The sequence below is a fragment of the Podarcis tiliguerta genome, assembly GCF_965153285.1.
Source record: "Podarcis tiliguerta genome assembly, chromosome: 14".
NCBI classification, from domain to species: Eukaryota; Metazoa; Chordata; class Lepidosauria; order Squamata; family Lacertidae; genus Podarcis; species Podarcis tiliguerta.
In genome coordinates, this window is record NC_139547.1 from 2,628,460 (window position 1) to 2,916,817 (window position 288,358).

The window sequence follows — 288,358 nt, forward strand, 5'->3', positions numbered from 1 at the left end:
GGAAGGCGGACAAGGGACAGTGCCTGTCAGATGGACCATTTAGAAGGGCTTCTTCAGCAGATCTCAAAGCACGGTGTGGTAGATACAGGGAGAAGTTCTCCTTTGAGTTTTGGGGACCCATGGCATTGAAGGCTTTCTGCATTAACCTCAAAACCTTGAGTATTGTTAGTGTATTAGCAAACTGCAGTTTGTTCAGAACTGATGTTGCATGGCCAACTTGCGTGCATTCTGTACCAGCAGTAATGGTATATATAAGCATGCCTAATTTTATTCTGCAGATATTGCTCCTTATGAGGACATGGGCGCAGCTGCATGCAGTCCAGCCTCCGACTCCCCTGCTGCTGCCCCCCTTCTGGCCACAGGAGTGGAGCTGGCTAGGGCTGGGGCCAGGTTTTCCCCCTCCCACCCCTGCAGCCATGGGGACCTGGCTTAATAGACTACAATATAGTGTAAATTTGTGTGACTTGCTTTATTGAGATATTTGGTTTTCTGTGGTGGTCTGGAACTGAACCTGCAATATCGCTGAGATATGCCTGTATATTCACATACTTTTCCTGTTTCTGCATCTTGATCTGACAAAGACCTAAACTTTATGACTTTTAACATGCACGATGTCTTACAATTTTTTTTGACTCCAGCATTCAGGATGGACTTGCAGATGATTTCATCTCTCTAACAAAAACATTATACGATTTCCACAAGATGCTTGGAGCTGATGTTATTTCTGGAAGTCCTTTAAAGGAACTGGTGATAGAGAACTTTGATGAAGAGCAGATTTGGCAACAGCTAGAACTCCAGAATAATGCAGTTCTAGGCTACTTCAAGAGAGCTGTTGCTAGAGATGTGGAGGGAGAGGAGGATCTATGCCTTCTTCCAGCTTCAGACAAGGATGGTTCTGACTCAGAAGACAATGAGGATCAGGCGGGTAATGAGGACCAGATGGAAGTAGAGGCAGATTTCAACAATGGTCATCTTGAAGAGGAAAGTGAGCTTGAAGGAAAGAGAAATCGGCTTGGGACCATGGAAGACGATGCATTTAGTGACAATGATTCCAATATGGACTTTGACATTGATAAGTTGGAGCAGCAAACCCGAACATCAAAAAGCACTGTGAAAAAAACAGGAGAAAAGTCCATAGTGGATGACAGATTTTTCAAACTGGCTGAGATGGAGGCTTGTTTGGATGCAGTGGAGAAAAGACAAATCGGAGAGAAGGGTGATGATGATGAAGAAGAAGGAATAAATTACTTTGAGGACATTTTTTCTGAAGATGATGAGAGTGAGGATGAAGAGGAATTTGGAGACTCCAAAACGAAGGTAACTGCATAAAAAGGTGTAAAACATCATATGTTAAAAGCTAAACACTCAGAGGGTTTAGTAATGACTTCATAACGCAACTGTCTTTTTTATTAATAGCATTTTGTGGAAACAAATGCAGTTGAACATTACAGACATAATCATAATAACAATACAAAGAAAACCATAATAAATCAAGACAACATGCTCCATGTGTACAAGTAAGGGGTAAGAGCAGGGAAGTAGTGAGGGAGCTGGTGGTTCAGATCAACCCATTCATTGCTCAAACGTTCAAGTAATAGATCTGTATAAGGAGTCCATATATCAGAGAACTTCCCATCTTGTATTTTTGAAAAGTTACCTTCTCACATGCTGCCTGTAACTGTCGGTAAATAACAGGCTAACTATTTGCATTGTGTTCGTTAATTGGAAAAGGACTCACAATTTGCATTGACTGCCACTAAGAATGGACTAAATGGAGAACAGCAAAATGGCAGCTGAACTTTTCATTGCTCTAGCTGGAGCAAAGGTGTATCTGAATCCCTGAGGCATCTGAAAGCAGAGTAGGAAGAAAAGCGATGTATGAGAACATGTTGAAGAATATTCTCAAAGTACTTTTTAACTTTAAATCACATGGGTCACTTTGGCCACATCCATGCTTGCAGGTCCTGAAAATAGAATTGATTGTTAATAAAATATTTTAAGACTTTGGTTCATGCTTCTTCAGGAAAAAACTGTAAGCTATCCAGTTTATTTAATAAGCCTGACTATTTAATATAGCCCCTTTACTCATTTATCTTGTTCAAATGTTACGTTGAAACTTCAGGAGCCTCTTTGTAACCTCTTGCTGGTTTCCCTCCTCTTCTTCCCAGCAGATCATCAAAAGTGCTCGTGATCTTAAATATCAGGACTACTTTGATCCTGTGGGTGATTATGAAGACTTCACAAGTGAACACAAGGATAGTGACAGTGACCAGATTGAGGGAGAAGAGGAAGAAGGCGACATAGATGATGAGGAAGAAGAGGAAGAAGGCGACATAGATGATGAGTATGTGGCTGATATTTTGAGGGCAGTGCTAAGTGGATAATAAAATGAAATGACCAGTGCATGTTTACTCAGATGTTAGTTTCTTTGTACTCAGTGTCGTTTTCTCTCTGGTAAGTGTGCGTAGAATTGCATTTTGGGGAGCAGAGGTAATCTTCTGTGAGGAGATAAATATTGTTGTGTTGTCAATACAATAGCATATTTCCTATCTGGAGAGCTATACTGCTTGCAGAGTCATGTATGAATAGTAACAGGGTCATCAACATGGTGTCTGGAGACATACTCATTAAGGCCTTCCCTGGTTCCCACATGGCTCTTCTTTCCTCACTCTGATCCCCAAATTAGGTTTGAAATAAGCCTTCTCTTGTAGCCAGCAGAATAGGCTTCTCTCTCTCTCTCTCTCTCTCTCTCTCTCTCTCTCTCTCTGTGTGTGTGTGTGTAGTGTCCATGACAGGTTTTCCAGTTTGCAGACGTGTCCAGAATGTTTTGTGAATGGATACTTTCCTCAGGGCACTTTTGTGTGGTGTCCCGGCAGGCTCATGTGTTTATGAATGAATCAAAAGCTTAATGAAAGTCCTTTAAAGGTCTCTTTTTCATGTAATGCTGTTTAACTACAGAGCTGAGGAAATGGATGAAATCAAACAGAAAGGAGGGAATGAAAAAAGCAAAGATCCTTCTAAACGAGTGACGTTCAGCTTGCCAAATGACAGTGACACAGAAGAGGAGATAGATATGTTACAGGCAAAGAGAAATAGTTCCGCTGAAACAAAGTCGTCCTTTGAGAAAAGACAGGAAAAGGTAAACTTTCTGTTGCATCCCACCAAACCAAATGCGTTTACCTCATGCCATCTGAAACTAGCATGTTTATAACAAAAAATAACAAACAGAAAAGAGAATAAGGCAGTGTTTGGGATCCTAAGATAAGTTAACTTAAGGAGGTTTACAGAAGGAAAGTTTCCTGTTTCCTCTTGCCTCTGGCAGACCCCATGCATCCTAAAAATCGTTTTGTAGGATTGGGGCTCCTGAACATTGGGGGATGGGGTGCAGGAGACTGATGGGGAAAGGGGGGTGGCATCACCCAAAATTGATCTTGGAGCCTAAGATAAGGAAGTTCACAGAATGGAAGTTTCTCTTCTTTTCCTCCTTCCGACAGCAGCCCCCACCCCTCCATTTGACATTTTTAGGAGGTTCCCTAGACTCTCTAGAGAGTCGTTTTCAAGTGAGTGGGTGGGGGGAAGGTCACAGGTGGCTGCAGTGGGAGAAGGGGATATCAACTGTCCTTCTGTGAAGGTCCTTAAGTAAACATGTAAGATTGAAGCCAAGGGAAAGAAAGTGGGATTGAAGCCATGGGAAACAAAGTGCCTTCAGAACTTTTTCCTTTTTTTGCAGATGAGCGAAAAAATTAAATCACTAGAAAAGGAACTGCTGATGGAGAAGCCTTGGCAGCTGAGAGGTGAAGTGACGGGACAAAAGCGGCCTGAGAACAGCCTTCTGGAGGAAATGGTTATTTTTGACCATGCAGTCAAAATGGGTAAACCTTGCACTTTATAGCAGCGCTTTCACTTAAATGTTCCTTATAGGGCAGGGCTCGCAGCAGCAGCAGCAGGTGACCCCCTGCATGAAGAGCTGGGAACTATGTTGGGGGTGCTGATGAGCTCTGGGCCAGGAGAAGTCACTGATGTAGAGGCACTGGCACTTCTTTGTGGCAGCTATGCCATTTCCTTCTGCAGTCATGCAGATTCTGGTAACCTTTTATATAGCTGTAGCACGGGGGCACCCACTCTTACAAACAGCGCTTCTGCATGAGCAAGAGTAGCGCCAGACCTTTGTCTTTTTCCTCTTCCTGGAATTTTTATAAGCCTCCAGGCTTATGTTTTATGGAGACATACTGTAATTTCGTACCTTAAATAGCTGCAAACTATGAAATCAACCTTCTAAGGTGGGCAACCTCTTCCCAGACCCTCTGCTTTCCATCCATGGTTCTTGGCATGATGCAGAATAGGTCAGGCCATGGCTAAGGGGGACATTAATTGTGTATGTCTCCCAGTCTCAAGCAGAGACTGATCCTAGTCTGTCCCAGGAGCTCCTCTGCATTTGCAGCCAGCATCATCTCTGGTTACACTGCTGCCCTCAAACAGCTGTACCTGTGTGCACCCAGATCATTATGGTTTGGGTGCTGCTGCTGAATTGATAATGGTTACATGTCTTTTCAAGTGGCAGCTGGCAATAGAGAAAGGAGCCTGCTCTTAACCCATAAGGTTATTTACAAATGCATTTCATTTAAAAAAAATCCTGAGTTTGCTGCTTTTTTATTTTCAGCTCCTGTGATCACAGAAGAAACAACTCTGGAGCTTGAAGAGATTATCAAGAGAAGGATAAAAGATCAGGTTAATAGATCTGTTTTCATGTCTTCATTGCTATTGGAGGGAGAATGGGAAAGGGAACCCAGCAGATTTTACATTTGCATTGAATATGTACATTGAAAAAGAACAAGAACACAACTAATGTTGCTTAAGCTTTAAACAATGCCCTTTCTGTATCCCCCACTTCTTGAAGGGTCTGATAAATGCTTGGGAGTTCCTTATTGTCTCCCTTACTATTGAATATCTGTATGAAGCCACTGTAGGTGATATCTCCTACAAAGTGAAGAGTCTGCCATCTGCTTATTATATTGTTATCAATTAGATTGAAGAGGCACCTCTTCAGTAAATGATGAAAGCTACATAATGAAGGTTTCAGAGTCAGCTCTGTGGGAAGGGAATTCTGCGGTTTAAGAGGTTGCCACAAAAAAATGCCTTCTGCCACATAATGGGGTGCAGAGTCTTCACTACTGTGGCTCCCATTTTATGAAATCTCCTCCCCAGGGAAGCCAGTCATTGCTTCAGGACTGCCATCAAAAACTTATAACATTTTTCTTTAAAGAGCCATCCATTTGTAAGATTTAGTATTCTGTGATGTGTCGATTTGCAACTGTTGAGTTCTTAAGCAGAATGCAATCTCATTGACTACCCTTCTCTAAAACAAAAGGCAGAATAGAAATGTTAAGGCAAATGAATGTGAATGGCTAAATTCCTTGTTACCTACAGAAAAGGCTGCTCATGGTTCTGTATTGTTTTTAATATAGCTGTGGTGGTGGTGGTGGTGGTGTTTTTTAAAAAACCTTTGTTTTAGGCTTGGGACGATGTGGTTCGTAAAGAAAAACCGAAAGAAGACCCCTATGAATATAAGAAGCGGCTGACTCTGGATCACGAGAAAAGCAAGCTGAGTCTTGCAGAAATTTATGAGCAAGAATATTTGAAACTTAATCAGGTACCTTTTGAGGGAGGTTGTATTGGTTGTTAAGGGTGCTTGAGGGTCCAACTTTATCTGTGGCAGAGGGCAGATGTAGAAGTAATGAGCTTCCCTTGACATGGTTTGCATTTTGTGGCACTTGAGAGCTTCAGCCTTGTTTTCTCTGACCTGAAAGGAGCAGAAGCTTTTAGGACAGAAATGGGGAACATGATATCCTCCAGGTGTTGTGGGACATCAGTTCCCATCAGTCCCAGCTGGCATGGCCAGGAGTCAGGGAAGATGAGGAGGAGGAGAATTTCCATGTGGCTTCCTTCTCAACTTCTCAACTCATAACTGCAACTCTACTCTTCCAAGCCTTTCTAAATCAATTGTTTGTTTCTTTTATTTTTTTAAAAATGGGCTTTTGAAATTTTCTGTAATTCACATTCCATGGCAATCCCGTTCTTGAAGGATCCTGCACCACAGTGCATCATTTAGGCCCTGCACGATGCTGCCAGGGAGCCATTTTGGTCCTGAGAAATAAGCAGAGGGAAGGGAAGTGCAAGTCATTTTGTGTTTTCTCCTTCCTCCCCTTCAATGCTGATTCCATTTGAAATAGTCTCTTGTTTCCTTTGCAGCTGAATTATGCAGATGAAACTTGTAATATCTGTTGTTCTGAAATATAAACCAGGACTTGAAAAACTCACCATTTGGCAGTTAGGAATGTTTTGGGGGGAGATTTTTTTTTTTAACCTTGTGTATTTTGTGAAGTAAGCCCATAGCATCTGGGTTTAGCCAAGGGCGAGTGAGCCTATAAATTGGTAACTCTTAGGGACCCCAAAAAAGGGGGTGTATTTAAAAGTAAATAAATAAACTTCCCCTTTCCTGGCCTCTAAAAGGCCAAAGGTAGCATTTGCTTTCTTTTGAGTGAAAAATCTTGCTTGGAAGTTGCTCTTGCCTAATCCCACATTGCTCTTAATCCAGAAAAAAACGGAAGAGGAAGAAAAACCTGAGCATGCAGAAATACAGAAAATGATGGACTCGCTCTTCCTTAGACTTGATGCCCTTTCTAATTTCCACTTCACACCTAAACCAGTAAGTATGGTAATGCAACTTTGTTTGCAGGATTGTGCATAAGAAACCATCTTCGTAGAAAAGGGTTGAAAACTGTTTTTCTGCGCTAGCTGGATGCTCCAGATATTTTTCCTTGTTATTACGTGTACATCCTCTTTCCTGCAAGTATCTCAAGTGGCATACATGGTTCACACTCCCCCTGTTTTGTCCTAATAACATAGTAACAGCAACAGAGAAGCTGTAGCAAATAAAAAAAGATATTCCTGGCCATGCCTGTTTGTATTTCTGCTGCACATGTCCCTGTCTTTCTGTCCAGGCTGGAATACAAGTTTGGCTCTTAAACCTCTGTAACAGAATGCTAACTCTGCCATCTTCACATCTAGTTTCCATAGATTATGGCTTACCTATAACTTCTCAAAAGCAAGTTACTGCTTTACATACACCTGCTAGAAAACTTGCTAGAAAGCTGATTGAAACCCAGTCAATGTCTAAATTGCGGGTAAACCTCTTTGTGTATGAGCAAGTCTTTGGTTGGTTAGTGTCCATTCCTTGAGATTTTCCAGGCTATATTCACGAATTAAAATAGACCATCAGAAAGCAAACTATTTGGAGTTAATTATTTTGGCTTTGTGTATAGTTACTTTTACAAAATTAAGACTTGGTGTTATGCCCTCTGCCTTCCTGGATGGTCGCTGTAAGAAATTACCCAACGTATTAAGTAACATAGGTTAGGCTAAGAGCCAATTTCATGGCTGAGTGGGGATTTGAATCCAGGTTCCCAGGCCCTAGTCCAGTCTTCTAACCACTATACCATTATGAAGTATAGGGAGCCTTGTCAAATCCATATAGTCCCATTGTCTTAAGTGGAACTGAATCACTTCTTAACTCTGGGATATGGAGCCTCTTGCCCTGCAAACGTTTTTTTGACTCCCTCATCCTCCAGCAACATGGCCAATGCTCAGGGATGTTGGGAATTGTAGTCCACCAACAAAGCCACAACTGCCCCTTCCCTGGATTAATGGAATTGAAGACCAGGCTTTTAGGGTTAGGGTTTGTCTACTCCCAGGTAAGTGTGTGTAAGATTGCAGTAGAAGTCATTTAACGCTGTTATCTAACGTGCATAGCCTTTTCTATTTCCCTTAGCCTGTCCCAGAGGTTAAAATTGTATCCAATCTCCCAGCAATAACCATGGAAGAAGTTGCACCTGTGAGTGTTAGTGATGCTGCCCTCCTTGCACCGGAAGAGATCAAGGTAAGGCACTAATTCACAGCTCCCAGTAGCTTTCCACTTGGCCCATCATTTACTGGGCAGCAAAGTACACTCCATTCTTGGGAACCCAGTTTCATTTCAGGGTCTCTGAAATTGGAGGAAACAAATGCAGTTTGATTTGGCTTGGTTTATGTAGGTTTTTCTCAAAATCTGGTGCTTTCCCCCCTCGTGCTCTTTCAACAGAATCTTAATGTTTATTATTAATATTAGACACTTGTGTCCTGTTTTTTTCACCTTACCTGAGTGTACAAAGCAGCGGATAAAAAGCTAACTTACACATTTTTATCAAATGCAATGAACATAATCACAACAGTGGAGCCAGAGCAGGAACATAATAAAAAAATGCACCCACACCTTGTCCCTCTGGAAGACAAGGGCAATCTTGTTTTTAAGCATTTTCATGGTAGCTGTAGGCAACAAATTGTGCACAGATGAGAAGGAACTGCTTCTGTTGGCCACCTGCATGAGGCTAGCTGCCTAGTTCCTCCTTTTGTCCCTTTCCTGTAGTGTTGTGCCTGGCTGTGGTGGAGCTGATGCCAACTTGGCTGCTGGTGACTTAACCATTGCCACCCAGGCATTAGTCCCCTGAATAAAGTGAGACTGACTTCTGGGTAAACTGCCTGCAGTTTCATTCTGTCCATCAGCAGGCTAGTAAATGTTGTGGGCTTATTTACAAGGCTGGAGAAAGGGTAAAGAGGGAGGGGCCAGGGAAGCATACTGGGGACAGAGTACCAAAATTTGACTGCAGTGGTGAAAAAAGCCCTGGTGTGTACTCAGCCGCCTAATATTCATAGGCAGAAAGAGTGAGCTGCTGAAGACCTAAGACAGGGCTGGGGGGAGTTGCAGGCCAGAGAATTGTGGAGGGGGGTGCCAGCTTGGGGAAAGCTGCAGCCTGATAGCTGGTACTTTGATTTTGTATATTTGTGTGAAAGAGAGTTTTCTGTGTTGCTTTTGGATCCCACTCTCAGTCTGTTCTTATTTTTAGGAGAAGAACAAAGGTGGGGATGTGAAAACAAATGCTGAAAAAAACCCCACTGACAAAAAAAGGGAACGGAGGAAAAAGAAGCTTGTTAAACGCCTGAAGCTGAAGGAGAGGGAGAAGCGGCAAAAACTCCTGGAGAAGAATTTGGTGCCGGGGGCTAGACTCAGCAAAAAGGCTTCGGCTGAGAAACTGAAGAAGCTAACCAAGGAAGGTAGAACCTCCTTGCTCAAGGTAAGGTTACTAAAAAAACAACTGGAGAAATCAATCTATTCTTCTTTCTATAGAAGCAGACTTTAGTCCAAGGACTTTGTGTGTTCTGCTCCTGAACTTGGTGTGTGTGGGTGGATGGGTGTGGGTGTGGGTGTGTGTTTGCCTAGGCTATCCTGGTTCCCTTCAGATGTTTTGGACTTCAAGCGTACAAAACATCTGCAGGGAACTGGGGTGGGGGAGCAAAGGCTGATGTACTACAACTTGCTTATTAGGCATATTTGGTTTGCAGGATCAAGTTTGTTGTTTGTTTTTGCTAGAAATGCTGAGATCCACCCAGCGGAGCCAGGTGTAAAATAGTGCTTGAGGATGGGGTAGGGGTGGAATAGTTAAACAGAGTGCCTCTGAGCACGTGCTTAGCCCAGGTCAGGTATTTGTTTTCAGTACCAAAACTGAGCTGACAATCCTGTCACACAAAAATCCACCCTTGATTCTCTATATACACACACACCTCAGCAGCCTTTTTTTAAAATTAAAAAAATCCTAAAAAACAGCATCATGGGCAAACTGGAGGTCGGGTAATGAGGCTCTGAGGTGGTGGTGCTGAGGTGATGAAAAGTGGTGGAGCAGGACCCAGGCAGGCAGGCAAGCCGATGCCAGAGAAGGCAGGTCCTTCACTCATCGGGTGGCTGGTGTGTTGCTGTTACAAGTATAATAGTATTCTGAATATGATATCTGAGATGGATTTCTGATAATTCTCTGCACCTTCAGCCCAGTGGAACCGCAAAACAACTTGGGCATTGTTTAAATGAAGTATATTATGGCAAACAAACCTACCTTCTGCTATGCTTTGTTGGTGAAACATAAGACCTTTTTTAAAGGATAGAGTGATTATGGTGGAGTAACTTGAAGGAATAATGTTTAAAATTCCACTGGGGCTCCCATTGCTCTTAGTCCTTGATTATAAAGGGATGCTTTCCTAGTGCTGCATGCTTATCTCTCATTAACATGCATTAAGCATGAGAGTGTAGATAACGCCAAGCCTCCCTTCCGCTCTCTGGATTTATTATGCTGCCAGAAAAAGGGGATTGCATAACATAACAGCTGCTGTTTGCCATTTAGTTATCAATCGGAATACAAATGGGGTCTTTCTCTTATGCATTCTGCTGGAACAATTAATTGGCTGAAACTGCGGGGCATTATTTTACTTTACATGTGCATGTTTCCATTTGTTCTGAAATAAATGTTGCTCTGCTACAGGATGATGGCAAAGACAAGGCTTTGAAGTCCTCCCAAGCCTTCTTTTCTCAGCTGCAAGATCAAGTAAAAATGCAAATTAAGGATGCAAAGAAAATCCAGAAGAAACCTAAGAAACGAGAACTCTCTGCCCAGAAGCTGAAACTGTAATATATTATGCATGTTGTATTTTATATAAATTAAAAACCAGGGTTCTGTTTTTCTATTTTAAGCCTGTTTTTATTCCCTGCTTTGCATAAAGCTGTTTAAAAGGACAAGTTACATTGAAAATAACTCTTCCATTACTCAAAGCAAGCCCACTTAAAAGAGGCCATTTGGCATGGGTTACACAGGCACGCTGGTAATTATCAAACGGCAGGCTCCACTGTCCCACAGGCACTTTCAGGTACAGTCATACCTCATGTTACGTTTGCTTCATGTTATGTTCTTTCAGGTTATGTCCCGCAGCGACCCGGAAGTACCGGAAAGGGTTACTTCCGGGTTTCGCCGCTCGCGCATGCACACAAGCACTAAATCGCACTTCGCGCATGCGCACAAGTGCCAAATTGCACTGCACACCTGTGCAGATCCGGTGCTTCAGGTTGCACTCTTTTCATGTTGCGAACGGGCCTCCAGAACGGATCCTGTTCGCAACCAGAGGTACCACTGTAATCATTATTTTTGCTCATGTACACAGAGACGCATCTTTTACCTTTTTTAATGCCCACCATTTTTAAGGGGACCCTAACTTTGTTGACATGCAATTCCAATTTGTAGTTTCACATTGTACAAACAAGCATTTGGGTACTTTAAATACTCCCTCAATTTATAACAAACCATAGTTTGCCATTATAGTCAGATGTGTAAACTGTAGTTTGCACTTTCCTTCCATTCTGGAATTGTAAACACATGGAGGAGGGCCAAGCCCCGGACATCATTTGCCCTCCTGACTCCACCGCCAAAATTTTCATGTAGGCAGGAATGTTGAGTAAAGCCCCTACCCACACTTGGCTGCAGATGCTCTACGTATGTGGTCAGGAATCTTGCACAGTCAAGTGCTCTTTTTTCACGGCTTCTGATTGACACACCGGAGAGCAGGGCCAGCAGGGTTGTACTGCCTCCTGCTTCCATGTGTTGCCTTTGGGCTTCATGGACAAGGCATGAAAGACAAATGAGCAACTTCGCCTACCAGAGAAGTTGATGGACTATGCCGAGGTGGCAAAGCCGAGATGGAAAACTTGGAAACCAAGAGAATAAAAACTATAAAAGAATGGGGAAAATTCATAAGTTACCTTGGAGACCACTGTAAGCAGATGGAAACGAGCAAGATTTTGATTCACCTGTAGTGTATAAATTACTATGGACAATATGGTTTGATATAAAAATTGGAGTATGGATGAATATGCAGTTGTAGAGGTTTAAAATGAGACCCCACAGAGGAGATGGCGGGAAGTCCTGAGATTCAGAGAATCTCTTTATATAGATATGCTTTTATTAGTTTGTGTTTATTTGGATTTCTAAAACCAATAAAAATGATTTCTAAAAAAAAGGGGGGGGAGAGAAAGACAAATGAGCAACTTCAGATGAGGGCAGTGAAGATGGCCAGGAGCCTGGAAAACACACTATGAAGGAACTGAGATGAGCAGGGGAATGAGACATGAAACATCTCTTCAGTTACTCAGGGCTGCCACATAAAAGAGGGCTGCTGCTTCTTTGGCGATCACTCATTGTCGAGTAAGATTGTTTTCCATAAACACGGTTTTAACAATGAGTCCGTAAGTGACAGTGGAGGCCAATTCTGGACCCACACGTTTTTCCACAGTGGGGACATTGGTTTCCGGGCGGGAGTTGATCACGGTGTGGATTTGCCAAGTGTGCCTTCCTCTTAGCACTTTTCTCCCTTGCGTTCTGAGTTTGAGTGTCTTCAAAGTCCATGACATCTTTGGTAAAGGCTGTTCTCCAACTGGAGCACTCGCAGGCCAGTGTTTCCCAATTGTTGGTGTTTATACTACCTTTTTAAAGATTTGCCTTGAGACAGTCTTTAAACCTCTTTTGTTGATCACCAGCATTATGCTTCCCATTTTTAAGTTCAGAATAGAGAGTTGCTTTGGAAGATGATCAGGCACAACATGACCAGTCCAATGAAGGTGATGTTGAAGAATCATTGCTTCAACACTGGTGATCTTTGCTTCTTCCAGTACACTGGTATTAGTTCCCCTGTCTTCCCAAGTAATGTGTAAATTTTTTCGGAGATACCGTTGGTGGAATCTTTTAGTTGGAGATGGCATTTATAAGTGGTCCATGTTTCACAAGCACACAGGAAGGTTGGTAGTACAATAGATTTGTAAACAAGCATTTTGGTTTCCCTGCGAATGTCCCGGTACTCAAACACTGCACTTCAAACAGGAGAAAACTGCACTCGCAGAGCTCAGGTGATGCTGGATTTCGGCATCAATTTCGGCCCTTGTGGAAAGATAGCTGCCCAGGTAGGAAAAGTGGTCAACATTTTCCAACGTTACACCATGGAGTTGGATTTGTGGTGCTGCAGAGGGGTTATTTTGTACTTGTTGGTGCAGCACTTTGGTTTTTTGGATGTTGAGTGATAGGCCAAGCTGTTCATAAACTTCTGCAAAGATATTTAGGATGGTTTGGAGGTCATTCTCTGAGCATGCGCACACTACGTTGTCATCAGCATACTGAAGCTCAATGACGGAAGTTACGGTAACCTTACTCTTTCCTTTCAGCCTTCGCAGATTGAAGAGCTTTCCATCTGTTCGATACATGATTTCTATTCCAGTAGGGAGTTTCCCTTCAACAAAGTGTAGGATCATGGCAATGAAAATAATGAATAGAGTTGGTGCAATAACACAACCCTGTTTAACACCTGATCCCACTGTGAATGGTTCATTTTGAGAGCCATTGTTATCTGTGATTGTTGCTGTCATATTATCATGGAGGAGCCGAATGATGTTTACAAATTTATCTGGGAAGCCAATTTTCAGAAGAACAGTCCACAGGGCATTACGATTTAGTCAGGTCAATAAACACCATATACAGGGGTTGGTTTTGCGCTCTGCATTTTTCTTGAAGCTGTCAAGTGGTGAAAATCATGTCCACTATTCCCCTAGAAGGCTGAAAACCATTTTGGGATTCAGGAAGGGTCACCTCTGATATTGTTAAGAGACAGTTGGCTAAGATCCTTGCAATAATTTTGCCAGCTGCAGCTAATAGAGAGATGCCTCGATAGTTTCCGCAATCAGTTCTGTCACCTTTTTAAAAGAGATTGATAATTTTGGCATCCCTAAAGTCTGCTGGGATTTCTTCTTTCCCCCTGATTTTTCCGATGAGCTTGTGAAGTGGTTGTTTAAATTCAATTCCACCCACTTTGAAGATTTTGGCAGGTATCCCATCAGGTCTGCTGTCTTTGTTGTTTTTCATTTGGTTAGTAGCTGTACACAGCTCTCCCAGATTTGGAGATACTGCAAGCTGATCTCTAACTTGGTTTTGTGGAATTTGAGAGAGGACCTCAGCAGCTATGGGGGAGTTGCGGTTAAGGAGATGTTGGTAATGTTCTTTCCAGCGCAGTGCAATAGCTTCTTTATCTTTTAGAAGTGTGGTACCGTCTGCTGAGCATAGGGGGCATATCCCATGCTTTATTGGCCCATAGATGGTGTTTGTGGCTTTAAAGAAACTCTGTGCATCATGAGTGTCAGCGTGGACTGATCTATACACATGAAACAAATTCACGCACAGGCATCATAGAAGAGGGCAGCAATACATTTGCTGCTGCCCCAGAGAGAAGGAACAGATCTAATTGGCTTGATATACAGGAGATAAATTTACCTAGTGGAGTGGTGGGCTCTCCCTTGCTTGCTAGTCTTGAGGCAGAGGCTGGGCAGCCATCTTTCAGGGATGCTAAACTTGGGACTTCCTGCACAGAGGAACAGACTAGATGTCACTCCCTTTCAGTGCTGGGACACCATGAAGAACTTTCTTCAACTTTTTAAACAGTAGTAGGCTGGTCTATGTTTTGCAATCTTAAGGGAAGTCTGGCACAGTTAGCTTTTTGGATATTGGGCATTGATTACTATATTCATTTCATCAGAGCCTCAGTCAGAGATGTCAGCAGATCCCTTTCCCAACGCTATAGCTGTGCTTTACTTGCTTTTTGTTGATTTCTCTGCCTGCCTTCATAGTATCCATATGCCGTTTTGTAGTCCTGCATATATAATATGTATGGTAATCCTTTTGATTTTTGGTCTAGCTGCTGCTGCTACTCTGACTCCTAGAGGACAGTTAAATTCCCTCTTGGTAAAACCTGATTCCAAACAGTGCTGCTGTTTGAACTTTTGTGGTGCACGTGTAGCAAAGGTCCTTAGAAGTAAATACCTCAGCCTTCTTTTGAGTGCCTTTGCTTGTAGGCGGGCACTCCAGCTTCCTGTTTGAAGTAAGACGCTTGAAGAGGCCAGTGGGATGTGAACGCTCCTGACACTAAAACGAATAAAACCCTGAAGTCCCCACAAGCAAAGTGTAACCCCACATGGAAGCAGCCAGTTGTTCTGTGAATCCTCAGGATCCTTACAATCTATCAAAATCTGTTTTGGGCTCTGTGTAACCCTTGTCGAAAGCATACTGTACCACGAGCAGTGAAAAGGAGTGTGCTTTGGCTATATGCATTTATCGGGCTGACCTGGGAATAAATTTGCATGGTGAGTGGAGTGAGATCTAGCTCAGAGTAATGACTTGCTTTATATGGTTGTTGAGAATTAGTTTGCTGTAAAATGCAATGTTGTTTATAAGCAGTCCCCTCCATTCTGCGCTCTGAAAATTATAGCAGGCAGGACCATAGGTTCATGCCTGGCCAGGAGGGATTGCAAAGCTGGCCAAGGTAGGAGTCTGGCCCATCCCCACCTAGAGATGCTGGGGTTTGAACCTAGCCCCTTCTCTAGCCCAATGGTTGCCATCAATTTGATTTGAATAAATTTTATAATGGAATGATTTTAGAATGTTGTATTATTTTATTGTTGTTAGCCGCCCTGAGCCCGGCTTCGGCTGGGGTGGGCGGGATATAAATAAAAAAATATTATTATTATTATTCTGCATATACAGGAGATGCTCTACCCCTGAGCGATGGCCCGTCTCCTGAAAACCTGTTTTCTTTCACAAGCCTTCTTGATTCCAGCAAATGTCTGGGAGAAACAGTGGCTGCTGCACCTCTGAGCAAAGAACTTCCCCCAAAGAGCCATCCCATAATAGATATTTGATTAACCCTCACAGCTGGTGTTTCTATCCTGCTGTGATGGTTAAACCACTCCACTGTCATCCCACCTTAAGGTTGGAGTTTGGCAAAATTGCTTGGGAATTCATGGCACCCATTCCCTGCCTGCAAAATTACCTTTCAGATCTATAGTTTGCCTTAATTGCCCCTTTTAAGGTTCCCAAGAAATGTATGTACTCTAAATGCATTACCGCAGAGTGTTGGGAAAGATGGGGGTGGGCTGCCCATCAAATGATGCCATTAAGTACCTGAAACAAATGCCTGTCGGTTGATTTAATAGGGCACTAAATATTTCTTCTTCTCTGACCTCATAAATTATGTGTTATTTGCAAATGTGCTTTGGGCGGAATTTGTCACAGTTAATTAAAGTCACATAGAGGGGAGAACTGCATTCGTTCAAAAAAAGTTTCAAGCGAATGCAAGAGACCACAATTATGGCTAATAGAGAGAGGCCTTAAGGTCACTATCTGAAAAATAAATTAAAAGACTCTACTTAAGCGAGTGATCGAGGGCACGGTCACAACAGTTAATGGAAAAAGAAGGTAAATTCAGTTGATTTAGTGTGACAGAGGAGCAGCTATTCAAAGTTTTTCTCTTGCCCCCCCCCTCCAATCTTGCCTGCAGAACACTGCATGGTGCCATGCATTAATAGCAAGAGAACAAAGGACAGCAATAGGATTTCAATCCTTGCTTAGAAAGATCAGAAGAGTCCCGCTGCATCAGACCAAAGGATCATCCAGCATCGTGCTTCACACAGTGATCAACTAGGTGCTTCTAGGCAGCCCACAGGCAGGGGGATATCCCAGTCCTGATATTCAAAGGTAGACTGCCTCTGAAGAGGGAGGGTCCATCTAGCCATCATGGCTAAAAGCCATTGCTTAACCAATCCCCCCCGCCCATGATTTTTAAAATCCCTCTTAAAGCTGTCTAAGACAGCAATCATCATACATCTTTTGGCAACATATGCCATCAATATATATTAAAATGCATATGCTGCCTTTCTACCCAAAAGGCCACCAAGGCAGCATGTTTAAGAATGCCAGGGAACATCTGTCCAGTGTGAAAGTCCTGCTGGAAGAAGGAGATATTACCTGGCTTTCTAATGGTCAACAAGGACCAGGACTCAAGGAAAGGTGCTCCAGAGTTTGGGTGCCATTATTGAGAAGGCCCTGTCATATCCATGATCTGAACCTCAGGTGGTAGTTCATTGGATTACTGGCATAGCTCAGTCGGTACAGCATGAGACTCTTGATCTCTGGGTTGTGGGTTTGAGCTCCACATTGGGCAAAATATTATTGCATTGCAGGGAGTTGTACTTGATGAGCCTTGGGGTCCCTTCCAACTCTACAATTCAATGATTCTACATCAGGGGTCAGCAAACTTTTCCAGCCGTGGGCTGGTCCACTGTGCCTTAGACCTTAAGAGGGCCGGACTATATTTTGGGGAAAAAATATGAACAAATTCCTATGGCCCACAAATAATACAGAGATGCATTTTGAATAAAAGCACACATTCTACTCATGCAAAAACACGTTGGTTCCCGGACCGTCCACAGGCCAGATTGATTGGGCCAGATCTGGCCCTCGGGCCTTAGGTTGCCTACTCATGTTCTACATGCAGTGGAACTGCCACTAATGAGCTCAATGGGCAGGTATGGGTGTGGGAGAGCAGGGATCCTTTCAGATCAAGGATTACCAATGTGGTGCCTTCCATAAGTTGTTGGGCAAAGGGAGTTGGAGAGCATCAACCTCTGGGGGCACAACAGAACTATCCCTCCTTTAGATACTCTTATGAACTAGTTGAAGTCTTATATTTTGTTTGGCCAGAGTATACTGGCAGTAAATTTCACTGGATAACCTCATTCCAGTGTTGTTTGAGAGGGGAGGAAAGTTTATGGGAAAGTGGAATTTAGAGGGATTTCACCAAGGTGAAAGGCCCATCTAGTCCACAAACACAATTGTGTAAGCTTCCCCATCCAGTGGTGGTTCTCCTGCTTATGCAGGCAAAAACAGCACAGCAAATGGGGCGTGTCAAACAGGTCAGGAATTCAACAGCATAGATCGGCATTCACCACTCAGATTAATGGGAACTGCTTCCTTGGAAGTGTACATAGGATTGTGCTGTGTAGCTGTCAAATGTGCACAGTAGCAGAACTGAACCACTTGTGCAATTATTTCCAGCTCATGGAGGGCAATTGATCTGTCACTAGTTAGGGGGTGTGTGTTTGTGTGTATTCACTGCTGCCATCAGCACAGCACTGGAGAATGCATCAAGAGTTCCCATTTGGTTCATGAGCATAACCACCAGCTATTGGGGGTGGGGGGTGGCGGGCGGTGGCAGCAACCTGACATGTTTTCAGGTATTTATTTTATGAGCAAAAGAGATAAAATATAGCTTTGGGATTGACCACAAAGCAAGACAAACTCCTCTGTCCAGCTTCCATCCTAGTAAAAAGCTCACATGCAGACAGTCTCCTGTGGCCTATAGTTCTTTTTCTTAGGATGACATGATGCCATCCAGCCAGGTGAGGTGGGAAAAGGTCCACTCCCCTCCTTCTAGAAGCATCCTCAGTTGTCACTATGGCAGTACATCTCGCTCCTTCGGATGCTGCTAAGTGTACAGAGAAGCTGGTCTGATCAGTTCAGCAGCTTCTTCTACTAGATTCCAAACCTGCCAAGCCTAGAAAAGACTCCCAGATGCCATCCAGACCAACCCTGCTCCTTGCCCACAAATCCTATAACAATATGTTTACTTCACAACATTTAACAGTTTAATGTTGATTTGGGATATGTATTAAAGTACTGTATTTATACACCACTTTTCAGGTGAAACGAAGTGGTCTCCAAAAATATTAAAACCTAGCTAAATATACTTACAGTGTGTGGGTTGGGTGCTTACATCCTGTGAGTAAATTTATTGGCATATCTACTCAGAAGTAAGCTCCATTTAGTTCAATGGGACTTACTCTCTGGTAAGTGCATGCAAATTCTTCAGCCTTAATTTAAAATGATGTACACATTGAATGATTAATTTAATTGATCTCACTAATGATACCATGTTTGGAAAAGGTACTATTATTTCTATTAGGAATGGTAGTTGTCTTTATTTGCTTATGATGACGCTTCTAAGCCACTGCTATCATTGTCATTAAATGATAGAAATCTTCTCAATGAGGCTTTCAACTAAAATATAATAAAATCTATAACCGCACGAGCACAGCTTGCACCCAACGCACAGACAGAATTATAGACTTCCATCACGCTCTGTTTGGAAGTATAGAAATAAACATGAAGATCTGTTTTAAAAGTGGAGAAAGAGGGCGACCCTGCCTTGCGCCTCTCTCAAACCAAGACTATACGTATAAAATGAAACACGACCCCCGAGGGGTAGCGGAGGAAGGGGGTCGCTCCCTCCCCAGTCTCTGCCTCCCCGCCCACCCTCGTCCTCGCCGGAACTGGGCATCCCGGGCCGCGCTTCGATCCACGGCTCCGACATCGGCCACGCACGCCTGGCGCGGGGATGGATTGCATTTGCCTGGCGGGGGAAGGCGGAGTAAGCGGGGCGCGCGCGCGCGAGGAGGGAGGTGGGGGGCGGGGCCTCTGCCCGTGTCTCCTCCTCCTGCTTCTACTCGTTCGGCCTCTTCCCGCCGCGCGGGCTCCGCTTTCGGGCTGCCCCGGAGCCTGCCCCGCAGCCGCCGCTCAGGTTTGGGGAGCAGCCACGTCTCGCTTCATAGCGTGGGGGAAGGGGGGCCGGAGGCTTGTATTTATTTCATTGGCACGGTGTTCCGCCCGCGGCTCGCGAGAGAAGAAGGCGAGATGGTTTCCTGCCGGTGGTTCAACTGAATTCAGCAGTAGTCGCTTATTGTATAAAGTGGAGTGTTTACCCTTCCAAGTATTGGGGGCACATATCATACTCTCTCCTCATGTTTTATCCTCACAAGAGCCCTTTGAGGTAGATTAGGGAAAGGTCAAGGGACCCCTGACCATTAGGTCCAGTCGTGACCGACTCTGGGGTTGTGGCGCTCATCTCGCTTTACTGGCCGAGGGAGCCGGCGTACAGCTTCCGGGTCATGTGGCCAGCAGGACTAAGCCGCTTCTGGCGAACCAGAGCAGCGCACGGAAACGCCGTTTACCTTCCCGCCGGAGTGGTACCTGTTTATCTACTTGCACTTTGACGTGCTTTCGAACTGCTAGGTTGGCAGGAGCAGAGACTGAGCAACGGGAGCTCACCCGTCTTGAACCGCCAACCTTCTGATCAGCAAGTCCTAGGCTCAGTGGTTTAGCCCACAGCGCCACCTGTGTCCCACTTGAGGTAGATTAGACTGAGCCTAATTCCTAGTCCTGTCCATCCAGTGTGTGTCATGATTAAACCAGAATCTGAAACTGGGTTCAAACCCTTCACTGAATTAATTTGTGTCTCTTACTTAAAAAATAATGGCAGTCTGCATCTTTCCCTTCTGTCTCGCTTTGATGGAGTGTCTTGAATGCTGTGGAGCAGTAGTGTTCCCCTTTGAAATACAAGGATAAATAATTGGTTTATTATAAGCCACTGGTGGTGGGAGAGAATCCACTAATCTGGTGCACAGGCCCATCAATTGGTTTCTGAAATGGGGATTCTCAGGCACTTTTTGCAACTAACTCATTGCAGGGCTGTAAGAAATTGCGAGAGGTTAAAAAATGAAAAGGCAAATGTGAATGAATGCACCCAGTTATGTTAAAATAAACCAGTTTACTCATTTTCCTCTTAATTATTGATATGAGTGAGAAATGGGATAGTACTGTACTTCTTAAAAAAATAGTTCCAAGATTGATCACTTTCTTAATAGCATATTCAAAACTTAAAATGTTTTCATCTGCTTATATTGGAATCATTAGGGTATCACAGAAGCATTTAAGAGGTCTTGTACTTTGTGCTTTACAGTAGGAGTGAGCAGAAAAGGTAGATCAGGTTAAGCTGATTTGCAGGAGAATGGCAAGGAAAGCTCAGTTACTTGACAGAGGCTGCAACAAAGAAACTTTACAGTGGTATCTCTGGTTATGTAGTTTCGTTGCTGAAAGGAAAAATGCTTTTTGGGAAAACCAGGAGTGGACTTCTGCATGAAAGTGTAAAATTGCTTCTAATCCTGAAAACAAATTCCTGGGCTGGGCTTGTGCTCAGAGGCACCCTGGCCCTTAATTCTAAAGGTCTGCCTGTCCCACCAGTTTGCATCTGGCCCTGACTGATGAATCTCAAGGTACTTTTGCAGAAGCCAAATAGATCCGTCAAGTCTGAAGTCTGTCCACCCATGTGTACTTTGCAAAATGCTAACATGATTAAAAATATGGTTCCTTGTCCCAAGATGCTTACAAATTATTTTTTGGAGAGTAGAACAAGAAAAAAGAAGGCAACGGCAGCAGTGGAAGAATATGGAAGAAAGAATTGCATATTTCTGGTTTAGTATTGATGGGAAAACAACTAAGAGGTTGAGACAAAAAGAAAAAGGCAGCTCAAGCAACCAAAGATCATATTAAAAAAAATTTATTACTAACTTGATACTTGCTAATCTCCTTATTAAGTGTACTTGCTTTTACTAACTTGGACACTTTCTACATTAAATCCAGTTTGGAATAAAATCTGGAAGAAACTAATAACCAAGTTTAAATTTTGCATCGCTACTAAATCCCTTAAGATACCCTAATATCAATAGTACTAATAGCTTCATTGGCAAATTGTTCCAGAATCTAGGTGATACCCAATGATAAGATACTCAGAGTAGTCCCATTGACTTCTTACTTAAGTAAGTTGATTGCATCTGGTTATGACTTACTTGGATATCACTCCATGTCCTTAAGTAGAGCCAGTGTTGTGTATGGTTAGAATGTTTGATTAGGGAGACCTGGGTTCAATCCCCACTTGGTGATATAACTCACTTGTTGACCTTAGACCAATCAGCAGTTCTCAGCAAGCTTACCTCACAGGGTTGTTGTATTGATAAATTGGGGGGAAAGGACCATATATGCCTCCTTGAGCTCCTAGGAGGAAATATGAGGTGTGCATGTGATTGATAATTAAAGTGACAAAACATTTTTAACTTTTTCATAAGCCTACCACCTATGAATTTATTGTTGTTATTGTTGATGCAAAACTTAAACCATCACTTCTGCTGTTTATTCATTGCAGGCAAGGCCATGAAAAATGCTTTTGATAACTTGACGTGAAGAGTTTTTTTTCCGTTTGCATGAGGCGGCTCCTACATTCACCTTATCTTGGGTTCCTGCAATGGCAGAAGAAGAGCTCCCAGGAAATAAAAGGCCTTGTAGAAGCTCAGCCCTCAATAGGAAGAGGATAAAACCTGCCAGGAGGAAGCAAGGGACGGGTGTGGAAGGGACACTGCCTTTATCTGCATCCTCTTTCTCAATTGCTTCATTTTTCAATAATGTCCCCCCTGCCAGAGTTGCCTGTCCTTTGTGTGGGCAGATGGTAGCAAGATATGGAATCAACCAGCACATTGATGAAGTGTGTCAAAAGAGCCGGGATGATGATAGGATTCTGGTTGGTTCGGCGCCTGACGTGGGTGCAGGCCCATCAGTTGAAAATGTGCCTGGTGGTTGCAGTCCGTACTTTGCAAATAATGCTTCGACTCCAGAGAAGTTAGTAGGTGACAACTCTGAAACAAAACATGAGGTGGGAGGACAGGTGAGCCCATACTTTAAGAAGGGCAGCGGTCTCCTGCTGGGCAATGGTGAGCCAGAGGTTCAGGCAGTTGGGAAGATCTCCCTGGGAAGGCTGTCAACCAAATTGTCCAGGAAGCGTCGTGCTGAAGGTGGCAGCATCTTTACTTGGGATGCTAAGTCTCGACCAGCTCAAGATGTGTGTGACAGCTCTAGAGAGGAGAATCCAGAAGGCACCACTTCTTCCCAGAAAGAAAACTGGTTGCCCTTTTCAAGGCTTCAGAGACAACCTAGTCCAAAGGAAGGATTCGAAGGCAAGCGAGAAACCCTGGACCCCACATGGGAAGGTGGCGCACGAACACTCTTGGGTGGTGAGGGTTCTGCTCCTGGATTGTTTCCATCTGATCATCTTGCTTGTGGTGAAGTTGGGCTGCTAACAGAGGACAACAAGGAGCAAAATACTCCTAAGGAGGACTTGGATTCTGATATTTGCAAGCTTGCAGTATGTTCAACAGCTTATAGTAAAGAAGCACCATCAAACTTGGAAACCACAGACCTCTCTTCTGGTGAACAGGCTCTGTTGCCCAATGTGAAAGATATTTGTTGCAATCAGACACAAAATATCTCTTTTGTGGGGGGTGACATGGAAGTACTTCCTATGGAAGACCATACAGACTTAAAAAATGAAGTGGTTGATTGTGTTGGTTTGGGACCTTTGGAAAACATGAATTCTCAGAGTCCAAGCAGCAACATTTTAGAGGTGGTTCTCAATGGACTCAGCCGTGGAGAAGACCCAGGAGGGCAACCATATTATCTTCAGAATTTTCTGATGGTCCTGCAGGCTGTGCTAGAGAATGAGGATGATCAGAGGCTGTTTGATGAGAATGATTTGGACACCATTGCAAAGTTCTACCAACTCTCAGGTAGGTAATATTATATTCCATATTCTAATGTTAATCTCTATCAAGCCCTCAAGGGTTTCTGCCTATCTAGAATCAAAACCACACTGCACAAGAAAAGTAAGTCTCAGCAGACTTGAGGTAAACCCAAGATTTGCAGAAGTATAAAAATCTCCAGGGGTGACCCTCACATATACAGTCATGGGAAAAAGAAAGTACACCCTATTTGAATTCTGTGGTTTTACATTTGAGGACATAACAATAACCTGTTCTTTAGCAGGTCTTAAAATTAGGTAAATACAACCTCAGATGAGCAACAGCACATGACATATTACACCATGTCATTATTTATTTAATCCTGGGCTAGATGGACAAACAATCTTGCCTGGTCTGAGGCAGCTACCTGTGCCCCACCTTTGGGTAGTTTGAGGTTGCAGCAGCTAACCTCTGAAGTAATATCGCAACAGATGATGACTATCCTCTTGGGTTGGGATGCGGGGAGATGACTACATGCACATAGAGTAATAAACAATAATATACATCACTTTAAAAAGCACCTGCTGTTTTCTAAGCTCTGCACATATGTTAAAGTGTGAGGCAGTTCTTTCTCACAGGTTCACAATCTTAATAGGCAAAATGAAGAGGAGGAAGGAGGAAGCCAGGCACATTTTGCACCTGGCTATCAGTCATTTGTGACCAAGTGAAGATGCTTGGGTGCCAGAATGGCACCTGACACACAGCAACTTTTTTCTCCCTGCGGTGCTATGGCATGAGTCAGATTTTAGTTGGAGCTGACAATATACACAATTCATTTTCAGCTTTGTAATCTTACAAAAAAACAACAACCCAAACACACCCCTAGACAGGCACCTAAGCATTCTGTTAATGTACCTGACTGTAACCTAGGTTTAAGGGGCCATATGGCAAATAGCTTTTATATCTCAGTTTCTAACACTGGACCTGTGCCTCCTAGCTGATCGATGGGGACAGGTTGGCCTCCCCACTTGTCCTGATTTTTTTTTTACTTGAGAGAGAAGAGGGGCGACCCTTCATGCCCTGCACATCTAGTGGGATTTGGATTTAAGACAGTAAGCAGAGCACATTAATTTGCCAAGCAGACAGCTTCTGTTTGGTTCCTGTATGCAGAGATGTTAAGCCGTGCCATTAGATGAGCTCTTTGCATAACTTACATGCTCCCCAATTGGTTGGCTTCTGCTAAGAGGCAGATACAATTTTTTACAGCTCTATGAGCCTTTGATGTTGGGCTGATGATAAGCACCTGGGAAAGAGGCTGCACCAGGGCATGATCACTCTGCTTGAGCAATAATTTCTGCTTTGCAAGTTGGGGCTACTGGGAAGCAGGGCTTCTGCGTGATCCACAGGGACCTATTTGAGCTATAGGAGAGTGAAGTTGATTTTGGATAAAATGGGCATCCAGTTCTCTCCCCCCGCCCCCATGAAATCTTTCCTCCTCATCAAGCCTAATCTTTGATAAACTGCTGGGCCACAACATTTTTCTCTTCTTAGCTTAAATTAGTCTTCTGTGGCTAAGTCTTCTCTATCTGATCCCCTGGAGGCGCTCCTTGCTCCACTCAGGTGATAAAGCGAATGGCTGTTTTATAAGCCGTGTGTTTTGAAATGCAGTTGGAAGCGTTTCTCAACTCAGAACCGATTTGCCAATGTCTTTTGTTACCTGGCCCACATGGATTTTATCAGCTGAAGGACTGCCTCTGTCTCTGCAGGGTCCCTCATCTCTTGCGTCCATTGTCCACTTCCATCTTGATGTTTCAGCATTTTTAATGTACTTCATCTTTTTGACAGCCGCTTTGAACTTTTTGGAACCATGACCTGAAATGTTTTAAACAAAATCTCAGTGAGAGTTTGTAATTAGCCCTTCACCTAATAACCTCGCTATACTTTCATTTTGCCATAAAGATGCTGTTCCCAATCTTGGATGCCCGGATGTTATTGGACTGCAGCCCCCATCGTCACCCACCAGAGAGGCCAATTGGCAAGGATAATGGGAGTTGTAGTCCACCAATGTCCAGGGACCCAAGGATGATGCTTTAGAGAGGAGCACTTCCCAAACTTAAAAAAAATTGCTTACTCCTTTGGAGAGTTGAGTCGTATCCCTCCTCAGGTGAATATAATGTGGAGTACTTATAAGAAACACTGCTTTAGAGCTTTCAAAGCCGTTCATGATCACTGCCTGTCTTCCAGTACTCCCTCTTAGGTATGCAAATAATATTTTCCCCATGTTACATATAAGGAAAACTGAGGCTCAGGGAGAAGGGATAATCTAAAACCCATCTAAGTGAGTTCATGTCCCAAGGTGAGATCTGAGGAAAGGTGAAAGTGCATTTGCTTGGAATGCAGAAGGTTGCGGGCTCAATCCTGAAATCTCCAGGTAGGGCTGGGAAATACCCCAGTCTGGAATCCTGGAGAACCACAAAGAATCAGCGTAGATAATATAGAACTAGATGGTCTGCTCAGACTTAGCTTCCCAGGTTGTGGGCTTCCTAGAGGCACCTGGATGACTTTGGGAAGCAGGCCTGATCCTTGTAAGCTGGTGACTTTCTGTATGTTTTTGGTATGTCTTCCTCTCAGGTAAGCATGTATCCTGATTGCAACTCCAGTCATTTGGTCTCCCGTGATGAGCAGGAATCTGCTCCAGCAGGGTTCTTTCGCAAATTAGAAAAGGATGTTTTGCTTTACTGTAATATTGGCACTGAGTTTGCTTTTTTAAAATAGCAGGACATAATGGTATATTAAATCTTAAGTGTCTCCCGCACTTATCCACCACCGCTGAAGGGAGAAGTAAGAAAGAGGGATGATGATCTGTAAAATCAGCATTATTTCTGGCTTTTTGACTTGGGAAGTATCAGAGGGAGAACATCAAAGGATTCTCATCCCCACTGGGAAAATGACAACCTGGGCTTTGAGTATATTCTTCCTTTTGGTAGAAGGTTGCATGAAATTCTCTTTATTGTGACACCCTGGGGTGGAGGAAAATGTTGGGGAAAAGTGAAGAAAGTTTAAGAACCCGAAGGGAAAATGAATTAGTAGTCATTTTCTGACTTAAATGCCCCCCCCCCCCCAATCTCATATAAAACCAAGGAGCAGACGGATAAGAATGGCAAGATATAACAAAACCCCAGGTGTAAGTGAATAAAGCAACCTAAATAAATCAGGGATGCGGAACAGGATGCAATGGCAGATTAGATCCTGAGCTCCTCACCCCTTGCTGGTCAGTTTGACAGATGGTAAGGGCCTCCCACTTGTCAGTTACAGACGTTCGCGTGATGTCAGATGACCTGACTTGAAAGGCAATAATTGGGATCCCAATTCTTTTCTTTCTCCTGTTGCATCCTGGGCTGGAACCAGGAACCTCAGAGTGCACTCCTGGTTGTTGCTTTGCAAGCAGGGCTTGTATTGGGTGCCTTTTACATTTGGCGCCAGGTGCAGTCTCCGCTAGGATAGGCTCCTCTCAAAAGCTCCCATTCAGAAGTTCTTGGTGTAGCCAATCAGGATTTGCAGCTGATCGGCAGTGATGCGATTCCTGCTTTCCGAACTCCTGAGCAGGGCCAATCCCAGTGTGCTTTGCAGCCACCCTTGTTCAGCATGTTTTTTAAAGTCACATATCAAAAGAGTTGGGGATGCGTTTGAACTTTGATCAGGGCCAGCTGATGTGCGTTTGACAGCAAAGCTGCCGTGTGTCTTCCAAGTATTTTGTAGTGGTTCCCAAAGTGGGTGTGTCTCCCCTGGGGAAGTGGAATTACCTAGAGGGGCACTAAGAGGCAAGTGGATGTTAGGGTAGCGGTGAAACTGTAAATGACTACCAGAAGAAGAGCTAGGACCACTGCATCTGTTTCGTTGGATTAATTTAACTAAATAGTTTTGATTGGATTTTGACTAAATGTGCCATTGACTGTTACTGTTTTCAATTTTATTGAGCTATTATATGTTCTGAATAATGCTTTCTATAGGGTAGGGTGGGAGGCATTGGGGATGAGTTTATGGAACTAAGGGAGCAGGAGCCTGAAAAGCTTTGGGAACCACTGGTGCAGATGTGGACACAATTCCAGACTTAGAAAGCACCTTTAGAATTTTCTCTGTCCTTCTCCTGGTTTATGATGCCACTGCAGCCAGCGCTCAGAAGTTATACGTCAGACTTTTCCAACGCAAGCTGAGTTGGATAAAAACGAACAAGATAGTCTACTTGGAGATTGCTGAGGATCTCTCATCATACATCAACGAGCTTGTTGGAACAGGATTCTTGCAGTCAGGTATGTCTGTTAAAAGTTTGCATGACAGTTATGTGGAATAAAATAATGCGATAGTTCCATTTCTGAACTGCACCACTGCAGGTGGGGTTTTTTTGGTGGGGGTGGGAGTAGATAAAAAAAGTAGCCCCATATGAAAAGGAAAAACAAAATATTGATGTAAGTAGCATATTAGGGAGAGGGAGAGGTAATAATGCTTTCCGTAAGATAGCAGTTTTGGGGGTTGTTTTAAACATGGGCAGCATTCAAAAAGTTGACCTCCCTGCATACACTCTGGAATGGTACAATCCAGGAAGATCTCAGCCACTCCCGCTCACTTGTAGAGATAGCGTAGGCCTGGGATGATTTGTGCCTTCAGTTTTGTACTGCAGGTAACTTGCAACTTTGGGTGGTTGGTAAATAAATGAATGAATGAATGAATGGGGTGGAAAGGGAACAGACGTCTGGGGGGGAAAAGACTTTGGCAATCTCACCCACCATTGAACTCAGGGTGTTTTTGCTATATGCAATTTTTGCTTTAGGCGCAATCCCTGGAACATAATCCCTGTGTAAGTTGAGAGTTGCCTGTATTTTCTCTCCTTGATATTCCTCAGGGTCTTGTTACCTGCCCCAAATCTACAAGTTGGGAAGGACACTGACACAAGTAAATGTAAAATGCCCCTTTGCAGTTTGCTGGGTTTCAGCTTAAATTATAGGCAGGAGACTCTGCATACTTTGTATGTATAGCATCTTGGGTTCAGTCCCTGGTATCTTCCACTGAAGGATCAGATAGCTGGGGAGAGGGGTTTGAGTACAACAGTAGCCCTGATGAGGAGGCAGATCTGCTGCCTGGTCCTTCCCATGTGGGATCTGCTAGCTTCAGAGCCTGCATCTCATTCCCTGCACACCAATCAGGTGCCTCTGCCACCAGACTTGAATGACTGGGCCACAGCCGCCTCCAGAGGATCAGGAGAGACCTTTAAAGCTTCCCCCAAAACAGCCCCTGCAGCTTCTACTCTGTCATTGTTAGCATCTCTTGGTCAACTTATCCTTTGTAAATTAGTCCCTCCCTGCCCCTCCACCACAAGTAGCTTTTTAAATTTGTGGTATTCATAGCACGGTTTATAATATGTGTGGTGTGTGTGTAATAAGGCAGTAAAACCTCATGCTTTAAGCACAGGATGTGTTGTAACTTACACAATGACTGTGTGGCATTCTTTGGAATTTCATGTAGCAAAGGACTTGGGTATTTATGGGGAGTCCCTTTCATTATTCTTGCATTTTTCCCTGTGTACCTGCAGAGGCAGAATTAAAAGATCTGTCTGAGGCTCTTGACTTGCTTTCTGCCCCTGAGCTGAAAACCTTAGCAAAGGTCTTCCACCTGCCAAACCCAAATGCACAGAAACAGCAGCTCCTGGAAGATTTCCTCCGGTTGTCAAAGCAGCGCTCAGTCTTCAGCAGGAACCAAGCTGGCATTGGGAATGTGATTCTGAAAAGGTAACTTAACTTTTGAGTGCCTTCCCTTCTAAAATGATGAAATAAAAACATCAGAATTCTGCATCAGGGCCACCCAGGAAAAGCTAGATTCTGCAACCTCAGTAAAAGATGCCAATTAACTACGTTGCAAAACTTTCTGTTGTTAAAGACTGATAGATGAAAATCTTGTCCTTTCAGTCGTTAGCAGAAAGTTTTGAGATTGATTCCCCAAGAAACAAGGAAATAAGGCATTTTTGTCCATAACACAGTTGGTGTATTGCAGAAATAAAGAGCCCGTCCTTTCAAATGGCACCTGTGAGATATATCTCTTTCCTGCATTTCTGTTTTTGGTGCATTTTTCTTTCAAAAAAAGAAAGGAATGAGATTGCTCCTTCTCAGGAAGTTGAATTCTGTTCCCAACAGAGACAGGAAAACATGCCAGTATTCTGTGTCTCCATGATTTGCTCCCACACTTTTTTAAGCCTCTGGAAAGGTGGAGGCTAGAGAATATTTGGTTTTTGCAAAGCCTCTGTTCTTTGCTTCAAGAAATGCTGTGCTTTCTGCTCCACTGTAATCCAGTTTTCAACAGCTTCCATAAGCACAGTAGGCACCTTTCAGGAGACTCTCCTTTTTATAATTCACTCTTGAACTATGCACTGGTTTTTAAGCAGACAAATTACCCTGGTTGATGTGTGTGTGATTTTGGAGGAGCATCTCAGCACTTCAGCTGCATTGTTACATCTATTTTTGCAGGGGGCAGGGGAAGAACGTAAAGCTAAGGGAAATTCTATTCCTGAGCTGATATTGTTTAAACATATTCATTTCGCTTTCATACGCATAAAAAGGGTGAACATAAATGAAATGGATCTTTCTGATTGAAAATTACAAGAAATCAATATCACTGATGCATGGACAAGGTTATTGCAATACGATGGTACAAGGAGCAAAATAGATGATAGTGCATTTAACCAAGAGTTGTTAGCCATAAATTACAATGCGTTTGAGAAGATATAAATTTTTTGTTACATGCAAATTCAATGAAACGGTACCATAGATCACCAAATTTGTCTGTTTGGTTTCCTTTTCTTAGCGCTTTCACCTCGTGTGTTAATTTTTTGCATCAGAGCACCAAACCAAATTTCTTGATAATGTATGTGTAGTAAATAAATTTCTTGATAATGTATGTGTAGTAAATTTAGATGTGGTGTGTTCCATTGCCTTGCTGAAGTTAGCCCAGCAGCTTCCAGTTGCATGATTTGAGATTATTATGTTGTTGCTAAGTAAAGTTTGCAGAGCTGTTTGCTTTAGGAAAATGACCACCTTCAAGCCAAAGAACCTGTTTGCAAGGAGCATGCAGTAACTGTTCTAGCAGCGGGGGAACAGGGCAGTGACTCAAAAAATAGATAGTTAACTTGGTCCAGTTTCAGTTGGCAGCAAGGCTTAAGGGATCAGGCAGTGGCTTCACAGAAATGGGGGGGGGGAGGAGGGACCTGAGAGAGAGAAGGTTGTCCTATGTCACTTGGCATTTCCCAACCTTGGTGCCTTCTGGATAATTTGGACTGCAGCTCAACATTGTCCATTCCTGTTGCCTGGTCTGATGTTTGCATAGTGGGTTGAGGATGGCTGATGTTAGAATTCTTGGAAGGAGTTCACAGATCTCAGGGGCCACGGAGGGAAGGGAGGAGTAACTTGAGAAGGCAGGAGAACGTGGACATTTGGAGTCACAGAATTGTAGAGTTTGATGTGTACCCCACAGGTCATCTAGTGCAGGTCCTGCAATCCCATGGGGCATGTGATGATGATGATGATGATGATTTGTTTTGTCTACAAGTCTTTCTCAACTCTGTAAGAGGCACTAACGTTTTGGAAAGTGCTTGCTTCCTTTTATCCTTATGTATGCTTTGTGATAAATACATTTACACCCACATCCACACTCACCCTCCCATCAATGGAATTAGACTAGAAAGAAGCATCCTGTTGCAAGCAAACAAATAAGGTGTGCTGTTTACTGGGTTGCAGGCGGTGAGTGTGTGGGGTCCAGGACAATGCCTCCCGTCTTCAGATGGGCCCATAGGCCCAGAACGGTTGGCACCCCCTGGCCTAAGCTGTGAATATCGACAGCAGCCTAGTAATCTGCCAGAGAAACAGTTGAAAAAAAATGGTTTAGGGGCTAAAATCCTTTTAAAGAACCTCACCCTTACGAAAGAGTCGGCTCCATTGGACATTGTGGGACATAATTCTAAACAAGCGTTGGACCATGTGTCTCTGTAGAAGACCTGAGGGTGTTTAGTTCATGTTGACTTTCCTTTTCCTTCTTCTTGTTGTTGCTGCTGCGTACTCCTCAGAGCAAAAGATGTGGCTGGCAGATCCGTCAGGGTTCATAAAGTTCCCCGGACAGTCTTCTCACGGGTGCTGCTGCTCTTTTCCCTGACTGACCCAGTGGAGGATGAAGAAGCTGGAAGTGGCGGCCAAGGACAACTTTCCACAGTCCTCATGGTGAACATGGGCCGCATGATCTTCCCCAGTTACACAGTCAACAGGAAAACCCAGATATTCCAGGATCGGGATGATTTCATCCGGTAGGGAGGCATCCAGAAGGCCCTGGATACTGCCCCCCCCCATCTTACTGTAGTTCTTCTTCTTACTTTTTACACAGAAGGAGCCCTGCTGGATGAGGCCAGAGACCCACCTAATCCAGCGTCCTGTTCTCATCGTGCCCAACCAGGTGCCCATGGGAAGCCTGCAAGCAGGACCTGAGGGCAACACCATCTTCCCACCTGAAATTCTGCACACCTTAGATTTTTAACCTCTGTGAAAGCTTTTCTACATTTTGTTAGTTTTTGTATAGTACTGCCATGCAGTGGCTTCTGGTCTTATTATTGCTGACATGTTTCTAATGAATTGCTACGTTTGCTTTATGATGCGTTTAAAATGTTACAATGTTCATATAATCCAACTGGGTTGTTTTTTGCATCGTCAGGGAAGAGGGCTCTGCTGCTGGGATCCTGCTTGCAGCTTTCCCACTGTGAGAACAGGATGCTGGGCTAGATGGGCCATTGACATGATCCATATGTTGTTATATTATGATTTGAAATGGGTTGGTATTTGATTGTTCTGACAGTGATGCAAATTAAAAAGCTGCATGCAAATTTAAACATTAAATATTTGAAACCCACCGTATGTGGAAAAGGAAAGAACGTTCATAAGTTGAGGTCCACTTACCCATCCACCTCTCTTGATATAAATATAGACCCTAAACTTGGAGTGGGTAACCTGTGGACCTCTGAAAAAAGATTTGGGGACTCAGCTCACAGGTTTGGGAGTTATGGCATAATGCCATGATTCCACATTTAAGAAATTCTCTTCTAATTGGGATTTGGCAGGTGGTACTTTTACCATCATTGTAGGCAGTCTTCCCCAACCTGCCGCTCCCTAGATGCAGATCAGACCGTGGCAGCTGGGTCTGATGGAAGATGCTTCCTAAAGCACCTGAAGGGCAACTGGCTGGGGAAGGCGGATTTTACAGATCTTAGTTGGGATGCTGTTATTATGGTGGCACATCGTTCTGTAACTCTGAGGAATTACCAGGCTGAATGCTGTTCTAATTCGATTGCTGGTTGCTGCTATAGTAGTAATATTTATTGTTAAGTAGGTGTTTTAAAACTATCTTTTAAAATATGTTGTATGAATTTGCTTAATAATGCTATTGTGAAGCACCTTAGAAGAAAGGTTTCATCTCTAAAAGCTGGGATATAAATCTACTGCATAAACAAATGCTACAGCATAATCTGTTCTGAGATGGTGGCCTTCATCTTGAAATCATTGCTTTAAATTATTATTATTATTATTTCTTATTAGGTATGCCAGTGCTGCGTACTTGTCAAATGACATCTCTGTGGCTGTGACTCATGGGAACTGGAAGGAGGCACACAGACTCTATGAGGTGGCCAAAGAAATCTGGCAGGAGTTGAGGGAACACTTTTCTTTGTGGTATGAAGGCTGGGTGGAGCAGGAGGAGGCGGGGGGGGGTGATCTGCAGTGAACACATGTGTGGGCTTGATGCAAGTTGTACTCAAAAAAATGGAAGGGGGGCTGAAACAAAGTGTGATCTCATTTCTGGTGTATTATTATTATTATTATTATTATTATTATTATTATTATTATTATCCCACCTTTCTGCCAGAAGCAGGACTCAAGGTGCACCCCCCAGATTAATCATAGATAAAACACCAAAAGTTCAAAACATATAAAATACAGTTTAAAAAGTCATTAAACTATAATAGCATTTTAAAGATGTAAAAATAGCACAGCACTATTAAAAACAATTTCCTTAAAAAGAGTCATTTCCCCAAAGCTTGCAGAATTAAAGCAGTCTTCACCTGGTGGAGGAAGGACAAGTAGGGAGCCAATCCAGTTTCTCTGGAAATGCGTTCCAGAGTCTAGGAGCAGCCACTGAGAAGTCCCTCTTCCCATTTTTGCACCAGATGTACCTGGGAGGGAGGTGGGACTGAAGAGCTGGGCAGCATCATGTGGGAGAATACAGTCCTTCGAATAGCCTAAGCCATAAGGGCTTTATAGGTCATAAGCAGCACTTTGAATTGTTCCCAGAAACAGCCAGTGGAGAGCTGCTACAATGAGGGAGTCGTGTGCTCCCTATAACCAGCCCTGCTCCACAGTCGGGCTGCAGCTCCTTGGGACAGCTGAAATTTCTGAGGACCTCTCAAAGGCAGCCCCACGTGTTACAGAAATCCAAATGGGATGTAACTAAGGTGAGTGTCACTGAGGACAGATCAGGCATCTCCACTGGTACAGTGGCTTTAATTCTGCAAAGGCAATCCTGGCCACTGCAGAGACCTGGGCATCCAGGATCAGGGCTGAATCCAGGGCGGGTGTAGCCTGCCTTTGACAAGTGGCTCATGTTCTCTGCTATAAATAAAACCAGAGTCTGTTTTGTTTGCAGCTTTGGTATTCTAGGAAGCATTGATCATCAGAGTTTATTTGTCACAGTTCCATGTTTTTGTTCCTCAGCTCCGCAGAGGTGAATTGGAGAGTGGGTTTTCATTTTTCCCTGAAAAAGAGCTTGCAGGCGAATTTATTCTTGACCGTAAAACCCTTGAATAGCTATGGGTATTATTCATGGCCAGAAATTCAAGAGAATAATAAAGGGCCTCATTTCACAGTTTATAGTTCATAGTTTGGAAGATTCCTTTGAGAAGGCTAACATCTATTGTGGCATAAGCTTTCTTCTGTACACTGGCGAGTCTTTGTTGTCATGAGATTTGGCCATGTGGGAGGCCTTTGGCAAGACCTCTTTACCCTGTGCATATGGGAACCAGCCTCATGTTGACTCTTCCGCTTCCAAAAGGATTCTGTAGAGTTACAGTGAACTGCTCTGGATATTTGGCCGACTGCCTTCAAAATGTAGTCCAGCCTTCCTTCCTTGTTACTTTTTTGCGCAACACAGACAATTCTTTTATTTTAGATTCAGGGAGGCAGCTGTGTTGGTCTGACGCAGTCAAAATAATTTTTTTTAAAAAAAAAAGTCCAGTGGCACCTTAGAGACTAACTAAGTTTGTTCTGCGTATAAGTGTGCATGCACACTTCTTCAGCTATCACATGAAAGCATATACCCAGAACAAACTTAGTTGGTCTCTAAGGTGCTACTGGACATTTCTTTAATGTCTTTTATTTTAGAGAGCTGAAGGCCGTATGCCTCTGAATCCCAGTTGCAGGTAATTGTGGTGGGTGGTGGGTGCTGCTGTTGCACTCAGTTTCTACTTGCTGGTTTCCCATAATGAGCCTTTGGTTGGCCACTGTAAGAACAGGTTGCTGGACTAGATGGGGCCCCTTCGTTCTGATCCAGCAGGGCTCAGATAATTTTGTTGTAGTATGCATCTTCATCTCACCACTGTTCCCATTCAATATCTCCTCCCCCTGCCCTTGCTGGACTTCATAGTGAACCAGCCTGTTTGATCTGGAATGACCGGCTGCAGGAAGCGGCCTTAGCCCAAGCCAGACCAGTGCTGCATCTTGCTCCCTTTTGTCTGTGCTTCTGGCAGTGGCTCTCCGGGGCTTCTGGTGGGACGTTTTCAGCCTGACCTGGAGATGCCTGGGACTGAACCTGGAATCTTCTATGTTTAAAACAGATGCTCTTACCATTAAGACAGTGGTTCTCAAAATATTTTCTTTGGGTCACACTTTCAGAATAAAAAATTGCTCAGACAACACTAAAAAATTTTTATTGATAAGAAATACTGCTTTACAATATGATCATGGAACATCCTGAAAATATATAACAATGCAGCTATGTAAGAACATGAATCCTTCCTAAAATATAATTATTAAAAAGCCTCTTACATATGTACCTTAACTCAATGAGAGGTGTATGTGAGCTTGCTTTTGCCAGGTAATCTCATTTGTATTAGACCTAATTTGAGACAAACAAACTCTTGTCTCCTCATCACCACAAAGAAGTCTTTCTCTTTTCTGATCTTGCATATTTGTCAGAGTTGAAAATCCCTGTTCACAACAATATGTCATAGAGAACTATAGAAGAATAGCCAAGGCTCTTGAAGAGAAGCGTGGATACTCTTTCTAGTTGTATATCCAAAAAGAGTGCAGTGGTGTGCTACACACTGAAATGTTGAGCCTTTCTTTGATTGTCCCTGAATCTTGCTGCCACACATGCCACCCTGTCCTGCCTCACCTGTTGAGGACTAAGCTATAACCCCTTCCTAGAAACACGGAAGGCTGTGCGGTACTGTGCCAGGCTGTTGGCCTACCTAGATCAGTAATGCCTGTACTCTAGGCAGGATTTCAGGCAGGGGTCTTCCCCATCTCCACCTGGAGATGGCAGGGATTGAACCTGGGACTTGCTGTGTGCAGGGCCAGCCCTCTACCAGTGAGCTGTGACTCTCCCCTGACATAGCAATAGGAGGGATACCTGTGCATTGCAGGAAATGGTGGCTGTCTTACAGCTTTTGCTTCTCCCAAGCAATTGCCCATCTCCAGCCTTTTTCATAGAATCATGGAATTGGAAGGGACCCAAGGGGTCGTCTGTTCAAACCCCATGCAGTACAGGAATCGCAGCTGGAGTGGGTAGTTCCATGGCAAAGACTTCCTGTGTGTTTTGTCCCCCCCCCCCCTTTACAGGTACCATGCAGCCCTCCCGGAATACCTGAGGCGTTTCACTGTTGGGTGGGTGTACACACGAATCTTCTCCCAGGGTGTTGAGATCTTGCAGAGACTACATATGTATAAGGTAATTAAAAATAAATTAATTAATAAATAAACTGCCTTTCACCAGCAGGTCCCAAGGCGGGTTACAGCAATTAAAAAAATCCAGAATTAAAAATGATTGAGATGTATTCACAAGGAATAGTGTGGGCCCTGAAAATGTATGTCTCAGATATCTATTAAAAGGCCAGGGCAAAGAGGTGTGTCTTCATCATTCCCGAAAAGCTGTGTGGTGAAGAAGCCAGGCGCCAGGCGCAATGTCTTGGGGCCAGGGAATGCCGCACAACAAGCACTTCTGTAACAAAGTCATAAAGCCGACTGGAAGCTCTGAAAGGACCAGCCTGTCCTGGCTGCAAATGGTTTTGAATTCCAATGCTCAGGGTATGTGGCCGAAAGGGCACTATCCATGCAAAGGGGGCAGGTGTCAACGGGCTTGGTGGAAACCCTGAAGATTGCTAAAAGTACAAACAAAAAACTGCTTAACACTCAGGCAATTTTTGTTGCAGGGCCACTGTCACGTTTTACTACTAAACATTTCTGTATTGCAGTTTAAAGTCTTTGAAGTGTTTCACATACTTTCCCTTGCCATAATCCTTACAACAGACCCTGTGAGATAGGCCTCTATTACTTGAGTGCACCCATAATGCAGATATAGAAAGCTGGCGTTCCAGCTTTCCCCAGGGCCACCTAGAGAGCTCGTGGCAGAGGCAAGGAGTGAGATGGGAGTATCCCAATTCACAGCACGGTCCAGGAATGGTCAATGTGGCCCCCTGCAGATGTTGCTGCATATCTAGACTACCATCATCTTTTGACCATTGACCCTTCTGACCAGGGCTGGTGAGATCTGGGAGTCCAGCGTGGTTTGAGGGCCACAGGCTAGCTATCCCTGGCTTAGTCCCTTGGTCACCAAGCTACACACCTTTTTTGACCGTTGGCCTCATGTCTGCCCTAGGAGGCAGTGGAACAGCTTCAGGATCTTTTGGCCCAGGACGTTTATTGTTCTGACAGCAGAGGACGGTGGTGGGATCGTCTGGCTCTTAACTTGCACCAGCACTTGAAAGACACAGAGGAGGTAAATGCACCCATCTCTGCCCCCTTTGCACCTTGCTTGGAAGGGTGATGTCTTCTCTCCTTGCTCTCCCACAAGCACCTTCCATCCGGCTGTCAGCCCTGGATGTGCTTGAGGACATCCACCTGCCCCTCTTGGTTTGGTGGGGGGTCCGTTTGCTCACCTCTCTGCAATGCTTGCTTGTCTGCTAGGCCATCAGGTGCATCAGGAAAGGTCTCCAGGACCCATTTGTTCGCACAGGCCATCGACTCTCCCTGTCCCAGCGAGCCCAGAGGATGAAAAATTCCTCAGCCTGTAAGAAGATAGGGCATCTCCTCCAAGATCTGCCGCTTCTTTCCGTGGAAGATGTCGCCCATGTGAGTAGCTATTGGATGTCTGGAGAAGCCTCTCTTTTGTGGTCTGGTGTACATTTATAAATTGGGAATGTGGAAAGGTGCCAGACTGTTTCTTTTTTTTTTTCTTTTTCATCTTGGCTTCTAAAATGGTTCACACCCAGTTCGTACATAATGCTAATCCATGGTTTGTTTAGCCAAAGGTGGTGCGTTTGTACATGTGAACCTAGCAGGTCTCAGGGACTGGCAGGGCACCGAGGAGTGGGTGGCAGAGGCTGTAGGGCCAGAGACTGACTCAGGGGAAGGGGGCCGTGGTTTGTGGGGTTTTGTGCTTGCTGCAAGGCAGGAGCCAGGGCTGAAGGCAGGGGAAGAGTCTGAGCAGGAGGAGCTGGGGGAGGAGATGCAGGATACAGGGCAGGAGCCGGACCAGGGAGGCGGTGGAATCCCCTCCATCCCCTCCACCACTGTCCCTCAGGACCAGGAGGGGCTCAAAGAGACAGGCACAGCAGCAACTTCTGTGTAGGGGAAGTCACAGGTTGCTTGTGTGTGCCCCTTTAGACGAAGGTTGTACAGTTTGGGTGAAGGCATGGTCATGCTATTGCTCCAACAGTCCAGTTCAGCGCACAAGCTGGGGGAGGGGGTGCCAACTACTTGGTCTCCAGAAGAGTGTGTGTGTTCTGAACAACTTAGGAGCTGCCCTAAGTGCATGCTTCGTCAATAAAGAGTTAAACTACCAGCTGGTTGTCCTCCTTGCACTGCGTATGTTAAGGACAGCAGGCTAACCATGGTTTGTTTTCTGGCAACAGGCCACAGTGTCAAGCCATGGTTTTTTGGTGGTCTTAACTGCGGTTGGGCATTATGTCCAAATCCAGCAGCCTTGCTTAACTGTGGTTTGTTGAGCTACTCCACTCTGGATGTTCGCCAAGCTTTGACGAAACAAACTGTGGCTTGTTGGCTTGTCTGCCGCTGGTTGTAGAAACTGATCAGAACAAACTAGGTGTTCACATTCTGCGTCGGCCATTCATGAGCTTTTATTGTCACAATGCAGGGTGGTAGCAATTCTTTGATGCAAACTAACACGATCCCAGAGGAAGTGTTTTTGTGTGTGGCACCTGCTCTTTGCATGCAGAAGGTTCCCAGTTCAACCCCTCGTGTGCCTGCAGTTAGAAAAAGAATCTCCCTGGGAAGGTGGGTTAGCAAATAGTCTGAGTTGGTATAAACCATCCGGTTATATTGAGTTTTACTATATGTAGGAGCCCTAGCTCAGAGACTGAGCAGCAGCTTCTCATGCAGAAGCCCCAGACGCAGTCCTCAGCACTGCCAATTAGAACAATCTCAGATCGCAGGTGATGGGAAACAACTTTTTCCCTTGGTGAGCCACTTCAGCTGATTGGCATAGTGGGCATGTGCCAGCTGATCAGTCAGACAGTCCAAACCATTAATAAACTGCTGGCCTTCTTTTTAGGAAGCTGGATTTTGTGGCTGAGGTGCACAATTGGGGCCTCCTATCTATATGTACAGAGCTGCAGCAAAGCACCCAAAAGGTGCCATTCTGTGCCCTGCAGTGACTCCACTAAAGTCAGAATCAGAGCAGCAGGTCTGACAGCATCAAAGCTGCTTCAGGTGTTTGTGGGGTCTGTTAGGACAGTATTGTTATTAAAACCTGGGGAAATGTGCTGTCCTGTATCTGACCTGTGTGGTCCTGGGTGTGCACTATTTGCATGCTTGTCTGCATGAATGATTGTGATGCATTTTGCAGATTGCATTTTAAATTGTTGTTCTTTTTGAAGCAATTCTAACCATCCTTTTTCTGTACTCCTCTATTTCTCCTCACTGCCTACCATCCTTATACTTCTCAAAATGATGCTTGAGTTGCCACTTTCTTGAACGTGTTTTGCCCAACTGCATTCTTTCTCCTGCAAGAGCTGCCATCAGAGCACCAGCCTCTTGCGTCTTCCCATGTCTCATTTAATACGCTTCAGAGGCCTCTGTTCCCTTCTGCGCTGTTCTCCTCCTTTGCTGTCTCCACCTGAGAGCTGCTTCAGCAGCCGTATGGGGCTTCCTTCCTACGTGTTCAATGAGACGTGCAATGTGAGAACAAATTTCCAGTTCTGACAGCAGCCCCATTTGTCAGTCCCCAAAATGAGTCAAAGGGCTGACAAGGAGACAGCACTTAAGCGCTGGGTGGTCTTATTTTTAGCTTGTCACTTAGCTGGTGTTAGCAAAGTTTAAGTAGCAGCCTCTCTTCCCTCTCGCCCCCCCCCCACTTCTCTCTCATTATAATTTGGAGTTCTGTAAGTGAGAAAACATTGCAGTGCACAGGGTTCTTGTCCAGGGTGCCAGCCAGTCAGCAGTGCCCAGTGGCAGAATACTCCATTCCTCTCCTCTCCTCTCCCTCGCCGCCTGGTCACCCAACAGTCTGTTGTTACTGAGCATGCTCAATATTTATTGGGCTAGTTTTGGATTTTTACCACTTTGCAGGTTTTTCTTTTCCCTAAAGGTTCTTTGTCATTCTGCAAACTTTGGACTTCTTCTCCCAAGGCTGATGATACTCCCTCTTTTGCATAGGGGGTATATAGAGGATAATAACTGATTTCTGCACTTTGATTGATTGCTTTTTATATAAAAGATTTTTAAAGGTTTTTTCAAACAAATATAAAAAAAACCATTAAGTTTCCCCCAGTCACCCCCCTCCCCCAGGAACGGAAGATGTATCAGATTTTAGCATAAGCCTGTGTGCAAACTGACTGATTATTTTTCATCAGGGTGTGAAATCCAGCCTTTCCCACCTGTCCCCCTAACCGTTTTCTATGCAATAGCCCTCTCTCAGTATACTATTATTACACACCCTTCACCCCAAGGCCTCTCTCTCTCTGTGTATAGTGATATGATTTAATTTGCTTCTTCTCCCTCCTGACCCCCCACTCTCTCCATGGGGCCTGTGTAAAGTTTTCACCATTTCCCTCTTGCCCTGGTCGCCTTCTGCAGTCTCCTTTTGTTTATTTTGAACATACTTTTAAATCACACTCTCACAGAAAATACAGCATGGTGGCACACTGGGTAAAAGCATGGTGTTGTAGCAGCAAAAGTAAAAACACCAGTAGTTTTGATTTGCAGGTTACCATCAAAGGAAAGCTGTGCCCACAGACTGGAATGGGGAAGTCCATGTTTATCATGGAAGATGTTGGTGCCGAAGACCCAGGAGAAGACCTTGAGCCCTCCACTGTGGTGTGCTCTGTCGAGGAGCTGGCATTAGCCCACTACAAGCAGCATGGCTTTGATCAAGGTAATGGCTGGCCGTTGCTATAGAAAGCCATCAGCCAGCACTCTGCCCCTCCCTCCCAATGCTCTCTCACACTGCCATGTGACCAGGAAGCAGCCAGTGTGGCTTAATGGTTAGACTGTTGGACTATGTCCTGGAAGACCAGGGTTCAAATTCCCACTCCGCCATGAAGCTTCCAGACTGGGCCCTAACCTCAGCCTCATTTAAGCATGCTTTACAGTTATCAAACCTGAAGGTAACCAATGTATGAACAACTTGCGGTCAAGTTATCCTAGTCCAGGAACCATTGCTACTGTTTCACCAGCTGAAGCTGGTTAAAAACTCCCTACAGTCAGGCAGTTTCGTGGATTCCGCAGTTTCAGTGCAGTTCCTTCTCCTCCTCCAAAAACCCCACTCCCTGCCAGATACTAGGAAACAGATAATTTCCTCACAGAATGGAATCACCAAGAAGTGGTAAATCATAGCTGACTTTCTGTTCGTAAACTTTCTTCATCAATAATAAGGCAAACTTTTTGTTTTGCAGCCTTTTGTTAATGCCTCTCCTTATGTAGCAATCAGCTTGTGTCCTGAAAATTAACTGGCAGATAGGTCATCCAAGTTGTAATTGCTTCCAAGTTCTAAAGTAGTTGAAAGAAGGTAGGTTTTGAAGACCTGATGCCCTGAAGGCTAACCTTGAGGGCTATTATGTCACATCTAGGCACGATGGCGGTTCCTCGCTTCTAAGATGCTCCTCCGCATCCCAAACCTTTTTGTCTCTGGGGACTTCTGGAGAAGGTGATGGCGGACTAGGCATCAACTGCTGACACTCCTGTCAGCAGAGATAATTATGTGGTAATTTAAGATAACTGGGTTATAGATCTTGGTTACCAAAACTCCCTTTTGAAATAAGAGAGTTAGCCTCACATGCTTAGAAGGTCATGCCTCATTCTCTCCCTCCCCTCTGCCTGAACTTCTTCACAACCCTCAGAGGGACTGGAAAGAACAGCCACTGTGGAAGGTGGGTGTTGGCCAGAAGACCTCTAGCGCAGTCAAGAGTTGTTGGAATTCATCATATTGGATTGGAGAAGGATTGTGACTGACATTTAATGATAATAAAAATTGAAGAGCTTCTTTTAGTCGTCTTTTGGGTGGAGGAAGGTGAATGTGAGAGGTCTGGGAATGAAGAATGAGGAAACATTGCCTAGCAGATGGAGAAATAGCTGGACACTAATAGAGCCCAAAGTTATCCTGGAGTGCATACTAACAACATTTTTGAATAATTGTTATAAACCATAATATACATAATTGTCAGAGAACTGGAAGACTTTCCTTTAAAAAAAACAACAAAAAACTTTTTATATCTTATGACTTCTTCCTCCTCCCCAGCCCCAATTATCCTTATGTTTTGTTCTGCAATTTGCAGTTCCTTATCTTATATCAAGGGAGATACACACAGGAAGGTAATGGATTGAAGATAGAGGGCAGAGAGGATCTCCCAGGGTGAGAGGCTGGAGGAAAACTTAGTAATTTCCTTTTTTCCTTCTTTTCCTTCTTTCCTTTTTTATTCTCTTCCTTTCCTCATCCCCCCCTCTATTTTTATAGTATCTTATGTGGAAAACCTTCAACAAAAATTGATTACACAAAAACTTATTGTGTCCAGTATGACAAACGACTTTCTTCAGAGCATGTGAGGATAATCTCAGGTCTCACTATCTCAAAAGGGAGGGCATGACAACCAAGATTTATGTCTTGGTTATCGTTAATCACCACATAATTATCTCTGCCAATGGGAGAGTCTGCAGTTGACATCTAGTCAGTCATCTTTCCTCCCAGAAGTCCCCATCATTGCCGATTTTCAAATCATTTTGAGTTGTACTCTGTGCATCTTTGAGCTTTGTGTTAGTGATAAACTGGGTGTCAGAGGTAGCAATTTTTGGTTGGCAGCTTAAATATCCTGCAGTGGCTTTCATGATTGTGATGCTGTGATAATTCCTCAGGGATTCATGGCGAAGGATCTACGTTCAGCACCCTCTACGGCCTCTTGATGTGGGATACTCTCTTCATGGATGGCATCCCTGATGTCTTCAGGAATCCTTACCAGGTATGTTTGCTTGTTTTTAAAGTGCTTTTTATTCTTGTGGATGATGTTTGAAAAGGATATTCAAAACAGCTTCTTTTAAAGTCGCAGAATTCTCCCAGAGAAACGCCTCAAAAACAATTTTGGGAATTTTGTTGCAGAATACACAGCTTTTGGGGAGCATACCTGCACACGATGGATTTGGCATTTGCTGGCTGTTTTTGGAGTAGGGCTGGTGGCCTTGAGTTGCATCTTCATTATTCTCTTTAAAATAACTATAAGGAAGAGGCAGTTATGGGAACGCATTGGCTGAGCAGGGGCCACAGAATTGTGATGGCTAATTTGCACAACAGCTTGCAAAAAAAGTAATGATCATTTTAAAAAATCATTTTTATCCTTCACTCCCTCTCTCTTTAGTTACATACATCTTGTTTGGTCCTCAAAACAGTCCTATGCAGTAGGCAGGATGGGGTCAGAGATAGGAACCTTCCCAAGGTCAAGAGGGTGGAGCAGTTCCCCTGTGAGAAAAGAGCCTGAGCAAAGGGAGGCAGAGTGGAGGTGTCTAGGTTCAAGCATCATGCGCAGGAAATGGATAGAGAAGTTTTACTCCCATCTCTTATCCCCTTGGACCTTGTGTTTATTTAATGAAGCTGAAAGGTTAGAGATTCAGGACCGAAGAATGTCTCCTCAAAATGTGTAGTTAACCTGTGGAATTTGCTGCCACCCACTTAGACGGTGGCTTTAATGCTCACATTCATGGAAGATCAGGCAAAGGCTGTGGCTATAGCAGGGGCTGCACATACTAGCCAGGAGGGCTCTCAGCTACATCCAAGATCAGAGGCGGAGCTGGGGAACAACAGCACAAGTGGGCTATTGCCATCCTGTGCTGCTTTGGGGCTTCCCATAAGGGGCCTCTGGTTGCCCACTCTGGGGCTGGGGTGCTGGGCCGGCTCATCTTACGTTTTTATGTCCAGGTGGGTTTCATGGCTGAGTCAAAAACTGAGCTCCTGTTTCCTTATCACTGCACCAGGATAACTGCCAGATGTTCCCAATCATATTCCAGGAGCCATTACTTCTGCGGCTCCAGAGAGCAAAACTCAAGTGTGGCCTGGGGTCAGCTTGATGACATCCAGACACACAGTTGCGAGCCGGAGTCACCGAGGAAATGAAGTGGAAATCCTGAGGTTCTTCAGCCAGCCATTTTAGCCCACAGAAGGCAAAGAACCCACCTGGATGAAGGGTGCAGTGGGAGCCTTTTTGGTGGTGGCTCTTTGCATGTGAACCTCTCTCCCAAACTGAGATGTGTCTGCTCCCATCTCTTCATAGTTTTAGGTGACTGGTTAAGATGCATATTTTCTGTGGGTGTTTGCGGAGGAGAGACCCAGCTGGATATACGGATTAGTTGCTGCTGCTAATAGAAAATCATTAGGAGTTGTTGTTGTGTATTTCAAGGACTGTGTTACTTTATGGATTGCCTTATTTCACTTAGGAGGAGGACAGTGCATTAAGTATCCAAATAAGCTCACAAGTGGTAGTTTAGGGCCTCTCTGCCTTTTACTGCACCCTGGCAACTTAAGGCGGTTTGTGTTGCCAGCCTCTTTCTTGCAGGGGAAGCAGTAGGTGAGGGACGGGGCCACACTGACAGTCCGTTTCCCGCAGACCTGCCCCCTGGATCTCTACACTGACAGCTTCTATGAGAACCGGAGGGAGGCCATTGAATCCAGGCTCCGCTTACTGCATGAGGCTTCGCCTGAAACCCTGGAAAAGTGGATTGCGGATGTCTGGAATGCTCAGGAGGGCAAAGCGGCAGCGCTAATCAGCTGGGACCGATTCTCTTCCCTCCAGCAGGCCCAGGTAGGCCTCAAAGGCCCTGTGAGCTGCCCTGGTTCCCTTCTTACAGGAAAAGGGGAGGTGTCCATCTTGCTTGATACTTCAGTTTAATTTGAGGCCTTGTGCCTCTTCTATAGTTTACTGAAAAAAATGGCATTTGAGGTATATGAGTTACAAAATAATGTTTTTGAATTGCTCTGAACTTAAGGCTAGAAAGCAAGCAAACAAAGCCCAGCAGCCATGGCATGGCAGGAAACCCTTCTGGAGGAGGGCGGGGGGGGGGCACTGCTGAGGAGTTTTGTACTAGGGGATTTTGGCAAGCAACGTAGTAATGTGGCAATATGAATCTATGGAAGTCTTACCAGTGTTCACATCAATGAAAATGCAGTTGGTTGATGAATTGTTAGAACTGCACTTAGAGGAGTTCCCTGCCTGTCAGAAATCAGGCAGGCACCTTCACCAGACTCTTTTCGGTGCCTGAATAAATTTTATGAAATTAAACAAAAAACAATAACAAATGAGGTTGTTGCAGAAGTCAGTTAGTGCTCATTGGTGTACGATTACAACTGTTATAGATGCTGCTTCACATACACACATCCATTTGCTCATTGCTCATTCATCTACTCTGTAGTTGACCTGTAGCCTCCCCAGGGGAGGAGATGATCTTTGTGGGGGCTGCAGTGCACAGGGAGGGGTTAACTCTTCCCGTCGGCACCCTCTTGGCAGTAGTAAGGTTTCTCAAAATTCTTCCATTGTGCCAAACCTTTAAAAAACAACAAAAAACCCCTTATCATTGGAGAGTGAAGTTGGGGGCAGAGGGGCTCATGAGCCAGAGGTTCCCATCCCGTCTTCTAGCCCCTTGCAGTTTGGGAGAAGGGAGAAAAAGTGGTCTTTCTTTTTGTAGCACCTGGTGCGCTGCTTTGGGGGTCCTTTCCTGAGTGGAGTTTGCCGACAGCTGAGCAGAGATCTGCATCACTGCAGGGGCGGCCTCCCTGACCTCGTCGTTTGGAGAACGGAAGATCACCATTTTAAGGTTTGACCCCAGCTGCATTGTTAAAGTTGCAGAGTGTACAGATCAGGGATGTGATGTATGAGAGTGCCCGACAGGTGGAGCCAAATACCCCGCCCCCCCATCTTGCAGTCATCAGTGTAAATGATATCTGAGCAGTTTATATCAAGAAATGAGGCTGATAAGCAGCAGTTCTGCCTGGCCTCTGAGCATCGACTGCCTCAGGCTAGTTGGAAGGTGGCTGGAGCCAGGCTGGAGTGTTTTATTGTTGAGCATGAGCTGCTTTGGAGCAAGTGGCATCTCCTGAATGCAGAGGGAGCAGCGTTAGGCTGGAGCAGAACCTTTTCAGTGGTTGCCCCAATGCTGTGGAACTACTTGCTCCTCAGAGAGGTTTGGCAGGCACAATTCGCTTGGCAGGCTTTTTTTTAAGTGTTCTTGGGTTTGTTTCTTTGGAATTTTATTGATTCTGTGGTCTTACATTGCAAACTATTATGGGTAGCACTAGTAGTTGATTAGATATCAATCATTATTCTCTGGATGAACCTGCAAGTCTTGAATAAAAATCCTCAGAATAATGATTTTGCATCCTGTTGGTTGTTGTTTTTCTGCTAAACAAACTTAAAGATCCCAAGAATCCTCCTCCCAAAAAATGTGTTTTGCAGGTTGCAAAGCTTGTGCGCCTTTAGGAAAGCACCCTTGTTTTTATTTTCCCCTTGTGGGAAGAACAAGACACATACTATGAAACTGGCTTCATCAGGCAGCCATTGCATCTGAATTTTTCAGTGATTCAAAATGCAGATCCAAGTTGGACTGCTTGGATAATCACCTGTAACAATTCAGTCAGGTAATTGAGTTCTGCATCTCAGCCCCTTTTCTCTACACAAACCCCAAATAAGGAAACCATGTCCTCATTTTTTCTGATGAGTGATGTCTACAAAAGATTACATCAGAATCAGCCTTGTTCTAAAAGTGTTTTTAAGTGTTTTTATCATTGCTTTCCTCTGGTTGGAGCCAACAGGCCACCTGGCTTGCGCTCATTTGCTCTGGTTTGATTTACCACCGGCTGCAAATCTTTGCATCTTGCAATTTCTGTTTAGGATGGAAATGTAACTAAAAAGAGTTGGCTCTCCCTAGGGACCTAGAGCTTAACATGGCAGATTTCATGTATGTGATTTAAGTGGGAAAGGCTGAGGGCAGGGCTCAGGGCATAGGATGTAAAAAACCAAATGGATGCAAACCACTCCCTTAAAGCAGTTCTTTGAAACCTACTGAGAAACTTCTCCTTCTCTCTCTGAATCATCTTTTCAGCTGGTGGAAGTCAAAGGCCCCAATGATCGCCTTTCTCACAAGCAGATGATATGGCTTGCCGAATTGCAGAAGCTGGGTGCAGCAGTGGAAGTTTGCCATGTGGTTGCAAGTGGATCTAAAAGTAAACGCTTGAGCTGAGACTCTATTGTGGTTGCTGGGCTCAAGGCCAGAGTAACAAAAGCTGGACACATTTCTCGTTCCTTCGGCATGCAGCTGCTAAGACAACACAAATTCAGATGTCATTCTGAGAAAGGATGTGGCTTTTCATTTTCATGGGAATCCTCTGAATTAAGTTAACTTCTGCACCCTTTCTTGTACATAGCAGCCCTGGCTGATTCTCCTTGTTCCAACAGCCCTCTAGAAATCAAGCATTGCCTCAGCTAAACCTGGCAGCTGCCTGATGTCTCATGCTAGGAGGAGTGTCTCAGCTACACGGGTTTAGACAAAATGAAGCAGGCTTGTGTTTTCTTTCTGGAAACAACACTGCTAGGTGGTGGCTCAGCTCAATGCAAAGTGGTAGTGGTGACCTTGACGTCACACCATGTGGCTCATTTCAGCCTGGGCTGCGCATTGCCACTCCTGCAAAAGCCCTGGCCTTTGCAGTTGGCTGGGACAACCACAGCAATGGGCTCTTGGGTATGTTTAACACCCTTCCTTGCCCTTTTCCTAAATACAAGTCAAAGACACTCTTCCAAAAGAGTCTTTAATTATTATTACATTTTTCTGCAATCTTATGTATTAAGCTTCGGGTGGCATTTGCCAAAGTCAGACTGAGCTTTGGGGGGGGGGGGGAATAGCCATGACTTGCAGTCCCACTCTTGCAGGGCTGTCCAACCTCTCGGACCAAGTGGGCTGCAAGAGTACTTTGACAAAGAACCCACAGGTCACTCACTGAATTAAATTTCCATATTGTAAATTAAAGTGTAATATGTGCAATTAATTGCAAATTTATAATTAAAGGCACAATTCATGGATTTGATACATTTATTAAGGAGAATTTAATGCAAATATTATAGTAAAAGGCTATGTGCTGCCTCCCTGCCCTCCGCAGAACACGCAACCGTTACGGGAAGGCTGGGAGAAAGGAACAGGAGAACCAACAGCAGTGGTTGCTGCTGCCATTGTTAACTTCACAGACACACAGAGGGACTCCAGCGCCCCCGCCAGGCACTGGGGGACAGCAGTCTCCTGCTCTGCCCACTTGCTGCCCTCCAGGTGCTCCTTCCCCCGCCTCCCTCCCAGCATCCTCAACAAGGACTGACAATAAGTAGGGATGACGGACCAGCAACATTTGGAGGGCGTTGTTGTAAAGGTTACCTATTGAACTTCTTTACTAGGGAGTAAGTCCCATTTATTCCAATGGGTCGTACTCCAGAGTAAGCATGCATGAGATTACAGCCTATGTGGCCTTAACAAAAGTTCATCCATGGTGCCTTATGATAGAGAAGCAGCCCGAAGGGTCTGCATGAGCCTGCACAGCCAACTGGTTTGCCATCCTGCTCTCTCCCCTCCACTTACCTGAGCTGCTCTTGGTTCAAGGATGAAAGCCACCAAGAAGCCACCCACCAGGCTGCAACAAAGTAACCCATGGTACAAGTCATAAACATGGAACTGTGCCGGAAAGGAGGAAGAGGGGAAATGTTGTCCTTCACAGGCCATAACAATTCAGTCTCTAGTACACCTATGCAACAGCAAGAGCTGCTCCATCGCCTGGCTCTCCAATGCTGGGGGCTGCGGCAGAGGCATCTAGTTGCTTGAAAAGACAGGACTCTTGCTCGTGCCCCACAGCTGCTGCTCTTCTGGATGACTTCCAAGGGCCACCAAAAACGCATTGTGGGCTACATGTGGCCCACAGGTTGGGCCACCCTGCTAAAGGTCTTCAATTGCAGGGATCTGAGAATGACTTAGAGGAGATACTACCTTTTGCTTGTTTAGAGTTTTGTTAAAGAACAGTATCCCATCTTAAACAAAAACTGTTAAACTACTGCAAGCCTTATTTAAAAAACAAAAAATGTCCTCTTATTTAGCAGAGAGGCTTTTAAGGATGTGTATTTTAAACTAGAATCATAGAATTGTAGAGTTGGAAGGGACCAAAGGGTCATTTAGTCAAACCACCTGCAATACAGGAATCTTGGCTAAAGCATCCCAGATAGCCATCCAACCTGCTTAAAAACCTCCATGGCAGGAAAGCCCACAACCTCCAGAGGGAGTCCATTCCACTGTCAAACAGCTCTTACCACCAGAGAGTTCTTCCTGATGTCTGGTTCAAGTCCTACACTCCAGAAGAGGAGAAAACAAGCTTGCTCCCTCTTCCATGTGGCAGCCCTTTAGATACTTGAAGATGGCTATCATATCTCCTGTCTCTTCTTTCCCAGCTCCTTCAAGCGTTTCTCTTAAGGCTTAGTTTCCAGACCCCTGATCATCTTGGTCTCCCTCTTCTGCACACGTTCCAGCTTTTCAACATCCTTCTTAAATTGTGGTGCCCAGAATTGAACACAGGACTGCAGATGTGGTCTGAGCAAGGCAGAATAGAGTGCCTTGATCTGGACACTATAATTCTGTTGATGCAGCCTAGAATAGCATTAGCTTTTTTTGCTGCTGCATCACACTGTTAGCTCATGTTTACCTTGTGGTCCACTAGGACCCCTAGATTCTTTTCACAGGGACTACTGGCAAGCCAGGTGTCTCCCATCTTATATTTTTGCAGCTGATTATTCCTGCCTAAATGCAGTATCTGACATTTGTCCCAATTGAAATTAATTTTGTTGGTATGGTCTCTGTTCTCCAATCTTACTCAAATATTTAAGGCTGAGGTAATTTTGAATTCTGATTCTGTCTTCTTCGGCACTAGCTACCCCTCCCAGTTTGGTCATCTGCAGAATTGGTGAACTAGGGTTAAGTTCTAGACTACAGCAAGGGAATTCTGAAGTGCCAGAAACCTGAAACGGCTAAATCCCTACTTCAGACGTTTTCCCTCCATACTCAAGCATGTGACTGAAAACAGTCCTCAAGTTTTTTCCTACTTTGTAAGAATGTTTGTTCCTTCTCTCTGCGGCACTTAGTCTTTTTTTTTAGTGACAGGAGCAGAGCTCTCAGCTGTGCCCCACTGTAAATGGGTCACTGCCAATTTACGAAGGCTTGGCTGCCAATACTCCCCCCCCCCCCCGGAAAAACACTACTGGACTTTATGCTGGTGGGCGTAGGGAATGTTTAAGCCAAAGTGACACTTCATAAATTCGTTGCAAAAAGGCCAAAAGAGTATCCTCTTAAATGTTCTTCAAATGCACTGAACATATTTAAACCTTGTTCTCACATAGATATGTCCCATTACTCAGGTACATATGGATGGTAACTGTACTATGTAAATTAATGCACACCATTCTTAAAAAGTCGCAAATTAAACACCAACAAAGACTACACCGGAAGGTTTGTTTGTTTTTAATTACGTCTTGATTTACTTCATATTCACAACATTGACAGGTTGGGGGTTTTTTTGTATGTGTTCCTGTCAGCTTTGCTTTACTCAAGTAAGGCATTGTTTTCAGCATCAAGGCTTTATATTCCGTTTCGAAAGGGGGGAGGGCTCTTTCACCCTCTGAGTTGCAGGGGGTCCTGACTGCTGCAGTCAATTTTCTGATTAACAACTTCAGCCTTTAATTAAATAAAATTTTACAACAGGTTTTGTTTAATGTATACCTTTTCTTTGGAGATTTAACAGCTAAACTGAAAGAGAATCTACAAAAACAACCACTCTAGAAACAGGATTCCTTCTGCCAATGTGAAACACACACTTTTCAGTGGTGTCTTTTTGGTTCACAACCTGCACAAGGAATATAATTGCACTTCCATGATAAGTTACGTAACAGTCAACTTCCACTCTGCAGTAACTAAAAGGCATTGATTTCTACGTGGACCATAATCCATTTAGAACTCCATACACCAACCCCCCTGCTTTTTTAAACAAAAAATATCCTTTAATAATTGCAGCTGCATTTTGCTTGTTGCTAGGGTGAAAAAAATACAAAAATAAGCATCTATTCTTTTCTACACTTACAAAAAATTCCTAAAAAGGTACCTGGTTTTAGAAAGTACAATCCCTTTGGATTGTGCTCACCTACAAGCCCCCTTATGAACTGAGTGAAGGCATTGCATATAGCAGAGGGGGCTGGCTGAAGCCTGACAGTTCATAGGCAGTTCATAGCCCTTTAGATAAGCAATGGAGCCTGGATTTCCTCAATCAAGGACTTGCTGCAAATTACCTCGGGGTTTTGTGAAGGTTTAAATGTCTGCTCGCTACCCAGAAGGCAAGTCACCTGTCTTCCACCCTGCCCTGTGGTACCGCTGCATCAAGAAACGTGGGTAGCCACTCCCAGCCCACTTCAGTCAAACCACAGAGACTTCTCTCTATGTCGTCATATGATGGGGCAGGAGGGAGAGGGGCAACAACTCCACCATAACTATGTGATTACAAGACTGTGCAAGGCTAGATCAGAAAGCACTGCTCACCGGCCCCACTCTACTACTTCCTTGATTTCTGATTGTAGGACTCACAGCATTTTGCCCAGTTAAAAATATCCCAGGCCCGGTACTCCAAAGTTCAGGCTCTCCTGCTAAACAGGCTTCCTTCCCAGTCTCTTTCATTTACAGTAGTATGAACCTGGGCAGCCATCCAGGCACTGCTGGCCTGGAGTTAACCGTATAAACCTGGCTTAGCTTACTCTCTAGTCTTAAAGCCATTTGTTCTAATCCATTGGGTATGGACAGTTTATAGGCAGCAATTCTTAAAGGCAAAGTTCAGTAACATCAAAAGGATAAAAAGGGCACAGGCTACAAAAATGCACTTTAAAAAAACTCCTGTAAGGAAGGGACACATGTCTCAAACGTTAAAACACCTTACTCAGTAATTGTTGCAAAGTATATTCATCCAACTTTCAGTTAATTAGCAAAATTTGGTACATCTGAAATGTAATTAAGACTATTAGGCATTAAGTAAAAATCAATATAAAGTTACCTTAATAAAGTCTATGATCTGGTACAAAGAGAACTGGTATACAAACTGGACATGTGTTGAAATTTAACACTAGGGGAAAAAAGCTTTGTCCATTCTAACAAGACACTAAACTTGTGAAGCGCCTTGGACAGGTAGCCAATACTGATCAGCCCTTGCCTGTTTTCCAGTGAAACTAGTCTACTTGACTTTCACTTAGTGGAAGCTTGGTCAAGTGTGCAAAGCGGTGTGTGTTTACAGTATTTTACAGACACCCAATGCAACTGGAGACTATAGGTGCTCAATGGGCTGGGCATGCTGAAGATAGCACTGCATGCCCAACATCCGTCTGATCCAAGTCTTTTGCTCTCTCTCTCTCTCGCTCTCTCTCTCTCTCTCTCTCTCACACACACACACACACAGCTCCTGTAAACATAGAAGCCTTCTGATCTGCAGCGAGTGAGGCAGCCTGGCTTTAAACAAACCCTAAACCCTGCCAGACAATTGAGCAGCAGAAGGGCAGTTTTTCACTTGGCTTTTACATGCATGCTTGGATCAGGGGCAGAATGTGCAAAAGCTAAGAGACCTGGAAGGGGTAGCTGGGGGAAAGGGGCATGATGCTCTACTGTAGAGCTGATTTTGCACAAAAACAAGTCACTTTCTGGATGTTGGCACATGCCACTGAAGACACTGCATAAACTAGCTGACCACTTTTGAATGTGAATCTTAGTCCACCCTTCATGACCACGTGTGAAATGAAGCAACAGTATGGTACTCGGTAAGTAAACTGGGATGTTACTGGCATGGGAATAAAGCCCAAAAAACTCTTAATATATCAAGGTTTTCTAGTTAATTCTTTCATACACCACTATCCCACACATTCCGCATGCCATTTTGTTTTGGCCATTAAAAAAATCAGCATCCACTGAGCACCAAACTTGACCTTAAAATAAAAATTTAAATACAAGTACAGGCATCTTCTTTGAAAGACATTTTACAGCAATCTCAATTTGGGCCTAAGATCTTCCACCTAATATTCTGTACCCACTGAGTTAAATATATACTTCACTGGTACTCTCATTAAGTTTTCTATTCCTGATCACAAAGTCAAAGAATAAGATGCTTTTGGAAACGTCCATAAATTGTGGTATGAATGAGATTCTGGAAATGGATACTACTAATGTGTAGCCTATTAGCTTACCACATTAGAGTAATTGAATTCCATGATGGAGAGAGAGAATTCTTACTTCAAAAGCAAGAAAAGGCACTTTTAAGGTTATAATTGACTGACATTGAGATTTGTTCAGCTGTAATGACACCAAACTATGGTAGGTAATGAGATTGGCAGCTAATTCTCCTCTCCACTTTAACTATGGTTAGTGCTACCAAGGACTCCTTTCATCCTAGCGGATGGAACTGACACCTACTTTGAAACCACAGCTGCTGATCCTAGGTGAAGGGGGAATCCTTTAGGCCAAGCTAACACAGCTGCCAGTGTATGCCTTAACCATAAGTTAAAGCAAACCCCAGTTGAGGGACTGGGGGAGTGAGGTCAGCACACGTTGTCCTATAGGCAGATTTTGTAAACTAAAAGGCAGTTTCAGATACTAAATGAAAAGAGGAAAAATGCTCATGGACTAAACTAGATCTCTCCACCATTCCCATAGCCAACCTGATCAAGATGAACACTTAAATTTATTTCAACGGGAAAGGTGCTTTTATAAAGTACCATTGAAATAAATAGGATTTAAAAGTCCCTACCCTCAGCTGAATCATGCCATGAATTTGAAACATGACTGACAAAATTTGTGGCTCTTATATTTGAACCAATTGTAGCGATCAAATTTGATGGAGCAACTTTTTTGACTCTAATGTCTGTCTTCATCTGTTAATTCATCCAAGCTGACAAGAGATGTGCTTCAAATCAGCAGCAGGGAATAGTAGCTTTGGGACACAAACAAAACACAGTCAGACCTTAGATTGTGGTGTGTTTGTGGGAAGACTAACATCAAATGGTATGTGCCTTAGTTATTGGACTGCTGAAGAAAAATGAAACAAAACCCAAATAAAAATAAAAATTGTGCGATCTGAAAGCATGACACAGCTGCTTTTAAATACTTTGTGCAAAACATAAGTAACCTTAGTATATAAAGCTATTACAGTTTCTGGTGCTGTGGTTAGCAGTGTGCTGCAAAAAATGATGTGTCAGTCTCTCCTCCTTGTCTCCCTTCTATGTCTCTAAAGACATCAGTCTTCATTGGCAAGTGTCTCTGTGGACAACCAGATTTTGGCACCACTTAAGAATTTGCTCAGTGGTGTTCCCAAAATACTCCGTCGGCAGAGATTCCCTACAGGAGAAAATGGGAAAGAGGAAGAAAGGAAGTCTGGGGTTGTGGAAGAATCATTGAGCCCATTTGCTCTAAAGTACATCCGGCTTTGATCGAGTTCAGAAGTGTTAGTGAGCAAAGGTGGTGTACCGCTGTGTTGCCTCAGACACCGATTCAGAACATCTACTTCATCTGCTAATAAAGAGATTTTATGGAAGGCAGTAATGAAGCCACCACTGTTGATCTGGGCCTCAGGGATCCAGCGGAAGTAGCAGAGTTTCCAGAGTTTGATTTGTGTTCCAGAGAGATGGGGCAGGATTACACCATGCAGGTCAACTGGCTTAGAAAACCACTCTCTGAAATATTGCTCCATGCCATTGGTGGTGGTATCCGTATGGTGAAGAAAGTCTGGTTTCAGTTTTAGTATTAGGGAATTTCTTCTTGGAAGAAAGTCTTGCTCGCTGATAATACCGTTCTTCAGGGAGGGCGGGAGGCCCCTGAGTGTTGAACTGTAGTTCTTCTGGGAAGGGAAAAGTTAGTAAAATACCTTCAGTTTCCTATCAGGTTCAACTTGATCTCCACGGAGCTCCAGGTACAGTTAAGTAGACCCCACCCCCATCCCTGCAATAATTACTTCTAGATACTATTAATATAGCCCAAAATGATGGACTTCTATTCTTCCATGAATTTGTCAAATCTCCTTTGGAAAAATCAGCACAATTTGCAATAACAGATGCCATATAATAATGAAGTACTTTCTGGGGCCAAAAAGGTAATGAGACAAAGCTGCATGTGGAAATGTGAAACTTTCCATTAGCGAGAGCATATGCAATCCTTCACCAGCAGTAAGTCCTTCATTAGGTAGGATGAAATAGTGGATAATTCCTGGTTATATGGAGAGCAAACCTGATTATCTATGCAAGTATTTTAGTCACTTCCACTATTTTTTTTCTAGTAGAGGGTTCTAAAAGATAACCACACTAATATGGAATTTCATGCAGGTCAGTGGTTGAAGTGCTGTGTCTAATCTGTCTACTTGCTAAAAAAAATGGTTCCACTATTAAAAACACACACATGTAAGGTAAAAACTAGCTACCCTTTTATTATGTCAGCAGAAGATATGTGTGAACTTGAAAAAGTAACTGGTCCAATACTATTATCTCCCTTATTTTTCTATTATCCCATGACCTAAGAAACAGTTCTGAGAAATAACTGCAATAAATGCAGTACTCACACAAAGAAACCTTGAAAATAGGGCCCTAAAAGTAACTTCTCTACTGGATGTGGACGACCAGGGCTCTCTTTTCCAGCAGCTTGCTTTGTTTGTATGCTGGGTGCAGAGGAGGCAGGGAGACCCCCCCCCCCCGCAAGCTCATTCACCTACGACATGGGCTTTTGTGTGAGCTCTGGCTGGTGGACTACTGCATAAGAGGCAAGACTGCTCTGAAAAATCACTGAAACCAGTGCTTTTTTCCTGGGGGTACTCAGTACCTGCCCTTAAAAACAGAAGAAAAGCACTGACTGAAACACTGCAACGAAACACCCACCGGCCCAGCTCATGGGCTCTGTATGTATTATGACATCCCACCAATTGGGACTGAATGATTTGGGGAAGCCACCCATCAGTTTCCTTCTCCCTCCTCTAACTATATTCTCCTAGCAGACATTGTCAGTAGGTAGGTAGCCCTCAGATTCCCTCATTCCCTATCTCTGAATCATGTGGTGATTGGAGGCAACCAAGCATACACTGCTTTCCTTGGTAGTTAAGGTCAAAACCACTAACCATGTTGAGGGTGGGGAATCACCTGCTAGAAAACTGCTTTACCCGGAAAGTTGAAGCAGAGTTCTCATGAACAATGTAGTATGAAATAAATGCAAGTATCACCACTTCATTACCTGAAGATCCTGCGAGAGGACAAAGACTTGTTTGTTCTCACTTGTCCCAGAGGGCAAGGCAAGATCTAATGGATTTGTTTCAGGACAGGATTTGAGTTGAACATTGGGAGAAGCTTCTTTGGCCAGTTACATAGATGGGATCTCCCTTACTGGAGATTTTCAAACGGCGACTGGGCAGCCCAGTGCTGGGAATGCTCTCATTCTGGATTTCCTGCATTGGCCAGTGAGTTGGGACTAGATGTGCTGCCCCTGTTTCAGTTCTTTGATTTTCTCCAGCAGGATACTGCTGGGCTGCACAAGGGCACTGGCCCAGTGCACTGAAAATGGATCCCGTTCCAACAGCAATGAGGTACCATCTTTTCAGCAGCTAAACTGCAGCACCACTGGCATAGCTGGACTGACTCACTGGTCCATTCTTACCTTTGATCGCTTAAAGTATTTCACAGCCCCATTGTGCACACACGGTGCACTCTTCCCAATGTACAAGGGGTTGTGGAAGAGCATACGATCCCTCACAGTGTGTTGAAGAGACCAATCCCAAACAGAAGGAAATCTGAGGCCTTTCTCATCACCTAGCTGGATGTTTTTGCTTATGGCAAATTCCTGAAAGAAAGAAAATTCAGATAAGTTCACATATATACACACACAACCCCACTTCACCAATAAATATGAAACTCTTTCTTTGCAGAAAAATAAGATCCTGCATCCCCCCCCCTCTTTTTATGGTAATGGAACACAAAGGATTTTTTTGGTGATGCTTTGCTTAATGATTTATTGGATTTTGATATGAACTGATTCTTTTCATTGTGAATTTATTATTGTAGCTTCTGTGAACTGCTTAGAGATTTTGTTATATTTATATTACATTATTAAAATGAATGAGGCCAAACATTGTGGCCTCTATGGACATCTGAGGAGAGAGAAGAAAGCCACGTTACTGGGTGATGCCTTAAAAGAGTTTTGCCAGAATTTAAACACAATTCTTCCAATTGCTAAAGCCTTCTTGAAGTAGGTTAATGAAATTCTTCAACTTCTAGGAAAATGGTAAGGAACAAAGGCAAAATAAAACCCAAACGTTCTACCTATATTGAAATCTATTGATCACAATGGCTTTCTCCCAAATGGTTTTGCTGAAGGTTTCTCTCAAGTTGATGGTTAACAATTTAGGGCAAGAATACCACAGGACCAAAGTGCAACTTGTTCCTCGCATGTGGCGTTAGCAATGTTGATGACAAATACCACTACTGTTAATTAAAACTCAATATACAAATAAGAAATCAGCAGAGTCTATTTTTTGGTCCTTAGTGTGCCAACTGCTCTTCCATCTCATAGCTGTGAGCTACAATCCCTTGTTGGCACAACAGTTAAGAGGCTTCCACCTTGACTACTGGAGGTGGTTTTCCAGCTTCCTAACCATGTGTTGTAGCTTCTACTTGAGGTCAGACAATGTTTAGCACCCACCGTGCTTTGCTTCACTCTCTGATGTGGAGAGTTGAAGAGGAAGGTACCAAACAGCGAGATCCGCGTGCTGTCGTACAATATCGTCAAGTAAGCTTCAGAAAATTCAAAGGCTGATGGGTATTGCTCAAGCAGTTGCCAGACACAGTCCAGGAACATCAAAAATAAGGGAGACTGGAGTGGGAGGGAAATGATAGGAAGATGTTACACACAGAAGACTTATGCAAGTACGCTCAAGCCCTACATTTACTGCAGTCACCATTAAATCAATGCTGAGATTATTATTACATAAATATAATGCACTACAAAGCAAGTGTACAAACCGGAGTAACATATATGGAAATGCCTACTTTACATTCAAGTACCTCTGACTAGAGCCAGTAGTCTGTAACTTAGCTGTTTGAACTATAGTGAACCATGAAATGTTGTTTTCTGCCTGGCAGACAGCTCTTCATTCAGATTTTTTTAGAGGACATAAATGTTTCCTTAAATTAAGATTCTGTCTGTCATGGTTACATATTTTTTTTATTTTATTTCTAACTGTGAAAATAGTGCTTGTTGAAGCCTATGCTAGGAGTGATGTCAGATTTCTCATGGCTTGGGAGGAGAGAATTTTATTTCAAAGCACCAATGTACTAGGGTTCCAAATCACTCTTCCCCTGATTTTAACTAGCTGCATTTTTTAATTTCTGCTAAACCACTGTTTCAGCCAACACTGGGCTTTTAGGCTCTATTTTGTAATTCTCTGTCTTGCATGGCTCTAAGATTAGCTGCAACAAAGCTTATACCTAGCTACCAATTCCATTAGAACAAAAAGTCTAGTTCTAATCCCACACGATTCTGTAAACTTCAGGACTTTTGATTCTTCATAGGGCTTGATGTACAATCTATTATTGTGCCCAGCCACTTCTGAAATAGATTTGTTTAAAATTTCATGAAGCAGCTGAAAACTTTTGGTAAGATAAGACACCAATGAGCATGTCAATAGTCACAGGGTAGAATTTGTAGTCCCACAGAGAAACCATAAGACTCAGGACAGTCAGAAATATGAGAACACCCTGAAATTATTTGCTTGTGTCGACAGGGGCCATCTAGGATAAAACCCTATAGTATCAACCTGAAGGCAATAATTTCTGATTCTGATTGTGTAAATCAAACCTCAAATTAGCAATGCTTGGTCAAGGCTTTTGATACCATCAACCACAGTATCTTTCTAGAGTGGCTGCCCAAGTTAGGGGTGGGTGGCACCGCCTTGCGGTGGTTCCGATCCTACATGGATGTCATTTCCAGAGGGGAAATGGCTTCAAGTTTCTCAGGGTTCATGCTGTTTAACATCTACATGAAACTGCTGCGTGGGGTCATCAAGAGTACAATGGCAGCAATATGCTGATGGCACACAGCTCTACGTCTCTTTTGCATCTGCCAGTGTGCATGCTGGACCATTGTCTTGCCTTGGTAATGGACTGGATGAGAACCAAAAAACTGAAGCTCAATCCAGATAAGACTTGGAGACTGTTAGTGGGAGATTTCCTAGACTGGATGGCCGAGAGATTGCCTGCTCTTGATGGGGTTACACTGCCTCTGAAGGAACAAGTATGGGGGCCTTCTGGATCTTTTGCTGTCGCTTGAGGTTCAGGTGGCCTCAGTGGTGTGGAGTGCTTTCCATCAGCCCTTTGGCTGGTGGCCCAGGTGCAACTCATATCTAGACAAGGATAGCCTAACTTCTTTCATCTATGCTCTGGTAACTAGGGCTGGGTGATATCTGGTTTTCAACACCATGATATATCACCAGCTAAAGATCACAACATACTGATATATCACGATGTCTGAAATAAGGATGGAGCTATGTAGAGGCATTGGCTGGCTTCATGGTTTTTTCTGCATCATGATTTTTGCACGCACACACATACGATTCACAATATTGCCAGGGATTCGAACCGCTGACCTTTTGATCAGCAAGCTCAAGGCTCAGTGGTTTAGACCACAGCCTTAAGGACCTCAATTACCTCTTTGTCAGATTTCTTCAGGTGGTTACACCTATCTAGAAACGGGTACCCTGCCATGACCCACTCCTTCTGAATCAGGCTCTGGAAACCAGCAATGGTCCGGAAATAGGGATCCAGCATCACTTGAATGAGCGAAGCCACACAGCAGCTCAGGTCACGCCCTTCTTCCTCTGTAGTTGACATTTGTAACAGTGATATAAAAAAAAATAAAAAATGAAGTGAGCGGGGGGGGGGGGATGTTAACAACAATACAAATAGCACAGGGTCATGTGCTTTGTTTTTATAATGCTTTTCGAACGGACCTCAAAGCCACTTACAAAGTATTATCAATGCTATAAGCATCAGTTTTAGAAGGTTACAATAAAATGGTAACACACCTGCTTGCTCAGAACTGTGTTTATTGAGTTGTGAATCAGCACAGTGTTTGTTTTTGTAGAAGAGGAGGTCAGTAATGGGCTGCCTATATTACCAGCACCTCTTCAAGCTCAAGAAGGGTTACCTTTTTAATACCACCTCTGAACAGTAAAGTTTCCAAAAATCATAAAGGCAAAGCCTCCTATTCTAACCTGCTACTGGGTTCTGGGAGCTTTTTAAGACTATTGCGGACAATATGGAAGAAGACGCCTCCTTGTGAGGGGAATGGGAGTCTGCCTGCACAGCTGCCTGGCAGGCACAACCCACCGATTGCACTGCTCAGGTCATGAAGCCACACCAGACAAGGACCGGGAAGGGAACTGGCTAAGAGGAGGGAAGAGGAGGGGGTGGAGGTTATTGGTTTTGTTTTGTTCATATTTTTATTATGTATTTTGTGTTTTTTTATCTTGTATTTTTATCTTGTAATCCGCCCTGAGATATATGAAGGGCAGTATACAAATTTAATAATAATTAAATAAAAGAGTTCAGAGATAAACACAGTGGAAAGGATAAATTTAATAATGGTGTCCACACTTTGAGTAGTGGATAACAGCTACTACAATTATTCCTAAATATACTGGTATAATGTCTGCAGCAGCATCAACATGCTTACCATGTAAAACTACCGAAACATGCTTACAGTCCAACATGTATACAAGCTCTGCGGAATGCTTCAGGAAAAGTCTAGACCAAGACAAAAAAAGCCTATATTAATTTATTTAAATTATTTAGAACTATTCAATACTCAAGCAAGTCCACTATTAGCTTTATTTTGGAATAAGCTGTGCACTGCAAGATAATTGCAGAGGCAAACTCACCTTAAATCTCTAGTGAAATTTAGTTTCCCAGAATCATATATGTCCAAGAACAACATTTTTTAGTCTCTCACTTCAAAGTGCTTGCCAATATTTTATCTTCTGTCCATCCAGGACAGGGGTCAGCAACCTAAGGCCCATGGGCCAGTAGTGGCCCACGAGGCTTGTCTAACCGGCCCATGCTGACCCCTGCACCCCCCCCGCTCTTACTGGTGCTGTGGCCGACTTCCAGGTTGATGGTGCCTGTGCGCATGCGCACGGGCGCTCCTCCGACCCGGAGGTGCGCTGGAAATACTGTGTGGGACAGAGAAGTGCCCGTGCGCATATGCTATTTCTGGCCCACTTCCAGGTCAGAGGAGTGCCGGAAATAGAGTGTGCGCATGGGCGCACCTCCAACCCGGAAGAGCATGCGTGCGCACACACCCTCCTCCGACGGACGGAACGTCGACCGGCCCATCCTCGGATAAGGTTGCTGACCTCTGATCTAGGATGCAAATAAATCTGTCAACAGAGATTTTTAATTGCAGCTTCTGCACATACCTCACATACTCTAGCCAGTGTGAATTATCCAGTGAAGACAACCATTTCTCCTCCGTTTCTTCAAAAGGTTCTGTGACCAGAAGAGAAAAGAAGTAAGAAATCATGCTCCCCATATTTGAAATATGAGAGCCGTATAGTGATATTACTGTCTTTAGAGGAGTAAACTCCCAGCAGACTCAAGCCAATTGCCCATTCTCCACTCCTCACTTAATCAACACCTCCTGTCCACTCCCAATGCAATCCCATGATGACAAAACGTCAAGGTGTGTTAAAGAGATATGTGCATTCCCTGGCAGGGCAAGCAGACCAGGATTCAATGATCTGCCCCTTCTTTCTATGATCTAATAAAAGCCATACTCTCAATATAGTATCTTAAACGACAAAAACAATTACATGGGTTGAGTGCCAGGAGGGTGTGGAGGCTTTCTAGTGTTTTGCACTGTGTCACATGTAGGACTCTCCCTGTCGGAGAGAAACCGTGGGTGTGTCTGAGGTGCAATGAGTGCCTGGCTGTGCAGGAACAAGTTCATTGAGGCCACGGTGGTAGACTTAAAAAAGCTAAGAGAGGCAAACATCCGGTTAGGGTTGTTATAGTTGCATCCTACTTCACAATAATCCCTCCCTTCCCTACTGTCAGGGAGAATGAGTGTCTTAGGCAAGGAGAGCGGCACTCTTGAAGAGGGAAATACTCCCCTTAGAAGGGAACCATTCTTTGGGGACAAACTAGTATACTTCCGGAAACCAGTTGCTGAGAATCAAAGGAGAGCAGTGCACTGTTCTGCTCAGGCCCTGCTTGTAGCTCCTGTGAGAACAGGTTACTAGGCTAGCTGGGACACAGGACTAGTACAGTAGGGAGAGATGCCACATGTCTCTTAACTATGGTTAAGGCATCAGGGATGGGCTAGCTCCCCTCAAAGGTACAGCACAACCTCTCCCACCATTTATCCACAGTTTGTTAACTCTGCCATTAATTATCACCCTGCTAATTAGGGTTTTCTAACCAGCCTAAAGTCCCTATTCTACTCCTGAAATGTATGAACAGCCTTTTAGGCACAGACAGTATTCTCCAGGTCTTCAGAATTAAAGGTCCCTAGGAAGCTGAGGCTCCAGTACTTTGTCCACCTCATGAGAAGAGAAGACTCCCTGGAAAAGACCCTGATGTTGGGAAAGATGGAGGACACAAGGAGAAGGGGACGACAGAGGACGAGATGGTGGGACAGTGTTCTCGAAGAGACCAGCATGAGTTTGACCAAACTGCGGGAGGCAGTGGAAGACAGGAGTGCTTGGTGTGCTCTGGTCCATGGGGTCATGAAGAGTCAGACACGACTAAAGAACAAGGAGAATGTGTAAATAGGTGTGTGACAATCTGAACTTTTTCTGTGGTTTATTATTGTAGATCATGGCAGGAATAAAGGTAGGCATAGCTTAATATGCAAGGGGGGGGTCCTCATTATGAACTTTTCTTGACCTTGGTACCAGTCTATCTCAAACATGTTCTAGAAGGCATTGACGAGACATCCTGAACTCGTAATGTAAAGATCAGCACATGTAATCTAGTTACCAGCACCTGTAAAATAATGGTTTCCACACAGATAATAGTAAAATAACTTTAACAGGAAGCAATCAAGGATAACCAGTTTAGTCATCACTCACTAGGATTACATTATTTTAACTTTCAATCAAGCAAGAAGAATAAACAAAATGGGAAATAGACAGGAAACTCTAGGAAGAGACAACAGAAATATTGGAATTATAAGAATTGCTCATCTAGGTAAAAGTTCAACTCTGCTTAAATTGTAATATTGCTGTCTGAAGCAGCATTAATATATTCTGTCACTTTCATTTCATGTTATAGACCAATCTTTTTTCCGTTTGTGTGAGAACTTATGGGCTTTTCTTGTGTGTTAAGGGTAAACACATATTCATAACGAACATGTTATAACTCTAGTAAGAGATCCTAAACAGCTGGATAGTGTGTGAATGAATACATGTTAGTGAGGGACATGCATGTGAATTCAGACACATACATTGTCCCAGATGTATTTAGAAACACATCCTACCCGTTGCTTCTTCTGAAAAAATTAGTGCCAGTGTTCTCAATGCAAGGCCTGCAAGGCTCTGTATTCTCCTGGATATCCTCATCCAAGCGGACGGTAGCACAAGTCCTTCACCAGAGGAGAACTGGCTCTTATTTTCAGGATGCAGCCCAACATCGGGTCATGCATTTTGGGTGGATGGGTGTTAAGATGCGCCCCTCCTCACGATGATGGGAGCCACAGAGCTCCTTGGTTAAATGCAGGGGACAAGGAGGGATGCGTCTCTGCCAAGGACCTTCGGGCAACTGGGTCCTTGGTGGAGGGTGAGCTCCACTTGACAGGCATCTTCCTGCCTGCATCTTTTCCCTTACACTTTCAACTTTATGGAGACATAGAGAAGGCACTCTGAACATTTTGAAACCAGTCACCCCCACACATGGCAGGTATTCCGGCTGCACCTACAAACAATTCTTAAAATTTTAGATGTGCTCACAGACCCTGAAAGGTTGGGAATTCCTGTCTTGAGATACCCAACTGCACACTTTTTACAGAAAAAAGCAGCCAAGAACATACCATTGACACATAATTGCTTGAGTTTGAGAAAGGCAGCCTGGATTTCTTGGATATTTGGCAGACTCTTGTCCAAATCAGATTTGTAAACATCACTTCTTTGTGGATGGCTTCTAGTGACAGCATTGCAAATCCTAGCATAAAAAAAGTACTGAAGCAAAGTTGGTCATGAAGGGAAAGTTTGTGTCCTAAGAGTATTTCCTTCCCCTGCTGATCCTCTGGCCTAAAAACTGATAACAAGCATTTTTACCAGCTGACTGGGCATGGTTGCTAGTGTTCTTTGCAATGGCAATCTGCTGCTTTCCTGTTTTGTGGGGCTATGAGATATGAAAGAACCCTGTAACCAGGGAACAACTGGCACGATGATGCCCTTACCTATGGGGGCCAGAAAGCACACCTCCCCCCCCATAGCCTTCAACAACCAACAGAGAATCTGATCTTGATGACCCAAGTTAACAATGCTTAAGAGCAACTAGCTTATCTAACTCAACACTCAGGGATATTCATCTCCTCTGTCAACAGAATATGAGATAGTAGATGTGGCACATGGTGCAGAATTTGATCACTACGTTCTCTGCAGAAAGGCGAGTTTTTAAGGGTCACAGGCAACATTTGCCAAAGGTCCTACTGTTAGGTGAAAGGACTTCGGTTCTGCCCCACAGATACTTCTCACAAAGATTAGGGATCTTGCCCTTCACTTGCACCTTAACATATTTCCTACTTGCTTCTATGCTACATTAAGAACATACACATTTCCCAAAAATCTCCAAACTCTGGATCAAAGGGAATCTGATTTTGCCCACTAAGCAAACAATACTACCATCTTTACCGTTGGTCTATTTTTCGCTGTTGCAACTGGTCTTTAATGCTGGCCATTCTCACAAGTGCGCTTCCATTGGAGTGATTCCAGCACCACATCTAGAAGAAAGTGAATCCTTTATATTGTGGATACAAGGCAAGGTACAAGTCATGCAAAGGACTATATTCAACAAGCCTACAGCACCTCTAAACGACCATAAGAAGCTCACTATCTTTGTGTTCATGAAGGAAAGGTCACAGGCTGCTGGTTGTAGCTGCTGAAGTTCCAGAAAGCAAAATTATCTTCAGCATTTAATTTAAAGCATTTCTATACCATCTTTCATTTTAAAAAATCTAAAGGTGGTTCACAATAAAATTAGCATGGTATTAACAATATCTTAAAAGATAGAATTCAGGAGCCAGGGAAAAATACAACCGGGTATTAAATGTAAAGGGACCCCTGACCATTAGGTCCAGTTGTCGCCGACTCTGGGGTTGTGGTGCTCATCTCGCTTTACTGGCCGAGGGAGCCGGCATACAGCTTCCGGGTCATGTGGCCAGCGTGACTAAGCCGCTTCTGGCGAACCAGAGCAGCACATGGAAATGCCGTATACCTTCCCACCGGATCGGTACCTATTTATCTACTTGCACTTTGATGTGCTTTCGAACTGCTACGTGGGCAGGAGCAGGGACCGGGCAACGGGAGCTCACCCCGTCGCGGGGATTCGAACCACTGACCTTCTGATCGGCAAGTCCTAGGCTCTGTGGTTTAACCCACAGCGCCACCCAAAAAGCATGCTTTTTGCAAATGCCAGAAATACATTAACATTGTGAAGTGTGGCCTTCACAAGGCTAAAATATCCGGAATAGTTTCTAGGGGTGTCCCTCCTACCCTATGGCTACTACCACCCACCCTACAACCCTACAGAACTCTATTCCCTTCCTGCCCTGCACAATATCTTAAGAACAGCAGTCCATCAAATCCAGCATTCTGTTCTCAGCGATCAGCTAGATGCCTATGGTTAACCTGCAAGCAGGACATGAGCACAATCACACTCCATTAGCTCTTTTATTGCTATGATATCCTCATCTGCCACCTCCCCTCCCTACACATTTGGGGGGAAAGGGGGATTTCCCCCCTCCATCTCCCATAACACTAGAATTCAGGGTCACCAAATGAAATTGATAGGAAGATGATTTGAGACAGACTGAAAGATTTCTTAATCCAAGAAATAATTTATGAAATTCATTGCCACAAGATGTGGTGATGACAGTTGAAATTTATTCCTCCTCGACTCTGACTTTCCACGGTTAGCTATGATGGCTATATGAAATCTCCAAATTCAGAGGCAGTGTACTTCTGAATGACAGCTGCCAGGGTGCAATAGCAGGGAAGGGCTTGTGTCCTGGGCTCTAGGCGTCCAGCGAGTCTGACTGCCCAGTGAGTCCTCAATCTGATTCACCGGGGCTGCTCTTACACTTTCCTTGAACCTTTCCTTTCTGACCTCGAAGGGTTTGGAACTCAATAGTTGCAGATCCCTTACATAGTTGTGTAGCGGAGTGGGCTGCACTCTAGCAGAGATGCAACACTACCAATTAAGCAGCAATGTCAGCTTCACACTTACTGGCATCCGTCTTCCAGTGAAGGAGTAGGAGTACTGCTTGAGATCTTGATCCGCCAAAGATGATGGCACGACAAAGTATTCTGGAAGACTTGGGGCCAAGACAAAATACACTCATAATAGTTACTTGGGAAATGTAATACAAGTAAAGTCTTTTTATATGCAGCATTGATTAGAATGCTAAAGCCAAGAGTTGAAGTGTCAATGTTTTCCTTTTGTTTAGAAATCAACCATAGAAATCTTAAGATTAATCTGGTCATTATTATCTCTAATGACAATGCAAAGCTAGCTTATTCTTTACTAAGAAATGGAACCTAAACTGCATTATTTCAATTGCAATCTGAAAAAAACCATTTTCTCTTGCAAAAGCACCAGAGTTTTACCAGCCAGTGGCTCACAGACAGAGTGGTTAGCTATGTACCAATGCAATTCATAACAACAGTCATGGCAGTGTTGTTTCACAAACTGCTTCAAAATCCGGTTGCAAAAGATCACTGAGAAGAGGCTCATTGCTAGGGAATGGAATTGTGCCCTGAGGCCAACTCTGCCTCTCAATCCCAGTGTGGTTTCCTGGCTATGAAAGAAAAGCAAACTTACCAGGTAGATATCATGTAGCCTTCATTCACTGAACATACACGCCATTCTGATGCTCCTGTTCTCTTGATCTCTCTATCCCAGTCAGAGTATGTCTCAAACAATGGAGTCAGCTGGCCACCACCTCCTCCTCCTCCAGGATCTATTCCATTCACTTTTTTTGCTAGAAGGAAGTGATTTTTTAAAAAGTACTTTCCAAGTTGTGCCATGCAAATAAACAGATGTACAATATCTTGCAGGAAACAAACAGACCTCCAAACTTCCAATGCTGCTTTATATAAAACTGTTAAGTTATCTTGAAAATACAGCTGTGTAGGGGCCAGAGCACCCCCAAAGCATATTATTTTCCATTGTGTGTCTGGCCAAGTTTTGACAGACATGAACTTGCACTAAATGGGGAAACAAAGAGAAGTTCTGATCTGCCCCTACCATATGTCAAATTAATTTCATAGAATCATAGAGTTGGAAGAGACCACAAGGGTCATCGAGTCCAACCCCCTGCCAAGCAGGAAACACCATCAGAGCACTCCTGACATATGGTTGTCAAGCCTCTGCTTAAAGACTTCCAAAGAAGGAGACTCCACCACACTCCTTGGCAGCAAATTCCACTGTCAAACAGCTCTTACTGTCAGGAAGTTCTTCCTAATGTTTAGGTGGAATCTTCTTTCTTGTAGTTTGGATCCATTGTTCCGTGTCCGCTTCTATGGAGCAGCAGAAAACAACCTTTCTCCCTCCTCTATGTGACATCCTCTTATATATTTGAACATGGCTATCATATCACCCCTTAACCTCCTCTTCTCCAGGCTAAACATGCCCAGCTCCCTTAGCCGTTCCTCATAAGGCATCGTTTCCAGGCCTTTGACCATTTTGGTTGCCCTCCTCTGGACACGTTCCAGTTTGTCAGTGTCCTTCTTGAACTGTGGTGCCCAGAACTGGACACAGTACTCCAGGTGAGGTCTGACCAGAGCAGAATACTGTGGCACTATAACTTCCCTTGATCTAGATGCTATACTCCTATTGATGCAGCCCAAAATTGCATTGGCTTTTTTAGCTGCCGCGTCACACTGTTGGCTCATGTCAAGTTTGTGGTCAACCAAGACTCCTAGATCCTTTTCACATGTACTGCTCTCAAGCCAGGTGTCACCCATCTTGTATTTGTGCCTCTCATTTTTTTTGCCCAAGTGCAATACTTTACATTTCTCCCTGTTAAAATTCATCTTGTTTGTTTTGGCCCAGTTCTCTAATCTGTCAAGGTCGTTTTGAAGTGTGATCCTGTCCTCTGGGGTGTTAGCCACCCCTCCCAGTTTGGTGTCATCTGCAAATTTGATCAGGATGCCCTTGAGTCCATCATCCAAGTCGTTGATAAAGATGTTGAATAAGACTGGGCCCAAGACAGAACCCTGTGGCATCCCACTAGTCACTCTGTGTTTAATCTATCTGTGACAACACGTTATGCCATTTTAAGGAATGCTTCTGTTAATGCAAACTTTCATACGTTTCAATGGATTTAGGATTAGATTCCCAATATTTTGAGGCTAAACCAACTACCATATTGAAAACTACCACTCCTTTCCTCAGCGGTTTAATTCTTGAGAGGTTCTTTAAATGAGCAACCTTCAAATACTTCCCCCTACGGATTACTTTGCTACAAAGTGGAAGTGACTCTAGCCTCATTAGTAGAGCTTGGTGTTGCAAATCTATTATCTCACTGCAGCCAAGGAACCAAGACTGGGAAGAAAAGGTAGGAAGGGCACCATTGTAACACTCCCATGTGACACAAGCTGGTTCTTCTTTTCCAGCCAAACTACCTTGAACTCCAAAACTCCGTTGAGCATAGCTTGTTTCTCCTCTGGCAAACCCAGAACATAGCAAGGGGAGATGGAAGCTCAGCCTTCATGGTGCATATTGACGAGCAAAGGGCTCTCTTCTAGCTTCAGAACTGCAATCACCCCCCAGCACACTTAGGCACAGATACATTTCTAGTGAGCTTTTCTATGCATGTAAACATGTACTACCACTCAAGTAGGACTGCTTATATGACACCCTCCAAAACAAACCCCTGGGTTCACCAAAAAGCTCCCATAAAAGTTGGCAGCCATGCTCTCACTCCAAAGGCTATGAGGGAAAGTAAATGTCTGCATTACCTGGATTATGGTATTTCTTGCCCACATATTCAAATGCAAAGAGGAGCTGAAGATCTGCTGGCTGGGAATAATGAGCTATTGCAAGGCACACCTGAACAGAGGAAAAGAAAAAGAACTGGGGTGCATTGAGCTGCTTCCAACCACTTTTTACTAGAAAAGACTAGACTGCATGAGGAAATGGCAGACCAGAGAAAGCAAAACTATGTGATTTTGTCTAAGGAAGGGCGAGCTGTATCCCTCCAACTTCCAAGTGCCATCACCTACTTTGGCTTTCACTAACAGTGATCATAATCAAAAGAGCTCCTTAGGCAAACTCAAGGGCTGTGCCATACCCAGGGGACACCAGGCCTTGTAAAATAAACCATGACACAAGCCTGAACCCTCCCTGGGTGAAGAAAAACACTTATACAGTTATCTGAATCCCAGCTTTTGTCACCAACATGCTTTCTAAAATCCAATTTCCAATTTCATTAAACAGAAAGATGACTATGTTTTTTTGCTAGGCAGCTAGAGTCAGCCATGGCTTATTCTTGGCTCCTGACATTTTTCACAGGGAAGCATCACTCCTTCTTTATCCTGAGGGCCCTCTGTGCAACTTGAGATACAGTTTCAGTAAGGCTTGAAGTTGCAGGAAATTGAAAATAAAAAACTTGTAAGGAATCTGGAGAACCAGTTTACATATTCACAATGTTTCACATATAAATTTACTGTGTTACTTCAAGAACACATATATAATGTATATAACCTGGGGAAAATGTACTGTTTAGTATATTTATGAAATTAACATAGATAGGTCTCTAGGTTTTATTCAGCAATAACCAGCATACCAAGTGGCCATGCTATGCCATGATGTGAATGAGCAGTAAAGCTGCAATTCAATGAACTTACCTAGGAATAACCCCCACTCTGGGACTTGTTTCCAAGCAAATATGGGTGGTGGTGGTTGTTTTGCATGTTTCATATTACCTGTAGACAATATTAGCTACCCTGATGCCATGTTCATTTGTTTTATATTGTGTTTCAGCCCAGAATATAATCTCCATTTGAAAATACCAGCATAAGTTTATTTTTCTACTCAGAACTGATACCTAGGTAGATGCTGCAGCAATGCTATTATCATCTCTGAATAAATTTGCAGTTCTGTGAATTAGCTGCATTACCATATTATTTTAAAATTCCACTATAAACATATTCCCACTCATTCTGAAAGAGAAGAAATGTTGCCCATAGTTTCCATTTCAGGCATTGAAAAAAACATTTCCATTGATTAAAAAAAAAATCAAATTGCTAACTTTATCCCATGGAACAGTTCTAATCTGCACGAAGTCCATTCATTCTCACCTTGACCAAAGCAACCTACAGACAAATATAGGCAAGGCCTAATACCTCTGCCTTGTTATTACACGTGTTGCACATTTTCTTCCCCTATAAATCCTTACTTGCATTTTAACAAGGGGAAAAGGAACAGAAACAGTCCACAGGATTTTGTTGAAAACAATGGCCACATGGATTTTTTGACAAGAGAAATTACTATCTACCTGGAAATCCTGATTTATTTTTCTACAAAACGCCTGGTTTGTTTGCTATTGATGCCTAAAACAGAAACTACACATAGTGGTGCCATTGTCCAGGGCTTTAATGAAAGCAGCTTCTTAATGCCAAATGGCAAATTCCTTGAACTTACACGGAATGTCATGGAAAAGGAGAAAGTTCAAGATTTTTCTGTCTGCCATGAGAAAACATTTCTCTATTTCATTGCACACACTGCCCCACCCAAGTGCTTACTGGGCAAGGAATAAACTTTTAGGATACACAAGCTAAAGCTCTTGAAATCAGCTCACAGTGCAGCAAAAGCAGTGCTGAGGTCTGCTTTCATATACAAAAAGGCCCCTCTTCCCCCTAAATACTGCTACCTTCACCATGTAGCAATGAACATATAACATATCTACGTATAGGTTAGCTTTTGTTGATCCACACCGCTTAAGGTTTACTGTACTGCCATGTGGCAGATGATATATGCTACCACTGCCTGCCCTTTTCTTGGGAGCATTTTTGTTAAACAAAAAATAAGCAAGGGTTGGATCCAAAGAACCCCCTACCCTTTCTTGCTACCGCTGCCTCCTGAAGTCATTCCTGAGGGTTGGGGAACCCTTTAAAAATGTGTGGAAGCAGCATGGGTGATAAAATGGTGAAGACACACTTGGATCAAAGCTAAATATATAGAAGTCATAACTCTTCTTGGTAAGACCACTTTCCAAGCAATCCTATACAGTATATATGTCTGCTGAGAAATAAGCCCCACTGAGTTCAATGGGTTTGACTCCCAGGTAGGTGCCCAGCCCTATTACCAAATCAGACCAATGGTCCATCTATCTCAGCACTGTCTAAACTTTTTAAACTCTCCCAGCTCTACTTGGAGACCTTCTGCATGCAAGCCACCTTTAATGTCCTGGCAATGTGCTTTTGGGAAAAGTAGAAGAACAGCCATCGAACACCCCACAAAAACTAAATACAGATTTTGCATGTCGGCCAATCACTCTTTCCCATCCTACCCAACTGATTCTTCTGTGTAATGATGCTCTGCTCTTCCTCTTAGAAACTAGCAGAGGAAGGTTTTTATCTTCAACTGCACTCACATCAGAGAATGGGAAGAGATCAAGAGCACCCTGTAGAACAAGCAACATTGTTTTTTAAAAAGAGTTTCCTGCTCGAGACAGGCAGTTCTGTCAGGCAAAGCAGGGCCGCTGGAGAAACGGCCACAGCCAAAAAACCTACAGCTTCCTGGCAGTGTGTGCGATAACATTTGCACTTTGCTACTGAACAACCCTTGTTTCCTTTCTATAGAGCAACCTGTATAACCCAAGCAGATACAGGTGCTCCCGAAATTAAAAATGCAAGGAATAAAATAAAAACTAGTTTTCTGATATATTAATCATTAGCCCATGCCAAGGTTCAGAAATTTTAGCTGTAATACCAATCTCAGATAACCATCTCCCCAATTTCAATATAAACTGTTGCTTTGGACTGCAACTTAAAAATGCACCATTTCCTTTGAAGTTGCTGACTTCTTCTAGTTGCTTCCACTTATCTTCTCCTTCCCCTCCCTTCACTTCCTCCCACACCCACCTTATTTGTCTTCCTTGAGAATTTTCAGCTGTAGTTTGACAGCAAAAACAACTGAATAACAAACTTAAGCAACACGGAGTTTTGTGTTGTCCCTCCACCCCTATTTAGTCACCACCTTATAGCTCAAGCTAATTAGTCACTATGAACATGTACGCATATGGTCAGGGAAACTGAAAACAGAAGGGCTAATTCACTGCAGATGGATTTTTTTTATTATTCAGTAGGTTATGGGACATTGTCTCCTATTCTTTTAGTATGACAAGGGGGGAAAAAGCAAATATAGTAGAAGTTATTTTCTAAATCTTCATGTTCTAATTTGCTTTTAAATAAAGGGGTTCTGGAGAGGGAGGAGGCAAGACTGCACCCCCCCCCCCCAGCTGCAGCATGCAGATGGTATGCAACTAGACTCACCCATTTTGATATGAAGGCCACCAGATACAGAAGATGCAGTCTGCTACATACAGCCTTTATGATTTGACCAGGGAACAATAACACTCCCTTGGCAACTACTACCGGGGATTCTTCCCCATGTCACATTCCAGAGGAGAGACTCAGGAAGGAAGCAATGGAAGATTTGATGTACTTTTGGAGACTTGAACCAAGTGTGCAAACACAGTCAGCTTTATTTGTAGAAAAGAAAAACCATTAGCATTCCTCTTCTGTCTTCCCACAGATTGTAACAGGGACCTCCTTCCAGGCCGGTTAGCTTTGTTTAAGCAGAACAGAAAAAATGCTAAGGAAAATTACCAACAAATATTTTGGATCACTTTATTAGTCCCATGCAAACAGCTACAAAACTTATCAGGAATTCTTCTGCAACAGAGAAAAGCCTAGGGGGCTTCCTCCGTTTTCAGAAGGAAATAGGAATGTGATTTTAAAATGCAAGGCTACAAATGCTTAGAGAGAAATACTATGGCGAAAGCAGAAGTGTAGAGATCAGCCCAAACACCGGCCAGTTCCCAAAATCTACATCTGCCTGATAAGTGAGAAACTGTGATCAATACCAACCAAGAAAGAGAGCAGCATGAACTGGCTCCCACCATTGGTCCTATGCAACCCCTCAACTTCTTCAAAAAAACTTTAAAAAAAACTGAAGAAAGATGGTAAAGGCTCAGATGGTGAGGATTTTAACCTTTCTGGCCCCCTGAACTGTGATTAAGGTATCAGGAACAGACTGTGGGCATTCATTGCTTCCTTCTTATAGCGCAAATTCTCACCTCTGCTGGCTGACGCTGACAAGCATTGCTTTTGTAGCCAAACCAGGGTTGGAAGTGGCCTTACATGCCTTGGGCACAAAAGAATACATACAATACCATATTTAGCACTAAAATAACATAATGCTACATTATGGTTAAAGCAAGCTGAAGAATGGGACGGGCACAGATAAGTGGCTTTTCAGCCTTTGGCATGTTCTTGATCTCCTAATCATGGTTAGGAGATTCGGCATTCTGCATCTCACTATCAATGTGCTGGTCATGTGGCTCCCTCAATCACACATGCACAAAGTTTGAGTCCCAAATCATGCATTTCAAGTACAGATTCTGCTAATACTATCAATACAAGCAATGTTTATATTGCAATGTATATACTGAGATCTTCAAAGATCTCAAAGTCCAAATGTCTCCTAGTTACTTCTTATGGGAATGAAATTTTAAGCATTTCATATACAAAAAATACCAGTGTGCTGCACAAGAAAGCATGCTTAAGGCTGATTCAGTCTCTGTATTGGTTTCTGGATATTAAGTATTTACAGTTTTCACTTGAAATTTGTTTTTGAGTAAAGCCCTTAGCTCTACATATAGCTCTATGAGAAATTTTAAACCAAAATAGCAAATATAACAGCAGATGCCACATTGAATGGACTTCTTGTTCTTCCTTTAACCAAGCCTAACTATTCATCCAGTAGTTTTTAAAACAAGTGCAAAATGCTAAGCATCTGCCAGAGAAAACTCTGACTTCAACTTTCCAGGAGCTACGTGTAAATTTTCATGTCCTAACCTTTGACTACTGGCAGCTCAAAGGACAGCCACTGTCAGCATAAAGCCAACGGTTTCCATTTCTAGTATCAACAAAACCTCTACTGTGAAGTCTCAGGGGGTTTAAAATGAACCATTAGAGTATTTGAGTCTTCAATCCCTACACTTTCAAACTGTAGTTTGAAATGGGGTGCATTTTAGATTGGGCGATGACCCAGAAGTGGGTTTTATTGGCTGAAGACTAATGCACTAAAACTAGAGGTCAAAGTAGATGTAGGAAACCTATGACCCAAATTACCTACCTGCTTTCTTTCTTTTAAATTACCATGTCCATGCAACTGCTTTGACAAATGGGGAAATAAACCTAGATAAATAACACTGCTATTTTTTTACTAAAGCGGAAGGTTCTGGGCAATCCCATCATGAACTCATACTGCATCTAGTTTGGCTCTCAGCAGTTTAGGGAACAGACACCAAAACAGATGGTGGGCCTTAAGTCACAGAAGGTGTGCGAGTGACATTTTAGAAGGTGGACCCAAGCCTGAGTGAGAGGAAACAAGTGTTCATTTACCTGAATTGTTGTTCCAAAAAAACAGAAGCCCCTTTTACTGTGTATTAAACATTTAAGGAACAAAGATATTAGAAGACTGGTTGCTGCAAAGACAGGCAAGGAATACATTCTGCAACTGCAAGAACCAGAAAAAAACCTAATATGGTGGTGATGAAAAATATTTTTCAAGGGTTAGAAAAAACACAGAGGCCTGGTTTGGATGACTGTATTTTTGTGTTTGCTTATGAAATGGATACACAAGTCTTTTGCTCGAGCGCACCACTCCTTTGCAGTGCACAGCAATCAAACCATTAAGTCTTTAATTAACCATGGTTTCTTCTTTTCTTACAAACAATAGTTACCAACTTTGGAACAAGCCAGGATATAACACAAACTTATTGGTCTGGCTGCTACACACCATGAAATATGGAGCAAAATGACTGTATATGCAGGCAAAAGGCTTGCAAATATATTGGCTGAATAAGCCAGTATATGTTTTTCCAAATGCCACCAGCATTAAAAACACTACCCAAAATCTTTCATCTCCTATTAAGTGACTTGGCTTAGCAACTGCAGGATTCATGAAAATGATACGCAAGTTACATTTAAGATAAACAAGGAAATTTATTTAGCCATAAGCCTTAACGTTACATTAAGTGCTAAGCAAGTGCTTAGTGCTAAGCAAGATTTCACCACTTAATTACTTGCTTCATGTCTATATGGGATACAGTAGAGCTAGCTAGCTCCTCCTCAGAATCAGCCTATGATAAGAGTTACTATTCCTACCTTGTAAGCCAGGTGTGTATAAATGTGAGTGAAAGGGATTAGGACCCCATGACCTCGTTCTCACTGTGGTCTGGGCTGCACCACTGGTGTTGGAATGAAGGTGGGGGATCACAAGACTGAATCTCCCCCAAACCAATTCCCTCCCAGGGTTCAAGCTTAGCTTCTCCCTGATGTGCTATGTGGAAGGAATTTTTTAAAATACAAAGGTACATTCCATTATGCAAGTCCCCATCTGCAGAGGCAAGTGCTATAGTTCACACACAAATCTACCACCTCAATGAGAGCCAGGTCTAAGTAAAAACACATTTCCATTGTCACTTCAAGCAACTTCAAGATTCTAGCATGTACTGTCATCTTACCTCTATAGTTTCAAAGTTATTCACTGATGTTTATGGTGGTAAATGGAACGATTAACCCATGGATGAAACACAAGTAACCAGTTTCAGATACACCAGAATGGTATTTAATTATTTGGCAGGTTTTCATTTTGAAAGAAAAACCATAAATTGTTGGCTAATTCTCCATCTAGGCAACACTCAAGACAAATATCAGACCTGCTGCAATACCTTTTTTGCACTTTCGGGTCCTGCTTCATCAAAACGAAATCTGACGATACGAAAGTCTTTGCAGTAAATTATTAATTCTGTTGGGTTAAATTTAAGCTTTTGGTTGGGGCCGAGAACTTTCTGTTTCCTCTTTGTGTCATTTACTGCAAGAGAGAGATTTTTTTTTAAATAAAAAGGAGACAGTTATGCATATAACAAATAGCCATGTTATGAATGCTTAACAGAAACAAACTGATATACAACAGCTCCCATCTGAAGAGTACATTGACCTGCTTACTATTCATTTATTTCGATTTAATTAGAAAAGGTATAAATAACTTGATAAAAGTTTTCCAAGTGGTGTACAAATAAAATTTTCCCTTGTGTTTCCTTCATTCAATTTCAACACTAAAAACTGCACCTCTGGTCAGAATCTAACCCACCTCTGTACTATTGGCATAATTTGGCATAATTTGGAACTACTGGCCCAAGAGTCAACTATACATGCTGTCCAAACCACGTAACTCTTGCATGGTGTCCCTGTTGCTTTGGGTTACAAATGCTTCCTATTTCTTAGTTCAGTTTCATTTAGAAGACATGCAAATCTGTTGACCAGAGATAGCAATTTCTAAAATCTCCTAGTACAGTATACAAGCCCCTTTTGCAAGCCTCTTAGAGACTTGTGCTAATAACACATGTCCTGCTGAGCTGAACAATGGTTACTGCCTGGAAAGAACACAAAGGTGTGGTGCACCCCCTATGCACACTTACATGGGTGTAAGCTGCATGGAACAGATCTAAATCAGGCTGCCTGCCACATTAACTGGCACACATATTTTCATAGAAAATGGGAGTTGGAAGGGACCCAAGGGTCATCTAGTCCAACCTTGTGCAATGCACGAATCTCAGCTAAAGCATCCATGACAGATGGCCACCCAACTTTTCTACATTTTTACCATTTTTACAGGCCACAGAGACATTCAAAAAGGAAATTCTGACTATTCTTCTTTTTGCCAATTTATCTGTATTAGTTTCCCAATTTTTTTACAAATCAATATCAAATTACATAAAATTAAATACAATTTTTTGTGACTTCCCGCCCTACTTCCTGGATGCGTCCATAGCTTTCCCTGTTGCTGCATTATATTGCATATTTACTCTAATTCACTGTAATGGTTCTAGGGGTTGCTTGTGCGTAAGTTGCCTTTACTCCTGGCTAGGTTGCATGGTTGAACCCTTTCTGTCAGGACAGCCTCAAGATCCGTGGCTGCCTCAGTCGCTGGCAGAATCCGTCAGTGGGCGTTTCTTAAACCGCTTCCAACATAGAAGCTGTTTGACGCCCAGTCTCCTCCCCCGTTGCCTGCGCGAAAGTTTCCTGTGCAAGGTGGGTGTGGGCAACGGAGCGCTCGTGCCCTCTCCGCTGGTCTCCTGCGAAGAGTCCTGGAGCCACCTCTCCAATTCCTCTAACTCCTCCTCTTTCCCACTGGTGTTACGCTGATTACCTTCCTCAGTGGATGGGCTATCCCTCCTTCTACTAGGACCCTCTCCACCATCGTCCGGGAGCCTCCTCTCCGCCTCCCGCTCCGATGGCAGTTCCCTGACATTCACATTCCATTTCTTAAAAATAATATTTTTTCATTATCCATCAGCTGTCCATTTATCAATTTATTTATAATATACAGTTAAATAAATTTATATTTATTTATTTAAATAATGTATATTTATTTAAATTTAATAAATGTATATTTATTTAACAATTAGATTTCCAATATCAACAAGTGAGGTCACTAATCCCTTTACATCTTGCATGTATAGAAACCTGGCATTATCCTTTCCCTAGTTGTTTGCCATTACTTTCCAATTCCACAGTCCATTCAACCAAAGTCCTTTCCTGTCTGAATCCTCTTTGGTGTGTGGGATATTTCCACATCACAAAGCTTGTAATCTGTTGTTACTTATTGTGTTGAGTTCTCAAGGACAACCATCTGGCTCACCATCTGGCAATCCAACAATCATCATCACAAACATCAACCCAAAGAACCAAGGGAGATGTACTGTAATATCCATAACTGTCAACTTTTCCCTTTTCTTGCGAGGATTCCTATTCGGAATAAGGGAATTTCCCTTAAAAAAAGGGAAACGTTGACAGCTATGGTAATATCTTGAAAACTTTATAACCAGTACAAGCCCACCTCTCCCCTTTCACAGTCAAATCACAATTCTTGCGTTCTACCATTAGGAATGCCAGATTACCTTTTAGGCAAATAAGATCTGCTCCTTCTTTGCAGGGTTAATTATATTCCAACAATCTTTGTCTATAGTAAATACACTCAGTTCCAACATCCCAAATTTCAATTGTGCCCTTGAGATCTTTGTTAACCAAAGCCATTTCCTGTCCAAATCATCACTGGTGTAAGATATATTTTCATATCACAAAGCTTGTGGTCTGTTATCAATTATTAAGTTGAGTTCTCAAGGACAACCATCTGGCCCACCATGCAGTCTAACAAAAATCATGACAGACATCGACCCATGAAGCCAAGTGGGGAGGGGGGCATACTGCAATATCTTGAAAGCTTTAACAAATCCCTGCCCACCTCTCCCCTTTCATGGTCAAATGCACAAATGGATCCACTCCTTCCTCACAGGAGTATGTTCCAACAATCCTTGTCCACAGCAAATGTGCTCAACTCCAGTGTCCTGAGATCCTTATTTACTTTAAATTCTTTATATTTCAACATTCTTAGGTGAAGTAGGTAGTGTTCTCTTGGTAAAGAAAAAGAAAGCAGATCGTCCCTTCCCCATTGCCATTACTCCTCCAACTCACATACACAGTTTCTTTCCAACCAAATCCCAGATTTATTCTCTTTTACTAGAAGTTTACTAGACTTGTTAACTTTTATTCTATTAATCAAGAGGGCATAGATGCGACAAAAAGCTTGCAAACCTTAATACAAAATATAAACATCCACCCCTCTGCGCTTCCAGCTCTCATCTACGGCAGGAATTACCTTCTTCACAAAACCTCAGTCTTAACAGCTAAACTGTTTGCAGCTTACTGTTCTCATCTTCTCCATAGGGTGCCTTTAACTTACATCCAATTATCTGAATTGAAGAAATCTGTCATTTGCCATGGCAGACATGGAGGCTGACTCTGTGATGGAAAGCTTAAGACCCAGTGCCTCACCCCTCCCTGTCCCTCATGGAGGCAGGGAGCAGGCACAAATGGGGACCACAGATCCCCTGGAATTTTCTCGAAAGGTTTTGGGATGCATAGCACCTCAGTTATCCCCCTCCACTCCATCAAAGCTTCTCTTGAGCCCCAGACAGCTGCCACCATAGTCGCAGGCAGAACTGGAAGCTGGGAATTCTGCCTATTCTGTTTTAATTTCCTAAACATAAATGTACGCCCCTCCAAAGCAAAAAAATTCTATCTTTCATATCCAGCTCCTTAATACGTACCTGTCACTATCTGCTCAATGCATGTTAGAGCAACATCATGTTCTCCCAGGAGAAGGTTCCTGTAATGGAATTTCTGGAATACAGGAGATAAGTTCATGATAAATACCACAACTCACTTTATATTTTGGCCTAATAATTGTGAAGATGAAGTATGATGTATGCTTTCTTTGGTTAGATGCAATCATCTTGAGGGCTGAAGGTCAATATTCTATCGCCACTCAGCGTAACATTAAGCTAAAAATATTCTCCTGCAAACCACATTAGAGAAACCAAAGGAGGGAAGGCAGCAATCAGTAGTAGCAGCAGCTCCTTCAGGTATACAGGGCAGGGGCTGTTTAGGGCTTTAAAGGTCAGCATTAACACTTTGAATTGTGCTCATGCCTTTAGGACCAGCATTATATGGTCCTGGCAGCCACTCCCAGTCTAGCTGCTGCATTCTGGAGCAGTTGTAATTTCCAAGTCACCTTCAATGTATGACATTCCCCGCTAAAATTTCAACACGCAAGTAGGCAAATCAGCAGGACCTGCATCATTATCAAACTCCAGTGTCTACTTTTAAGTTTATAAACAAAACAAGACTACATTTGCAAAATAATCAATGTAAATTGTGATCAAAGCGGGCTTGCTGTTCTCTTCTAGGAAAATGCTCTTTGCACATGTGGCGATTCCCCACTTTGTACACACCAGACATCTATCTCCTCATGTAACAAAATCAGGAAGCCCCAGTGCACACAAGAGCTGATGAATGGGAACCATTGTTGCTGAAGTGCATGGCAAGTTACATCAAATTTATTTTCATTCCAGGCACTTTGTTTTGCACCGATTTTCAAATTGAGAAATTGGTTTTGCACCATTTCTAATTCTTTAATAGCACTCTCATAATTTTTATTCAGATTTGTCATGGCCAATGGCTAGTGCAATAAAGTTATTTGGATTGGATTTTCAAATTCAAAGAGTGTGGGAAAGAACTGATGTTTAGCAATTATTTATCTTTTCTTTTAAAAAACAGAGAGGGTCTGCCTCTCTTAAGATGCTGAGCACATGGTACACAGTAAGAGTTGGGACCACTGGCACTCTGGCTCTTCCCCTCCAAGGCCGCTTCACCTGGTAAGTAAGACTTCTATAACCTGGCCTACAGAGAGGCCTTTTAAGTAAACCAGAAGGGCTCTTCTTATGTTAGATACATTAATCTTTATTATTATCAGAGCAGAAGCATTCTTCATCAAGGTCAGGAACGAGCAGTGGCCCATCTCTCAACCAACACCCCCCCTCATTGCCAGGCCAGGTCCCTGTTCTCCAGCTTCTAAGCCGAGCTATCTAAAGAAGCCAAGTATGCCTGAGTATCAATCTTGTTATTTATTATGGCTATGGCAGATCAACATGGCTATCCACCTGAATCTGGGTATCAATGGGCTACCTAGCTCTCAGTGGATGTGCAAAGCCACCAAGGGAAGTGCCCAGTACTAGGAAGCAGATCCATCTGCTTCAGCCTTGTCTTTCCCTGGTATTGCACACTGCCAAGGCCATTAAAATGACAGCCAAGTAATTCAGAGATGTGCTGCAATTCCATGTTTGTTGTGGAACCCACAACTTTCTGTCCATTAAAGCAGCTGCAGCCAGGTCAAGGAAAGTGCATCACCAACAGTTTTGGCATGAGCTGGCAGTGGCCAGTAAGAAGAGGATGGATGTGAGGGTACTCCTTGAGGTCACACATTTATCATATTTTTACTCACAGTTTCCCATCACAGAAGCCCTGTGGGGTAGGTTAGGCCAAGCAATTGCAACTTGTTCAAGACCACTTAGCAAGATTGACCGTTGGAAGCCAATATGAACCTTGGTCTCCATGCAAATTCAACACTCTATCTGCTTTAACACACTGGGGTCAGGGTAAGCAACGTAATATTAAGCATTCAAAACCTGGCACATTAGGGCTGAATGAAGAATCCAGGAGAACATATGGTAGCTAACATCAGGAGGAGCCCAGTAGACCTATGTGTGGCTATTCTGCTGCTTCTCCCTGCCTACACACCCCTCCCAGCAAATGCAGGTAATTCTGAGCCAAGGTATTCAGCTTGGTTCAAGATAAGGAACCTGGAATGGATCGGGAAATTAAAAGGCCTACTCCTGGAACATGTATGGACTCAGGATTGCAAGTGCGCTGGCTACAGATGAGTCCTGCTACAGCAGACAATCTAAGCAGGAGGTCATGGGTACAAGGACCTCCACAAGGGATGTCTGTCTCTTGGGTCCTCTTGTCAGCCAAGGGCAATTGTATTATGGAACTCAATAGGCATAGAAACCAACCTGAAGTGGCAAAGGATCATCTGTAATGAAGGATATCTTGAAGTTGCTGCAAACCAGCTTTCCCCACAAATCATACTGACTTGTATTTGTTGCAATGCATTTCCTCACAAAGTTCACTTCATTCACCACAATTTCACCTTTAAAAAGGGGGGGAAAGCAGATTAAAAGAAGATTCACTCAATGTCTTAATCATAGCAACCTGCAAGGAGAAAATTCACACCCATGAATCTGTGATTTTACGAAGTAATTTTTTGGGGGGAGGGGGAATTAGTTGTGAAGCAAATACTGAATCTCCTTTGTGAGGAGCTTAAGCTTTACTTCAATGTATGTATTGCTTGGGTCATAAAGAATTACTAAATAGAACCTATTAATCAAGTAATCCCAATCTGGAGAATAAAAAGCTTCATGATACCCAAGGATCTTTACACAGGCATGGCGGAACCTGTGGTCTTCCAGATGTTGGTCTCCAGCTACTATCAGCCCCAGGCAACGTGTTCAATGGTCAGGGGTGATGGGAAATGGAGTCCAGCAACACCTGGAAGGCCACAGGTTCCCCACCTCAATCCAATGCAAAATCTGAATTTCAAGATGTTCATCTCCAGTTACTAAAAACTATTTTTCTCTTCTATACACCAAGAGCCCTCCAAATATTTTAAACTGCATCGTCATCATGATATAAAATTTATTTAAATATATACATCATCTTTCAATGGCTGTTTACAATAGCTAATAAAAAAGAAGAGGAGAGTTCCTATTCCTTTCACAACACTGTTCCTCTTAGGTCATTCTATAAAGCCTTTCAACCCTTGGATCATTCCATCCCTCTAGACAGTCACACCACTTTTAATGGGTTAATTAATTCAGATCTGCAGACTTCAATTTCAAAGAAGAGATCACCAGATTTGTTTAGAAATATACTGACAGATACAACCACAAGACCACAGCAGAGTATGCAGAGGTGGCAGTGAAAAGGCCTCTGCATTGCTTGCTGCCAGACTAAAGAAAAATGGCTTTTGTGTCTATGCCCCCCCCAACAGAAAATGACAATAAGAGGCTGGACAGGGGAGTATGGTCATCCTCCATCCTTATTTGCAAGGCTGGGGGAAGATGTCTGATCTTCTATTCAACCAGCAAGGCCAAAAAGGTAGAAAGAACATAGGTCACTTGTTGTCCTACTCTCCCCTCTCAAACCTGCATAATCCAGCAAGCGACAAATTGACTTGCAATAACCACTCAAAAAACCCCACCAACTTTATTTATTTGCCAAATAATACAGCTCAGGAGTTTGGCTTCACTAGGGAAAGGTAAGCAGCAAAGCTGGTATTTGCTCTCTATAATGTTTAAAGTGAGCAACAGTGCAGTTTCCTTCACTTTCCTTTTCCATGGCATAAGCTGTTCTGAGGGCAGAACGACAGTCACTTGTGTGTGACTTGAATAGCCAAAGAGCAGAAAGAAGAGACGAGTGCCAAGAAACTAGAAAACAACCCACCCACCACATTACTGTGAAGACATTCACAGAGACATGCTCACCAATCCAGCCAGAGGATTACATCCAAATTACATTCTCTCAAATTTGAGTTACATTTCAAATACTTTCAGAAAACACATGCAACAATTTGATTTCATTAAAAGATTCTGTTTAAAGTACACCCATGAACACTTTGCTAGCTGGCATCTTGCTCCAATGTCAACTTGCAATATCTTATACATAGCTTATCCTCAGTTCACTGTATGAAAGTGAGCACTGTCTTTTTCTGAAGTGAGGCAGCATAAAATGCTAAAACAGGAAATATCACTATGCAACAGCATGCTATAAAAAGATGGGGAGGGATGGGGGGAGGCCAGAAGAAAAAGCAGAGAGTATGATTTTAGGTTCCAGAAACCAGCCCGAACAATTGGGCTTCCACCTCAATCAAGATTTATTTTATGTTGTCCACAGTTAAGGTTTGTTTGTTTTTATTACAATCTGGTATTTTCAATATATACTACCTCTCTCTCTCTCTCTCTCTCTCTCGTTTGAAATAGAATAAAGTCACCTGCTGAACTGAACATAGTAACTTGTACAGATGGGAGGAATTTGCTGAACAAGGTCCCCAGATGTAGTACAAATATGGCAAAGCCAGACGAAGAACCGGGCACCTGTCGTGTGCTCTTGGGCTTCAAATTGAAGAGTAAACTACAGATACATAAATCCTATGCCTTCTCAACATGTTAACAGCTAATAGAAGAATAGTATGAAAGCTTATCATTTATTAAACAGCAGAGACATAACACTGAAAGTTACTTCACATAGTGAGCACTGAAGCCACGTAAATATTGTACTATGAATGTCTGAATGGGACACCTTTAAAAAACCACACCTGATCGTCAACTGTTGGAGATCCCTTTCCCATGTCTATGTTCCATTGTATTCTGATGTTTTAGGGTTCTGTGTTTAGGTTTTGTTGAGCAAATTGCCAGCAAAATTAACTGCTACCAAAAGCATTGTAATGTAATAAGTCTACTTAATGTGACAAAAACAGGAAGGAAGTCATGTAAGTATCAAAGAGAAATGCAACCAAGAAAGTCAAGTAGGAGCAAAACTCAACAGCTGCATCCTGAACATGGCTTGTCTTTCTGAAAGCTGGGCAAGATTTTCTTTTAGGCTGAAGGGTGGTGTGATGGGATGAAGAGCTGCTTGTGTGTAAATTGCAAGTCCCTCAGAGTTTGAACAGGTTCTCAAACCTCTGCCTGTGACGGAGCCCCTCCAGCATGGCTGCGTCAATCGCTAGCAGAATCCGAAAGTGGTTGCTTTCGGAAACGTTTCCAACATAAAAGCTCCTTAACGGAAACACGTCTTCTGGACTCTCTGCGTGACAGTTTCCGGCGAGGAACAGGTGTCCCTATGGGAGGTCCTGAGACCTCCCCACTGTTTTCGCTGGAAGCATCTCTGAGCCATTCCTCCGACTCTCCTTCCCTTGACGTTCCTGTTCGCCCCCTACTGGTTCCCTCTTCAGGTGTTACGTCTCTCTCTACCTCAGAGAGCCTTGGCACCTCCTGTCCTGCCGATGGCAGTTCCCTGACATCCACCTCCCCTCCAGGGCCCCCTTCACCCCCTCCCGTCTCCTCCCCTACGGGTTGTGAGGAGGTAAAACCCCGGAAAGAACCTTCCTCATCGTCTGAAGTTTCGAACACCTTTCTCCACTTGTTGTGGTTCCTAGTCTCTCGGTACTCCTCGTCATCTGAGTCCGTTCCTTCTTCCAACTCCGACTCCGCGAATCCTTCCAGTTCCTCTTCCTCGTCTGTGGTGCCGAAATACTCCCTCCTAAACCTTGCTACCGGCTGTGGTTTTCTCGGGAATCTTTGGTGGAACGTTTCTGTTAAAACCTCGTCATTGACCTCCTCTGCAGTCACCCAGGTGTTTTCTGACTCCGGTTCCCCTTCCCACTCCACTAAATACTCCACCTGATTGCCCTTCCACCTGGAATCGAGGATTTCCGCTACATGGTTACTGCTTTCCCTCTCTTCCAAGACCGGTCCCCTGGTGTGCTCCCCTTCACCTCCCCCCTTGTACGGTGACAGTAACGACCTGTGGAACACTGGGTGCAATTTCATGTGGCTGGGTAACCGGAGTTTGAAAGCCACTGGGTTGACCTGCTGAATGACCTCAAAGGGTCCCAATCTCTTGGGTCTTAATTTTTTACAACCCCCTTTGAACGGCAACCCTTGGGTGGACAGCCACACCTGATTCCCCACCCTTATTGTTTCACCTTCCCTTCTGTTCTTGTCTGCCTGCTCCTTATATTGTGCTTTGGCCCTTTCTAAGTTGAGATGAAGCTGACGATGGATCGCTTCCATCTCTTCTACAAAATGTTCGGCCGCTGGGACGCTCCATCTCTCGCCTCCCTCCCCTGGGAATGCCCTGGGGTGACACCCGTAATTGGCCAAAAAGGGGCTCATTCCTGTGGACACATGCTCCGCATTGTTGTAGGCAAATTCTGCCAGCGCCAGCTTTTCGACCCAATCATTCTCTCTGTCATTGACATAACACCTCAGATATTGTTGGAGGATGCCATTTGCTCTTTCCGCCTGCCCGTTGGTTTCAGGGTGCCGGGCAGTCGAAAAATTGACTTCCACGTGCAGCAAGCTCATGAGCTTCCTCCAGAACCTGGAAGTAAATTGTTTGCCGCGGTCTGAGATCACCCTCAAGGGGGCGCCGTGCAGCCGGAAGATGTGTTCTACAAACAACTTCGCTGTTTCTTCCGCTGTGACTGCATGTGAACATGCTACAAAGTGGCACATCTTAGTTAACAGGTCCACTACTACCATAATGGCCGTTTTCCCCTTGGATTTGGGCAGATCCGTCATAAAATCTATTGATACCGCCTCCCAAGGCCGTTCTGGCGTGGGCAATGGTTCTAATAACCCTGCCGGCGCCCTTCTTTCCCCCTTGGCCCTCTGGCATTGGTCACACCCTCTTACATACTCCTTTACATCTTCCCTCACCTTGGGCCACCAAAATTCCCTGGTGACCATCCACATGGTCTTGTGTTGTCCAAAATGTCCCGCCGTGGGACTATCATGCAACTGCTTGAGTACCCTCCCTCTCAATTCACCTTCTGGTATATACAGTGCCCCTTTGTAATACAATGCCCCGTTTCTTTCCTCAAAACCCTCCGGGCTCTCACCCTCTCCCCTGAGACCTCTGAGTTTATTTTGGGCATATTCGTCATTTTCCGTTTCCTCTACCAGTTCTCGTCTCCCCACCAGCGCCGCCCCACACACCCAGCGGTCCTCAGGAATGACATGTCTTTCTTCGATTGCCCCCTCCCCCTCCAAATACTCTGGTTTGCGTGAGAGAGCGTCCGCCCTGACGTTCTCTGGGCCTGGTACATAACAAATCTCGAAGTGGAATTTGGAAAATTCCTGTGCCCATCTCACTTGTCGTTGGTTGAGTACTCGAGCTGTTCTCCAATACTCCAAATTCTTGTGGTCGGTGCACACTTGCACCTTGTGTTGTGCCCCAATCAATAAATGTCTCCACCTCCGGAACGCTTCGTGAATGGCGAGTAGTTCCCTGTCATACACCGTGTAGTTCCGCTCGGACTTATTCAGCTTCCTCGAGAAAAAGGCACACGGTCTCCACTCCGCCGTATTTCTTCCCGGCTGAAGAAGTACCGCCCCTACCGCTCTGTCTGACGCGTCTGTTTCCACTCTCATGGGCTTCTGTAGGTCCACATGCAGAAGTTGTTCTTCCGAGGCGAAAGCCCTTTTCAGTTCTTCAAAAGCTCGCTCTGCCTCCGCCGTCCAAACAAATTTCTTCTTGCTACTGAGGCAGTCGGTGATGGGCGTCGTCAAGTGTGCAAAGTTCTTAATGAACTTCCGATAAAAGTTCCCAAACCCCAGGAATCTTTGCACATCCTTCTTGGTCTTCGGTGTCTTCCATTCCAGCACCGCCTGGACCTTGCCTGGATCCATGGCCAATCCTTTGTCTGACAAGCGGTACCCCAGGAATTCCACCTCCTTGGCATGAAACTGGCACTTCTCCAGTTTCACCCACAGCTGATTGGCTTGCAGCCGGCCCAACACTTCTCTCACGTCCCTCACATGCTGCTCTTCATCTTCGGAATACACCAACACGTCATCCAAAAAGGCCACACAATTCTTGTAAAGTAACGGTCCCAAGACGTGATTGATAAAACTTTGAAAGCATGCGGAGCCGGCTTGGAGACCGAAGGGCATTACGAGGTATTCAAATGCTCCCAAAGGGGTGAACATGGTGGTCTTCCATTCATCCCCCTTCCTTATGCGTATCAGATTGTACGCCCCCCGCAGGTCCAGTTTTGTAAAAATCTTCCCCTTCCTCACCCTGGTCAGAATGTCATCAATTCGGGGCATAGGAAAAGCCAGGGGTTCCGACACGGCATTTAGGGCCCTGAAGTCAACTACAAGCCTCGGCTTATCTGTGTTTTTTTTGTCCACAAAAAACACTGGGCTGCCCCCCACCGCTCGGGACTCTCTGATGAAACCTCGCTTCAGGTTTTTGTCAATGAACTCCCTCAGCTCCTGCATCTCCCTGTCTGACATGGCGTACAGCTTGCCCACTGGGAGTTGAGCCCCAGGGAGTAGGTTGATTTGACAGTCAAAGGGTCTATGCGGCGGCAGTTTGTCCGCTTCTCTTTCGCTAAATACGTTGCTCAGATCTGCATATTGCGGAGGCACCTCTCCTTTATTCATTACCTCCATGCCAGCTAGGGTGAGCCTGGCTCCCCCTGGATCCTTCCCCTGCTTGCAGTGTTCTAGGCAATGCGCTGACCCAAAGGAGACCACCCTCTGATGCCAGCCCACTAGAGGATCGTGTAGTGCCAGCCAGCTCATCCCCAAAATGATGGGAGCTCCTCCCAAGGTGGCCACATTAAACGCTATCCTCTCGGTGTGCCTTGCCACCCTCCATTATCATGGGAACTGTCTGTTGGTTCACTTCTCCTCCCAACAACTCTCTGCTGTCAATCGTGGTCACCTGCAGGGGTTTACTTAAGGGGAGGGTTTGTATTTGGTGCTCCGCTGCGAACTCCTTACTCATGAAATTACAGGAGCTGCCTGAGTCCAGAAGGGCCTTGATCTGTAGGGGGTGTCCGTTTGGCAGCTCTAGCAACACCTCCATCACTAGAGCAGGTCTGGGAGGTTCTGGTGAGGGCACTTTCACTGCTTTTGAGCCTGGCTGCTGTGCCCCGACGGCAGCCAGGCGTTGGCTTTTACTTGCTCCTTGCTTTCCTCCTCCTCTCCCCCAACAGCTCCTGCCATGCCTTGCCATTCCTTTCTCCGTGGACAGACTCTGGCAAAGTGTCCTGGCTGTTGGCAGAGATAACATTTCTTGGCGCTCTTTCCCTCCTTCTTCCGCCCTTCACCGATGTTTGAAACTGCGCGCGCCCGCGCTGTTCCCACTTCCATCGGCTCTGCCGGCGGGAAAGGCTGCTCTGGAATGTCTGGAATGCGGAGCTCCCTCCAACGTTCTCCTTTCCCCTCCCGCTTCTCCAAAGCCCTCGCTTCCTGGCGCGCTCCTATGGCCAGCGCAGATTTAGTCAGCTGGTCCATAGACTCCGCTCTGAGGGTCCGGGAAAGTTCATCTTTTAAGGACGAAGAGAGTCCTTCTTCAAAAAGCATCTGAATGGGCTCTGCAGACAGGTCCCACCCCAATCTATGAATCAACATAGTGAACTCAGTCCAGTACTCACGGACAGTCCGGTTCCCCTGTTTGCAAGCCATTAACTGCCTTCGCACCCCGCCCTGCTCAATGTCGCTGGAAAACATCAGGTCCATGGCACGAAAAAACTTCCTTGTGTCCTTTAGGATCTCATTATTTGCTGCCATCAAGGGTCTAACCCAGTCCTTCGCCCCTGATTCGAGATGGCTAATTACAAAAGCCACTCGCGATTCCTCATCAGGGAAGTCATCAAATTGCAGATTGAGAGCGTATTGCATCTCTGTCCTAAAAGCATGATAGTTTCTGGGGTCCCCCCCAAATTTCTGCACCAATCCTGGCATCTTCCTGGTGAGCGGGGTGGCTTTCTCCTTCCCCCTCTCTGCATCCTGAGCCCTCCTCTCTTCCAGCCTCGCCGTCTGCAAGGCAAGCTGGATTTCCAACGTCCTGTACCTTTGTTCCAGGCTCGGACCTCCTCCAGCTGCCCCTGCTTCTCCGGTTCCTGCTGGTTCGCTCATGATGCCTCTCTCTGGCACAAGCTAGCTTTCGGTGACTTTCGGATTGCTGTGATGGGATGAAGAGCTGCTTGTGTGTAAATTGCAAGTCCCTCAGAGTTTGAACAGGTTCTCAAACCTCTGCCTGTGACGGAGCCCCTCCAGCATGGCTGCGTCAATCGCTAGCAGAATCCGAAAGTGGTTGCTTTCGGAAACGTTTCCAACATAAAAGCTCCTTAACGGAAACACGTCTTCTGGACTCTCTGCGTGACAGTTTCCGGCGAGGAACAGGTGTCCCTATGGGAGGTCCTGAGACCTCCCCACTGTTTTCGCTGGAAGCATCTCTGAGCCATTCCTCCGACTCTCCTTCCCTTGACGTTCGTGTTCGCCCCCTACTGGTTCCCTCTTCAGGTGTTACGTCTCTCTCTACCTCAGAGAGCCTTGGCACCTCCTGTCCTGCCGATGGCAGTTCCCTGACAGGTGGGTACCATATTGCTTGTCATATTAGCAGTATCTGTGCTTTTAAACACGTGCTTATGTTTGCTGTAAAACTTTGACTAAGAATTTTATTTTTACTGCACATTTCTACAATTGGGTCATTTCTGATGTAAAAGCTCATTTGTTCCAGTACATTTTAGGAATCCAGCACCAATGCAAGCACTCAGCTGACATGGGAAATGTCCTAGGATATATTCTGGGGAAAGGATATAGGCACGTGGAAAAATAAGAAGTTGTAGTATTGAATTGGAGGTGGGCCCTATGATGCCTTCCTGCCACTATCAGAAACGCAGATATATAAGCTCATCTCCAAATGGCACCTTAAACCTAGGTTGCTGTCACCACAACGGAATGTCGAGGCACTCTTTCTGTGGTGGCATTTACATTATTTATTATTATCATCATCATCATCATTTCTATATTGCTCAATATTTTAAAGAAAACCATCTCAAAGCGGTTTACAACACATTAAAACATCAAATAAAACAATCCAGAATATATCAACCTGTATACCATTACTGCCACAAGACAGTTGTAGCTTGGGGGAGGGCGGGCAAAAAAGTAGTGAGGATCAGAAATCGTGGTTTGCTAAGGCCACCCATGAAGTGAAGTGACTTGAAGTAGGAACTTATCCCAGCAAATCATTCAGTCTTACCTAGGACACAGGACTTCTCTAGGGAAAACTCTCACAATTTCTCCCAGCACCTGGTGCACTTATGGTACAGCAGCAGTAGCTTATAGCATATTTAGATGGATGTAGTTCTCAACCATATAATGGTTTACACATGCACTGTACCCAGAGAGCAAACTAGTATATTAAAGTGAAAAAAACCTTGAATAAATTTGCGTTCTGACCTGATTATGGTCTCACAGCATTTTCAGTCACATAAGTTCTTACTGAAGAGTGGAATATTAAAACAGAATGGGTTTATTAGCATGCACCAAGCATTTATATGTAAATTTCCTCTAATCCATGTTTAAATGAATCTTCTGTTCAGCTTGCTCAGTAGCTATTTTAAAGTTCAAAAGGGAAAAAAACTGCATTCTGGTGAGATTCTATTTGTAAACTCATGAAGTGCTTTTTGACAAACCTTTAAGGGAATTTTCATGAGCTCTTACAATGTGTTAGTGGTCCCACAAGAGATCTAGAAGTAATTGCATGCTGTTATCTTAACTGTTGCCACCTGTTCAGATTTTATTCAATATCCTTCCCTGTGAATTAATACTTAAGATGCTGACACTAATGGCAGATTATATGGGCTAGGCTCAAAATGAGGCAATTTTATAATTAAGAATGGAAACCAAAGTATTTGGACATTGTAGAAAGAGTAACAGTTTACATTGTTCAGTAGGATCCCTTGATATGATGACTTAAATTTTACAGGAATGAGAGAGAAGTGATTATGATGGAAGTGAAAAGAATGAGCAAAAGAGTAGGGCTTTTCAGATTGGTCTCAAAAATTACTTTTTAATATTATGCAATGTTGATCGCTGCCCCAGATAAGTCAATCATTTCCCACAACACACAACAAACCAGAAGACGTACCTAAAGCAAATCCCTACCTTGAAGTTATAATGCCATACCCCAATGAGGCACCCACAAGGCTCCCCATTCCCCAATCTTTCATTTTCCCTCATCCCCCTAATCATAGAATCATAGAGTTGGAAGAGACCACAAGGGCCATCGAGTCCAACCCCCTAATGGATCAAAACAAGTCAGCAGCCTTTTCTTAGCAGCTCCCATAGTGTGGGATTCCCTCCCAAGAGAGATTAGATTGGCTCAAAGTTTGTTATCCTGCCGGCAAGCTAAGACCTTCCTGCTGCAGACGATGCTGATCACTTGGCTATCAGGCCAAACTGTTTTTCTAATGGGTCTTGATGTATTTTAACTACTGTTTTTAACTAGTTTTTTTAAATAAACAAAAACTTTGTATCTGATAATACTACTTTAAAATGTTGGAAGCCACCTTGAATTCCAACCTGGGAGAAATGTGGGATATTTTATTTTGTTTATTTATTAAATTTCTATACCACCCTTCATCCTAGGATCACAGCGCAATTTACAACATAAAACCCAAAAATACATAGCATAGTAATAAACAAAAACAATACACCCCCACAGTTTAAAAGGCCACAGATTGTTTTATTAGCCAAATATACACATGATATAAACTCATGAAATAGTAAGATTAATAATCATTTTCTAAAATGTCCATTCAGAAAACCAGTTCAAAGCCCCAGAAGGCTCGCTATTACACAGACCGTTCATGGTTTTCATGATCTTCTTTGTTGCCCTGAGCATGTCCTTTAACTCCTTGTCTCCTAAAGCTTTGATCTACATTTGGTTGTGCCAAGTAAGAGCTTGTTCCAGCACAACCAAAGAAGCAAACCATGGCATACACTAACTGGTATCCCAACCTGGTCTGCTATTGACCCTTCATTGGCTCAGATGAGAACAAATGCACCTTTCCAAGCACTTGTAAATTAACCAACCATCATCTGCATGTCACTTAAGGTCAGGATCTCCACTATAAATATGCACAAAGAACCTCTTGTGCATTACACTCAGTTCCAAATCCAGGCCACAATTAGTTGCATAAAATATGTATGAATCCTCTCATCTGATTGAAGAAAGAGGTTCACAGATTTAATAGTAGACAAAGGAAAAGAACCACAATAATCTGAAAATGGGTTCAGTTTCAGTCAAAACTTTTGTTATGGGTATCTTCCATATGTCTATAAAAATGAGTTATATCAAGTATACATTAAATAGGAACATGGGTATTCTCAGATAATTCAGTGATTTGTACTAGTCCAAGCTTAGTTTAGAGATGATAGCTCTTACCTATAATTTTACTCATCTATGCATAAATGCAACCTCCTCTAACAGAGCCTGCATAAAAGTTTTAAACATAAAGGATAGAATGTTAGCACATGAATCATTCCTAACTCAGAACAACCAAAGCAGTCATTGAACTTCCTGCACTGAACCACAAATGTAAAAAATTATTTTAGTGCTTAATATAGAACTAGACACATGCCATACCAATGCTTCCGAAATTAAACTCTCCTTTAAATGCAAGTGTTATGACTAACACATTTTTATTATAAATGTAAAAAAAAAAAAAAAAAAAAAAAAAAAGCATCACAGAAACCAGGTTTCCTGAGGTTTGGGGTGGTTGAAAATATAGCATAACTCAACTGTATACATACTTCTAGAATACTGTGATTTGTGTTTGATGATGCATCTAACAACTGATGGGGAAGGAATATAAAAAGAGAGAACGTTCTAAATCTGTGCTTTTTAAAAACATACAACCCACAAAAACACTACCAAAAACTTACAGCAGTACAACTCCAACTTGGCTTAAAATTTCATGTTTTGGGGTTCAGTGTTTAACATACAGAAATCCACACTGTTGTTATGAATCTAGCACTACCATCTTGACAATGTGGGAAGAAAAGAGGGGTGAGAGAACAGTAAATAAAGGACATTTCGTTGAACCCACCCACACAACAGAAGGAAGAAGAGTGTGCGAACAAAGGGTAACAAGAGATGAACATTTGTTATTTGAATTTACAAAATGTTGCCTATCAAGACATTCTAAACCAATTAACTAAACTACATACATCAGTTGGTTCTGCCCAATTACATTACCTCTTTGGGGGTAGGAGAACAGAGCATGTTAAATAGGGACAGTGACTAACTCATTTCTGATCAGAACAGTAATACAAGCAAGCAACTAAACTTGCTGAAGTGTGTCAGCAGCAGAGTTTACATCTTTTCAAGATGTTAGTAAGGACAGCTACAGAGTTCTGATAAAATGGGCAAATTTCAGAACGTTCATAGATAGAAAGTTAACAAAGTTTATTGTTCAAATATTCTGATTTAGAGATAGAGAACTAAGCATAGAATAAGGAATGGAATGTAGCTAGGACGAAATTAGAAGATCTAGCAGGGAAAAATGCTACCTGCCTGCATCCTGAATTAGCTGGTTAACTATGCATTCTGTACACTGATTGTGAAAGATGAGGCCTCTTTTTGGCCAAAATTTGTTAGGACTTTAGCAATAGCTTTCCCGTGGAAATGCCACCCTAAATTTCTGCAGAATTCAATAGAAACCTGTGTTGTTACAAGTCACAGTCAATATGCCTATTTCACTTCTATGCTGTCAGCAATATCAACTTACTGGAGGGTAAGCTCCTACTAACGATGACCAATTAAGTCTCATAACTACCATATTTTTTGCTCTATAAGACTCACCTTTTCCCTCCTAAAAAGTAAGGGGAAATGTGTGTGCGTCTTATGGAGCGAATGCAGGCTGCGCAGCTGTCCCAGAAGCCAGAACAGCAAGAGGGATCGCTGCTTTCACTGTGCAGCGATCCCTCTTGTTGTTCTGGCTTCTGAGATTCAGAATATTTTTTTTCTTGTTTTCCTCCTCCCAAAACTAGGTGCATCTTATGGTCTGGCGCGTCTTATAGAGCGAAAAATATGGCACTTCCTACAACTGGAGGGAAATCCCAAACTTATACTGTATTAATTTGCTGTCTGGAAAGTGAGGAGAAAATGGGGCTTAAGCATTAAAAACCTTCCTCACTGCTATGATATTCCTTCTAGTACAGACAAAAATGAAACGTGAACCTCAGGTGTGGTGGGCCAGTTATATCTGACCAACCCCTTCTGAGCCAAATTTGAAAAATTCACCCACCCACCAAGCACTTGACATTACAGGCAACCCCTGATTTGTGTGGGTGTTGCATTCTGGGTAACTGCATGCTCTGCTCTACACAGCCACTGTTCTGCACCTTTTTCTGGCCACTTCTGTGTCACCGCAATGTTTGTGTGCAGAGTTGCAAGTCAATTGGACACAAGTAAATTGCTTGTTGCCTGTAAAGGTAAAAGGTAAATGACCCCTGAACCAAAGGTGACTATGGGGTTGCAGAGCTCATTTCACTTCGGGCCAAGGGAGCCAGCATTTTTCCAGACAGCTTTCCGAAGCCTCAAGGAGGCTTTGCTCTAGGAACACAAAGGGGTTTGCAGTGAAACCTCTGCTAAAATTGAGTTTTTCTCCTCCACTGCAGCTGGTTTCACTGCACACTCCTTCAAGATCCTGGAGCAAGGTAAGTTGCACTGCCCATAAGAGAGGGGGGGGGGGGAGAACGTGCCATACTCCAACAGGGAAGGGCCTAACAGGCCAATCTGGGATTCATGGAGGGCCAATGTTACATGCCCACAAGCTGGACGTTCCCCTACCTCTGTTGCGGCTGCATTCAACAGGATAGAGAACTATCACACAGAGGTGTAGCTCCTTTTTTCTCCTCTAACAGGGAAGTAAGACACTTGTACTCTGGACGCACTCCGACTATACAGAGAATGCAAAATATTCACTATATATCCTAACAGTATATCAATCTTTAGTCCCCCCACACTTAAATTCTCTATTTTCTGATGTGACATTCTAATTCCTCTTTAGTCAGACTGTCCTTTGCAGAATCAGCTGGCCTCAATAATGACTCATTCTTCAGCCCACATCAGCAACTGCCTCCCATGCTGCTTGCAGTTTTAGAATGTTTCACAAAAATATTCCATGGGTCAAAGCTTCAGTGAAAACACACACCGAAAGTTATGCTGTTATTTTAATTGGAAAACTGAATTCTGATAACTTGGATCTGAGGCACTTTTAAGCTTGTAAGCTAACAGAGGGGGTTGCTTTATCTGTTTGCAATGTATGCTTAAATAATCTGGGAGCAGCTCCCGGGGGGGGGGGGGGAGTGTGCTGCCTCCTGTATGATATTTATTTATGTTCTCTGCAGTTCATGACCCGGCAACTATTCCTACCCTGCAAGTAGGTTGAAACAGCAAGTCTGTTGCCAAGTGTGGAGAAATCTCAAATACCAATAAATCATGAAGTGTGGAAAACTAAGCTTTCTGCAACGACTATGGTAGAATGCAGTTGAGCTGTGTGCAGGACAAGCCAGCATCTCTCTGTGCTTCTGACCGATAAAAGACAGAGGAACAACAACATCATAGAGGAACAACATCATAGTAAGCTGCCTTCAACTGAAGCAGACTACTGGTCCATCTAGCTCAGGATTGTTCAGAACGACAGGCAGCTGCTCTCTACAGTTTCAGAAAGGATGCGTTTCCAGCCCTTTCTGCAGATTGAACCTGGGACCATTTGCATACAGGTGCTCTACCATGAATTTCTGGCCCCTTCCCACACAATACATGAGCAACAAATACGGACCATTACTCAAGTGCTCTCTCCACCCTTCAGCCCAAGTAAAAAGGAAAATCCATGCTTGGAGGCAAGCTTCATCACTTGCTTTATCAGCACCCAAGTGTGGCAATCAGTTATTGCTTAATCTCACATTAAGTTACAGGACTGGAGAAAAAGTGGAGTTTCACAGTGAGCCTTCTGGGAAATAAATATTCATCTACTCCACATGACAGCAACTGTTAAAAATGTAGGCTGTGTATGGTCGGGGGTGGGAAGAGACCAAGGAGGCAGCCTTCATCCGCACCCCACTTCCCAGTTTGCTTTTTAGGGAAAAGGTTGTCCTCATCCCCTCCGCCCTTCTTGGCTTGCCACCTACCCTTCATCTCTCCTCTCTTTCTTAATGCTGGGGGTGGGAGGGAGCCCCCCAAGCAGTCCCATTCAATATGCTTATTTTTGTGCATCATTATCTTGTGTGGGGCTTACTTCCAAGCAAATGCACCCTGTACTGGCTCATGGGACACATGCCTCCATTCCAAGTACAGTGGGGTCGGAAGGCACATGCACGTGTAGGGGTGGGCAGGACTCTTAGGGCTGATATCTGCTTTTTTTAACCAATGAACTGCTGGAACTGAAAAGGAATCCTAGAGTGAAGCCAACAGAGCAAGAGCGATAACTGTGCAGTGCCTCTTGCTCTGTTGGCTTCCCAGCAAAGCGGGATGAGGGACAGAAGGGAGCCCTTACACAGAGCCCCTTCTGTTCCCCATCCCGCTGTGCTGAGAAGCCAGCAGAGCAAGAGCAATAGCTGCGCAGCGGCTCTTGCTCTGCTGGCTTCACAGCTCGCGACTGATGGGAGCCATGGCTCTGGCTGCGGAGGCATCCCTCAGCTCGCGACTGCAGCTGTAGCCGAGGGATCCCTCTGCTGCCAGTGTGTTCGCTCCATAAGATGCACAGACATTTTCCCTTACTTTTTAGGAGGAAAAAAGTGTGTCTTATGGAGCAAAAAATACGGTATAATTAAAGAACAAATCTGGGATATAGAATACCAAAATGACCTTAACCAGTCCTGTAAAATTTATAAATCCTTACATGAACCTCAAAGATCACACCCAGCAAATTACTTAAGTGCCCTAAAAGATAAAGGGACCCCTGACCATTAGGTCCAGTCGTGACCGACTCTGGGGTTGCGGAACTCATCTCGCTTTATTGGCCGAGGGAGCCGGCGTACAGCTTCCGGGTCATGTGGCCAGCATGACTAAGCCACTTCTGGCAAACCAGAGCAGCGCAGGGAAACGCCGTTTACCTTCCCGCTGGAGTGGTACCTATTCATCTACTTGCACTCTGAAGTGCTTTCGAACTGCTAGGTTGGCAGGAGCAGGGACCGAGCAACAGCAGCTCACCCCGTTGCGGGGATTCGAACCACCAACCTTCTGATCAGCAAGTCCTAGGCTCAGTGGTTTAACCTACATCCCCACTTAAGTGCCCTGGACAACCCTAAACATCATTGGGCATTTTCCAGAGCCCATTTTAACGTTCTCCCTTCAGCATTATTAGAGAGCATATCACAGCATCCCAACTGAACAAAGATTATGCCAATGCAACTCTGATGAGATTGAAACCATTGTGCATGTTCTTCTATACTGCCCTTTGTATCATGATACCTGAAGAGAGCTAATTTTGCCATTATTAAGAAAATTACCTGGCCGCTCTGAAGAAACCTATATTAAATACTTTCTTGCCGACAACTATCTGAATATCACCAGGCCTGTCACAAAATTCTGTTTTATGGCAACAAGGACAAAATAGCGTGGTGACAGTGATGGCTGACGAATGAGCACTGATTTTAAACTTTGGAACACAGATTTTAGTTGAAGGAGTGTTATTTTTTAACATAAATAAGTTTATAGGGAATTTTTAATTACATCCGCCACTTGATGCTGATGAAGCACATGTTGCTGCTGTTAATTTTGCTGTCTGGTCTTTGACCACAATGAAGATTGATTGATTGATCAGTTTCTGCCTTTATGGATAACAGATCTTAATAGCAAAGTTGAGGGTATTAAGGCATCCTTCTTTTAACAATATGTACTGAGCTAGATCAGCATCTCTTAAAATCTAGGGGTTGAATGTGGCTAAAAATTCATTTTAGTACACACTCTGAAAGCCTAACTTATTTACTGAGAGATTCACATAATTTTACGTGTTTTCTGCAATTACCTCTAAACTAAAACAAATAGGGATTGCAATAGATTCTCTCCTCTTACTGGATGAGTTACATATTTGCTCTCTCATTAAGCAGAGGCTGTTAGATCATGAATTTCAAAGACTATCCTATTCAGCCCTCTGTATGCACATCTGCTTACGTAGGTTTGCAGACTTGTCATGGAAAGATACCCAACTACTTTTATAATTTAGATACCCCTTTGTATCATAAAGCTTTTTTTGTTAACCCATTCAAACACCCCCCCCATTTGTACTGTCTGGAATGTTCCAAAAAATACCCTTCCAGAATAGACCTTGCTCTTGTGGTATGAATACACCAGATACAATATACCATATAATTTTGGGTTGCCCTCTCTTCAACATTATTCAGGATATTTAGCCAAGATTTTTAAAGTCAAATTTAAAACTACTTGATTTTACTTTATGGTGACTACCGAGTCTTTTATACGTCTTATATGTTTAGTATGTCTGGATTACCAATGTTTCATGCATGATTTCTCTCTCTTGTGATTTTATTGTCTAAATTATGCCAATAAAGGCTGAATGAATGACTGACTGAATGAATGAAACAAACAAATTAAAAGTATTGCTGAATTTTTAAAAAATGCAACTAGACATACTATTTTAGTGCTGAGGTTGGGGCAAATAGCCTTTTTACCCCAGTTTCTAACACCGAGTAGAACAGGATCAGATGTCAGAATTAGGAAGAGGTATCTTAAAGATTGACAAACATGTTCCTGCATATACCCATATGGGCCCCAAAACACTGCAACAGATAGAATGCTTACCTGGCAAAAGAACTGGCTCCAATTTTTTAAGTCTAGGCTCCGGTGCTATCTTGTCTTCAGTCTGAAACACAATAGTGATAAAAGAGAGATGTAATATACTTGAACTAATCTAAACTGCTTGTAGAACCCTAGCCTGAAATACATATTCTAACATAACCCATAGCTCTCGCTCGTGCTGTGTGTGCAGAAAGAAGAAAAGAAAAGGACCAAGAGAGACAGCAAATGAAGAGAAGGAGAGAGGATATTAAAGAAAGATAAAAGAAACATAGGTAGCCGCCCTTAGCTCTCAATTTGAGACTGTTATGGCACAGACATAACTGTCTGTAGCAAATACAGTGCATGACCACTGCTGTATAAACATTATGCTTTCAACAAGGCTGGCAACTATCTGCAGTATCAGAACAACTGGCTTCTATGCAAGTGGGTTAATATGGGAAGTCTTATCAACTTTGCATGTGCAACTGCACATGCTGCAACTGTGAGAAACCCTCCTGGACACCTTGCTGCAGCATAAAGCATGCCATGAAGATTTAAAAAAACTTTCTCAGGCATAAGAAGAGGGTGTAAGCCCTTTGGAACAGCCTCACTTTTACTGGGATTTTTTGGCATGCTGTTTTTAGTCACATGTTCTATTTCTTTGCATTTTCTTCCACAGTTCTTACAAGGATTTTAAAAAATCTATCTTTTAAAAAAGCTTAATTCCAAAACTGAGTAAAAATCTAAGCAAATGCATTTCAATTGTGCTTGGTCAAAAGGAAAACAAATCAGTTTGATTATCAACACGATAGAGAAAAGAAGAAGCTTTATGTCAAGAAGTGGGACACAGATTATTTTTTTTAAAGTAATTACGATGGTTAACCTTGATCCAGGAATGGGTAATTGGCAGAATTCAATTTTTTGTGATATCAGGGGAGAGTTTTCATCAGAAGCTCTGCCACAGCAACATGGTGTTGTCATATGGTGCAAAATTAGAAACAATATTCCACAAGATCTATCATCTGCCAAGAAGAGATGGCATCATGAGAGTGAGTTCCAGGGAATGTCATTGCTATGTGTACCATACAATTCAGAGGCAGCATGCAACTGAATGCCATTTGCGGGGAAACAATAGAAAAAGGGGGCTATTGCCTACATGCTCTGGGGGGGGGGGGGCTGCGCTTCCCAGATCATCTGGTTGAACTAAGTTGAACTACATTGGCCTTTTGTCTGATGCAACAGAACTCATGAGACAGAGGCAGACGAAGCACACTGCCAGGGCCCTCTCTATGTGGCAGAAGCAAGGGAGGTAACATCCCCTCCCTGTTGAAGACTTTTGTTCACTCCTAAGGGTGGGAAAGTAGGTAAGCAGGTTTGACAGACATATGTGTCAGCTTTTCTTTTTCCATTCATTTTCTGGTTGTGTCCATCCATGCATGTATGAAACAGGACTCACCCTATTTAAAAATGAGCAACCCCCACTCCAAGGGTTTTTACTTTACTCACCAATTTATCTGATGTCACAGTGAAAAAACAGTAACTTCTCCCAGCCCTTTAATTTCACTAACCAACACCTTTTTGCTTCAGGAAGTCAACTTTTAAGTTTAATGGCAAATCAGTTTTGAAAGCAGGGTATTTCACATTTGCTAAAAAGCTCCTGTTTAAACTACAGTTTAAATTGGCTGTATCAGTTAGATGTACCAAAAAAATTAACCTCAGATCTCTCAGTAACATGAATCAAGTAGCATTTTAACTTTAATCCTTCAAACAGGAATTTTTTAAAAAATTAAAATTTAAAAAATCAGGCCAGTTTTTAATATAATAATAAAAAATAAGAAAATTAATAGTAATAATAATAATAATAATAATAATTACTATTATTATTATTATGCAGCAGCCAATCTGACTGGGTTGCCCCAGCCCCTCCCAACAAAAAAAATAGTAAAAGCACAATACAACATCACACTAAAGACTTCCCTGAACAGGGCTGCTTTCAGATGTCTTTTAAAAATCACATAGCTGTTTATCTGTTTGACATCTAGTGGGAAGGCGGGAGCGACTACCAAAAAAGCCTTCTGCCTGGTTCAATGTAACCTCACCTCTCACTTCAGAGCTGGATCTCAGTGTCCAGGCTGAAGTTCGTTTAACGAACAGCTAAATTTAAAAATAAGTAAGAAATACAAGATACAAGCAATGTTATACTCAAATTGTTGTACTTTGAAGGCAATTTAAAGTAGCTCCAGGGTTGATATTTTTTGTCTTGCTAGAGTTTGTGCCTTCAGCACTTAACAGGTGCAGGTTTTATTCAACTTCAAGATACTGTGATATAAAACTGTGTACCTGTTGAGCTATTAACAGCAAGTAGTTGCTAACAGCAAAGAATGTCTAATGATAAAAAGGTGATTAAAGTAATCCCTATAAACATATTAGCCATTCCTCCAAGTTATGAACTGGACATTTAAAAGCAGGGATAGTCTGAGGAGAGCCAGACAACTCTATTTCTTGTTGTAACACTGAAATACAAATTTTGCCAAGTATATAAGAAGGCCACATATTTAAACTAGTTGCCAAATAATGGGGAAAGGGAAGTATGCAAAGAGGCATTATACACAAAAAGAGGTGACAAAGTGTAGAGCTGCAAGGTACCCCAAGGGTCATCCAGTCCAACCCCCTGCAATGCAGGAATCTCAGCTAAAGCATCCATGACAGATGGCCATCCAACCTCTGCTTTAAAACTTCCAAGGAAGGAGAGTCCACCACTTTCTGAGGGAGACTGTTCCAATGTCCAACAGCTCTTAACTAACAGAATCCCCCCCCCCAATAGATTTAGTTGGAATCTCCTTTCTTGCAACTTTAAGCCATTGGTTTGGGCCCTACCCTCCAGAGCAGAAGAAAACAAGCTTGTTCCCACTTCCATGTGACAGCCCTTGAGATATCTGAAGATGGCTATTGTATCTCCTCTCAGTCTCCTCTTTTCCAGGCTAAACACACCCAGCTCGTTCAAGCTCTCCTCGTATGGCTTAGCTTCCAGACCCTTGATTATCTTGGTCACCCTCCTCTGCACATGTTTGAGCTTGTCAATATCCTTCTTAAATTGTGGTGCCCAGAAATGGACACAGTATTCCAGGTGTGGTCTGACCAAGGCAGAATAGAGTGGGACTATTACTTACCTTGTTCTGGACACTATAATTCTGTTTATGCAGTCTAGAACAGCATTAGCTTTTTTGCTGCTGCATTAGGCTGCAGTCCACCAAGACCCCTAGATACTTTTCACATGTACTACTAACAAGACAGGTGTCTCCCATCTTATATTTGTGCAGCTGGTTCTTCCTGCCCAAGAGCTGAACCTGACATTTGTTCCTACTGAAATTTATTTTGTTAGTGTCACCTCTCCAATCTGTTAGGGTCTTTCTGAATCCTGATTCTGTCTTCTGTGGCATTAGCTCCCCCATCCCAATTTGATGTCATCTGAAAATTTGATGAACATCCCCTCAATTCCTTCATTCAAGTCGTTTATAAACCTTTCCTGGAATTGATGTCAAGCTCACTAGTCAATAGTTACTGGGTCTCCCCCCGCCCTTTTGAAGACAGGGACAACACCTCCAGTCTGCAGGGACATCACTTCTTTTCCAAGAATTCTCAAAGATTAAAGTCTGTGTTCGTTCTGAGCTTCAGTCTGCCTGACCTTCACCCTGCAACTGTTGGCTCCTTGTCAGTGCTCAAAATTAGCCAGACACCAGGTGCATTTTGCACCTGGCTATCGGCCACTTGCAACCAAGTGAAGATGCCTGGGTGCCAGGATGGCACCTGACATCTCTACCATATGGAGGTGCATGTCTAGGGATCATTGGATCTTGACTGTTTTCACACCATATCCTGTAGAATTCTATCAGTTATGTTTTACATGCACAATCAGAATGAATTTCATGAACCAAAATGCTTTTTCTGTAAAGCCTGAGCAAGAGCAGTGAACAACATTATAGTCAATTGTTGTAGCTTGTCTTGACTTACCCCACCCCATGGCCCTGCTCAAAGTTGTGAAGAATATTCTTACATTGTGAATGGGATTGTCACCATTAAGAAAAAGAAGTGGGAATATATGTGGACTGTCCCTGGATAAAGTGATTTTTCTTCTTTCAGCTCTTAACCTAGTTCAAGGTTGTCACCTGAACTAGCCAGATGTTTAACTGATAATCAAGCACAGCCAGTGCATTATTTTAAAAACAAGGCTTTAGAGCCGTCCTGCTCAAAAATTGCAACTAGACATTCCATTTTGGCGACTGTAACCTTGGTTTAAGGAGCCATTTGGCTGCTGTCCCATTTCACTAACTACAGGAGAAAACTGGAGTTTTACAGAAAAGAAAGAAGTTAGCTGTGAGTTTTAAGGAATGTGTTATTCTGTCACTTTCCTGGGGATGATACAGAACCAACAATCCTATTTTTCTTCCAAATTTGGCATGATTTTAGTACTGTATTGCTTGAAATAAGAGTTTTCCATCAAGCTCTGTATACATTTCAGAAACATTGTATTTAAAATTATTAGCATAATTGTTCTTAGAATCTCCACAGCCCACTTTCTGGGAAAGTGGGACTGTGATACAGTGGTACTTCGGTTTAAGAACAGTCTAGTTTAAGAACGATTTGGTTTACGAACTCTGCAAAACCGCAAATAGTGTCTTGGTTTGAGAACTTTACCTCTGTCTAAGAACGGAATCCGAACGGTGGAAGGGCACCGGCAGTGGGAGGCCTCATCAGGGAAAGCGTGCCTTGGTTTAAGAATGGTTTCAGTTTAAGAACGGACTTCTGGAACGGATTAAGTTTGTAAACCGAGGTACCACTGTACTTTGATCCTTCAGGCTATTAACAAACAAGCCCACACAGACTGAACACAATGGAGCTTGCTTCTGAGGAAACAGTAAAACAAACTGCATGCCTCACACACTGCCATTCTATGCATGCCTATGCAGACTCAAACCCCAATGGGGCTTATTCCAAGAAGAGGTATGTGTAGGATAGCATTCTTTACCAGGGCATAAGAAAGCAATCCTAAACACGTTAACGCAAAAGTCAATCCCACAAGACTGCAAGCTGGTTTCCTAGACACACTTTCCTCAAGAGTTAAGTTGCACTAAGGGCAAGGAAGGAAGAGGGCTCATTGCAAAGTAATGCATTAGGACTGCAAGGTGACAGCCCTGCTCCAGGACATGTTTCCCCAGAAATCAGCCCCATGGAGTTGACTTGCTGCCAAGGAAGCTTCCATACGAACGCTGCTACACTGGAGCCTCTCCCACCTGCTACATTTCAGAGTGCGGATGTTTAGCTAAGCAACTTCTGCAATATTAAGTTTATTATTATTGTTAATTATCATTATTATTAAACTTGTGCATTACTCAGTGTTTCCTCAAGTCCCACCAAGCAAAGACAGGAGCGGGTGACTTCAGCTGTAAAAAAACAAACCAAATCATGATACCCACTGAAAGAAGTCCCACTGAACTCAGTGCGAATTGCACTTATTGTTATTATTTATTTCCCATCCTCCACTCTAAGGTCCCAGGGCGAGCGACGACATCGAAACACGCGCGTGCATGATTCTAGGCTTCCTATTATCATCGCTGTTATTTCTTGGATTTGCAGCCGGTCCGTCATCCGCTTAGCCCCCCCCCCCCCCCGCGAGACACAAGGGCTGCGCTGTTCTCTTACGGGGCCCCACGGAGGTGGAGGGGGGCGCCCTCGCTCCTGCCCCAGACTCGCGGGGCAGCAGGAGGGCGAGGGCGAGGGCGGCGGCTCCCTCCAGCTCAAGCCGGAGCTCCGAAAGGGGCTTCCTCGCACCTCACAGCCAAAGTGACCCCGGAGGGGGAAACAGCCGCGCCTTACCTGAGGCAAGAGGTAGGACTTGAAGGTGGCCTTGGGGGGCTTGAGAGGAAACATGACCGCGGCGGCAGCGGCGACTCCCGAGCCAGGCCGACCCCGCTCGCCGCTCGCTCGCTCCTTCTCCCTCGGAGCTCCGGGCTCGCCTCTTGGCCCCACCTCACGCCCGCGGCGGCAGCGGCAGCGGCGGCTACTACGCCGGAGAAGCCACGCCCCCTGGCGTCACGCGCTCGCGCTCCCTCCGCTGCCGTCGTCGCGTCGGCTGCCGCTGCTTGCTCCTCCCTCCCTCCTGACCCCGCCTCCGCCATCCTCACGCCGCTCTGAAGGTTACCGAGGCGGGAGTTAGAGGCTCCGGCGCCCCGCCCCGGAAGGGGAGGAGCCGCAGCCCACGGGGAAGGCCAATAGCAGGAGCCAGAGGCCGCGGGGCGGGGCGTGACGGGGGAGGGCGGGCAGCTGATTCTTCCTCTCCCACCCCGCCCTCCTCTCGCCTCTCGTCTCTTAGCAACGCTGGTTGCGAAAGGAGGGAGGTGTCGGACGGTGGGGCGGAGGGTCAAACGCGGCCGCTCCGCGAGAACGGAGGCCTCCCCTCCCCCGTGCTAGGCCCGCGGCCCTTCCCCGAGGCGGTGCAGGAGGCGCCGCAAAAGGCGTTGGAGGGCTTCCTTTTCATTTTAAAAAAATTAAAGGCAGGCATTTATTGAATAAAATAATCGGGAGGTTTTTTCCGTTTTCAATCAAGTAAAACATTGCTAAGGCACACATGCATTGAATTTAGGGTTTTTTATTTTCAACTATTTTAATTTTTTAGGGCAAAAATTTATTGAACCAAATAATCATAAGGGTTTTATATTTTCCATTATTTCATTTTTATAGGCAACCATTTATTGAATTAAATTAAGACATTGTTTTTATTCATCAAAGAAATTGAACCTTAACAAAATGCATTAAACATTTTAAATCCATAGATTATATGTTTCATTATTCCATAATTTAAGGGGAAAATGTATCCAAAAAATAAAGCAAGTTTCTGCCCCTTCCTGCCCTCCCCATTTCCAGCCTGGTGGGGGGGAGGGGGCCCTGGAAATGTCAGCCTGGTCCGGGCTCACTTGGGGCAGGGCTGCCTGCCAGCTCCCCTCTAGTCCACTGCGTAGGGTTTATTTCGTAGCCTAGGACACACTCCCATTGTTTTTTGATTTCGTTGAGGGGGTTTGTTGGATTCTGGGACAGCATTCTGTATATTGTGGATAGAGTGGAACCTTAGTTTTTGAACATCCTATCCAGAGGTTCCTTCAATTTCCAAAACGTTCAAAAACCAAGGATCAATGGGCTGGCTGCAAAGTCAATGAAAAAAAATGCAAAACGTGCCTCAGAAGCTGTTCAACCTCTGGGGCGTGTTTGAAAACAGAAGCATTCACTTCCAGGTTTTCGGCATTCGGCTTCTGAAACATTTGGCAGTTGAGACGTTCAAAAACGGAGGTTTGACTGCACCAGCCCCTTGCCGTGTCCCTCTGCTGTTCGGAGGAGGTTTTCGGCGGTGGTCAAGGGCCTAGTGGCAGCTGATTTAACTGCTGGGTTGTCTTAAGAAGGCATGCAGTTGGTGGTGTGTTAGCCAGGGTATTTGGTGTCCCCTAGTTTGTGTAAACCTGTTTAGCGTTGTGGGGATTTTCCTTTGTTTTGGAGGCATGGGTATGCTGTGATGGGGGTGTTTTTGAATAAGTCTCTCTCACAGTGGACTCATTGTTTTATCTCATCCTCTAGAATGTATGGGATTATGTGGTGCATTTGTTTGGCAATGTAGTTCTATGCTGGGAATTCCCCATCTTGCTTCTGAGGAAAGGAGGTGCACATATTTGGAGCTTATTCTTGGTTTTTTGTGCGAGAAAATAAATGAGTGTGGTTTTTTTCTACCATCTACAGAGTTGGGTTGGGGGAATCCAGATTGGGAAGGTTTGGAATAGGTAAGTTAATTTTGGGGAGTGATCATTTTGATCATGGCTATTTTGTCTGAGAGGGTGAAGTTGGTGTAGTTCCATTTCCTGAAGTCTTTGTTAATTTCTTGCCTCTTGCTTGTAATTGTGGATGTATAGTTTGTTGAGGTTTTTGGTTATATGTACCCCTAAGTATCAGCATCTTGAGAAGTAGAGACATCACCTTGCCAACAAAGGTTCGTATAGTTAAAGCTATGGTTTTCCCAGTAGTGATGTATGGAAGTGAGAGCTGGACCATAAAGAAGGCTGATCGCCGAAGAATTTATGCTTTTGAATTATGGTGCTGGAGGAGACTCTGGAGAGTCCCATGGACTGCAAGAAGATCAGACCTCTCCATTCTGAAGGAAATCGGTCCTGAGTGCTCACTGGAAGGGCAGATCCTGAAGCTGAGGCTCCAATACTTTGGCCACCTCATGAGAAGAGAAGACTCCCTGGAAAAGACCCTGATGTTGGGGAAGAGGGAGGGCACAAGGAGAAGGGGGTGACAGAGTACGAGATGGTTGGATAGTGTTTTCGAGGTTACCAGCATGAGTTTGACCAAACTGCGGGAGGCAGTGGAGGACAGAGGTGCCTGGCGTTCTCTGGTCCATGGGGTCACGAGGAGTCGGACACAACTAAACGACTAAACAACAAAACCCCTAAGTATCTGAATTTGGTGCAACAAAATTTTATCTTTGTGATGCTGGTGAATTTTCAAACATTAGAGAAGCAAAATGAAACAAAATTCCCTTTACTACCTTTTTATTCATTTCTTTTATTACATTTATGTTTATTGAGGAAAGTGTAAAGATATGCCAAAAGTGTACTTTTGGCATATTAGACATTTATTTTCTTGAATTTCTTGAATTTACTGGTATGTGTTGTTTTGGTAGTGTTAAGACAAATATTGGCTTCAAAAGCAGTGCACTTTCAGGTTGCTTATTAGTCAGTATGAACACAGCGGAAAGCACAGAATTCATCCCTCTGTTTAACGGTTAACTGGAGGTCTCCTTGGATTAAACTTCGGCATATAGGCCACATTTCACCTCCATAGATGCACTTGGATTTCATCCTGTGTTTTCTCATTAAGAGTTTTTGTTTAACAGTTTTAAACACACAGCGGTAAATCATCCCTTTCCCAGTTTCTCCAACCTTTGCCCTTTTAGGCTTCAAACCTTTTTTATTTTAGGGGAGAAAACTATCTCTGCAAGAATGCTGGCTGTTGTGATCCTCATTCCACAGAAAAGAATTACCAGAGCCTTTCCAGAGTAGCATGCGGGGAAGCATTTTTCTCATGGCTGGGAGGGGACATGGCAGAAAACACAGGGTGGGTGTGCATGCCTGGGTGAGGGTAAGGCATTTTCTTCCTATTTAAACTTGTGCTTTACATATGCTTCAGGTTACACACGCTTCAGGTTACAGACTCCGCTAACCCAGAAATAGTACCTCGGATTAAGAACTTTGCTTCAGGATAAGAACAGAAATCGTGCTCCGGCAGCGCGGCAGCAGCGGGAGGCCCCATTAGCTAACGTGGTGCTTCAGATTAAGAACAGTTTCAGGTTAAGAACGGACCTCCGGAATGAATTAAGTACGTAACCAGAGATACCACTGTATTAAGCAGATGAAGGCAATTACCTCAGGTGGCAGATGCTGTGGGTGGCAGCCACTACCCCTTGCTCCTTTAGTTCCTGTAAGCTAGCCTGCTGTGCTTAGGTACAGTGAATGAAGAACTCCCATCACCCCTGTTAAATTCTACCAGTTTGGCCAGATTCTGTTTGTGCATTGGGGAGAGAGCAATGTCTTCCCTGCCACAATGGGAGCTTATGCCAGTGCAGCTTCCGTGCCCTCTCCTTCCTCACCTATTTTAAGCCTGAAGCCTGGAGAATTTTGATATATTTTTCCATATACTCTTTTATCTTCCTTCCCTTCAACATCTAGTTAAGAAAACAAAGTGAGTTGTGATTTTCCATGACAAATTTTTAAAAACAAAATTTGAATTTATTAAGATGCTATTACATTTTAAAATACAGTCCTTAATATATATTTTTTGTTTAAAATGCTTTACACAAAAATACAAAGATAAGAAAAGGTGTCATTTCAGAGAGTTCCATATTATTCTTGGATTAACTTGTATGACAATCATTTCAGTACCAGAAACAAAGGATAAAGGCTTAGTTAACACATCACTTCATAATGATGCTGCTGGGTTTGTGGTTTTGTTTTGTTTTGTTTTGTTTTTTGCTGATGGAATACAGGCATACAATGAAAGGCATCTGCATATTATATCAAATAGCATCACCAGACATGCAAAGCCAAATGATCATGTAATTGCACAAAACTGTTATGCAAAAGTAAACTGTGAATGGCAAGGCTACCAAATTCTATTACATGTCATTGTTGTAATCATGATGGTGTAAACAACTTCTGAGATAATGCTTAAAAAGGAGTCTCAAAGAAAGCCTTTGCTTCAATATATCAGTGAGGTGTGGGTGTAGGTATGTGAAGCCAGTTTCTGGATTCCATTGTGCGCACACTCTGTAACAGCCTTCCCTGACCTGATACCCTCCAGTTGCTCTGATGGGTGTTGTAGTCCAAAACACCTGGAGGGCGCCAGATTGGGGAAGGTTTCCCTTTCATGTGTCTGGCTTCCTATTTTTGTCTTTTTGCTTTTTCTGCTGGGGAAGAAGGGGCTTGCAGATTGACTTGTCTCCTTAAGCCTAAGAGTTAGGGGAATCAAAATGCTAAGTGTAGGGAGGAGACACAGAGTGACCACCAAAAAAAACCCCTTGGTGAGTGGGAAAGAGGAGAGCCACTGAAATGGGATTCTACATACAAAGCAACTCAGGATCCAGCTGTAATACTTTTAAGTTTATTGTACGTAATAGGACTACCAGGAGTTAAACATAAACCTTTGACCTCTAATCTGTGAAAAATTAACTTTTCCATCCCAATAGCTGGAATCCTCTTTTAGTTAGGTAATGTGCTTAATGGTTTGATTAAAAAGAAAGAAACCTCCACCTTTGCAGGGGGGAAAGCAGCCTCCTGGAAAGAATAGGAAGAACGTCCGTTACTCATAATAGAATGCTATTCACAAAAGGAAATAAATTATCATATATTATTTAGTTGTAATGCTACAAAGCTAACCTTTGTATAAGTAACTGTGCCGTTCTGTGCTGAAGCTCAGGAGGCTACAGGATTCAATGGCCACTGTGCTACACCAGCAATATGCCCGTGTAGGAGCACATCCAACTCAGTCCCAGTGCACAACTTTGAGACTACAGGGTGCATATATGTGCACCTTTCATGGAAGACTCCTGCAAGCTTTGCTAAGACAAGGGAGAAATAAAAATCAAGTTTTTTTTTTTTTTAAAAGTAAGGTTTTTAAATTTAAGAAAAATAGATCAGATTTTCAAATTTTTAAATCTGGTTTTAGTTGTTGTTTATTCATTGTTAAATGCTAAGTTTCTCTTAGAAATAACAATATGAATATGAAATAATCTAGATTTTAGCATGTTGGTTCTACAGTGTATGTGCAAATTGAATCAATGTCTCTAGCAGCTGTAGTAAATTAAAGGCTTTTCTCCATAAATGAAGAGTGCTTCCAGACAAGGGTTTATTGTGGGATTAGTGTTATCTTGCATGCACCTTTTTCTCAGCGTCCACATGAACATCATTGCCAGCCCAGATTTCCCCACATTTAATCCAGATTTACTCTTTCCACAAAAACATCCAATAAGTTTTTTAAAGAAGAAAAAACCACTTGCCAACTCCCCATTTGCTGTATCTGAATAACCCGCACAACCAGGGGGCAGAGCTCAGCGGTGGAGCAGCTGCTTTGCACGTAGGAGGCCTTGGGTTCTGTCTCCAACATCTCCAGGGAAAGCTGGGAAAGACTCCCGGCCTGAAAACCTGGAAAGCTGCTGCCAGTCAGTGCAGACCATCCTGGGCTAGATGGTCTGGCTCGGTATGAAGCTTCATCTTCTTTTCCTCCTGTGTCATAAGGGTGCAGAGCTAGTTGTGAATAGATTGTGCATGTCTGGTGTGTGCAAAATGGAAATGCTTGCAAAAGCAGGTTTGTGGGGTACGTATCAGCTGGTTCTCCAGCACACAATTCTGCACCTGCTGGTGTTTGCCACATTGGGACTGGGAGCTAGATGCAGGAGGGAGGGGAAAAGGAACACCCACCACTCCGTTTAAATTTCTCCCAATTCCCAGCATTTCTGTGGGAGATTCTGGCAATTGACTTGTAGATCAGGGTACAATGCAGCTGCTCTTTCTTTTCTTGAGCAGGTCTCATAACTTTCACCTGCTTCTATTCATAAAGCAAGTTTCATTTCCTCTTTCGCTGCTTCTGCAGTCATTGAATACAAATGTCCCTTAAGCAAGTCTTCAATTTTCTCCCTTAGAGTCTACCTATCCACCCTTGCTGTACCTCAAAGATAGCACCACCCCCACCGCATCTGGAGTGCTCTGAAGCAGTCCCTTCCTATCAAATGTCCATTAACAGTTCTTCCACAAGGCAGCAGCACCCATGTGATGCTATCACTTAAGGCAATCACCTCTGTTCGACATAATTTGATCAGGAACTATAGAGACCTACAGGGTACATTAACAAATGATTTTTAGGAAGGTGCAGGAATTTGGGGCTATGCCAAACAGATAATACAAGACTGTGAAGGCCAAGACATGTGTGTGCAGACGTGTAACAGTAGCCTGATGTAGGGGTGTGAGATATTATTATTATTATTATCATTATTATTATTATTATTATTATTATTCCCCATCCATTTGGCTGGGTTTCTCCCACTCTTTGCAGCTTCCAACACATAAAAACATAATAAAACTTCCTGATATGGAAAGGAACTTTTAGATGTCTTCTAAAAGTTGGAGTTCTTTATCTCCTTGACATCTGATGGGAGGGTGTTCCACAGGGAGGGCTCCACTGCCAGAAGGCCCTCGGAGCTAGATCTCTGTCCACTCTGAATGATGGGGGTGCAGACGCTCCTTCAGGTATCCAGGGCCAATGCCGCTTAGAGCTTTAAAGGTTAGCACCAACACTTTGAATTGTGCTTGGAAATGTACTGGGAGCCAGTGTAGATCCTTTAGGATTGGTGTTATATGGTCCCGGTGGCTACTCCCAGTCACAAGTCTAGCTGCTGTATTCTGGATTAGTAGTACTATCTTAATTAGATATCTTAATCCACGATTTCTGAAACAATACACAAACTGAAATGTGGCCTTCCTTAGAAATTAGCACTTCTCTGAATTTTGCAGTGTGATTCTCTAGCCAACCTATGTTTACAAAAATGCATGTACAGTCGTACCTTGGTTTCTGAACAATTTAGTTCTTGAATGTTTTGGCTCCCAAACGCTGCAAATCTGGAAGTGACTGTTCCGGTTTGCGAGCTATTTTTGGAAGCTGAATGTCTGATGGGGCTTCCTCAGCTTCCAATTGGCTGCAGGAACTTCCTGCAGCCAATCAGAAGCCACACTTTGATTCCGTTCAAAGGTACGACAGTACTAAAATGTGCAAAGAAATGCATGGAATAGTGAAAATAGCACACAATAGAGTATATTTGGGAAAACTTTCGCAAAAGTGTGTATTTTAGGCATACAAAGATTTGTATTTTATGATAAATTCACACTGAAATACTGCTGAATTTTCATAAGGACTACTAAAAAAATGCTGGTGTGTGTGTGGAGAACCGAATTTAAGAGTGGAAAAATTAGAAACCAAGAGAAGCCAAATCAGGCAAATTTGTGCATTCCTACCCGGACACAGGTGGTGCTGCGGTCTAAACCACAGAGCCTAGGGCTTGTCGATCAGAAGGTTGGTGGTTCGAATCCCCGCGACGAGATGAGCTACTGTTGCTCAGACCCTGCTCCTGCCAACCTAGCAGTTTGAAAGCACGTCAAGTGCAAGTAGATAAATAGGTACCGCTCTGGCGGGAAGGTAAACGGCGTTTCCGTGCGCTGCTCTGGTTCACCAGTCATGCTGGCCACATGACCCAGAAGCTGTTTGCGGGCAAACGCCGGCTCCCTCGGCCAGTAAAGCAAGATGAGCGCCGCAACCCCAGAGTCATCCGTGACTGGACCTAATGGTCAGGGGTCCCTTTACCTTTACCCTGATGCCTTTTTTGAGCAGAAAAAGCAGCTTTTCGAAGGGCAGTTGGGATTGGACAAGGTTGCTCCCCCGCTCCATTATGCTGCTGCAGATCACCTCCACCTTGGATTTTCCCCCTCATGGAAGTTCTAATGTCCATTTGCAATGGCATAGATGCAGTTGGGAAAGTTGTAGAGAGAGGACATCATTTGAATCAGGGGTGTGAGTTGAGTTTCTCCATTTCTCCAGTCTTGACTGCATTTCCAGAAATAATCTTTTCAATATAAAGAGGGCCACCCGAGTAATGCCATGTGCATCTGAGTGTAACATCTAGTTTTGCCCTCAGATGCAATTAAAGTTTCAAGTCCCCATTGTTGTCGTTCACCTTTTGCTTGCGGATCACCAAAAAACACCCCTGCCTTAAACCAAGGACATTACTTGCTGAGTCACATGGTAGCATTTGAGGTATGGGAATCACCTGAAGCGAAAGCGTCCCCAAACAGTAAAATCACAAGCTTAGAAGTTCCTGTATTGGCCCGAATATAAGACACACTCGCAAATAAGCTGCATCTTTAAATTTCAAGGCTTATTTGTGGGTGTGGCCCACCTCCTGGCACTACCACCCTGAACGGGGGGCAGGGGGGCGGCTGGTGCTGGTGTTTGGTTCTGAGTGCGCTGTGCGCCTGCCTCCTGGCACTACCTCCCCAAACTGGCACCGAGGGAGGCTTGGGAGTGGCAGGTGGACTGCACACTGTTGCCCCATGCTTCCGGGCTGCTTCCTGGCTGCGCTGCTTTGCCGGTGTCCTCTTCCTCTTCCCCCTTCATTACTGTGGCTTGGGGGAGGCTTGGGAGATGCGATCGAGACGGGTGCCGTTGTCCCGCACCCTTGACAGCCCTCGTGGGCAGCTGTTTCAACATCGATACCATAAGGTAGTAAATATAAGCCACACTTTAACTTTTCACAATCAGAATTTGGGGGGAAAGTGTGGCTTCTGTTTGGGCCAATACGGCACTAGTTTTTATAAGCACACCAGCTGGACTGGTGCACTGGAGTGGGTGGGTGGGTGGGAGAAACCCCAAAGCCATGTCGCATACTCGTGAGCAAATTTTTTAGTTCAATTTTTTTTTGTTTCCAAGCACTTTATCTAATTGGCTGACTGCGGTTCCAGAATACCACCTACTCTTGTGAAAGAAATAATACTGTGGTGACATTTCTACCTCAAAAATGGCTTGAGACCATGTTATCTTAATGACCTACTTACACCTAAGTGAGTCTGCCTAAGCATGAAGCTTCTGAGGCCTGCTGTCTGGTCCTCTCCTAAGAGCAATGAGACTGTTGGGTACAAGAACAGGACTTTCTCAGCTTTGGAACAAGGAGATATGTTTGACCTCAACACTGATGATCTTTAAAAAACCAACTCTGAAAACACATTTATTTAAGTCTGCAGTTGGCTGAACTGTGCCTGAAAAAAAGATTATCTGATTGCCTCTAGCCCAAACTGGCTGACCAGAACAACAACAACAGTGGTGTAAAAATAGTGCCAGTAAGACTCCGCTCACAAAGTCATACCTCTTCCCCAAGGTACTTTCTTCCTTGGTGCCACTATAGATATGGGAAACTGCTGTCTCTCAAGGATCCTCAGTGCAGGGAGTTTGCAGGCAGTGAGTGTAGACAGGAATTATCACATACAGTGTTATATGTGGGTATATCCTTGATAAATACCTGTACTGGGTGCTGAGGGAATATACACTTGCCACACACAACATTCAGTTTTGCAAGAAGAAGAGCTGGTGATTGTGCCACTTTTTATGTGTGTTAAAAAAGGGCCTCTTGGTGATTCATTCTGCAGCATTGCCCTGAAGCCCACAAAGAGAGCTGTTGGCCTGTCAATCGCTCAATGAGACCCGTTGTTTTAAGCAGTGGTGCTCTTATGGGTCAGGAGGATCCAGCCTCCAGCTCACTGAACTCCATTGCTTTTAGAATCATTGACATAATGAATTAAAGAATCCATATTGACACTGTTGGCTGGGCCCTCCAGAGGTACCAGCTATGACCCTCAGGGAGAGCACACCTTCCCTTCACAAAAGCAGGAAGTGCTTTGAAGCAGGAACTGTTGGACATGAATGCATCTGTAAAAGCGAACATAGTGAGCTATCAAATGCAAACTGGCTCTTTAAAGGATGGGCATTTGGGGGTGTCACTTCTACCTGTGGTGTCCTGGCTTAACCACATCTCCCAACTATTGCTTGTTGAGAAAAGGCCATTTTAGCATTCAGTTTCTGCGGAGGCATTTTCTTGTTTTGCTTTCTGCTCTTCCGTTGCAGTCCCACAGGTCACCACTAGGCTGCTGACACTGCTGGCATGTCCTGGTCTATTAAGCCTGTCCTTAATGGACTTGGGTTTTCGAGAATGGCTGTGTAAACTCTTTGACCGTACGGAAGGAAAACCACAAGTCCTGTCAGATTTCACTGACAACAAATTGTCTGTGTGGATCCTTTTGGTGACAGGAGAGGAAGGATGGGAGGCACTGAGACCCACCACTTCACCAACATCACTGTCCTCTTCGGTGTCAGTCAGTAGCTGTTTCCGCTCAGCTTGCATCTCCGCTTCAGACACAATGCCAGGATATTCAGGAGGAGGCTCACTAGCTAGTTTCTGCTGAACCTCATACTTCCACTCGGCAGTCCATTGTTCAATTGTGGAAGGGCACACTTCATCCATGATGGTCCTATACTCTTGGTCCATAATGGTCCGGTTGTTAACTCCTCCAACCATATTTCCACCTTGTGCAAATATGTAACTCCTTGATTTCATCATGCTTGCTTCGCAAGCGTTGAATGTTCCAGAAGGGTAGTACCTCATTGCCCTAGGTTTGTCCAAAGGATAGGAGATGGTGGCTTCTAATTTGGCCTTTTCTAACGCTAAATGAGGGTTCTGAATTTTTGGTCCAGTTCCAGGCTGCCCATTCCCAACCATATCCATTTGGTTGAGAGTTTGGGGTGTTGTCTCTTCATTCTTACAGTGTTCCTGCCTGTCAACTGAGCCAGAACGGGATAGAGAAACATTCTGCGTAACATCTAAAGTGTTTTTGCTGTGATCTGTAGAGGCGCTTGTGGCAGAGTGGATACTTCCTTGGCGTTCTGGAGCCAGCTGTAGCTTTGAATCCGCTTTACGCAATGCCAAGGCTGGAGACATTGGGGTAGGCAGGTCATCATAGGCAAGATCATCACCGTGGTACCTGTACATGTAGCCATCAGAACTGTTTACGCTGCTTTGCCGGAGGAGGTAAGCAGCATCGCATTCCGAGGATGCCCGGGAACGTGTGTGAGTCAGCTCAGCCTTGTCGATGCCTGCCAGTTTCTCCAGAGCATTCGCCATCCGGCCAGAGAGTTCTTCCAGCTGAGAAAGTCGAAGGTCAACCGTCTGGAGAGAGGCTTTCATGAAATGTTCTCTTTCATTCACTTCTTCTAATCTCATAGACATGTTTTCAACTCTATAGAATTCAAAGCGGGGGGGGGGGGGGATAAATTCATTAAGCAACACAGATTTCTCCTGCACTGTCATTATTAGCCCAGAACAGCACTTATGAGGAGGACAGCTGTTTTATTAATTATTAGAGCTTCCAGTTTTACTAGGTTAATCAGTAGGTTATTACTCATTTGTTCATGCCATTGACTGCCACAAACTTAATTATAATAAAACCAAGAAAAGAAAAGAACCAGAGAGTGTTAGAATAACTTAGAAGGATTATAACAGTATTATAGCTAGACGTCACACATTCCTCTGTTGCAGTTTCCTTTGGTTAAATTCTTACAATATTTAGAATATTTTTGCATGGTACTGTGGGCACTGCCAAGCTGCCAGACGGCCCACAGGCATCTTGTGATACCCCAGCATATCTGGTGACACCTTGCAAATCATCCCAACTTCCTGAGAAGAACCCTAAGAGTTACAGGTTAATTCCCTGCTATGGGAGGGGGGCTACTAGGGATGGAAGAGAAATTATATTTTGTTTGCATTTGAATGAAAATTGATCTAATTCATAGCCCTCAAACCAATATGCGATCCTAAGCACAACTCTCCTTCAAAATATGTGTGTCTCAGAATTTTGGGATGCAGATGTCCAACCAAGTAGTGCGCACAACAGTGCATGTACTGGAGGAAATGTGTGCAAAATGAATATGTTAGTGAAAAGAACACAAAAAACCACACAAGTTGTTTTCAGAACTGAGTATATTAGTCAAAACTATGTGCCAAAATGTGTTTATTGGGACAAAATTGCACTTAGACGCTGACAATTTTTCATGAGATTTTTAAAAATGCAAATTGCTGTGGAATTGAGGACTGAATTTAAGATGGGTAAAATTGAGAAACAGAGAGAAATGAAATTGGCAGATCCTTCCTTACCTAGGGGCAACTACCAGCAAACTCTTGTTACCACTGAGGAGGTTGTGCCTGTTTCTCCCCTACTTCCCCTTTGTCTTAAGTGTGCAGCATGAAAGTACACTCTGCACAATTTACCCTAATGTATGTAATATATACATTTTTGGATATTCATGAACATATTCACTAGTATGTACAATTTATCCCAATATATGACTTCTAACATTGGTTGGAGAACTGCATTGCAAAATTTAGGTAAAGGGACCATTAAGTCCAGTCGCGAATGACTCTGGGGTTGCATGCTCATCTTCCTATAGGCTGAGGAAGCTGGCGTTTGTCCACAGACAGCTTCCGGGTCACGTGGCCAGCATGACTAAGCCGCTTCTGGTGAACCAGAGTGGCACATGGAAATGCCGTTTACCTTCCCGCCGGAGCGGTACCTATTTATCTACTTGCACTTTGACGTGCTTTCGAACTGCTAGGTTGACAGGAGCAGGGACAGAGCAATGGGAGTTCACCCCGTCATGGGGATTCGAACCACCAAGCTTCTGATCGTCAAGCCCTAGGCTCTGTGGTTTAGACCACAGCATCACCCGCGTCCGTAAATTGCAAAATTTAGATAAGTGCAAATTCCGAAGGATTGTATTGTTGCAGTTCATATATTGATTCAAAATATTGTAGATTTACCTTTAAATGTGAAATGAATTGAATTTCTCCCCCATCGCTATGAGTAAGTCTCACTGAATTTAATGAGCCTTTGAGTAGACATGTATATAATTGCACTGTGAGATGAGCAGGATATAAAGAAGGAGGAGGAGGAGGATTATTTATTATTGGCAATCTTAAAGTAGAATCTCAAACTTATTGTGTTGCCTTACTCTTTCCTTCAACATCTCCAAAGGACACTAGTGTTGAAGTCCATGCTTCCTCTTTGCCCGCTGCAACTGGCAAGAAAATAAACAAATTCACTGGCTACCTTTCTGAAGTGACTCTAATACGTTCATCATTTGATGACTGTTCTTCATCTTCCTTTTGTCGGAAATATTCCTCAACACATTGCTCCTCAAATTCATACAGTTTTTTCAACTCTTCATCATTTAGAAACAGCTCTGAAAGAAATTGAGGCAGGGAAAGCATGTATTTTACCCTGTCTATCAAACCCCCTAAACTCGGAAGAGACTACTACCACCTCAATGTGCATTTTCAGGCTACGTGTAATGAACATTAGGCTCTAATGCTGCAGGTCTAACCCCACTTTTCTGGGAGTAAATAGATCTGAGTAGACATGGTGAGGCTTGCATTGTTCAGGTACAGTTCGGTGCATATTTTAGCCTGGAGCCATATGGCAAAAATCTGGCAAGCAGGCAGTAGCTAAACACTGAATTTCTATAGTATGGCGGTTTGCACACTGTCCCTTGCAGAAATTAAAATCCAATCTAGAGTCCTGTGTCAGAAAAACTTTTTCAACTATTGGAAAGTAGTCTAAAATATCAACAGCTCAATCCTGATCATGTTTACTCAGAAACAAGCCCACCATATTTATTGAGATATGCATCCCAATCCTTTTTGTAAACTGCTTTGAGGGTTTCATTCTTTAACATTCAAGCGCTCTATGAATTTTATGAAATACATGCATAAATAATCCTATGCATGCTTACTCACTGTGCTCAGTGAGAAAGTGTGCTCAAGGTTGCACGCTTAGGGCTGGTTCACCTGACTCAGGGACACAGATTATCCCTTCAATATCCTATCCCATTCTGTGTACCCCTTTCACAACCATTTCCAGCTCCCACCAGCCCCTGCCACTTTGGATAGCAATCGGGGATGATGGGAGTTGTAGTCCAGCTACAGGTTACCCACCCGCTTTTGATTTAGTACAACTAAGCCTTGTCTCCCCACACAGCAGCATGAAGCAGTAAAGTGGCTATAGATGGGGGATGTTTCTGAGTTCTCCCCACCTTTCAAATACAAAAGGTGGGCAGAAAGTCAAAACAAGAAGGATCCCAATTGGAGCCCTGCTGTGCTGACTTTCTGCTTGCAGATGGTCTATGGATGGGACCTTTGAACCCCTGCCTGACCCCTGCTATGGTGCCCAGTCAACCCAGACTTATAGCACAGAGAGAATGTCTGTCCCCCCACATACTCAGTCCTCGGTCGCGTTCATCTTGGTCCCCTTGGTCTCTTCGTTTCTTGCAGCGGCAGCAGAGACGAACTATAATGATGTAAAGGTGGCTAAAGATGATCATGGGCGGAGGAAGTACCGGCCGGTCATGGAAGGTCATGATCAGCTGATACCGCTGGAACTTCCAGACTTGGTTGGAGATGGACTTCACTTCAAAGAAGGTGTTGCTGCAAAAGATACACCCTTGCTGAGTAGCTTCACTACAAAATTGCCAGAGAGCTAAGTAAAAGTTGTGAGAACTCAGTTGTCTCTTCACATGTTGCCAGTTTAAAGTTCCCACATTTGGGGTGGGGACAAGAACATGGCACAGAGAGGGGAAGTTGCCTCCAGAGTGAAGCCTATTTGCCTTGCCATGCAAATGATGGCATCCGTTCAGAAATAGATAGTGCAGATCAAACAGATCTGGGACCAGTTCACCTTGAGCTTAGGGACTGAAGGGGATTGATTCAGTTTGCAATAGTTAACCTTCCTAATTCACACTTCCTGAAACAATAAGCAAATAGAAGTACAGCTAACCTGTGAAATTCGCAGTTCTCTAAATTTTGCAAGACACTTCCCCAACCAATAAAAGTGCATCTTGTAAGTGAAAATAACCTTAAAAACATGCATTATATTGGGAAAACTCCTTGCAGAAATGCATATATTCGGTAAAATTATGTCCAAAATTCATCAGAAGGGATGTAGACAAAAGTGCAGACAGAAGAGAAATCCCTAACTTGATGCAGAAATGAGGCAAATTGAACTTCAGATTGGAAAAATGAGGAACTGAAATGGGCAGATTTGTTCTATTGAGATTTCAAGAGTAGGGTGGTGCCCAACAATTGCTGCTCTCATGCCCACATAATGTCTCAGTATGGACTAGAAGGGCAACCAACCACTGGGGAGAGAGTTGCACCAGTTGCCCACTGCCAAAAGGACCTCTGCAAAATATCATTTCTTTTGGAGCTGATTATTTGAAGCAAGGCTCAAACTGAGCATTGCAAACAACACCTCCTGGCGTTTGATGTGACATTAAACATTCAACTCATGAAAGGCCCTTTGTAACATCAAAGCCCATAGAAGCTCTACATTGTCTTGCTTTTTAAAATGCTGATCAGCTTGACCTAAATAGCAATGTTTGCAAATCTCTCTCAGAAATATATTCTGTGAACTTGGTTCACAGAAAATGGGCAGGGAACCCTTTTTCTGCTGAGGACTGCATTCCCCTGGGGTCAATTTGTTGGGGGCTGCATGCCAATAGTGCAGGGTGTGTGCTAAACCAGGTTACTGGAAGCATATTGGCATTTTGTATTTGAGTTTATTCACAAGTGGATCCCAAACACTTCTTTCTGAAAAACACTTCTAGAGGGGCAGCTGTGTTACGCTCTGGTAGCAAAAATATGAAAGTGTCTTGTGGCACCTTAAAGTCTAACAAATTTGTTATGACACAAGTGTTCCTGAACTCAGGGAATTCGGTTTGAGTCCACAAATGCTTTAACTGGTCAGCTAAAGCAGATGAAGGTAACTGATGGGTCTCAAAACTTTGGTGAGTTAGGGACTTTCTGTCAAGGGTGCTTCCAGTCAAAGGAATGCGCATGGCAGAGAGTTCACTCTTTATTCTCAAAGATAAAATAGTTGCTTTGCTTCTACTGCTCCAGATACCTACACACATCAATCTGGTATCTAGGCAGCTACTCCCAGTTCCACACTCTATGAAGCAGTTGCAGCAACTGGGGACCACTCCCCCCCCTACCAGTTTATGTAGCTTTCCAAGTTGGGCTGTGCTCATGTAGCCAGAGACTATGCCTGCATGGAAATTTCCTCTGCTCGTCCCACTTCAATTCCCTCCTGATTCTAGGAGACAGTGGTGCAGGAGAGGGTGGGGAAGCACTTGGTCCTTCACCTGCCTGGCCTGCCTTTTCCTCCTCTTTCTCCAGCTCTGAAACTTCTCCAGCCTCTGTTCTCACCTCCTAGCTGGTATAAGCCCTCACAAACCACTGCCTGCCTCTCCTGGGTCAGACTCCAGCCCCGCTTCCCCCGGTATACACTTCTCAGCACCCTACCAGTCTATGACACTTCCCCTGCATGTGAAGACAGGCTCCAGCGGATGGAGCAGATGAAAGCAAGAGTGGGTCCAATGGCCAATAAGGTGGTTTCTGCATGTGCTGTAGAGAGAAGTGAGGGGCAGATGGGGCTTGCCAACCTGGGAAGGAAGCCCTTCTAGGAGAAGGAAAACTGATTCTAAACCTCCACTGCTTTGTAGGATATCTTTGGGAGAAGAAAAGTCTAAGGAGCAAACCCTACACAAATCTGGAGTGGAGTCCGTAAGACAGTTGGATGGCATCTTGTACACCTCCTTCTGGCAACTCCTGCAGCCAGGATACTGCCAAACATCTTGCTCTGCTTTCCTTTGGACCACATCAGTGAGGCCAAGAGGGTTGTCTTGTGATCTGGGCAGCCAGAGGCAGTCTCCATACACACTCTCCAGGCTTGCACCCCAGGGAGGTCACTTCAGTGCTGCTAATGCAGCCATTGGACTTCACCCACAGAGGCACACTCCATTGTCTCTTGACAGATGCCAAAAACTGGCTGTAGAGGTACTGGAGAAATGCAAATTTTGAAAGGTAGCTGCATTTCAGCTTGTGTATTGTTTTTCTCCCTCATCCCTAATGGTGATGGTTATATTTTACTACTTGACAATTTGGTGCAATGGTGTTTGGCCATGTAGACCCTTTCACTGTTCTTGCACTGTCTCTTTTCATTTTTGTGAGAGTCAACAAATTGCACCCCCAAGTCTTCTGCAGGAGAAGAGAAGCATTGGCAGTGCAACAAAGCATGGCCCATCCCTCTGACTACCAAGCAAGGATGGGTTAACTGCATGACCTACTTCCTACAATGTTGATTTTATTTGCAGTCCCTTCAGATAACCACCATTGTGCATGCAAGAGAATCACTTTCTCTCTTCTTCTTTTTTCCCTTTTAAATTTAGCTCTGCGACTGGCATGTGACTCCTTTTAAAATGCACGACCTTTTCAGCTATTGAATATTCTACTGTAGATAGCAAAATAAAAGATAGCTTTGTGAGCAAGTCTGATTTCAAAGGACAGCACCCAAACCGGGCACAGTGCCCAGGACAATGGCATGGATCTACACCCACCAGCAATCCAGTTTTGGATACTGGCAGCAAAAGATAACAGTGTGATTGAGCAGTAAATATAGGCATCTCCCCCGCTTGTGTGCACGTGTTAAAGCAAGCAGCCATATGAGACCTAATGCTAGCAGCAGCTCATCTAAACCCAGGGAGGGCAACTTGTGTGGTCTTCCTGCTCTTGCTGGACCACAGCTCCTACCTGGAGGCCCACAGATGTTTCAGTCCTAATCTAGACAGATGAAGCTCTACCCTTCCCTTGCCCTTGCCCTACATACACACAGCACTTTATTCTAGAAGCAATGGAGATTGAGTACACAGTCCAAACACAGTCTAGATCTGTTGCATATGTTTCACCCCAGAAAAGGGCTTCTTGGGAAACTGGTTTCATTCTGAAAAGAAATGTTCATTGCAGGTTGCTTCTGTGTTACCCCGCAGGTGTGTTCTCACCTGCCCAAAGTCTGGGGTGTACCAAGATCACAGTCACTCCTTGCTTTTCTATTTCCCTGGGACGTGCAGGGAGGAAAAGGCATGAATAACCTGATCAAGGGGAGGGTTTTCAAGTGTGTATCAAGTATCCACCCCCACCCTTGCTGACAGCAGGGTGATAGCATCTAGACCGAAAGCAGCATGCTCATGAAGAGCACAAACAATTCCAAATTGAGAAAAACTTACATTTCTTGTGCATGCAGCCTCACTCTCTTTGGCCACAGCTGATCCTTCACCTCCCTTTCTCAGGGTCCCCCAATAAACTCCACCAGACTTCTTCACAGTAGGAAGGAACCCAGAGTGAGTAGCTCCCTCGTAAGCAAAACACTTACTTGAACACAGCAATCAGCAAGTTGACCAGGAGAATGTTGGCTACCAAGAGGTAGCAGGCCATGATGGCGGGAGTCAGCCATGCGCCAGGGATGCACTGGGGGAAACGCTTGCCATCCTCATCATAAAGGTTTTCCCCACATGGAGCTGAGGATGGAATTGGCTTATGGTTATTCAACATGGAGCACATACAGTGAGGGCTCTGTGTAACTGGGGGAAGATAGAAATCAGAGGGACCCAGCCCAAGGTTGTTGTAGGGCCCAGGGCACATGCTTGAGTAACTGTCCTTTTTGTGGGGCAGTCCAGCCTCTGAACACACCCAGATGGGTTTACATAAACCACCACCTTCTCCCTCCCATGCACATTTCTGATTTTAAAAAAGAGCAGCCCCCCCCACCCTCCATAGGAATTCAACACTGTGGGGCCAAATCTGGTAAGGGGCAGACTGGTGAAATCTGGCAGGTCAGGGCAGAATGTGAGGGGAGGGGGTACAGCCTGTTGGCTTGTGGGCAGGACCAGGGCAGAATGAGGTGGCTGGAGCCTGGCACAGTCTAGAGTTCACCAGCTTATTAGGTCATCTGAAAGCACAGTTTTACTGGCTGGGACTAGAACTAATTGGGTACCCAGGTCAGTGTATGTTTAACTCAGAGTAGGCCCACTGAAATTAATAGACAGGACCAACTTAGGGCTATTTCAATGGGTCTGTGAAGCGCCTTTCTCACAGAAGCAGGCTCCTTTAAAGACATTCAGAGTCATACTATTACCATAGCTGTGAACCTTCCCTTTTTTGCGGGAAATTCCCTTATTCCAGCGCCGCTTCCAGGTGCTATCCCGGATTGTTAGATATCCCGTCCCCGGGATAGGTGAGGCTGCTGATCCCTTATTTTCAATTCTGAAAGTTGACAGCTATGACTATTACAGAGCCAAGATTCACTTCCTTTATCACAGATATTGGAACTTTTTTTTAAAAGCAATCGCACAAACGGCTGGACAGCTTTAAAAGCCTCTTCTGGGGATTTGGGACTATTGCTATGGAAACAGCATAGGTCTAAACCCTGCCCTGGTTGTCTAAGATGCAGCAGAGATTTGTTACAAAATTTGGGTTTCTGATGGGTCAAGACCCACACCTCAAATCTTCAGCTGGCAAAGGTGGGTGTATGAGGTTTTAGGTGGTGGCGAATTTGGGGACCAGGTCATGACAACATGGCAGTGGCAGGTATTGCACTAAAGCTGAGATGAACTCTAATTAAAGGGTCACGGGGTGGGGTGGGGGGTGGAATCCACTAATAAAAACATTTAATTGATTTGTCAACTCCCTGCAAAGACTTACGGTTAATTTCCATGGCATAGACTACCCAGCGTTCCGAAAGCAAAGAATAAAAATGCAAAAAGCAGCATTTTAAAAAGGGATAAAAGAATAAGAGAACAGTAGGGAAGGAAAAACACACATGTGACTGACAATATGGTTGCTCTTCAGCTGCTAGAGAAAGATAAGGCCTTCAAATGTTTTAACAGGCAAGAGACATGCTCTGAAACAATGGCTCTTGTCAGGACTCCAGAAGGCCTTGCAATTTCCTTTTCTCCTGGACTTTCCGAAACATTATGTATGGCAGCGTATTTGTGGCAATCAAAAGATAATTACAAAAGGCAGCTGGCAGATGATCATGTAAATATTCAAGCTATTTCAATTATGTAAGGATGACGTGGGCAGACTCTCACCACAAGCACAAAGCACCACAAGGCAATTGCACAAGATGGACAGTGTGGCTGCCCTGGGAACACATTTTGCTCTCTGGAAACACACTCTTGAGTCTAGATTTGCCTCACAGAGAGGGATCTCAGGCTACAGCAAGGGTCAGGGGCGCCACACGGCTCAGGTCCAGAAGGGAGAGAGGAATAGCTGCTAGTGGAAGATTTCAGGAAGCATCAATCACACACTGTAAAGCCAAGAAAGCTACAAACCGTAAAAAGCTGGATTTCTATAGAAATATGCACACCATGCTAAATTGAGGCATTCTTTTTTTAAAGAAATTAAAACTATGCAGAAGGCTCGCACCTTCAGTCATGCCATTTAAAAATAAATAAATGAGACAATGTTTTTTGAACAACCCCACTTGAAAGAAATGCAAGGGTCATTCACAAAGAACATGGTGGTGGTGATTTCCTTGATGCTCATTTTATTGTGCAAAAATGCTCAGCTGCTCCTTAACTGTGTAGGGCACACAAAAGCTTCCCCTGCCAGGCTTCTTCACTAGAGAACTCTGTCTTCACGGGACCATTTCCTCCCCCTGTTGACTCTATTATCAGGTTCTTAAAAGACTCAAGATGAACACAGGTCCATAACACAAATTTGCCTAAGATTTGCTGACAGAAAAGAGGTTTTCTGTACAAGGGAAGGGATATATGAATGCTCTTTCTTTTTAGCTTGCAAAATAAAGGGAATTGGCTGCGGGTGAAGACACAGTTTGAAAGAGATCATCATGTCTGCCACAAAGACAAGCTACAAGGCTGGTTCATTTCTGGGTCCAATTCAAGGGGCTCATGTTGGTGTTCAAAGCCCTAAAGGGCTTTGGCCCCAAATATCTGAGAAGCTGTCTCCTTCTGTACAGACCTTTCTAGGTGTTGAGATCAGCAGAGTGGGCCCTAGTGGTAGTTCCACATTCCTCTGAAATTTGGTGAGGGTGGCACCCCACCCTTTTCTGTTGCAGCCCCTAAGCTAAGGGCTTCCCTCCCTGCAGAGGTGTGCCTGGCACCTTCATTGTGCATCTTTCAGCGAATGCTGATGATGTGCCTCTTTGCCCTGGTCTATGGACACCTGAAATGTGTGTTTTCAGGAACCAGCCTATAATATGTAATCTGCTTTACTGTTTGTCATTCTGAATTTTAAATTGCCACAACCTCCCCTGGGAGGGTGGGCAATAAATAATTGTAATGACAGCAGCAGCAGCAACAACAACAACAGGAAGATATGCATGCTCTTTCTGTTTAACCTACAAAATAAAGAGAACTGATTGAGCGTGATGGCAAAGTTCAGAGGAGTTCAATCATGTCTGCCACAAAGACACAGCTACAATAATCGTAAGTAGAAAAAGTGATGCCGATTCCAAATTAAATGTTGATTAATTTGGACCCGATCATCTGCCTCAGAAACAGGAAACAGAATCTTACTATGAATTCTGTTCTTACGGTCTATCTGGTCAGCAAACACCTCTCCATAGATCATCCAGTAGGGCATGTAGAAGATGTTGCGGACCAGTCTCCAAGACGGCTGCTCATCGGGATGCAGGATAGCTTGACGGGCAACTCCAAAGCTCATCAGGACCACCAGCATAATCACCACAAAGTACAGCATGTCAATCATCTACACCAAGAAAGAGCGTAGAGCAACATATCAAGAAAGGATCAGTGTAGAAATTATTGAAAAACAATATGAACACGATCTGTTATATATTTCATTTATGAATCACTTCCTATGAAGCCAATCAGTTCCAAACCTCAGATCTGCACCTCTTTAATACCTGTCCAACTCTCAGGGCATGACAATGTACTCCTATGGAAACCTTTAAAATATAATTTGGTTAATCTTCTAGGTGTCCCCTCTTCTGTGACTGGGGGTGGGCAGTTGCTATGGAAAGGGCCTTCTCAGTGGTGTCGTATCAATTATGAAACAGTCTCCCCAGGATTATTTATCTGGAACCAAAGTTTATGAGTTCAAGTAACCAGCTTAAATGCCTGTCACATACAGTTGATTGTTTCTGACTGCTGCTAAAAAAAAATCTGCAATGTGTTTTTGATGATATAGTTATCATTTAAATTGGAAGTCATGTTGTAAGTTTTTTAAAAAAACTGAAGGTGGGCTATAAAAGTTTTAAATCATCATTAACATTCCCATCAACTTCAATGGATCTTAAAAAAGTACCACTTTGGCTGGATTGCGACCTTAATGTTTGGCTACATCCAAGTTTCTGTTAGCAAACCCTTGCAACAGTGTTCAATTTGTGCTAAAATGGAGGGCTAAGGTTGAAGAGCCATCTGATGAAACATTGCAACAGAAATACCCCAATTCATATGGGGCTGAAACAGTTCTCTCTGGCTCCTAGTCCTCCAGTAAGTATCCAGTTCTCCATTCAGTTTCTTAGGGCTTCTTGCTTTCGGATAAGCTGCAGCGCCACTCTGCCTTTCTTTAATACCTGCCATGACACCTGCCCTCTCTGTTTCAAAACATAGTTACTTACCATTTTTCCAATCATCATGACATAAGGCCCCAGGTACTTATTCACACCAAAGATGTCCAGTACTCGGATGTACCAGAAAATGATATCCACACAGTAGATAACTCTTCCATAACTCATATAAGGCTGGTTTTGCAAACGGAGAATGGCCCCAACCAAGAACACAGAAATAGCAACCAAATCAGTGATGTTCCAATATTCTTGTAGCCAGACTTTTATTTTCTGACTCAATTTACCTGGTTCTGACATCAAAATCTGAAAACAAAGTGGTGGGAAGGGAGAAAGAAGGTGTTTAATGTGGTAATGGGAGAAAGAAGCTTGAGGCTTACTAGCTTCTTAAAGCCAGTTTATCCTACTTCAGGTCCCTTGGGCATTCAGACACCCCAGTGAACATGTGGATTGTAGGATTACGCCAGGGGGAGTGGCTTTTGCATCCCTAACTGCTTTCCTCCTTCCTTGTGACCTCAGAGCAGGTGGAGAATTTCAAAAGAACAGTTGCCAGAATGGTTGAAATTACCTCTCTTACTTTCTCCAATGCCAGAGTCACAATGTATGAAATGACAACCCATTCCTGGAGTGAGGGCCAACGATCCATCGGTACCAAGATTATATAGTTGAACAGCATTAAGTACGCTAGGTAGGATATCTGGAAAAAGAAATAAAAAGAGACCTCACGCTGCATTTTTGGGTTGATTCATTTGTAGGGATGTTGGGTGATGGTGGTTGCACAATGATGATGACACTTCTGCTTAGAAACCCAAAGCAGGGTTCTCCCCCCACCATTTACAATTTTTTGTTGTGTTTTGGAAACCAGTAATTACAAGTAATTTTGGAGTAGGGAATAAAGAAGTGAGAGGCCAGCCTACCACAACACTGAGCTTTCCAGATGTTCTAGGCCATTGTTCCCATCAGCATGGCTAATGGTCAGCAGTGACACATTACATCAGCAGGAGAGAATGGAACATATTGTTTTCACCAAAGGATGAAAATAATTTTCACTCACTGTGTAAAACCAGAACTTCACAATTGGTGCATTATAGAATTCGTAGATCTTTGTTCCAATGGGAAGGCTCCTTTGCTTTTTGTTCCCATCTTCTTCATCACCCTTTCGGGAACCAGTATCAGCATTTGCATCCTGAAAGACAGGTAGCTTAGGATCATAGATTGTTCCCACTGGAGGGCTCTCATCCATTCAAGGTTAAAGGGGGTCTGAACATCGACAAACTGTCCTGTTTGCTTGCTTGTTTTTCTACAGGCACATATTATTCAGTTGTAAGAGCCATACTAGAACCTTCATTACTTAAGGCAGCGGTTCTCAACCTGTGGGTCCCCAGATGTTGTTGGACTACAACTCCCATCACCCCTGAGCTCTGGCCTTGCTAGCTAGGGGTGATGTGGGAGTTGTAGTTCAACAACATCTGGGGACCCACAGGTTGAGAAAGGCTGACTTAAGGTATGTAGACTTGTCTGTAGTCAAATAGGTTGTTCATGCTTCAAAAACCTGCAAAGCCTGTTTGCCAAAACAACAACAACAGTGGGACAAAAGCAATGAATGTGAACAGTAGAGGAAAGTGCACATCAAAATGCAATTATTAGTGAAATAAATATTTCAAAATGCATTAGTTAGGGGGGAATGTTTGCAAAGTGTATATTGTTCAAAACTGCATAAAAATGTGCATCAAAGGAAATTCACACTAGAATGTTGATGGATTTTCATGAGATTTTCTCAGCAGATTGCTGGGGAAACGTGGAGCACTGAATTTAAGGTTGAAAAATAAGAAAACAGAGAGAAACAAAGATTGACAATATCCTTCCTTGGAACTTGCTGAAGTTCTGAGGAAGAGCAAGAATCTCAAATACAAAATCTTCAGCATCCCTCACTGAGTTACAGTTCTCAGCATTCTTGGCAATTGGGGAAGCCATGATGACTATTAAACAGGGAATAAAGGTGAGACATGTTTGTGGTGTTGAGAGGCTTATAGAGATGGGCTGCCACTGACCACATTTTCTTCTTCTTTTTCTTTCCCGACTTCATTTTCCTTTGACGTTTGGTAGGAATAGTCATCAGAGGTACGGAACTCCAGGAAGAGGATGGTAGGAGGTATGAGGATCCCCATGATAACCTGCATGAGAGGAAGAAGGGTGGTTCAGTGCATGGCAAGAGCCATTTATGATTTGAAATTTATGGATGCAGCTCAGGGCCAAACTAGAAATTCCTGGAGATGTCTGATTGGAGATCAGTGATCACATCACCTGTCTCTTGGTTCTACTTGTTTAAGCCAGCATGTATTGAAGGGAGGGGGACCTGGAGCAGGGCTGTGGCTCTGGAGGAGGTATTATTCCTGTCCCCAGTACTATTCCCCTCCGTATATGTACAGTTTCCCCCTCCCTCCTATATAGCAAGCCCAGGCGCCTGCAGGCCTAAGCAGTCCATGCCTACCTTAAGGCCCGGATTTTTCCTCATGCGCAACCTCCCCATCCACATGTCTGTCAGTAACATCTGGCTGCAGGTGTGTGCGATGAAGTCCCTGTGCTTTGCTGCCACTGCAAGTTTCAGGCAAGTAGAGTTGCTCCAGTTTTTCAGCTCATATGTCAAAAGTTTCATGGCTACTTGCTCATCATGCTTATATGATTGATCCAGCAGCTCAACAGCAAGCTGGCCAAAATCTCTGGAGAGATAAAGAATGCCAGATTGGCTAGCAGCTAACAAATTAAACACGGTAGTAAAATTAACATCACAGGAACAATGCAACAGGTCAAAGCAGTAAAGCCAGTAAAATCTATTAAAATTGCTTATTAAAACCAGTCTTGAGGACTTGACCAGGGCAAGTAAAGTCTTCAGCTGGCTCTGAATGGACTTCAGGTTCAGTACCAGGTGATACTTCCTGGGGAGGACATTCAAGAGCCAGGGGCCACAACAGAGAAGACCCTTCTGTCTGATTCAACTTGAGAGAGCTGAAGGACTCAATCAGTAGATCATTGTAACATTGGGGCAGGTTCATGTTTAATACTAAGAAAATATAAATATAAACTATATACTAAGAATATATAAATATAAAAAAGCAGAACAGGAACTGGAGAAGGGCCTTAGCTCAGAAGGTCTCAGCTTAGACCGAGAGCCAGGGACAGGCCCAACATCATCCAAATGAGCTTCATAGCTGAGTGGGGTTTTCGATCCTGGTGTCCCAGGTCTGACAACCTAACCGCTACACCACACAGTCCAGCCCCACACTCTGGGTGACTAACTTTGAGTTGTTGTCCAGGTCTTGAGAGATGTCATCCACCAGCTCGCTCTCTGAAGACTCGTGGGCCATGGCTTTGTAGAGTTTGCAGGCCACCAGTGCCTTGGCCATGGTCTCCTCTCCACGTTGCCAAAGGAAGAGAGCCATCTTCTGCCGCTTCATCAGCACTGCCCAGACCATGAGCTCATGGAAGGGGTACTGGAAGCGGCTGACTTCTGGGTCATCCACATCAATGTCTATCTCCTCTTCCTTCTTCTTCTTCTTCTTCTTTTTCCCTTTGGTTGGAGGTTCATCATCCTAGGAAGGAGCAATTGAGTTAATTTCACATTTAGGCTACATTTTACTGGCGTTCCTGCAGATTATTACAGGTTGTGCCCATGAATAAAGATAGATGCTTAAGGAAAAGGCCATGCACTGCTGTCAAGTTGAAGGTTAAGCCGGAAATACAAGCATGCAAAATCATTGTGCCTGAATTGTTAGTAGAAGAGTGCCTTCTTATGGCGATGACAATGCTTCCATGCAAAGCGTCACTGCAAATTCACAACATGTGCTTTTCTGTGGGTATCGCAGCTTATGATGTTACCTGTGCAAACAGCACATAGACAGATGCAGGTCCTTCAGACTGATGCATCAGTCATTCTACCTTCAAATCATTTGGCATGATGTTGGAGTTCAAATGAAATCACTGGAAAAGGACCTAAACCTTCTAAATATCAGGTTTCTAAATAAAGGACCCAAACTGTGGCTGAGGTACACTGTAGTGCCATTAGAGAACTGCTGGAGATCTCTGAGAAATTAATCCATTCATTATTTACAGCAGGGGTGCACAACCTGTGGCCCTCCAAATGTTTCTGAACTACAACTCCCAGCAGCCCCAGCCAGCATAGCCAGTGATCAGGGATGATGGGAGGTGTAGTCCCACAACATCTGGAGGGCTGCAGGTTGTGCGCCCCTGACCTACAGGCTTCTGTGAGCTCAAAGTGCCCTCTGTAAAGGAGGCTGACCCCCTGCATCTCTGCATGATTATCTGCCCCCTTCCCATTGCCTTCCAGCCAGCCTCTGCTGGACACACGTCATACTATAGCATCTCCGCATCACGCATGGCTCGGCCTTTTGGTGCAGAGGTGCAACACAAATATTTGCCTTTAAAGGGGGTTACCTATTCTGTCTCTGGCTGAATCGCTGATCTGGCTTGGGGCACTTTCAACCAGCCCTTGCTAGGCATGGCTGATCCTGCTGCATCCCTGTTTCAAGTGTCATTGAGTCATGCAGGCACTCTTGGTGCAGAGAAAGGCTAGAATGAGCACATGGGCAAGCCAAGTCACATGCAAAGCAGGCGGCGACAAAGAGCGCCTTGAAGAAGGCTGAATGGAAAGTTCACCTTTGAACATGAGATCTTACGCCGGAGGACCCAGCAAAGGGAGAACTATCCCATCTCCTAAATGGGGAAGGAGGATGGAGCATTACGACTGGAACTGGAGGCAACAAGGAAGGAGGTAACAGAAAGACAGTCTGGCCAGTGGAGCCACAGCTAAGGGTGGGGCAGGGAAGCATAATTAGAGGGGAAATACCAAATACTAACCATTTCTTGACAGCCTAGAACAGGGAGGCTTTCCACAGTTATTGTGGAAGTCCCAGAATTACCTACCAGGGTGCTGAGAGTTGTTAGGAGACCCCTATTCCCCTCACAGTTACAGTTCAGAGTTCCCTGGGAAGAGGGATTGGTTGTTAAATCACTTTGTAAGTTGTAGTTCTTTGCGGGGAACAGGGGTATCCTAGAAACCCTTATTTATTTAATTTAATAAAATTTATGCACTGCTTTGATTGTAACAAAAGCAACAACCTCAAAACGACTTACAAAAGGTAAAACAGTAAAATCAAGAAAAAATCACATACTTTAAAACATACAAAAGTTAAACAGATTAAAATTACCTCAACTTCCTAATCAATAATGTTTTTATCAGGGGGCGAAAAGAGTACATTCATACCTTGGAAGTCAAACGGAATCCATTCCGGAAGTCCATTCGACTTCCAAAACGTTCAGAAACCAAAGCTCCTGCAGCCAATCGGAAGCCATGGAAGGCCTGTTGGATGTTCGGCTTCCAAAAATAGTTTGCAAACCAGAACACTCACTTCCAGGTTTGCAGCATTTGGGAGCCAAAACGTTTGAGAACTAAGCTGTTAGAAAACCAAGGTACGGCTGTACAGTGAAGGCATCTGCTTGATCTCAAGAGTCAGGGAGTTCCAAAGTATAGGCATTGCCACACTAAATGATCAAGTTTTTCCTAATACAGAAGGGGTATTATGTGGCCCCTGTAGTAGTGCCAGTTCTGCTGATAGGTCGATTTGGCACATGTGGGGTAAGGCGATCTGTAGGTAAACTGGTCCCAAGTTGTTCAGGGCTTCATATACTTATAGTAACACCTTGAACTTGGCCTGGTAGCTAATCAGCAACCAGTGCAGATCTCTGAGCACAGGTGTTATTTATTGACAAGGCCTCACTCCTGTCAGCAATTATGCTGCAGCATTCTGCACTAACTGCAGCTTCCAGATCAAGTGTGAGGGGCGCCCCATATAGAGCACATTGCAATAATCTGGTCTTGAAGTAACCAACACATGAACTGCTGTGGCTGGTCCAGGAATGGCTGTAGCTGTCAAACCAGTCGCAGTTGGTGAAAGGCACTCCAGGGACAAAGCTGAATCCAGGGGCACCCCAAACTGTGAACCTGCTCCTTCGAAGGGAGTGCAACCTTAAAAAACTGCAACTCCTGGAATTCTTTGGGGGACCATGACTATTTAAAGCAGCCAGAATTTAGTCCCATTGTCTCTTCCTGTGTGGACTCAGTCTCCCACCCCTCTCAGAACAGGCAGTGGCATTCTAAGACTCACATGTGAACATGCTGCCACCTCCTGGGAGCAGAAGCACGAGCAGATGTGCCCTGCAGTGGTGCCTGGTGAGCTGCACGTGGAATATCTCTAGATTTGGGCCACTGTTGCCCATTTTAAGCTTTTTAGGCCCAGCCATCTCCTGTCTCAGGAGGGATGAATGCTTTGTCATGCACTCATCAGAAAAGACAAAGAGATGTCAAAGAAGATTAAGCCTTGTTGATGCCTCCTTTGAACAGGGCAAAGCTGCTTACCAGCTTTCAGGGCGCCTGGCTTTGCTTTGTATTTATATATTTTATATCTGTGATATAACAATAAGTTCTTCTGCCCATTTAGAATAAAGGCTTATACACTTTGCACAGGGACACTCTCCCCTTTATCCTAATAGCTCAAGGAGCACCCAGAAAGCCTGGGTTGGTCTGGGGTTTCCAGAAAACCTATGTCTTATTTAAGAGGACCATAACGGGATGAAGTTGGGGGGACGCACGCAAACAGCTGCTCCCTTCCAAATGCAATAGGTGCAGTGCACATGTGGAACAGCTGCTACCAGAGTACTCACTGCAGGTATGCATCCATTGCTCTGTCCTGGAAGAATCAGACCAAATGAGGTAATCCATCTATATGTGATTCCAGCAGTCTATATGGATTTTCTCTACTGCACCTAAAAGCATACAGCTTGAACACGTTGCTGCGTGCCAATAAACTTGGAAGCAAAATGAGATGATCCAAAAAGAAGGTAGTGGTTTTTTAGAATCAAAGAACATGAGAGTTGAAAGGGATGCCAAGGGTCATAGAATCATAGAGTTGGAAGAGACCACAAGGGCCATCGAGTCCAACCCCCTGCCAAGCAGGAAATGCCAATGATCTCCCCGTCGGGGAATCGAACCTCGGTCTCCCGCGTTACAGGCGGGGATACTTACCACTATACTAACGAGGAGTTAATCTAGTTAATTGGTCATCTAGTCCAACCTCCTGCAATGCAGGAATAACAGTTAAAGAACCCCTGGCAGGGGGCCGCTTCACCTCTCAAGCAGCTCTTACCATCTGAAAGTTCTTTCTGATGTTTAGTCAGTATCTCCTTTCTTGTCATTTGAATCCATTGGTTTGGGTCCATATGATAAATTTACTCCCCCTGCCCCTAATTAGAGAGGAAACTTGCGTGACAAAAAAACAAAAAAGACTTACCTCCATCCCTAGAAGCTTGAGAGCTTTAGGCTGCATGTTTCAAAAAAGAAATGAAACTTTTAGTTTGTGAAGAAATGTTATTTTTGTCCATCTTCTAGACTGCAGATACTGCTGCAAGTTTCAGAGAAAGCCTATCTTTCATGCTATTGGTTAGCAGACATAGGCCACCATGCTAGCTTCCTTCTTCTCCATTATAATGATATCCACCCCCACCCCCACCCCCCGCTCCACCTCAAGATTTAGCACACTGGCATGTGGCTCCAGAAGAGACTGTAGACCTCAGGCTGAAAAATGTTCTCTACCCCTGCACTATGGGGAGGGGGAGGGGGGAGTCTTCCCCATCACCTGCTCTTAGATCCCCCTTTACCTGGAGATGCTGCCAGGAACTGAAGCTGAGATCATTTGCATGCAAAGCATGTGCTTTACTAATGAGCTGTGCAACTGAGCTATGGTCCTTTGCTCTTAAGAACAAAGGAATTTGTTGGGTCAGACTTAAGGTCCATGTAATCCATGGACTCACAACACAAGACACGCCTCCTTCCCCCTTCCTCAAAGGGGTTTCGACAAAGGCAGGACAATCTGAGCCTGCACCCAACCATCAACCTGTGTCACATTTCATTTTCTTTTTTCAGTTGCAAACACCTTCCTTCCTTCCTTCCTTCCTTCCTTCCAGCCCAACGGAACATGTACCTCTTTTCTAATAAATCTGATTTAGTTTCATAGAAGAATGCTAAAGATGGGATCAAGCCAAATTCAGTACTTGCTGTGCATGCAGAGATCAAACAGAAGGAGAAAACAGACACCAATCTTGTGACAGATTCTTACCCTCTTTGGCCCAAATAAATTGTTGTACAGGGTTCGGAAGCTCTTTCGTGTATAGTTGCAACGATATGCCCCTCCCATGAGATATTCAAGGACCAGGCCAATGTCAATGAGGCTGATGTGGTAATCTGGTGGCAGATTTCCCTAGAAAACCCCCAAATAATTGTTTTGAAGCAAAATGTAAGCACGAGGGTATATATTTAGGACACAATCTGACACACATTTATGAGATTTACAGTGTCTAATTGTACCCAAGCATAGACAAAAATCTGCTCTTTAATCTCAGGATCCATCATGCAAAATGTGGTTATGATATTCAAGAGGTATCCAAATGCACAGTATACAAACATCTTTCCAAAATATAAGGTAGATTAATGCTACAATCCTCTACACACTTCTCTGGAAGTAGTTTCCATTAAACTCAGTGGGGTTAAATGTATGCCTAAGCAGAAATGACTTCTGAATTAGAAGGACTGACATCTGATTGAACTGGCTGTTACCTCCAATGACTAGCACAGGGAGACAGGCCAGCCCAACCAGCTGGTGGGTCCCATGTGGGCCGAGGTGATGTGCGTGGTCCTGCAAAGGGTGCCCACAAAGGAAGATGTGAACGCTCATTCCCTTATTCTGGGGATGGGCAGACAAGCAGTTCCCTGCATGGATATATGCACCATGGTAAATTGACACAATAAATTGTTGTTTGTATTCACTCTGTTAAACTGAAACAGAACTACACCAGGGTATGACTAGGAGGCTCTCAGACTAACTCCCATTTCTTATCAATTTTAAATAATAATTAAAAATGGAGGGAATATCACAAATGTTTTGCTTTGCAAAATCCTTTGCTGTCAAAAATCTTCACTCACTAACCAAGAATTTCATTCTCGCCACTGGGACTGATTCACCAGAGAGGGAATCTCCTGGATGGCTCCCCCTGTCGCAAACTATTGTCTTTTATCTCTATGAAATGGCATCCTTGAATGCATTAGAAATGGCTGTATTTTGACTAGGTTTTACATCTTCCACCTAATCTGATCAGCTTTTGTCTATTTGGAGCTTTTATCCATTCAAGAATTCAATTTTCTTAAGGGCAGTTCAAAGTTCTTTCAGTAATGCAGCAGAGGGAAGCTCCCCCTCCCCTTGGTTGATATTACATTTGAACCAGCCTCTCAGATGGGGGGAAGGAAGGATCAACACACTCATGGGAAGCTGTCCTGGAAAAACCCTCACTGAAATGAGCAGGAGCTGTGTAAAAGCCCTACTGGGATCTGTGACCTTGATCCTTTCCAGTAGCACAGTGATGGTGTGAGCAGGAGTGTGTGCTGTTACAGGACACAGTTGGGAAAACCAGCAAGCAGGAAAACCAGGTTGAGTGCCTATCAAAACGTTGCAGCCGGCCTCTCCTGTCACTAGCTTCAGTGTTAGCCTATGCAGCTGCTTGTGAATGAGCTTCACAAGCCTGCAGATGCCTGAACACATCTCTGGGTGTTCTTGGTTCGGACAGCTGCTGCAGGCAACACAGAGAGCCTCCCTCCCAGCACCTTTGATCCCCATCCATTCACTCCACTGCAGCAACGTATCTCTTCGAAGAACAGGGAAGTCACTTGTTCATGGGCTGCTGAGTGAACAATGTTGTGGCTCAGGATTCTCAAACTGGGACCCACTGCTTTTTAATGGTTAGGGAGAGTGAGAAAAAGGATTCCCTTCCCACAACTTGGGAGAAGACAGTGCTCCCCATCTCAGTTTGGGTAAGAGATGCCTCCTCTGTCCCCTCCTCCCCAACTTCTGCTCTTCAGAGACACACAAAGGGTATCAGGGCGGCCCTTTGGTACAGAGAAATCTGACCACCTGGTGCTATTAAGCAAACTCATGTTCATAACAATTCACAGCATCTCGATGCCAAACAAGCTTTTGATTAATCTGCAGCCCTGATTTGGTAAACAAGTAGGTTGTATAACCTCCTCTGTCATATTGCTGAAGATTGGATGGTTACATTTAAAAATCTGGCATGCATCCTGAATCTCTGATCTGAACACAATGCCTCCTTGTTTAAGCTGGTTGTCTTTTATGTGCCAGAGTATGCGCAATGAGGTCTAGTCTACAAAAACATGGGACAATAGCTAACTAAGATGAAAATGAAACACTCTAAGCAAGCCATTCACCTCCATGTTAACCCAGCCAAATCCCCCAGTTTGCCGCTGAATGAGAATGAGCCATGGGAATGCAATGGGGGGGGGGGGGAGAGAGAGAGAGAGATGGAGAAACATACAACAATGTGTTAATGACATTGAAAAATGCTCGCCATGGAACATGAGATATGAGTTCACAACATGCACCCAGTACACCATGAATGACCAGCTATGACCCAGACCCCCATGAATTGAACATGTCCTTTCTTATTTGCTGGTCTCCCTTCTCTCCAAAGAACATATGAGCTGTTCTGCTGGATCAGACCAGAGGCCAGTGTAGTCTCACTTTCTGTTTTCAGTAGCAACCAGTCTGGGGGAGCCTCTGGGGGCTCACCAGCAGGGAGGGCATCATCTCCCCTTGCTGCTCCCTTCAGAAGTCTCCTGCCACTGAACGCAGGCTTTTCCACACATTAGTTATCATCGCTAACAGAAAGCTTTTTAAGACTTCCATTCTTCATGAATGTGTCTTCTCACTTTTAAAAGCCATATAAGTAGAAGACAACTTTTATTCACAACTATTTTCTTTCAAGCCTTGGACTTTGTTACTTAACCCATATGTGACTCTTTTATGGTTTTACATATATCATTTTATTTGAATGCTGCCTTTCCACAGTTCAAAGCATGCTCAGGGCAGCTTACAGCATGAAAAAATTCATAACTACAACATAACGAAAGTAGTCCTAAAGAATACATAAAACGTTATAACCTAATTCACACTGCAAGAACCATTGCATAGACTGAATCCCAGCTATCCTTTGTAACTTGCACTGCCCCAAATTTTGTGATGCAGTTCTCCAACCAAAAATGTATATATATGAGGGAAAGTGTGCATAGAAATGCACATATTGGTGATAATAACATATAAAAGATGCATTTTATTAGGGAAAATTGCTGTCAAAATGTGTGTATTAGTTAAAACTGCATACAAAATTTTATTAAGAGAAATCCACGCTTAAATGCTGATGAATTTTCATGAGGATTGGGATCCCCCACCATCAAAACTGCTGTGGAATTGTGGAGAAGTGAACACAGATTGCAAATGTGAGAAACGCAGAGAAACTGTCTTTGACAGATTCTTCTCTCCCTACGTAGTATCTTGTGGGTTTGACACATACGTCTACTTCATGTGTCAGACAAATAGGAGCTCCCTATTCTTGGGAAAATGCAGAATGATTTTACCCCCCCCCCATTTTACCCCCTTCCCAAATTTTACCCTTGTTTCCCTTAGATCCTTCTTTCTAATCATTTCATGTTTTTGCAATGACACTTCCAAATAACTACATATGCAAGAAGCTGACTTTATCATTACAGAAAACATGCAATTTTTGAAGAAACATTTTGGAGACCACATGAGACACACCATCAAATAACACATGATTTTCCTGTTGACTTGTGTGAGATAAGTGTGAAAAAACATTTTGCACATCTCTGCTTCCATTCCCAGTCTGAAAACATTTCTGCCATACCTTTTTTACATCTCTGACAAGCAGATGAAGGGTATTTGGTGGACCCAGTCTCTGAAAAAGACAAGATGGCCAGGCACTGTCAGGAGGATATTTAATCTGGGAATGGTTTAATAAAAGCATTCTCTTATTGACACCAGCCTGTGCTGGTGGGGCAGACGGGAGCTGTACTTCAAAACACCTGGTGGGTCCCAGGCTGGTGAAGGCCCATTTGCACCAATATGGGAACTGTACCAGATCCTGACCACGTCCACATTGCTGCCCATTCCCTTTCATACTTTTCCTCTCTCACACTCCTCCTCCTGCTTTTTACTTCATTCCTCCAAACCATGTTCTCTTCCAAAAGTGGGGCTGCATCCCACACTCTCTGTCCACTACCGCAAATCCTCTTGCACTAGTGGATGGGTGAGTTTTAATGTAGAGCAACAGAAGAATCAAATGGAATAGTTGCACTAGTGAAACTTGTTGCACAACAGATTTGTGCAACAAAGCTACCAGCAACCTGCTTGTGCTTTCTCTTGCACAACAACATTCCAAGGGATCAAAGCAAAGCTAGTGGAACAAGCATACTGCTAAGTGACTTTAACTTAGCATGACATTGGATACAGCCCTTTGTTTCCAAGGCCCTGATCCTTCTGCACCTGCTAGCCTAGCCCCTCCTCTTCAAGATCTGTCGACCTCAGTAGGGTCAGAACAGTTTAGTCTATGACCGTCAGAGGAACACAGAATCAATACAGATCTGCCAAGGCAACTGGTGCCTCTTAGGATCAGAGCAGCACAACCAATGGGAGTTGTGCACTCCCGCCTCTGTGCGCATATCATCTCTTGGCATATTATCTCAAGATGCCCTAGCATTAAGAGCACACCCGCCCCTTTATGCTTTGGAAGGGCTCCTAGAAAGTTCACTCACAGTGTTGTAAAGCTCTTCCAGTCGTGGGATGGTGAGGAAGCGCTGCATGCTGACGCCGTTCTCAATCAGGAGCTTCACAAAGTCCACCCGATCCAGCACAAGAGCATCGAGCATCGCTTGCTCTAGGGAATTTACCTACAGAGAGGATGGAATGCACTATAAATTGACATTCCAAATATATAGAGACAGTGTGAAGACACCATGCTGGAAGACCTGCTTTGTCAAAGGCTGGGGTTTGGGAGGTGTCACCATCATCTGTGGTCAGAACTTTTTTTCAGCTGGAACTCAACAGAACTCAGTTCAGGCACCTCTCAGGTGGCTGCCATTGCCATTCTAAGATAACAAAGGTTTGTGGTGAGTTCTGGCACCTCTTTCCCCAGAAAAATAACACTGCCTGTGGTCTATTTCATTACACATTACATTTATTTCACATTGAGCACAGATTTGCATGTGGTTCCCCCACTTCCTAATGCACCAGGAGCACGTGGGGGCTGCTGTGAGTGACTGTGCGAGTCATACAGTGACAGTCCCCATGTGAAGATGGTGATTCTCACTACAGTGTTCTCAGATAAGTGCTGCCTGGCAGCAGCGGCGGAGCAAGCCGATTGGGCACCTGGGGTGGCGTGCATGCCCTGCACCCAGGCGTGGAGCCAGCCACCTGCGGGGGTGGGGCGAGCCAGGGCAGGATGCTCCGCGGGGACTCCAAGGAGTCTGCCTGCCTCCTCCTACTCAGCTGCCCCACAGTTGAGGGGGAGGCAGCAGGCGCAGTGGCGGAGGAAGCCGCTTAGGCAGCCGGAACGGCAAACATGACGGACGGGGTGTCGCTATGTAGTGCGCATGTGCAGCGTCGCTACGTACGTGGTTTGCCGGTGGCACAGTGCTGGGATCCTCTGCTCGCGGCTGCAGCTGAGAACGGAGGATCCTCTACATGCAGCTGCAGCCATGAGCAGAGGATCCCAGCACCGCGCTGCCAGCAAACTGACACGTAGCGTGCTTGTGCGGCTTCGCTACGTACGGTGCGTGCGTCGTACGTAGTGACGCTGCACATGCATGCTACATAGCAATGCCCCACCCCCGGGTGCACTTCATGTAGAGGATCCTCCATTTGCGGCGGCGGCATGATGGCTGTTTGCGCCGCCGCAGTGGGGCGCTGCCTTGTCACCCCTGGAGATGTGGCACTGGGAGCACACCACCCCCGCCCCCCATTGCGACGCCACTGGGTGGGCGGACCGTTTGGGGCAGCGTGGAGCCTGCAGGCATGCTACAGGCCCCGTGGTGAGTGCCCCCTCAGCGGGGACACCTGGGGTGGCTTGCCCCCATCGCACCCCCTTCCCCCGCCCCTGCCTGGCAGCAGTTCCTGCCCATCCCCTGCATGCTTGAAGCACACAAGGTCTCCCACAAGCATGAGCCAGACCTCATCTATTTATTAATTTCTCACCTACACAAGGCTTAGGCATTACTCTGGGCAGTTAGCAACAAGGATGGGCAACGTGTACATTTTGGTTTCTCTCCGTTTCTCATTTTTGTAGTCTTAAGTTCAGCTCTCCACATTGCCACATCAGTTTGTGATTTAAAAAACTCAAAGTAGTTTCTCGTGAATATTCTTGTGCAAATTTCCCCTGCTATGCACCTCTTAAAATGCAGTGTCCCCGCATATACACATTTTTGCAAAGCAATTATCCCTTATTTAATGCACTTTTGTAAGTTAGTTTCAATAAGACACGTGTAATACATTTACATTACACAGTTCAGTAAAGAACTCCACTGCAAAATTTGGATAAGTGTGAATTTCAAAGGATGGCTGTGTTTTGGCTCACCTTTTGTTTCAGAAAGCTCAAATTAGGTAAGATCACATTTAAATGTGATCTGAACGGAGTTTCTCTCCCATCCCTAGCTGTCAATATTTAAAACCAACTATTAAATACAATGCAGTTTAAAACTACAATGTAAGAAAAACAGAGGGCTGTAGGAGTTAAAACAAGGCATTGGATAAAGCACATTATTTATCTGTTAAACCACAGTATGGGAACAGCTGTGGCCCCCAGAAGTTGTTGAACTCCCAACTCCAGCCAGCATGGCCAGCAGCCCAGGATGACAGGAGCCAGGATCCAACAACATCTGGAGGGCTACAGATGATCAATCAACTTCTGTGATTCACCAAAAGCCCATCTAAACAAAGGTTTTACATGCATTCCAAAATGTGCAAAGGGTGGCTTGCTTCTATAGCCACAAGGTCATGGTTCAGGTGCTGTGTATTACACCAGCCTTTTGGTTTTAAAGCCCAGAGAATCAACCATGGAATAAATCCATTCTGTAAACATATGAAGGGCCACTTCAGGTAAAGATTCTGGCTTCTGGAGCCTACATCTCAAGGGCACATTCAGGCACACTTGTCATTTACACATGGTGCCAATGGAGGTGGGAAGTGTTATGCCCACAAGCTATACATGAGTGATAGGCCAGAAAGGACCAGCATCTCTCTGAAGTCATCTTGTGATGCATAGCCACAAAACAGGGGGCGAAGCCTCTAAAACCCAACACCATGAAGATGGCTAAAAGGTGCACTGAAATAAAAGGTAAAGGTAAAGGTACCCCTGCCCGTACGGGCCAGTCTTGACAGACTCTAGGGTTGTGCGCCCATCTCACTCAAGAGGCCGGGGGCCAGCGCTGTCCGGAGACACTTCCGGGTCACGTGGCCAGCGTGACATCACTGCTCTGGCGAGCCAGAGCCGCACACGGAAACGCCATTTACCTTCCCGCTAGTAAGCGGTCCCTATTTATCTACTTGCACCCGAGAGTGCTTTCGAACTGCTAGGTTGGCAGGCGCTGGGACCGAACAACAGGAGCGCACCCCGCCGCGGGGATTCGAACCGCCGACCTTTCGATCGGCAAACCCTAGGCGCTGAGGCTTTAACCCACAGCGCCACCCGCGTCCCTGAAATACTTTTCTTCTAAAAGGGCAGCCCAAGCCACAGTGCAGTTTAGGCCCGGCTGTTCTTCAGGAGACTTCTCCTCTGCCAACACAGATAGAAAGATACATCTGAAATTGGCTGTGACACTGGAAAAGCATAAAGGAGTAAATGAACCAGTGAAGACAACTGGCGTTCAGAGCAGTGGAAGGGCAATGCCATTTTTAAGCTCACCCAGTTCAGTAGCTCAAGTTTCCTTGGATCTGTTTCTTCCTCCGGTTCTTCTTTCTGTTTCCCACCTTTCTTTTTGCCTTTTCCTTTCCCTCTTGCTGCTTTTGCTTGAGGTGCCGGAGATTTCTTTTCCTTTTCTGGGGCTGTCCCATCCGTAACTGCAAGGCTTCCCAATGGCTACAGTTAACAGGACACAAAATGGAGGTTCAGGGGTTGCTGAGCCCCATATGTCCCTGCCTATACCAATCAACATTTCAGTCTGCATCAGGGATTCTAACAAAAAACTGGCCAGTAGACCAGGTGAAAGACTGATGGAAGGGGCTGCAAAAAGCCCCAGGTTCAATCCCTGGCATCTCCAGGTTGGGCTGGGAATGTCCTCTGCCCAAAACCCTGGGGGACAACACTAAGCTAGATGGACCAATGGCCTGGCTCAGTAGAAGACAGCTTCCTGTGTTCCTAATACTTCCATTTTACAGTTGAGGAGCACTGAGGCTGAGAAAGAAGCAATTAGCACGCAAGACCTGCAATTGCAAGGATTCTCCCCACCCTGATGCAACTTTACTTGCTACTGAAGTCCGTGCTGACCTACTGCTAATTGCCCAATCATCCCTGATGTAGAGCATCATACGGCTGTCCAACCTAGAAGTGGGAGTGTGGTGACATTTTATTTTATTTAAAAAACAAATAACCTCTCTATGCAAAGATTTACCGGCCAATGATGCCCAAAGACGAAGATTTGACTGCGTGCAATATCCACACGGTTCCAGGCCAGTGCTAAGCTCAGCTGATCTGGTGCAGATGCATTAGTACCTAAGCAAACAAGCAAATATTTACCACTCAGTGTATAGAATCTCAGCTTTCTGCCAATTAAATAAGCAAGCAAGCAAATCAGAACTCCAGTCCTACTCACTACGATGGAAGTATTTTCTCCCTCAAGAAATATATCAAATTGTTAGTTTCAAAAGCTACAAGAAAAAAACAGCTTCAGCTGGGAGGCAAGAATGAGATATGTCTTTTTCCTATCTTTGGCAAGCTGAGTGAACTGAAAACATAGAACTGGTGGGGAACTGCGTATCTCCTCTGTCTCCACTGGTATGCTTGCTATGCACCTCTGACACAGAAGGTATGGATGCAGGGAGGCACACATGCTTGCAACATTAATGTCTTACTCATCCAGGAGCTTCTGAAGTGTTCAGAGGCCTCTGGGTGACTGTAGCAGCTGCTGTCAAAAACAATAGCTTGGATCCAAAGAACTGAGTTGAAAGTGAAAACGTTTTAGCCCTGTGAACTTTTGCATAAGCTGCTGAAATACTTCTCACCATGCAGCACTGTGATTTATTGTGGCTGTCTTACAGTTGAAAGGCAGGGTAACTGAGGAAGACACAGGCTGTCACATATATCACTGTTCTCTTGTTTGGTCACAGCAAATCAGATCACTGCTACTACAGGTCACCTAGTGGCCTTTGTGTATGGGATGGCTGGTTCAAGTGCTGCTGCATGGAGCAGACCATAGATGATGCATGAAGAAAGTCAATGTGACTGGTTGTGCCGACTCTGTATTCAGCGTAAACCATTTGCAGAAGGTGGAACAGGCCAAGAGTCAAACATGTTCAAATTTTAAAACTAAAGAAGGGCTCCTCTTTTCTTCCATGTCCTGAGTCATATTAGATTATTAAAAAACTTCATTAGCATACGTCTCCTCCCATCAGTTTTTAAACATTTACCACAAGTGGCCATCAATGTAATTTATTGTGTTGCATTAAAATAAAAACAATATCTTCTAGCACATATGATCCCAGGGTAGAAGGAAAAGTTCAGGAAAAAGAATGTAATGGAAAATCCAGTAGCAGATGTAACCTCTAGATGCTGTGCTTCTCTATGTTCTAAGTGAGCCCAAATAAACATTTAACATTTGGTACATAATTAACCTAGAGATTTATGAGTCAGTTGGTTTGCTAGCCGGATATGCAAATGGAGGTGATATATTTCATCAGTTTTCCGTATTCTTGCTTGGATAGCTCACCTTTAAGCAGAGCTGTTAAAATGGACATCTCAATATCCTGCTGCCCCTCAGAGCCCATGCGGAACACAGTGATCTAAAAGTTCAGCAAAAAGTGAAGGGAAAGTGTAAGCACAACACCTCCATATCCCTCTGGTGCAGCTCTGCTCTTCTGTGTCGCTCTACTGCTTGCATGTATCAGTGATGCTCCGAACAACTGAACACAATATCTCCCAAAGCAGTCCCCAAAAGTCAAATTTTGGTCATGCTCAGGAGGTCAGGCAAGCATTGCCCTAGGCAGGCCTCCCAGGACATGGTGTTCTGTAGATGAGGTCTGGCCACCAAGAAAGCCATGTCATCATGCGTGCCCATCTGCCAGGCCTCAGATGGAGACAGGACACAGGGAAGGGCTTCCAAGGATTCTGAGCATGCCTCTTGCACAACACAGCTGTGTTGCATGGCAGAAGCATTGGCAGGAACTAAAATAGTGGGGTGAAGTTGAGTTCAAGCGGGGATGGGTTCAAGCGGGACTTTGCCATCATGTCTGCCCTGAGTCTTTCTCCTTCGCCAACCTTGTGCCCTCCAAATGTTCTGGACTACAACTCCCATCAGCCCCAATCAGCATAGTCAGGTAGAATAAGGCTGCCTTATAGGCTGCTGTGCCACTCAGCCGTGGATTGTAGCCTTGGTTTTTAAATAATATGCTGCTCTGGTCCCTGGAGAGGTCTGCAAAGCCATAAAGAGTATCATTCAATTGGCACAGGAGAGATGGAGAGGGAGACAATTTATCCTCAGACTGGAACACTGGGATTTATATTTAATCTGATCAAATTTGTCTCCTAACTTCTTGTCAAAAACAAATAAATAAAAGAGGAAATGTCCTCTAATTGCTATTGCTGGAAAATGTACATTCTGTAATATGCTTACTTTATTTTGTGAGGAGGGAGATGCAAAAAAAGTCATTTGCTGATGGAGGCCTTTAAGAAGCTTGATGGACAGATTATGTAATCAGAAGGGCTTCCCTACTAGCCCAGATGGTGGTGCCACGTGACTGGCTAAATATCTAAAGGGGTGGCAAAGTCCTAAAATGCTGATTAGCCAAAGAATGGTATTGACTTAAATCCAGTTAATGTGGAAGAGGGGTTTTTCCCTACCAGTGTCACTCCAACATGGATGCAAATGGGATCAGGCTAAGCAACATATTCCCATTTGTCTTTCTAGTCCATAGTTCTAGTCATAGTTCAAACATTTAGAAGGCACCAGGTTGGGGAAGGCTGATCTAGGGCAATATTGCCCACACTGATCAGCAGTGGCTCTCTGATGTCCCAAATCATTATTGAGCAACAAATCAATTTTAAAGATAACAACGTTGAACTCCCATTAGCCCTAGCCATCAAAACCGATGATTGGGGATTTTGGGAGCTGTAGCCCAACAACATACGGTGGGCACCACATTGCCTATCCCTGCAACTCCTCAGATCTCACTCTTGGGTCCAAACGAGAAGTGAGGGTTGGAGGTTGCAAGTGAGGAAGGTGGGTCAGGCTTTGGGAGGTGCCTGTCACCCTTTTGCCACGGCTGTGGCTTCCATCACGAGTGTTCCTCCTCCTCCTCCTCCTCCTCCTCCTCCTCCTCCTCCACTGCGTGGTGTGTGATTTTTCAGCAGCAAGCTGGCCCAGGGAGGAAAGGGTTTGCTCTCTCCTCCCGCTGTGCAGCAGTGGCCTTGATCTGGTTCTGGCTGCTTTTGCTTGGAAAAGAATGTGCCCAGGGCCTCTCATTTGAGAAGTGTCCCCCATGCTATGTTTGGACCTGATACTCAATTGGTTCCGCAAGTGAAGTGTAAGATGCTTACAAGTTCTTTCTTTTTCATGCACTCCATGAGAATAACAAACAGCTGGTGAGCTTGGTTCCTGCTGTAGTTAAAGGTTTTCTGAATGGTGACAAGCAGCTGGTCCCTCAGAGACTCACTTATGATGCTAAAGTCAAGAGACAAAACAGAAAACAAATATTTTCATGCTTGGACTTCAGAAATGAAGACAAATGGATTTGTTTGGTTGGTTTTCAGAAAACAACCCTTGGAGTACAAACTTGTGTTGCTCTCCTCAGAGTAAGTCTTCATTATATAATTTTAACCAGTTTAACCAATTCTAACTGTTTAATCTTTATTTGTCTGAGCATACGGTGTAAAGCCACGTCATGTGCATGACAAATTCCCTCAAATTAGAACAGTAGTCTTCAACTTTTTAAAGACCCAGGACCCACTTTTAACCCAAGTATGTATTTAAGAATACAAACCTAGACAGTATCTTAAAAAGCAGAGACATCACCTTGCCAACAAAGGTCCGTATAGTAAAAGCTATGGTTTTCCCAGTAGTGATGTCTGGAAGTGAGAGCTGGACCATAAAGAAGGCTGATCGCCGAAGAATTGATGCTTTTGAATTATGGTGCTGGAGGAGACTCTAGAGAGTCCCATGGACTGCAAGAAGATCAAACCTATCCATTCTGAAGGAAATCAGCCCTGAGTGCTCACTGGAAGGACAGATCGTGAAGCTGAGGCTCCAATACTTTGGCCACCTCATGACAAGAGAAGACTCCCTGGAAAAGACCCTGATGTTGGGAGAGATGGGGGGCACAAGGAGAAGGGGACGACAGAGGACGAGATGGTTGGACAGTGTTCTCGAAGCTACCAGCATGAGTTTGACCAAACTGCGGGAGGCAGTGGAAGATAGGAGTGCCTGGCGTGCTCTGGTCCAGGGGGGTCACGAAGAGTCGGACACGACTAAACGACTAAACAACTAAACAACAACAATAACAACAACAATGTATTTAAGAATTACTCTCTTAATTTCTTATTGATTGACTGATTGCATTTATATGCCACCTTTTCCTCCAAGCTGCTCAAGGCAGCATACATGGTTCTTCCCCACAACAGCCCTGCAAGATAGGTTAGGCTGAGAGGCAGTGACTGGTCCAAGGTCACCCAGTGAGCTTTATGGCCAAGTGGGAGTTGTGAGCCCTCGTCCGACTATACCACACTGCCAGGTATTTTGCTAGTTCATAAAAACAGGTCCTAGTACATCAGATGTGGCTGGAAAAGACTTCAAAAGCTATCTCACTCCTCCCTGAGCACACTGTGATGAGAGCCCTCTAACCTTGGCCAATTCCCTCTTATTTCAATTTGGCCAGCAGGCAATTCACAGTTTCGGGAAATTCTGCTCTCTAATCAGAATGAGGTGAGAGAGCTCCCCAAAGGCCCCTGTTATCAGGGAAGCTGTTTAGCCTGAGAACCTTTATCAGATCCTGGGCTTTGCCTGACAGGGCCTGAGAGATCCAGCACAGAGATGCCAGATCAGCAAGAAGCTTCTGAGGTTAACTCAGAGAGAAGAGGCCTTTGGTTTTCTCTAAAAAAAGTGGTGGGGGTGAAATTGTGAAAATTAAGCTGGTGAGTAATATATTTAAAAATGGAACATCTGCTCTGGAGCATACTGAAGAAGTTTCCATTGTTATTAATACATCTAAATAATGTAATACTTAGCATTTATATAATACCTGAGGGTTTTCAAAGCTCCCTGCATACATTATTTTGGTTATCCTTGCAACCACCCTGTGAATTAAGGGTTGTATCTAAGGTAGTCCTACTCTGAGTAGGCCCATTAAAAGATAGTTGTGCTCATTCATTTCAGTGGGTCTACTGTGAGCAAAACTAACATTGGATCTGGCCTACAGGCTGTAATGATTGTTCCTTTGAGGACAAAGGACTGAAACCGAGCAGTGCCTAAAAAGCAGGGGGAGGGAACTCTTTGGAGTCTGAGGGCTGCATTCCCTTGCAGGGAACTTTCTGGATGCCACATTTATTTATTTATTTATTGCATGTATAGCCTACCTTTTTTCTCCAAGGAGCTGTACATTGTTCTCTCCCTCCTTATTTAATCTGCACAACAGCCCTGTGAGGTAGGCTAGACTGAGAGGCAGCAATTGGCCCAAGGTCACCAAGTGAGCTTCATGGCTGAGTGAGGATTTGAACCCAGGTCTCCCAGTTCTTAGTCCAACACCACGTTAGCTGTGCTGGGCGTGTCCAGCAGCAAAAGTGGGCAGAGCAACAGATGTAGAGTAGGCAACACCCCAGCCATGCAAAAGCCAGAGGTTTCATTACTCCATCCACACAAGGAATTATTGCAGCTGAAGGATGCATTCCAGCCAGGCAAAAACACTTGTGAAGGGTGTGAAGCAGGGCTAGTGAGGGGTGGGGTCTGGGGAGGGGTCTTAGCTTGGGGAAGGTCACAAGGGCTGGATAGAGAGGCTTGGAGAGCCACATTCAGCCCCTAAGCCTGAGGTTTCTCACCCCTGACAGAAAGTCCCCCAGCAAGTTCATAGAGGAGACAATATTGGAACCTTGGTCAACAGCTCAGGTTTTGCACCATGCAAATAAGACTTCCATTGTGCACTCCCTCCTCTCCTAGTCTTCACATGCACTATTTGATTGAACATAAGTCTGGTTTGGAAGTTACACTAAACCCACCGTTTAGCTCCATATGAGGAACAAGCCTCTAACTTCAGTACTCTCAGCTCCCCTCTCCTCATCCAGTCCAGCCACAAGGAAGAGATTGGAAGTGTCCACTTCCCTGTTTAAGCTCACTGTGATGTGTTGTTATCTCCAAAGCTGAAACTGTGGTTTCTTTTAGACTATGGTTCATCAAAACAGGTCAAGATCAGAAATCATGGTTTAGCCATGGCTTGTTTCAATAAAGTTTAAAGTTGAAACTAAACATAATTTGTCCAAGTTTGTATGTAGCAGCGAACTGTGGTTAGGTTAAACCAAGATGCTTCCCATCTCCTCTGGCATGTGCTCGGGGAGCAGGGGCACTCGAGCTCATGGCTTGATCAAGCTTGTTCACATAGTGCTAAGTTCAGTGATAAGTGTGCACCAGGGCAATGGCAAATTGTGGTTTCTCAAGAGCATGGAAATAAGGCAAGCAAGAGGAAGGAGAGTGTGCACAGGCACAACAATCTTTGTGTAACTGGTCACAGCATGCTTTGGCACTATGTATGAATAGGGACTCAGTCTCCTAACCACTACATTACACCAATTATAACATGTCAGTTATTCTTACCCTCCTTCTTCTGAGTACTTGTGTGCAAATGATAAGATGTCTGACGCTCGTCCGCTGCCATCACAGATCACAACAGGAAGTGGCGGCTCTTCACGCAGGCATTCCAGGACGATGGATATCACATTGGGACCACCTTCGACTATCAGTCCAACCACAGGGACCCCCTGCCCCAGCCCTGTAGGACAAACCAAGCAGGCCATTAAACACCAAGTGAATGTTTTGAAAGAGTGGAAACTTCAGATTCTCAATGAAGCAGGAAGCTGTACAAATACCAGGGCATAAGACAAGGAGAAGCTGCTGAATAATCTGTGAAACTGCACAGTACTTTTGATGAACAGCAGAACCTGCTCGTAAAACTCAACAGAGGGCACAACAGTTACAGTGGCATAGAAATGGCATGTGTTTGTTGTGTAGACATGCTGCCTGCAAAGTGACAGCCATCTAAAGGCTCTCCTAAGGAGCACTACCAGCTGTTTATTGTTAGGATGCAAATAATGGTCGGTCGGCGTTAGAGACGACAGCTGAGCACCCCTTTGCTGTCCCTGCCTCACTGTGATCTCCAGGCATAGGATGACAAAGGGAAGCCCATAGGTCACAGGATCCAGGCAGACTTGGTCACATGTCAGGAAGTTGGAGGACTAAAAGTAGAAAAATAATGATCTTGCACTTGGCATGATATGTCCTCAGGAAGTAGGTGCTTAAATTCAAAATGCTGGGGGTCAGGCAGAGTTATAAGGAGATTAGTCTCAAGATGTAGTAAAAGCTGAACAACAAAAAAAGCAGAAGAAAACCCACATTCTCTTTTTAATGCACATTAGACAAATGGGGGAGAGAACACTTTGAGCACCATATCCCTGCTTCCAAACCAGCAATACCCTTAATTTAGACGTCTCTCTACGGAGGGGTGAGAAACCCAGTGGCCCTCCAGATGCTGTGGGATTCCAGTTGCCATCATTCCTGACTCCTGGCCATACTGGCTAATCAGAGTCCAACAAAACCCAGGCCACATTCGCACCACACCTCTACAGCACTTCACTACCACTAAACTGCTGTGGCTTCCCTCAAAGAATCCTGGGAACTGTAGCTTGTTAAGGGTGCTGAGAGCTATAATTCCAAGAGCAATTTAACAACCAATCCCTCTTCCCAGTGAATTCTGGAAATTGTAGCTCTGTGAGGGGAATAGGGGTCTCCTAACAGCTCTCAGCACCCATAACAAAGAATGACTTCCACAATTCTTTGGGGGGCTATTTATAGTGGTATTGTGACCCTGTAAATGTATGGTATGAATGTGACCCTAGAGTGCCACAGGCTCCCCATGCCTCATCCATGGGCCAAGCATTTTGCTGCCTGAGGTGAAAGGCCAGATGGTATGTTCCTTCTCTCTCTCTCTCTCTCTCTCTCTCTCTCTCTCTCTCCATTCCACATATAGAAGCCAGCTGGAGTGGCAGCTGAATCTGGCATCCTGTATTGCACTTTGAGGTGGCAGCTTAGTATAGCGGACCAGAGACAGGCCACGTGCCATATACAGCTCTGCCTTCCAAGAGAAGGGCTCTGGAAGGGCTACCATCTGCTGCCTGAGGTGGACACCTCATTCTGTCTAATGATAGGGCCGGCCCTAAGTAAGCAGAATCACAGGGGCGCTTGGAAGATTGTGGGGCTCAAAAGGTCAGACTTTGTAGCCTCCGGATAAGGAACTCCGACCCCCTGGGTACTTTAATGGACCCTATGCGCACAGAAGTGGTTCATGAGGCAGGTCACCAATATCCCGCTTCCACTGCTGAGCTCCATCAAATAGGCAGTCCATTCACACATAGGTTTTGTTTTGTTTCTTTAATTGCCAATGATTTTAATCCGGAAAATGAACTGCATGAAAAGAGTTGACCCTCCAAGTGCCACTGTTTTGCAGGAGAGATTGAAATACATCAGAACGAATGCTCATTCAAGATTAGACATGGTCTAACCTTTGTACAAGCTTTGAATACTCAAAAATTTGGTCATCCAGAGGAGCCCACAGCTTGGCTACTTTCAGCAGCTACTCTTTGTAAATCAAAAGACGACCGAAATGTATTCAGACACCTCTAATGCCACACCTTGTCTGACCCCTAGAAAGGGGCAGTTATGACACCTGTTCTGCAAAAAGGGGATCTAAAGCTAAAATGTAGTTATGAGTTTGAGGCAGCAGGTGGGTGAAAAAAAGGGTGAAAGTCCCACCTTGGCTTTTGGGCCAAGTAGGGCAAAGGATGCCAGAACCAAGTCCCCCAGGAACTGATGTGTGTCATGATCACTCAGCAATCAGCAGTTTTCCAGCTGGATGTAACCTGTGCTGGGTCAGAAAGGTGGAGGAAAACTGCGCTTACTTAGTCCCCAGGGACACTCTGGGCATGCTCAGAGGCACTCTCACCAGCTGGCATAAGAATGATAAGAGGAGCCCTGCTGTATCAGGTCAATGGTCCAATAATAATAATAACAACAATAACAACAACAACAACAACAACAATAATAATAATTTTTATTTATACCCCATCCATCTGGTTGGGTTTGCCCAGCCACTCTGGGCGGCTTCCAGCAGAATATTGAAATACAATGACTCATCCAGTATTAAAAGCTTCCCTAAACAGGGCTGTCTTCTAAAAGTTAGATAGTTGTTTATTTCTTTGGCATCTGATGGGAGGGCGTTCCACAGGGCAGGTGACACTACCGAGAAGGCCCTCTGCCTGGTTCCCTGTAACCTCACTTTTTTGCAGCGAGGGAACCGCCAGAAGGCCCTCGGAGCTGGACCTCAGTGTCTGGGCTGGATGATGGGGGTGGAGACGCTCCTTCAGGTATACTGGGCCGAGGCTGTTTAGGGCTTTAAAGGTCAGCACCAACACTTTGAATTGAAGGTCCTCTTCACCATTGCTGTCGCCACTTGGTAGGCTCAATGTTGAGCTCTAACCCATGTCCTGTCGGATTCAGAATGAGTTTTCTGCCACCGGTGCTCCAGCCGTCTCAGCGATTGTTTCATCGCCCTTAGCTCTACGGAAAACCACGGGGCTGTCCGGGCTCCATGCAATCGGAGAGGGCGCTTCGGAGCCAGACAGTTGATAGCCCTGGTTAACTCTGCATTCCAGCAGGCCACCAGGGAATCAGCTGAAAGGCCATCAACATGGGATAACACATCCCCTTCCACTCTCTGGAAACCATTTGGATCCATTAAGTGGCAGGGGCGGACCATCAGAATTGGTCCCACCGCTCTGCAGAGGGGAAGGGGCGCAAAGAAGTCCAGTTGCACCAGGAAGTGATCCAACCATGGCACTTCTTTTGTTTTGCTTTTACTTAGTGTCAGATCACCCACATCCATAGAGGTGAACACCAGGTCTAAGGCATGTTCACGACTATGAGTTGGGCCAAACTTATTCAGGGATGGCCCCATGGAGGCCATGCTTTCCACAAAGTCCAACGGCCTGCTTCTGAGGATCAAGCAGGAAGTATTGTTGTTCCACAGCGCTGGTATTCAGCAGCCTGCTGCTTCTGAACAAGGAGGCTCCATAGAGTCATCGTGGTGAGAAGCCACAGACAGGCCTCATCTCCTCTTCCATGAATTTCTCTTATCCATTTTTAAAGATAACTAAGCTCTCCTCACATCTTGTCGCAACAAACTCCATATTTATGTCCCAAAATGACCACCTCTCATTTTCATGGGCTAAGCCACACTTCCAGAATTACAGGAGAGGGAGAGAAACACCTCCCTAACCATATTTTGGGATTGAGCCTGGGCACCAGAGCAGGGTCTGAGCCTGAGCTGGCAAGTCATCCTATGTGCCCAGCAGATGCCTCCACCTTTCTGCCAGAATTGCCAACAAATGCAGCAATTAGCTTCCATGCACAGTTTTTAATATGGGTCTGGCAGTAGAAGGCCTGTTAGTTTCGGTATGTTTTCAGATTCAGGGCACTGATTTCACAGGCAGTGGTGTAATTCAGTGTACAAAGAACAGAGAAAGAAAGAGGACCCATTCTATTTATACAGGATATATTGCCTCAGACCACCAGTGCGCTTGCACATCTACAGAAGACGGAACGTGCTGGCAGCTGAGGCCAATAAACAAATAAATGTGCACTTACAAGTCAATACATATAACATGTGGGTGCAACAAATGTGTGTTTACCAGCCATGGGCGTCATATAGGCATCCATGGCTGGAAACTGGCATTTCCCATGATTCCTTGCTGCATTTGCTCAGGGTGATACACCTGCATTCACCACCACGAATACAGCCCACTCTGCCAGCCACTTTCATCACTCTTGGGGAGCGGTGGGCAAGCGCATGGGCAGGGGATGCAAAGCGGGAGTCGCCAGCACCTGCCCTCTGACGTTGTGTCCCCACAGAAAGTGAGGAAAGATGCCCATGCTCTTCCTGTTGGACTTCTCCCAGTAAGGTCCGGTGCTGGCCCAAGACATTTTGACATCTCAGGTGAACCACAAAATGCCCCCCTCCAGGGAAGAAGGGGGAGTGAAGCTCTGCATTAAGCACAAGGGGGGGGGGGAATAAGGATCCAAGAGTGATGCATTTCTTGGGGGGCAGATCTGCTGGCCCTGTGGATCCTGCTGCCTCATTGCTGGCTTGGCCCTGGTAAGGTCTATTGATCTTCTACGGATTTTTGATAGGGGGTTATACCCATGAGGTTATTCTGCACTCAGCAGTGACTGTTTTGTGAATGAGCTATATCTCTCTGGTCAACTTACGTGTGTTGATTTTTTGGAGTGAGATGTGTTTCTCCAGCTGGCGCCTCAGTTTCACTTCTGCCCCGTATTTGCCAAAGGTGCCATTGTCGGCCAGGATGAAGTGCGTATGGGAACTGTTGAGCACAGAGAGTTTGCTTAGTGGGTTTGACATGGTTTGGTAAACTCTTGTCACCTGTCAAAAAGAAAAGGGCATTTTTAATTTAAAAAGAAAATAGAAACAAATAAAAACTGGGTCATATTTGCACTTGCATCTGGATTCTGGGAATATTGGACTTCAACTAGCTTAAACAGTAATTTCATCTCCTTCAGGAATCTTTAGGAACTGTAATCAGGGAGCTAGAGATCTCTCAAAAACCTTGCCAAACTAGAATTCCCAGAATCCTTTGGGGAGGCAAACCATGGCAGTTATTCATTTACTTGTTTTTTGCCCTGTAAAGTTCTCGGCCATCACACAGCACCCCCATTCTTCTATTTTCTTTCTTCTTTTGAAGTAGATTAAGCTGCCTCCCCATATCTAACACACTAAACACTCTTCCACACGGGCTCTGAATTGCTTGGCATTTTCATGGCACTTTAAAGAGGGTTTGAAGCATTTCATGTACGTTATGTCAGCAGCCCTTCCTCACTTGCAAAGTAGGCCAGCATTATTATCTTCTTATTGCAAAGGGAGGGCAGAAAGGTTCTGGCTTGCTGAAGGCCTTCTTGTGAATTTGTGGGTGTGTGAGGTAAAGTTGAAGCTAAGGATCTCACTGCTCAGCCAACACTGATATAAAGCTAAGTTGGTATAAAACTGTTTACAATGTGGACCTCCCCTCTGGACACTGTTTCCAGTGAAGCCACATTCAGAAAGTGAAAGACAGCTTAGTGTCAAAGGCTCCTGTCTTTGGAGTAGTAAATGGCAATCTCAGTGGCCCAGATGGACACAGTGGTACCTCTGTTGCCAACGAGATCCATTCTGGAGCCCCGTTTGCAACCTGAGCAGAACACAACCTGCGTCTGCGTGCGTCGCGATTCGCCGCTTTTGCGCATGACGGCATTTTGAGAGTCTGCGCATGCGGCGAAACCCGGACATAACCCGTTCTGTTACTTCCGAGTTGCTGCGGGACGCAACCTGAAAAGATTTAACCCGAAGTGTCTTTAACCCGAGGTATGACTGTATACAGTCGTACCTTGGTTGACGAACGCCTTAGCAGTCGAACATTTGGATTCCCAAACACTGCAAACCCAGAAGAGAGTGTTCTGGTTTGCGAACATTCTTTTGGAAGCTGAATGTCTGATGGGGCTTCTGTGGCTACCGATTGAGCACAGGAAGCTCCTGCAGCCAATCAGAAGCTGCGCCTTGGAAGTTGAACGTTTTGGAAGTAGAACGGACTTCCGGAACGGATTCCGTTCAGCTTCCAAGGTACGACTGTAGCTGTCAGCCACTGGGTAGCTCTTCATTCTGTCTGGGGTGCAAAGGGGAAGAGTGAAGTTGGAGGCAGACGTTTGCTAGCTGCAGCTTGTCATACAGGCATAAGAAAAATGCAGCTGTTGAATTCTCCTCTTCTACCCCAGCTATCCGAGCCATAAGACTCCAAACACTAAGATTTACATTCTGCTTTTTTCTGCACACAAGAGACCTAATACTAAAGCACTAGATGAATGAAATCCAGCCATACTCAGAGTTGCACCTGGCCTGCTCCTCTGGCACAGCGGCAAGGAGCAGATTGCTTTCATACTAAGCAGTGTCCCGTTTATGTCTGAAAAATTCAGGGAGACTGTGGTTACCATAAATGTGGATTTGACAATGCATAATGTCATTGTTGCATGTGTTTGTGCATAAACCTATTCTGTCCCACTGCCAAATTAATCTGCATCCCCACCCCTTCTCAAACTTCCATGAATATTTGCATATTCATACACCACATACTTTGGAATATTTATTTCCTTTCAAAATAAACATTTCTTTTAAAACAGATTAAACTTTAAAGATGTGTTTCAAATTGCATTTTTATATGTTTAGAGACGAGAACACTGTCCAGAGATGTGCAAAATCTGAATTATAAGCCATATTCTGATCCACGCATTTGATTGCAAGTGGAAACGCCTGAGCCCCCCCTTGAGGAGTGGGGAGCTGGGCAGCTGGGGCTCGGTCCATACCCTCATTCATTCCTCAGATGAAAATAGGGACATTTCTCACTCCCCCCCCCAGCCGATCCTCCTTGATCTCCCATTTTTGTCCCGGCTCCCTACAGAGCATTTCCACACACCCCCTTCAGCAACAGGACACAGCACACCCACCCGCCACCATCCTGAGAAAACCCCTTAATCCTGGTTTTATTTTATTTTTTTCTTTGGTAGATTTACAAAAAGAAAAGCACACACCAATAAATAAATGTTAGAAAGGGGCAATATTAAATGCGGCTGCACAAAGCATTGAAAACAACAACAAGACCCCCTGTGCTCTGCTCCTCCTTGTTTCCCGCCCAGGGGGCCCCTGTCCCTCAGAGCTGGCACGTCGCATGGGGCTGGGCCTCTGGGCTGGCGGCTTCTCTTCCTCCTCTATGAGCTGCCCAAGGGAGGAGGCTGGCAGCAGCCCTGGAGAGGCCACAGGCTGCTCCCTCCCTGGCAGCTGCCCCCCCAGTCGCTCCAGAGAAGTGCCGGCTCCTCGTCCTCCTGGAGCTTGGTGGAGCCTTCTCAGTAGTGGCACCCTCCCTGTGGAACACCCTTCAGATGTCAAGGAAATAAAGAACTCCACAGATTTTAGAAGACACCTGAAGGCCACACTGTATCGGGAAGTTTCTAATGTTTGATGTCCCCTAACAACTCTTAGCACCCGTAATAAACTTCAGTGCTTTACATGTATTGTGTGAATGTGGCCTGTGAGAAGGGCCTCCAAAGCTCTGTGAAGATTGCCTCCTCTTAAATGACTGGACATGGTGCTGCATATCTCTGAGCTGGGGAAAGCTTCACCTGTTGATTTCTGCCTGTAACATGGTTGACAAAAGAATGCACAAAAAGTGGCACCCACCATCCTCCCCCTTTCTTCAAAACTCCTGCCCTGACCTTTGGATGCAGCGCTGCATAAGGCGACACAAGCAACCCTTTAATGCTTTGTCTGATTTGCTGATAAGAATCAAGGGATCCCAGCAAATCAAAGGCAGTGAGAACAAGAGAATCTGGCAAAAATCCACAGAATGTGTGGGAACTTACATCTTTCCCAATCAGATCCTCCTTGTTTTCCACAATGCCCCATGGAGCAATTCCTATGGCACAGATGCGTCCTCTCGACTTGGAAGAATGATCTTTCAAGGCATCTCCAACGTGGCGAATGACACCTACAGGAGGGATCGAGTCTGTTAGAGTCTTCCCTGGGGGGCAGCTGCATACATCACAGAGGGAGACAGAAAGAGCCTTCTCCAGTAAAAACACCCCCTTAATTTCTCATTATTAGGATACTCCAGTGAGCACTTGCTATGACTCTGCTTTAATGGAAGAGACACATAAACCTGGGCCCTTACTTTACTGGTACCATGTTCTTCAGTGTTTTCAGGAAGGTTGCTTAAAAGGTTTTAAATGCACCAAATCTTTAGAAAGAACTGAGCACTTTAAGCCTCCACCCAGCAAAAGTGAGTCTTGACTTATTCCCAATTAAAGTGATGGAACTTATTAACTTAACTGGGACTGAGTCTCATTCCATTTCAGTTGTGTGCATGGATGGGCATGCCAGAGTCACAGCTCATTAAAAGTGTGCTCTCACAGTCACCCTCCCAGCCTCCCTCTATCACACGCATGCACAGGAGCACAATGAACCCTGCCTTATCAAGCAACCAGTCTTGGCGGTCTGGGTTCCACTGGCCAGGTTCTTCACATAACCTGCAAGGTTATGACTTTTCTTCCACCTTTGTATGTGACACTCCACTTTTTGCCCTGACTCAGTCTGTTTTGAGGTGGTTTAGTATTTTAAAACTCAAAAGTTGCCAATAAGAAGATCCACATGGACAAAGGTTTAATATAAAAAAGCACAGGATGTCATCGTTTCGTTTTGTTCTATGAGGTGTCCCACGCAAAACTGAAAATGGTATAAAAATCTCTTGTTACTGTGTTGTCTGTTGAACCTTGACTACCGGCTGTTGGAAACAGACAGGGTTCTTAAACGGGGATTTATACAGCTCTCTAGGCATGCGGGTGGCGCTGTGGGTAAAACCTCAGTGCCTAGGACTTGCTGATCTCATGGTCGGCGGTTCGAATCCCCGCGGCGGGGTGAGCTCCCGTCTTTCGGTCCCAGCTCCTGCCCACCTAGCAGTTCAAAAGCACCCCTAAGTGCATGTAGATAAATAGGTACCGCTTTATAGCGGGAAGGTAAACAGCGTTTCTGTGTGCTGCGCTGGTGCAGGCTCGCCAGAGCAGCTTCGTCACGCTGGCCACGTGACCTGGAAGTGTCTTCGGACAGCGCTGGCCCCCGGCCTCTTAAGTGAGATGGGCGCACAACCCTAGAGTCGGACACGACTGGCCCGTACGGGCAGGGGTACCTTTACCTTTCCATACAGCTCTCTGGCAAGGCTCCTAGCACAGGCCAAGGGAGGAGGGGAAAGGGGATGGAAGGCTGCATTGTTCTTAAGAGCACACAGCACACAGCACAGTTAATTCATTCTGCGTGAAAATGACACAGTTACAGCCCCTTGGATTAAATCCCTGCTCATCTCTCTCCTGCACCCCGGCAAGAAAACATAGTTTTCATCAGCCAAAGGTCAGCATATAAATAAGCAGGCCAAGAGTGCACTTCTTACCTGTACTGACTCCCCCGGTGAAGATCCAAGCCCCTGTGGTCATGGCGGCCTTGATGAGGCCCTTCCCAAAGACTTGCTTCAGCTTGGGTTGCAGCTCGAAGTTCTGCAGTCCCCCGTGGATGGATATTAGGAGCTTGGGCAGTTCCAGCTGCCAGTCTTTCACCATCAGGTGGAGCAGCGAGTCTGGCTTTGTGTCATATGACACTCGGATGTACTGCAAGGCAGGTGGACACAAACAGCTTAGCAGCTGGGATCAGCTTACTTAAAGGATCTCTTTACCCCATCCATGCCTGCTCTTTGTAAGTGCCACTTAACGTCTGCAAGAAATTTATCCTTCAGTGTGGCAGCACTGTCAACTCTGGAACACCCTGTCCACCGATATTAGGCAGGTGCCTTTGCTGTCTTGCTTTCGGTGCCTGCTAAAAACTTCTTGGCCAGATATGTAGTTTTATTATGTATATTTGTTGCAAAACTGCTGGTTTTACTTATGTTTTGATAAATGTTATGTATATTGGTTTTCTGAGCTGTGATTTTAATAGTATCTTAAAAGAATATTTCATGTCGTTTTATGTAAACCACTTAGAGGGTTTTGTTGATTAAGCAGCATATATGTATCTCAATCAGATCCAAAGTTCACCAAGTTTAGCTTCCCATACGGGGCAAGCAGGTGAACACAAAGCAAATCCATGAAGGCCATGAGCCTCTCCTGATGTTTCTCCCCAACATCTAGCATTTGGAGGTACACTCCCTCTGAATATGGAGGTTTGGCCAGCTAATGCAACTAACAGCTATTGATCGATCACTCAATTCCCTTTTAAAGCCATCAGAGTCACTGGCCAGCAGCAGAAAGGAAAGTATGTGTTGTATGAATAAATATTTTCTATTGTCTATCCTAAATCCACTGCTGTTCTTTTTTATTTGATGGCCCCGAGCATAATGCAATGCAGAGTTTCATGACAGGTTTTAGCTGAGATTCTGGCATTGCAGGGGGTTGGACAAGATGACCTTTGGGGTCCCTTCCAGTTCTACGATTCTATGATCATTCTAAGATACTGCTACTCTGCACGTGCGCAGGCGAATCAGAGGGACACAGCAAAGGTAGCAAAGACAGGCTTGCAAATCAGTAATGCAAGATAAACAGCAAGGCGTCTTGTGGCACCATAAAAGACCAAGCGAATGTTTCAAGAGTAAGAGGGGGAGGGGGAGGAGCTCAGCTCCCTTCCAAAGAGACAAGGTGCCTTTGCCCAGTCTAAACAGAAGGTGGACTATGGGGGACAGGACTGTGCCACTTTTGATGATACAATTGATAGCTGTAACAACAGCAAAAACGCATCTCTAAATCCAGATGTAAGGAAGAAGGGGTTAATCGACCCTTTCCCCTCCATTTGCTATCTGGAGGATTCCCCTATCCTTGCTTACTGGGAAGCCTCCTTTTATCTTCACTGCTTCACAAATGTCAGCAGTCTTAACATTTTGGGCTTCCCTCAATGTGGTCTAGTTGCAAAGGAAGAATCCACTTTCCCAAACTCACTTTAAACAAAAACTGGAATCTGGTCTAATAAATAATAATAATAATAATAATAATAATAATAATAATAATAATAATATCATCTATTTATTTTTTATACCCTGCCCATCTGGCTGGGTTTCCCCAGCCACTCTAAGGACATTCCCCTTGCCAGGATTCGGAAATCTGTGCCTCTCTTCACTGGGCTCTATTGTCTCTATTGGTGAAATAGAGGTTACCACATACCATGGACTTGTTGGTGTGGCCTCCACCTTGGAACTCAAGATTTCCATAGGCATCGGTTGGGAGTGCCTGGGTGTGTTTACTGACAAACCACTTCTCAGGCTGAGTATCCACCTGCTTCGTTGCTTCTTCTTCATTCTTGTTCGCAGTTATACTCGGAGGAATTGGGGTGTGTTGTGTAAGAAGCTGGCCACAGCAGCACCTGAGGGCAAAGAGCAACTGTGAGCCTGCAGCCAGCAGTTGACGTAGAACATTCCCCTCTTCGTGTTTAAAAATCTAATAGGGATGTTGCCCCTTGTGGTGCAGGAGTTTTAGTAGATTAATTAATGGATTGATTTTGCATTTATTTTCATACAAGTAAAAATATGCAGCTTCCTTTGTTTTGGGGTGCTGCACATGGCTTGCAACATCTTAGAATGGATATTCCCTCCTGAATGAGAAAGGGGGAGAATACCTCTTTTAAGACAGTGCTTTCCATCTGCAGTTTTAATGCTGAGTGGGGGTATCCTGACACCTGACTAATCAGTGCACTTTTTCAGGCATTCAGGTTTGGGGGTTTTTTAATTAAAAAAATTGAAGCAAATCAGTTAGACCCTGAGGAGGGAATAAAAATCATGTATCAGAGCATGTTTTGGGGCGAAAATGGTATGCTTATCTTCTGCCAAGTTCCATGCAGCACTGCACACACAAGCACATACACAGAAAACTGTCAGATCTGCTTATACCATCTAGAAGTCTGCCCTTTCTCTCTCAGTTATAAGGTGCCATGGAAGGTTTGCAGCTGGGGCTCCAAGAAGCCAGACTCCAGCATCTTTCCTTCTGAATCACTGGCAGCCTGAGCTCTCTGCTTCAAGGGTACCACGGAGGCTGCAGAACCAGCCTGCCTGAGCAGCCTGTCAGCTGACCTCGAGGGCCAGTCACAGTTTATAAAGCACTAGTCAAGAGCAAGCTGCCTAAACTTCTGAACACTGCTACTTTAATTATGTAGGATGCTGTCTAAATACCGATTTTTAAAAATAAAATAGCCCCCTGCACCTTTTAGCTGCCTTAGAAATTGCCCCCTGCATGTCTTTTAATGTGTACCTACTTTTTGCCCTCTTGCCCTCTACTCTTGGCTTGGTACACAATACCTGCCTGTTTGGACCAGCTTCCTCCCTTTTTCCACTTGCACTGACTCCAGCTGCCCCCTGATCCTGGAGCCCAGCTGTTTCTGAGCAATGAAAGTGACTGCCTCAAATTCTGGGGAGGGAGAGCACCTGCCCCCCCCCCATTTTCCCATGAGGGCTGCTCCTCCTGCTGCTGACAAAAGATTGCTTGTTTGGTGCGCAAAACCAACATGCAGAAACAGAAGATGGGTCACCTGGTAGCATCTTTGCTGTTGGCAATTATGTAGATACACTCCCTCTTGAAAAAAGTTTTTTCTATCCAAGCTTTTTGACCCTAAGGAGGGAAGGAAGAAAAAAATAATTTGATGTCACATGGTAGATAGTGATGTTTACCTGAAAAAAGGATGTATTTCAAGACTAGTTTACAAAAATGCAGCACATCTTAAGAGCATCTGTTGTGGTGGCTTTTCCCTACCTCCTATTAACCAGAAACAGAGGGGCTCCAAAGATCAAATGTAGTCCTTGCCATAGCTGTCAACTTTTCCCTTTTCTTGCAAGGAATCCTATTCGGAATAGGGGAATTTCCCTTAAGAAAGGGAAAAGTTGACAGCTATGGTCCTTGCATGTGTTAAACTGGGCCCCTTTGATGGGTTGTCCTGACACATGGTAGCAGGTTTGGTTAAATGTGAAATAACAATGATTGAAGGAAGTCAAACGAATCACCCCCCTCCCCAGAAAAAAGAACCACAAATACAAAAGAAAAACAAAAGCAGCATAGTATATCTTGACGAGACTTAAACCAGCTAAGCAGAGTGCTTAACTTTAAGACTGTTAGGAAAGTCACATTTTACATTGTACTATGGAGACGGAGTCCTGCGTTAAGTTCTACTACTACAAGTAGGTTGGGTTAAGTTAGGTGAATTCAATTTATACATTGCTTCCCACTTTAAAAAAAGTCTGGAACCATTTTACAACCAAAGTATTTTTTAAAAAACACTCAGTAAGAATCACATAAGCAGTATGTAAACAAAACAGCCACCAGAGTTAGCAGTACAGTGTCATATCATTGGTGCTGCTCAAATGCCTAGGAAATGTCTTTGTTAGCACCAGAATTATAATACAATTATGATAACATTGGTGCTAGGTGGGCCTCCCTGGGAAGAGCATTCCATCAACCGGGTGAGGTGGGGGCTACTGCAGAGAAGGCCTGTTTTCTCATTGTCCCCCTCTGGGCCTCCCTCAATGGGGGCACGCAGAGAAAGTCCTTAGGATCCGGGCAGAATCCTATGGGGGAAAGGTATATTATATAGCAGGTAGGAATACAAGACACTGCCTTATATACCAGGCCAGATTATTTGTCTAACTAATGCATACCCTCCAACATTTCTCCGATGAAAATAGGGACGTCCAATTCCATAATGATAATTTTACTATTTATACCCCACACATCTTGCTGGGTTGCCCCAGCCACTCTGGGCAGCTTCCAACGTATTTTAAAACATAACAAAACATTAAACATTAAAAAAACATCCCTATACAGGATTGCCTTCAGATGGCTTGGGGGTCAGATAACTCCATACCCTTCAACATTTCTCCACTGAAAATAGGGACATCCTAAGGAAAAGTGGGACATTCCGGACTCAAAACAGAAACTGGGATGATGTCTGTAAATCTGGGACTGTGCCTGGAAAATAGGGACCCTTGGAGGGTCTGCTAATGTATTGCTTTCTCTGATGGGCAGAAGCTCCCCTGAGTCCTAGGAGAGGGCAGAAAAGGCTCTTGCCTTTTCCATTGCCTGCTTGTCTGAGTCTTCTAACTGGAATGCCAGGGGTTGAATGTGGGGGCTTCTGCACACAAAGCATGGCCTCTGGCACCGAGCTATACAGTACTGGCTGCTGACAGATAGACCTACATCTGGAATCAAAGCAAACCCATAGAGCAGCCTCTGCCAAACTGTGCCCTCCAGCCTGGCCCAGCTGGGGTTAATGGAGTTGTACAGGTATAAATGGACAATTCTCCCAATGGAGAGATGTAGAGCCCCCAAGGGCCAGTATTGGGACCTGCACATTTTAACTTGTTCATAAATGATCTAAAGTTAAGGGGTGAGCAGTGAGGTGGCCAGGTTTGCAGATGGTACCAAATTGTTCAGGGTGGTTAAAACAAAAGAGAGATTGTGAAGAGTTCCAAAAGGACCTCTCCAAACTGAGAGAATGGGCAGTAAAATGGCAAATGCAATTCAGTGAACCAGGAACAAGATTTGGGGCCATAGTCAACAAAGATGTTAAACCAGTGCGCACCATGGATAATTTTTGCTATTAACTTGCACAGAAGAAGGAAGAAAGAGTATGTCCCCAGATTCCAGTAATCCAAACCATTCACTATCCCAAACTAGGATTCCTTGTTCTGTGTTTTCCCAAATGGCGATGTTTCTAAACCCAGGCGCTTGGGAGCACTTCTGGGAACAAAAGTAGCCCAGACGAGGTGGTCACAGGTAGCAAAAGCAGAGTGTATAGGTAGCTTCTGCTCCGAGTGTGGGGGTGCACCTTCTGTTCATAAAGAAATACCATTGTTTTCTCACTGCCTGGGATAGATAAGACATTTACACATGATGTGGTATAGAAATATAATTTTCTCCTTTCTGGGCAGCAGGAAAGAGGTTTTACTTACTGCCCCAGAATAATTTTGGAAGGTTTATCCATGACTAAAATATCTCTGAATCTATTACCTGAAGACTATGGCATGTGAATGGGGTGGAAATGGGATAGGATTTTCTGGGCCCAGAAGACTATATATGTAGATTGGGTCCTGCTACAGTTAGCAAAGGTGGCTCAAATATGCATAAAATGGATATCACATACAAATTTGAACCCTCTTTTCCCAGGTGCAGACAGTGTCAAAAATCAAGCAGGGGTCACACACAGGTAACGAGAGGCCCAAAGACAGAAAATCAGCAGGTAAATCATTCCCCATAATTATAGCTCCATACATATCATTCCAAAAAGCTTACTCTGCTTATTATCTGCCGGTGAAGAGGTCCTTTGGGAACTCTTTACAGTCTCTTTTAACAAAGCTGTTAAAAATGCATGCAATGCTGACCACAAAATCTCCTCTAGTGCCGACCTTAAACCATGCAAAGATCTCAGGTTTCGTGATTTGCCAACTAGTTGTGTTTCTGGAAGTCTTTCACCAGCGGATATTAGGCTGGCGATACAAACATTCCATGCAAGACTATGCCTGGAGTTTCAAATAGAGGAGTGTCAAAAGTGACTTAAAATTTACAGCGATTCTGCTCAGATGCTCAAGCTTGGATAAATTCAAGATCTAAATGCAGACATACCTCGTTTTATTGTGCTTTGCAGATAATGCTCCTCACAAGGACACGGGTGCAGCTGCAGCAGCCCAGCCTCCCACACCCCGACTGCCGCCCCTCTTCTGGCCATGGGAGGGGAGCTGGCTAGGGCTGGAGCCGGGTTCCCCCCTCCCCCTCTGCAGCCAGGGTGGCCTGGCTTAACAGACTGCACTGTCTTGGAAATATGACGTTCAAATGCCCTGGGAAACAACTTTCTCACTTTACTGTGATATTTGCTGCACTGTATTGTGGTGGTCTGAAACCAAACCCGCAAGATCTCTGAGGTATGCCTGCAGTTTAAAAGCAACCTTGTGTTTCTTTGTTGTGGGTATTTAGGAATACTTCATAATAAATATATCATTCCCCCCTTTTCTTCATTTTTGAGCAGAAAGGATTTGAAATACCCACTCAGCTCCTTGGGCCAGTCACTATCTCCTAGCCTAACCTGCCTCACAGGCCTGTTGCGAGGACAAAATGGGAAAGGGAGAGGAAGAGGTCCACCTTTATCGTTTTACATAATAACAACAAAAACCTATAAACACTTGTGTTTATACCAGCAGCATTCACCCACCCTTGAGAACCCCCATACAGGGGTGTAGCGCAGGGGATGCCAGAGGGGCCATGGCCCCAGGCATGGATTTTTGAGGGGGTGCAAAGCAGGAGCACTGGGGCATTGGCATGGGGACGTCTGGTTTTGTGCCCGTCAAGTGCCATGTCAGCTGGTCAGGCTCTCCCCTGCGCAGGTGGGCAGGTGGCACAGCACAGCCCTGCTTGGTTGCTCTGGCAGTGTCAGCAGCGAGGGCTGGGGTGCTGGGGTGGGCTCCTTCACCCTCCACGCTCCACCCGGTGGGGTGCATACACCCCTGGCATGCCCACCCGCCAGTCTGTGTGCGTGCACTGGTCTGGCACATGTGTGCCTGTGAAGGACACCTTGAGCTCTTGCAATACTGCTGCCCCCATATTACCACAGCTAATCACCCCTCCACACACATTACCAACCACCCCCCAACTGCTACATTTCCCTAGAAGAAACAATAACACATGTGGAGATTGGACCATAACAACCCTCCAGTCATGGAGCACACAGGGAACATTCCCTCCTACTCCAACACTTTAACTGTTGCACCACAACATACACATTGTTGTATGCATTTTTGTATAAAGCACACATTTAAAACAATTCCCCTCAATATAATACATTTTTGTACATTATTTTCACTGATGCATGCATTTCGTGCACATTTTCCCCGAATCTATTTCCCCTTTTAAAAGAAGCATTCCTACGTTGGAGAACTGCATCACAAAATTTGGAAAAATTCAAATGTTAAAGAACAGCTGTTTTGGTGTGCATATATACAGTCTTAGAGAAATGACATCTTCTTGGTTTGGCTTCACCTCTACCCAGTAGTGGAATGCCCAGGGGATGTTCTGCAAGATGAAGTCTTCTTGGGCTCTCCAGGAAGACGGCTAGCCGTAGCTCCCTGGATGTTTGGGGAAACTAAGTATCCTTCCAGCAGGAGCCTTTGCATGAAAGAACTCTGAAAGGATTATGACAGATTAATGGCAGTGTTCAGGGTCTTACCCTGCTCAACAGGAGAGGAAAAGATGTAGCACAGCCAGCAAGGTCACTATCAGCCGCGACACCAAATTTTATACCAAAGTTTAAGCCACTTTGGAAGTGCATCTCGGGTCAGTGGTTAACAATGGTCTGTCCTCTTGTGTCAGCATCACCATCATCATGCGGCTCCCAAGAGGATGCAACTGGAACCTCTTTTGTTGAATTTCTTACTAGCTGGCTGTTTTTGATGTACAGAGTGGAGGCGGCTCAACCATGAAGCTTCCCTTGGGCTGCCATGTAAAGGCCAGGGAATAACTGCTTGCTTGGATGATGCATGCAGGCTAGAAGGACAAACTCACATGGGGTGGCCCCTTCCCTTCCAGAATTAAAAGCAAGCCAGCGTTTGAGGATCTGCATGGTTCTGACACCAGCTGCCTGCCACTTTGTGCCTCCTGCCACCTCCACCTCCTGCCCCCTGGCAACAAGGGTGGGGGGGTTGGTTTTCCCCCATCAGAATCTATTGCAGGACCCCACCAGATCCTTTTACGATGCTCAAGGGAGGGTAGAAATATATGGCATGAGAAACATGCAGGGTGGGGAGGGGGTTACCTCCTTAAATAGGAACCATGGCCAGTTTTGGAGACAATATACTTCCCCCATGAAATAACTTTGGAGAAAAGCAAATTTTGTTTTGTGTTTTTTTAGCACCAATCCACAAATAGGTACCCAAAGTCACAATTCTAGTCATGAATCTTTCCATTGAAATCTGCTTGGATCTTATGGCCCCTCCAAAAATATTCTAGCAGCTGACACCAAATATTTTTCAAAGGTGTGTGCATGTCCTCATTTAGTTACCACCCAAATTACAATTTAAAGACACATTTGGATATTTCCTGGTCAGGAGAAGGTTCACAAGAATTTCAGAGGAAGCAAGCAGCATTTCAACAACTTCTGAAAAATTGTGTTTGTCTCCACACATTTATGACTTACGGAGAACAGTCTATTTTGTTATTTAGTCCAGTGGATGTTGTCTGCTTCTTGCCTACACTGATTGTCCTATTGGGAATTTTGAGTCAATGAAGAAATTATCCATTCACATCTGGAATGAGAACTGACTGACTAAATTTTGCCGAGCAAAATCAAGGTAAATTTGGAGGTTCCTTCCAAGGAGAAATATTGGAAGAATTTAAGATAAGCATGAATTTTGTTTGGAAGACTGTGGCTATTTCCCAATATGTGGTGGTGGTCACTGCACGTCCCTGGCAAACACCAATGAGGTCAGGGTTTTTAAATCCTAGAGACTGGAAGGGGCTATAGATTTGGGGAGGTGTTGCAACACCAAGGTCTCATTCCAGCATTCCCACCTATATTCATGAAAGCATCTTTAGCATGCTGGCCTCTAAGCTTCACTGCTGCTCTATCCTATCTTCTCTGGCAACTTCTTTCATAGTAATTCTGCCAGATTCAACACACCCAAAGGTAAATCACTGCAGCTCTTGCACCCTCTTTTTCAACATCCAAAATTACATATTTCATCATCATCTTGATAAACGAAATGCACGTAAATAAGTTTCAGTGGCAATGATGAAATAACATGGAATTTGAAATAAGTCAGCCTACCTGTTATTCCACGGAACATTTTACTTTGAAGAATGGAAAGATGGTGGACACTGAACAGAGATAACCAGAATTAAAGTTTAAGCTTTCCCCCCACTTTCCTTTCTATTGCTTACAGAGTTGTTTAATCTCCTCTAAAGGCTAGGACTCCCAGTCTTTCTGAAGTCCACCAGAATCCTCACTTTAAGAAGAGTGTCTCATATGATAAGCATGTGAGTTGATTCTTTGTTCAAACCAGTCTCATGACTCTTTTCGAAGGTAATCCTTTAGACGTCCCATGACTCTTCATCTCCCTGCCCGGAGGGAGTTTCCATCTCATGGCAGAACGAGGCACAACATACTGACTTTGATAGCACCCAAATCTCCAATTTGTTAAATCTTCTTTCCCTTTTCCAAACAAGTGGCTTAGAGCAACTTGTAAGAATGCTGGCTCAACAGAAAAGGCCAGCTGGATTTTGGAAGCTTGCAACTTCTAATCTGAAACACACCCTCTCTGTTCTGCTGAAATTTCACCACTATCTGCATAATTGGGACAATTGGACCTAATAACCCTTTATGGGGTCCTCATTAGGTGCACAGCTCAACATTCTTTGGGAAAAGGGGAAAGGAGGGCATATAGCATCAATTCTATCTAATCCTTTTTTGAGCAAAATGAACTTGGGCTGGATGTCAACATGAAAAGCAGTCAACAGGCCATACAACTGGGAACAACCACACATAACCCGCCCTCATACAGCATCATTACTGCTGTGTGGCTGAGCTGGTTTTGGAATATGGCTGCCAACTTTAAATAGCAAGAGACAGCCTTTGGTGTTGGCATAGTTGTTATCGCTCCTACAGGGAATGGTACAAAAAGAAATATATTGGCTTGAGCTGCACCCAATACCAACCAGGAGTGCCAGCTTGGCCCTGCCACCATGGGTGCCTGGGGCCATGGGTGCCATGCAGCATGCATGGCCCTGGCACTGAAATTTGTGGTGTCTGGCACCTTCATGGGGAATTTTGTGGGTGCTTGGGCATGCAGGGCTCTAGCACCTATGATACTGATTCATAGAATCATAGAATCATAGAGTTGGAAGAGACCACAAGGGCCATCGAGTCCAACCCCCTGCCAAGCAGGAAACAGGGCACTGATCTTCTGTCTAGCTCAGTACAGTGGTACCTCAGCTTAAGTACTTAATTCGTTACGGAGGTCTGTTCTTAACCTGAAACTGTTCTTAACCTGAAGCACCACTTTTGCTAATGGGGCTTCCTGCTGCCGCTGCGCCGCCGGAGCCCGATTTCTGTTCTTATCCTGAAGCAAAGTTCTTAACCTGAAGCACTATTTCTGGATTAGTGGAGTGTGTAACCTGAAGCGTATGTAACCTGAAGCGTATGTAACCTGAGGTACCACTGTATTGTCTACTCTGGCTGGCAGCAGCTGTCCAGGCAGATATCTACCCTTGGCCTGCTCCCTTTGAAGTGGAAACACTAGGGGACTGGACCTGGGACTATTTGCATGCAAAGCCTTAGCCACTCCTGTGTGTACACAAGCCCAAAGTTCAATGCAGATCTTTCCAGCTAAACAATCACAAACTACATCTCTGTTCCTCAATAACCTGCTTCTCAGGGTTGTTGTGAGTATTAGGAGGTGGACACCAAGCCCCTTGTGGGTAGGAGTGGGGATTAAAACGTAGTAAATAAATGCACAATATCACGTGGGAACATATTGCTCAGAACACAGACATCAGCAGCTGCTAGTTGCCCCAGATGCTCAGACAGCCGATAGGCGAAGGCTGCCCCCTATTCAGCAGAATTATTGCCTTGCATGACACTTCCCTTAAATGCAACAATCCCTTACACCCAGCACTACTCCAACAATATTCTAGACTCTGGTTAGCAAAGCGTGTTTCACTTGCAAACATAGCATCCTCCTGGGGAGAGGACCCATAGCTCTTCATGGTGACATGAAGCTGCCTTAGGATGACCCAAACTTTTGGATCACCTGGTCCACTGCCTACCAGTCTGGCTGACACTAACTCTCTAGGGGGCATAGGTCTTCCCCAGTTCTGTTACCTGAAATCTATTGTGGAGCTGTCAAGGCATGTGCTGTACTCAGGCTACATACTCCACTGTTGAGCTATCACTTTTCACTTCCTTGGCATTGGCAGACAGAAGGTTCTCTACTAGCAAAGGCTGAGGTGGGTGATCTGCTTGAGAAAAATTAAGAGCTGCTGCTGCTGCTGCTGAAGAACCAATGGATGGACCAAGGACCTGTAAGGCATTTTCAGACGATGCTGAGGCATAACCTTGTGGAGAAGCCAGAGCGGAATGGAAGTGCATTGCTTTACATTTATTTGTCATATTTCTTTCATTAAAGCTTTTTTAAAAAAACAACAACAACCCAGTGCTACTTACAGATCAATAAAAAAGGACAATCTTTGGCCTGTGGATTACAAACTAAAATACATGGCACAAAAGGAAAAAGATGAGGAGGAAAGATGAAAACAAGCAAACTCAGACACCAGTTCTTAATGCAGGTGCTCCAGAGTTCAGATCAGATGAGACTGGGCTAGGTAGGCCAAAGGCCTGATGCACAATAAAGCAGCTTCCCATGTTGATCTGTGCTCTCACTCAGGTCCCGAATATTGATAATCGGGTTTGCACAGGATGGGTGGGCTGTGCCCTTTATTGTCCTAACTTGAATTGACAATAAACTCATGCCGGGTCAGAGCAAAGTACAGACTGAATAGTCGAAAGGAATGCTGACGGTGAATGGCCAAAGAGTCAGCCTCCCAGGGAAACTGCAGTGATACAGAAATTAGCCTTCATGGATGCCTGCACTTAGACTGTGGGAAGGGCTGCTAGGCTTGGAGTTTGTTTAAGAGGATGGCTTGACATAAATGGCACGGTTTGCCTGCTGTAGAGCAAGTCCTCTTTCCCTTGCTTGCAAGGAGAGCTGGGTGCAAGAGCGGAATGCACAAGGGCCCATTGGCAGCATCTGGAAACGGGCAAGGATGTTTGCACTTGAGTGGGCAGAGGATCTACAGTGTAATGGGAGACATGGAGCAGGGGCTTTGGGTTCTCTTAGTTTCTCAGTTTTCCAATCCTAAGATTGGTTCTCCACATTTCCACATCTATTTGTGATTGCTTTCTTTTTTAAGTCCTCATGCACATTTTTAAAATAAGAAAACATTTTTGCAACACCATTTTATAATAATGACATTATTTTTTATTATTTGTACCCTGCCCATTGGCCTGGGTTGCCCCAGCCACTCTGCACAGTTTCCAACACATAAAACATAATGAAACATCAAAGATTAAAAACCTCCTGATACAAGGCTAACTTCAGATGTCTTCAGATGTCCTTCAGGCTGGACGTTGAGGGTGGAGTTGCTCCTTCAGGTATACAGGGCCAAAGCCGTTTAGGGCTTTAAAGGTCAGCATCAACACTTTGAATTGTACTGGGAAACGTACTGGGAGCCAGTGTAGATCCTTTAGGACTGGCAGCCACCCCCAGTCACCAGTCTGGCAGCCACGTTCTGGATTAGTTGTAGTTTTTGAGTCACATTCAAAGGTAGCCCCACGTAGAGCATGTTGCAGTAGTCCAAGCGGGAGATAACCAGAGCATGCAGCACTCTGGCAAGACAGTGCACCCTTATTTGCCTTATGCAGTGCAATCTCAGATGTTATTTTCACAAAATTATTATTATTATTATTATTATTAGTAGTAGTAGTAGTAGTAGTAGTAGTAGTATATCACCCTTATCCAAAGATCTCAGGGCGGTTCACAGCATAATATAAGCACTTTTATGCACACTTTACCCTTGCATGTGCATTTTTGTATACATTTGTCTGCTGGGGAACTGCATTGCAAAATTTGGAGAAGTGCCAATTTTGAAGGATTGCTGTGTTTCAGCTCATGTATTGTTTTGGGAACTAGTTAGCTTATAAGTGGGAACTGAGTCCAATGTCTCTCTCACATGGAGTGCATGTGCAGATGTCTGACCCCCGCAATGCATCCTCCTCAGAAACAATTACAGAAATTTAATGTACATGTAGCACGTGTTATGCTTTCTTCCATGTGGTCTCACATCAGTAAAATATCCTCTGAAGATAGGACAAGCCAAGTTTCCAGGTGACAATAAATAATGGTTCTGCCTTATTTTGCACTAGCCAGACATCAACTGAAATACTATGTCCAATTCTCAACACTGCCCTTTAAGAAGGATGTGGATAAAGGAAGGAGATGAAGATGTTGGAAAACAAGTCCTGTGATGAATGGTTGAAGGGACTGGGAATGTTTAGCTCAGAAAAGACTGTGAAAGGTGGGGTATTATCACCCTCTTCCATAAACCTGAAGAGGCTGTCACAGAGAAGAGAGCAATGATCTGCTCTCTGATCCATAAAACAGGACTAGATCTAATGAGGGCATATTTCAGTTGAACATTAAGAGAGGCTTCTTGACTGTAGGAGCAGTTTGCTATCTAGAGGAGTGGGGGAGCCTTCCCTGACTGGAGGCCGTCCAACAGGAGGTGGGTAGCCGTCTGCTGGGGGTGTTTCATCTCTGAGTTTACTGTGCTGCGTAAGGAGACGACCTAAAACTCACCTACCCCTCAACTAAGAATGGGGGAGAAATTCAATTTGGTTCAGATTTTCAGAACAATATACAAACAAACACAGCCTTCAAAATGTGCACTTCTCTAAATTTTGTAATGTGGTGTTCCAAGCTAATAACGTGTATAAAGGCATGCTTGTCTGATCCAAAACACCTACCCACCCCACTCACACATGAAAACAAAGACCACCACAGCCAACCACAAATGAATACCACACCCTGGGCCAACCCCAACCTCTTTCACCACCAAAGGAACACAAGTGGACAGCAGAGAACTTGCACAAGCAATGCTGACACCAAAGCCCTCATATATTAAGTAAAATAGAAACATTGCCACCTGACCCCACCCCCACTCATCTTTCCCCCTCCCCCTTCCCCCCCTTTTCTTCCTAATGTCTCAACAAATGAAACTGATTTGTAAAAATGTTACATGGAAAAAAAATATAAGAGAGGGACATTGCACACGCTTTTGTAAATCAAGAAAATCTTTAATAAAAAATAAAGGCATGCTTGTTAGAGGAAGTGTACAAATATTACTTTAAAAATACAAAAAAGTGAATGCACGGGGGGAATTGCTTGCAAGATTGTATACATCAAACAAAAATGCATTAAAAATGTGTACATCGGGAGAAATTTGCACTAAAATGCTGACAAATTTTCATGAGACTTCTTATTTGAAAAATCACAAACTGATGCAGACAAATGGAAACCTTAACTTAAGGTTGGAAAAATGAGAAATGGTAGTGGCAAAATGAATCCCTTCCCTTTGATGTGGGTCATCAGTGGCCTACCAGAAATTGGCCAGCTGTTGGCTGGGGATCACAGTGAACATTCTGTTTACAATTTTGTAAAGCGGAAGTACTTGCAACAGGTTTGTCTTTTTCAGCTTGGGCAGTTGGACTCCTTTGCATAGAGACTAGCCATATTTTCACAACATATACAAAATGATAATCAGTTTATTTAGGTATGGGATAGTCTTTGCCCACCAAGCAAAAATGAAATAATTTCACAGCACAACTCTTCTTTCTTGGCCCCACACCAGGGAGAATTGCATGAGCAAAGAAAACAGTTTAATTTTGGCAGCAGATGAGTTTGCAATTCAGTCAGATGCCTGAAAAGAGCTACTGTTCCTCCCTGGGAATATTTTGGGTATAGGATCTTATATAAATCTGACATAGTCAAGGTGATAATGTGTCAGACTGTTTTCTTTCTGTTCTAATGCCACCCACCCACCTTATTCTTGGTGGAAGTGAGGGGTGTTCACTCAAAATGAATATTTCAACTCTACAAGAAACAAACACCAATATTTTAGAAGGAGGTAGCCTCCTCTTTCATACAGGAGTGGCTGCCTCTTCTGAGGGCATTTGCCATTTGTATAAATATGTGTGTGTGTGTGAATTACAGTTCTATTGCCTGATTAATTGGGAACACTTTTTCAGTTTGACAAACTGTTTAAAACTAGTTAACCTAACAGATGAACCAACAAGGGCTGCATCTCTGCACACTTGCATGGAAGCAGATCTTACTGGACACAGTGGGGTCATTTACCTCTAAGCAGATTTTCAAGTTTTTATTGTAAATGCTGCAGCCTGAAAAGAAATATATGCTGGTCACTCAGAAACAGCTAACAAATCTGTTACTTGGCCATGCTGTAGATCTTCTCAAATTTCAGTCAGATCAATGGTTTGTTCTCTCTTAAATCACGTGACGTGAATCACCATCCTGGAGAGTTTGGTAGGTTTGCCTTTACATGCAAACTGAACCAAGTGCAACTGGTACTGGATTTTTATAAAAGTCCCTTTAAATTTGCAGATGGGGGTTAACAGGCCATAGAACTTCAAGTGGCGGCCTGGTGGGTTTGCCCCATTTGATTGCATCATGGGGGATCCTTCAACCCAGGATCGACCCTAATAGAACAAACAGCCAGCAATCAGGATTGGCTTATTCAGGATGCATACCCAATGTCTACTTACATCTGTAATCAAAAGAAGTTGTGGCCATTTGCATCCAGAGGTGTTGTCCTCTTGCTATTGGTACCCTCACCCCTCCAGCCTCCATTGAACTGCGCCCCAACTTGCTTCCCTTCTGTCTTGATCTCAGACATTCTCAAATTGTTTGACTTATTCATTTTCCAAGTTGACCTCTCTCACATCACTCCAGCAATACTCCTTCCTACCAACAACGATGCGGCTTCCTTCAACCAAGGAAACCGTCCCAGTTGTACCAGTCTTATTCTTTTCCAGAAAAGCTCTTCATCCCACGGCTCCAATTCAAATGATTGCTTCTGAGATATGCTTTCTTCCTTTACCCTGTTGCGTATCTTACTCATTCAGACCAGGGCATTTTCTTGTTTTTGCAGACCCAACTTGGAGTTCCTACCTCCCAGACACCCCTGAGTTCAAGGAGAAATCCAACAGCTGCAAGTTCTCTCTGCACAGAAATCCTGTGAACAGAGAAATTCCACAGGAAGTTCCTTTTTATTCTGTTACAATAAAAAATACTGAACACATTAAAGGTTCATTGATTTATTGTGGTAGATGTTTTAGTGGACTACAAAAAGCTTGTGCAGTTACTGTATCCTACACACCCAGACACATACCTATGAGCTTTTAAGGTGCCAACACAATTGTTGCTTTAGCAATTGTGGGTTTTTAAAAAACTTGCTGAATATAGTATTTCACCAGATGGGCTTCTCCTATGCTGCAGCTTAATAGGGAATACCACACCAGGTAAAATTCTGCCTTCCTGTGCCTAGACAAAAGCTGTTACTGGGAGGATGGATGGTGACTAACAGACTGAGGTTGAATCCTGACAAGACAGAAATACTGTTTTGGGGGGACAGGGGGTGGCCAGGTGTGGAGGACTCAATGTTCCTGAATGGGGTAACTGGGCCCCTGAAGGACCAGGCCTGGGAGTCATTTTGGACTCACAGCTGTCCATGGAGGTGCAGGTCAATTCTGTGTCCAGGGCAGCTGTTTACCAGCTCCATCTGGTACACAGGCTGAGACCCTCCCTGCCCGCAGACTGTCTTGCCACAGTGGTGCCTGCTCTAGTTATCTCCTGCTTGGACTCCTGCAACACGCTCTACGTGGGGCTACCTTTGAAGGTGTCTCAGAATGCGGCTGCTAGACTGGTGACCAGGAGTAACACCAGTCTTGAAGGATCTTCATTGGTTCCTGGTGCATTTCCAAGTACAATTCAAAGTGTTGGTGCTGATCTTTAAAGCCCTAAACAGCCTGGGGCCTGTGTATCTGAAAGAGCATCTCCACCCCCATCTTTCAGCCCGGACACTGAGGTCCATCTCTGAAGTCCTTCAGGCAGCTCTCTCACTGTGAGAAGAGATGTTACAGAGAACCAGGCAGAGGGCCTTCTGGGCAGTGGTGCCCTCCCTGTGGAACGCCCTCCCTGCAGATGTCAAGGAGATAAAAAACTACAACTTTTAGAAGACATTGGAAGGCAGCCCTGTACTGGGAAGTTTTTAATGTCTGATGCTTTATTATGTTTTATACATTCTGTAAGCCACCTAGAGTGTCTGGGGAAACCCAGCCAGATGGGCGGGGTATAAATAATAAAATTGTTGTTGTTATTGCAGAGCAAGGAATGTTCATAACAAATGGGGAAAATTGGGAATTAAGATGAAATGGGATAAAAATAGTGACTGTGGTATTCACAAAAAAAGCAGAACCAGATTAATTACTTTGGAGAACAGCAGTTGTGAAGGCACCCAGAGTTATAAATCCAGTTCTGCTTCCTCAGTTCTGAATGTGAGCAGTTAAAGGACTCATTCACCCAAATATTCCCATGCATACAGAAATATTAAAGGCTTTTTTAAAAGAAATGGAAAGAGAACTTAATATACTAAAATACAATCCCCTGAGGGGCTTTGGGGTAGAGTTGCCAACATTTCAACCAGCCCCTGCTCCTGTACCTCTAACTGCAACATGATCTGCAGGCTGCAGCTGGTGGCAACATTCTAATCTCCATGCTGCGAAAAGCAGCCTTTGCCAATTCCTGCAGACTGGAAGGCAGTTAAAAGGCACAAGAGCAGGCACCAGGCTATTTTCCTGGGCTGTTGGCAACCTGATTATGGGGACAGAATTTCTCACAGAAGCCTGGCTAACCTTGCTGTGCCTTGGGGTGGGAAGTGCTGGCTAAACTGACTTTGCTGTGAGGGCTCCAATTACTTACAGTTTTATTGGACTAATGAGGGGATTCTGGCCATCGGCTATGAGAAATCTGGCGTACCTTAAAGCCACAAGCAATGGGAGGGGGCACTTAGTGCTGGGCTTCAAAATGCCCTGCTTGGCTTTGGGTACATAATTGCTAAAATAATCTTTGTTTCCCTGTGTATGGACAATGTTGGATGCAAATGCAATGCATTTTACTTTTTAGCCAAAAAGAAAGGAGGAAAGGTTTGGAAGCGTCTGGTGCTCTGCAAAGACGTTTTGCAGGGGTGGTGGTCATGCCATGTGTCTGATTCGTGTGTCATAAGGCTGAAGTCTCTTGTAAAAAAAGGGTGCACGATCAAAGCTTTCAGAGAGCTGGAATGCTGGGCTGAGACAACAGTTATGGAATGTGGGGTGGTTAAAAGGGGCAGATTAAAGTGAGCTATAATTTAACATGCTTCGCCACACAGCTAAATTACACAGGCGGTGCCACTCTTGTTTATTCTGACAAGGGAAAGCAGGATTTGCAGTCTTTCTATACCGCTTCTGCTAGAAAGTTTCAGGCGCAGCTCTTGATAGGGCCAGTTTCATTGTGAGGAGAGAAGTTTGGAGAATTCTGTAGATCCTGCAAGAGACATATGTGTGCAGTGCCATGCTAATCTGGCAACTACTCTATTCCGAACTTAAAAATGGAAAGCAAAATGCTGGTGGTCAACAAAAGACTCTCTCAAGGCAAATCTAAAACAATGTAGGATAAACACTGACAACTGGGAAACACTGGCCTGCGAGCGCTCCAGATGGAGAACAGCCTTTACCAAAGGTGTCGTGGGCTTTGAAGACACTCAAACTCAGGACGCAAGGGAGAAACGTGCCAAGAGGAAGGCACGCTTGGCAAATCCACACCGTGATCAACTCCTGCCCAGAAACCTATGACCCCACTGTGGAAGGACGTGTGGATCCAGAATTGGCCTCCACAGTCACTTTCAGACTCACTGTTAAGACAGTGTACATGGAAGACAATCTTACTTGGCTATGAGGGATCACCAAAGAAGAAGAAGATTGGGAAATGTTTGCAGAAAACTTAAAAACTCAGTGTAAACATGTTAAAACGCAAATAGGATTGGAGTAAGAATAGCATAATTTTTGAGGGAACCATGGAAGGAGGGAGGGGAAGTCATAGGCGGAATGATTGATTGATAAATTTGAAATGTTGCTGAATTGTTTATTTGTTTTAAAATATATAGAAGAACACTCAAGCAGCCCCCCATCCCCAAAGCAAAAAGCATGCAGTCAAAGAAGCTTCACGCTAGCCAGCAACAGCAAACAGCTGAATATCTTTCTTTTGCAGGTTGATGTGGGAGCAGGCAGTCCTTCAGGGTCCCTGGTCTGAAGCTGCATAGTGCTTAGGAGGTCAGCACAAATACTTCCAATTGTGATCGGAAGTGGCCAACACGATAGGTGTATCTCCCTAGTGCAGGCTTCCTCAACCTTGGCCCTCCAGATGTTTTGAGACTACAATTCCCATCATCCCTTACCACTGGTCCTGCTAGATAGGAATCATGGGAGTTGTAGGCCAAAAACATCTGGAGGGCCGAGGTTGAGGAAGCCTGCCCTAGTGGCTCACTGCATGGCTATGTTTGGAACTGACTGCAGGTTTGAGAGTACGTGCCCGCTTGGGAGCGACTGTGTCAATGGCTAATTTCAGTTTGCCATTCCATAGCAAAACCAGGGCCTTCAATGTGATGTTCAAAAGGGCATCAGCTTCAATCAGTCCCTGTGGGTGTGCCATCCTATAGGACCATTACCCTTACAGGGGACAACTGCTGCTACCACTCCACAAGGGAATGGTCCATTACAAGGGAGGTATTGTACCTCCCTTAACCTTCGGATTATCCCTCACATCACTTGGACCCCTCCATGCAATGACATTTTGAGACAGTCCCATGGTTGTCAAAGAGGCTATAAAGAATCTTGCTGGCCCAAAGGCAGCCTCTGTGTGCATGTTGGAGTCACCCAGAACTATCATCCTGGGGTCCCCAAACACCATGCCAGAGACCCCCTCAGCAAGGGATGCCAATGGGCAATAGGGTGGCTGACAGACCACCAGCACCCCCAATTTATCTATCTGGTCCAACACCAGGCATGGACCCTCAAAGCCCAAATCCCTGGGGGTGGGAGGAAGAGAAGGGAAGGAGGAAAAAGGAGGCTGCAGTTATTCAGAGAAGGGCATTCAAAACTGAATGAAAATGTGCCAAAACCCTCCTTGGCTCATAGAACATACCAGCTGCTCCTTGCTAATCTGTGGCTGATCCTTCAAGAGAATTACAAAGAGACTCAGCCAGCAGCCTGGGCCCAGGATATTGGCAGGAACTGGGAAAAGAGCTCAACATAAAAAAAAAAATCAAACAAAGGACATATTGAGAGCCCAGTCCCTTGGGGTGTTCTTCTGTACAGACCTACTGGAAGTTGTTGCACAACTCCCATTTATTTCAATGGGGCTTACTCAGAGGAAATTTCAGGTGGATCGAGGCTTTGTGCAGCAATTCACAGAGCACAACTGCCATGTAATGTCCATTCATTTCAATAGGGCTTCTCTGGAGTGCCGGAGCAAGCCTCAGAGGAAAGAATGTTAGCTGCACAAGAGCTGTGCTTGCTAAAGTATCCAGTGCTGGCTCAGCCTTGCCATTCATGGAAGGGCCTTAACTCAGGGGACAGCATCTTCCTTGCAGGCAGAAGGTCCTGTGTTCAATCCTCGGTGTCTCCAGGTTGGGCTGAAAGAGACTAAAAACCTTGCCTAGAACCCTAGAGAACCACTGCAGCCAGGCTACAGAGTACTGAACAAGATGGACCAATGGCCTGGCTTAGCAAAAGGCAGCTTCCGAACTTCCTGTGTGGCCACAGCAAGAAGAAGAAGAGTTTGGATTTGATATCCCATTTTATCACTACCTGAAGGAGTCTCAAAGTGGCTAACATTCTCCTTTCTCTTCCTCCCCCACAACAAACACTCTGTGAGGTGAGTGGGGCTGAGAGACTTCAGAGAAGTATGACTAGCCCAAGGTCACCCAGCAGCTGCATATGGAGGAGCGGAGACGCAAACCCGGTTCCCCAGATTACGAGTTCACCGCTCTTAACCACTACGCCACACTGACTCCCAAGGCATCTGTTCAGAGGAAAGTTGCTGAGGTGGGACATGGCCCTCTGGCCATTCTCACCTCCCTGAGTCGGCAGTTGTGTGCTTTGTTGCTGACCTGGGCTGGCCTTCTCCTAGGGGGTTGAGAAGAACCTGGTTTAGAAATCAGCAAGCTATAGATGATGCTACAGTACTGTAGACATTTGCCATCTCTGAAGATGGGTAGGGAAGTGAGGGTCAGTGTGGTGCAGCAGTTAAAGTGCTGAACTAGAACAACTAGGTCCATTGTTCAGCCTTGAAGCTCACTAAGCAATCTTTCAAACTAGCCTGCCTCACAGGGTTGTTGTTGTTTTTCCAATAAATTTTTCAAGACTTTTCATCATACATTACCATAAAAAACAAACTAACAAAAACAAAAAGAAGAAAACAAAGTCCTCTTTCACAGGTAGATCTTAACTTGTCCTACCCAGAAAGAGCTGGACCTTCCCAGCTCTCACTTGGGACCTTCCCTTTCTTCTTCCAGCATCCCACCCTGGGAGATTTTCCCTTCCCTGCCTCTCATACAGGCTCCTTCACCAACCATCCTCTACCCTGAGTAGAGGATAACAAACACATAAAGAAATAGCAAAGCAGAAGCAAAAACAAAACAGGAAAAGATAAAATAACAAAGAGGTAAATATATTAAAGGAATAAAAATAAGGAATAATTAAAAGTAAAAAGGACTTCCAACTATCCATCTGTCAGTCATATATATGAGCATACTCCAAAATATTCAAATATTCACTCCAGGGTGAATTCACTATCAAGCTGCTGCTCCCTCTGCTAGGTGATGTTTTTCCAGTCTTCGTCTGGGCATCTCAAGTTCATTCAATTTTCCTTTTAGATAATCAGTCCAAAAGTGCTTCTCTGATGATTATTATGAATAAAAGTCAACAATACTCTTCCTCCAGACCAACATAACAACTTTTCCTTCAATATTAAGAAACAGTCAGTCCTTGGTCATCAATCCCTGAAGAATTTTTTCGCAGTATATATTAAGACAATGGTCCATAGTTATTTACTTATTGTAAAATCATTAATTCACACCCATTCCTGTTGGGCATGGTTTCCCATCCCTTTTCTGTTATTTTAAAAATGGTTTCTATTTCCTCCTTTTCCATTGTTTTTCCAGCAGCGGAAATAGGCAGAGTCACAACCATTGATAGTAATACAGACAAAAGATTTGGAGTAGAACTGTTCAATCAAATGCAAAAATCTACTTCCAAACCTCATTCTTAATAGAAGCTATTTAAGACAAATCCATTCAATGCAATCAAATGCCTTGACAGCATCTAAGGAAATTAAAGTGGTAGGGGCATTAGAGATTTGTGTCTTGTGAATTATATTGATAACCCGCATTGCACCAGCAATATTTCTTTGAGGAATAAAGCCTGTTTGATTGTGAGCAATATAAGACAATATTTTGGCATCCGTATTCAATAACACTATAGGGCAATATGATCCCATCCTTGTGGGATCTGATTTGGGTTTAGGGATCATTACAATTCTTGAAAACTTCCATGGGGGGGCGCAACTCCCCCATGAATTAAATAGAACAGTTAAGTGGGGAAATAGTATATCACTAACCGACAAAGGTCCGTATAGTTAAAGCTATGGTTTTTCCAGTAGTGATGTATGGAAGTGAGAGCTGGACCATAAAGAAGGCTGATCGCCAAAGAATTGATGCTTTTGAATTATGGTGCTGGAGGAGACTCTTGAGAGTCCCATGGACTGCAAGAAGATCAAACCTATCCATTCTTAAGGAAATCAGCCCTGAGTGCTCACTGGAAGGACAGATCCTGAAGCTGAGGCTCCAATACTTTGGCCACCTCATGAGAAGAGAAGACTCCCTGGAAAAGACCCTGATGTTGGGAAAGATTGAGGATACAAGGAGAGGAGGATGACAGAGGACAAGATGGTTGGACAGTGTTCTCGAAGCTACGAACATGAGTCTGACCAAACTGCGGGAGGCAGTGGAAGACAGGAGTGCCTGGTGTGCTTTGGTCCATGGGGTCACGAAGAGCTGGACATCACTAAACAACTAAACAACAACAACTTGATGTAGACTTTATTTAGCCAAGTTATCTGTTAATAAGAGGAAATCAAAAGTCCAGTGGAGTGACCTTGGGGTGAGTCCATAGCTAAGGAGATGGCGATTGGCGCATGGTCTGAAACTGAAATGATTCCTATATATGTTTTTGTCACTTTACACCAGAGATCTTTGGATATGTAGTTGAAATGGGCCATAGATCCATACCTCTAGGACTGGAATGTAAATTCCCTATCAGTGGGATGGCCCAGCTGCCAGGTGTCACGTAGATGTTTAGTAAGGGCTTCACCGGCCTTTAGTGTGCTGGTCCCGTGGGCTAACCACGAGGCGAGGTCCGAGTCCAGTCCAAGGTCGAAGGTGCAGTATGGAGGCAGACCGTAAAAGTTGAAGTTGGATGCAGGGCAGGTAGTTAGGTGAGGCCAGGATAGCAGGACAGGGTTCTGACAGGCAGGATCTGTCAACCAACAAAGTTGATCCCACAACTTGGGACTGGGGCTGGCTGGCTTTTATCTGCCCCGAGGCACAGGGTGGCCCCAATCCTCAGGTGACTCGCCTCTCCTGGCCTGGAGGCGAGCACTCCTCCTGCGAGAACTTAGTTACCTCCGCCTCTCTGCCCTGAGCCTCTGCAGCTCAGGAGAGGCTGGAGGGTTACTGGACCCAGAGGCAACCTCAGCTTCCTCTGCTGGGGCCCTCAGGAGCCAGAGCAGACTCAGCTGGTGCCTGCACCTGAGGATCCAGCACAGGTGAGGACCCTTCAGGCTCATGCCCCAGCCTTGGCTCAGCTGGTTCTGGAGGTGGGGAACCCTGTGCAGGCTGGGATTCTTCAGGTTCAGTAACCAAATCCGAATCCCAGGCCATCACATTTAGGGATCTAGAAGAGGAGTCTTTATGGTCAAGCATTGGATCTAAACATTCATTCAGGGGGCATAGAAGCACCTTATAGTTAGTTTCTTGGGCCCTAGTGAACCTTTCAACAAAAGGTATCTACCTTTGGGTCTGCCATGAAGTCCTGAATAGTAAATGCACCTTTTTGCAATCAATATAGCCACACCCCTTGCTGAGGAAGATCCTTGATCAAAGGTTTGATCTCCTAACCATTTGCCCTTTAAAAGAGTAGATGTTTTACCTCTTTTTGGTGTGTCTCTTATATCAGGATTATGTGTGGACGTTCTTTTTTCAGAAGTGCTTTTACTCAGGAACGCTTCATGATGGAATTCCATCAAGGAACAAACTCTGCTTCTAAGGCAGGACAGACTTGACCCTTTTATGGACTTTTATGGGCATTGAACTAGCAAATGATCAAGCTCCCCAAATGGTCTCACAAAACTTTGTTGGGTAAAGTGTGCCTAAAAATGCATATATTAGTGAAAATAACATACACAAATACATTACTTTGTGTATGTATGCAGGAAAAAGCTGCTTTGCAAAAATGTTATATATGGGGGAGTTGCATAAATAATTTGCATATTAGGAAAAATTTGTACTAAAACACTGACAGATTTTCATGGTAAGACTTTGTTTCAAAATTTGCAAGTTGGTGTGGAAATGTGGAGGATGGAACCTAGAGTGAGAAACCGAGAGCTCTCAGGCTGACAGATTCAAATCAGCCCCTGCTTCTGCCTTTCTACGTAATTGTGGCTGCGGTCACAAAATTTTAGCCCTCAGTTGATCTGCAGGATCAGACTGCTAAAGAAACCTGGACATTCTGATATTTGGGGTTAACCTTTGTTTCCAACTTTTTGACTTTTTGACACTTGACCTAGAGTGCTTAGTAATCTAAAAATGAAGGAAGTATCTTCCCATATCTATATCTCTCTGTATCTCATATCATTGCACTTTTTAAAAATATAAACAATTTGAACTAACTAAGATGGCAGGGTGGGCAGACAGAGGGATGTAAACATTGTGCTGGCAAATTGATCAGGGCTCAGGAACTTGTGCTTGCTTTCACTGGTGCTGGAGGGGTTTTTCCTTATTTTTTATCCATACAGCTATTAATCACATGAAAGCAGATATTTCAGGATATTAATCCACACCAGCTGTTGCATCTTTTACTGTGCTATTATCAGAGATTAATCTTTTGTACAGAGAGGCCACCTTTTTGTGCTGATTCCAAGTGAACATGCAAAACAGCTGTTTTAAAGTCCTTCTTGGATGGAAGGTGATGGAAGCCTTGGCAAACGGTCAGGGCTTCATGTGCCCATAGCTCCAGCGGTCAGGTGCCTTCTTGGTGAGCACAAGGTCCTAGGTTCCATTCAGAGTTTACCTCCAGCTATAGAATATTAGGCTAGACATGCCTGCCTCAGTCTGCTCTGCCCACCCCCTTCTGAAGAACCACCCCTGCCACTTGGCAAAGACAGATGGTCAAATTTCTCTGAGGCACAATTCATGGGTTTAAGTACAACAGGTTCTGGTTAAAGGGTCTGTTGGCACACAGGCAAAAATGGCTGCTGCAAGTGGCATGTTTAAAGTATTTTAAATATGTTCAAAAAAGGGTTGGTATCACAACAGTAAACCCCTCTGCCTCCTGCCTTGGAGACTAGCATGAATTTGCAGCTACATACCACCACAAGCCTTTGCATCTAAAATGTAGGCAAAATTATACAAATTTTCCCTCTCACAAAGCCAGCTATTGGACTTTTAATGAAGGGAACCAAGGTGATTTAATTTTGAATGACATTGAAAATGAATGCTAAAAACTCAGAACTCTGCATCATATCATTATATCCGCATCTAGATATAATCCGTTTCCATCAATATTTAAGCACTCAAATTAGGTAGGGGCAGGTTCCCTGTTTATCTCCTTGTGTCCCCTCCCTGTTGTGTAAAGGGTTGTCCTAAGTAACTCACTGCTTTCCAGTTAACTGAGGTGGGTAAGAGAGCTCTCACACCCCATTGCCCCCAAACGTATTGCAAGGCTTTTCCTTGCTTCCCTTCAGCTACTCAGCTGTCCACCCTCAGCTGGCCAAGGTACACTGTTCAGATGACCATGTGTACCTATGTGCACATCTCGGATGGGAGCACTTTGAGGGGGTTGGGTAGGAGGTAAGGGCTGTATCCACCCTCCAAGATTATGAGGCAAAAGTTTGATGAGGACAAGGCTCGATTAATGCAGCAGCTCTGCCTACTCCTGACTGGATGACACAACACAAAGTCCCAGATCAATATTCCCATGAAATGCCTCCTTGCTGAAAGAAGGGAAATCAACTGTGCTCCTTGGCATGGTTCCATTGTGGTCCCTTCCAGTCACAAAGGCAGCTGTGAGGAGAAGGGGAGCAGCAGCAAAGCTTCCTGTAGATACAGATGATGGCTATCAGCTTTGCTCTCTCACCCAGCCCAGTAATTTCTTGCAGGAGTGAGAATTTCAGTGTGCACAAAATTCCCCGCGAACAAAGGTTCCCCCATTTGTTTCAATGAAGTGGATAGCTCTATAGGTTTAGTGGGGTTCATGCATTGCATTGCATTGCATTGCATTATTATTATTATTATTATTATTATTATTATTATTATTATTATTAAAATAGCTCTGAAAGAGTTTGCAGTAGCTTCAACTTTAAAGAAAAACCAATAAAATAATACAGAAATACAGAGAGACAATAAAATTAGTAACTCCCTAACTTGGAGAACTTCCAAAGCAGGTCTCAGATTTGGGAGAGAAGGTGGTCCTTTGAGTACGCAGGTCCCAAGCTGGTTAGGGTTTAAAAGCTCTCTTTCCTCCACTGAAATGAATGGTGAGGTTTCCTTGCACACATGGAGCTCAGTTTCATAACACAAAGCTGTGGCCAGAAGGAAGAGCCATCACCTTCAGAGCCCACTAAGAGGTCCAAATCCTAACCTTGGCATGATACAGCAACACAACACCATTGTCCTGTTTTGTATGTCTCTACTGCAATGCCTGCTACCAAGTCTGCCCACCAGCTTGACTTAGCTCATCGTGGAGCCCTTGCTCTCCCTCTCGGATCACTCGGAAATTTTACCGGCTTACCTTCTGGGATCCTGATGCCGAGCCCTTCAGCGAAGTGCGTTTGAAGGAGCCGCTCATCCTCCGGAGGGAGCCACTGAACTTCCCTCCGAGGCCCTTTTTGGTACCTTGCCCCTTGCCTTCCATGCACAGCCTAGACCCCAGCTGTCAAGGCCAGGCCAGTTTCCTTCAGGCGCATTCCATGCAGTGGTCCGCGGAAGCCAAGGGCTGGCAAATGCCCATTTGAGGGAGTAGGAAAAGGGACATGCCTGCCTCAATCTGAAGACAGAGCGACCCACAGGAGGCAAGTGGGGAAATGAGCAAATGGACTGGCACAAAGAGCTCTCCCCCCGCCTCCCCCAGCCTCGCTATAATCAGGCTTAATGCACACAGTTCTTGCAAGCGATGGTTTCTAATGGATGGAGATTTAATAAATGGTGATTGAAGGTAAATCTACTTTAGAAAGCAGCAGACCCAAAAGGTTTTTTATTCACATAAAGCACAGAGCGAATGGATGGAAATCTTTCTGGCTTGCCAAACAGAAAGGAAATGGAAAAGAGCAGATGGGATGCAGAGGACTGGAAGCTTGGTGGGATGCAGCAGACAGGTGATGAGGAAAGGCTCCAGAAAGGGGATTTGGAGAGAGCAGGGAGCAATTTATTTGGTGTGGCTTGCAGGCTCAAATCCCAAGAAAGCAAATGTTCGGTTAAAGATAATGCAAGTGTCTGGCCCTCGTGGTTTGCTTCTGACAGCAAATATGCTAATAAATCCAAAGCCAGGTAGTTAGTGCAGAATGTTTTTCACTCTTGTAAAGTTTAAATTCATATTTTGCAATTTATGGAGGTCTGATACATGGTTGTTTCTTTTTAACATTTGAAAGTAAGAATTGCAGTACTGTATGTGGCTCTCATAAAAGATGCATGTCTATTTGTACCGTGACTTCTCTTATGAGCTACAAGTAGTTTTACTGAAGGTTCAAAACTGAAAGCAAAGGACTTTGGGGGAAATTGCCCTGCCCCCCCCCAACGCTGTCTCCATTATTCACACACACACCATCCTGTTCTCCCTGCTTCCTAGACACATCTTATACATATATATTTTTTGAACTGCTTTATTTTTTAATGCATGTGTCAATATTACATTGAATTTATGTTTATTTTAAAAATACATTGGTTGCTTGGAAACCTCTATGTAGCAAGCATCTAAGTCTAATAAATAATAACAGCATTTGTCCTCTCAATTGGCCATGAGGTTTCTCTTTGCCGCCAAACACATTGAAAATGGAAATGGAAAATTTCCTTCGCCACCTTCCTTCAGAGATGAAATTCCTGGTCTGGGAATGGAGCCATGAGGGACGTCCTTCTGATCTCTCCAACCAAAAAGCTTTGGAAAGCAGCTCCACCAAAAGATTAACATCAAAGGGTAAATAAACTTTCTACTGTCCCTTTACAAGACTAATTAAGATAAATAACCATGTCTACCAAGAGGAGAGCTGCTGAAGGAAGAAAAGTAGCAGAAGCTGGGGGTGGAAACACGGCTGATACAAAAGAAGAAGAAGAAGAAGAAGCTCAGAGGCCACCAAGCATAAACAGGCAGACCCAAATACAGCTATTTTACCAAATATCCTGGCCCAGCTTCAAACCCTAAATCATATACAGTGGTGCCTCGCAAGACGAAAAGAATCCGTTCCGCGGGTCTTTTCGTCTTGCGGTTTTTTCGTCTTGCGAAGCAAGCCCATTGACGGATTAGCGCTATTAGCGCTATTGACAATTTAAGGGCTAAAAACGGCTTTTTAAGGCTTGGGGGATTAGCAGTTTTGCTGCTAAAATGCTTTTAGCAGCTTAGCGCTTCAGGAAAAGGGGTTTTGGAGCAGGAAAAAAAAATTCCGTCATTTCTCGTCTTGCGAAGCAAGCCCATAGGGAAATTCGTCTTGCGAAGCGCCTCTGCAGACGGAAAACCCTTTCGTCTTGCGGGTTTTCCGTCTTGCGAGGCATTCGTCTTGCGGGGCACCACTGTACTCATTTGGAATCATTTGAGACATATTTAATCCTCTCACAGTACTCTTCATTGTCGCCTTAACAATTCAGAATCTCAGCAAAGATGAAAGAACCTGAAAATTTCAGCCTTGAAAACCAGTCAAGCCAAATAGATCTGGCAGACTACCTGCAACAGATATTCAAAGAGGTGCTCTCTCTGCCCGTTCAAATTCAGTTTGACATAGAACACATTTTCAAAATCCCAGTGAAAGGGCGAAGGATGGAGGCTCCCTCAAATACAGTAATTGTCAAGTTAGTGTGTGTTCAAGTTAGAGATAGAGATGAGTTCTTATGCAAATTCCACCAAAAATCAGATGGATATTTCTCTCCAGACTTTTCCAAGGATGTGATTCAAGCACGCTCTAAATTTGTTAAAGCAAAAGCACTTGCTAAGGCAAAGAACATGAAATACTACATTCAGTTCCCGGCAAAGTTTTGTATTCAACATTCAGGTCAAACTCACAAACTCGACCAGCCGGATTTTGCAGAGGCATTCCTCACTAAAATCGGTGAACACCCTGGAACCGAAGCTTAACTAACTACAGAGGATACACTGTTGAAGATATTATTTTGCCAGTCTGGTGCTCCGCCAAGAGATTGGAGTGTAAACAGCAGTGAAAAGCAACAAGAGAATGTTTTATATCACCTGTTTATCGATGTGAAGCAGCAAAAATCACCACCCCTTTTTGAATAAAAATATTAGCAAGTCAGAGTCAAGCGGATAGGAAAGGAGGAGGAGGAAACTGCAAGCTCAGCAGGGCATGGTATTTCTTTTTCTATTTGGATTCTTTTTTCTCTTTTTATTTTTCTTATATTTCAAAACTGGTTAAGTTGGATAATCTGTCTTTTGTTTTCGTTATGTAACATCAATGTGGTAGGGGACTTTTCTTTGTCTCTTCTTATGGTTGTTCTGTTTTTTGTCTTCACTTTTGTATTCTTTATCCCCCCCCCTTTCAACAACAATAATAATGAAATTGCTTGGTTATGACTATTATTGTATACAAAGCTGAATTGTATATGAGATATATGAATGGCAGGTTATATATATGTGCATATGCAAGAAACCTTGTAACAAGGAATATTGGATTTATGACCAAAATAAGAGGGGCCAGAAGGAAATTAATAATATACGATATGAAGTTAGTTAGTTTAGATGTGAAAGGGCTGAGATTCCAAAAAATAGAAGGAATTTCTATACAGTGGTACCTCGGGTTAAGTACGTAATTCGTTCTGGAGGTCCGTACTTAACCTGAAACTGTTCTTAACCTGAAGCACCACTTTAGCTAATGGGGCCTCCTGCTGCTGCCACGCCGCCAGACCACGATTTCTGTTCTTTTTGTGAAGCAAAGTTCTTAACCTGAAGCACTATTTCTGGGTTAGCAGAGTCTGTAACCTGAAGCGTCTGTAACCCAAGGTACCACTGTACAGTTTGGGTTGTTCTTTCCCTATAATTCCCAAAAGGAAAGCTTCTGGTTTTCTTTTACAAACATCATACATCTTTTTCAATTCATTATATATCATTTCCCAGTAAGCATTAACCTTACTATAGGAGCTTTTACGGCCTCAAAGACCCCAGAGATATTGAAGCAGTTTATTAATTCCTATGCAAAAAAAAGGAAGGCGAAAAAAAGGCCATCAACATATATAAATCTTTGTTACTAGCAAACCAGTTTGATATACTGTACACGTATTGAGGGAGGAATAAAGAATTAGAGATCATTTTGACCACACAGTGGGAAACTGTTTTAAGTGCTATAATAAGAGTGTCTCTGGTCCTTAAATTGAGGCTAATACAATTTTTTTTTTTTTTAGAATTACTGGACCCCATAACGTTCATTTTAAAAAGGGCTATCTAAGGTATCTGTTAGAGATGTAACATGGATGATGCTTCTCTAAAACGTTTGTTTTTTTCATTGTCCTATATTGAAAGATTTTTGGCAGAAGGTAGCTGAAACAACAGAACTGTACATTTACCTTACATTTACATTGGGGGCTGTTTCTCTTTTTCTCTCTTTTATTTACGTCTGCAAATGAGCCCTTTTATTTTATAACTTGCACCATCCTAAATTTATTCATGAGTTTCTCAACAAGTAACAGATTCCAGACCTTTCATGTATTTCCAATACCATTACAATAACTCTTGCTGCAAATAGTAATATATTCCTGCCCACCACTTCTCTCCTCTCTCACCTCTTGCACCCCTGCATAAAGGGAATTTTAGGAGGTGGGTGTGTTATCTATGAAGCAGTAGTTTAGCAGAGTGAGATTATCTCCTGTGCTTGATAGAAGTGTGTAAAAAACTGAACTGGGTAGATAGGAGATTGGAATTAAGCAGCTTCCACACATCATTTACACCCATTTGCTTCAATGGGGGTGTTTGAACTAGCGCTGGTGGAGAAAGTCCATTCAGTTCCTATTTGAATGCAAACTTACCTAACTTGTACTTTCTGAAACAATAGCATGAACTCAAATGCAGACCCTCTTCAAAATGTGCACTTTCCCAAATTTTGTAATGCAGTTTTCCAACTACGTAATGTGTACAAACATGCATATACCAGGGTAAAGCATTCATAGCAATGTGTTAAAGTGAGAAAGAACCATTCATTTCCAGAAACTGTGAGAAGATTCTTGAAGCATCATGCAAGATTGTTTAGTCTACAGCAGCAGTAAGTGTGGAGCACTTAGCTATGGCCTTGCAGGATTCCTACAGGCAAGAGACTGCTGAGCTGTGTGCAGGCAGCATGTAGGATTGAAGTGTGCCTTACTATCTGTGTGGTAGTAAATAGTTTTCTACCATCAAGACTGATACTACCTTTCAAGTAAACAATGCTTGACTGAGCTTTACTGCTTCCATGAGTGTTTTATTGCCATCAGCCGTGGGCAACTTGATCCTTTCAACACTTAAGCTGTGCTATGCAAGGGAGCTGGCATGCATGCCAAGAAGTGTTGCTGGACCACCCTCAAGGTTCACATTTGGGAGATAACAAAATCTTCTTCACAATGCCCGTGATCAAGAAAATAACATAGAAACATGCAATAGATTCGAAAATGTATATAAGACAAAATGAATTTTCATTGAGGACTTAAGAAAACCCAAATATTTGCAAACTGACATGGAAATGTGGAGAACCAATATTAAGATTGGACAAATGAGAAACAGAGAAACAAAAAATTCTAGATTTGCTCATCCTCAGTTTGATCAAATGACGCTTATCATGGTGGAGTATAGTGACTGAACAAATGTCCCAGAAACAATGCTGTGAGCTTCTAGGAAAGAGATACATGTAGCCAAAACAAGATTGGCCATATGGACCAAGTACCCACACACTAAACATGTGTGTGTGTGTGTGTGTGTGTAAATTCGGATTAATTCTGTAATCTACTTTCATTTCTCCACCTCCTCTCATTCTGCTGTTACTTTCACAGGACTCCAGTAATCTTTCTCTCTCTCAATCTGTAGCTTATTATTTCTGACAAATGCGGGTTTGTACTTGAAGACCTGCCACCCCCCGATCTCCTTCTCTATATTCATATATTGATGTCTTGCCAAACTGAAATATCACCCTCTCTATTTCTGGTGCTGAGGCACTGAATGTAGCCAAGCACCACAAGAGGGAGGAACCAGCAAGCTCAGGTGAGCCTCAAGATTAGCAGAACTACCCCAAAAAGAAAGGAAAATATCCCCAAGGGGGGAGCTCAGAACAGACCAATGAGAACTGAGCATGCTTAGTGAGGACCAAATACTGAATGTGGGCTTTATCCCACCCTTCTGCCGAGGCACACAGCAGCTTCTCTTCAAGTCAGAGAAGGACTTTGTGGACCGTAATATTCACTGTGTATTTGAGGCAACCACCATAAGCAAGGCTGGCCCTATGATGAGACAGAGTGAGGCAGCTGTCCCAGGCGGTAGATGTTGGGTGGTGGGGACGGAGCTGTGAGTGCCATGTGGCTTGCCCTGTGCCTCCTTGCTAGACTGCTGCCCTCAAGGGCAGTGGAAGATACAGTGGGACTTTGGTTCTTGAAAAGCTTAGTTGTCGAACAATTCGGCTTCCGAATGCCGCAAACCCGGAAGTGAGTGTTCTGGTTTGCAAACGTTTTTCAGAAGCCAAACGTCCAACGCAGCTTCCAGTTGAGTGCAGGAAGCTCCTGCAGCCAATCGGAAGCCACGCCTTGGTTCTTGAATGGTTTCAGGAGTCAAGTGGAATCCCGGAACGGATTTAGTTTGAGAACCAAGGTATGACTATACTTTCTTTTCACCATTATTGGAGTGAGATTCAACTGCCAATCCAACTGGCTTTTGTATGTGCCTTGGGGGAGGGCTCTGTCTTATCCTTTGTCTCAGGCAGCAAAGTTTCTTGAGCCAATCCTGATCATGAGCCATCCAATATTTGCATTTTTGAGCCAGGAAATGCACATTTCAGCAACAACTCTGACTGAGGTGCCAGATGGTTTGGTTCTTCTTGGGTACACATCAGCTGGCAATATATTTTGTCTTTGCTAAGGGATATACAATATTACAGCACTTTCTTCTCTTCACATTTAATGTGGCACAAGATACGGAGCTGTCAGGCAAGAATGAAAGGCTCATTTACTTCCTGTTTATCCTAAATTCCAAGAGAGTACATTTCTCTTTATAATATGAACATAGGCTGGGTGGTGGGGGTGGTGTTATAGTGGGAAAATAGTGTGCCAAATCACCATTCCCCAGCACCATGCTATGCTCTCCAAGAGACACTGTGACATGTGACATAGGATCTCAAATATGGAAGAAAAGGAAGGAGCCCAGATGGCGATGGAGTACCATCTCCAGGCAGAGGCTCCTCTGTAGTTAGTGCTTCTCTGCCCCTTTCTCTATCGGAGCTGAATAATTAGAGCTAAGGAAAACTAACTTGAAACTACCAAGAATACAACTGCTAACTAAGGGAGAATTTACAACTCAACAGCAGAGAGAAGGAGAGAGAGATTAGACCAGAAATGGCTGAAATGGGAGCTAAGAAATGACAGTGCTCTACTCCAGAACAGATAGATCCCAAGGCTGGGAAACAACTGAAATTGGATGAGGAAAAAAATCTTCAGGCAGGGTGGAGAAATTCAGCCAAGGCTCCTGATCAATAGCAATCTCCATCATCCCACAGGAGTAAGAGTCCATAAAAGGTGGTGGAAGATGCCTCAGAACTGCCCGAGCCAGTTTTGAACTGGAGCAAAGTGAGGACAAATGGTGCGGAGTCAGAGCTTCAGGGCCACAGGCAGCAATCCGGCAGTGCACATTGTCTCAGCCCTGGCCTGCAGGAGGGTGCACATTGTCTCAGCCCTGGCCTGTTGCAACTGCCTGCAGGATGTGGTCTGCAGGATCCAGGCTAAAGCCTGGCCTTCTGGTTGCTGCAGCCTGTTAGTTAAAGGGTCAGTGTATTTTGGTGTCTGTTGGTGGTGGGACTTTGAGCTGTGCAGACTTGCTCCATAGGGCTTTCTTGATCCCGGAGTCAGTACTGCAACCTTAGAGTCCTTAACTCTAACTCCAAGTTTAAATGACAGTGTGAATTCTGGTGCCAGTGGGTCTGCTGGAGATGAGGAGCTGGTCTCTCTCTTCCTTGGAGCTACTACTGCTTGGTGACCCTGCTTCTGGGGGCTCAGGACCTAGGGCTATGGCACCAAGGCAGTGGTGGATCAGATTGCAAATAGGAGAGAAAAGAAGGTGGGGAAGGTGGGGAAAGGTGGAGGATGCTGGCAAACATAGGAGCCAACTTCTAGGGGCCGAGGGGCCTTCGCCCCACCCAAAAATATTTGAGGGGGACATTCAAATGGTGTGCATGCACCACACCAATTATGATCAATTTTGCAGGGTGGGGCTTACCTGTCCCCCCAATACTTTATTCAAGTTGGCACCCCTGCTGGCAAATAACACACTTTCACCCTGAAAATATTAGGTCAATAATTTAGTACATCATTAATTCCTATGGACAGTAGAATCATAGAATCATAGAGTTGGAAGAGACCACAAGGGCCATCGAGTCCAACCCCCTGCCAAGCAGGAAACACCATCAGAGCACTCCTGACATATGGTTGTCAAGCCTCTGCTTAAAGACCTCCAAAGAAGGAGACTCCACCACACACCTTGGCAGCAAATTCCACTGTCGAACACCTCTTACTGTCAGGAAGTTCTTCCTAATGTTTAGGTGGAATCTTCTTTCTTGTAGTCTTACATCATTTTTCATTAATAAGTTTTTTCTGGAGTTTTGCTCAGATAAGCTAAAAATTGGGAAACACAAATCTTCCACCATATGTCTCACTGTTCCTCAGATGATTCTTATCTTTTCCTCAAGATCTTTAATTGCCTCAGAGACAACTGCGATTCTCTTTCCTATTGCTTGCCAGATGCTAATTGGACATGCCTGGTCTAATCTCATAATGACTTTGCACCTTGAAGCTGATAAGTGATCATCATCATCATCATCATCATCAGGATTCAGCTCTGCATCTCTGCTGAGGGTGTGGAAATCTGTCCTCTTGATACGAGATTGCCGGAATATCTCACAGAAAGCAGGAAGCAGTAGGGGAGGAATCACATGGTTGTGTCATAGACTTCTTGTACACATCTTATTCAGCTTTAGAAGCCATCTCCCTAATGCACTTTTTTCTACTTGCAAGGTGAGGAATCCATGGAGCCATACAATTGGCCAGCATTTTGAAATGCTATACTTCCAAACTACCTCACGGGGTTACAAGGAATGATACTGGAGTTTGCAAACTGATTTGTGCTAAGATGAAACAAGAAAAACAGAGAATGGCTATTCTGTGTATTTATTTAATATATTTATCTAATATATTTATTTGTTAACTTGTGTAGTAGCGTGGCAAGCGCTATCATACATTTGCTTGGGTTTACACCCTTTGGGCCTATAACAATCCCATAGTACATTTTCTGCCAGCAATGTCAGACTTCTGGTAGGAAATGGAATTAACACATCAGAAGATTCTATCTATATACACAGGCCACGGTACATACACATACACGGAACAGTGACTAAATGATGCAAGTCAACAAATAACAACATAATTCTCTTCTGCAAGCAAAAGAGAGGCATTCAGATGTTGGGATTGTTTGCATGCAACTCTAAGCCATAGTTTAGCATGAGCAAGAAAATGTGGACTCCCTGAGAAGTTCATTACTACTCTGCCCTTCCCTGGACTGTCTAGAGGGGCTGGGAGCTGGGGTCCCTGTTACAGTGGTTCTGCCCCTTCCTCCTGGGCCATGTCCAGAAAGTGATGGATAAGTGTTCATGCCACTGGGCCCTCACTTGTGGGGTGCCTCGGAGTTCCATCCTCTCCCCCATGCTTTTCAACATCTACATGCAGCCGCTGGGAGAGATCATCAGGGTGTTTGGGCTGGGTGTTAATCAGTATGCGGATGATACCCAGCTCTACCTCTCTTTCAAATCTGAACCAGTGAAGGCGGTGAAGGTCCTGTGTGAGTGTCTGGAGGTGGTTGGAGGATGGATGGTGGCTAACAGATTGAATTCTGACAAGACTGAAGTACAGTGGTACTTTGGTTTACATACATCTTGGTTTGCATACGTTTTGGATTACAAACATGTCAAACCCAGAAGTGCGTGTCCCGGTTTGCAACCTTTATGAATTACAACCCATTTTTTTTTAGGATTCTGAAAAAAAGTTTTTGGAGGCCTCACCTGTTTTAGTTTACAAACGGACCTCCGGAATGGATTATGGTTGTAAACCAAGGTACCACTGTACTGTTGGGGGGGGGGCAGGGTGCGGGCCGGTGTGGGGGACTCCCTGGTCCTGAATGGGGTAACTGTACCCCTGAAGGATCAGGTGCACAGCCTGGGAGTCATTCTGGACTCACAGCTGTCCATGGAGGTGCAGGTCCATTCTGTGTCCAGGGCAGCTGTCTCCCAGCTCCATTTGGTACGCAGGCTGAGACCCTACCTGCCCGCGGATTGTCTCACCAGAGTGGTTCATGTTCTGCTTATCTCCTGCTTGGACTACTGCAATGCACAGCTAGACTGGTGACTGGGAGTGGCCGCCAAGATCATATAATACAGGTCCTGAAAGACCTACATTGTGTCCCAGTACGTTTCCGAGCACAATTCAAAGTGTTGATGCTGACCTTTAAAGCCCTAAACGGCCTCAGCCCAGTATACCTCAAGGAGCATCTCCACCCCCATTGTTCAGCCCAGACACTGAGGTCCAGCTCCGAGGGCCTTCTGGTGGTTCCCTCACTGCAAGAAGTGAAGTTACAGGGAACCAGGCAGAGGGCCTTCTCGGTAGTGATGGCCGCCCTCCCATCAGATGTCAAGGAAATAAATAACTATCTGACTTTTAGAAGACATCTGAAGGCAGGGAAGTTTTTAAAGTTTGATGTTTTACTGTGTTTTTAATATTCTGTTGAGAGCCGCCCAGAGTAGCTGGGGAGGCCAGGCCAAATGGGCAGGGTATATATATATATATATATATATATATATATATATATATTATTATTATTATTATTATTATCCCTAGTCATTTTGTTGCTGCGCTGAACTAAACTGTGGTTTGGCTTAGCATGTTGTCTAAATCTGGGCTCTTGGTTTAGCTGTCTTAGACAAATGATGAGTTGTACACCACGGGCACATTTTTTTTCTTTTTTTCTTTTTAAATAATATTTATTAGATTTTCCACAAATACAAAGACAAAATTTCAAAAACATAAAAAAACAAATACAACAAAATAGAAAGAGGAAAAAGGGACAAAAAAGCAAAAACCCAAAAATACATAAAAAACACCCTCCCTCCACCCCACCAACACAAAAAGAGAACAAAAAACAAAAACATTCAAAAAGAAAAGATTTCCATTTTTCAAATTCCATCTTTCAATAACTTATTTCCTCGGCCTCCTCCCACCTCCCTTTTTGTATTCCAGTTATTAATCAGATCAGCAAATTCTTTCCATCTTTCACTTCTTACTCACTTATTTACCTTAATCCACTCAAACCTCATTCTCCCATCAGCATCACAAAGTAAGTAAGCATCTAAAAAAATTGTCCAAACTCCAATTCGCTAAATGAAGAAAAAAGAAGAGAAAAAACCTTAGATCTTATACCCCTAAATCCCAATATCATATACCCTTAAATCCTAATATCTCAAATCTTTATCTTATTTCAACTAAAGCCAGATAGAATCATTCCACCATCTCCCACAAATTCTTAATCATACAATATTATGCTAGATACTATTTTTTAAAAAATCCCAATTTTTCCCACCATCTCTTCCCACTGGTTTCGGATTCTGCCAGTCCTTTTTATAAATTTTATCAGTCTTTCCTGTCAGCGATTGATTCCCTCAACCCAGTTCCCTTATGTCCGAGGCCCTTAAATCATCTCCCTGGACTGCCTGAAATATGGAGTTTGGACAAGCGTGCTTAAAGGAGACATCGGGAAAGAAGTTCTTTGGGACTCAATTTCAGGCTGGGAAAGAAACACGGGCGCATTTTCATTTCACATGCATGAAGGCGTAGCCCTTGGGTGATCTCCCCTCACCAATAAATAAGACACTAAGTCTAAGGTTGGGAAGGCCTAATCCCTTTGGGGTCCAACTCTCTGAAACAGTACCTCTCCCAGTACCATCCTACCCAAGTCAGAGAGGCACAGTTGATCTTTTCACCACCAAGAGAGATTTGGCTTGCCGGAACCCAAACAGGGTTTTCTTGGTGGTGACATCCTGACTCTGAAGCAAGCTCACCTATGAGATCAGGCAGTTTTGATGACTGTTTTGAGGACAGCTAAAACCACTTTTGTTTGTTGACCCTTTGTGTAGCGGTAGTAGAATAAAATTTTATATTTATCAATGTATTTTCATTATTTTATTATATGTGCACACGCAGAGAGAGAGGTAGACCATATACGTGTGTGTTTGTTGTGTGTACCCTGCCTTGAAGTGAAGATGAGGAGACAGATTTCAAAAGAAATAAATAATAAATCTTTCAGCTCACAGGTCCTTTGCTGCATTTTAACCAGGACTGTGTGTGTTTTGCTGCTCTTTTATTAGAGGACACTTTTCAATGCCATCAGTGCCATCTGCAGGATATTTTGAAAATTTATACCTCTTATTTGATGGCATTTCATTGCAGGTGTTCATTCATTTAGATTCGAAGCTCCCAAATGATGTTTCTTTTTGTGTGTTTGTGTGAAGTACACCCCCCCCACTCTATAGTGTATTTGCCAGTTGAATCGGTCTCTGACAAGCAAGTGGGCATAGCTGAAGGTCAAAGCACCAATCTAGATAATATGTGAAATGTGTGATCTGTTTTTTAATTATTCTTTAAATAGCAGATACAGAGCCGCCTCCCCTCCCTTCACAATCGGGTTTAGCCTTTTCTGCTGTGCCATGGCAATGCAACCACCCTCCATTCCCCAAAGCTGAGGCTGACTTTGGAAGGTAAGCTGTCATTGGTGCCAAATGTTCCTGAAATCAAGTGGTCCACAGTGAGTGCACATTGATAAATGAAGCTGCATCCTCTCTTTGGCAATGGCTCTCCAAAGTCTCAGGTATGGGACCTCTTCCTCTGCCAGGTCTGGATATCAAAATCACTGTTTAATTATGGTGTTTTTGCCACAGATGTGACCTGGTAATTATTGTTTTGCATGTTACTTTTCCAGGCAAGCAGACACACAAGAGCTATTCCCACACCTGCAAAATCCCCACAAACACAACATAACACAATATAATAATAATATGATATTGTGACGGAAGCATATGTAGCCAATTTGCATAGCCAGTTACATTTGCAATATTTAAGACTTCATATCATGCAGAATCCTCAGAGTCCTTGATCTTTTTCTGAGAGCCAAATGCTATATATAATTACTGTACATTCTTTATATCAGGAATCAACATGCCATTGTATGTAAGGAAACATGTATGTTTGAACACAAATTCTCAGCTATTTGGCTGACCCCATACAACCTGGGTCACACCCGGAATGCCCTGACCTTGTGCCTTTGCCCAGACTGTTCCATCGCTCCCTTTAATCCATCATCTTCCAATGAGACTGTAAACCACCATTGACTATCATGGCTATATTTACTGCACTGGCTGTGGTCCATTAGCCACTGGGCTGGAACATGGCTAGCTCTTTTCACTTGTTTGAGCTCCACCATCTGAAGCTGTTCTTGTAAAGCCACATAATATTTCCTATTATTCAACCTCCTCCACTGCCAACCTCTAAACTGATGCCAAACATTTCCTCACCTTCTGCTAAGTGTTTGTAGATGATGATGTGGTTAATGTCAGGGCCCTTTCTAGGCATATTGCTTGGGAGGGGAGAGAGAGAGAGAGAGAGAGAGAGAGAGAGAGAGAGAGAGAGAGCGCTTCTCCTGGGATTTAAGAGAAGTCCCTAGGGGTTGTGCCAAGATAAGCAGGCACATGTCAGATATGCCCATTCACTAACTGAGGTGAGAGAAGTAAAGCAACAACCTTTAATCATCATCATCATCATCATTCCAAACACCCCTGACCTTGCTCTAATAGGATTGTGCCAGGATTAGCCAGTGACATAGATTGGAACTGACTTCATTGTGCCTGCATAGGAAGGCCCCAGCTCTTGGTGTCTTACCTGCCCCTTGCCCTCCGTCCTGGTGGCAAACATCTCCTCCTTTGCTTCGCCAGGCTGCCAAGGGAGTTTCTTATTGCTCCAGCCCTTCCTTCCAGCTGATCCTCTGGTTTGTCATCCTGACCATAGTCACCTGGCATGACGTCTTACTGCCAGTACATCTTTGACCAGAGGCCTGACTCTATCTTAGTAGGAAGCAAGAAAGGCTAAGAATATGGCAAGATATAAATTTGCCTCTAATCAGAGGCTCACATATACTCATAGCTTTCTAGAAGAAAAGAAATATCCCAACATGATTTCTTTATGTCCCTTTCAGATACCGTATAGTATAGTATAGTATAGTATAGTATAGTATAGTATAGTATAGGATATACTATAGGATATAACAGCCCTGTACAGCAGGTCAGTACCTATCTTGTACACATGGGACTGGGAGCTCTAGAAGATTTGTTGCCTGATTTGATCTGGGAGATTATGTCAGATGCAAGTTTTGAACTTGGCCACTACCTGGTGGTCTGACAGCACTTGAACCTCTGCAGGTCTGAATCTCAAAGCTGCATAGGATTTTTGGAGAAGAAGTGCTATATGATAAACACATATAATGTTTCCCAGAGATTTGCAGAATGCAAAATGCAATCCTGTTTGAGGAGGGCCAGCCCATGGCTGCCAAGAGACAAGGTGACACCCCCAAGTCCACGTACAGAAGCCAACCAAGCTGGCAGCTGGATCTTCCTTTGACAGGGGAAATAGCATGGCATCTTCAGGGCAGCAGGCTGCTTTAAGGGGCACAAACACATCTCTCTGCCCCCAGCACCTGCCACCTCCTTTCTGTCCACCTAGTTGTTGCTACTGTGGAATATGTGACTGAAATTACATGCGCCCAGCAGTATGGGCTGGAGAGCTCTGGATGGAGCATCTCTTTGAGCACACAATTCAGCTAGGAATGTCCACGGGGAGGTCCTGCTTTTTGGCTGGCTGCGGCAGCTGACTCCCTGAGAGTGGTTAGGCTGAGCTCTCAAATGTCTCTAAGGACTGTGTGTATTCTCTGTAGCTGCATTGACTGGTGTGTACATTTGATTGGATGTCTCTCAATTTATTTTATGTATTTATTTCATAAAATTTATATACAGCTTGATTGTAAAAAACCTCAAAGCAGTTTTCAAAAATAACAAAAGTAAAAACAATTCAAACTTTCAAAAAATTAAAACCAGCAATAAACTGAAAAGCGCAAAATGAAGGTGCCTTCCTGATATCACAGGCAACACATTCCAGACTTAAAAATATGTTCTTGAAGCTGCTTCAAATGTGCCAGTATTCCTCTACAGAAAGGAATTTTGAATAGGCAGCAGCGTGCCACATGCCTGCAGATCATGACGTGAAATGGCTTCGCAAATGTTGTATACTAAGTGCCTGTGCCACAAAACTACACACTTGTGCAGCTGAGAAAAGCATTGCATGGACTCACACTTTCCCATACAGAGGAATGTTTTATGTTTGCATTTCATCCTGTCCAATGCAGCACCAGGAGACCCTTCCGACAATGTCCTGAGCTTGCCCTGGGCATCTGGCTTAGAGCTGATATCTTTGAAAGCAGGGCAACATCCTGATTCCCTCCATCCTGACAGCCTCTACATCATTACATTTTCAACTGCCACCTGGTTCAAATTCATAGGGAAAAGGCAACATCCTACCTTATCAGACATAAGGACAGCAACATTTCCCTGGAGCGCATCTGCTTTATATATGGAGAGAATGTGGACATCCCAAAGTCTCCATGATTCTTTGCTCTAGGCTGCTTCCTAGAGCTCATAGGGCAGAGAGGCTGGGGAGGAGCTGCAACTTTCCAAATGGGGGTATTAGGGTAATGCTAATTCCTAATTCCCTTGGTTAAGCCTTCCTGCTGCTAAGGACCACTCTACACAGAGAGATTCGCTCATTGCCTGAATCGGCAGAGCTGGGTCAGGACCGGGGTGGGTCAGGACCTTGTCAAGTTCTGATTCTCAGTTTGTCATTTTCTGAAGCTTAAGTTCAGCTCTCCAACTCAGTTGCAAATTAGCTTTTTCAAGAAATAAGTTCTCCTGAAAATTCACCAGCATTTTAGTATAGATTTTTAGTATGAAATTTTGCATTGTATACACATTTTGGCAAAGCAATTTCCCTTGATATAATGCGTTTTTGCATGTTATTTTCAATAATATCTGTATTTTTATGCAAACTTCACTCTTGTATATGGTTATTTATTTATTTATTTATTTTACACATTACTTCCCTGGAAAACTGCATTTAAGAATATGGAGAAATTAGAAATTAGTATTGTGTTGGGAAGTGTGAAGCAGGCACATTTGTCCTTATATGGAAGCTGAATGAAAGTCCCACCCACCCACATCCTTACTCACAACGGAGGTGATCAGAAGAGTGACTAGAGCTGGGGTGGAGGCTCCAAGACCTCACCTTTGATTTAACACATCACATTATTCTTTTCACCAAGGAACCCCCCCCCCCCGAATGCTTTTGTCTGGTCCCTCTGCTACAGGGTCCTCTCTTACACTGGGAGGGACAGCAACCTATGGGCTCCTCAGCCTATGGGGTCTGGATTCTCCTAGTCTACTGTGGCCAGATGGGAATTCAGTCCCAAAGCAACCCAGCTAGGGAGAGTCCAGCCGGCTGTCAAACTTGGTCATAACTCGAAGAGTCAAGAATCCAGTTCCATAGTTCTCAGTAGGAAGACACCTCCTTTAGAAGATGCAAACAGTTGCTAGTTAAGAGGACGTTACTATGGTTTTGCATAGATTTGGGTTAACCTGGGATTTAGCCAGGGTGGGCTGAGGCAGCCCCGGATCAGGTCCATCTGGAGTTATCTGTGGCTGTCAAAAGGTAGGACTGTTTGGTGACTAGGAGGTGGAGGGAGGAGACATATGTAGGAGGTTCAAAACCCTAATTAAACCCTGCGAAAGACCCCTGAATTGGTTTGGGGGCCCCAATCTAGGTTGGATGATTCTGGGTTAGACTGGAGCAGCTCTAAGGTGCCGGATTGGGTATGGAATCAGAAGTGGGAGCTATGCACAGCACTAAAATTTATGTAATTCACCTGTTAGATTCCCTGTACATGCTTAAAGCATCAAAATAAAGCTTTGTTGAGCCATCTGCATGTGCCTAAGTGCTTCCTCTTCTCAGATTTTCCATTATCACCTCTGGCTCCACCTACTTGTTTCCTGGCTCAGTTCAAAGTGGCACTGTTAACCTTTTAAGAGCCAGTGTGGTGTAGTGGCTAAGAGCAGTAGACTCGTAATCTGGGGAACCGGGTTCGTGTCTCTGCTCCTCCACATGCAGCTGCTGGGTAACCTTGGGGTAGTCATACTTCTTTGAAGTCTCTCAGCCCCACTCACCTCACAGAGTGTTTGTTGTGGGGGAGGAAGGGAAAGGAGAATGTTAGCCGCTCTGAGACTCCTTAAAGGGAGTGAAAGGCGGGATATCAAATCCAAACTCTTCTTCTTAATGGAATGCAACCAGAATACCTTAGAACCACCTGCTCTCAAATGGACCTGCCTGAACCCTGAGATCAGAGTCTTTTCTACTGTGTGCAGGAATAAAGAACAGGGTCCTTTCTGTGGTGGCACCTAGTTTGTTGAATACCTCCCTTGGGGTGAGCTGCAGCATTCCTTCTCCACTTTCCAAATCGTATTTTAGAAAACAACTTGTTTCAGCCATACTTTTTACTCTCTGAGTGGCTGCTGTGGTTGCTAGTGATCTGTTGATGCTGCTATGTCTTTTTTGTTATGCTGATTTAATGATTTTAAGTCTTATGGACTGGTTGCTTTAAATGGTGTAGTTAGCTAAATTAAGAGCCCTTTGCTCTTGAATTCTAATTGAGTGGCGAATACGCGGGGATGGTGGCGCTGCTAGGCTTTCCAAGGATGTCTCTGCTAGCAGTTCTCCCCCTCCCCCTCCTTCTCCTAACACCTCATAGCTTGGCAGCTCTGGGTTCTGCGATAATTCAATCCTGTCTCCCTCTTCTCTTGAAATTACTGGAGAAGAGGGAGCGACCCCCCCACTCCCCCTCCTCCTCTGACGGAAGCGGAGGAGAAGGAGTGGGTGATCCCCAGCCCCCCTCTTCAGTCCAGTCTACATTAAGAGGACAGATTAATTCACCTTTCTCAGACTGAGCTACAAACAGGTGCCAGAGTGCATCCTGCTGAATTCTAGCACAAATTAAGCCCTCATTCTGGTGGCATTTCATACATGACATTAGAAGAGTTTGGATTTGATATCCCGCTTTATCACTCCCCTTCAGGAGTCTCAAAGCGGCTAACATTCTCCTTTCCCTTCCTCTCCAACAAACACTCTGTGAGGTGAGTGGGGCTGAGAGACTTCAGAGAAGTGTGACTGGCCCAAGGTCACCCAGCAGCTGCATGTGGAGGAGCTGGAGACGCGAACCCGGTTCCCCAGATTACGAGACTACTGCTCTTAACCACTACACCACGCTGGCTCTCTACATTAGGTAGAGTTGCCATATTTCAAATAGTGAAAATGCAGACAGAAAAGTTGTTGAGCTTTTGAGCCATTACAGAGGTGTTTTTATGGGAAATCGGCATATCCCATTAAGCCTCTAACTACCATGCCTTTTCTCACCACCTGATGGAGCTAGCAAGCTACTGGCTGCCACAGTTTAGGACAAGTCGTAGCCGTTCTGAACAGTTTCTGATTTTATATATAGGCATTATTATTACTGCACAAAGTCTAATGCTTGTTTGGTGACCTTCACATATAGCTGGATCAAGAGATTCTGCGCCAGGCACCTCTGGGAAGCAGGAATCCGCCCCCACTCCAACCCCATCCTGCATGAGACTTAAATATAAAAGAAACTGTGCTGTGCATATAGGTCAAGGTTTTCTTTACAGAATTCCAAATCCCATAGGCTGGAGGAATTTTTTTTGTTTTGTTTATTCACTTTGAACTTTGTATGTACTCTGCAAACTTTGAGTACTCTGAAATCTCAAAATTTTGCTTTTTTATTTAAAAGAAATGCCCAGAGGAAGCTCCCTTCTACCGCTATCCTAGTCCACCTAGCTCATGACAGGCAGTGCTGAGTGGCAGAGTTTCAGGCAAAGGGGCAGGTAAAAAAGGTAAAGGACCCCTGGACAGTCAAGTCCAATCAAAGGCAACTATGGGGTTGCAGCGCTCATCTCGCTGACAGGCTGAGGAAGCGGGTGTTTGTCCACAGACAGCTTTCCGGGTCATGTGGCCAGCAGTACTTAAACTGCTTCTGATGCAACGGAACACCGTGACAGAAACCGGAGCGCATGGAAACGCTGTTTACCTTCCTGCCACAGTGGTATCTATTTATCTACTTGCACTGGCATGCTTTCAAAGTGCTAGGTTGGCAGGAGCTGGGACAGAGCAATGGGAGCGCACCCCGTTGCGGGGATTCGAACCACTGACCTTCCGATTGGCAAGCCCAAGAGGCTCAGTGGTTTAGACCACAGTGTCACTCAAGTCACAAAGTGCCACAAAGGGGCATTCCCTGTCCAATCAGGGGCTGAACTTGGGACTTTCTGTGGGCCAAGCAGATGTTCTATCCCTGAGGAACAGCTCTTCCCCCAAAAGTATGCAGGAAAGGGGAGAACAGCTCCATATCATTAGAGGCCATTGGTGGGGGCAGCGCTATTCAGGACATACAACATCAGAACCTCGAGGAGTAAGCTTGCTTTGGATTTGTTGCCATCCCTTCAGGGGAAGATGCAAGCATTTCAAAAGTGAAGTGAGCCCAGGAACAACCAGTTTAGTCCTTCCTGTTTCCAGGAGAAGCTGCCCAATCCTAAGTGGCTGACTTTTGTGGCAATCACAAAGTCCCTCCCACCCTGAGTTCATTTTTTAAATTCACTTTTTGTTTTGAGCTACTGCATAGACATTTACATGACTAAACATGCCAGGAAGTGTGTGTGTGTGTGTGTGTGTGTGTGTGTGTGTGTGTGTTTAAAGCCTGCCTGAAGCAGGATGACTCTCCATGCTGAATTTGCATCCATTAAGTGTCTCACTAGAAGAGTGATGGGAAGCTGGGGCGGGGTGAGGGGTGGACCTCTTCCCTCTTGGGCCTATGTAATGGGAAAGACTCAAGCAGGGAATTCTATTTCTTCTCTATTACATTCATTAATGTCTTTCCTCCTAGGCAGCAATCAGGCATTAACATGGTTCTCCTCCCTGGCCCATTCACAGCCACCCCCTGAGCTCGGCAGCTGAAGGAGAAGTGGGCAGAGGCTGGAGGAAGAACTGTGAGTGGAAGGTGTCTTTCCCCCACCCTTGGGACCCTCTGGGGAACTCACCAAACCTGCTGTACTTGGAACTGGGTGTGGAGAGTGCAGCTGACTGCTGAGCGGGACACACCTCTGTGTGCAGCCTGAGGATGCTTCATCCACCCTGGACCTGCCCATAAGAAGCAAGCCTAGAGTCAAGGGCGAGGGTGATGTCAGGAGCAACCCTTCTCCTGGGGAGGCTTCCGTATTTGTTAGGACAGCACACTTTCCCTAAAAGAGTGACATTAAAACAACAACAACCCCTCTGGCAGATTCAGATGGGGATCCAGTGCTTTCTCTGCCTCTTGCTCTTTCCTTTGGCTTGTCATTCTGAAAAAGGAACGGATGCCTGAATGCAAAATCTATCTCTCCGGAGGCCCAGCCCCAAAAACAACATTTCTGCCATTCAAATCCTGAGGGTTGACCTACTTTTCCTCGTTGCATTCAGCACTGGAACCCTAGAATAAACACACCCTGACTGTACAACAGGTGCTGTGCAGATCGAAATCTTTGTTCCTACTGGGGTGGGTGGGGCTGTTTTGCTAAGCCGGGCTGCTGCTGTGGCGCTGACATGACTCATAACCTCTCCTCTTTTCTGCTGTGGAGGCGTGTGGCAGATGGGGGTGGGCAGCCGCAGGAAACACAGAGAACGTGATATGGGAGGAGGAGGAGGCACGCACCCCTCCCTCTCCCCCCCCCAAAAGGTAGAACAAGTGATTTGTGTTCCACGTCTTAATTGAGAGTGACAGTGTTTAAGGAGCTGGATCCTTCCATAATACAAGAAGTAAATATGGCAGTGCATCCCAGAGATGGAATGGAAGTCTTGACTACACAGGAAAAGGTCTGAGCTGAGTTGTTGTTGTTTCTTTACTGGGCCTTTGGCAGCCTGAGAGCTGTCTGCTTGCCAGGGAGGAGTCTATAATAAGCCCAAAGCAGAGATCTTTGAAAGGAGAAGCAAGAAAAAGAGAACAGCCCTGTCTTCGTGGAATGATGCCCTGTTGGAAAGGAGGGGAAAGCTCAGGACTTACAAATTTCAGGGGTGGACAGTCTGAGAAAGTTTCCCCTCTTCCATGCTGTAATGTTTGCCTTTTACAAGCAAGTGGAGCAAATAAGGGCGGTGGCAGCAAGGCTTAATGTTCATCCCTGGCCGCAGGCTGATGTTTGTTGGTCTTCCTTTTATTTGTTCCTTTAAAATGTGCATACCCTACTTTTCCATCTAAAGACTTGCAAGGTGGCACACGGTGCAACTGTTAAAAGGTGGTGGGACCACAGTCATGTACAATGTAAAATAAGATTAAACAAACAGCCAGAGGCTATAAAACCAGACCATGCATGCATAGATCAGTGCAAGGGGGGGGGGGGACTCGCCATCAGCCTGCAATCTCTGGGGAAAGACCAGAGCTCAGTGGGCACATAGCCTGCTTCACATGCAGAAGGCTCCCCGGTTCAATCCCTACCAACACAAGTGTTAAAACCAGGGCGGGGCAGTTGCAATACTTTGAAAATCCAAAGTCCCCATTGCAGCCTTGAACTAAGGCCAGGACGATGACCGTTCCCTTACACCAGGGGTCCTCAAAGTTTTTAAACAGGGGGTGAGTTCACTGTCCCTCAGACACTGTTGGGGGTTGGACTATTGTTTGGAAAAAAATATGAACCAATTCCTGTGCACACTGCGCATATGATATTTTATATCACAAACATCATTGCTGTAGGGATGGACTGAACAGGAAGAAAAGGTGTTTCCAAGGGAGGGATAGCTACATGGGCATAGCCAGGATTTATGGAAGGGAGGGCAGGCTTCATGTTGGGGGGGGGCAGGACCTCAGTTAAATATTTTGGTTGATTTACTTGATTTAGGTGGGGAGGGCAGCTGCCCACAGATAGCTAAATTAAAGATGGGTAAATGCGATTCTCTCTCTCTCTCTCTCTCTCTCTCTCTCTCTCTCTCTCTCTCACACACACACACACACACCCCAAAGTGGATCAGCTGCTCCTGTGAGGCTCAGCCTGACCTACATATCAGCAGTCAGAGCTCTTGCCTCCTCACTGACGCTGGGAGGGAATCTGCTGCCGCTGCCACATACAGCCGCCTCTCACCCCCAGGGCAGGATGGCGCTTCTCTCTCCCGGAGTTGCCCACGGCAGGGGCAGCAGCAGTGGCGGCTTCCCACGGGCAGCTGAACGTGAGCAGGTGCAGCCCCAGGATGGTGCAGGTCGCTGCCACCTCACAGGCTGCTTGCTTTGGCTCCCGCGCCTTTGCCATACCCACGATCAGAGCCGGGTCATCGGAGACCCCCAGGGCCACCTTTGCACAGCCCAGCGAGGTGCACAGTTGACAGTCCTGCGCTCTCCCACCACCTCTGCTGCTGCTTCATGCTTTGCAACTGCTCCCACATTGCTGATATTGCTTGCAATAAGGCTTTAGGTTGCGCTCACGCACGGGATGCCATACTTCCTTTCGCCTTAGAAAGCGGTGGGTTCTGCAATTGCCAGAAGGGCCAGGTTCAGGACCCTGGCGGGCCAGATCTGGCCCACAGACCGTAGTTTGAGGACCCCTGCCTTATACTGTATAACATCCCAAACCTTCAACAATTCAGAAGAAATCAATGGTTGGTCTGATTCTCTCCATTCCAATGGCATATTGCTTCCAAAGGGAAGGCAGATCCAAGCTCCTGCCTTCCTCCATAATTCCTTGAGCATATGGTCACATACCCCGCACTCCTCCACGAGGTGTGAAATCAAACCCCACAGCAGATATCCATTGGTAGAGTGGATTGAGACCAGATCCTTTCAAAGAGCACAAACAGGAAAGCCTGAAGGCCAGAGAAATGTGTAAATAATGTTATTGTTTTTGGGGAAGCAAGTACTTAAATGGTGTTGGGAACTAGGGTGATTGACAGGGGTGGGGGGACAGTTTCATGTTTCTTCATGCCAACCACTCCTCTTCTGTGACATATCTGTGATGTATTGATGATGCTACTGGAAATATATTATGGGAAAAGGGGTCTTAAAAGCATGTAACCCCATGTTTGAGGTTCCTACTCTTTGTGTCTTTGAACCTTGTTGCAACAATAAACCAACTGACTGCCTTTTTGCTTCTTTAACTCGGCTGGAGACACCTTCTTTTGCTGACCAGAGCAACCTGTGGGGAGTGGCACCTCGACAAGCTGGGCAGCAGAGTAAACCCACACCCCAGGAATTTTTTCCTTATCACTTGTTATAGGGGTTAGGTTAGCGGATAATGGGAAAGCACCTTCTCTAGCTAAGACTCTGAAGAGTTGGTGCCCAAGTGGGCAATGCTGAGCTTGATGACCAGAAACCCTGACGTGAGGTGAGGCAGCTTCCGAGGCTCCAGTTAATCACGATTTGGGGGGGCGCGGCAGCGGGGGCTCCCTGGAAAGCTAAATGGCAGCATAATTCTGTGTCTGCAATCGCCCTGGGACAAAAATCTAAGCAGAGTGGATCCTATTGACATCTAAACAAAAAGTTTTATACAGACTCAGCAAGATGATGATCCAACAAATACGGGGAACTAAAAGCAAATTTGCAAGGTTCTTCATGAAGAAATAGAGGAAGCTCTGCCTTAGGCTTCAGAGGAGGCCTCAGACACTAAAGGCAACATGAAGGTCCTCAAAGGCAGGAAATTAACTGCCTTATGGAGGATGACATAGACTCAGATGAGTACATTCATAAAGGCACTGGCCTTGGACTGGAGAGCAGCCCTAGCTCCATTTGAGCAGAAATTTTATATGCTTTCTAACTAACAATCAGATATTTCTAAAACAGCAAATGATGTACACAATTTTGCTCTAAACAACCAGTCTGAGATCCAGCTCTTACAAATGACTGAAGTTTTCACTATGAAGCTGGAGGAAAAATGAGAAAGGGATAAGAGGTATTTTTTTCACCTACCAGAGAAAGATGAAGCGGGGGGTGGGGGTGGGGATGGTGCAATTCATTATTGACTGGATACTCTCCCTGAATTTAAACATACCATTATCCCTCAATGACACAGAAAGAGCCCATCGAGTTCCGGGCAGCAGAAGCAGAACTGGGGAAGCCCCGAGAGATGGCTTCCTATAGTGTTTACTTTGAACACTATAGGCTCAAACACTCAATTTTCAGAGCATTATGGAATGTTAGAAAGCTAAGCAAAGCCACCATTGAAATATTCCAAGGTATCAGCCCGGCCACACTGGGGCATTGGAGGGCTCTCTGGCCTTATACACCAGGACTAAAAGAAGCAGGTAGAGCATATTGCTGGGACTTCCCTTTTAAGTTGATTGTCCAGCACAAAGGCAGAACCTGGGTTGTGGGTAATTACCAGCTGGCTGACCACATGCTCAAAGAGCTCCAGCTCCAAGCAGCAGATGACTCTCTGCAGTGCTTCTCCCCAGCTCAAGCAGGCAAGAGCACCCTCTCAGGCTGCTCAACAAAAAAAGGCAGAAAGAAACCAGGCAACTGCAACTAGAAAGTAAGAAATTGTTTTATTTTCATTCCTTGTGCGTGAAAAGGATCTGGACTCCATTAACAAGTGCAGCAGTAAGTTGGAAGAGCCTTTGTCCCAGGGTGGGAGGAGAAAGCATGGAGATTAGCAGCCCCAAGCCCCCGCCTGCCCCCTTAATCGATCCTGGGGTCCATTGGAGGGATCTCCACCACTCCCATGGTCTTGCTGCCCTCTGAGTATTGAGGAAACTTTGGCAGACCCAGCAGGCAGATCCCTCTTTGTTTGTGGTGTCATAGGCAGCCATACAATCAGCATCACCTGTGTATATGCACCCAACTTAGCACAACAAAGCTTTTTTCTGGAAGACACTAACAGAATTAGACCATTTAAAAAGAGGACAATTCACAATGAGCTTGCCCCATGACAGACTAAACTGTAAAAATCAATCGGTGTGTGTGTGTGTACCACAAACGTGGCATTTTTCAAAACTGACAAATTCTTCAGCGGCTCATCAGGGGTGGGACTCATCATCAGCAGTGGCAAAAGGCAGGAGCAACTCTGTTGGCAGCCTGGTGGACACCATTTTGCATCCCTCACAATGCCCTAGAGCCACCAGCATCATAGGACATGATGGAGCTGCTGGTGGTGGAGGAATAATGGCTGGCCCAAATAAATAAATAAATGGTGAGAAATGTCTTCTGAGAAATTTCAGCTCACCTCTACTCCTAATGTTTGAAATAGCTAATCATAGAAGAAGAAATCACATCAAGTATCTGGCAAAAATATGAATAAGTAAATGAGACACACAAAAAAATGTCTAGTGGCAAGAGGTTCCCTAAGACAAACTGGAAATATGTGCTTCCTAAGAAACCAAGAGGGAAAGACAATAACCAGACAGCCTCTGACAGACCATTCCAGATTCTGGGACAGCCACCATAAAAGCTCTGCTTGTGCTCAGTGCTGCTCTCACCTGTCTCCAGGGCAGGAAGAAATGTTTCCTGAGATATGCAGACTGTAAAATCAACACTGAACCCTTTAATTGAGCCCAGGATCTCAACACTAGCTGAGTATGTTCCTGCCTTGTCTTCCTGGGCAACATACTTATCACAGAATTGTAGAGTTGGAACTTGTAATAATGAGCCTGACTTACAGGACCTTGTTAGGATGAGTAACAAAATGTATGTAAGGCATCGGTTTTAAGAAGACACAAGCATTATTATTATGCAGGGGTCAGATCGCAAAGTCATATAAAGGTCAAAGGCATGTTTGTACATCTTACTAAGCAAAGATCCACCCCACATCCCCTGGATACCCACATGTGCCATAACCTTCCCTCCACCATGGCATCCTCATTTGTCTGTGTGTGGCCATGGGACTTATTTCTCCCCTAAAGGATGGATTTCACTGTCTCCTCCCACTTCCCATCTGCTTGATCCTCTCCTGCTTTAGTTCTCGGCTGTGAGGCTGCAGTGTTGACCCCTCCCTTTTCCCTGGGGCTGATCAAGTTCTGTTAGAAAGACTGGGGCCCCTTGTTTGCATGATCCTTTAACAGGTCCTGACAGAAAGCCCTTGTTTATAACACACAGGGAATTTGCTGGTAGACACTTTGGAAGAATATCATGGCACTAAGGTCTCTAGGGGTTCATAAAGCCTTTTGCAAACTGACTCACGTCTGCCAAGTGCAAAGGGCAGCACATTATGAATGCACACTTGAGGTTCCTACTTTGACGCTGGGAGTTCAGTGGGCCGAGGGCGTCGCTGCACTTAGAAGATTACTTCTGCCCTGTTAACATAAACTGTTGCTACCACAGACTGATTTGCTGCACACCGAGAATGTCAGGAGACAGAAGGGAAAGTGTGTGGATGGGGATGAAAGCCCTGATGGAAAATGGGGTCTGCTCTCTATATCAGCAGCACTGATTTAAACAACAACATTTTTATGATTACTCCCACCCCAGAAAGTTAAGCTCAAGATGAACAACACTCCCAGTTCACTCTTAGTGACTCATGCACCTTACACATTAGTACTGCTCTGCCAACCTAGGAAGAAAGGGGTGGGTGTTAAGTTAAAGGAACATCGGGCACTCTCTGGCAGCTGCTGATCTGAGATTATGCTGGTGCCCAGCATGAGCGCGACCTGTGCTGTTGTGGAGGAGGAGATCAAGAAGAGAAACACTTGGGGGAGCAGGGTCAATGAACACCCCATCCTTGAGGAAAAGAGCACAGGGGGTGATGTTCACTAGCTGGGCCCAATGTGCAATGCTGACCGTTTGCTTCCCAGGAAAATTGCAACCCTTCACAAACAAGATAGAAGGTTCATTAGATAACAAGCACCATTCAAACAAAACACTTTAAAGGTGATATTAGCCACCTTGAATGCTGGATTGTTGGAAGTTGGGGTAGAAATATTTCAAGGAAATAAACTTTGAAAATCATTTTAAAGAAGCCGCATGGAATGCTCACATGGGCACATGTGTAGCGGAAGGCTATGATGTAAGGCTCAGAGGACACACCAGTCAGTAGCTAGATGAGAAATTCATTGAACAAGTTCTCTCTTGAACAAGAAAAGGACAGACATGAGAAGTTCCTGACTCTAGCCAGATTCTGCTAAGACCAGTGTCTCCTAGTGACTCAACTGCATAATGACACTATCCATGTAAATACAGTACAGTCATGTCTTGTGCAGGGCTTACATTTCATATTTGAAAAAATGTGTATACCTGAACTGGTCCCATGCGAGCGATCTTGCATTTGGTGTGCCGAATGAGTCTAACCTGACACCCCATGCAAGGCAGAGAGCTTTTAAGCTCCTCAGGGGACCATTTGAGTTCCTGCGAGAGCCTTTCAGAGCCCGGTAACCAAGTCGGAGAGCTTGCAAGCTCTTTCCATGCGAGGAGCCTTTCAGTTCTCTACTTTGCATGCAATTAATTTGCAGGATTTCAGCCAGCCTGCCAGTTTTCAACCATGTAAGGTTGGAATCGTGCAAGTTAATCGTGTGCAAGATGTATTTAAAGAGAAAGCTGCCTCATAGCAATTCAGACTATTTGTCCATCTAGTCCTTTATAGCCTACTTTGACTGGCAGCAGCTCTCTAGGTCTCAGCCGGGGATCTTTCCCATCAGTTCCCATCTGATCTATTTTGAATAGATTGCAACGGATTGCTGAGGACCTTCCTCATTGTGCTCTGACCACTGAGCTATGGTCTCTTCCTGAATATTCTGAAGTGCTATATAAATGCTAGGTACATTTTTAACAGAAAAAAATATGCAGGTATGACTGCCTCAGTCACACAATTTCCCAACTCGCCTAAGTCCCTGGCCTTAGTGAGTTCAAGGCAAAGGTGAGTTTTGAACTGCGGACTTTCCAGACTCTGCACAGACAATCCTTCCAGGCAAGCAGGCTTTTCTTTCAAAGGCTCTGGACAAGCATTGCCTCTTGTGTCTGCTTACAATTTGTGCTAAAACTATTTTTATTTAAAGGGGGGAGGCAGGGCCATGTTGCCCCCTCCTTGTTGCTGGAGTGGTTTTACTTCCCCAGACCTTGCCAGCTCACAGAACAAAGTGGGCAGGAACTGTCTATGCTAAGGCTGACCACAATACAACAAAGCCAAGGCTGAGCTGCCTCCAGGTACAGTCACACCATCTGCTTAAGCCGTGGGAAGCTCATGATAGGCTTAGATCACCTTCCAGCATGACTCTCACAGTTAGATAATTGGCTAAGGTGATGAGGGAGGAGGGATCTGTGATAGATGGTCCATGATAGCAGCATCACACCTGTGAGAAATCCCATTATGCACATGCCATGATCAGTTGCCTGCCTCCAAATGGGGATGGGTGAAGCCACTGGAAGCACATTCTCCAGTGCCCCAACAGCAGCCCCATACCCTCCAACTTAGGACAGTCCTGTACCCTTAGAGCACTTATTTTCACACACAAACACACCAAGGCTCACAGCCTGAATGCCTCGCTACCATTGCACCTTCTTCCTCTCTGGTAGCTTTTGTTTACTCTGGAATAATCTGTCCAGTACTGGCTTGTGAAGCAGGTGTCCTAGTTATCCAGTCATAATAGTTTCCCTTTTCTAAACACAAACACACAACACACACACACACACACACTTTGTAATTCAGTGTTTAAGAGCACAGGAAGCTGCCCTAGACCAGGTGAGACTTGTTTTGCAGACACCCACCCAGCCCAGCATTGTCAAGGTTCTCTAAAGGATCATCCAGAGAAGGGCCTTCAGCATCATCAGGTGATTGTTTTTTTCCACTTGGAGATGCATGTAAAGCAGATGCTTGACTGCTCTCTGGGTTCTGCCCTGCCCAGCCCTCAAAACCAAGGTTTCAGAGGAGGAGGAGCAAAGGGAGCAAGAGTCTCCAGCACATCTCCACCTTATCACTGACGCTAGATTCCTGGCCAGCTCTCATCTCCCCTCCACCTCCCCAGGGCCACAGAAGCAGACAATCCAGCAAGCCAAGCAAGAGCTTCAGAGCCACTGCCACAGTGCATGTGAAGGTACTCAAGGGGAGCTGCATTATACTAGGTCAGACCATAGGCCCATCTAGCTCAGAGCTGTCTACACTGGTTGGCAGTGGCTCTGACAGGGGACATTCTCACTCCTACTTGAAGATGCTGGGGATTGAACCCAGGACCTTCTGCATGCAGAGCAGATGCTCTGCCACAGAACTATGGCCCTTCCCTTAGGAATGGTGGCTGAGATTTGTACTCACATGATAGTCTGGGTTTCTTCCCAGCTCTCACCTTCTCCTCCCTCCCACTCCTTCAGGTTGAACAATGACTGGGGTAATCCTTTCCTTTTGTCCTCACAAGCTTTGAGCCTAGGAAACATTTTTCTGCTGTCACCAGGCCCCATTGGTTGAGTTGACAGCCTGGATAAAAACAGCCTGGTAAACTGCAGGGTTCCACCAGAGCTGTGACTGGCTCTCACTGTGCCACTTCTAAACTGGAGTCATCCACACACCTTTGCCTGGAGCAGTACAGTGGTACCTCGGGTTACAAACACTGCAGGTTACAGACTCTGCTAACCTGGAAGTAGTACCTCAGGTTAAGAACTTTGCCCCAGGATGAGAACAGAAATCGTGCGGTGGCAGCAGAAGGCCCCATTAGCTAAAGTGGTACCTCAGGCTAAGGACGGACCTCAGGTTAAAAACGGACCTCCGGAACGAATTAAGTACGTAACCAGAGGTACCACTGTACATCTCTCTCTCTCTTTTTTAAAAAATAATTTTTATTAACCGATCAATCAAATCAAATCACATCACATAAATTCCAAATTACAAAGCCGAATTTTTAAATTTTTGTTGGGGGTACCCATATTTCAAGTTCCGAAGGGGGGTCCAATCATCTTCTTGCTGCTGCCTTAATGTCCACAAATCTGTCCAAATAATGTTCATAATTCTATCCAATCCTATCTTGCTGTTTCCCACATCTCATCTTGTTATTTCCGTATATTTTTTCCTTTCTCTTTGCAACCTCTTCTGATAATCTCCTTAAGCAGGTAAAAACAAGTTGTAATCCTCTGTGAATTTTTCTGTTCATCCAATAGCCATATCAAGATGGTTTCCATATACAGTGGTGCCTCGCAAGACGAAAAACTCGCAAGACGAAAGAGTTTTTCGTTTTTTTAGTTGCTTTGCAAGACGAATTTCCCTATGGGTGTACCAGCTCCATCTGGTATGTAGGCTGAGACCCTATCTGCCCGCGGACTGCCTCGCCAGAGTGGTGCATGCTCTGGTTATCTCCCGCTTGGACTACTGCAATGCACTCTACGTGGGGCTACCTTTGAAGGTGACCCGGAAACTACAACTAATCCAGAATGCAGCAGCCAGACTGGTGACTGGGAGCAGCCGCCGAGACCATATAACACCGGTCTTGAAAGACCTACATTGGCTCCTAGTACGTTTCTGAGCACAATTCAAAGTGTTGGTGCTGACCTTTAAAGCCCTAAACGGCCTCGGTCCAGTATACCTGAAGGAGCGTCTCCACCCCCATCGCTCTACCCGGACACTGAGGTCCAGCACTGAGAGCCTTCTGGCTGTTCCCTCACTGCGAGAAGCCAAGTTACAGGGAACCAGGCAGAGGGCCTTCTCGGTGGTGGCACCCTCCCTGTGGAACGCCCTCCCACCAAATGTCAAAGAGAACAACAACTACCAGACTTTTAGAAGACATCTGAAGGCAGCCCTGTTTAGGGAAGCTTTTAATGTTTAATAGATTATTGTATTTTAGTGTTTGTTGGAAGCCGCCCAGAGTGGCTGGGGAAATCCAGCCAGATGGGCGGGGTATAAATAATAAATTATTATTATTATTATTATTATTATTATTATTATTATTGGCTTGCTTCGCAAGACGAAAACGTCTTGCAAGTTTGTTTCCTTTTTCTTAAAACCGTTAATACCCAGGGTGCTTGAAGAGGTGCAGTTGCGACTTGACTTCGAGGAGCAACTCATAGCACGTGGTGTGATAGCCTTTTTTGAGGTTTTTGAAGACTTTGGTGATTTTTGAAGCTTTTCCAAAACTTCTTTTGCAGCCATTTGGTAAGTTAAACTTTTAAAACTTTTTTGGGGGTGTGTTTTCTGGGAGGTTTGGTGCTTTTGAATTTTTTGGATGTGAAGCACTGGTTTTTTTGGGGGGGGGTTGCAAAGGTAGGAGCTGTGCTGCTATGGGGCCCAAGAAGACTGCTGCTGCAGAGGCCGGTGAGAGGAAGAAGACTTTAAAGAGCACTTAATAAACTCTTTTTGTACCAAATTTGGCTTTGTTTGGACTTTTTTTGACCATAGGAACGCATTAATTGATTTTCAATGCATTCCTATGGGAAACCATGGTTCGCAAGACGAAAAATTCGCAAGATGAAAAAACTCGCAGAACGAATTAATTTCGTCTTGCGAGGCACAACTGTATCATCACTTCCATAGATAAAAACACTCTTTCCATCATTAATCTTCGCAAATCTGTCGCCTTCTTTAGTCCTCTGAGGAGGTTCGCCTGCAGTATAAAAACAGATCCATTCCTCCTCCCAGACATAAACCTTTCGACAGAACTTGCCAAAATGGCGACGCTGTTTTTTACTGCGTCATCCCAAAGCTCTTGTACTTTCCTCGGTCTCCTTAAAACATGCTTTTCGTTAAAGTTTATTTTCACACAGTCTTAAATCATCCAGCTTAGGTCATTTAATCGGCATTTCTGACTGGGGGGGGATTATTGGTTAATCACATAGAAGAAAGAAAGAAAAGTTTTTCCCCTCCCCCATCCAGTCTCGCTGCCGACATACCGAGCCTTGATGTGTCTTCTCATGATATATTCCTGTTTATCCAACCCGTCTTCTTTCACAGAGGTTCCTTCAATTAGCAGTCTTTACTCCCCATTCTTCACTTGAAATATGTGCATTTGCTTCTTCCTAATTGTTTATTTTCAAGTTGCTTCAGCTAGTGGGGTGATCAGAGATAGCGTCCAGGAGAGCTGAAGTCCGCACAAGGGCGTTCTGCCTAGTGCCCTCACCCCCTCGAATCCAGGTGTGATTTATGGGCACAGCAGGCAAGGGCAGTCCCCCCCATTCCCTTGGGGGGCAGGGAGGCTGCATACTCCCATTACAGCCTCTTAATTACCTCGTGTGGGTCGGAGAGATGTTATTGTCGGCCATCTTCCAATGCGCCCCTAATGGCCCCCCGGTACCACTGTACATCTCAGGATTCCCCCCTCCTCTGTGCCTATTTCAAACCATCCCTGAGATTTGCTCCCTATTGCTTAGGCATTTAAGAAGGCCCTGTTTCACCTCACAACCTGTATTCATTGCACACAGCGCCGTTTCCATTCTACTGCAGTTCACCTTCCACCCAAAACTATGTTATTCACCTCGTTTGCTGTGGAGAAAATATGTAACTTGTTATGTGATTAATTAAATAACTTTTCCAAGGTGCATTGTCATTACACTGTTTCACCCCATTAATTTCAGTGCAAATGGGTGGGAAATACAATTAATTCTACATCATTTGTGAACTGAAAGGAACACTAGTGAATACAGACTATATTTGCTGGATGGATTTCAGCTCCAGGAAGTGAATATTGGGAATTTCTTCTCCTGTTTCTGTTTACATCAGAATTCTCTGTCCGTCCTGCCTATGCCTCTAGCTAACAGATGGATGAGCATCTTGCACTGCAGGGACCTGAGAAGTTGTTCCTGGTGGAATGTTTCTCTATGCAAACCTTGAGCATTCAGTTCTTGGGGTGTAGCCTCTTGGTTTCTTGGCCCCCAAAGCTCCCTTTGCTTGTCAGCCCCCTTCCCAACCTCATCCTCTCCTACCCTTATAGGCAGGATTTCTTCACACCCCTGATTTCAAGCCCACTGCATCATCCATCCCACTTTCTTGAGTTATCTTGGCCACTCTCCCAGTCCTCTTAGCATACTTCTCCCTAGCACTCACCCACTCCTGAAGGACAGGTGAGATTCTCCCCCAGTTGCCTTTTCTCATTTGCCTCCTCCTTTCCTCAGTTGCCTTCTCTGCCCTTTTCCTCCCCCCTCTTCCTCCATCAATCCCTCCCAACCCCCTTGCTGTTTCCCAGGCTGCTGAGCCTCCTGGCCCCTTCTCATAAGCCACTGTGTCCCTTCTGTTGCCTTCCTCCTGCCCCCCCTTCCTGCTTAGCTTGACAATCACTGTCCACAGGACAACTCCATATGAGGGGTTATCTCAGACAAGTTGGCCAACTTCCCATTACAGAAACTGGTTTCATCATGGATATTCTATTCGCTTGGGAGATGTTGGTGCACATTCCATAGCATTGCATGAGCTCAGAAGGTTGCAGTCAGAGGCTTCCCCATCAAGACTACATATCAACGTTTCACAAACGAAAATAGAGACATGCTTGGAACCAGAGGCGGATTTAGGGGAGCGCAACCAGTTTGGTCACACTGGGTGTGGAGCCTCAGGGGTGCTGCAGGGGATGCCACAACTATTACTATAGAGTGCAAGAGGCAGGGGGCACCAAATTTTGGCACTGCACAAGGCACCACTGAAATTTGAGGCCTCAGGGCCCACCATTGTTTGGAACACTTCTGCTTTCATACCAAGAATTGCTGCTTCAGCTCCAATTACACATGACTGAAAAAAACTTACTTCAGCTTTTGCCAATATGGTGCCCTCCAGATATTTGAATTGCACCTCCAATCAGCAATTGCAGCCGCCCTGTTCCTACACCCAGCAACCACTGAGTCTTCTCTCACAGAACTTTGCTGGAATTAAGGTTGCATTGAAATGGATACCTTTTACTTTACTCAAAGCAATGATGACACCCAGGGCGCCCCGCACTCCCACACCCCTTCCTCCGCCACTGACTCAAAGAGTGTTTGTATAGCCTGGAGACTAAGTGAGCAACCTATGATATCTGGAAGTCCCCAGCTTAAGTCTAAACTCTTTCATGAATTAATAAGGCAGCCTTCTATTGGCTACAGTCTCTCGGCTTACACCCTGCTACCCTACTCCTACATCTGCAATGTGCACCAAACAGTGTTGTAAAGATTAGAGCACAATAATGTATGCAAAATGTTTTAGGAAGCTGGCTAGGACAAAGTGTTCCCAGTGTTCCTTACTCTGACTGGCAGGAGACCCCCAAAGTTTCAGGCTGAGGTCCTGCCCCCTGGTCCTTTAAGGGGGGGGGGTGACCCTGGCAATGGCAAGGGACTGAACCTGGGAGCTTCTGCATGCAAACCATTTTGCTCTACTACAGCCCAATTTTGCTCTACTACTCTAATTTTGATTGTTCTAAAGATATACTGTATATTAATGCTAAGAATTAATCTCACAACCACACAAGTTTGTCCCCCTCTCAGGATTCCTAAGCTGGCAGTGTGGGGCGATTTAATTCTCAAGCCTTTTCTGACAGCCAGTTATGTGCAGTGGAAGGCTGGCTCAGAAAAGGGCTGCTTAGGGTTGGGTTTTCCGGCAAGTGATCGCTCTCTGTGTCTTGAAGCTGAGTGGGGAGCGCCCATCGCGTGCTTAGCAGCGAGCAAGCCCTCCCCCTTGTGTGAGTATTAATAGCTCCATGGAGTATGGAGGAGCTACTCGGCAGCAGGGTCACCTAAGGACAGCAACAGCTGCAGCTGAAAACACTGTACTTAAAAGGGCTACGGTTCCCCTACCCAGTCGCACACAGGGCTCACTTCTCATTCAAACACAGCCCGCATGCAGCTGTCTTGCACTGCCTCTGGCCTTCCTGAGGCTTGTGGGGCCCCCACAACTAGATCTCTATGGAAGAGCACAACTGAAGCTTCTTTCCTTGAGAAGTTCTGCTAAAGCCACTTTTTCCACAATAGTCCTGCCCCCAGTCTCCAGTCTCCCCTGAACAGCTGGCTCTGCAGGCTGGAGGGTGAGCTGATACAACAGGACACAGGCCTCCTCCACTCCCAGTACCTGTGCAGTGGAGGGACTTTTGGATAGGCTTCTCAGCCCTGCCCCCTCGCCCCATGCCACAACAAGTTGCACCTGCCAAAACTCCCTGAGGCTCAGAGTGGGAGGAAAGCCCCTGGCATTAAGAATGATTCCCCGCCATTTATAGCATCCACAGGGTGTTCCCTGTACACCCAGGTCATTGGAAGGAGGGGTGCAGCTGTAGGAATGATAGGAACCATATATATTTTTTTTGGGGGGGGGGAGATGTCAGTTTTGACCCTCAGGCCACCCCCCCCATTTCTACCAGTCATGCCCTGGCTGCCCACACTTCACATTCCATGTGGTTTTGCTTGGCTGGAAAGTGTGGTGGATAGAGTGTACCCCAAGGTACAAAAGTACCGTTTTGCCTCTGACCCTCATGCACCACCAGCATGTGGCCCCTAGAAGGTAAAGTGGCCCCTGGGCTACAAAAGGCTCCCCCCCCGCTTGTTTGGACTCTTGGGTGGCTCTGGGGTCAGGGGCTGCCTAAACTGCTCAAGGACAAAGATGGCTCATTATGCTGAGACATGCCTTGTCCCAGTCGCTTGCCAATCAATGGCTCTCTGGCAAGTGGAGCTGATAAGAACGGGCGCTTTTCACCTTTCATGGGTCAGTAAGTGGCTAAATGGGAAAAGAGGTAGGAATAATTGACTTGCAGAATGGGAGAATGGAGGTGAATTTCGCAGCTCACCTGCGGGCAGAGCTTGGCGGTGGGTGGGGTGGCAAGTGCACTTTAACCTGTTAATTAATTGCCTAGTCAATGGCGCCTGCAGCACAGTTCTGAGCAGGGACAATTAGCCCAGAGAATCTCAAAGAAAACTGAAGAAGAAGCATAACTCAGTCAAGTGGTCAAGGAAAGAATGAATAAATGAATGGAAGCACAGACGTCCAGTGAAGCAGGAGCTGCTGGTGGGTCACTCTCCCCCACTCAGGATTCCTTCCCAGGGCTTGGTAAACCTTTCCTGCAGTGTGCAGAAGAAACAGGAAGAGAGGAGCAGGCGGCAGGATTATTTTGCTTTCCCCTCCTCCTGAGTAACGTCGTGTGCAGTTCAGCAACAGCCCTGGCTGTCTCTTCTGCTCCTGTGGCCCTGTGGGAAATGCAGATGGGTAGGTCTGAAAGCCACCCAAAATCCTAGGCAGTTAGGCAGGCCTAACCTAGGCAGGCCACCCAAAAACCTCCAGCCCTGGGGAAGGGACACCTCGATCCAACAACTCTTCAGGGTCACTGGCAGCTTGGAAAACTGCTCTTCTTGCTCCTCCTCCAAGGAGACCACAGGCCCCAAGTCTAGGCAAGGCTGAACCTGGACAGCAGGCCAGGAAGAGCCAATGCGCTGCCTAAGAGACAGGGATATTCTGGAGACTTCATGGTCTAAAGGCACATGGGGCCACCACTGTGCTGAAACTGGGATGGCTCAGTTGGTAGAGCATGAGACTTTTAATCTTAGGGTCATGGGTTCAAACCCCATGTTGGACAAAATATTCTTACACTGTAGGGGGTTGGACTAGATGACCCTCATGGTCCCTTCCACCTCTATGATTCTCCTCTATACTGCAGCCTGTGCTGTCAGGCCATAAAAGCGCTCTAGCATGCAGACCTGAAAGTCACCCCCTCAGGCCATGGCTAACTTTGAGACATGTGATGACCTTTAAGGGGGAAACAGCAAAGCAACTACAATATTGCACAAGCTCCAACCCAAGGGCAACTCCTGTTTTTAACCTTTATCCCTGCTAAATCAGAGTTCCAAGTTGTATAGATGCCCTGTTGTTAAATGGTTGGAATTGCCAGACCTGCATTCCTCAAGGTTTAGCCTCTCCCTCTGCAAAAAGTCTGTGGATTTTAGAATAGTTCAGTTGAGTTGAGAGGACGGATGCATCTCACCTGCAATGAGCGTACATGTAACAAGTACATGCATGAATGCTGAAAGGCAATGCAGAGTCTGTCATTTCACATGCTGCCCAAGGTCATTTTGAACGACAGATAACAGACTGTAGGACAGTTATTTTTCCCCATAGTATATCTTTGATCTGCAGAAGAAAACACCAGTTTGACTGTTCTAGCAGTGCAGAGCATTCGGCAGATGGGAGAAACTTCAGAAACTGCAATATTAGAGCAGGAAGGGGTATTGGTGGTCAGGCCAGTTCTCTCACATGGCATGCTGAAGGGTATGATTTGCATTTAGTCATGGCCAGTGCGGTATGGAGCTTAGAGTGTTGGCCATGTTGAAGTCCCAAGGACCACTCACATTCTTTCAGCCTGATCTACCTCGCAAGTATGTTGTGAGAGTGGTGGTTGTGGGGAGAAGCCCCATGGTCCATTTACACATGCTTCCTTGAACTTCTTGGAGCAAAGGCAGGATTTAAATGTAATAATGTTTTATTTATTAAAAACAGGATCCCCACTCTGGATTCTGTGGTCATTATTAAAAGATCTGTTGGGCTATTTCTCTTGGGTGGCATTTGGCTTTTTCCCCCCATCTGCAAAGCAACCTGTGCCAAGCTGCATCTTTCTAGCTGTCCTAGAAGATGATCCGGATGTCACTCTGTCTGTTTCTGGAGGAAAAAAGCCCTCCAGTTCTGACCACAAGCTTCCTTGAGCAAGCTCCACCAAGTTCTCGCAGAGCTCCCCGCTCATTTCAGTGGTGTGGTGGGTACAGGGAAACTTGACCCTATTGCGCTTGGAATCAGCAGATGTGACTGTTTTGCAGAGCTTCTTCCCAAACACAACTGCAGGGCCCTTCAGTACTGAGGACGTGCCACTCACAATCTTGTAGTTCCCACCTAGCAGATATCCTCCTCACCTAACCCTGCTAACCCCAGCCTCTGTGAAAGTCTAAAATCAATTAACCTTAAGAAGAGGGGGAAAAGAAATTTAACCACTTGGGTTTGCTCAGGATTCCTGACATACGCTCTCCTCTTGTGGTGTTGACACTGACTAGGCATAAGAGGTGTCAAGCACTTCTGCTGGGAAATGAAATATTGCCTAACTCTGTATGGTAACCACAAGAACAGAAAAACATCTCTGCTTTTTTGTTTTTTGCAGCTGGTGACATTTCCCCCATAACTCTGCCCAGCATTTCTCAATTGCAACATTTACACACAGACATGGAAAGAAAGAGAGACTCAAAGCCATTTAATGGATCAGCCAGACTTCTGCCCATGGCAAGAGCAGGCACATTCTGAGCTTCACACCCGTAGCTTCATATTGCACCTCTGCCTAAGCCAGGCCAAAGGGAGGGAGGTTTGCAACACACATAGGAAACTGGTCCACCTGTCACAGTAGTGCTCTTGAGGGCAGCAGCTCTCCAGAGCCCCAGCCAGAGGCAGGTCTTCCTCATCACCTGCTAACTGACCCTTTTGATGCTAGAGATTGAACCTGAACCTGCTTTACCAATGGGCTGTGGCTACTCCTCAGAAGGCAGGCTCTGAACCAGCTTCTGCTGCTGCTCCTGCTGGGGGCGGGGGGAGGTGCTTAAGTAGCTCTTTGCCTGCCTCTGCTTAGCTCACATGGGGCGGTGCCTGCAAATAAATCCTACCAGGTTGCCCTCCACTCCTTTTTCTCGTAAGTCCCATTACAATTTTTTCCTGCTGACTGGGACTTGCAGGCCTGCCACAGGAGCACGTGGGAGCAACCTCTGTTAGCTTTGCAGCCTTTGGCAAGCAAGTCTCGGCAAACTGCTTTTGAACTTGAAGCCTGTGGTCTGGTCCAAGTGTCAGGGAGGTGGGTGGGTGAGGGAAACTCTCTTGGATGACCTTAATGTGGATCCTGCCCATGCCTGCATCACACCCAGAGAAAGGCAGACAACAAGGAGGCAAATGGCAAGCTCAGGCCTGACTCAGCCATCCAGCTTCTTCCACACTTATGGCTGTCTTCAAATCCCCCCCCCCCCAAATGCTGGAGGGAGTCCACAACAAATCAGTGGTTGTGTCAGAGACTTTACAGAATACAGTGGTACCTCGGGTTAAGTACTTAATTCGTTCCAGAGGTCTGTACTTAACCTGAAACTGTTCTTAACCTGAAGCACCACTTTAGCTAATGGGGCCTCCTGCTGCCGCCGCACCGCCGGAGCACGATTTCTGTTCTCATCCTGAAGCAAAGTTCTTAACCTGAGGTACTATTTCTGGGTTAGCGGAGTCTGTAACCTGAAGCGTATGTAACCTGAAGCATAAGTAACCTGAGGTACCACTGTAATGACCCCTTAGAGTTTAGTCATCTACCTCACAATTACTGTGACTTCTCCGAGGTTGAAGGAGGAGGATGCCCTGAGTCCCCTGGAGATACCATGGAGGGGATGGTCCTATTCCAAAGAAGTGGGGGAAGAGATATGGGAATGGGAGATAGATGGTCCATGGGAAGGCCCAAGCAGAATAAGTGAGGTGGAATTGGGGCCTCAAGAAGTGTCAAAGGGGGTCAGGGGTCAAGTGGGTCAGGAGCTGGATCCTGAGGAAGGCTCAGGAAGGCTGTCAGAGTGGTGCCCACCCCATGATTATCAGACCCGGCACCTCTAGCCAGGCACCTCAGAAAAAGCTGCTGTCACTGGACCCTCCTGCCATTCCTGTCCATAAGGCACCTCTTCTGGGGGAGGCATCTGAGAGTAAGTCGGATATTGGGCAGGCACCTCCATCACCAAGGACATGGAGTTGCCAGTGCCAACTCAAACAAACTTTACAGGCCTCGCCCACTCGCCAGAGTACCCGTTTGCTTGCCCATATAGCAGAAATGCATCCTCTTTGCCACCTTAAGGCTTGTGCCCACCTGATCACAGGAGCCTACTACTAGGGGCTGAGGTCCCCCCAATAAAATATCTGAGGATCCTGCCCCCCCAAGTTGATGGGGAATTGCCATTCAAATGGTGTGTATGTGCTGTGTCTTGTGATTGATTATGTGGGGTGAGGTTTACTTGCCCCCCCCCAATATTTTGTTCAAGTTGGCACCCCTGTACCCAACTCTCCAAACGGAAGAGGCAAGAGGACGCACCTTGTAGGAAGCCATGCAATCCACCTGTTGTGCCTTTTGCCCTTGTTGTGCCAGATTCATACACTGAACAGCTGGGCAGAACCCGAAACCCGGGACTGAGTTTGTCATCAGGCAGTGAGAGACAGTACAGAGGAGAAGCACAGAATGGTTCTGTCAGCCTGACTTTTCCCACCTTGTTGGAAGCATTTCTCGAGTCCAGTTCTTGCTAGGATTTAGCATGGCCCTAGATGATATTAAAAAATGTTTTGCATTTAGAATTGAAAAGTTATAATAGCTTTCCTGAAAAATTTTACAGAGACCAAAGCAGTGTTATAAGCATTGCTCCAGGCAGCCTTGTTCCAGTGTGCAGGACACAGCTCACACGTACGTTGGAGATGGACGCGCCATACGTGGATGTGCGTGTGTGTTGGTGTCTCTGGCAAACATGCCTCTGAAATCTCAACTGCCAATGAATTTATTGAAGTTAGACCAGAAGAGCAAATATGAGACTGTGTTACAGCCCATTTTGTGGAAAAAGAGCAGTGCATGAGAAAGCATAACTTGTACTGTACATTTGCATTTCAGCCAAGAGTAAATTTTAGAACGAAAGTGAAGACTTATGAATTGCTAACTGTGTGGAACAAAGCCAGAACCCAAAATAATTGCCTCTATTCACTGTCTCTCTCTGCTGAAGAAACGCAGAGGGACTGGGCCTACACAATGGCCTTCGTGTACTGAGCTATTGAAACAGAATTAAAAATGGTAGCGATGCATTGTCTAATCCTGCCATTCTGAGCACTAACGTTTTGTTATTCTGTCTTCGTCCTTTCATAGAAAGACACACACACACACACGCTTCCTACCAGAGTGCATGATACAAAAGTAGCTGTGTGGTAACTTCTTGTACATGGAATTGTGCAATTAAGCCAATTCTCAAACTGGGGATAATATCATTTGCAGCAAGAATAAAAAAGAGCAAGTCAGCCTGGCTCTCTTACGTCATCTGGGATCCAGACTGATATGCAGAAAATAAGAACCCCTCATGAAAATGTATGTCTCACTTGTTATTTTTTAAATAGGTGTTCCTAAGTGTCATATCCCTTTTCATCAGTAATCACTGGGACAGTTCTGCACATTCTGTAGTGCCTGTGTGTGAACACAAATGCCCATGTGCACACAGGCCCAAGAGTCTGTGTCCAGCAGCCAACTTCCCTCACTTGACTGTTGGCAACATCACCTCCTTGTATCAGCCACACATTTTGCAGATTGAGCTTGATGATTCAAGGACCCTTCCCAAACTGCAGAACAGACCTTCTTGTCTGCCTGACCACTCAGTCACCTGACTCTGCTGTCCAATCCCTGCTCACCAGACTGTATAAAGTTTCATCAATCTGAACAATTTGTCTCACCCAAAACCTTGCTCTTTCCCCTTGTAATGCCACCTTTGATTATGCTACCTGCCTCTGCACCATCAAACTTTTGGTTTCTGCCTTTGGAACTTGGCATCTTGCTGGCCTTTGACTGTGTTATTTGCCTCTGGCCTTATTGACCTCAGGCTGTTCCCTCTGGAAGTTGATCCATGCTCACCCTGGACAATGCTGCTTGCTTCTGATCCCACAAACTGATGTCCAGTACTGCCTGCAGATTCTGGAACCCGAGAGCTTGGGCAAGTGCTCTCCACTGGACAGTGACATATTCCTGCCACACGGTAATTTCTTAGAATAGGGTTGATTTGTCCAACTGCCCGGCACTCATTATGGATGATCAGGGTCCATTGTTGTTCTTGAAGGCTGTGGGACTCCTTTTCCCTCCTCAGACATGTGCCAAGAAGCTCCAACCCTTTGGCAAGACTTTCTATTTGGACTTACTTTTCATATAGGGAGTTAAGCTTTTAACTGGCTTACATTTTACATTTCTTTCTTTCTTTCTTTCTTTCTTTCTTTCTTTCTTTCTTTCTTTCTTTCTTTCTTTCTTTTTTTCTTTGTATTTTATGTGTCTGTTTTCATAAAGCCCTAAGTCCTGGGGATTGAGGGAGCAAGTCATCTAAGTAAATAAATAAAATGAAATTAAGTACAATCAAAGTAAAACAAAAGGCTGGTTTTTGTCCCACTGTAAGGTAACTGAAAAAATAATAAATATATATAAAATCTGAAACCCCGTCAGATGAAGCATGGAAAATGCTAATGAGCAGTGAAACGTTGCAGTGTCCTGAAATATTTTAAGCAGGCAAAATCCAATTCTTTCAGACATGAGGAAAGAAACCCAACCACCCCCTTTGATCTGCTCTGCGCACATTGCCTGTAATTGCCCCATTGACTTACCACAGTACATTACGTCTGTTGAAATACACATAGGTATTACTTGCATGTGGAATACAATGGGGACTTTGTATATTGAAGCTCATGCCAGGGCTATGCAGATGGTTGTGGGGGTGTTTGGCCAGGATTGGAGGAGGGAGGGGGGAGGATGCCATGAGCGCCCTGGGTCTTCTTTGTGTCCCAGTTCACAGTAGCCGTTGAGGAGTTTACTGCTTAAGGATCACATCGGAGCCAGTTCCAGGGCCTTTGTTTTCGGTCATGGTTGCTCCTGTAGACTGCTCTTGAGCCTGGGTATATATTTGCAAATATCTAACACCCATTGCTGGTTTCTCTGCTGAATGGAATGGTCTATTCATTATTTGAAGCTGCTTCAGAACAACAGGGATAAGTTCATCTTTTCTTTAGTTATTAGCTAGTGGTCAGTTGTGTTTCATGCAGGAGGGGAGATGAGGAGATTCCCCACCACTTCTCCCAAGCCCACTCAGTGCCATCCACATCCACCCATTCTCTGAGCCGAAAAGCTGCAATGCCACTACTGTGTTCTACATCAGCTTCCTCAGCAATGAATTGGATGGCAAGGATGTGCTGGTGAAAAATCATTATTCGGCCCTCTGTGATGCACTTCAAGGCTGGTTTCTCAAACTGAGATCTTCCTGCGTATCCCAGACTGGTCAGGCAGGGATGGAGCAAGGTGGCTGTGGTGGGTGCGGGCTGCCCCAGGTGTCACCTCCAAGCGGGTGACAAAACGATGTGTGGCACTCAACGTCTGTGAGAGATGCTATGCCTTTGGCGCACACAGGCTTCCCAGGGCCAAAACGGTCTGCCCGCTGGCTCCCCCTCAGCTGTAGGGTGCAGGCAGACTTTGGCTCCCCCCAGAAAACTCAACAACTCTGGCTCCCCCCAATATGAAATAAAGTCAAAACATTTTTGCAGGCAAAAAATCATAATTTCAATGTGGAGGGGGGGGTGATAAGAAATTTTCCGCACCGGGTGCCACCTGGCCTTGCTTTGCCACTGTGGCCACCAGGCCATGGGGATGAGGATAATAAGGCCCACCTCTGAGAGGGGCAATAGGGCCATGTCGCAATGTAGGAGGGGCCTTGCAAACATGCAGCTGTATCTGTCAGGACACCTCCGTTTAAAAATGAGATGAAGCCACGCAGTAATAAAACAGTAAAAGGCATCAAGGAACAGTGAAGAAATGCAGAGCGGGTGGGCAGAGAGAAAGGCAACAATAGAAGCCAGAAAGAATGACCCATTCTGCTTATAAATCAGGGGCAGAACCAGGGGGGTCATAGCCCCGGGCACATGATTTTGAGGGGGGCATGAGCCAGGTGCCCGCTCACAGGGCACATTCTCAGCCTGCCTGCCACTGGGGGTCTTGCCGCCACACCCCCAGCCTCCTTGCTGAATGGCAGCCTTGGTGGGATGCGCCCGCCAAGGGTGGCATCAGCCAGCCAGGCTTGCCCCTGCGCAGGCAGGCGGTATGGCACAGTGTGGCCCCACGAACCCCTTGTGCCCCACACTCTGCCAGTGGCGGCAGTGGCAAGAGTTGGCCAGTGCGGTGGGTTTTGTTTACCCTCCGCGCCCAGCCCCTGGTCCCACCTGGTGTGCTCCCATATGTGCACATGTTTGCCCTCGGCACCAAGGAAGGACGCAATGCAGCTGTTACAAATAAATAAACAAAGCATTTCATTTGTATGCCGCCTTTTCATAGTTAAAACCATGTTCAAGGTGGCTTACAACATGGAAAAAATTGCATGATTACAAATCTAAGAAAAATAGTCATAAACAATAAATATAAAACACATCAGAAAGAACACAAGCAGACTGAACAATTTCTACATTAAATCATAATAAGATCTAAAAATAAAAATACAAAAAAATAATATCAATAACAGCTACAACCCCACTTGAACAAAAGCTTCTAAACAATTATGTATATCCATGTATTAAATGAATGAATGAATGAATGGTCTGATTAACTGCCTAAAAGCTTGTTTTGTGAACCTCCCAGCAATTTTGAGACACCAGCACTGAAAGACAATACCCTGGGCAGGGAGTTCCAGGGGCCGAGCAACATCCCTGCGACTTCTGGGGAACAGAAGAGATGAGTGGAATATGCTAGACACCGTGCCACCGAGGGGAGAACCTTTTGCCCACCTTGCATTGAGCCACATAGAATAATGTCACCAAAATATGGCAGCCAGGGCTGGGTCTTTCCAGAGAATAATCTGGGAATTGTGCCAGGGACACAATTAGGGCTCTGCATGAAGCATGGGGCTTCATAAAAGAGATTGCCACGCCACATCAGCTAGAGCACTGTAAGATGACCACACCTGGTGCCAGTGCTCCCTATGCAATGAATAAAATATTTCCATATAGCATTAAATATTATGGTGTTCTAATCTGAGCAGACAGTGTAGTGGGACCTTCGATAGCTACTGCAAGTAGAAATATACACAGCATCTACAGCCTTAAAAAGCTTTGGCTGCAAGTTTTTAATCTATCAAATTCAGCTGCATTATAAAGCATGTGTTCATGAGGTCTGGCTAGTGGAACCCCGCTGGGAGTGGTGGGCGCTAACGAGAACTGCAACAAGTGATTAAAACTTCCATCTCTGAAAATGAACACAACATCCTTATTATAACTCAAGCTCTCATGCCTGATCAGGCTAGAACATAAAGCAAAACAAGCGTACGAAGCGGGAGGAAAGTCAAAGAAAAAAGAATAACTCACATTAATGAGCATAGTTACATCTGGGAGCATTGCAGCTGCAACTTAATTCTCTATCTTTGTGTAACAGAAATGAAATCATGAGAGTGGGCACTTTTGTTGCAAGGAGGAATGGAATCCCATTTGTTCTCAAAGGCCATCTATTTCTCGTGTGTGTGTGTGTGTTTACAATTTTTCAACTTTGAAGAAAAACAAACACACACATGACATTATGTTATTATGGGTTTGAGGAGCTTTGTTCGGCATTTGTACAGCATGGAATAATTTAAATGTGTTAATCTCTGAGCATTGCCCCTGGGCGTTCACCGACCCTGCTCACGAACAATGGTGCTATTGTTTGAGAAGGCTGTTGCCCATGCCAGGGTTCAGATGAACTTTCCTCCTCCTCCTCCTCAGCTGGCCATTGGGCCCACATGGCAGCTGCGAAATGAACACATGCAATTAGGTGGCACCTGCTGGACTGAGCACAACCAACGCACTCGTTTCTAGTCAATGATTCTTAGCCACGAAAGGGCAACCACCAGAAGGTTTAAAAAAGAAAGGGGGAGGGTGGGTCAGGTGAATCCTCTAGAGCAGCCAGAGCACAATGCTGTATTTTTAAACCCAGATAGACAAACACAGGAAGCTAACTGCCTTCAGCTCCCAGAACCCAGTTACTGGATGGGAGCCTGCCCAGGACCTCCTGACTAGGGCTTTTGTTATGCTGCCTCATACTGAGTCAGACCAATGGTCCACCTTAGCTTGGTATTGTTTACAGCAGCCAACCTGGTGCCTTCCAGAAGTTTGGGACTACAACTCCCATTACCTTAAGACAGCAAAAGAAGGAGGGAATGAAAGAGAAGGTGCGTTTGTGGATGAAGATTTGGGTAGATGGGAGCTCAACTGGGCAGGAACATTTCCCCCAGCCTTCACAATGAAACTCCAAATCAATACACAGATAGCCTCCAGTTGTGTTCTCTCCAACCTGGAGGGTTTGTGGGGCAGGTATTAAATACTAAAAGTAAAACAATCAACATTACAGAAGGGTAATGCACCCTTTGTGTACAGACAAGGAACTTCCTGTGCACATTGGCTAGTAAACGCCAGGTTGAAAAATCAGGTCCAATATGGATAAAATCTGATCAAATACAGTGGTACCTCGCAAGACGAATGCCTCGCAAGACGAAAAACTCGCAAGACGAAAGAGTTTTTCGTTTTCTGAGTTGCTTCGCAAGACAGATTTCCCTATGGGCTTGCTTCGCAAGACGAAAACGTCTTGCGCCTTTTTTTTAAAACCACCAATGCATTCCTATGGGAAACCGTCAATACACAGTGGTGCTTCGCAAGATGAAAAAATTCACAAGACGAAAAAACTCGCAGAATGAATTAATTTCGTCTTGCGAGGCACCACTGTAACATAACAACACAACATAAACCTGGTGGATCAATTTGCTTCTCTCAAATCTGGCTCTTCTATTCTTCCTTAGAATTTCAAATTAAAACATATTTCTGAACATTTGGTGGCATACGCAATTTTCGTTGAGTACAAAGGGGTGGGATATTAAAATGTTAAAAGTGAGCAGGATTCTGGGTGGGAGGCTGAGGGCCAATACCAACAGCATAAAATGAGTTTAACAGAACCCAAAAGGATGGTTCCAGAGCTTAGATTCAGGAAATATGAATATTCTCGTTTCACAGCTTCTAAAAAGGTAGCAGATGTATGTATAATAAATAGCTGCATCTTGAGGCAGCGGAACACACCATCCCATCACCAAATGCACTTCAGTCTCTGAATAATTTCAGCCTGGGATGCCCAGCAGTTTAGCTTTTTAAAAGTTTTTGTAATTTTATTTTCAAATATTACAATACAGTAATCAAATACAACAATAGAAAGCATAAAGCATATTGGGAAGCAGAAAAGTGGTTTGAAAGTAAGTTCCATGTAGCTTTCTAACAAGTATGCAGAAGGCCAGAATCCCACCTCCAAGCACAACATCACCAGGAGCAGTTTGGTAATCTGTGGTAGTATGGTGTTCTGCATGAGGCCAGAATTTGCCTTCTCTCAATCTTCTCAATTCTGCACCCCCTCGGTTCAGTGCCTTGTGCGGCAGAACTGCAGCACCACCATGAATCCGGTGCTGTCCATTACTGAATGGAGTCCCCCCCAGAGTGGCCAATGCGACCAACGTGGCATTCTCTCCTGAATTGGCACACTGTTGTACAGGGCCGTCTTAAGCATATCCAGTGCCATGGTGCAAATATCTTTATGGCGCCCCCATGCTCCCCCCCGTTTCCCAGAGTTGTCAACCTTTCTTAAGTCGGGGGGGGGGGGGGTGAGCCTTCAGTCTGGCTCGTTTACATTGCGTGGTCCAACGCACGCTCGGCGCTGCACGTAAGTAAGAGGCGCGCGGATCACAGCTCAGATGGCCTCCTGCGAAGCCTCCATCTGGGGAAGTCTGTGCCACAGGAGGGCCAGCAAGCAGATCAGGTGGCTTGTCGACTCTGCCATCCTCGCTTGGTGCCGGGATCGCACAGGGTGCTTCCCTGCTCCATTCACAGACTCCGCAAGGAGGCACGCAGGCAGCGACACGGCCAGAGAGGGGCGCCCTGCGCCTGCCCCCAATCACGCCCATCAGGCACCCAGGCAGCCCTGGCGGGAGGGGACCCAAAGGGGCTTCCCTGAGCTGGACGCAGTGTACTCCAATGGGTGGCTGAGAGGAGGGAAGCGGGCTGCCCCAGAGCGGGGAATGGAGCGTGCCCTGCCTCTCCTTACCAGACACTGGCGCCCTGGTGCCCTGCGCCACTAACGTCTATGGGTAAGACGCCCATGCTGTTGTAGAAGGAACCTGTACAGTTGAACATGTGTCCATTTCTGTGCAACCTTTAGCTTTTCTAAGATGACATTTGAGTGCATTGGCCAGAAAGATTGTCCACAACAAGCCACTGCCTTCTAGAGTATGCAATCTGTGTGCAATTTCTAATTAAACTTCCGTCACAAAAAACAAGGGTTTGTCCACACTCCCATTTCTCCCACACCCAGGACGTTTGGGTCTGGGCCATTTTGCCTCTGCCAAAACACCTTCCTCTAGAAAGCCCACTTTGGGGCTAAATCAGGGGCCCACTGCTTATTTTTAGAGTTATGGCTGATTTTTGTTTAAAGTGATATCTGAGACAAATCTAAAGGGTGAAACATCTAGACTTTTCATCAAAACAGTATGTGCTCGCCTAATTGTGACATTGGTCACAAGCTTGGTGCTTGGCAGTTGCTGACAGTGACAGATTGCAGAGCTATTTATGTTAAAGTAATGACAGTTTGCTGATGATGACCGAAGTCACCAGCAAGTTTCCTTTTTAAAAAGGATTAAAGTGTGGAACTGAAGTTAACTGAAAACACATTGTTTGTGCCTGTTCTGTTCCACCAACTTTTGCAGTGGGTTCATTTGTTTTTCACAACTCTATGAAACATTCCTGGGTTGGCATTACTAGCACCACCTTTGTATGTCAAGTACTGGGTCCAAGGTGCCTGAGAGAATTCAAGGCTTGTTAAATTGCCCTTCCCTAGTAAACACTTTACTGTATTGTGCCCTCAAGTTGTGAAGGCTCTGCAGAAGGAATGTGCCTGAAAACAAATAAGAGGTTAATGACCGCAGCACAAGTTACTTACATCATTAGTCACTTTGCGCATGACAGCATGTGCACACACAAGAAAGCTTTTCAACTGCACATGTACTGTTTTGCCAGAGGAAAAGGCAACCTCTTTCTGCAATGAGATATTTTGTCTTGCATAAGAGAAGCCTAAGAGTAATCTTGAATTTCTTGCCTTCTGTTGGGTCATACAGGGAGGGGGGCGATGCATTAGCCCACAGAGAAGTGCAAATGTGGATCTTTTTATGTTGATTGGCTAATCCCAAGCCAATCAGCTCCTTCCTTTCGTTTAACTTGCTCTTATGCTCTGTCCAAACTCAAGTTCACAGCCACATTGCTCGCTCTGCATTGCTGCTGCTCTGTTTTCTCCGCTGGCTCTCGGGCGGCTGCAGCAGGAGCAGCTGCTTCAGCAGCAGCTGAAGTCTCAGCTTGCTGCTAACCTGATCAGCTCAGGATACAGCTTCTACGTGACATCACAGCCAGATGTTTGGCAAAGCCACACCCCTATGAGGGTCTGAAGCAATCCAAGGAGTAATAACGGACCAGCTCAGTCCTGCCGTCAGAATGCACCCGGGAGACTGGAGGAACTGCAGGCTTGTTATTGTGGACAACCTTCATTAATTTTGTTCCAGACAAAAAGCTGTTCCGGACGGGGTTTGTTTTGCTTGGTGTTTTCCGTGGATGCCTTTCCTATTCAGAAGGAGAGAAACTGGGTGTGACCCATACAAAGAAAGTACTTTTCAGGGAGCTGTGGAGCCAGCTATCTCATTTTCTACAAAAAGGAAATCTCCAGGAGCGTGTATGTGGGTTTCTTGAAGGTTAACACAAAAGGAAAAATTGCAGTTGATTTATACACCTCAGGAGGCGTGAAAAATGGCAACAGCCGCCTACTTTGCCGCCGAGTGCCTTGTCTCCATGTCCAGCCGTGCTGTAATCCACACCCCCATGAGGGAACCGGCCCCTCAGCCGGTTGGGAGAGCAGCCCCCCGCATCATCTCAAACAGAGCTGAGAAACCCGAAGTGAAAGAGGTTGGGAGAGACAATGGAGGTGGGTCCTCTGTATATGCTGTGGCCAGCATTTTAGCTGACCTAAACCAGCATGTTCCACCAAAGCTTTCCTCGCCTCAGGGGGAGAATCTTGAGAGCGTTGACAGAGGGGGGGCTTCTCTTTCCCACAAAGAGTTTGGGGAAGAAAGTGTCTTGCTGGCTGGCAAACGTGGAGGAGGCAGAGCAACCACACCTACCAGCTTGGGGGCACCGAGTCAGCCAAGCCCCAGGCAAAGAAGCAGGCGAGGAAGATGTCGGACTGAGCCTGAATTACCTCAGAAGAAGCATAAATGCCACTATGCGGGATGCGAAAAGGTTTACGGCAAGTCGTCCCATCTGAAGGCTCACCTAAGGACCCACACAGGTTAGTGACTGGCTGGTCTATTTCCAATAGCTTTGTTGGGAGGAGAGGGAAGAGAAACTGGCTGATGTTCAGGCTCCCAGGACTGAAGTCTGGGACAAGTTAATGAGAAAAACGGTAAACCTAAAAACTTACAGTGCAGCTCTTGTTGCTTCTGTAACAGGTAGTCCAGCCAAGCCTGTCCTTAATAAACACAGAAGTGTAACTGTGACCTGCTGCCCTCCTTTCTTCACTATCTCTGCTCCCTCCTGCCCCCTCCTTAACCCATGCCCTATTTCCAGGCATTGTTTCAGCTTCCTCCACTTATAGCCAGCAGAGCAGCCCCTTCTAGGAAAAGGAGCATGTGGGTGTTGTTGCTATTTGGTTGTTTGTTTTGCAGTGATGTGGAGACGTGGGGTATTTTGGTGCTCTCTATATTGTAAGTACTGTCTTTCGGTACTGTCTACATTTCTATGGTTTCTGTGCAGCGAACCTTCTGGTATCGCAAGCTATACTGAGACCCAATCTGTTAAAAGGTGGCCTAGAAATTAAAAGAATGAAAAGGAGAGAGGGACACATTGATCAGAATCCATAACGGGGCACCCAAGAGCAACCAACACAGAGAGTAGAGTGTTAGTGCTTAAATCAAAGTGTACCCTGGTGTTTCATAGAACAAAAACTCTCAAAAATATAGTCACCTCTTTTCTTCAACAATTTTTCACAAGGAGGGGGAAAATCATCTTGGCAATACATTGGCCACAATGAGTAAAACTTTAATGCTACAGAGTATTATGTGCCTGGCCTCCTTTTCAACACCAACCATGGCTGGGGCTTATTGTTTCCACTTTTGCTCTTATCAAGGGAGCTGCAAGTCAGAGTGCAAGGAAGTCAATGGCAACAGCCAGCCGTTTCTGGGTCCCCCACCTGCTCTCCTTATTTAAGAGTTGGCACTGCTTTTCAGTTCATATGACCAGTGGCTGCTGGTTACCCACTTGTAGTTGTGCGGGTTAATGATTTTGCAGAATACAGTGATGACCCAAGGCAGTTTGGTGCCTCCCACAACATGGAGCACAACCCACCAGGAAGTTCTTCCATGAAAGACCCTTCAAAATGATCAGGAACTGTGCAAGCACAGCCATGGCCCGGCATAGGAACTCCCTTTAATTTCAAGCGGCTGGGAGAACTTCCTGGTGGGTTATACTCCATGGGCTGGATTTGCCCGCCTCTCATTCTGCCACCTGTAGCCACACCCAAGCTGCAGCTGGAGGCGAGGTGAGCTGCTGCCTCACCGTTGAGCTGCTTCTGACGCGCCCTTCCTCCCATTTTGTAGTAACCTCTGGAATAACCAACAAACCAGGGCTTTGCTTGGGAAAGGCATTAAAAACATGCTTTCCAAAGAACAAGTGACACCACCCTCCATAGTCCTCTAAAAACAACAGGGCACCTCAGTCCTAAATGCTTGCTTTAGAATTAAGTCCCCTTTATTTGAAAGGGTATTTCTTCCAAGTTTGCATCTCCCGACACCCTCCCTTACGGGAGCTTTCATGTTTAATGAATAATAGCTATCCTCTCTGTTGCTACTCAAAGTTGGCAAATTGTACATGAATCACGCCACACTCTGCTCTTGCCCAAACTTTTCCTTCGCTTCCTTTAAACATGGAGACAAAGGGATTCTAAGCTTGTAAACTGACTGGAAACTGAAGCAGAGGATGCTGCTGGGAAAACTCCCCTCTTTGATACGGAGAAGGAGGGCTTGGCAGCTCACGCCTCTGGGGAGAGGGAGGGGAGGAAAGAACTAGCAGACGTCATTCAGGAATGGGCTGGGGAAGTACGAGTCATATAGGGACACTGGCTTGCCGCCCTGCTCTCCTTTGTTGTTCTTACTATTGAAAAAGAAGCTCGCCTCATTCACTTCTTTCCTTCTGCAATGCAGGATTTAGTTGTGCTGTTTGTGTTGCTAGAGCTAGGTGGAAAACAGAGGTGGCAGCACAGGGCTTGGTTGTAGGATTGGCTGAATCCCGAAGGCTTTCAAGCTTCTTTGTTTAACCATTTCCTACTCAGGCAGGACTCCAGAGACAAGAGGAAAACAGGCCTTCTCAAATTCCCCTTCTTGGCAAGGAGTGGGTCCCTCTTTGAAAACAGTTTGAGGGGGCTAATATTCTGTCAGTCCACCCTTCATAAGAACAAAGCCTTTTGCAGTGGCACTCAAGGACCAGCTCACATCAATTCTATGCATGAACAAGTCACCTCCCCTTCTGGGCTTTTTTCATGAGCAGAGATGTTTCCAATCAAATATTATTGACATGGACAGCAGCCTGACAGGTAGAGAAGTGTATACCAGGTAAAATCCTCTCTCCCCTCCCCCAGTGTCCATTTCATTCAGCTTCATCCCCAAAGCCTATGGGATGCCTGCAAGTAGGACATGAGTGAAACATCAGGCGGTATTGGGAAGCATGCTGCCTCCAAACATAAGGAAGAGCATAGCCATTGCGCCCAGTAGTCACAAATAGACACCCTCCCTGAATATGCCCCATTCTCTTTTAAAGCCATCCCTCTTGGCGATCATCATTGCTTCCTGCTGCAAATTCCATAGTTTAACTATCTGCTGCATGAAGAATTTTCTTTTATCTTTCCTGAATCTTCCATGAGTTTGTGCGTTACAAGAGAGGGAGATAATTTCTCTCTCTCTCCACTTTCTCCCTACCACACATAATTTTATAAGCCACTGTCATGTCACCTCTTCCCTGTCTTTTCTCTGTAACAGGGGTCGGCAGGGTTTACCTTGCCTGGGCTGGTTCACTCCAGTGGAGATTCCTCTGTGGGCTGGGTCGTGTGTGCGCGTGAGTGCCCGTGCCCGCAATTTCCGGCATCTGCGCACGCGCAGACATGATTTCCGGCGCCGCAGAAACAGGTCCCAGTGCTGCACAGCGCCGGTTTAGTGCAGCGCGTGGGGACTCACTGAGCAGGCGGCGCAGTTTAGGGGCAGCTCGTGGGCTGGTTAAATGACACCTGTGGGCTGCTTGTAGCCCATGGGCCTTAGGTTGCTGACCCCTGCTCTATACTAAGAGTGCTTCTTTGGTCATAGAAGAGCTGCTCCATCCCCTTGATCATTTGGTTGGTAAAGGTAAAGGACCCCTGGACAGTTAAGTCCAGTCAAAGGCAACTATGGGGTGCAGTGCTCATCTCTGCTTTCAGGCCAAGGGAGCCGGCGTTTGTCCACAGACAGCTTTCCAGATCATGTGGCCAGCAGGACTAGACTGCTTCTGGTGCAACGGAGCACCGAGACAGAAATCAGAGTGCACAGAAACACCATTTACCATCCCGCCACAGCGGTACCTATTTATCTGCTTCCACTGGCATGCTTTCGAACTGCTAGGTTGGCAGGAGCTGGGACAGAGCAATGGGAGCTCACCCTGCCATGCGGATTTGAACTGCCAACCTTCCGATCAGCCAGCCCAAGAGACCACAGCACCACCCATCCCCCAAGGTGGGAAGTCTTGCTCCATTTCCAAAAAGTGGCTAAGTTTTGTTGAAGGACCTCTGTACTGAGAGGTAGTTTTGGGATAGAGAGGCAGCGAATGAAAAGTTTGCAAAAGGGCTGCACTAGATGCACACCTATTTCAATTTGGGGGATGAAAACAGAATCATGACAAATGTAAAAAAACACACCATACAACACAGAATGTATTTTCTATCAAATAAGCCATCCCAATTGTTATAAAACTACACATAAATTTTCTCCCAGTTCAAACACCCTCCTCCTTCAATGTCCTCAGCCATTTTGGAATCATATTGTGAATAGGATCACACTGTGAGGCTCATGAATCGGATTTGGACTTTAAGTGCTGACTTTAAGTGCTGACAAAGCTTGTTTAAAGTGAATGCTGCTTCCAGGACTGTCCACATACATGATACTAGGAAATGGATGTGAATCAGGTAAATGAGAACAAAGGAAGTCTATCTAGAGTAACGCTTCACAAATAGTAGGTGTGACCTTTCAACACTGACAAGATGTTTGTGAAAATCACCCCTCCCTTTTTATATTGGTCCTACTTTACACATTATAGCTACCTCAAAGAGGTCAGCTAAATTGTGGGACAGCTCCCCATGTGGATCAGGCTGTTTTATCACCACATTTCATCAAAAAATGTTTCAGGCAAAGTGGAAAGCAATTCAAAATACAGAGCAATTGATCTGTTTCATGTGGATGGTTCAGCATGCAGGAATAGCTGCCACAAGGAGCAAACTAAAGTTGTATTTACATAATGTTACATAATGTTAATGTGTGAGCTAGCAAAGCTAGATCTGTTTTGTCAATATCCACCAGAATTTCCTAAGCATTCCTCTCACCCTGGTCCAGAAAAAGGGGCCATATGTCTTCAGTTATATGTCTTCACGTTACTTGCAGTTGCATGCCATCATGGGACTTGAAGTCTAATCTTGCTGTGTATGGTTCTGCCATGCTTTCTAAATCGATTGACTGCTTTTATATCCCAGCTTTGTCTCTCAGGAGCCCAAGGAGGCTCACATGGTTCTCCCCTCCTCATTTAATCTCCACAACAACCCTGTGAGGTAGATTTGGCTGAGAGGCAAGAGTGACTGGCTCAAGGCTTCATGACCGAGTGCAGATTTCAATCTGGTCTTCAGGGGCCTAGTCTGACACTCTAACTTCACTACACTGTCTCTAACGTATGAATTAGTGAACGAGCAAGATTGCGAAGTAATCTTTCAATGCCAGCTTAAGGTATACTTGAACATTCAGGCCTTTGGAAGATAATGGAGAGTGGAAAGCCATATGTGACTATCAGGGCTATTGCTGAAATACTGGAGATATTTTGCTGCCCATAAATATTCTCAGTGTTTCCCCCAGTTTTTAGGAATTGTATTTTTTATTGTGTGTTGTATTTTACAGAATTAGTCATGCAAGCTACCCTGGGGCAGCTTGGAAAATGAAATAAATAAATAATCAAGATCTACAAAAAGATCCAAAAGCTATTTGTTCAAAAGAGAAGGAATGACAGTATGAACAGGACCCAGGCAGATTCTAGCTGAGATTCTGCTTTGATGCTTCCACTTTTTGGCGGCTCCCCTGAAACATGCTTGGATTTGGATTTCATAGGGCTCCAGAAAAACAGGCAATCATTCATACTGAGAACTTGATCTTTAGGAGAGAAGGAAAATAGTTCACATTATGACTGGTGAGATGGAGCTAATTTTCTATTTCTCCATCTAACACTCAGCTCAATACTTCTTACTGTAGTTTTTTTTAATATTTTTTAAATTTAGCACCATGTGTCCAGGCCGCCCTACCCACACGCCATCATTTGCCTCCCTAAAATGGTAGGATGGCAGACCCTGATGATCAACCCAAAACTTCAGCTGTTTTTGCCAACTTGGATTCAGCATTTGTTGTTTGCGCTGAGGACCTTGGCTCCAAACCACTGCAAATTTCTGCCTCAATAATATCTAACCCCCCCCCCCCCCAGTGTGTCTCAGTTCCTGCAGGAACAAAGTTGTGATGGAACAGGGTCACTTACACACCTTGCAAGACCGGAATAGCTTGTTCAGCATTTTATACGCCAGGTGGAAGTTAATAGGAGCCCTTCAGGCAAAAAGCAGAGGATCACCTAATGATTGATTACACTCAGACAGAGACATAGGGGACACCTTGTACTTGTTAGATGTGTGTGTCTCTTTTGTCTTTTTCCTTTGGGCTGCTGTGCTCATAAATAGTAGTTTCCCCACTGCAAGTTGATAAAGAAATCTAAACTCGCATGCCGGAAGGGAAAAGAAGAGTGCTGGAGTGAGTGGAAAACTGGGGCTGGGGTGGGTTTGTGCTGCCATTCTCTGCGATCACAGAAAAATAATAATAGAGCATGGCACCAAGCGTGGAATTCAGATCATTGAGTAGTCCAACTTCAATTTAAGAAGGGCCAAGTTTCTAGCCCATATACTGATGAAATAGGAGTGTAAGAGAAGAAGAACTACTTCTTCTCTTTCAGTCTACACCTGAAATGCCTGCTCTACCTCCTCAAAAGTAGAGGAGTGGGGCTCTGGGTTGCTCTCCAACTCCTTCTCAGGACTAGAATCAAAGAATTCTTATACATCTGCTTATCTTGCATAATCTACGCAGGTTACAGATACCGTCTTTTTATAGCACAGAATTTAGACAGTGCAGAGCACTCTCACCCCCAGCATGGAATTCACAAAGCCTTCAATATGAGTAGCTTCTGATGTCCCTTAGATCCCACAGCAGCAGGAGCACTGGGACCTGTTTTGCCAGCCAAATGAGTGTGTGCTGCCCAGGTGTTCATAAGCGCAAGTTGTTCATCATACTTTAACCATAGTTTACATTTTCAAGAGTGTACTTAAAAATCATTGGTGTATAGCTGAAAAAATATGGCATCACGGTACCGGGGAAACTTGAAATACTTATTATAGTTAATAGATTTTTAAAGATACCATTTACAAAACAGTCTCAAGATGAGTTACAAGCTATATAGAAAATGCTAAAATATAAAAACACTAACAGACTATCTTTGACCCCCTGCAATACTGAAACCCCATCCTCCCAACCCTCAGCCTGGCTCACTTCACAGAGTTGTTGCCAATATAAAAATTACAATGAATGCAAAAATTGGTAGCTGGTGGGGGTTGCCTGAGCTTCCTTCCACAAGGCTGACTACAGGAACTATGGGAAGAGCAACCATGATGTTTAGAGATCATAGTCTGGTGGTGCTTTTAAATATAGAATCAAATTATAGCCTTGCAGTCCTGCAGCATTTTTATCCTACTGGAGCTCTAGAAAGAACCTATTACTGTATTTTTGGGTCTAGGGTAAGTCCCTGGCCCCATTCTGAGTTTTAGACAATTAGAGGTGGTAAGGAGGATGGGCAATGAGAAACAGGCCAAGAGGTTTCTGTACCACTCCAAATACGTTGGGGATAACATCTGAATAACATTTAGTCACCAATAGCATTGAGATGCAGCCCCAACACCTGACATGCAGCATCCGTTCATATTTGACAGAATTTGACAGCTGATTTGCAACAGCATTGAATAAAATATCTGCTGATTTCCTCCATTTCATTTAATCAATTCATCACTCAACCAGAAAATTCTCCATTGGAGCTGCAGGGAAGGGCATCAAAACCAGTCAGAAATCACATGCTGACATCAATGAAATGTGAATAGCAAATATGATGGGGAAATTTTCAGTTTATAAAACAGAACTCCAACTAGAACATGTGCTAGAGATTGAACTAGTTTTGAAATTTTGTTTCAGCCACAGCTCTGTACCTCACCAACAGGTAAACAGCCTCTCCTAGGCCCCCTGTAATGTCAGAGGGGCTGAACCTGGCTCTCAACCCAAGAAGCAGTTACCACACAGCACTTCATGCCACAAGATTCCTGTGCATGTAGCCTTACTTAATAAACAAACAGGAAAGCAGCATCCCATCTACCTTTGCCATCTAGGACATGTGAACAGCATATCTTGCTATTGTCCCTGGAGAGCCATTTTTGCAAAAAAGGCAGAAAGGCAGAAATATCCTACTAGCATGGAAATACCATCAACCATGACAAAACATTCTTAAGAGCAGATAAGTTGGTTTCCTTTTTTACTTGCTGAAGGCCTGTGTTAGATTCTAAACATTTGCCCCCTCTACTGGGACAATCAGCCTCTGAGTAGGTGCTGTGTGCCCTTCCAAGATTTCCCAGAAACAAGAGCTTTCTCTTCAGAGAGAGGAGTATCAAACCCTCTGAACTTTCTTCTCTTTTTTGCAAATTTAGTACAGTACTGATCTAAACCAAAACAAGCGTCACATGGTAGCACAGGAGATATCTGTCTAGATTTCCCCAGAATTTTCCTCTTGGTGTCTTATCCCCAAAGCCCTTAAGGCAATGATAAAAATAAATTATTAAGCTTGCCTGGAGGGGCGGGCAGTTTCCCTGGCAGGAGTTCTCCAATTCCTCTTCAGTTTGCTTCCCATGGGAGCCCATGATTCCTTACATCTTAACAAAAGTCCTGATAATTTCTGTAGGTCAAGGGAAAGGAGTGCATTCTAAACGCAAAAGAAGTGAAATTTGATGCCAGTCAGAGCCATGAAAGAAAGGCACCAGAGCCACCTGGAATCAAGGCCATTATACCGTTCAATTGAGGGAAATGGGTGGCGCTGTGGGTAAAAGCCTCAGCGCCTAGGGCTTGCTGATCGAAAGGTCGGCGGTTCGAATCCCCGCGGCGGGGTGCGCTCCCGTTGTTCGGTCCCAGCGCCTGCCAACCTAGCAGTTCGAAAGCACTCCCGGGTGCAAGTAGATAAATAGGGACCGCTTACTAGCGGGAAGGTAAACGGCGTTTCTGTGTGCGGCTCTGGCTCGCCAGAGCAGCTTCGTGACCCGGAAGTGTCTCTGGCCAGCGCTGGCCCCCGGCCTCTTGAGTGAGATGGGCGCACAACCCTAGAGTCTGTCAAGACTGGCCCGTACGGGCAGGGGTACCTTTACCTTTACACCGTTCAATGAGAAACAGAAAGCCCACTCCACTGGGAAGTCTGCCAGTGGGAGCCCCAGCGATATTAACAAGAGCTGTGCAAGTAAACTGTGCTATGACTGTCATTGTAAGGCTTCCACAGTTGCCCTTTCCAGTGGTTAATTCACACGTAAGAGGGTACCTTTGGATGTTCTGTCTGAAGCACTGCAGAGTCTTGGTCTGAGGGGAAGAAAATGCTTTGTCTTTGCAGGGAGGGGAGAACTTCTCTGTTGATGGTTTTAATTTTCTTCCTCAATTCCTGTTCATATACTACCACATCCTCCTCAAGCCCTCGTTGCTTTTTTAAATAGGGAATGGAATGACCCAGCTCTTTGGGCTTGGATATGCTGATGCTGATAAATGTCTGCTCACAGGAAAGGGTTCATCCTTTTACACATAGAAAAGCTGACATTCCTTAACCCAAGCAAGATATTTTGTCTTCAACAGCTGGGGGAAGATTGAGAGATGTTGTGTTTCCTTCCATCTAATGCATTCCTGCTGTGTGTTTGCAGACATTCAGCAAACATAGTTGCAGCCTTGTGTGTGAACCAAGCTAAGGCAGTGTTGGATGATACCCAACGACTGAGGTTATTGGGAAAGGAACCAGACTCTATAGCAGTAAGAGGATCACTCTGCCCAGGTTGGCCACTCTGTGACCGGGAGCTGCAGCCAGTCCTGTGTACCATACCTGTGAGGGAAGAAATTTGATTCAGTTTGCATTTAAAAGCAATTTGTACTTCCCCCAGAACTGCAGCCACCCTTCATAATTCGCACTTCTCTGAATTTTGCAATGCTTTTCTCCAACCAAGAAAATTGTCCAGAAATGCATAGGCTTGGGTAAAAATGCACATATTAGTGAAAATAGCACACCCAAAAAAGTGTTAGGCCCTGCTTTGCAAAAATGTGTATACTGGGCAAAATAGCATACAAGCATGTGTATATTAGGATCAATTCACACCAAAATACTGATGAATTTTTGTGAGGACTCTAAATAAATAAAGTAAATTCTATAGCTAATGGGGAACTATAAGGAACTGAATTTAAGACCGAATAATAATAATAATAATAATAATAATAATAATAATAATAATAATAATTTATTATTATTATTAATATTATTATATTGTTATAATAATTTATTTATACCCCACCCATCTGGCTGAGTTTCCCCAGCCACTCTGGGCGGCTTCCAATCAAGTGTTAAAAACAATACAGCATTAAATATTAAAAACTTCCCTAAACAGGGCTGCCTTCAGATGTCTTTTAAAGAGAAGATAGCTGCTTATTTCCTTCACATCTGAAGGGAGGGAGTTCCACAGGGCGGGCGCCACTACCGAGAAGGCCCTCTGTCTGGTTCCCTGTAACCTCACTTCTCGCAATGAGGGAACCACCAGAAGGCTCTTGGCGCTGGATCTCAGTGTCTGGGCTGAATGAAGGGGGTGGAAATGAGAAATTGAGAGAAAACTAAATCCCTATGTGTACACTTGTAATATCTAAAGTTTATACCAAGTAATATGAGAAGAGGTCCTTGGCTTACCATCCATAATCTGATCTGGGAAGTTTAAAGTAGAATCTCTACACCATTTCACATGTTAGACAGCAAAACACCTAGCTGTTGCCATAAAGAGTATTCAACAGGGAGCGACAGCCAATTTGAGAACACCTGTACAATACAAATGCTTCCAACCTTCCACCCAGTTTGCCATATTGACACTTTATATTTTTAGGCGTGTGCTTATTTTTAAAGGTGTAGAATTAAATAATCTCAGTGTACATCTGAAAAGGTAATGCATGAAGAAGTCTTTCTTATTGGAATCTAGACTCTCAGTATGAAGGTCCAGGGTGGTCTCTTGTTTTAGTTGCTCTGCATTATAGCTCTCGTTTTAATAAATTGGCCTTTGGACAAAAGAATAAGTGGTGGAGGATTTTCTGTCTCTGGCGTCTATTTATCCAACAACCACAATTCCCCCTTCCAAACTCTTCTAGATAATGAGTCAAATGGCTTCATATCAGTTCCTTGGCAACATTAGCTAGAGATAATGACAAGGGAGTGCCAAGTGACTAATTAGCCCTGTTAACATATCAAGCTCACAATCGAGACAGTAGGCTTTGTTTTCCACTTTCTGGCAGAAAATTTAGAGGGCAAAATGTATTAGATATTTAATGTTTTTTAAAAAGAACAATATGAATTCACCAAAAGGAGAAGACAAACTGATTTAACAAGGTTAGCCTAACCCTCTGGGGCAAAGACCCAAGTAATCTGTTGCAGATAACTGCAGTTGTGACTCAGAAATGTCTCTCTAAGCACTTGGGCATGAACACAGGAGCATAGGAAGCTGTCCTCTAATGAAATAAACCCATGCAGCTCAGTCTTTGCTCCAGTGGCTGGCAGACACCCTCCAGGGTTTCAGGCAGGGAGTCTCTCTCAGCCCTACTTTAAGATCTCTGGGAGTGAATCTTGGACCTTCATACAAAACAGATGCTCTACCACTGGCAGTCAAGGAAGGCATCCTGAGAAAAGGACTCACATACCTTCTAAGTGGGTTTCCCTAAAGCCAAGGACACATCACTCAACATCAGAGATGCTGACTTGTGCCCAAGACTGAGGGGGCCCAGCTGCATCATGCACATGACGTCACATCGTCAGGAGGAGGCTGAGTGCAGAGCCCAGCATGGCTCTGTTTCAATGGCCAGCAGCTCCTCTCTCACAGGAGGAGCGGCCACAACAAGGCGATCGCCTCCCAGCAGATATTAGGGGGGGCGAAGACACCTTGGCCCCATAGAGCTGGCACCCCTACTCAGCAATGTATTTGCAGGAAGATTTCCTTTAGATCTAAAAATGGAAAATTCCCTTGTATGTTAAATCTCCTCCATGTACATAATAAACTCAAATCCACAATAATTCAAGACCAGACTATACAAAACCTCAAATCACAAGGTAAAATTGTTCCACCAGTCCTCAGATAAGGGAGGGAATTGCAAATCAAAAACTGCTAAAAATCCCACTTAGAACTCTTTCCCCTATCCTCAGGAAATGAGGAAAGATGAGCCAGTCAGTTTTGATGTCTCAGTTTCTCATTTTTCCAATGTTAATTTCAGTTTACAATGTCAGGTTGCATTAAAGAACAAAACAAAACCTAACAAACATTTTGTATGCAATCATGCTTAATATACACATTTTGCAAGTAAATTTCCATAATGTATGTATGTTTTCACTAACATAACCAAGTCTACACACAGTTTCCCTAAATGTAGACAGTTTTGTATGCATTTCCTGACAGGAGCATGGTATCACAAAATTTGGAAGAGAGTGAATTTTCAAGAAGAGCTGTGTCTCGGTTCAAAATTTAGGTTGGATGGATTAAAATGTGAGTTCTTTTGTTTCTGAGGAACCATTTGATCCTGCATTGCCTGACCATCCACACTACTTGCAAACATGGGCTTAGTTCTGTGCTAGGTTCAGACTTAACTGATCCTCTTCCCATCAAGGTTTTACCTAAAAAGGGTGTGTGACCAGAGCCAAGCCCTATCTTGGGCAGAAGCTTCCCTTCCCTTAGGTGGAACTACTGAGCTCCACAAGGGCTTGCAATGCAGCACTCTGAAGATGCCCCATCCCAGCGTCTCCCAAGAGACCTTTTTCGTATAGTGAGAGAAGGGAGAACAAGTTACTTGGGTAATAAAACCTAATTTATACTTGCTTCAACTGCTGCATAGGTAGAAATAGGTCACACAATCTACAACGCAGGTTATACATTGCTTTAAGCATGCTTTTTGTTGCTTAAATGTCTGCAGCACTGTCCATTATCTTTTTCAATAAAAATATGCGACCTCAATCCAGATTGGAAACACAATGTATGATGTCTAATCCTTTCCTCCCCACCTGTTCTCATGCCACAATTCACCCCGAGCTATTATTTGTCAAAAACGAAAGCAGCCAAGGCTGTTTGGTTCTTATATATAGGCAAAACACAGAAGCAAATAATTGATCAGAATGGGGCATTTATCAACTGTAACCCAAATGCTTTCCTAGGCAAGGCAGCTTTGTCACATTGGTGCTACAGAGATGTTAAACCAGTGTTCAGGGAGAACATGCCAGTTTTTGGAGCATCACACTAGATGCTGCTTTTTATGTATTTATTTAAAAGATGTAAAATGTTTAAGGTGGCTACTAAAAGGAAAGAAACAGAAATACAACAAAAACACCTAGCACATCATTAAAATGAAAGCAACCACAAAGGACCACTTTGGAAAATTTAAAGCCAATGTTTAAACGAATCCACAAAAAAAAGAAAGGCCTTCCTAGAGAGGAAGGTCTCAGCCCAGTGACAGAAGATGGCCTCATTGAGCAAGAAGGCACAGGGTTTGGGTGTGACCATGAAAAAGGCTTTTGCCTTGGTCCTTGGGCCCATCAGGCCTTTGGGGCAAAGAGGAGGACCCAGTTAGGTGATTCCGTATTCAGCACATGAGCACTTCTGAAAAGTCATAGGAAAATATACTCAGGCATATGGTGTGGTTTTTTTACTGGGAGGACAAAACAAGTGCCAACTTGACATTCAAAACATTAATATAAAGCAACAATTCAGAATCTGTTTGAAGAGAAAGCATTGTTTCCACATTTTCAAGCACAAATGCATTTTTCTGTTGTCTGGCTTTGCACGTTTGGTGCAGGTCCAAACCTGGAAACCTGGAACGAGTCCATGTTGGCCACGTGGTTCCCAGTTCTGTTTTATAACTTCATGCAGGACTCAGTGTTTTTCCTTCTTTTCCACTCCAAATAATCCTGGATCAGCTGTTTGGATGTCAGCTCTTGCTGACCCAGCCAAAAAAGAAAGGAGAAACCACAACCCAAATTTAAGTGCAACCATTTCAGAAGCAATTCTTGAGGGATTTCTCCCTCTGTGTACACTTCTATTTTTGTAGCTTGCTGGTCACCCACTTGGCTTTTGCTGGAGATGAGGCCTCACGTGGTCAGTGAGATCATTATCTTACTGCATATTGTGAGACAACGGTCGGACAATGAGGGTTATTTAAGTGCAGACACAGAGGCCAGACAAACGTATCCTGTGTTTTGCAAAGTTTGCTATTTCTGTGGTTTATGTACAGAAGATACACTTGGGCTGAAAAAGAAAAATTGGTAACATCAACAGCCTCAGCTAGCAACAAAGGAATAGCTTCTGAAGCTGTGCTCTTGACATTGAGTGCTGGAGGCAAATTAAACGAATAAATCCAAGCAGTTCTTGTGGATTGTGACCACTGGGCAGTTCTCCTGCAAAGCCTCGATGAAAGAGAGGTGGGCACCATTGCAGACAGAGGTCCCAGGCATTTGTTTTGCCTTCTTTGGGCTGCAGGGGAATGAAGTCCAGTCACCCAGCTAGGACTGCCAACCAGCTACTATGTATTGTACGGGTGCAATGACCAAAGCCGTGGTTCCCTCCCAGGCACTTGTACTGAGGGTTGAGAAAAGAGCAAGCTCCAGATTATCTCTTTAGCACTTCCTTGTAGTGTTAGCAGCACTGAAGTTACCTCCCTGGGGTGCAGCCTGTGCAGTGTGTAGGGAGGTCCTGGGATGCCCAAACATCAGCCTCGCTGACATGGTCCAAAGGAAAGCAGAGCAAGCTTGGCTGTAGGAGTTGCTGGGAGGCACTGCACAAAATGCCATCCAACCACCTTGGGGACTCCACTCCAGGTTTCACTCCTGAGCCTTTTCTTCTCCCAAGGACATTCCACAAGGCAGCAGAGGTTTAGGATCATGGTTTTCTTTCTCCTAGTTGGGCTTCCTTCCTAGGTTGACGAGCCCCATCTGCACCCACACATATTTTAGAAAATATGGCTTGAAACCATGCAGAGAGAGTGCAGGGACAGATGAACTCATAAGCAGAAGGCCAGTTTATTAAGGGGAGAGCTACATATGTCAGCTTTTACATACTCTTCTCACAAGTAGCTAAACCCAGGTATAACTGACATCTCCCCAGGGACAGCATAATATGAGAAAACCCCTTATGTCATTGTTCTTCGGCCTGTGAGCATTCTTGTAGGCTGGGGTTTTTCAGAGCAAGATCTCCCTCAGATGGTCCTTCAAGAGGATCTTCAGTGCTGGTTCTTCTCGGATGTGCGTGCTCCCCAAGATCCACAGGCTGTGGGGTGTTGGGTTCATCCTGTCTGTGTCCAAGACAGGGTCAGAGCTAGGCATGATACCAAGAGGCCAATATTTCTGAATGGAAGACTCTACCTCCCCCTCCCCACCCCCACATTCCTGCTCACACCAGAACTTCCAGAGGAACCTAGAACACGACAGATCAAATAAGTCCAAAAGACGCAGACAAGCACAATGGGACCCCCAAACAATGTGAGAAATAGAATCATAGAACCATAACACTGCAAGGGACCTTGAGGGTCATTCAGACAGAGGCATACCTAGGGTCCCTTGCACAATGAGCTGTATCGGTCCCTCCCATGAAAAATCACATTACTGCAGAGAAGAGTGGGAAGCTTCTCCCACATTTGATCTTGCTAAGACAGCAGCTTTGTGTTCCCACAGACATCATACTGTCCATAGTCTGATAGGTGATGTTTGCGCCCCCTGCTTGAGCCTGCATCCCTAGAAGGGCCAAGTATTGCCTCTGTATCTAGTCCAACCCCTTGCAATGCAGGACTATCAACTAAAGCATTCATGACAGATGGCCACCCAGCCTCTGAAAATACAATATGTTGCAGCAATTATACATAGAAACATATCTAAAATGCAGCCAAAAAAGGTTGAAAATACAAAATTCCCATATGAATCTGAATCTAGAAAAAATTATTGTAGGGTTGTTACTGATGAGATGTCTGGAATGCATATTATTTCACTGCTTTGTCAAAACCTATTTAGAATCATAGAACGGTAGAGTTGGAGGGGAGCCCAAGGGTCATCTAGTCCAGCCCCCTGCATTGCAGGAATCTCAACTAAAGCAACCATGGCAGATGATCATCCAACTTCTGCTTATAAAAAAGGAGCTTCCCAGGGCTGGCAGCAGAACAGAACCCTCTGTTTTCTTATGTGCTTCTGCCCCGAAAACATATTTGGTAGAAATAATCCTAAGTAACTTATTCAGTAGGTTTCCCCCAGATGAGGCTTATTTTTTCCTGGAAGATTCAACACCAACCCCCCAAATTGGCAGCCTGAGTCACTGAAGTCTCTGGCTCTCCAGCTCTCCAGGTTCTCCAGCAAGGACCACGGGGGAATCAAATCTAGTTTGCACTTAACAGGCATTTTTCAAAATGAAACCCAGAGAACAGCGCATCCATCTCTCAAAATTCACACTTCTATAACTTTTGCAGTGCAGTTTTCCAGCCAAGTGATGTTTACAAAAATGTGTATGTTGGTGAAAATAACATACCAAAATGTGTTATAGTAGGGGTGATTGCTTGCATTCTTGTTATAGTAGGGGTGATTGTATGTATTGTACAAAATTGCGTGTAATCAGGAGAAATTCACACCCAGATGCTGATGTTGAATATGTAAGCAATCAATCAATCAATCAATCTACATTTTATGTGTATATGTGGAGAGCTGAACCTGAAAAAATGAGAAACTGAAATCGAGATTGACAGATGAGCCCATCCCAGCCTGCAGCCCGCTATCAAGCACTGAAAGGATCCATGTGCTCAGATCTTCTTCTCGTCTTGCCTTCAGGCCTCTCTTCTCAGGATTAAATGGAGAGCAGGCCTTTTGGAGTCTTAACCACACCCTTTGAACACTCTGCTTGTACTTTTTGATCTTTATAAAAGGAAGAAAAGGTCCCTGATAGTGAGCAGCACATTTGCTATGTTCCCCCATTAGAACACCCCGCCCATTCAAAGCTAGCATGGAGGGAACAGAGCCATGTCAGTCTTATATCACTGAGGAGTTTTGTGTTACAGAAGGTCTGGTCACGTGATCTGTCTCACTGGCAGCCTGAATTTCTAAAAACATTTTAGCTGCTTGATTTTGTTAATTGCATCACATGGCCTTCTCAAGAAGTTTCATACCACAAAGTCTTAGACAGGAAACAGTAGGTCATTTTGTGTGTCAGGTCTCCACCGCTTGCCTCATCTCTTGTGTACAGACATTTCAGTAAGTACTGTGTGATCTCTTGGGAAAAAGTTAACTTATCAGAGAGCAAGACTCTTGCTCAACCTTTTTTTTAAAAAATTCAATGTTACTTCTTGCTTAGACTGGAGACTGTGGACTCTGTGTGGTCTGGCAAAGCCAAAACTGCACAGCCTATCCCTGGCATAGAAGAGCAGTTTCCAAACATCCTTCCTGTACAACTGCATCCACAACAGCAGTCCTCCACTTCCAATGATTTCAACAAGGGCTATGCTACAGTCAGTTGGGTTCCAGGACTCAGAGGTCTGCCCATCAAAGTGGCCCAGGAGGGCATCTGGTCCAGCGTGGAAAGGGAGCAAGTTCCATAGCAGCAGACAATGATCCAAGGGGCCAGAGGCAGGTGGATAGTCAAAGCCAAGCCCTTCTCATGTTACTGAGCAGCCCACGGCTTCCTAACAACTCTGGTAATGTTAGAAATGCCAGGCTACACAGGAAAAACTGGTGGTGTGTCCTTCCTCAACAGGGTCCTCAAACAACCAAAACAGATTTTGGCTGAAGGAATCAACCCTCAGCAGGAACATAAAATTCAGGGGCATGTTTAGCTGGCCGAGGCATATATATATATATAACTGAGTAAATGGACCCCGTTAATAGCTCTGGCCATTAACCATCTCCTTCCTGTTCCTTGTGAAGGGGCAGTTCATCATGGCAACTGTAGCACCACATAACTGTATTGGCAGCTTCTGGGATACAGAGGCACCGTTCAGGAATAGCCTGTATTTCATGGCATATATCAAACGCTGCAAGGTTTTCACAGTGCTTTTACAGAAAACAAAGTCTTCCTGCAGCATTTACATTTGATTTCCCACTCATTCCTCTATTTACTTAAGTCCTAATGATATGCTTGGGACTACACATTTCTGGCCATTTCCCAAGCTATGCTTTTTTCCACATAGCAGAGTTGCAAGGCCTAATAATGGATGCAAAGGGGAGCATCAACTGAAGCACTGCTAGGGAAGGTATTTTCCGTGCCCTGCCCTGTGCTGTGCAGGGAATCACAGCAGACCCCAGTTTTATAAGCCCCCAAATCTGGAGAGATCAGGGTTGATGTCAAATGGAGCTTATGAGAAATCGCTCTGGAGACATCTTTAAATACTGCTTTTCATGATTTCTGAAATATTTCCTCTATCTTCATAAAGGCTCAACTAACCTTTTGGTTCTGAGGCCTGAGGAAGCAAGCTAGGGAACTAGAAAGAATTGTGGGGAATTGATTATACAAACTCAATCAATGCTTTACACTCAATCTATGTATTTGGCTTTGACTTGACTGAGCCAGCTGAAAGGAGGGGGGAAAGGTGGTATGACAGCCTGTGAATATCAGTCTAACCAACTATTCTGCAACTGTTCATGGTCCTCCATTACAATAGGGATGGAAAACCTGTCATCTTCCAGGTATTGTGAGCCTCCAACTCCCATCAGCCCCAGCCAGCATGGTCAATGATTAGGGATGATGGGAATTGTAGTTGAGCAACATTTGGAGGGTTAGAGATCTCCTTCCACTGTCTCAGAATTGCTTGGTTGCTAGGGCTTCAGGTTTTAATCAGTAAATTAATCAACTCAATCTTTAGTTGATTAAACAGGGCATATTTGATTAAGGGTACACGTCATTGTTTATTAGCAGCTGTTTTACTTCTGGTTTGCTGCTGTCCCTAGAGAAATAAAAATTGCATCTTAAAATAAGTTGTAACTTCTGCTTAGAGAAATGTCAACTCTCACTTTTATTGCAAGAAGGAGCCTATATTGGTAACAGTCACACTTATAATTGATCAGTTAAAAGGCAGGTGATAAACCAAGCAGTAATTACTGAATCAAGCAGGGGCTCTACTGAAAATCCAAACTCTTTAAAATATTGCTTTCTGGAATGCAGCTCACATTCCTTACCAACAAAGACACTTGTAAATGCACGTGTATCCAGAGGTTACAAAAGCCTAGCTTTTGATTTCAGGAAGAAGCTTTTATAAGGTGAAGGCGATGAGTTTATAATGCCACCCAACAGTAACTGCACTTTGTAAGCCTGAACACAAGTCTAGTGTTGAAATATCAGCCAATGAAACAATTTTTCAAATACTTCATTCATGGTAGTTGTATGCTGTATTCTAATTGCCTGGGGTTGCTGTAAACTGCTTAATTGTGCCCACCCTTCTCTCAGTGGAAAATCAAAGGGAGACCTCCTTTCCCCTCTACTTCCCACATTATAACAGTCATGAACTCATGGAGTCAGATCACACCACCTGAGTGTTTGGGCAGAGTCGTATGGGAAATGTGGTCCCTGAGATATCCAATGCTCAGACCATTTAAAATTTAAAAAATCTGAACCAACACATTGAATTTGAACTGGAACCTACTGGGAGCCAGTGGTTTGGAATGGCTGGTACACTGCAGGGCCAAGGAACTTTTCTCTTGAAGAATTCCAGTAATTTCCCAACATCCATGGCAAGAGTGGGGAGCATTTTTTGGCCCAAGTGCTGCATTCCCTCGTGGGGGAGACTTCCGGAGGGCCACGTGCAAGTGATAGGCAGGGTCAGAACCACCAGCTGGTAGGACAGCGAACGTGACTTTAACCTTTGTAGTGTAGGTTACATTCCAATAATGAAATCATGAAAATGTCAAGTTCATACACACTTCACTGTCCTTTATATGAAGAGCTCCATGACTCATTCCAGCTAGTTATAAAGCACTGGAGGAGAGTGTGGAGCTAGTCTGGGGAGGCGGTGCGGCCTAGAGACCATCCTGAAGGCTGGGAGGGCAGCATTTGGTCTCTAAGCCTGAGAGTCCCTCTTTCTGATTTGTAGGTCAGTTTTCTCAAAGAACAGCTGGCTATGCCTTGTCTGTATCATTCTGCACTGCAAACAAGAGCTTGCAATTGGATCTTTTCCCCAAAATAAAATAAAACCCTGCACAGAAAACCATTTGTCAGGAAGAAAGAATTGTAGCCTACCCTTTTCACTGATAAGGCACTTTTCTGTGTGCAATAATTATTTATTCCCTGCAAATGGAAAGTTCAGTCACATGCGCTATGCCTGCAATCTGCAAGGGAATAATCCAGAAACAGGTTTGCCAACTAACTCCTCTGCATTTGTGAGAACTGGCATCAACAGCTTAATTTCAAGTCTGAAAGGAATCTTCTTTGGTATGGAGCTGTTGAGCAGCAGCTCTGGTGTGCTTTTGTCCTCCCCTGCAGCGTTCTGGTTGGCTCCGAGTCATCTGTATTGTTTTACTAAACAATACGTAGCCTGTAGGCACTTCTGGCTTGGTGTACCCTGCTCATCCCTGCTCTGCTTTTTGGTACATTTACAACTGCTGATCTGGAGGCAAAGCAATCAGTGACAAGTCTGGGCAGTCTGAAAGCAATTAACAGATTGCTCAGACGATGGAGCCAGGCCAAAGTCTGAGGCTTTATAGGGCCCAAGGCTCCTTTGTGTCACCTGCTGAGGGATGGAATCATAGAATCATAGAATGGTAAAGTTGGAAGGGAACCCAAGGTTCATCTGGTCCACCCCCTCCAGGATGCATCAGCCCATTTCTGGTCCATGACATTCTCACATGTGTTTGTGTTCAGAGGTCTGCTTTGTTCCATTTTTGCATTAATTCATGAAGGTTTTTTAAATTAAAAAAAACAGAATTCAATGTTAACTGTTAACTATTTAGATATGTTTTTTAATTGTCAGGGCTGTGGGCAGAGGTATGCTAGCAATGTGCTCAGACTGACATGTGTCTTCTGACACCAGGCTGTTTTGAACAAAGCACCCTTTCCCCATCATTTCCCATCACCAGAGTCCCCCCCCCCCCGATGAGCTTTAAGTGTGCATGACATGGGCTGTGCACTCTGTTGTATGTGTGAGGTTCCCATACTGATAGTGGTGTGTTGTGACTGAGTCTTGGGTTCAACCATAATCTGTCATAGTGGTATGGGCAGGCTAGTCTTCCATGCGGAGTAGCTGTTGATTCTTTCCCTCCTCAACACAGCAGGGCCAGGGAGGAGGTCCACCGTCCACCCATGACTCAGCCCTGGTTTCAGCCATCACCAGTTGTGTGTGTGTGTGTGTGTGTGTGGGCAAATATTTCATGGTGTGTCCGGCTTTCCACAAAATTTTTCCACAAAATCTTCAGTGAGTAGATCTTGTACAGGATCATGTTCTGAATTATTCACAGTTCTTCACAAGGACATGGAATGACAGGTTTTTGGTACAATCACCCCCCAAAAATCAACAACACTGAATTATTCACCACTTGGTCAGGGTTGGATCCTTGGCTGCCAATATATTGGATTGTTTATAAGCCTTAATTTCTCCCAAATATATATACCTTCCTTCCTTCTTTCTCAGAACCTTACTTAAACTGATCTTCTCCAAGCCTTAAAGCTTGCTATGTGCCCAGGTTCACCGCATTGATAGTCAGCAGAAAGACTAAAAATATAACCAGACTGGAAACTATATAACCGTCAGCTCTGGGCAGTCCCCCAAGTTTTGGAAATGAGATTATTTTTTTTAGAGTTTTAGAGTGTTGGCGGGGGGGGGGGGTCAGCTCTGCTGTGTCTTGGAATTTCCAAGGAAGCAACCCCACTTGGTTAACCCAGGTCAAATAGGTTGAGGTCATTTATCTGGCTCAGGAAAATTAAACTTCAGGAGTTACCCAATATGGAAACATCAAATATTTTTTTGGAAATAAACTGATGTCAAGATGACTTTACTTCATGAATATTTTGTAGTGAAGAGGGAGCCAGAAGAAAGAGAGAAAATGAATAATTCAGACAGGGGAGTGAGGTTTCATTTTTTTATTTTTCACGGAAAATGCAGAAGGTCTCTTCTAAGCCATCTTTCCAACATCAAGGTGGCACAGTTTTTTTTTTTTTTTTTTTTTAAGCATTGCCAAGACTGTGGTTAAAACTGAGTTCAGGCCATGATGACACATAAGCTGGCATTTGTATGTGTTGGAGACTCTTTGAGCTTTTACAACTCTAAAGAGTTGAGGGGGGAAATAAATGAAATCTGTAAAGGGAATAAATAACTTGCAGGGCTTAAAATAGCTCTGTTTCCGGCTTGTTGGAAGAGGGGTGAGCTCTGGTTTTCTTTTGCACATTCTGGTAAGAAAGCACCTTTGATACTGTTCAAAGCAGGGGCACCATAATGCCTCAGCTGTCTCATGGATGGTTCCAAGTTTGGCTTGTTGGTCAGTTTGAAGTGCTTATATAAAACAGTGGAAGGGGAAATACTTTCCCAGACCACGCCAAGAGTTATTTAAGGATGCTTTGTTTAAAAATACTTGCTGGTTTACTCAGACCACAGTTCCACCCCAATAAACCCTATGTGATTGGTCTATCTTTGAAAATCTTCTCCCTTTTGCCTTCTGGAGAAATAATATTCTAGCTGTTCTTTTAGTGGTCAACAGAATAAACCAAGCCTGATGGATAAATGCTTTTGGAGGTGCCCTGATTCACATGGTGTGGGAGCTTTGCCCACTTGTGAGCTGTGCAATGGTTTGACTTTCCTCCTCAAATAAGGAGAGACTCTACTAACAAGCCAATTGTTCAGATGGATCCACAAGTGGAGTGCCTGATACCAAAGATGTGGAGCTTATAACTGACTCCCCTGGAAATGTTTTCATAGAATCATAGAATCATAGAATCATAGAGTTGGAAGAGACCACAAGGGTCATCGAGTCCAACCCCCTGCCAAGCAGGAAACACCATCAGAGCACTCCTGACATATGGTTGTCAAGCCTCTGCTTAAAGACCTCCAAAGAAGGAGACTCCACCACACTCCTTGGCAGCAAATTCCACTGTCGAACAGCTCTTACTGTCAGGAAGTTCTTCCTAATGTTTAGGTGGAATCTTCTTTCTTGTAGTTTGTATCCATTGCTCCGTGTCCGCTTCTCTGGAGCAGCAGAAAACAACCTTTCTCCCTCCTCTATGTGACATCCTTTTATATATTTGAACATGGCTATCATATCACCCCTTAACCTCCTCTTCTCCAGGCTAAACATGCCCAGCTCCCTTAGCCGATCCTCATAAGGCATTGTTTCCAGGCCTTTGACCATTTTGGTTGCCCTCCTCTGGACACGTTCTAGTTTGTCAGTGTCCTTCTTGAACTGTGGTGCCCAGAACTGGACACAGTACTCCAGGTGAGGTCTTTTCATTTACACCACCTCGTTTGCAAGCATAACTTCAAGTTGTTGCAACTGCAGCCTGCTTCTCTCACATCACACTCCCAACTCTGACCAGTTACTGGCTTGCACTGGTGGAGCCTTGCAGGCATAAGGTTTACACCAGTGACAGTCTCCTGTCTGTGCAAGGATCTGTTTATTTATTTGCAAAAATGCATATGCCACCCACTTTAAGAAAAACATTTCTGTGAATGACATAAGATCAGCAATAAAACTACATCCATAAAATAAACACAAAATATATCACAAATCAGATGGACATTACTTGGGAAAGGATCATCTCCTGCCCCTGGGAGAGCCTAGGTGAACAGCTGTGTTTTAAGCAGGTTTTAAGACAGCTTTGGTGCTTGCCTGATGTCTTCCCAAAGTGCATCCCAAAAGGCAGGCCCCACTATATTACAGGCCCTGGTCCTAGTGAACATATGACAAACCTCAGGAGCATTTGGCTGAGGACCTAAGGAACTGGAAAGGGTTGTACTAGTGAAGGTATTCTCAAAGGTAGCTGGTCCCAAGTTGCTTAGGCCTTTATTTGCCAATAGATAACAAGCTACCACAGGAGAAGGTCTCTGTCCACCCATCCGAATCCCCAGCTGTTTCTCTCCTCTCTTCACAATAGGATTGATACTGATTGTAGAGAGGATCAAGCATTAGTGAAACATCTGCAGAGGCTGGCAGTCAACAGGGAATGCTGCCATGCAGTGCTTGCCAATGTTAACGTGCCTGTTCCAGCTTCAAAAAATCTTTCTTTCTTTCTGAGAAGGCATAATAATAACAAAACAAAACAACAATAACAATTTATTATTTGTACCCTGCCCATCAAACATTAAAAACTTCCTGATACAAGGCTGCCTTCAGATGTCTTATAAAAGTTGTATAGTTATTTATTTCCTTGTCATCTGATGGGAGTGTGTTCCACAGGGCGGGGGTCACTACCAAGAAGGCTCTGTGCAATTTCCTTTGCAACAAACTGCTTTGAAGGCACTGTAGTGCCTCCTAAGAGTCCTCCGGAACCCAACATAAATACATCATGTTGGTATGAGTTTGTTCTTTATGCTTTGTTTGTTCTTCTGGGCAGAAGTGAAGGTGCCACGTGATGTATGCAAGATTGTAATTTTAAAACATTTTTTAAAATAGTTTTTATTATGCAGGTTTTGTTTTAATTAGTTGCATGCCTTCAAGGATATGCACTGAACTGAAATGCATTTGATGATGAGTAATTAGCAACCAGATAAGACCTAAATTGTAAGTAGGCCCATCTTGCTGCTCTGCTTCCAGTATTTCTTGTCCTTATGACAAGATACTTAAGTTACACCATATACCGTAATATAAAACAATACAATACAATACATAACAGTCTAAAATCAGCTGGCACCTCAAGGCAGCCTCAAGGCAACTCATGTGAATGTTAGGTAGAAAACACTATTTGTTATTTGTTTTATTTTATAAAATTTCTTTATCTCTTGACTGTAAGAACCCCCCCCCCCGCCCCAAAGTGGACTACTACAGCTCCCTCCAGCTACAGTAACCTACTAGGAATGCCCAGCTTTTTATATAAGTGTTAACTCATTAGGTAGGGGATGATGTAAGCGACCCCCCCCCAAGTGTGAGTGATGGATGGGCGGTGACTCCTGTTTCTATTATAATTTGTATGTGTGACAGGGACTAGAAAGCAGCATCCCTTTCCCTCAATTATCTGGGAAATATGCGAAAGCATAAATCCTCTCCAGATTGGTTCAATGTGTTCGGCCAGATCCTCAGCTTTTGCCAAATCTGATATGGTGTTGCCACAGAAGTGTGGCTTGCAATATCTTTACTGTGCTGCCTTGGCACACAGACACTATTCTCTGGTATCCCTGCTGTAATGCAAAGCTCTTTAATAACACAACAAGGAGTAAGAAGCGCAGTTTGAGCAGGGAGGAAATGCTTACTAGGTTAGCTAAAGGTCTGCCATTCCTCTCTTTGGTTGCCTTCAAAATATTGGATAGAAAGCAATTTTTTACTCCTCCTTTTAGCGTACTGGACAACAAGCATGGTTTTGCAGTTGACAGGGGCAGCTATTTTGCTGCAAAAGGGGGGGGGGGAGAGCCTGTAGAATTCAGGTTGCTGCAAGAATGCCACATTGCTACTTCCCTAATAAATATGAGGCAACGAGTTCCTATAATCTCCATTTCTCTTGATTGCTTTATTTCCTGCCAGGAACAGAAGAACACTTTGTACAATCTCACCTGCTCAAAAAACCGCACCCCCACCCCTCAACCCCAGTTGAGAGTTTCCATACAGGGTGTTGGTGCGGAGCAAAGTCTCATCATAATTAATACCCTACGGCATGTTTGTTTCTGTGGTGTTTGCGCAAAGCTTTAGGTTTAGGCTAACTTTATAGGCTCTTTTCCACAAGACACCAAAGGATCTTGTAGCAACTCTTAAGTGCATGATAATATCGCGCCTGTGCACACCAAGCATGTTCAGTTCCTGTTTCTAGGCTCATTTACACCTGCCAATTAGAGGGCCTAGTAGATACCATGGTTTGAGTGCCCGCTAGACTAGGTGGGGCAGCTAGGGGGTCCCAGGGACATGGCCAATGAGAGCTCACGGGGCAGGGCCAAGTTGTCTCAGTTCTTTCCCCATCCTCCTCCTCGGTAAAAAAGGAATGGGCACTTTAACCTTTCACTTTCCTCAGTACTTAGCACAGAAGTGCCTTACCTTGGTTGAAAAGGGGGTCACTACTGTACAATTTCTAATGTGGGTTCATGCTGCAGTAACTGTACATTATTCAAGAGTAAGCCCTACTGAATTCCAATATGAGGATTGCTCCCTCATACAGTATGTATGTGCAGGATTGAAGCCTGAACTGGTTGGTCTTAAAGGTGTCACACACGACTGTTAAAAACGGACCCGATAAATTTTGGACCTATGGGAAAATATAGGTCTCCTCCACTTTATTCATTTCTACATCTTTTGTCCAGAATGTGGGATAAAGTGCAGGGGGGTTAAGGGGAGAAGGACTTGGGAGGCCAAGGTCAAAATCAGACACAAAGCTCAGCTTGTGACTTTGTGCCGTTCATGGTCTCTCAGCCTAACCTACTGCACAGGGTTGTAGACGGAGTGGCTATAAATGTAGTACTGATAATATAGAAAAATATATAGCAAATATATAAAAAATCAACAATATGAATATGAACTGAAAGCTGTTGCAAAGCAATGATAATGGTTAAGGGAATTCCCCACCCCAGATTACCATTCCAGCTTTAGAAATCACATCCTCCTTGGCAGCACCATTTACTAATCATGGTTGCTATGAAAACACAATCAACCTGATACTTGCTTGGTGCAGTTGATAACAGGTCAGAAGCCCCCGTCACCTTTTGTTCTGGCTGAGAAAATCCAGTGCTCCCTTTACAGTCTCTCACACTTTAGCTTGAGCTAATGGGAAAGTTCAGGTGTATCCATTGCCAGGCTACATGTGCACTGCAGGCAGGGGGAAAGCAAAATGCAGGACGTTTTGCATTCTGCACAGGGTCAGAGAAGAAATCAGTTCCCCTCGCCCTGGCAGAAGGGAGCAGTGATTTGACAGAATGGAACAGCCTCACATAACCACCTGAAATGAACTTTGGAAGGCTTTCGCTGAAGGCAATGTGACCTGAACCTTTCAAAGGGGCAAGGAAGGCGCATTCTTATGTTTGCATTTTACCAACAAATCAGAGGTAGCTGTGTCAGTCAATTAGAAAAGCCAAAATCATAGCAATACAGAGCCATATTCCCCAAATGCCCTGCATTCTTTTGCTTACTATCCAGAAGCCTTCTGGGAACCTTAAATATTTGCTCGCTACTTTGTGATTCTGCAGTTGGCTTTAATAAAACCTACTGCACTTCATCTGCTGTTGGATCACTGCTCTATCTTTTCTGGGAAAGGCTAATGTGACATGCCCAGAGATCTTCATCACGTGCTGGAATAGAGTATGATTTTGCAGAAGGTCTAGTAATGGCCCCCCAGCCAGAAGGGGAAAGGGATGAGCCATTGCTGCTGCTGCTGCTGTGAGTGCTGGAAGGAAGGCCGCTCCCTGCTGCAAGGCCCATTTCCACCTGGCCCAGACTTACCTGGAACAGCTAAAAGTGGCTACTGGGAGGCTGAAGGGACATTGCTGGAACAACTCTTGGGTTGGGGAAACTGGCTAAAATGTTTTAAACAGTTCTAATTTTGGTTCTTCTGTTTTGTTTTTGTTGGGTTGGTGTTGGTTAAATGCAGTGGCGTAGCGTGGGGGGTGCAGGGGGGGCCGGCCGCTCTGGGCGCAACATCGGGGGGGGGGGGCGCTCGCACTTGCAGCTCTCTGGCCCTACCTGGCTCACTCACTCTCTCTCACTGCAGTGCTGGCTGTGTGAATCCGATCCGAGCCGCCGGGTCACCGCCCACTGTGGAGGGGGGGGGGTGCCAGGCATGCGGTGCGGTGCAGAGAGAGAGAGAGGGACTATCTGGGGGAGGGACAGTGCAGCGGGGGGGGGGGCGCAAATTACTTGCCTTGCCCCGGGTGCTGACAACCCACACTACGCCACTGGTTAAATGTTTAGTTGGGGCTGGCGGTTATTTTAATTTGGGTATAACTGTAAACTGTTATTGTTATTATTGTTAGTGTCTTCTTTATTGGTTTGCTTGTATGTATTTTGTTTTTTAATGTTTGATGTTTTGTTGTGCTTTTATATATGTTGTAAGCCGCCCAAAGTGGCTGGGGAAACCCAGCCAGATGGGTGCGGTATAAATTTAAAAATAATTATGATTGGTCCTAGCAGTAATGGCGAGCACTTCTGCTCCCTTGGAAGAAACAGGTGATTCAAACAAGAAGGTCAAGTAAGAGTAGCCAAGCTGGTCTTACTAATATTTATTTTTATCTATTCATCTTATGGGTAGGAGAAAACACTGGCAACTTGATGGATATTCTTCTTTCCTACATTAAAGCTTGTTGTACATTCAGCTTCTGTGGTCTGATTTGATTAAAACTGTAGAGTGCTAGTTGAATTAGGGAAAACATGCCTGATATAATTCAAGGGGCAAGTGGGCTGACAACCTCATCACGCCTCCTCATTCATCTCCCTGTCAAAACCCGACCCATGAACCGCATGAATTGCTTCTTCTCCTGTGCAAAAAGCAGCTCAATAGGAAAAGGCAATCTGGCTAAGAAAGAAGAGAGCTAAACAATGGGTGTTGAGGGAAAGCCACTGCTGGATGTGATCTCATGAGTTGCCTTGAAGCAATGAGGCAGGAACGATATCCAGTGAAATTAACAAAAAGCAGGGTTCTGTTCTTCATGGAACCCATAAGGTATTTCTTTTTTTAAAAATCCCCTCATCCACCTGCGAGACTCTGATATGGGATGTAAAATAAGGTTGTTGTTTTTTAAACTTTATTACTAAACTTTGGAATTAATATCTTGGGATCTAATGGTAAGTTTGGATGGTGAAGCTGCAATGCTTTAGGATGCGGTTCCTGATGAGCTACCTTCTCCCCTAGGTACCCGCCCACTAAGATCACCTACAGAGACCTTCTCTTGCTGTACCCAGACAGACTTGAGAACTTCCGACCCAGGGAGGGCTGCTGGCATTTTGCCACTGTGTTGAGGCCCGCTTGTTAAGCAAGCTCAGAGGCTGAATTTAATTCCTTACTTATTGCAATTCTGTGCAAAACCTTTCTGGTTTTAAAGTGCTTTTAAAGTGCTTAACAGCTTTTAAAAAGTGCTGTTTGTTTTTTATTTTTGTAAGCTGCCTTGAAATACAGGAGAAATGGCAGGGTCTAAAATATTTTTTTTGTAGAAAGTGATGAATAAGTGTAACAACAACAGAGTTTTATGTATGGGTACCTTAAAGCAATATGACTAAATAGCACCATAATTTGCATACAGTTGGATGAGAAAAATGGAGAAGTCTTGCTTCCTGTTGAACAGAAACGTCTACTGAGTTGAGCACGCAGGTGGGGGCTGTTGGGTATCTGGGTGCACCTCTGCTGGCTCAGAGGGGTTTGCACTGGTTAAGACAAAGCAAGAGACCTCCAGCTTCCCAGACTATCCCTATACTTTTATCACTACGCTGACCTCCCCCCCCCCGCCCCCTTTAATGTTTATTTAGACTGGTAAGTATAAGGTTCTGTCCTCTTTACAACTTCCTGCTCCTCCTCTCACACTTTTTCTGGACCTTGAGGTGAGAGTTAATCTTGGATCTTCCTTTTGAGAGCAAAGGGGGGAAGCATGGATTCTTTGCTCCTCCAACCAGATGGTCAGCTAGGACTATAGAACGCTTCCCTATTGAGAATGTAGTTCAGGGGTAGGCAGCCTAAGGCCCGGGGGCAGGATGCGGCCCAATCGCCTTCTAAATCCGGCCTGCGGACAGTCCTGGAATCAGCGTGTTTTTACATGAGTAGAATGTGTGCTTTTATTGAAAATGCATCTCTGAATTATTTCTGGGGCATAGGAATTCGTTCCTCCCCCCCCCAAAAAATATAGTCTGGTCCCCCCCAAGGTCTGAGGGACGGTGGACCGGCCCACGCTGGAAAAGGTTGCTGCCCCTGATGTAGTTCCATTAGTAAACATAACCTTTCTTACTTTATACCAAGACTCAGTCTGAATACTTTCCAACTAAAGGTGTTTTCCAAGCAAGGATTCATTTAACTAAACTAACTTCTGCTGCTGCATATAAAGTCTGCATCCTAAGCAGGGATGGCAGCATTCCTAGGCAGAAAACCCACCAACTCTCTCAGGGATCCAGTGCCTCACCTTTAAATTCCTCTATCCATTTCAGTTTGTCAGGAACTCACTTTCATTATTTTAGCCCCCACTTTATTGTTATTTTATTCATTTCTGGATTGGAGAGTTTTCCATTTTCTTGAGCATTTAATAAAATCTGATTGTCTTGCTGCTGCTGCTGCTGCTACGATGCTGGGAAATGTGAATAGGACTAGGCTGCAGCTTTTATTTTGTTATTATTTTCAAATGCTGTAAGCTGCCTGCCTCCAGAGTCTTTCAGGGTAGAAACACTTTAATGAAATAATAATAAAATAAATACGGCTATTTCATAGTCTCTCTTTCTCTCTCTCAACAGGCGAGAGGCCTTTTGAATGCCGTTGGGAAGATTGCAACAAAAAGTTTGCCCGTTCCGATGAGCTGGCGCGGCATTTCCGCACTCACACTGGAGAGAAAAAGTTTGGCTGCCCTCTCTGCGAGAAGCGATTCATGCGCAGTGACCACTTGACGAAGCACGCCCGCCGCCACAGCAATTTCCACCCCAGCATGCTCAAGAGGAGGAGCGGCAGCAGCTCCCGGACAGGATCCGTCAGTGACTATAGCCGTTCAGACGCATCTAGTCCCACCATCAGTCCTTCCAGCTCCCCGTAGACCTGCCTGCACTGGATGCCAGCACTTTGCTCTTATCATTTTATAGATATCATTTTTGGAGTTTTATTTGCCTTGCACATTTTGCTTATTCCCCCCCCCCCCACACTATCTTTTTTATACATCGTTTCTCCAGCAGATTATCTCTGGCACAATGGAACTAACATTGATGAGCCTCTTCTCCATCTTCTGCCAGCAGTTTTTCTTCCTGGTCAAGATTTTCAGTTATTTTGTCTGCCAGCCTTCACTCTCCAGAGCCTTAAGAAGACGCTCCTGTTAATTGTTTTTAAATATATCTATATGTGTGTATATTTTTTTAAAAATACCTTTGCTCAGGTGTCAAAGCAAATTTTATAAAAAAGAGGTTACAAAAGAGGAATGCCTAATTGAACTGGATTGACTTTCCACCACTCCACAACCTCCTCTCAACTTTCTCAGGGATAAGTATTTATGTAACACAGTAAGTACAATGAAGACACACTCTCTGCAGCCTCAGCTGGCAAACAGATCTGCACTCAGAATGAGTGGGGCCGAGTTCTTCCACTCACCGAGGAGGAAACCAGCGCTGGACTTCGCACTCAAATGGTTTGGTTTCACATTTGCTATAGATACGTTTGGGGAATCAGGACCATATATGGCATGCCCCTTGGATGACTTCATTAAATCCCTCTCCCTGCCCCCACCCTGTCAATGTCATTTCATACCGAGCTGATTTTACCACATCAACTTCCTGCTGCAGAAACCTTGTCTATAAAGTTTGAGACAGTCCTACCTTCCCCAAGGGGGCGGGTTGAGGGGATTTTTTTTTAAACTAACGAACTCGATGCCTTTATCATTCCCACCCACCCCCAAATATAGGGAAATGTATTTACACTGGGGAACAATGCATTTAAGTTCAAAATGGCAAGTTTGTGGTTTTTAGGCATTACGGATTTGTTTTCCAGGGTTCTCCTGTAAAATGCCCTATGGAATAAGTGAGGCTTTTGCAGAAGAACTTCTCAGAGGCTTGTGAGCCCCACGCTGTCCCTGAGCTTGTCTGTGTTGCTTGCTCACCTGTCACGTGGCTACCAAACATAGGTGCCTAGACTATATCAACTTGAACTATTTTATCTTATGCAGGGGGTGGGGTGGGGGTGGGGAGCAACATTGGGAAACTGTTTATATCAAGTTTCATCAAAGCTTTATCCAGGTACTTGTTATAAAGACCCTTGGTTTTACATTGCTTCAAAGCAGAGGCTTCCATATAACACTGCACTGTAGCTATTTGGTCAGTAAGTAACAATTGAAACCAAGTAGTAGTAATCAGAAAATGGTCTCTTATTAGGCAAGGGTAAAAAGAGAGAGCAGAACTTGCATCTAGAAAGTGTTACAAACATGGTGTTTTAGCTCAACAGCACTCCGTATTTCTCCTACACTCGCATCCCATGGGTGTATGGTTTGACTGGGCATAGATGAGAGAACCCCTCTCCCAGCCAGCTAGTCCAGGGTTCCCAGATGGATGTCCCACTCTCTTGGCTACCACAGGGGAGATCAATCTGCCACGTTACTTGCCTAATATCTGTAAGAAAATCTCTCTCAGTAACAGGTGGAGGGGCCAACTGGCCACATCCTGAAGTGCCTGGGTGGGAGATTTGTGGCCATTTCAATAATAGGGACCTCACCCCAGTAAGAGAGATTTGTGTGCATAAAGAGCCTTCCACCTGCATTACTGGAGTGGAAGCACATCTTGCTAAAACTGGCTTGGTGTACAGATCTTGGGTCACCCATTGTTAAACACTTACAGTTGGGTCAGGTTCTAGGTTTATAAATGCAAACTTTTTTAAACCAGCAATTGGTCTATGCATTGCAAAGTGCATAGACCTCATTACTGCCAGCTTGGTTGGTTCTGAAGCTGTATATTAAACATTCAGGGTTTTTTCTTTGTAATTTTCCATTATTATTATTATTATTATTATTGTTATTATTATTATTATTTTACTGTAAATGATGAATGCAGTTGATTGTAGCACACCAAAACAAACTCCACAACCCCAAACTGCTGTTTACAACAAGTATGTCTACATTCCAAATGTGACCTGCTTTCCAGTAATTCCATTTTGCCACCTCTTTAACACCCCCCCCCAAACAACAACATCGTTTCTAGGTACATACAAAGATTGCTCTAAGTACAAGGTTCTCTCTCTAATGAACAGTCACCTACAAAAAAACACAGGTCAAAATTTAGTTATTTCTGTATTTTATGGCACTAGTTTCAAAGTTCACATTTTCATTAACATTTCCAACTTCATTCAGCTATAAACCGCGCTAGCCAAGGCCTTTGGTGTGGATTTATAACTACTGGCAGGAACAACGCATCAATTTGGCTACTATTATGTGCAAAATCTTGCTTCTTTTGTATAATGAGTTGCCTTACCTCTATAGCTTTGCAGGGACTGGCCAAGTAAAGCTACTCAGATATAGGAAATTCACATTTCAGATAATTTTCATCGCTAAGACTGGGGGTAGGTATTGGGAAATATCCAGCACAACTAAGAAGGAACATAAATTACCTATAAAAAGGCGTGCACACTAGGAATATAGCTAGCCAGCAACGGAGATGGGTTTTTTAATAGGTAGGAGAAAGTATTTATTTCCATAGTTGGTAGGATATGAAGGACTGCAAAATCTAATCTAACCGTATCACCTGTTAATAAAAACCACTTAAAAGAGCATTACTATTTCTCACAGAGACCAACCTCTCTCTTTTATTTGACGAGCAGTGTGAAATTGCAATAATAAAAGGTACTATGCACTAGTAAATTTCCTTTGAATCATGGCCAACGCACAAGTAAGCTGAGCTGATGCTTAGAGTGGCAATATTTTGAAGGGTGCAGAATGAAGCTGCATGTGATCCATAGAAGATGCAATGCTTGATCCAAGAGTTATACCAAAGAGTTAATGCTGGTGCAGGTGATCTGGTCGTGGAGTATTGCCAGCCTCGCATCAGTTATTTGAGTAGGAGTGCTTACGCTAGGGGACACAATGGGGTCCATCTAATCCAATATGACTCTCCTTGGTCTTTTCCATCTCTGATAACCTGAGATGCCAGGGACTGAATCTGGCATCCTTTGCACATGCAAAGTGTGTGTTCCTCCATTAAGCTTTGCAGCCTCTTCATGAGAATTGCTTAGATAAGTAGAAAAATACAGGCAACTCTCTTAAACCTAATCTCAATGTAGCCTACAAGTACATATGGGTTAGGACTGTCACCTAGATATGTAAACAAAAGGGAAAGTGTTGCATATATATTTGGGATAATTTCTAATTTGGGATTTGGAGGGTTCATGCAGATTGCTTCTGACATGCTTCTGAGATACTTAAAAAACAATTTCCGTTCTTTACAGTTTCATAAATAATAGTAAACATACACCAAAACACTCAGGGTTTCTCTGGTGACAGAGAGGACACAAAACCTCATTTCAGCCCTGCTGGCAACTGTTTGGCTATTCGTGTAACTTGCATCTAGTTTGCTCATACCAGCAAGACATGAAGGCAGATGCAGTTTCCTCATTCATGTATGTGTGTGTTTTCTTTTTATCTCAAAATATTGGATTATATGTAGTTATCTGTAAAGTTATCAAGACCTCCTGAGCAATCCCCCCCCAAGCATTAATATTCCCAGGCTTTTCAGCTCCATGCTCAGTAGCACATTTTGCAAAAAGAAAAGAAAACTTGCTGTGTATTGGTGTCATGTGCAGATGCATAACTGACCCAAGAGATGAATGACTCCATTTCTGCACTCAAGAGAGTGTATTGGCAGGTTACCCTTTGGCCCTTGTGTAAGGAGAAACAGGTATATTCTGTTCATTTTACACCAGCAACTTCATGGCAGTAGGTCATAGAGGCACAGTCATAGAGTGATCTGCAGTATTGTAATGCAGCCCAATAAGCAATATAGAGATGCTTCCACAGAGCATCTAAGTGTATTTGTGCTTGGAACAGATAAATTCAGATAAATATTAGGAAGTGGTAGAGACTCTATGGCAGGGGTGGGGAACCATCTTCCATCTTAGATATTACTGAACTACAACTCCCATCAGCCCCAGCAGGCAGGGCTGAAGGTCAGGGTGATGGGAGTTGTGGCTCAGCAACATCTAGAGGTCCAAAGGTTCCCTCTGGACTGTGCTAAAAAATGAACAGTCCTTCTGATAATGTCCCACCCACCCCACTCAAAATCCCTGGTGGATCTGCTGCTTCATCTGAATCTAACCGATGACAACAATTGAGGCTGGTTTATGCTGGGCTTTATGATAACCTGGTTCCAGCTGCCTGACTAGACAAAGGTGACTGGAAAATACTTGTCTACACAAATAGTAGGTCAGGTGGTCAAGGGTTGAGAGGGTCATAGGCAAAATGTCCCTTGGTGGGCCCCCTTCTGACAGGCACTCCTAGCTGTGCCAGGTAGACAGGTCTAGCCAGCCTTTCCCTTTCCCTACAAAAGGCATTCCATAGCCCTAAATGTTAGGGCTATTAGGAGGGAATGAAATTCACTGCATGTACTACAATAAAAGAAAACGTAATGAAAATGATGTATAGATGGTACGTAACACCAGTGAAACTTGGTAAGATGTATAAAATCTGTAATAAATGTTGGAAATGCAAAGAAAAAGAGGGAACATTTTACCACATGTGGTGGGAATGTAAAAAAGTGAAATGCTTTTGGGAAATGATTTATAATGAGATGAAGAAAATGTTGAAATATACATTTATCAAGAAACCAGAAGCATTTCTACTTGGGATAGTAGGGAATGAAATTAGTAAGAAAGATGTGAAACTGTTTAGATATGCAGTGACAGCAGCAAGAATTTTGATGGCCCAGAAATGGAAGCAGGAAGAAATGCCGACCAAGGAAGAATGGAGAACGAAATTGATGGAGTATGCAGAGATGGACAAATTGACTGGAAAAATAAGGAACCAACGTGATCAGAGATTTTCCGAGGACTGGAGTAAATTTACAGAATATATCAAAACTGAATGTGAGGAGCAACTAACGCTTGTTGGCTTTCAGGAGGCTTTGTGAAAAAGACTGATAGAAATGTTGTTTAAAAAGAAAGGTTAAGATTAAGAGATATAATGTGCAATATAAATGTAAGAAATGTGAGACGTAGTGAGAGTATGGAGAATTCTCAGATAGGCTGATGGAAGTCAAAAAAGATGTTTATGTCAAAACAAATGTTAAATCTGGAAAAAATGTTTATTGGAAAGTGAATAAAAATTATTTATTAAAAAAAAAAAAAATGTTAGGGCTATTATCTCAAGCTAATCTAGTTTTGTGTGAGAAGGGAAGATTTGTTAAGATTACTGGAGTCTTACTGGATCATGCCAATACCTAGTATCTAGTCCATTGTTCTGTTCTCACAGGGACCACCCTGATACCTAAAGGAAGCCTATAAAGAGGACAGGAACCCTAGGAGAACTGAAGAAATAGTCACCCACCCCAAACCTGCAATCTGAAGGGGCTGAAATGGTAGAGTTTTAAAGAAGCCAGCTGTTGGCTGCTACCATGAAGAACAGAATATGGACATGGATACTGATGCCCAGTTGTATCAGCAGGGCCATTGGTTTGATGGTTCTGATAGTTTTATGAAGCATAGTGAGTTCCTGGGTGGCCAGTCTCAATTTGTATTGAGCCATGATGGGCCATGACCCTCATATGCATTCCAGAGCATTCAGGGGAATAATTGCCCTGCAAAAACACACTGCAAAGAACCGAGTGCATTTCTCAAAACAAAAGCACATTGTACCTCCTCTTCCATCACAACCCAGTTGCATAGTGAGTTGCCATACCTCTATAGGCTTGCAGAGACTGGCCAAGAAGCTGGGCTGATGACTAGAGAAACTCTAAGCAAGAGGGCTCTATGCTACGGGAGGGCCCGATTCCCTCCATCTAGTTTTTGCTTCATCATTTGTTATTTGGTAGCTGTTTACAATGGTGTCCTGGGAATAGTGTATGGTAATGTATCTTTATAAGTGAACACACACCTGTGCCTGATGGCTTTCTGTATTTTACACACATTTTAGTGTAAAACATCATGCCTTCATCTCACAATAACTTTGAGCCCTGCAGCCTTCTGCTGGTTCTTAAAAGCCTTAAACACTTAGTGTGCTTTGTAATATAGGCTAAGTGCAGTGCTTTTTGGGGGGGGGGGTGTACGCAGGGGCACGCATACCCCTAAACATTTTGTGAATCTTTGTACTCTTGTCCATTTACTGTATTTATTTTTCCCAATTCGAACTATAAAATTGTGATTTTCTAGAGTCAAAACGAGAGTGCCCCTAAACACTTTTTTTAAAGGAAAAAAAAGCACTGGCTAAGTGTCATGTTTAGGATCAGTTTCCACAACATGGAACACAAAGGTTCTCACCCACTTTAGGCAATTAGCATTCATATCTAGCTTAATCCAAGCAATAATGATCAGAGTTCTAGAACTTAAGTCGTGTGTGTTAAGCATGCTTCTTGAAAAAAAGTTTTATGTAGCCAAGCATAAGGAAAACAAACTTTGTGTATGACTATAAAGCTTGTCTTCTCATAATCATTTATTTTGCAAATTTAAACAGGCAACTGCATACGCACACTGATTTCCTGATGTGCTATTACTCCCAGGTAGAACTTGAACAATGCAACAATAAAAATGGGAGTAATCCACTGGGAATTTCTTTGCAGGTTACCACCAGAGGCCAGGATGCACTATCACCCGAACCAAGTCTTTAAGCTCTTCCTGCAAAGCGAGGGCAGTAAAGGTAGTTTGCAATCATGGCTGGATTTTCCACCACGGTGTTGGTAGGAGTTACCTGCCACATGATCAAGTCAAGAAGAAAGGTTCAGTTTAGCCTTGACCTGAAATATTGTTTGTCTATGTGTAGGGTTGTTTTTGTTTATTTGTTTGACGCATGGGAGTGTTCAAACATGCAACTCCCACTTATGGCCTGAAAGTGGTGCAGTCCAGGAAATAAGTTTAACCCTTGGTTTGGGTGATGGTATCAACTAGTCGCTATTGAATTAAAACAAAGGATCTGCTCTCTTGTGTAGCTCTCCGTGACTTGACTTTGGATATATAGGAGGTCTTGCTGGGGCCATGCGCCCCTTCTGTTTACCAGGCTGCCTGGCAGAGAGCTGTCTGATAGCCTCCTATATGTTGGGGATAGGAATGTGTTTATTTCTCCCCAGTGAATCCAAATACAGTATATTTAGCAATGTTGTTTCCACAACTGAGTGGGAATATCTTCATAACAACTCTGGGTATTTATTTCATTACAATGAATGATGTGCCTGGCCAAAATTTCCGGGCACATATTGCTTTGAACATTGGAGAAGTGGAACATTCATCTGTGGCTTGGGGCTGGTCTACATATTACTCTAAACACACCAAAGTGCCTATAGGTTATAACCTTTGTCCCTTTATGATCACAACATATCGCACCATCAAGAAGCATATTCTCTTCCACATCATCTGGGGTGCACCACTAACAGCACAGCACCTACTGGGGCTGATGCATTCGGACCAACACCAGCGCCTTCCACAGCGTGGAGAAGCCCCATGTGAAGAGGAAGTAGGATGTGGCTACTGGTACAACATGCCATTCATCTAGGGATGAACACTTGGCTCTCATTCCTAGGCTTGCCTTTCCCATTGCCTCCTCAGTATTTGTAACCATCCCTTCCTCTGCCCTTTGGCAGAGGAAAAAAACCACCCAGCACTGTCAAAATGAGATTGTAAGTGGGGATCTGTGAAAATGTTGCCGTGTCTCCTCCACTCCTGACAGGGGTGTTTCTGTCCAGGGCTCTTCCTGGCCTGGAACAGGAGCCTTGCTATGAGATGACGTTTCAGGAGAAACATCACCCTCCAGAAACCTCCCCTTACTAAAAGGCTCAAGCAGCAACACAGAGGTGCTTCTGCATGGTAAATGCAATGTGTAGACCACCTCCAGGTCCTATGTCTGTTGAAGCCACAACTGTGTGTACTGCTTTTAGTTACTTGTACATATATACTGAAATCTTTGTGTGATTACAGGAATGAAAGTATGTGAATATCACATGTTTACATACATATCTTCACTTTGAGGGTGAAAAATGGCAGCACTTGGCATCACTTCACTCTCCTCCGTTTTCCGAGCAGCACCTCAAAGCTTTCATGGGTCATGTTTTTTGGATTTTTTAAATGAATCACTACATCGAAGTATTGCAGTTGTACAGTCATATGTTGATCTCTACTTGCTCTACTGTAATATTTTTTAAAATGTTGTTTTGTACTGCATAGATTTATATATTGTGACAATGTTCCTAATCAACAAACAGAAAAGGCAGACAACTAACAAATGTCAAATGTCAACTTGTATGCATGATTAGTGATGTTTGCATTTCTAAATAAAATTAATGATTAAGACGGAGGCATTTATCCATTTCCTCCAACATAACATAGAGAGTGTATCTGTAGCATAAACTGTTCCCTCTTCCAAAAACCCCCAGGGAACTTAAACTTGGGAGACGGGGGGGGGGGCAGGTTAGGGATCCACCAGAAACTCTCCTGCACACATTCCGTTGAGAGCAATGGGGACTCAACTCACATCCCTTCCCTTCAATGGGACCTGCATAGGAGAACTTCCAGGTGGATTATGCTGAAACACTAAATCTGGCATTCTTTTATTCTTTTCACTGAACATATCAGCATATTTGAATCTTTAGACTACAAACATTTACATTTAAATGTACCTACCAGGAAGTAAATTCCCTTGCGCTCAGTGGGACCTACTTCTGAGTAAAATGCTTAGAGTTGTGTTGCTGGTTGAGATAAAAGCAACATGAAAAGCAAAGCCATCTTTTGAAAGTTGCTTCTCAGGAAATGCTTTCTCAACTGTCACTGCCCAGATACAATAATGTTAGAGGCTTCCACACCCAACGCCCACACATAGGACTGCATATACGGTTGGCAGGTAGTTTAATGGGAGTGTCTGCCTTTCCCTTGACTCAACGCTTTATCATTAACCCTGCAGAGACTTGGCCTGCGTCCATCTGTGCAGGAGATAATGAATGTGGGGTTGACAATGTAGTGTTCCATAAGGTTAACTGTGCCTCTGGTTTGCAAGGAAACAACCCTGGAGTGTGTCCACCTACAGATCACTGGAGACTAATTAAAGCTACAATAACACAACCTCACAGGAAAGAATAATGGCGCAGAGGAACAGAGACTGAAGCACAATGGAAAAATCAATGTACACTATGCAAAAGGGTTGGCATTGTTTCCCAGCTTTGCACAAAAGGAACCCACCCACTGAATTTTGTTCTTGAACAGCACTCAAGTGTACTAAACACCACCTGACACTATCTATGCTACAAACATTTACCATACAGTGGTACCTCGGGTTACAGACGCTTCAGGTTACAGACGCTTCAGGTTACAGACTCCGCTAACCCAGAAATAGTACCTCGGGTTAAGAACTTTGCTTCAGGATGAGAACAGAAATCGTGCTCCGGTGGCGCAGCAGCAGCAGGAGGCCCCATTAGCTAAAGTGGTGCTTCAGGTTAATAACAGTTTCAGGTTAAGAACGGACCTCCGGAACGAATTAAGTACTTAACCTGAGGTACCACTGTACATCAGATTTATACCCATTTAACCACTCTGGTTTCCTTTGAAGAATCATGGGAATTCAGTGGTTAAGTGAGAAGTCTAAGCATTGTTTGTTAGAGCATACTATATCTTCACCCCTCGTGGAACCATAGTTCTCAGGATGCCCTGGGGAAAGGATATAAATGCTAATCTCATTTAGTCTTGTAGTGTAGCAGATACTTACTAAAAAAAAAAAAAAAAAGCATGCCCCTGCCTTCAGTAGTAATTGGCAGTAGCCCAACAACTCCCTCTCTTACTTTTTATTGGATTTACATTTGTATTTGTTTAAACCTATTTATAACATCATATCATACTCAATATGCCCAGAGTAACCATTTTATATTGGTAACTGTTTTATATTGATTCCAGTACAGAATAAATGGTGCTCTCGCCTATCGAAATGCCTAAATCATTTGAGCTCTTCTCTCCCGTGTTTATAACCGATTATTTTATTAATCAGCATAATGACTCATACCTTCCTTAGCCACTGATCAACTGTAGGATCAGTATCACGTCTCTAAGGCTTGATTACCATCGCTCTCGCAGCTATTAACGCGAGGTACCAAGACATTCATATTTTATCGTGCCATGTATTTCACATATCCAAGAAGCATTCTAATTAGCCTCATTTGTAGATCACCTAGCAACTCATTCTGATGGGCCCTATTTAGAAGTGGCTGACCACAAATGGACAAAGATTAACCGCAGGTGTTCTCTGCTCATGTGGGGAAAAAGTAAAACCAAATGTTGTGTGGAGGGACATGCACAAATCGGCTTCCTAGCACATGCACCTAATGCAAATAAAACCCAGAACCAACTTGTACAATTCTTCAGGTATTGTGCAATACATACCTCCCATAACATGGAGATTACATTCTGAATTAGGGAACCTAATAAACTGATCAAAGAAGCATAAAGCATCCAGAGGGTTGTGTGAATCAGTGGCACTTTCCTCTTACATTTTCTCTTTAAACTTCTGTGTGGGGCTCAGCGGTGGAGCATATGCCTGCACCGCCCAGGGCAGGTGCGCTCCTGAGGGGGACAGGGCATGCTCCCGAGGGGGGGGGGCGTGGCATGGAGGGTGCCCTCCAGTTCAGGATAGGAGAGGGGCGGGAAAGCTGCTGCTCACTCTCCGCAGCCTGGTCAGACATGACCCGGCAACAGAGCTGCCTTGGCCGGGTGCACCTCACCACGGCTGAGGAGGGCTGCTCTCTGCTGCTGGGCACGAGGTGTGCTGCCCACTTGACTGCCATTTTGTGTCCCTCCTCCTCAGTCATGACACCCGGGGTGGACCATACCCACTGCACCCCCCTTCCTACACCTTTGGTGGGGCTCTACGTGGGGCCACCTTTGAAGGTGACTTGGAAACTACAACTAATCCAGAATGCGGCTGCCAGACTGGTGACTGGGAGTGGCTGCTGAGACCACATAACACCGGTCCTAAAGGATCTACATTGGCTCCCAGTATGTTTCCAAGCACAATTCAAAGTGTTGGTGCTGATCTTTAATGCCCTAAATGGCTTTGGTCCTGCAAACCTGAAGGCATGCCTCCAACCCCACTGTCCAGCGTGGACACTGAGGTCCAGCTCTAAGGGCCTTCTGGTGGTTTCCTTACTGCAAGAAGTGAAGTCACAGGGAACTGGGCAGAGGGCCTTCTCGGTAGTGGTGCCTGCCCTGTGGAACACCCTCCCTTCAGATGTTAAGGAGATAAATAACTACAACTTTTAGAAGACATCTGAAGGCAGCACTGTATCGGGAGGTTTTTTATGTTTGATGTCTTACGGTGTTTTAATTTGTTGGAAGCCACCCAGATTAGCTGGGGTAACACATCATCACCACCACCACCACCACCATCAGAACTTCTGATGTCCAGTTCTGTCCTCATTGGACAGCAATGTCCCCTAATGAGGGCTTCCAATGATGCCAAAGAACCTCATCAGGCTGCGTTTTTCACATAATTACATGTTTACCAAATGTACTTAATGCTTAATACTTTTACACTGCATATTCTGAGGGTGGATACAGATTACTTCTTCTGCTTCTGAACCTGTGTGGTAAAATCCCCCAATTGTGGAATGCTCTCTCCAGAGAAGCTTGCCTTGCACCATCATTACACGCCTTTAGGCACCAGGCCTCTTTACCCAGGCTTATGGCTATTAAATAATCTATGGCTTGTGAAAGTGTGGGGGAGAGGACTGTTATTACAGAATAAAAGAATTATAGAAGTGTAGAGTTGCAGGGTACCCCAAGGGTCATGTAGTCCAACCCCCTGCAAGGCAGGGATCTCAGCTAAAGCATCTGTGATAAATGGCCATCCAAGCTCTGCTTAAAAACCTCCAAGGAAGAAGAGTCCACCACCTTTCCAGGGAGACCATTCCGCTGCCAAACAGCTCTTACTGTCAGAAAGTTTTTCCTGATGCATAGTCAAAATCTCCTTTCCTGTAACTTGAAGCCATTGGTTCCAGTCCTACCCTCCAGAGCAGGAGACAACAAGCTTGCTCCATCTTCCACATGGCAGCCCTTGAGATATTTGGAAATGGCTATCATATCATATCATATCATATCATATCATATCATATCATATCATATCATATATCATATCATCATAGCATATCATATCATCATAGCATATCATATCTCAGTCTCCTCTTTTCCAGCATAAAAATTATGATTTCTATGTTATTATTAGGCTACCTGTCAGTTTGCTTTTTATTATGTTTTTATCATTAATGTTCTGTAATGAGTTTTTAATGTTGTATACTGCCCTGGGATCTTCTGATAAAGGACATCATTCTCTTTACCACTTGGCAGGATGATGATACTCTAAGCCACAACTGATGACCCTATGAAGCTTTCTCTAGTGTCCTGGATAATTTTACTGCACAGCTATGTGTGCTAAAACAGTCATCTGTGTTGGCTCAGGCAAGCAGATTTCAAGTGGCTAAGTGCACACCTGCATGTAAGGAACTAGTACAAAGGTGTTCTTATTGAAGAAAGTAAGGAAGAATGAAAAACTGACTGTGGGAGATGGCCAGGGCAGGGCAAGCCTATCTGTGCACCTGGCTCTGTTTAGTACTGTGACCTTCTGTTATCACCTAGCATTAGCAGTGAAGACAGGGAGCCATTTACAGGCTCCTTAATCCTAACTCAATGTGGAGAAGAGCATAAATGTGAGAGCAGATTTTCTTGGGAAGGATGCAAAAGAAAAACTCAGCTCTTGTTGTGAACCAGGATGGAAGCAACCTTACAAAAAGAACTGACAAAAAGAACTCTGGCACATATGTACATGAGCACACAAAAATACAGTGGTACCTTGGGTTAAGTACTTAATTCGTTCTGGAGGTCTGTTCTTAGCCTGAAACTGTTCTTAATCTGAAGCACCACTTTAGCTAATGGGGCCTCCTGCTGCCGCCATGCGATTTCTGTTCTCATCCTGAAGCAAAGTTCTTAACCCGAGGTACTATTTCTAGGTTAGCGGAGTCTGTAACCTGAAGCATCTGTAACCTGAAGTGTCTGTAACCTGAGATACCACTGTATATTATACTTGTGTGGCATTTTAGAAAGCAAGAGGCCACACATAGCACCCTGGAAGACGGTTACATAATAATCAACAAGGACTTAATTACTCCACACAACTAGGAGTGAAAATGCGTACAGAGCATAAGAGCTGCCTCATCAGAACATGAACTAAAATATTAACCTGCTCAACCTGATTAGGTGCCATTAAGGTAGGACGTTCTTTGCACCCCCCCTTTTTTTTTACTCCTGCTAGGAGGAAGCAAACGCTCCTTAGGTGAGAAGGAGGTGTGGTTTGTGATCTGTGTGAAATGTTCTGAGGAGAAGGGGGGGAACCCCAATGCTTAGTCTCTTTACCTCATCATATGTGGGTTACTATCACTTGGAGAAAGTGCAAGTCCCTCCCCTGAAATTTTGCTCAATTGATCAAAACGTTTCCTGATATTTCTCAGGTGCTTTGCCTGCGCCACGAACCCCGTGTGTGGCAGCTCTGAAAAGGCAAATTTCATGCTAGGGATCATTAGGAAAGGAAAATAAAGCTGCCCCCATAAAGCTCTTATGCAAATCTATGGTGTGACTGCATTTGAAATACTGTGTACAGTTCTGATTGCCTCACCTCCAAAAAAAGAGTTGGAAAAGGTTTTAAAGGGCAACCAAAACAAGGGGACGGAACAACTCTCCTCCTTTGCCAGCTATGGCTGTTCCTGGACCAGAATATCCTTGTCCCAGTGATCCCTACCCTGGTAACGTCACACCTGGATGACTGCAATGCACTGTATGCAGGGCTGCGCTTGAAGATGCTTTGGAAGCTGCAGCGAGTGAAGAATGTTTGGGTTTTGGGCCACACATCATTTCTAAGGCACATTATACCCTACTCTCCATGAGCTGCAGTTGCTGCCCATTTATTGCCAAGACCAATTTAAGGTGTTGCCATGGACTTTGGAAGTGCTAAGAGCTCAGGGCCCAAATATCTGACAAAGCATCTCTCCCAGTATGTGCCAACCTGGCCATTGGAGTGGGACCTTCTTGGGGTACTGCTGCCAGATGATGCTCAAGGGGCATTGACTGAATTGAGGTCCTTCATGGATGACAAACTTGCTCCCTCTGGAGCACTATTGGTTGCAATCTTACTCCAGTTTTGTGGGTGCCAAAGACAGGCCTCTTCTCACAGACATTCCGGACTTCTTGAGGTTCTGGTCAGTTAGAAGCAGAAAAAATACGTTTGTAGAACAGTCTATGAGATTGTCTACTTGCTGCTGTTTTATTTTGCTCTTTTATGTATTTAATCATTGTGATTTGTATTATTTACAGGATTCATTATTTGTGAACTGCTCTGCGAGTTTTTTAAAAAATTAAGAGCATCATATAAATGAATTTAGCAAACTAACTAACAAACAATACTCTCTTAAAAGTCGTTTTGCTGAGCTGAAATTCCTTTGGCTTTCTTTGTTATGCTTCTCAACCTACAAGATGATTCCAGAGCAGGACCACAACTGCCAGTGAAATACATATAAAACAATGAACAGGGTGGTGATATAAGGACTGCTGTTGATTGCAGTGAAATACATAAGCAGCAATAAAATAGAAGCAAGACAAATAAACTATATAGCAGACATAGAGACCAAAAAACGCCCCCAAAGGCTGGGTAAAGTTTAACTGGTTAATAAATAATAAATAACAACAACAACAACAGATTTCACCAAACAAATATGAGGGGAAGATGTTGGAGTGCCTGATCCAAGAATGCTCTCTCTAATGTCACCCCATATTTCATTTCACTATGATGATGTTTGAACTGAGAAAAATTATCTGCATTTTCCCCTTAAGTAGATTGTTACCCCAACACCCACCTTGCAACTGCTGTTGGTGTGCAAAAGGCAGATGAGTCTGGATTGTCTGTAATGCTCACTTAGTGGTAGAGGGAGAACCTAGCAGCAGCTGTGTGCAGTTTTATTCCAGCTACACACACACACTTTTTAGACATTGGATGTTCAAAAATCCTCTTTCGTTGCTGCTTGTTAAATGGGTGTTTGTGACTTTAAGAGATGAATGTTTGCATTTTCCCAGGCTTTGGTGTTGTGGGGAACTCACCAAATGAGTCATTCTTGCAAGATCCTGGAGACAAAATTACAGGGACACCAAACAGAACAGAACAATAGCAACCAGAACCGATAAACTCCTCCCCTTATTCATTTCCTTATACAACTCCCACACTTTGCTACGTGCACATTTTACACAAATGCTGTTTACCTACCAAAAGAGTCCAAGTGGAACAGAAAAAAGAAATCCGTCAAGAGAACTACTCAACTTGCACTTTTCTCATTCGGCTTATTTGGTTTCCCCCGTGAATGAGTAACCAAGCAAGGCAAAAGAGATTCAATTTTCACTATCTGTCCATTATTCTCCAACATGATTCCACACACCTTTTAAAAAAACTAGATTTGTAGTTACACATTTTCATAGGCAACGGGAATCAAAGCTGGAGCTTGCTCATCTTTCTATAACATCAGATGTTGGAAGCAGAGTAGGGGGGAAAATGCATGAGTGTGGAAGGAGCAGGCTGGGGCACAGTGACTCCATGGCTGGGTTGGAAGTTTGGTGGGCAGTGGCAGGGGGAGGGAGGGAGGGAAGGATCGTTGCAGCAGGGTACATCGCCCTCTCTTCCCTCTAAAGGTAAAGGTACCCCTGCCCGTATGGGCCAGTCGTGTCCAACTCTAGGGTTGTGCGCCCATCTCACTCTAGAGGCCGGGGGCCAGCGCTGTCCGGAGACACTTCTGGGTCATGTGCACCAGTGCAGCACACGGAAACGCCGTTTACCTTCCCGCTATTAAGCGGTACCTATTTATCTACTTGCACTTAGGGGTGTTTTCGAACTGCTAGGTGGGCAGGAGCCGGGACCGAAAGACGGGAGCTCACCCTGCCGCGGGGATTCGAACCGCCGACCATGCGATCGGCAAGCCCTAGGCGCTGAGGTTTTACCCACAGCACCACCCGCGTCCCTCTTCCCTCTAAACTACGCTAATTTCCTCACTCTGCCTTCAATTGGAACCTCTTTGCAGGCAGAAGCCTTTTTTGTGGTGGCCGTCTCTCTTATGGTTCACAGCCTGTCACCAAACGTGTGACTAAGTTTGGTTTCGGAATGCTTTTTTTTTGCTTCTGTTGCAGCTGCTCTGAAAATAATTATTTTATCATCATTGTCACCTGCTTGGAGAAAAGAGAAACTGTGAGCGCAAGCCACAGCCTGCCATGGAAGGGCTCGCAGGGCTCAAAGGGGGGGGGGGGCAGGAGGCACGGTGGAGAAGCTGAAGGGGCAGTTCCGGCACCTTTTTCTAGAAGAAATTGCTGCTCATGCATGCATGTACCAATTTTTTTTTTTTTTTTGAAGACTAGGCCACTGGGTTTTGCTCATCCTTTGAGACAGGATATAATTCCTCTGTAGCCACCCCAGATCAAACAGCTTAGAGATCTTGAGTGTGTGTGTGAGCATGGGAACGGGACATGGTTGGCTTTCTCTGCATGCGCCATCCATTCTTTCTGCAGGGAAGGTGTTATTCTTGGGAACCTCTTGCCCGCATGGAATCAGGGTACCAAAAGCGCCAGCCTAAGCTGAGTCACATAAGTGGCCCTACTTCACTGTAGAGGCAAGTGAATTAACAAGCCATGCTGCAGGCTGTGCTAAGAGTCCTGCTAGGGATCGGTGACCAGCATCCACATGAAACTCTTGCGTAGCACAAAAATACACCACCACCACTTATTTTTCTTTGTTTAGGGTTATTTTTTAAAATAGCAAGAAAAAGAAGAAATAAAGAAAGATGCCAGAGAGAGAGAGAGAAAGCAGAGAGACTGACACAGCATAACATTAAATGTGGATCCTGTGTTTCAGGTTGGGCTAAAGGTTAAAGATTCTTGCTCTCTGGAGTCTGACCTAACATGGCCCCAAGAGAAAGCCAAGTTTGCTCTTGGAAGAGGTGGAGTGCTGCCTTGGTTTTCTCTCTCCTTGCATAACACAGAAAACACAAAAGGGAAGCTAGCAGGAGAGGAGGGGAAATCCTCTGCTTGACATACCTGTTTGAGCCTCTGCATTTAGCCAACCTCCTGCTAGAGGAAAAACTAGATTTGTGTTTGTTTTAAATGAAACACTTTGAGTTCAATCACAGTGAAGTTGGTAAACTATAGAATTTTCTTTCCTTCCTGAAGAAAACACATAATTACATGCCCCCCCAAGTGATTTATGTGCCTCTCAAACACAACTTTCCCTTTTTGGCCCAGCAATCATAGTGATTTCAAAGAGGATGGAAGATATTTCTTCTGGAGGACAGAACATCCCCCATTCAAATTACATGAATGAAGTATTATAAAAGGGAGGAAGCTGTGCATTGCAGGTCTAAAATTCCCTTCCATTTGAGGTCAGACCACCTTCCTCCTTGGGCCAAAATGCAGGACATAAATATCATTAAATAAAAATGTGAAGTTTAAAAACAAATGTATAATCACCATCAGCAAAGATCTGTACCGTTTAGCAAAGGTATATTTGCTGGGGTTATACTTGGGACAAATAAATAATAATGGAGATAGAAACTGCAATATAAGCTGAAGATGTTCTTGAAAAAATGGCAAAGATTGACCAATAAAAAGAACAAGGGAACAAGTCCTATCAAAGAAGAGAGTGCATGTAGTGCTATATGGAATCTGCCTGGATCCACAATTAGTCTGAGAAGTCACACAATATTACTTCTAGTCAAAATATAAAAGAAGTTTATGTATAGAGGCAGCAGCGCCACCTGCTGGGTCTGAAGAAGAAGTCTATTTGCTCTACTTTGATGGTTAAAGATAGGGGTCAGCAAACTTTTTCAGCAGGGGGCCGGTCCACCGTACCTCAGACCTTGTGGGGGGCCGGACTATATTTTGGAAAAAAAATAATGAACGAATTTCCATGCCCCACAAATAACCCAGAGATGCATTTTAAATAAAGGGCACATTCTACTCATGTAAAAACACGCTGATTCCCGGACCGTCCACGGGCCAGATTCAGAAGGCGATTTGGCCAGATCCGGAACCCGGGCCATTGTTTGCCTACCCATGGTTAAAGATGTCATCCGGGTGACATCCTAACCTATCTAAGCTATCCTTTAAATCTCTCTCAGCTAAAAGAAAGGAACTCACTTTGAAACTTAGATGATACCTCACACCATGGAAGCTGGTGATGATACTTCCATTAACTTCTCCAAGGTACTGGAGAGGGCACATACCTACACATGTGGTGGGAATGCTCCCAAATCCAATCCTTTTGAATATTAGTCTTACAAGAAATCTGCAACTCCAGAACTGACCCTACTAAATATCTTCGAAGACAATAATGCACACACACAACACAAAGAACTCATAAGCCACTTACTCTCAGCTGCTAGGCGTGTCATAACTAGACACTGGAAGGATCTGTTTGGACCATGAGTACCAAGCTATATAGGAAACTGCCCTGCTAGAAAAGCTAACTAACAAAATGAAGTTAACATGAGGAAAAACACAAGAGGATGCCTTCACCCTGATGTGGCTCCCCTTTATTACATAAGCAAACCAGCAAGACAATAAACACCTATCGCCCCTGAAAACATACAAATCTGTATGGTTAACCTGACCCAACAACACCCACCCCCTTTCACACACAGACACACCGCAACCAACCAACCGCACCCTAGGCCCTATGCTCTCTCACACCACCTACATAAATAAATGACCGCTCCCCGCTTAAAACGGGGGGCACCCTTTGCGTGGACGCGCGCAGCCCTAGATCTGGAGCGGCCCCATCAGCACAGGCTTGGCTTTGCCTTCCCTCAGGTGGGATACCTGGAGGTCTCTGCCTACCTCAGTCAGTTGTCCAACACTAGCATTCATCATATGACTAAAAATTAGCTAAACTGAAGTCAACTAGACATTTCTCATTTTTATAATAAAGAATCATGGAAAAATAAAAAAAATGTTTTATAGATTCTAAATGCCATATTGATTTTAGTCATATAATATTACTTTTGCAGTCATTGTGATGTTTAGCTTATTTTTAGTTGCTGTTTGGTTAAAAGTGTTTTATAGATTGTCATTGTTTTATTGATTATCTGTTAATTATTTTATATGATTTATGCTGTATCTGTGATGTCATTTTATGTATTATGTTATTGTTATTCATTGTTTGGAAGCCACTTTGAGATTCATTTTAATGAAAAGCAGACTAGAAATACAATCACTCAAACTTGGGACTGTTTGCAATGCAATACATTTTTTTGGGGGGTGTTATTGGGTTGTTGTTTTTATTTTGATTATATATTTTGTGGTTTTATATTTTTATTTTGCTCTGTGAACTGCCCTGAGACCTCTGGGTATAGGGCGGTATATAAATTCAATAAATAAATAATAATGTGCTCTGCCACTCAACTATGGTCTTTCTCCTGGGAAAAGCCTGCTTAATGGTTAGTGTGCTAGTTTGAAGTTTAATGTTTCCAACCTGTAAAGTTTCCTTCTACTTCCAGACAGCTTTATGTAAGGCCAGGCTTTAGCATATGTTGTTGACAAGTCAAAAAACGGCTGTCTGGAAGAACTTTCTCAACTGCACAGGAAGATTAAGAAACTTCACTGACTCATCTGTTTTGAGACAAACGGAAAACACCCACTTTCTGCATCATAAACAAGATTTGCAAATGGAATTTAAAAAGAGTGGGCAGAAAACCTTCTTGTTTCATTAGACGAGCAATAAGGGAAATCAAGCAGGGCAACTGATGAGTTGGGTGAGGCAAGGGGCAGGAAGGAATGAAATGGGGCACTTCTGATCCCATTGTGCTGGAGGATTCCTCTGCCGGGAGGCTGGTGGGGAGAAGAATTCCATCACAGAAGAGGAACTTGCCGCAGTTTAAAAGCTGGCGTACAAGTGGAGCAGAGTGACATAGCAAACATGGACTGTACCACCTCAGGCAGCAGGTGGAAAAGACACACACACACACACACACACACACACACACAAGCCAAGCAGCACATCAGGCTCTGGGCTATGTTTTTTTAAGGGGCATATTCAAAACCCCTCGCTTGAAGTCTGAAATGGTACCATCTACTTTACTGCTCACCAACACAACCCCTGTGGGCACCTCCCCACTGCCCTTCCCTGGAACCCATGAAGCCCCCTCCTCCATTTGCCTTGAAAGGAACCTTCCATTGCAGCCAACAGAAAGGATTTCCCAAGCCTAGTTGCAGCGGGGGGGGGGGGGGGGGTTTGAGAGATATTCAGGAGGGTGACACCAGTGCGGGGGGGGGGGGGGCTGCCCACCACTGCAATGTAAGCTTCAAGAAAGGCTTCTC

At 44.5% G+C, this 288,358-nt stretch overlaps 5 protein-coding genes across 20 annotated transcripts in view; 3 read left to right on the top strand and 2 right to left on the bottom strand.

Annotated features, from left to right (window-relative positions):
* Nucleotides 1-10,611, top strand: part of MPHOSPH10 (M-phase phosphoprotein 10) — an 11,696-nt gene extending 1,085 nt beyond the window's left edge. The window contains exons 2-11 of one of the 3 annotated variants that reach the window (XM_083412784.1): nt 639-1,317; nt 2,169-2,344; nt 2,959-3,139; nt 3,731-3,872; nt 4,661-4,728; nt 5,513-5,650; nt 6,596-6,706; nt 7,829-7,936; nt 8,940-9,167; nt 10,404-10,611. In XM_083412784.1, coding sequence (XP_083268910.1) covers nt 639-1,317; nt 2,169-2,344; nt 2,959-3,139; nt 3,731-3,872; nt 4,661-4,728; nt 5,513-5,650; nt 6,596-6,706; nt 7,829-7,936; nt 8,940-9,167; nt 10,404-10,550 — 1,978 coding nt within the window. In that variant the 3' untranslated portion in view covers nt 10,551-10,611. The remainder of the gene's footprint in view (nt 1-638; nt 1,318-2,168; nt 2,345-2,958; nt 3,140-3,730; nt 3,873-4,660; nt 4,729-5,512; nt 5,651-6,595; nt 6,707-7,828; nt 7,937-8,939; nt 9,168-10,403) is intronic. The other 2 variants (XM_083412786.1, XM_083412785.1) reach the window with 2 other exon arrangements.
* An 8,691-nt stretch (nt 10,612-19,302) lies between these two features.
* Nucleotides 19,303-48,046, top strand: FAN1 (FANCD2 and FANCI associated nuclease 1). Of its 7 annotated transcripts, none has more exons than XR_014504791.1 (15): nt 19,303-19,359; nt 21,817-23,230; nt 27,352-27,492; nt 28,770-28,965; nt 31,290-31,523; nt 32,803-32,934; nt 36,097-36,205; nt 37,133-37,252; nt 37,441-37,605; nt 40,699-40,867; nt 42,841-42,944; nt 44,580-44,774; nt 45,655-45,783; nt 47,068-47,660; nt 47,751-48,046. XR_014504791.1 is itself a non-coding variant. In XM_083412741.1 (13 exons), exons 1-13 carry the CDS (start codon nt 21,916-21,918, stop codon nt 47,203-47,205), a joined length of 3,147 nt encoding a protein of 1,048 aa, XP_083268867.1. In that variant the 5' UTR covers nt 20,915-21,915; the 3' UTR covers nt 47,206-48,046. The 7 variants fall into 7 exon arrangements, 1 of the variants encoding a protein (XP_083268867.1); XR_014504792.1 differs by having other exon boundaries at nt 19,323-20,890; nt 47,068-47,816; nt 47,865-48,046; XR_014504793.1 differs by having other exon boundaries at nt 19,323-19,608.
* A 2,443-nt stretch (nt 48,047-50,489) lies between these two features.
* Nucleotides 50,490-105,638, bottom strand: MTMR10 (myotubularin related protein 10). 2 transcript variants are annotated; one of them, XM_083412758.1, is made up of 16 exons: nt 105,275-105,638; nt 99,425-99,485; nt 82,024-82,160; nt 79,720-79,792; nt 76,279-76,421; nt 69,275-69,365; nt 67,134-67,293; nt 66,540-66,627; nt 64,946-65,034; nt 64,120-64,250; nt 61,511-61,580; nt 60,769-60,839; nt 59,742-59,911; nt 57,739-57,909; nt 56,698-56,880; nt 50,490-54,901 (listed from the first exon to the last, which is right to left on the bottom strand). In XM_083412758.1, the coding sequence occupies exons 1-16, from the start codon at nt 105,326-105,328 to the stop codon at nt 54,302-54,304; spliced, it is 2,292 nt and encodes a 763-aa protein (XP_083268884.1). In that variant the 5' UTR covers nt 105,329-105,638; the 3' UTR covers nt 50,490-54,301. The 2 variants fall into 2 exon arrangements, with proteins under 2 accessions (XP_083268884.1, XP_083268883.1); XM_083412757.1 differs by having other exon boundaries at nt 76,267-76,421.
* Nucleotides 105,639-114,754: 9,116 nt separating this feature from the next.
* Nucleotides 114,755-170,093, bottom strand: TRPM1 (transient receptor potential cation channel subfamily M member 1; the record flags this gene model as incomplete). Of its 7 annotated transcripts, none has more annotated exons than XM_083412745.1 (17): nt 169,899-170,092; nt 163,626-163,705; nt 162,269-162,467; nt 160,516-160,729; nt 158,939-159,063; nt 155,747-155,918; nt 151,025-151,199; nt 147,766-147,889; nt 145,940-146,012; nt 144,626-144,726; nt 143,920-144,093; nt 140,777-140,911; nt 139,870-139,920; nt 136,218-136,358; nt 135,393-135,422; nt 132,703-132,759; nt 131,393-131,618 (listed from the first exon to the last, which is right to left on the bottom strand). In XM_083412745.1, exons 3-16 carry the CDS (start codon nt 162,269-162,271, stop codon nt 132,748-132,750), a joined length of 1,530 nt encoding a protein of 509 aa, XP_083268871.1. In that variant the 5' UTR covers nt 162,272-162,467; nt 163,626-163,705; nt 169,899-170,092. The 7 variants fall into 7 exon arrangements, 6 of the variants coding, with proteins under 6 accessions (XP_083268869.1, XP_083268868.1, XP_083268872.1 ...); XR_014504797.1 differs by having other exon boundaries at nt 131,526-131,618; nt 132,703-132,852; nt 169,899-170,093; XM_083412743.1 differs by lacking the exons at nt 135,393-135,422; nt 136,218-136,358; nt 139,870-139,920; ... (10 more) ...; nt 163,626-163,705; nt 169,899-170,092 and adding exons at nt 114,755-116,829; nt 118,696-118,828; nt 119,863-120,068; ... (5 more) ...; nt 130,080-130,202; nt 130,520-130,748 and having other exon boundaries at nt 131,326-131,618; nt 132,703-132,942.
* Nucleotides 170,094-236,451: 66,358 nt separating this feature from the next.
* On the top strand, nt 236,452-270,016 carry KLF13 (KLF transcription factor 13). Its single transcript, XM_083412848.1, has 2 exons — nt 236,452-237,694; nt 267,568-270,016. Exons 1-2 carry the CDS (start codon nt 237,157-237,159, stop codon nt 267,858-267,860), a joined length of 831 nt encoding a protein of 276 aa, XP_083268974.1. The 5' UTR covers nt 236,452-237,156; the 3' UTR covers nt 267,861-270,016.
* Nucleotides 270,017-288,358: the final 18,342 nt, after the last annotated feature.

Excerpts from the sequence above, each read along its gene's own strand:
- FAN1 (XM_083412741.1), top strand. The coding sequence starts at position 21,916 with ATGGCAGAAGAAGAGCTCCCAGGAAATAAAAGGCCTTGTAGAAGCTCA. Across the intron at positions 44,775-45,654 it reads CTTCCCTCCAGCAGGCCCAG|CACCTGGTGCGCTGCTTTGG; the intron begins GTAGGCCTCAAA and ends TTCTTTTTGTAG. Across the intron at positions 45,784-47,067 it reads CGGAAGATCACCATTTTAAG|CTGGTGGAAGTCAAAGGCCC; the intron begins GTTTGACCCCAG and ends TCATCTTTTCAG.
- MTMR10 (XM_083412757.1), bottom strand. The coding sequence starts at position 105,328 with ATGTTTCCTCTCAAGCCCCCCAAGGCCACCTTCAAGTCCTACCTCTTG. Across the intron at positions 99,486-105,274 it reads AGTCCTACCTCTTGCCTCAG|ACTGAAGACAAGATAGCACC; the intron begins GTAAGGCGCGGC and ends ATTGTGTTTCAG. Across the intron at positions 59,912-60,768 it reads TGTTTCGGTAGTTTTACATG|AGGAAGAAGGGCGTGACCTG; the intron begins GTAAGCATGTTG and ends TGTCAACTACAG.
- KLF13 (XM_083412848.1), top strand. The coding sequence starts at position 237,157 with ATGGCAACAGCCGCCTACTTTGCCGCCGAGTGCCTTGTCTCCATGTCC. Across the intron at positions 237,695-267,567 it reads TCACCTAAGGACCCACACAG|GCGAGAGGCCTTTTGAATGC; the intron begins GTTAGTGACTGG and ends CTCTCTCAACAG.